We start from the raw sequence: 278,351 nt of genomic DNA, 5'->3' as shown, positions 1-278,351 counted from the left end.
GTTTATCTGTTTCTCATGCACACTCATCATATCACTTCTGAAGACATGGATTTAAGCACTGGAGTCTTATGGATTACTTTTCTGCTGACTTACAATATGTGATTTTTGGAGCTATAACATGTTGGTCACCATTGACTTGCATTGTATGGCTCTGCAGACCTGAAATATTCTTCTAAAAATCTTTATTTGTGTTCAGTAGAAGAAAGACAGTCATACACATCTGGGATGGCAAGCGAGTGAATAAATGATGAGAGAATTTTCATTTTTGGGTGAACTAACCCTTTAACTACAAATGGAACCTTATTACTGTTACTGTATATCACTTTGATGTATACTGTTATGAAACAAACAATCAAACACACACTCACACACACAAATAAACTGTGTTTAAATCAAAAACTTTATTGAACTTAAAATTCATTACAATTATTTTCAAATGAAAGTACCAATGTAAACTAAGAAATCAAGATATAAAACAACACTAATACCACTACCAATAACAAAATCAATTCAATGTACACTAACTTTACTATATTCAGTATTTTCATTCATCACACTTTCACATAAAAAAGGAAAAGAAAAAAGTATTATTCATGAAAGATCAGTTGTGTGAATACATTTTAATATTTGAAACAATTGCTCTTCTAAGGTGAAATGTGTCAGATGTATGTACATGTGTTGTTAAGTGGTTAAAAGATTTCATTTTCCTATTGTGATGATAATATTCAGTCTTCGAGTGTGTATTAGTGAATCAAGTGTTTTGATCCGGTAATGAGTGCCTTTCTATTCCACCTATTACTTCTAAAGCCATAAATATTTTTGGACCAGAAAAAAAAGAAATCACAATTAAGCTGCCACTGAAAAAAAAAAAACATTGAGTATTGAATATTTTGATGAGTATTAAATTAGTTTGTGCCTTTTCCAACAGGTTTATCATTTTGAACAGCAGAAGTGTGAGGAATGCTTGTATGAAAGGATCGGTATTATAGTGTGTTCTCGACATCTCAACATACTGTGTGCTGTTAAACAGCCTAATGTTGGCAGCAAGCTGTTTAAACAGCAAATACTTCAGTTATATGGTATTGTTAATGGACATCTCTCTTGCCAGCAAAGCTGTATATTTCCTTTTGCTCTCTAAATGAGCAGTGCTTCTACAAAGTGGAATGTCTAATTTTATAATACATTTTTAAGTTTATATGTGTGTTGTTTATAGTGATTATATTGTTCTTACTACATTTTCTTTGTTTTGATAAGTACAAGCTCTAGGTGCAAAGCATGCACTCTATCCAAGCAATTCATTTGGTAATTTGAGCAACAAAAGGAAATTAAAGGAATAGTTCACCCAAAACCTAATTGGTTCTCTTTTAGTTATTTTTTTAAAAAAATTTTTATAAATCGATCTGAATAAATTGTTCTAAAAAAATCAGACATAGCTACTTCTCTTATGAACTAACGAATCCTTTCGCTTGACTTCAAAAGACTTGCGAACTGTTTATTAGACTTTCCCATTCTTCTTCTTATGGTCGGTCAATTTTTAATGCGAACAGTAAATGTGTCGCTTTTTGTAAGACCACTTAGACTTATCGAATCAAGTCCAATTTTCTTGTGTGTGTGTGTGTTCAGATGAAAAGTGGAGGAAAAGTCTTGTACCACTCAGATAAAGGAAACCATATTTATTAAATCGAAAAATGTATTTAGGTCTCAAAATTACTGAACAGTATAGGAAGGTTAAGCTTGAAAGCTCTGGTTCCCATTCATTGTAATTGCACGGAAAAGAGCAACCTGTATATTCTTTGAAATGTCTCCTTTTGAGTTTCACAGAAAAAAGAAAATCATATGGGTTTGGAATGTGTTTTCGTTTTGGTTGAACTATTTCTTTAAAATGATTTGTTAGTTTGTACATTTCCCCCAGAGTTTAACACTACAGATAGAGAAATGTGACTAAAAGAGGGCAAGGAGAATATTTTTGAACTATAAACCCACAGAAGACAAAAAAAAATCAAACCACCAGGCAAGCAGCAGCCATTAGGTGCTAAAGTCTGAAATCCCTTTATATCCTAACCTATCCATATCCTATAAAATAGGAACACTATTAATTATATCCACCCATTGAGAAGAAAAGATGAAAGAACCAAAACAGTCAAGGTGCTTTAAAAGGCAATAGCAGCTAAATGCGAAAGGAGGGAGAAAAACAATAGGATAGAGGGAACGAGTGAAACTGTTTGATCAATACATTCTGCAAAAGAGGAGTATTGATCACATCCACAATTCACAATCAATCATCATTGGAATAAAAGCAGGATGCATTTGCCATGCATGTTTATATATGTCTCATGTCTAATGTATAATGAACTAATGCACAGTAGCTCTCTTTGGAGCAGCAAACTCTCACCCGGTATCAGCTGTTGCCATGGAAATTGTTGCCATGTCGTACTACTGGTATTTGCATTCGTACGATAGGTCTTAAAGAGATCGTTCACCCAAAAATGAAAATGAACATTTTGTGCATGGAACACAAAAGGAGATGTTAGACAACCTCAGTCACCATTCACTTTCATTGCATCCTTTTTTCCATACAGTGAAAGTGAATGGTGACTGAGGTTCTGTCTAACATCTCCTTTTGTGTTCCACGTAAAAATAAACAAAATGAGGGTGAGTAAATGATGACAGAATTTTCATTTTTGAGCGAACTATCCCTTTAAGGTTTAAGAAATGAAGGTATGCCGTATGTGTCTTGGGGGTGAATTTTTAGTATACATTTTAAAATCATCTTTTTATATGTAAAAATTCACTATAATGAATTCACACCTTGCACAAAACAGCTTAAAAGTGTGGCAGTGACTTGCTGGGTCCATCTGGACTTTTTGTAAACCAGTTCTGCATCTTTCTGCATCAGTTGATAGTTGCAATCAGATATAAGACTTATCAAAACATAAGAATAACAGATTTTTTGCTGGCTCCAAAATCACATGCCTCATATCACATTCGTCATCTTTCCTTTGCGTTCTGCAGTCTGTCGTCTGTACCTCTTCACAAGGGAAAGTTCATGCAACAGTGCTTGTAAAAGACCAGTTTAGTAATGACTAGAAGAGGGAGACTTTCTTTTTCAGGTCATTCCGTTTCCAAAGAGAGAGGTGATAAAATTCCCCAATAGACATTCCAAAGACATTCTGGAATTCTTTAGGTGACAGGTGCCTCTGGAGAAAGAGACAGTGTCAATGATCAACCTTTCTTCCCAATGTACCAGTGCAGAATAGATTGACAGGTAAGAGCACTCTAGAAATATATCTTGGCTGTGTAATATACATATAATTAAATATGTAATTTCTGATTAGAGCAAACATTATGGCTTTAAAACATTTCTGTACTGTGAAGGTATGGACTATAGCCTATATCAGTGGTTCTCAACTGTTGGGTCACGGCCCAAAAATGGGTCGCAGGTCTTTTTGGATAGGGTTGCGGACAGAAAGGGGGTTCTTCCTCCACTAAAAATGTTTCGGTGGCTGCCCAAGCTACATTTCGTGCCTCCAAAGCAAATGTGATATTCATTTTGTGTTCTGCACTTTATGTGTGTTAAATAATGCTTCTCATCTGAAACACGTGTGCAGTGCAGTTGAAGCATGGTGTTCAAGTAAGCCATCAAAGAACCACTCGGGTCAATGATTTGTTCTGCTCTAACATACTGAATCCCTGTATTGACCTAACCTCAGTAATGAGGAGCATCAATGGTCTTACCTGTGCTTATATGATGTTGCACTGTAAATATAAGAGTGAGTACATACTGTAAATGGCTTTAACCCTTTAAGCTCTGAAGGTGTTTTTGAAGATATCCTGTTTCAGTGGCATACCCAAAATTAAAGGCTTATTACTTGAATATAAAAAAATAAAAATAAAGGAAAAAAAGTGTTTGGTATCATTTTAAAGAAAACATTTCCATTTTTTAATTATATAGATTATGATAAATTCTGAGACTCTCAGCCTAAGACACTGCTGAAAAGTCCATATGACTATTTTTCTGAATTGGCTTTATATAGCCCTGGGTGTAAATAAGCTGGCTCCGACAAACTGCTTTTGTTTTGTTCTCCATCATGTCAACTGTATCTGAGAAACATTTTGTGTTTATACAACAAAGCAGTCACAAGATAGCATTGCAAAAATAATGTATCCTTGTGCACAAAAAATGTCTCTGAATGTCCAAAAGCCTCTCCAAACAAAAAACATAATAATTGTGCTTAAGAACTAATAACACATGCAAACACAACACTGACTAAAGGTTTGAATAGCATGCAGACATGATTTTAGTAATGAGAATTCACAGAATACATTTCATTCTGTGCCATTTGAGCCATCATTACCTGCGTTTCCATACAACTATTTTAATGCACATTTTGAAAATGTGCTTGGCGAACTGGTATAGGTGAGCTAGAGCTTGACAGGACTGGCTCAACGAAAGGCCTGACCATGGCACACAATTTTTCAAACGTACCCCTGGTTAGTCGAAAGTGCTTCACCCACAGATTGTCGTTAAAGTGGGTCCTCACAATCCACCAGAACTGTTTTAAGTGCTCCCAGGTATATGGAGGCTGTCGGTGAATGGGAATCGCAATTTGAGCCCTCAATATGTGAGCTATTGCACTTATCCTGCCATGTCTCCTGGCAGCATTAAATAACATAATGTACAATTGCTTTATTACAGCAAATTAAACTTTCCCCGAAGAAAAGATGTCAATCAGCTGCTCCATGACAAAAAGGCAGGCTCCCTCAAGATAATGCGCATTTACAGTTAATGGAAACACACGATGTTTTCGCATTTCCTTTAGTCGAATTTTAGAAATGCACATTAAAAATGCTAAACATTTTGATGGAAACCCAGCTATTGAGTCTTGAGTCATCTACTTGCCACCATCTCCTGGTTTCCATATGTAACATTCTGCTTCATATGGATTATCTAATGATCCTTGCATCCGATAAACTTGTGTGTGAACTCATTTGAAAGATAATCGCCTCCTCTAAGTAAAGGTAAGTGATATATTATGTTCTGTTTATTTTTCGTGATGTTATAAGTGAAAAAGTGGCATATAAGCTACACCTTATTTCAAAGACATATACTTTGCTATTACTCACTATATTTTTGTCTGTGAGTAAAAAAAAGAAGCTGATTGTATTCTACTCTTTGAGAGCTTACCAATGACATATGACACATATTTGATCAGTTCGATGGTTTTACTGATTGCAATAATATGTCTAGAGTAATTATTTTTATAAATTATCAAAACGGAACTCTTCTAAGCTTTTAAACACTCCTACACTAAACAGCTACTTTGTGATGGTAAATGTAGTTATTCATATTTTGACATTTGTTTTTCTTGCGGGCCTACTGTAAACCTGGTTAAAGTATGGTCCTCCAAAACTTACGGACAAATTATGGATAGTGTGACAAGGCACACGAGGAAGGAGGATCTAAGTGCAGCTTTATTTAACAGAAAAATTAACAAATCATCTCAGAATAAAAAGAAAAGCGAAACACAGGGAACCAGGCACAGACAATAGACAATACATGCAAAAAACTGACAAACAAACCAGGGGAAACAAGGGCTTAAATATACAATAGAAAACAAGGAACACCTGGGGAAACAATCAGGGAATGAGAAACACCTGGGGAAACAATCAGGGAATGAGAAACACCTGGGGAAATAATCAGGGAATGAGAAACACCTGGGGAAACAATCAGGGAATGAGAAACACCTGGTGAAACAATCAGGGAATGAGAAACAAATGGGGAAACAATCAGGGAGAACCAATCGTGAAATACAACTACAAAAGGACTACTAAACAAGAATTTCAACATAAAAGCACAAAACCAAAAGACAACAGGGAATATGTGACAGAAAGTTTCCTCCTGTGTAAAATATGTTCTGTTTTGAATAATATTTGATATTAGGAAATAAACTGAATAATAACTATAGTAGGCTCATATAAATCAATAGGCTCATCAACTTTTAAAAGGGCAAAGAGAAAACCTCCTGTTTCTTTTGTTGTTGACATCAACAACAAAAATAATGTCACTTGATACATGCCCTTATACCATTACCATTGAAAACCATTCATAAAACTATGCAAGATAAAAGAAAATGCAACCTAGGCTACATTAAACACAGGTTACGTTTTGCACGGTATTGGGTCACCACTTGGTGTCCAATGTAAAATCTGGGTCCTGAAGCAAAACCAGTTGAGATCCACTTGCCTAAAGTGTAAAACAATAATAACAAACAATGTTTACCTCCAGTCTTGTCCTGTCTACTCCAGGTGGGAGTTTATTTCTTCCTCTGTGAGTCAAAATGAGCATCTCATATGGATAAATCTGCCAAATAAACATACATGTTGCAAACACATAACATTAATCAACTTGGAACAAGATTACTCAATCACTTTGTGACAATTAAAACAACAGATATAAAGAGAGCTCTGATTATAGCACACAAAATACTCAAATAAGAGCTGACTGACTACAAAGTTAGACAACATTGCTTGTTGATAGTCACATGCATTGTTATATTGTGTATCACCTTTTGTTCCAGCATACTGGGGAGTGAATTCCCTCTGTCTATTCTTCTGCTCTGAGCATCACCATTCTATAAAAGAGAGAAAGCCACTTGAAGACCACATAACAACAACAACTGTGGTGTTTTAATTATGCAATTATAATTATATTGTTCAATAACATAAAAAAAACTATTGCAAATTTGTTTAATGCTAATTTTACTGACAATACGAGTAGGTTTTTCCAGCAGTTTGGGGCTTCCTTAGGGCACATTTCACACATGTAAAATTGTTTTGCCAAAGTAAAGAGTAAAAAATGAAAGGTTATGAGCTTCATATCACTCGTGTGGTTTTTTTACAAAGCATGAATAGTTTGTGCTTCTTACTTTAATCTGCTTTTGATAAAAGCATCTGCTGAATAAATACATGTAAATTTCACATACAGGTACAATTTTTCTTTCTCTCATGTCACAATGTTTGATAAAATCAAAACAGTCTTATCCCTAGAGTCATATCCCTATCCTTTCTTTTCAACCCCTTCACTATCTCCACAAAAAGGCCAAATCTGTTTATAGTTATTTTTGATGATAAAGTTATTAAAGGAATAGTTCACCCAAAAATGAAAATTATCTCATCAATAACAGACTTTTTTCTTCTGCTGAACACAATTGAAGATATTTAGAAGAATATTTCAGCTCTGTAGGTCCATAAAATGCAAGTGAATGATGACATCAGCAGTCTCCTTGGCGATCATGATTTCAAGCTCAATTACAATTCCTAGCGCCATCTAGCTCTAGGAAGTGTAATCGAGCTTGAAATCATGATCGTGACTAGAGACTGCAATGACAAGATTTATAGTGAAAAAGGAGTTATATTTTAGTCTGTTCTCCTACATAATCAATACGTTTGCTTTAGAAGACTTGGATTAAACCACTGGAATCTTATGGATTACTTTTATGCTGACTTTATGTGCTTTTTGGAGTTTCAAAGTTCTGGCCATCATCCACTTGCATTGTATGCACCTACAGAGCTGAAATATTCTTCTAATCTTCTTTTGTGTTCTGCAGAAAAAAGAAAGTCATTCACATCTAGGATGGCATGAGGGTGAGTAAATGATGTGAGAATGTTAATTTTAGGGTGAACTACCCCTTTAAGTTTCTCATTTTCCAAACAGATCTAGATGTTGCTATATCTGTTATATAGTCCTTTATAATATATGGTCCATGTTCATGTGCTTGCCAGTGATTTAAGCATTGCAAGATGCAAATCTTTGGTAAGAAAGTATCTACTTAGAACATACATTTTAATGTAATTGTAATGTAAAATATTACTTACCTGAAAATCTGTAAGAAGAGAGCAACAAATGACAAAATGAGCAGGATGTGTAAAAACGTGACAAAAGCAACTATTCTATTCTATCCTCTTCTATTTTATTCTATTCTCGGTTCCTTTGAAAACTGGGCAAAAAAGATTCCAAAATGGATCTACTAATTAGAATAGAAATATAGTTCTTAATCACAGCACTTACTTTGATTCCCTTTATCACTTTTCAAAGAGGAGAACTCTGCAGACTGGAGCTGTAACACACAATGACATTTAATTAAAGAACTAATTACATCAGTGTAGTTAAAGACAAATGTCCCAAAGCTGACATATATATATATATATATATTATAAAGATCCATCAGGCTGTTTTTTCTCACCCTTGTAAGGCCAGTCTTAGTGTAGGAAGGAAATGAGGGGGATTTGGAGCCTATGTAAAAAATAAACATGTTAACACACTGTTATAAGCATTCAAATCATCCTCTATTGGTACTGATGCTGAAGCCAAAGGGACAATGTCAAATAAATGCAGTACATCTCTGCAACCAGAAGGAGGCAGAGTGAGTTTATTATCGTTCGTCGTGCATGATTAACTGGAATGACAAATATTGTAAGTGATGAAAGACCCTGAAGTAGAGTGTAATAATGAAATAGCTTAAAATCTATATACTCTGACCTTTTCCCTAGAGACCTATAAAGTCTAATCTGATTCAGATGATTAATGTGTCATGCATAAACTCTGACTGCAGGTGGAAAGACTGACTTGGATTTCCAGTATATACAGTACAGCAGCTGTAGTCAGTAATACTCATTGTCTCTGGGTATCCCTCTCTGTTCTATTCTACCTTATGTGTCTGCAATGTGAATATAACATCTGACTAACAGCTACTGGAAGGAAAGACCTGGGAGCCAACCAGAGTTACAGTCCACAAACCGATATACACTCTTTCAAACATACTCAGATGCATGAGTGTCCTGTCGGGCATCGACCGTGTTTTCCTGCAGACGGGGGCTGATCCCTCAATCTCCTCCTTTAGTATCAGTTTTCCTAGATTAGATTGAATCTGTGACAAAGAGTGAGAGAAGAGGACTGAGTTTGGGGGGGTTAGGTGGCATTGAAACAATACACCCAGACTGAGAGACTGAATTGATCAGCTTGGCTCCCTGTTTCGACAGGAAATGCAAGAATCCCCAAAGATTTGTCCTTCATTTGAAACCGACTATGGCCTTCACTTCAAGGATGAATGAAACAAAAGTCCATCCAACAAAACCTATCTGGATAAACCCTTAAAAAAATATTTTATTCTCAATTTCTAAAGAAACTGTTTCTTCAAATAAAAATAATAATAAAAAAAATGAAAATGCACACCTTGTTGAGTTCTTGCTTCTGCATTTGTCGGAGTCTCCACATGTCATCAGACAGATCACTGTCATCATACGTGTCGTCCTCCTCACCCTCCTCTCCGTCAGCCAATTTAGATCCTGTATTCTTCCTCCGCTCGGTCTCTGTTGCAAATGCACAAAAGCACATGATTGTGAGGCAAAGAGTGAAAAGAGCAGAAGAATTTGAAAGTCAATAATGATGTGATTTTATGAGAAAGTGGAGAGATAAAATACATTTACAAGGCTACACACCAATTCACTTCTAGTATGTACAAAGTATGTACTTTTCTGGGGATAGCAAAGTACTATACATACTTTTGAGTAAGTATGCCAGTAAAAGGACATGCCATGTTATAAATTGCATCTTGATATCACAGACCCATTTGTTGAAAACATGTTTGCTTGCACGTAAGCTATACCATATAGTTGAATATATTACATTAAACATCATTATTAGTTAAAGGAATTGTAGAATTAATAGTTTAACCCTTTAAGCTCTGAAGGTGTTTTAAATGATTTCCAGTTTCACTGGCATAACCACAATTAAAGGCTTATAATTCAACAACAAAAAAAAAAGAGGGTCAAGTGTTTGGTTTAATTTTAAATAAAACTTTTCACATTTTTTAATGTTATAGATTATGATATATTATCATATCAGACTCTCTCAGCCTAAGAAACTGCTGAAAAAAATGTCTGATTTAACATTATATATCTTAGGGTGTAAATAAGGTCACTTTGTTCCCAATCATGTCAACTGTTACTGAGTTAGATTTTGTGTTGATACACAAAGCAATCAAAAGATATAGCATTACAAAAATAATTTATAAGTGCCATCTCCTGGTGGCCATATGTAATTCGAGTGAGCGATCCTCTCTGCCCATATTTGGATGACTTTCACCTCTGGTTGTAGCAATCTGAATCTTAATATGATTGGTTTAGCATTACATGACACTGGACCACATACTACATAATTTCCGAAGAAGTCATCTGATTCAGGAAAGCTAACATGTTTGTAGCCAGAGAGCACATTGTGTGCTGGTTTCACATTGTGCTTTGTGTGGATTATCTAATGATTTATGCATTCAGTTACGTTTTGTGTGGGCTTGTTTTAACGGGAATCATCTGCTCTAAGTAATGGTATGTGATATTTTATGTTCTGTTTAGTTCTTGTGAAGTTATAAACACAAAAACTGGCTTCTTATCAACACTTGTTTACATGTAGCATGTATGTCAAAGACATGGTGACTGTGAGTAAAAACAAATATGCTGGTGGTATTCTACTCACTGAGAGATTTCCAACGATATATTACACAAGGGTATTTGATGTTTGATAGTTTGATGTTTTTACCAATTACAATAATACATCCAGTGCAACATAAACACATTTCTTAAATAGTTTTTCCCCTCCTTTTCTCCACAATTTGGCATGCCCAATTCCCACTACTTACTAGGTCCTTGTGGTGGCGCGGTTACTCACCTCAATCCATACATCTTATCACGTGGCTCGTTGTGCATGACACCTTGGAGACTCACAGCATGTGGAGACTCATGCTATTCTCTGCGATCTATGCACAACTTACCAATTTGGTTGCTTACGAGACCTGGCTGGAGTCACTCAGCACACCCTGGATTCAAACTCGTGACTCCAGGCGTGGTAGTCCGTGTCAATACTCGCTGAGCTACCCAGGCCCCAGTGGAACATTATTAACAATTTATAAAAACAGAACACTTCTGATTTGTAAGCACTTTACGATACCTATTTTATTTTGTTCAAGACTGTATGACATGAGCCTTCTCTGTCTGCCCTTCTGTCCCTGTCTGTTTTCTGTATTTGTGTGTTTGTCATGTGTATGAGTAATTGGCTGTGTCTGTTTGTCATAGCCATGTGCTTCCATGACCCTGCATCCTCATTACCCTCATCACTCTCCCTGTTTAGCCCTTGTAATGTTAATTGCCTTCACCTGTTCCTCATGCGCATAGCCTCTATATATTGTGCCCTCTTCCATCTTGTATTTGTCAGAATTCTCCCCCTCGAGAGTTCTGTTTGTTTTCAGTTTTTTCATAAAATATTTATTTTCACTCATTCCTGCATTTGGGTCCTCATTCCTGACACATTCCTTGACACTGTAGCTATTAATATTTTATAGATTGTTTTCTCAGCGGGCCTGCTGTACAGAGAATTTAATTAATTAAATACACTGCATAGCCAAAAAAAAATTGCATACTCAATTGCAAACATTTTGTTGGACTGTCTTTAGCTTTGATTACGGCATGCATTCATCATGGCATTGTTTCGACAAACTTATGCTATGTCAGAACATTTCTTTCTGACCAGAGTTGCATAAAGTTTTGGCTGAGCTCTTGCATTGATGACGGGAGGCTCAAACCACTTCGTAAAGTCTTCTACAGCACATCCCAAAGACTTTCAATGGGATTAAGGTCAGAACCCTGTGGTGGCCAATTCATGTGTGAAAATTATTCCTCATGCTCACTGAACCACTCTTTCACAGTTTGAACCAGATGAATTTTGGCATTGTCATCCTGGAATATCCCCATGCTGTCAGGGAAGAAAAAAATTCATTGATGGGATAACCTGGTCATTCAGTACATTCAGGTAGTCAGCTGACATAATTTTATTGCTGCATAACGTTGCTGAGTCTAGACCTGACCAATTGAAGCAACCCCAGATCATAACACTGCCTCCAGTGGCTTGTACAGTGGACACTATGCATGATGGGTGCATCGCGTCATACGCATCCCTTCTTACCCCAGCGAGCCCATCACTTTAGAACAGGGTAAATCTGGACTCATCAGACCAAGCGATCATTCAAGATTTTTTTCTGACCACATTTCTTCAGAGAAGCTGACGGTTCACCATCATACTTCCAGTTTTTAATTATGCGTTGGGCAGTTATTTGTTTCTTTTCTCCCCAATTTGGAATGTCAAATTTCCACTAAGTCCTTGTAGTGGTGTAGTGACTGCCTCAATCCGGGGGGTGTACGACAAATCTCCGTTGCATCCGCGTCTGAGACGTCAGTCCGCGCATCTTATCACATGGCTTCTTGAGCGCGTTACCGCGGAGAAGTAGCGTGTGGGGAGGCTCAAGCTATTCTCCGCGGCAGACACGCACATCTCACCACGCGCCCCACCGAGAGCGAGAACCACGTTATGGCGACCACGAGAAGGTTAACCCAAAGCGACTCTACCCACCATAGCAACCAGGTCAATTGGTTGCTTAGGAAGCCTGACTGTAATCACTCAGCACGGCCTGGATTCAAACTTGTGACTCCAGGTGTGGTACTCAGCGTCTTTATTTGCTGAGCTACCCAGGCCCCCTGCATTGGACAATTCTTAACCCAATTTCAGTTATTTTAGCAATATCCTTAGTTGTTTTCTTTGCTTGATGCAGGCCAATAATTTGCTCCTTCTGAAACGCAGTAACATCTTTTCCACAACCACGGGATACGTCTTCTGACATGGTTGTTTAAGAAATGAGAATCTACACACTGCACCAGTTAGGTTTAAAATAATTGTTGCCAGCTGAAACATATTAATCACTACAATAATGATCCAATCATAGGCTCTTAATAGAGCATCTGTTATTTAAATCCAAATTGTGACTTTTTATTGGCCAGGCAGTGTATCTTCCTCTCTGTCTTTGCTCTTAAATCTCATTTGCACTTCAGCATATTGAAACTTGCCACATGACACACAAAAACCAATGGCATTTTTTGGTATCAAGATGCACCAAGAATGAACATGTGCAAGTGCAAATTAGAATTGAAAGCTACAGTAAATTTCTAGATTTTCAGTGATTTTTGGGTGAACTATTCCTTTAATTAAAGGTGCATAAAGTACATATAAAAAACATTCGTGGAAGCCTGAAAAATTGTTGTAGAAACAAATTCCTCTTTTGCAGCACAAGGGTTTGTGTCCAATATTATCCAAAAAAGCAAGCATAGATGTTCTTGTATATCTAGATGATTTGGGCACAGCATTTTCAACTTTTTATGTATTAAGATCCTTATCTTGAATGCTTCATACTGTAGTATGGGTAGCTGGCATATTGGGATGCAGCTGAATATAAGGAAACAATTTAAATGACAGGAATGTGAAAGTGTATTACCTATAACAGCTAGTGAAGGTGGGCAGGGCCAGTAGTCTGTCTCTATCTTTGAGGGCTGGTTTGGGTCTGGAGGCTGAGCAGCAGGAAACTTCGACGACTCAATGATCAAATCCTCCATGTGTTTACTGTGTGGGACTGCTGACACATCTACAAACACATGCATACTCATTATGCTCCGAAATATTTATATTATATTTGATTAAATGTATATTAGCAGTATTGATTTGTCATACCTTGTTTGTATATTGGTGGCTTCTTGTATATGTTGGTTCCATTGCCTGTGGAAAAAAGCAGATCAATTCAATATATTGCTAACAGCTTTGGACAAGTCTTTATTTTTAAATATAGTGTAAACTCAGATTGCATGGTGGTGGTCATGAGGTTGTGTAGTATCAAACCTGGTCTGTGGAAGTGCTGTTGCCGGTGTGGGACATTTGTGCTGATGGTGATGCTTTTATTCAGCTGCACGGAGGCTGGAGACGAGCTGCCTGAGGACTTGAGCTCTGACCAATCCCGTGCATCCTTTGATAGACTGTTCAAGTACTGTACACATAGAATCAGGTAGGGAGGTTCTGAAGCAGTTTAGAAAACCAATAGTTTCAGCTGTAAAATCGAATTGGATGAGTATCGACTGAAGACATTGTAAAAACAAAAGAATTAAGGCCGAAACATGTTCTACGCAAGTATGTTAATGCAGATGCCAATGGTTGAACATGCGTTCCTGCGTTAGTGTGGCGATAGTCTTAGTCCAGTCCGTGCTCTAACCGTCTGATGCTTATAGCACACAAAACTGGAAAAAACTGGTTCGATGGAACTTCAGGGACTAGACGGACACAAGATCGGTCCGCCTGGAAGCCAAGTTGTGTTCACAAGGTTCAGCCTTGATAGAATGAGTACTTTTGAGGACAAAACAATCACAGAATTTGCCACACAAAGTCTGCCAGGTTAGTGACATCAAATCTTTGAAAGACATTCAGAGTTTCGTTTGAGGCATGTAGCAGAAAGTGAAGTGGATATCCACGAGCATAGCTGCATTTGCTGCTTTACTTAGTTATTTCTGTGAAATTCTCTATAATGAGGTTTAACCCCACCACTAAACACCCCGCAATGACAAATCCGACTTTGATTGGTCACTTAACATGTCAGTTAGATGTCTTTTCCTGTCTTAATGGGCGGTTCTTGGCCAATTGAAGTGGCTATAGACCATAGACCTATTCCGCAGTCATAGGGCTGGCGTTAAGGGTGCAGACGAGGGCAGACGAGGAGTGGGGATCTAGATGCGGGTTTTATTAATTAAAGGAGAACACAAAACAAACACGACAGGATGAAAACACGCCAAGACAGGCAACGGAGCAAACATCGGAACATGTAAAACATCAAAACAGTGAAACAACGACTGACAAGGGAATGGAGGAAAAGCGGGGATCAAATACACAGAGACATGATGAAAACAAACGACAATCAGGTGCGAACAATGACAGAATGATGAGGGCCAGGAAACATGGGAACTGCAGTGCAAGACAATAGACATGAGAAACACGGGGCAGACAACCAGGGATCGTAACAGCTGGCTACTAATGTTGATCTGCAATGACAGTAGTTTGCTTGAAAGAAAACTCATCGCAGAAGCAGACAGTTCACACTAATCTCGCTATAGCGCCCCTTGTGGCAATACTTTTTCATTTAAAAACGCAACGGCGTGTGAAATCGAGCTGCCGTAGCTAGACGAGTCTGCATTCCTAAACTTGCGTAGAGTATGTTTCAGTCTTTACATTCACCTGTGACTGAACATCAGTAGAATTCTATATTAAAGCTGCAATCATTTGTTCATGAAATAATCTTTTGTCATTTCATTGTTTAACAGTTATTACCCACCTACAGCTAGGCCAGAGAACTGTAATATTTGACAGTAGAACTTTTTTTGGGATTATAATTATTAACAACCGTAAGTATTTACTATATATTGAACATTGGTGTCTTTTATAATTTTCTTGTTGCCACAAATTAACTGCTTCACGTCATTCCTAAAAACACCCCTTAACTGTGGTGAAATCACATAATGCTGTAACACTTTCAAAAATATTTCTCAGAGTTTCAGAATCAGAATGAGCTTTATTGCCAAGTGTTCTCACATACACAAGGAATTTTGGGGGGTGATAGGAGAAACAAGCAAGTGCACACATAACATTACAGTAAAACACAGAAAATATAACAAGGTAAGAGTATTAATGGACATACAAAAAAATAGGACATAACAGAATGGATTATGTACATGTGCAAGTGCAAAAATACCGTATGTGCAAGGTAGGGAGGGGTATGCACAGTTATTGAATTTAATATGAGTGAATTTGGCCTGAGGGTAAAACCTGTTCTTGTGCCTGGTTGTCATGGCGCTGAGTGCTCTGTAGCGTCGGCAAGAGGGCAACAGTTCAAAGAGGGAGTGAGCAGGGTGTGTGGGGTCCAGAGTGATTCTACCTGCATGTTTCCTCAGTTGGAGACATACAGGTCTTGGAGGGTGGGCATGGGGGCAATAATAATCCTCTCAGCAGTCCAGAATGTCTGTTGTTGTTTCTAGCAGAACCAAACCAGACAGATACAGATGCACACAGGACAGACTCAATGATGGCTGAGTAGAACTGAGTCAGAAGCTCCAGTGGCAGGTTGAACTTCCTCAGCAGGTGAAGGAAGTACAACTACTGCTGAGCATTCTTCCCAGTCGTAATTACGACTTGATGGGTCGTTCAGGATGTTCAGATAAGATAAATGTTTTGACAGATACATTTGTTTTCAATTGCAACTTACAATGTGCAATGGTTTCAAAGACAAGACTGAAAGCTGATTAAGTAAAAGGATACTAGTAAAATTATGTATAAACTTTGCAGCATTGACTCAATGTTTTTAAACCAGGCTATCTGGTGAAACAGTTTGTAGGAACTTTGAATTTACACTCACTGAGAACTTTATTAGGAACACCTGTACAACTACTTATTCGTGTGATTATCTAATCAGCCATTTGTGTGGCAGCAATGCATAAATATCATTCAGATACAGGTCAGGAGCTTCAGTTAATGTTCACATCAACCATCAGAATGGGTGGGGGGGGGCTTTGATCACAGTGATTGACCTTGGCATGATTGTTGCTGCCAGACAGGCTGATTTGAGTATTTCTGTAACTGCTGATCTCCTGGGATTTTCACATACAACAGACTCTAGACTTTATTCAGAATGGTGCCAAAAACAAAAAGCATCCAGTGAGCGGCAGTTCTGCAGATGGAAATGCCTTGTTGGTGAGAGAGGTCAAAGGATAATGGCCAGACTGGTTTGAGCTGACAGAGAGTCTACGGTAACTCAGATAACCACTCTGTACAATTGTGGTGAGAAGAATATCATCTCAGAATGAGCAACATGTCGAATCTTGAGGAAGATGGGCTACAACAGCAGAAGACCATGTCGGGCATTTTATTAGGACCATAATGTTCCTAATAAAGTGCTCAGTGAGTGTATATGTTGTACATTTTGTTGTACAGATCTGGAAAATAATATAACACAATACTGCCTAACCATTCAGTATTCACATACTAGAGAGAGTATATGACATATCTGATTGTCAACTAACAAATTTGTTCTATGCAGCTTACCTCTGGAGATGGAGGGGGTGAGATAGGAGACAATGACCTCTAGCGAGATAGCGAGAGAGAGAGACAGAGAGAAAGAGATAGATTAGTTGTTGGCAGTAAGTGAGATATCCAGACATTTCCACAAACAGGTTTACAGATTTAATGAAGCATAAAGCTTCCATTACAGCTAAACAAAAAAGGAAATTACACTGAGAGTGCCAAGCTAACATAGCATGTGTGCATGCGTTTGTGTGTGTGTGTGTGTGTATTGATCTCTGTCCAAACGCTGATGGTGGTGAAACATCATCACACACACAGCAGGAAACTAATCAGCACTATTTGAACGCACCACTAATAGACTGTGTATCAGAATGAATCTCATGTGACAACAGAGACAAGTCTCACAGACCTACAGCTTACTATCTATAAGACAATGGCTAAAACATGGTTTCAAATTTCATAGCCTTTAATGTGTTGGTCAAAATAAATGCACACAACACCACATCCATTATAATTTGTATTGTGTCATTAAAGGAATATTTCGGGTTTAAAACAAGTTAAGCTCAATTGACAGCATTTGTGACAGTGTTGATTACCACAAAAATGTCTTGGCTTTAATAAAAAAAAAATAAATAAATAAATTAAAATGCGTGTTTTACATTGTTTTATTATTTGACCTGTAAAGTTGTTTAAAATTATGTTTTTACTGTTGTTTTAGGGTTTTTATATCATCATGGCAATGAAGTTATAAAATTAGCTATATCTTTACACAGAAAGTTAAGTGAGGGATTTTATCACGCTATAATCATATCTACACACATATTGTTAATGTCTTGTGGAGTTTTTTGGTCCCATTGACTTCCATTGTAAATGCCTCACTGTAACCCAGATTTGTGCTTATTTTTTTAATAAAAGGAGGGTGTCATAATGTGTCCCGTAGAGATCAAGGGGAGATGGTAGATAGGCTCAGGACTCAGATATCATCCCAAAGAGGATTTTTATTAAAGGCCAGTGGAGTAGTAGGGGTGTACGAACTCTCAGTGAAGTGTCACAGAAACAATTCCAAAATTAAACCAAAAAATATATATTTACCAAAAATAAACATACACTGGACTCAGTGCAAACTTTGATAGGACAATAACCAAAGAAAACAAATTGCTACAGGCAGCACAAATCTTCATGATACGTTCAGCAATATAACCCCCTCCTCTCCTCCCAAGGTTCCGTTTAGACTGTCTTATATAGCCTAGAACAGGCTCATTACACTCAAGACCATACCAACTACAGGGTTATCAATACAAAACCTTTGTAGCTTAAATATATGACCATTATACAATTAACTTTCCAAAAATCAAAAATTAAATAAAATAAACTCATTCAGCAACTTAAACTAAATGCAAACACCATAAGACATTTCCCCATGCCTACATTACCAAGGATTAAGTTCCCTATTAGTAGAAATCGTTTAACCCAACCCAAGAAAAAGGAAAGCTGTGGACTCGCCCCTCCTTTGAGGAGTCACAGGAACAGGAAATGGTAAGTAGACAGCATGTGGGGTATCTGTTTGCAATGTGGGAAAAAAAAATACAAATTTGAAATAATAAATAACAAAAATGCATAGCTAAAAACTTGTCTGTGTGGTTAATGAAAAAAAAAAAAATCAAAAAGAAACTATAGTAGACATAACATGTTGTCAAGACCACTGATATGTGCACCTATCTGCAATCAACTCCAACAGCATATCTTCAACGTATTATAAATGAGTATTATAGAATAATGAACCTAAGGGACTGCACCATAGTCAACAGAAACACAAAACCCTAAATAACAAATGTGAAGAAACATAAGTCCACAAACAATTTGTAATGACTACAGCAGTGATGACGACATCTTAGCTCCCGTCATCACACACCCCACCCCTTAAGCCCGTCACTCATCATAGTGACGGGACAGAAAATCCGCAACAACATTTTGAGCTCCTGCCCTGTATTTCACTTGAAATTTAAACGGTTGCAGTGAGAGGAACCAGCGGGTAATCGCGGGCATTGCTGTCTTTCATCCTGTGGAGCCATTGCAAGGCCCGATGATCAGTCTCCAAGAGGAAATCTTTACCAATGAGGTAATACTTCAGAGTATCTAATGCCCACTTAATAGCCAGAGCCTCTTTCTCCACAGTAGAATATCTGACCTCACGAGGGAACAATTTCCGGCTAATATACTGCACCGGCCTTCGATTTTCACTGTCACCTTGCAACAGGACAGCTCCTAGCCCTACTCCCGATGCATCCGTCTGCACTGTGAAAGGAAGGTCAAAGTTGGGGCTCTGCAACACTGGCCCCTGACACAAACAACCCTTGAGATCTTGAAATGCTGTTTCACACTCAGGTGTCCACACAACCTTTTGGGGCCTAGCCTTCTGAGTGAGGTCAGTGAGCACAACTGCTCGAGTGGAAAAATTAGGAATAAAACGTCTGTACCAACCTACGAGACCTAAGAAAGACCTCACCCGCTTTTTGGTTGTTGGAGGTGGGCAAGAACGCACTGCCTCCACTTTGTCCACTTGAGGTTTAATTACCCCACCACCCAGCACATATCCCAAATAAGACACTTCAGGCTTTGCCAAATGACATTTAGTGGCGTTAACCACGAGCCCAGCATCATGGATTCTGGAGAATATAGCTGACAGGTGCTCCAGATGGTCTTCCCATGACGAGCTGTAAACAACCACATCATCAATGTAGGCTGCTGCAAAGTCCTCAGTACCTCTCAGAACACAGTCCATAGTCCTCTGGAAAGTCGCTGCGGCCCCATGAAGGCCGAGCGGCATGACCCTAAAATGATAGAGCCCACTTGGGACCCTGAAAGCAGTTAGCTCCTTGGAAGTGTCAGACAAAGGAATCTGCCAATAACCCTTACATAAGTCCAGTGTGCTCAGATACTTGGCTTTACCCAAACGTTCTATGAGTTCGTCAACCCTTGGCATGGGGTAAGGGTCAAAGGCAGAAATAGCGTTCATCTTGGAGAAATCTACACAAAATCTTAATGTGCCATCCTTTTTCGGTACCAAGGCGACTGGGCTGCACCACTCACTCCTGGAAGGCTCGATCACCCCCATCTCCAGCATTACCTTTACTTCATTCTTTAACTCGGGTATGAGTCTTGCAGGAACCCTACAGCAAGTCTGTCGGACTGGACCCTGTGATAGAAGGCGGATGTCATGCTGCATCACCTCTGTCCTGCCTGGTCTGTCACTGAATAGGCCCCCTGGAACCCGTGATTGAAGGTTTTCCTGCTGCTCTGATGTCAAATGACCCAACTCAGGGAAGCCCGGAGAATTCACAGCTGTAGGGAAATATTGCTCGTTAGACTCTTCCTCCTCGTCGACCTTCCGTGCAAACAGCTGGTCTGATAGGGGCCCTGGTCTATCTTGCCAGGGTTTCAGCAAGTTGATGTGAAAGACTTGCTTCTTTTTCCGCCGTTCAGGCAGGTATAGTTCGTAATTGACAGGACCCATCTTCCTCAGTATCTCATAAGGGCCCTGCCACTTGGCGAGCAGTCCACTGTCTGATGTTGGGAGAAGCAATAACACTTTTTGGCCCGGGGTCAAAGTTCTTTTCCTGGATGACTGGTCATACCATGACTTCTGATGTTGCTGTGCCTTGGCCATATTGGTATGAACCATCTCTGCCATAGAGTCCATTTTCTCTCTCATTCTCAAGACATATGAAACCACATTCACCTGTTCCCTTGCTTTGCCTCCCTCCCAGGCCTCCTTCAGGATGTCCAGCGGTCCACGTACCTGGCGTCCATAGAGCAATTCAAATGGAGAGTAACCTGTTGAGGCTTGGGGAACCTCTCTATAAGCGAAGAGGAGATCACGGAAGCCACTGATCCCAGTCTGAGCCTGTCTCAGATACTGAACTTGCGGAGCATTGCCTTTAAAGTCTGGTTGAACCGTTCAACCATACCATCAGTCTGGGGGTGGTACGGAGTGGTCTTAATGGCCTGTATGCCTAACAGTGAATAGACTTCTTTCATCTGTCTGGAAGTGAAATTGGTGCCTTGATCTGTAAGGATTTCTGAAGGTATCCCTACCCGTGAAAACAATTGCACAAGCGCATTCACAATTTGCCTGGTCTTAATCTTTTTAAGAGGAAAGGCTTCAGGGTACCTTGTAGCATAATCGCACACCACCAAAATGTAACGGTTCCCTGACCTACTTCTCTCTAAAGGACCTACTATGTCCATGGCTACTCTCGTGAAAGGTACATCAATTATGGGTAGGCTGACCAGCGGTGCTCTGTCACCTTTCTTAACAGGGCCTGATAACTGACACTCTGGACATGACTTACAAAAGTCAATCACATCCATGTACAACCGGGGCCAATAAAATCTGCTTGAAATTCTCATCAGAGTTTTCTGTTGCCCTAGGTGCCCTGACCAAGGAATGGAATGGCCCAAATGCACCACTTTAGCCCTCATCGACTGTGGGACAACTAGCTGATCACCACTATCTGTTTGTCGGTACAATATGTTCCCCTTCAACACAAACAATTCTTTGTCTTGAAATCTATTTCCCGATTGTGAACTACCAGCTTTCTGAAATAGACCTTCAAGTGTAACATCCTGCTTCTGCAAATCAACTATATTATGAGGGATGTCATAAAAGTCGTTCCTGTCAGGTTCAGGGAGCTGCTCTACCATAACCGTTCCCTGACTTTTCCCTGTCTTTTCTCCCTCCTGGACCTTTTAGCTCTGGGCTCCTCCGAAAAAGGTAACAAATTAAGAGACTGTTTATGCTCTTCTGCCTGTCTTGCCTTCGCTCTTGTAACTGCCCTAACCTCAGCTACAGCAGTCTGCCTTTGCAATAAGTCAACAAGTACTGGCACATCCCTACCCAAAACAACTGCATAAGGGGCTTGGTCCACAATGCCTACTGTCAACAAGTATGTTTGACCCTCAACCTCCATCTTCAAATCAACAGTAGCATACTCTCTCTCGTCTCCATGAACACAACGTACCCTTAGCTTAGCTTGACTGGACATCTGTAGATCCCCAACACACTCCTCTCTCACCAACGTCTGACTGGATCCAGTGTCTACCAAAGCCATAAACTGCTTACCTCCTATTTTCACGGAACAATTGTGTCTATATTCTGACCTGCTTCAACTAGTCTTTGAGACGGTCTGGGATCATAACAAAGACGTGCATTACTGACTCTTTGTAATGTACATTCTGCCTTCTTGTGCCCTGCCTGCCCACATCCATGACATATAAGCACTGCCTTCTCTTTGTATTGACCTTCTGGCTGTGGATAACTTTTAGGGTAAGATCTGGATTGGGGAGTCTGTGAACTTAAGCCTCTAGTGCCGCTATAAGATTGACCACTACCGAACCCCCTCCCAGACTTACCTGTCGTACTGTAGGCGCTGCCATGACTGTAACCCAGCTGGTAAGTTGACCGTCTAGCAGCAATGAAGGTCTCCGCCAGCTCAGCTGCTTGTTTCGAAGAAGTGGGATTGTGCTCACAAATCCAGGTTCTGATTTCGGGGTTAATCACTACAAGAAACTGTTCCAGCACAATCATTTCTCCGATTTCCTCCTTGGTCCGCTGTCTGGGTGTTATCCATTTGTCATACAGATCCTTCAATCTTGCCTGCAGCTCTTTAGGCGTCTCCTCTTGTCGTAGGGCTTTTGCCCTAAAACGCCGCCTGTAAGTCTCTGCATTGATCTCAAACTTATCCAAGATTGCTTCTTTCACTCTAGCATACTCAAAAGTGTCATCAAGATCCATGGCAACATAAGCCGCTCTTGCCTTGCCTGTCAGCAATGGCACTAGATGCAACGCCCAGTCCTCAATTTGCCATCTACAGGCTTGAGCAATCCGCTCAAAGGTTGTTAAATAGTGCTCAATGTCATCATCCTCTTGAAGAGGTAACATCTTTGGGCCTTGCCAGCCCATCCATTGCGGTGGAGCCACCCCTTGCCTGCTCACCGATGCCGTAGTCTCTCGACCCCCTCCTTCACCACTCTGCCTTCTGTGGAGTACTTGACTGGGAAGGGCTGTATTGCCTCACGGAGTCAAAGGGAAAAAGGCTTGCGCTGACACACCTCCCAATGTTTGTCGCTCTTGCCGCTCTCTCTGCACCTCCATCTGCAACTGCCCGAACTGATGTTGAAGAGTACGCCACCTGTATTCTTGACGCTGCGCTTCTTTTTCCAGCTGCGACTCTTTGGTATGCTGTGACTGCATGAAACTCTCAACAGTCTTTCTGAGCTGATCCATTTTCTCCCCTGTTGAGTCTGCCATCTGTGAAGTAGTGGCCACTGACACTATACCTTCCTGGTCAGGCATTGACTCAGCACCATCGTCATCTTCCTCCACCGTTCTCTGAATGGTTTGCCTCTTGGGTGGCATCCTGACGTTTCACTGAAGCCTTCTACTGCACTAGACAAAACCACTGCCACCATTTGTCATAATGTGTCCCGTAGAGATCAAGGGAGATGGTAGATAGGCTCAGGACTCAGATATCATCCCAAAGAGGATTTTTATTAAAGGCCAGTGGAGTAGTAGGGGTGTCACGAACTCTCAGTGAAGTGTCACAGAAACAATTCCAAAATTAAACCAAAAAAATATATATTTACCAAAAATAAACATACACTGGACTCAGTGCAAACTTTGATAGGACAATAACCAAAGAAAACAAATTGCTACAGGCAGCACAAATCTTCATGATACGTTCAGCAATATAACCCCCTCCTCTCCTCCCAAGGTTCCGTTTAGACTGTCTTATATAGCCTAGAACAGGCTCATTACACTCAAGACCATACCAACTACAGGGTTATCAATACAAAACCTTTGTAGCTTAAATATATGACCATTATACAATTAACTTTCCAAAAATCAAAAATTAAATAAAATAAACTCATTCAGCAACTTAAACTAAATGCAAACACCATAAGACATTTCCCCATGCCTACATTACCAAGGATTAAGTTCCCTATTAGTAGAAATCGTTTAACCCAACCCAAGAAAAAGGAAAGCTGTGGACTCGCCCCTCCTTTGAGGAGTCACAGGAACAGGAAATGGTAAGTAGACAGCATGTGGGGTATCTGTTTGCAATGTGGGAAAAAAAATACAAATTTGAAATAATAAATAACAAAAATGCATAGCTAAAAACTTGTCTGTGTGGTTAATGAAAAAAAAAAATCAAAAAGAAACTATAGTAGACATAACATGTTGTCAAGACCACTGATATGTGCACCTATCTGCAATCAACTCCAACAGCATATCTTCAACTTATTATAAATGAGTATTATAGAATAATGAACCTAAGGGACTGCACCATAGTCAACAGAAACACAAAACCCTAAATAACAAATGTGAAGAAACATAAGTCCACAAACAATTTGTAATGACTACAGCAGTGATGACGACATCTTAGCTCCCGTCATCACAGAGGGGCAAGTCAAAATAAATGTTTGTGTTAATCAACATTATGCCACAAATGTTGTCGACTGACCTTAACTTGTACTGAACCTGGAATATTCCTTTAAGTACATAATTCTGTGATATAATGAGGTTGGCACCTCATTATGTGAATGGTTTCTGTATTCAGTAATACTAGCATAGAACATAATAAACTGAAAGCTTTATCATAGCATATGTCACACAAATAATTCAGCTCTGTCCATTTAAAGCAATATATAACCGAAATTAGTTGCCAGGAGGCATATTAAGACATTGTCTAATTAGCTTTTGACTACATAGCACAACAAAGGTCAGACAAGACAGATTAGGCAACTTTAACTTAGTTTAGCCTGATATACAGAGGCCCTCGAAAGTATTTGGACACGTATGCCACACTTAAAAATGTGTTTAATTTCACTATACAGTATAGATAACAAATATCAAACCAAGTGGCATCTTCAAACAAATTATGCTAGACTTTTTCTTAGAACTAACTTCACTTTATATTGACATTTTAGGAATTACTTTTAAACAACTGTTTGCATGTTGACTTTTAGTAGCTGTATGAAGTCAGTTCCCCTCAAGATCACACAGGTGTTCTAGCAGAGTAACCACAGGTGTCGTTCATCACATTAACCTTTGGCATGTTCTACTAATGTTTGACAAGTTTCACAAAGTTTGAAACTACTTTGGTGATTTAAGTGGCCAGATAAATTTTTTGGTGCACTGTAGTGTGTGTGTGTGTGTGTGTTACCTCTGAGTGATCCATTGGTGAATAGCTGAAGTGTGGTTCATAAATCATCAGGTCAGGCCTCTCAATGTCTAGAATAGCCTTGTCTTTAGGAATAGCTGCTAGATCCTTATAACCAAGAACCTGATTGTCCATTTTAGCCTGGATGAAGAATTGAAATCACGATAGGAAACTTCAGAGATACACAAACTTTGAAGAAGCTTCATCAGTCTTTTTGCTTTTATATAACTATGTTCTTAAAGGAATATTCGGGTTCAATACAAGTTTAGCTGAATCGACAGCATTTGTCACCGAACTGTTTGAAAAGCACCTTATTTTCATCCTGTCTCCATATATAGCCTCCGAAGGCAGCATTTTCCTGGTTTCGGATGCAGCACTTTTAACAGATGAGTGTATTTACGGAAGCAGAAGCAGCGCATGACCTGCAATGTAGCAGGAGTTTTGGCGTTGACTATTTTTGATCGCTGCTCACACAGAATTAAAGTGAAAGGGCATTGTTGATGGACATCATGAATATAAGTTGACATAAGAAGTAGATATTGCACAGATTAAACATATTTGTAGTCTAATGTTTTTTTGTTTTAATTACAGCTCGTAGGAAAAATAAGAAATGACACTAAAACAAAATGTAATTAAATTATTTAGCTTAAGCAGACATACAGTTTATAATTTAAAACTCCCCAAATATCCCCCTTATCCCCCTTTTCTCCCCAATTTTGGAATGCCCAATTCCCACTACTTAGTAGGTCCTCGTGGTGGCGCGGTTACTCACCTCAATCAGGGTGGCGGAGGACAAGTCCCAGTTGCCTCCGCTTCTGAGACCGTCAATACGCGCATCTTATCAAGTGGCCCGTTGTGCATGACACCGAGGAGACTCACAGCATGTGGAGACTCATGCTACTTTCCGCAATCCATGCACAACTTACAACGCCCCATTGAGAGCGAGTACCCCTAATCGCAACCACAAGGAGGTTACCCCATGTGACTCTACTCTCCCTAACAACCAGGCCAATTTGGTTGCTTAGGAGATCTGGCAGGAGTCACTCAGCACACCCTGGATTCGAACTCGCGACTCTAGGGGTCTCAGCGTCAATACCCGCTGAGCTACTCAGGCCCCCTACTTACCTCAGTCTTGTATTAAAAGGCACTTGTATTAAAGTGCTCTGTTGCCCTCAACTTTTTATAAGGATTAATAAACAAAGGAAAAAACTTAGGATGCTGCACTTGGCTATTGGTGAAGATGGTGAGTTAACATATTGGAAGTTCATCCTTTTTATTAGGAAAGTACTCAACACTTAAACATGTTGGCTGGTGTCTGAACAAAGAGATATTGCTATTCAATAGTTGTGCATTTTTAATTTTTTCTGACTATATTATTAAGCTATATTATTAAGTGTGATTGAGCCAAACCAATTCATCAAACCGTCCTCTGTTTTGCAAAACAACATTCAGGCTCATTGTCCTCCCACTCCACTAAAGATGATGTTTAAAAATGAGCAGAGCTTACTGTGTTGGCTGTCACGACATGAAATATTTCTACAAGACTGCATTAGATTACACCAGCATCATGTAAATAAGATGTAATGATGATCAAGCTTGTAACACTTATCAATAGCTCTCTCCTGAAAGCCATTTTATAACTATATTTTCTATAGATTGCAGCGGTTTCTGCAGTAGAAACGCAGCTGGTGTAAAAGTTTTTTTGCAGTGAAATTGTCGTGGACGCACTGCTTCAGTCGCGGTTCACAGGAGTTAGAAAGAATGCAGCTCAAAGATTCATTGCACTACCATTAAAACACGTTCAAGTAGTCAACAAATTATACATAAATATAAACAAATATATAGACATATAGAGGGAACAAATATTGAAATAAATCATTTCAAAATCTTTTTTGGGGGTCACAATTATGCCAAAAAAGCTGTTGATTTAGCTTAACTTTTATTGAACCCGGAATATTCCTTTAAAATCCAAATTTGTGGGGCACAGCACTGGAACTGGACAATATATATGTTACTTACTTACTTATATATGCATATGCGATCTGTAGTAAAAGCATTGTTATTTACATCTAAAAGGTGTTATAGGTGTTTTAGTGTAATTAGTTATTAAAAGATGAGTTTCATATCTGTGCCCGTAGAATTCTGTAGAAAATATTGCAGATTTCCACAGTATTTTAATGACAATTATTCACAAAGTTGTACACATTCCCTGACCTAACATGTTTATAACGTATTTAGCTTTCCACTGCTAATAAGAGGGTAATACTCCAAGTTGCATTTTAACACATTTTATTATAACTTAATCCATTCTGCAGAATTTTCCACCTACAATCAACACAGAAAAACTGAAAAAAACTGCTGTTTCCATGTGGGCCTACAGTAGTTACGGCTAATCTTACAGTATGCAATAATATCTGGAGAGCATGCTGAGATTATATCCCATAATAATATGCATTGCTCTAGTATACACACCACTATAGTGACTGATGGGGATCCAGGAACAGGCCCTCCACGGAGAGAACACACACTGCCCGGGGAGGTGCGGGCCGATTGCTGTTCACATAGAACACAGATCAAAGATCAAACACGAACCTCTTTATAATGAGTTAATAATTAGTTATTATATATATATTCAAGTTGCTTTTATTTCACATAAAATCTACTCTGCATAATTACCTTATGCATCATCATTTTGAATGAGAAATCACTCCCTTTGTGAGGTCACTATGAACGGGACACAAGTGTAGACAAAGAATGAAAGGTGGTTTAGACATATCAGACAGATGAGTTCTGGAAGCCTCTACACAATTCACTGCAGATGTACATGTGGCCAGGATTGATTTACAGGTGCTTTTTAACATCCCTGTGAAGGAATGTTCTGGTTAAACTCCATCACCTTTTTATTACCACAGAAAATAATTCAGACATTTACAAATCTCTCAGTTTGTAAAGAAAATAAGTGTTTAAATGGAAATTTATGGGGCAAGGCATTGCATCGGTATAAATGTTAAAATACACACCGTTTCAACAGTATAGCCAAGACTTAAGCATTTGGGTGTATTAAAATGAGACTAGAGTAATAGAGACCTTGCCTGTGCAAAGATAAAATTCAAGCTAATATACATGTGCCCAAATGTCTACACTTTGAAGTCCTGTTGTTTACAAGAAGCAAACTCCACCCATAGGAATGATGTCAGTAACGAATAGCTGATCAATATCTGAAAATACACCCTGACAGAGTGATCATGTTTAATCAGTTAATTAAGTCAGGCCGGAGGTTTCCCTGGCCTGAATCAGGTGGTGGAGGAGTCTGACGAGGAGGGGGCGTGGCCAGACCATGATGATGCATGCCTGGCACTGATTTGACTAATCAGTAGGAGAGAGATAAGGGGGGGCAGGAGATGCCAGTTCAAGAGAGAAAGTAGAATGCACGAAGCTGTGTGCGTCTTTGTTTGTTTTGCAGTTTATGTTATGTTTGCTTTCAGTTTGTTATTAAAGTTTTACATTGACTGAGCTGGTTCCCGCCTCTTCCTTGCCCATCTTAAGATCCTTGTTACAAAGAGCATTTCCACACACACAATGCGATGAGAAGTTACAGGATTGAGACTAAACAGCTGTGTGTCCAGAAGAAAGCCACTTGTTAATGAGGCCAATCAGAAAAACAACTTAAATTTGCTAGGGAGCATAAAGATTGGACTGTGGAGCAATGGAAAAAGATCATGTGGTCTGATGAGTCCAGAATTACCCTATTCCAAAGTGTTGGGCATGTCAGGGTAAGAAGGGAAGCACATGACGCAATACACCCGTCATGCAGAGTGCCCACTGTACAAGCCACTGGAGGCAGTGTTATGATCTGGGGTTACTTCAGTTGGTCAGGTCTAGGCTCAGCAACATTTATGCAGCAATAAAATTAAGTCAGCTGACTACCTGAATGTACTGAATGACCAGGTGATCCCGTCAATGGATTTTTTTCTTCCCTGACGGCACAGGCATATTCCTGGAGGACAATGGCAAGATTCATCAGGCTCAAATTGTGAAAGAGTGGTTCAGGGAGCATGAGGAATCATTTTCACATATGAATTGGCCACCACAGAGTCCTGACCTTAACCCCATTGAAAGTCTTTGGGATCTGAAGAAGACTTTGCGGAGTGGTTCGACCCTCTCAGCCAAAAATGTATGCATCTCTGGATGGAAATACATTTTGTGATGTTGTATAAGGTTTTCAACGCCACAATAAAAGCTAAAGGCGGTCCAACAATAGAGTATGCAACTTTTTTTTTAGCCAGGAAGTGGATAATCTAAAATTGCTTTATACGTATATAAGAACTAACCTGAGTGGTCAATTAGTTTTGGTTGTTCAATGACAGATTCTTAAATGTGGGAAATAAATAACATTTTTGTCTCCCTCAACCTTGAATATATGTAATACTTGACTGACCTCAAAATATTCTTTTATGTCACCTTCAATAAAGAGACCCCAGTAGAAGGTAGCCTGAGGTAATACACACACAGTACAGTAAAACCAGTAGTGTAAATTCCTTACATCTGAATGAGTCTATTTACTATGAGCACAATCAAAGTGATTCTCTTGGCTTTCTGATGCACCGTCACACAAAACATTATTCCAGCATCCTGAGTTCTTTGTATTCTGTTGAAAGGATACATATTCCAACCCTTTTTAAACAATAATACAGTAATAAAAAGCTTTGCAGAATGGCTTTACAATGAAAAATAAAAAATACTAATAAAAACAGTTGAGTTCATATCAGAAATGTATCTAATTATTGTCATAGAGACAGATAAAGAGAAGAGAAATGAGCATAAACATTTTGCCATCTTATTGGTTCTCATTTTCTCCAGATGTTTTCTACTTTATCTATGTTATATGAGCACACACGCAGCACTTTAGCTGGGCCAGTCTAGAGCCAGACCCTGTCAGTGTGTTGGCTTTAAAAGCAGGGCAGGAGCCTGAATGGATTTCTGTGGATTCAGAACTCAGAAAATGGTCTTAACTGTAAAGTGGGCTTCAGGCTAGGTCTGTTTTATATTTTACATTGCAAACTAAAAAGAACAAATGGATAGTCAAAGAAACTCAAATGAAAGAAAGTTAACAAATGATTGTTCCTTCAAGACATCAGGTTGTTCAGACATGTTTGTAAGTTCTGTTCTCTGGTTTGTGTTCAGCTATGTTGTGTTTTCTTATGTTAAAGGGTTAGTTAAAAATGATCCCATAATTTACTCACCCTCAAGCCATCCTAGGTATATATGACTTTCTTCTTTCAGCCAAACACAATCGGAGATATATAAAAAATATCCTGGCTCTTCCAAGCTTTATAATGGGAATGAATGGTACCTAACTGTGTTAAACTACCTTACTGGCCCAAAAAAGCACATCCATCCATCAAAAAAGTAATCCATACAGCTCCAGGGGATTAATTAAGGCCTTCTGAAGCGAAGTGATATGTTTTTGTTAGAAAAATATCCATATTTATAACTTTATAAACTATAATCACTGACTTCCGGTAACAGCCGTCCGCGTGTTCAAAAGAGAGTCGAGTTCCGGCGTATGACATAGGCGTACCGTAAGCTCCAGTGAGATGTGACAAACGTTGAAGCGCAGAGGATAGAGCAAAACAAAACACCGGTCATGAATTAGAAGACAACAACGAGCATTTTTAAAGATAATGTCAGAGGATTTCGATATAAGCGAAGAGGAGATTGAGTTTTTTGCCCTATTTGTTTGAACCGGAGTACACCAACCAGGAACTCCGGGAGATGGAGGAGGCTGCAGCAGTGGTACGGAGAGTACGGGAGACGTGGTGGTGCTCATGCAGGAAATGCGAGGTAATGCCAACAGAGGCTGAGAGTGTTTTGCTGCAATGAATTGACGATTGGAATGACTGGATAGATGCACGAACACACCATTTTAAGACTAATACAAATCTACAGTATAGCTAAAACAACTCACATCTTTTCGCCATTTTCCTTTGCTGTAAACAACGTGTGCTTCCGCATTCTTCACTTCTCACTTTTGGGTGAACTAACCCTTTAATATCGCTAGTGGTCCTGTTGAATCGAAAAAAAAAACAGGTTTTCTACTGCTCGTTCAGTAACTACCGTTGCTCTTGTGCAGGGACCTCTAAGCTCACATACAGATGGTGAAGATTTTTACAGGGGTAAGTAAACAATGACTGAATTTTCATTTTTGGGTGAACTTATCCTTAAATAAAACAGTTGTGTAGCAATGGGGAAACTATATAAAAGCAAAACTGCTGCTGAGAAGTATATTTAAACTTCTGTTAAGTACTCCCAAGGTGGTAATGCAGTCATGACATGTGGTGTCGTTAATTGACAACGCACAGCGGGGTGGCTGTTACACCTCGGGTGTGCAGACAGAAGGAGGGAGAAGTGGGGAGGGCAGATAAATTTAATGTATAGAGAGGATGGATAAAAAGACAAATAGGATACAGAGAAGGTTGGGGGAGGGATGTGGTGGGGAGAGGGACGAGAATGATAAAAACACACTACATCCTGCAGTCACCACAGACGAATAGCGCGATGGGTGACTCAGAGTCCCTTCCCCCACTAAACCAAGAAGTATGTCAAGTGCATTCAAAAGATCCTGCTAGTAGTCTTAAAATGTGTAAAATTAGGATTAGTATTGAAACTGTGGAATAAAGTGAGGATTAAACAGTCCAGAAAACTACAGTAACAGCATATCACAGATTTAATTCCATTATTCCTTCGGCCCCTAAAAATGCCACCTGAAACCCCTACTGGATAAAACAGGTCATATGAGAGTCAAAACATCATAAAATCTAAATTGGTGTTTGTGGCTCTTAGTCCAGTGTACCTCTAGTGTACTCCTAAAAGTTGATGAAATAAACTAAAAAAAAAAAAAAAAATGGATGAAAAATATTGATGGGCTTATCATTTTGTCCAATAAAATACTCTATAGAATGAGAAGGCCCCCTCTGTCTAAAACCACCTGCCAATAATTAGCAATAGCAATTATGGGGTCTTTAAGCTGGAAAAGTTGCTCAAACTGTATTTGGAACATGACTAGGAAGCAAATCAACCAGGTCCCTACAAGTATAGCCAAGGTGGTCTTCCAAATCTAAACAGGATGACGGAGATATTCACTGGCTTGACCTCGGCCCCAGCGGTAAGGGCGCTTGCACCTGAGCTAAATCATGTCTAACACCTGTCTCTAATTCCAGTGAGCACGGGGAGAGCGGCATAAAAGCAGCCACAGAACCTCCAGAGCGAGAGAGAGAGTGACAAGGGAACCTAGTGTTCCCAAGAAAGACTTTAAGAATTATTGTAGAAAAAGTGTGAAGGAATATTAAAACTCTGTTACCTGTGAAAGTTTTCCTGTGTTTTCCCTCTCTCAGAGTGAGAGCGTTCCACAATGGTATAAGTATTGTTGATAAAAAATGCATCAATAGTGTCCTTAGACAGATTTGTCTGTCTTTTAGGATACCCCCATAAATACTGAAATTCCCGCTTCCAGGACATTAAGTGTGGGAAGCTTTTATGGTTTCCAGGAGATACTGTGTCATCAATAAGATACGAGAGGTTTCATTTAAAATATTAATTGTATTTATCCAGTAAATCAGGTCATAAAAAGATTTAAGAAAGATATTGATTTGAAATGTGTGTTTTGTCATTTGAATGAAGAGAGTATTTGTCATCTTTTTTATGATTGTATTTGTACTAAATTGTTCTGGTGTGATTTAATGTCTTTTTAAGCAGATTTCTGGATCTGATATTACTTTGGAAGACAAAAATATTGTATTATTTTTAGGGCTGTCAATCGATTAAAATTTTTTATCGAATGAATTACATGGTGTCCCAATTAATTAATTGGGATTAATCGCAGATACAAATATTTGCTGAGAAAGCCCACATATAACAATAATTCAATATATAATGATGAAAAAATTATACCTAGTTATCTTTAAATATTTAACAATTATATATATATAATTGTCAGGGATCAATCAGGCTCGTTTCAACCCACCACTCAAAGATCACTCTCCCCAGAATACTAAACACACACACCTGGTCATCATTAATTACTCCATCAACCAGCTCATAAAAACACTCACCACGATTCCAGTCGTTGTCAAGCCTCCAACAGGAACAGACCGTTTCCTCCCGTATCCTGTGAACCCTGTGAAACCTGAACACCTGAGTATTCCGCTTCCTTACCTGACTCAATACTAACCCTTTGCATTGTTGTTCTGCCATCTCCAGATCTCCCGTCCGATTCCTGAAAGCCCATGTTTGATATCTGTCCAAGTTGCTCCGACCAGTCCTAGAAGAAAGAATGGATTAACGAACTGAGACTGAGTATTATGCCACGATTGAAGTTATCTGGATTACCTGTTGTTCTCCGTACATCCAGCGATCTTCACCAAACCTGCACCTGAAAACTCACCTTATACCCACCTTGCACGAGTGACACTTTAATAAAACAGTATTTGAATCACTTACCTCCGATCTCCTGGTCTCTATCCTGACAGAAGGCTTGACCTCAAAAAAGGGAAGAAACAGCGCGATGGAATTTGCCCCTAATGTTGATAATCCTGCACAACCGACAGCCGCCGCTGTGAATCCCAGTCAGCCAACACCCAGCACTTCCGCAAACCCCGCTTCCTCTCTGGTATGCTTCGCCAATCCAATTTCCCGTCCAGCGCCATTCTCCGGCCGGGCGGAGGATTGCAACGGGTTCCTGTTACAGTGTTCGCTCGCTCTAGAACAACAAGCCCAGTTATATCCCACTGAAAGGTCGAGAGTTGCCTTTATTGTTCAACAACTATCAGGGGCTGCATTAAGATGGGCTGAAACATTGTGGCTGCAGGAATCTGCTGTTACTTCCTCTGTACAAGAGTTTGTCAACCATTTTAAAGAAGTTTTCGGGCGTCCAGTAGATGATTCATCCATCAGTGATAAACTACTACAATTACATCAAGGCAAGAAATCTGTTTCTGAGTATTCCCTAGAATTCTGCACTCTAGCCTCCGCCAGTGGGTGGAACGAGAAGGCGCTCATCTCCATCTACCGACGTGGTTTGAACCCTGCACTTCGCCTTCAACTCGCAATCTATGATGATAGCCTGGGGGTCGAAAAATTCATACAGCAAGCTCTCCGTGTGCACCAAAGATCTCAGGGCTGCTATCGCGACGCCCAACAGCCCACAGTTGTACCACCTCAGTACCCCGATAAACGTCCCTCCGAAGTGGCAGTAGAGAAGATGCAGGTGGATACCTATCGACTGTCTCAAGCAGAGCGTTCTCGACGTCGTGAGTTAAAATTGTGTCTGTATTGTGGGATGGGAGGACATTTTCTTCGTTCATGCCCCTCACGACCTCCTAGAATGCTTGTGAGTTCTGTCTGTACGTCCGTCTCTGTATCAGCTCCCTTAACGATACCAGTGATCCTAAAATCTACGAGTTTCCATGTCTCTGCTACAGCCATTGTGGACTCAGGGTCAGCAGGAGACTTCATCTCAGGACAGCTCTGTCAGAAACTCCAACTCCAGAAATCCACCACCACCAAGCCATACTCCATCCATGCAGTGACTGGGGAAACCATCAATCAGGGGTACGTCACATCTCAGATTAAACCCATTCTACTCTGTATTGAAGACACACACCATGAACTGTTTGAACCTTTCATACTTGAGAATAGCCAGGCAGATATTATCCTTGGCCGTCCATGGCTTATACGACATCAACCTAACATCAACTGGAGATCTGGTAAGATATTGAAATGGGGTTGCATGTGCTCGTCCACGAATATTGAAATCTCAGTCTCACCCAATGCTAACTTACCCGACGCCATCCTAATGAACTCAACTTCCATTGAAAGCCCCTTAGAAAACCTGTCAGTGTCCATCCCTTCATGCTACTCTCAGTATTCGGATGTATTCAATCCCATCAAGGCTGCCAAATTACCACCTCATCGACCCTGGGATTGTGCCATCAATCTGATTCCTGGAGAATCCATCCCCAAGGGGCGGATCTACTCTCTGGCTATCCCTGAACAAGAAGCCATGCAACAGTACATTGGAGAGGCGTTAAAACAAGGGTATATTCGGGCCTCTACTTCCCCTGCTGCTGCCAGTTTCTTCTTTGTCCCTAAGAAAGATGGAGGTCTACGTCCATGTATAGACTATAGAGCTTTGAATAAGATAACCGTGAAGTTCAGTTATCCGCTCCCATTGGTTCCCTCTTCTCTTGAACAACTTCGAGAAGCCAAGATGTTCACCAAGCTGGATTTGAGAATTGCATACAATCTCATTCGAATCCGAGAGGGTGACGAGTGGAAGACCGCATTCATCACCCCTGCAGGACATTACGAATATCTCGTCATGCCGTATGGTCTGGTAAACGCCCCTTCAGTCTTCCAAAGTTTCATGGACGAAGTCTTCCGAGACTACCTGAATCAATTCGTAATAATCTACATAGACGATATCTTAATCTACTCCAGAAACTCGGTGGAACATCAGCGACATGTCTCTCAAGTACTTCAATGACTACGTGAATTCTCCCTGTTCCTGAAAGCGGAGAAGTGCTCCTTTCATCAGACCTCAGCGAAAAAGAAGTAGAGATGGATGATCGTAAAACCAAAGCCATAACCTCCTGGACCGCTCCACAGTCGGTTAAAGAATTACAACGATTCCTTGGGTTTGCAAGTTTCTATCGGAGGTTTATTCACCAGTACAGCCTGCTAACCGCTCCCCTGACCTCTCTACTCAAGGGAAAACCAAAGACACTACTCTGGACCACTGAGGCTGAACATGCTTTTCAGTCTCTCAAGACCGCGTTCACCACAGCCCCCTTACTCCAGCATCCCAATCCTGAAAAAATGTTCATTGTTGAAGTTGATGCTTCTACTACAGGAGTAGGAGCTGTGTTGTCACAGTACTCGGCTTCTTCACCCAAACCTATGCCTTATGCATTCTTCTCTCACAAGTTATCTCCTGCAGAGGTAAATTACTATATTGGCAATCGAGAACTCCTGGCGGTTAAGCTAGCTCTGGAAGAGTGGAGACACTGGTTGGAAGGAGCCAAACACCCATTTCTGGTTCTCACAGACCACAAAAATCTGCAATACCTGAAAGAGGCAAGGAGACTTAACCCACGCCAGGCCAGATGGGCACTCTTTTTACTCGCTTCCATTTTCAGATCTCCTATCGCCCTGGTTCGAAGAACGTCCGAGCGGATGTCTTGTCTCGTCTCCATGCCCCCGAAACTTCCCACGAGGAACCTGAGAATATCCTACCCGAAAAGATGTTTGTCAATCCCATTCAGTGGGACTTAAATGAACAACTGCTAGAATTATCCCAACACCACCCCAGTCCTCCAGAGTGTCCAGCCGGAAAGATTTACGTACCCGAAGAGTTTTGTACCTCGCTAATCTCCTCAGCACATTCATCTGTTGGCACAGGTCATCCTGGAATTAACAAAACATGTTCCACTCTCCAAACTCGCTACTGGTGGCCCAACATGGTACGAGATATCAAGGCCTTCATCCAAGGATGCATTCTTTGTGCCATGAACAAGAACCCCCGTCACTTACCCACTGGGAAACTCATGCCTCTACCTGTTCCGCAACGACCCTGGTCGCACATTGGAGTCAACTTCGTAACGGACCTTCCCCCCCTCAGACGAGAACACGTGTATCCTGGTAGCCATTGACCGCTTCTCTAAAGCTTGCAAATTAATTCCCCTGAAGAACTTACCCACAGCCTTTGTAACCGCAGAACTACTGATGGAGCACGTCTTCCGGAATTTTGGCATTCCGGAGGATATTGTGTCGGACAGGGGACCACAGTTCATCTCCAAGGTGTGGCGAGCATTTTTTGCATTAATGAATGTAACAGTGAGTCTAACTTCAGGGTATCATCCGCAAGCGAATGGTCAGGCGGAACGGAAGATCCAAGATGTCAGTCGTTTCCTCCGTACCTTCTGCCATTCTAACCAACACCTCTGGAGCCGATATCTCGTATGGGCTGAGTATGCTCAAAACTCCCTTCGACAAACCTCCACTAACCTAACGCCGTTTCAGTGTGTGCTGGGTTACCAACCCCCATTGTTCCCATGGTCCGGTGAACCATCAGAAGTCCCTGCAGTTAACACCTGGTTCCAAGACAGTGAGAGGGTATGGAACCAAGCTCATCAGCATCTCCAACAAGCCCTGAACCGCCAACAACGCTTTGTGGACGTTCATCGTCGTGAGGCCCCCGAATATCAACCTGGACAACTGGTTTGGCTTTCGACCAAAGACATCCGTTTAAGACTACCTTGTCGCAAACTAAGTCCAAGATATATTGGTCCCTTTCCCATTGTAAGACAGCTTAACCCAGTTACCTACCAGCTCCGTCTGCCGGCCCAGTATCGCATCCACCCCTCATTTCACGTCTCACTTCTAAAACCCCATCGTCCACCTGTTCCTGTTCCCTCTACAGACCTAGTTCATGATGACAATCCCCCAGTACCCCCCATTGAAGCCGACCCCATCTATACGGTAAGGGAGATCCTGGACTCCCGACGTCGAGGTGGGCAACTCGAATACCTGGTAGACTGGGAGGATTATGGACCAGAAGAGAGGTGTTGGGTGCCTCGAAGGGACATCCTCGACCCCATGTTACTCACGGAATTCCATGAACAACACCCTGAAAGACCTGCCCCACGACCTCGAGGTAGGCCCCCACGACGTCGGGGTACTAGATCGCTGGCGCTGGACCCTGGAGGGGGGTAATGTCAGGGATCAATCAGGCTCGTTTCAACCCACCACTCAAAGATCACTCTCCCCAGAATACTAAACACACACACCTGGTCATCATTAATTACTCCATCAACCAGCTCATAAAAACACTCACCGCGATTCCAGTCGTTGTCAAGCCTCCAACAGGAACAGACCGTTTCCTCCCGTATCCTGTGAACCCTGTGAAACCTGAACACCTGAGTATTCCGCTTCCTTACCTGACTCAATACTAACCCTTTGCATTGTTGTTCTGCCATCTCCAGATCTCCCGTCCGATTCCTGAAAGCCCATGTTTGATATCTGTCCAAGTTGCTCCGACCAGTCCTAGAAGAAAGAATGGATTAACGAACTGAGACTGAGTATTATGCCACGATTGAAGTTATCTGGATTACCTGTTGTTCTCCGTACATCCAGCGATCTTCACCAAACCTGCACCTGAAAACTCACCTTATACCCACCTTGCACGAGTGACACTTTAATAAAACAGTATTTGAATCACTTACCTCCGATCTCCTGGTCTCTATCCTGACAATAATATATAATTGTTAAATATATATATATATATATATATGTGTGTGTGTGTGTATGTATATATATATATATATATATATATATATATATATATATATATATATATATATATATATAAAATATTCAGATAATTAAAATGCATTACATTAAGAGTTAATCGTTGATAAGACAATACATAAAGCTTCTTTAGAATACAATGTATTGTTTACTACCATATTATTGAACATAAGTCAATCATTGGCATACAGTTCACAGCAATCCATTTCACAAGTGAATTTGTTAATCAGTTGGAGATTTATTATGAGGGCTTGTTTAAGGACCCGTCAATTTACACCTGCGTCAGACATGCTTGTGTAGCGTCTCGGGTGCGTCGCATCATAAACATAAAATGTTTAGGTCACTGTGTCAAGTTAAATATAGTTTAATACTCAGTCTTTAAACCCATCTTGAGATCACTTCGGATTTGCGCTCCAAGTGTTTTGAACAAAAGAACGTAACACATGTCTGTGTTGTTGCCGCTGAAGGTTGTTTTCTTCACTGTATAAACTACGCATTGCCACGCAGCTGAAGTTTCACTTACTGTCATCCCCATCTACCTGGACGAGGGAGGGGACAAGGGGAGGGAAACCTGTAACAGTGTAGTACCCCCCCAAAAAACACTGTCAAATTTAAAAGAGAGGGAAAAGGCCAACGCAGAGCGGCAGTGAGAGAGAGAGAGAGAGATGAAAAAAAAAAAACCTACTCGCCGGTTCTCTGATACACCGTCGCATGGTCCCCGAGCACTCCTCCACCCTCTCAGGCAGACGACAGCCACTTCTCCCCGGGCGGACCGGAGTCAGACTCACGACCCCAGGCGGTCAGAACGCCCCTCCGCGTTCTCTGCGACTTATGGGGACACTCCTCCACCCCTGGCAGCAGCACTCACGCTCCAGGCGGTCGGGGAACACTTCCCTCCTCCCCTCGTGGACGGCGGTCTTGCTCTGACCCCTCCACATTTCTGGGGGATGGCAGGGCTCTCCTCCGCCACTGGAAGCGGCTCCATCGCTCCAGGCGGTCGGGGAGTCCAGTCCCCACTTGTTCACCGCGTCCAGGCGGTCGGTCTACTCCCTCCCCCGGTGGATGGCAGTGTCGAGGACTCCGCGATGGCATCCCTCCTCCTTCCCGGGCTTCGGCACCAGTGTAAAGGGATCAATGGAAAGGAGGAGACGAGAACCGGCTTGACAATATAAATAATGGTTTAATAATAAACTGAAACTTTAACAGACAAACACACGACGGACATGTCCGTAAACGATCTCTCTCTCCCGCACGATCCTCTGCAGTCGACCTTTATCCCTCACGGATGCTTAATTAGCCTAATACGGGACCGGGTGTGTAGGATCACGACCCGGCCCCGCCCTCCGCCCTGCCACAAGGTGGTACTACAAGCTTGCATTTCTCAGGAATCTTCCTTATTATGGTCTGTGGGCATGCGATTAATTGAGTAAATTATTATTATTTTCTCTCTATTTGGGTGTAGATTAATTAAGAGTGGAAAGCGATTAAAAATACATAGGCAAAAAGGTGATTGAGAATAAAAGGATGAAAATATATATATTTTTTGGCATTTTAGGCCAGCAGAGAAGGCTTTGCTGACCCTGAGAATTCACCGTCTAAAGGCCAATTCACACATAAAACAAAATCCAACAAACTCTTACATTCTAAAGTTGGCAGTTAAATTTAGAATGGTGAGAAGCATAAGTGACATTGAACACAGAGTGAACACACTGACCCAACAAAACCCAACAAACATGTTCCATACTTTCTTTGTAATCATTTGGGCAGAGACAATGTGAAAGAGAGAGACAAATCATAAAGAGAAATTGAGAACAGTCAAATCTTACCTCAGGCGTTGAGAAGGTTCATGTCACTCATTAGCAGGGCCTCTGAGCCCTGGACCATTCCTGAAACAACAAAAAGCAGGAATATCATGAAACAGACTCATGCACATACTTCAGAAAGTCACCTGTTCAGTGTTAATGAATGCAACCAGTTACATCCTACAGCAATCAGCATGATGACAAAAATCTGCTTATTTTAGATCTCTGTAACCAAGGGGTGAAAGCAAACATGAAATTATTTAGCAACCTATGAAATCTGATGATGCACAATGGAGTGCTTCCTCTTCAGGCTGTGCCTCTGAGATATCGATCCACAGGCTAGGCTTCTGAATCCACACAAGTCAAAATCACTCAATTATTCATGACTCAATGAACTCTGACCTTGCTCTGAAATTATGATTTCACAAAAGAACAATACTGACTGTGAACTTGAAAGGATATCGAAAAGGATACAGGATAAAATGATTTCTGAAAGAAAATGCGATAGGATTGGGGTAAATCGAATGAGGTAATTTCATTTTATTCAGTATTAAATCTTAAGTATGTAATTTCTTCACCACTAGGGCCACCAAAAAGAATTGCAAAAATAAACACTATTTTTATAACAGCTTTCTGAATATGACCCCTTCTGCCATTGATTGGACAAACAGATAGTCCCACCCCAACTCATGCCATTGGTCGAGTCAAATTTATTGTCTCTCTTGAGACTAGTCGCTTAAAATTAACAGAAGAATTTTCATAGTGCCACAGAGACACCGAAAATGTACCTATGAATTGCTTATTTATGGCTGTCTCTGCATATTAAGCTGGGATAGAAGAAAGTATTTTAACACTGAAAAAGTTATGCCTTATTTAGCTTATTTATGCCTGCTAATTACATTCCTACTAAAGGTTGTTAAATCTGATCCGTTTAAATTTTTTTACTCTTCAAGACAACTAAAGAAACATAATTGTGAATGTAGAGCTGGTAGAATTTATGAACACTGCAAAAAGTGAAACTGGACTGTAGTAAATTTAAGGAACTATTTCTGCTTGAGTTGATGCATAGAGAAATGAATTTCCTTTGGTGTAATGTAGTCAGGTTTATTCGCCGATATAGGCGAATATCATATAAATGCAGTCAATGTATCATGCAAAGAAAGATGCGCGGATTGACGTTCTCAGACGTGGAGGCAACTGAGGTTTGTCCTCTACCACCCGGATTGAGGCGAGTCAATATGCCACCACGAGGACTTGCACATTGGGTATTCCAAATAGGCGAGAAAAGGGGAGAGAGAAACAATTGCATATTGGATGAAACTAGAGACTTCTTTTGACTCAAACAGGTTTCAGTGTAAAAACTCAATTAGGTTTCTTGCCAGATGTAGTTTTGTTGGCTTTTCTCCCAAAGACAAACTCCACTGTGATCGGCGCCATGTTGTTTTGTCACATGACTCCATACGTCAAAAGCTGAACACTTTACTGACAGCACAGAGTCTCCTGAACTGGAATCAGTCAGTTTAAATTAATTTAAATTATGCGTTGCATATAGTGAAGTCACTATACTGTGCAAGCAGTGTCGCAGGAAATGTTTTTAAATAAGATATTCGCATATTGTCAGACGATATGTAATTGAAGTTTTATTGATATTTGCCTATATACCATTGGACAAGACAGTTAAAAGTTAAAGGGAAATGTTGAGGAAAGACTGAGAGAGCGAGAGACAGAGATAGAGAATTAAACACACAAGCACTTTAAACATCAAGAGCATTGGTGTGTCTGTCGCGGCTTATACACTGAGACATTGCTGCTCTGTCAGAAACTAACCGGCCAAATGGAAAAATCCATCAGTTGATGCCAGTAATGAAAAAATTCAGAATAACAGCCGATTCATCGGTTGACAACTAGTGTGTATCTAAAAGTAGATTTTGACAACTTTAGAAGCACACTAGAATATATGTAGATTGGCTTCAAAGCTAATAGACAAGGACAAAAAGCCACAAAACGACTCGGTTACTAACGTAACCTTGGTTCCCTGAGAGGAGGGAACGAGTATTGCGTAAGTAGCTTACGCTATGGGAAAACTCAGTTTCTCGAGAAATATTGAAATCTTTATGTAAAACGCATTGCAGCTGCACAGCAGACAGCAATGAGCGAGGCAGCTCGGTCATTGGCTGTGCTGCGTCAACTTGCTCGAACCAATGACGGGGCGACTCTGAACGCGCGACCTGCCCTCGTAAAGGGCCCCCCATCCTATTTTGGAGGCATCTGTCGTGATCATTTTTCTCTGTGTGTTCACGCCCAGACTCACGCCGGTTCGATACCAGTCGACGGCTTTCCAAGGCGTCAGGGCTTTTATACAGCCGTGATTTGCTCTGATTAAAAAGTGGCCCGAGTGCCACGCGTGAGTGGGGACACGGCTCTTGAGCCAGCGTTGGAGAGGATGCATGTGCAACAATCCTAGCTGGAGTACAGCTGATGCCGAGGCCATGAGACCGAGCATCCGTTGAAATCGTTTGACGGGGCGTGCGCCCAGTCTGAATGATGTTGCAAGGCGTCGAATAGAGAGCGCGCGCTCTGATGAGAGGCGCGCCGGCATCTGCACTGAGTCTAGCACTATTCCCAGAAAAGAGATATTCTGGCTGGGGGATAGCACGCTCTTTGCAAAATTGATTCTCAGACCCAGGCATTTTAGATGGCTGATAATCCAAGATCTGTGCGTCTTTAACTGACTCTCTGATTGTGCTATGATTAGCCAATCGTCGAGGTAATACAGTATTCGCACTCCCCGCTGTCTCAGGGGGTAAAGTGCTGCGTCCATACATTTCGTGAATGTACGGGGGCCAATGATAGGCTGAATGGTAGTACTGTGTACTGGTATGACTGTCCCTCGAAAGCGAATCTCAGAAAAGGCCTGTGATGAGGCGCTATCGGAATGTGAAAGTAAGCGTCTTTCAAATCCACTGATAGAAACCAATCCCCGGGGCGAACTTGCGCGAGGATATGTTTGGTCGTTAACATTCTGAACGAGCGAATCATTAAAGCTTTGTTCAGATGTCTGAGATCTAGGAGGTCACCGTCCATTGTAACGGAGGCCACCGTCCTTTTTCGGGACGAGAAAATAGCGGCTGTAAAAACCTGCCTCACTCATAGAGGGAGGAACAGTTCCTATAGCGCCCTTCTCTATTAGTTTGAGCACCTCGGTGCGTAGAACATGTGACACATCTCTCCTCACTTTCGTCTCGACCACCGCTGAAAAGCGGGGTGGTCTGTGAGCGAATTGAAGCGAGTAACCGTGTTTTATTATGTTCAAAACCCATTTCAGCATGTCGGGGATTTTTTCCCAGGCTTTTGCTCGCACAGATATGGGCTGAATGCTGGCTGGGGGCGTGTCGCAGTGACGTATGGGCCCCACCGGCAAATTGCCTTGTGCTAACACTGAGCTTACAGCTGTCAGAGGCGCGGGCGCGCGCTGAGCAGCCTTGTTGAGTGCCGAGAGCAGGGGTATGTGTGAGATTACAGGCACGCGTGCTATCTCCGAAATGCTCGCAGCATGAGCTGGAGAAATGTTTGAAACTGTATGGACAGTGTTTTCGGGTGGGGGTGCATACATCGTAATAGGCACGCGCGCCACTGTCATAAAGCTTCCCGCTCTTAGCGGGGAGTTTCTTGGCTCGCACGTCGCATCCGTGATGCTTGCGGCATGAGACAGAGAAATGTTTGAAACTGTATCGACAGTGTTTACGGGTGGGGGTGCATACATTGTAATAGGCACGCGCGCCACTTTCATAAAGCTTCCCGCTCTTAGCGGGAGTTTCTGACTCATGCGTCGCATCTGTGATGCTTGCGGCATGAGACAGAGAACTGTTTGAAACTGTATGGGCAGTGCTTATGGGTGGGGGTGCATAAACCGTAGTAGGCATGCGCGCCACTTTCATAAAGCCTCCGCTCGCGGCGGGGGTTTTTGGCTATGCATACAGTGTTTGTGTGTAGGGGTGCATGCAGGACAGCAGGCACGCGCGCTACCTTTATAGTATTTCCCGCTTTTACTGGGGAAGTGTTTATAACTGTGGGAACAGTGCTTGCGTGTAGTGGTGCATACATGACAATAGGCACACGATCTACATATATGGTGCGTCCAGCTGGAGCTGGGGAAGTATTCGGCACTGTTTGGACAGTATTGATACGTGGGAATGCGCACTTTTAGTGTGGACACGTGACCCCTTAGTGATACAGGCTGAAAATGACTCTTTTTGTGATTTCTGTGTGTTGCCGTTAAAACGGCGTTTGATTGCAGTGTTTTCTGTGACTGGCCCATTGACTGCTGTACAGACATTTCCAGCCGCATGTAAGGGGACTGGGTAATGTTTCACACGTTTTAGAGAGAGTGGTCCGGCTTTTGCGAGACACGCACTTTCTCTTTTTCTTCCTATTGCTAGGAAGACTTACGAGGCTCCGGGTTCAGCACGATCTTGGGCCGAGGACCCCATTGCTCAGGCGGCTTCCTTCGGTTAGCGGAATGCGAGCGGCGTCGAGCGTCCGTTTCAGGTCTGCTCTTTGGCTGGGAGACGGGAGGCGCCGCCCTGGCTCGCTGCTGCTGCTGAGGCGGTCTCTGGCAACTCTGAGACGAGCTGGAGCACTTGGGCAGGAAGTGACGCATAGCCTGCTAATCCTTCCGAGCTTCAGTGAAGCGTTCAGCAAACTCTTTTACCACCGGTCCGAACAGGCCGCTTGGAGCGATAGGCGCGTCAAGAAATGGCGCCTTATCCGCGTCCTTCATCTCTGTTAGCGTCAGCCACAGATGGCGCTCAAGGACAGTCAGGTTAGCCATGGCCCAGCCGATGGATTGGGCGGTGGCCTTTGTGGCTCGCAGGGCTACGTCAGTGGCGCTGCGCAGGTCCTTGAAAGCCTCAGGTTCAGGTCCCGACTCGTCCATGGTGCGGAGAAGTTTGGCCTGATAAACTTGTAGAACAGCCATGGAATGAAGCGCTGACGCAGCTTGGTTGGCGGCGGCGTATGCGCGGCCGGCGAGAGCTGAGGTAGATCGGCAGGGCTTTGAGGGATGAGAAGCTTTGGATTTCCATCCAGCGGTGGAGGGTGGGCACAGATGGTTGGCCACAGCCTCCTCGAGGGGCGGGGTTCCCTCGTAGCCTCTTTCTCTCACGCCGTCCACCGAGGAGAGCGAGGAAGAGAAAGAAGGCTTCAGGCGAGCAGAGTGCGGGGCTTTCCACGACTTTGTGAGTTCGTCGTGAACTTCGGGGAAGAAAGGGGAGGGTCTCTGTCGAGGGGCCTGCCGGTGCCCCTGCAGGAACCACTCGTCCAGCCGGCTGCGGGCGGGTTCTTCCGGAGAAGACCAGTCGAGCCCGAGGTCTTCCACGGCTTTGGACAGGATGCGGACGATCTCAGAGTCCATGCTGGTGCCCGTGCTCGTGTCCGCTAATGTCGACGGCGCGGGGTCGAAGGCCGAGCCCGGCCAGTCGTCGGATGCCTTTTCACCGTCGTCCCCTGATGCGCCGAACGAGATGAGACCCACCGCTCTGTTGGAGGGGTGCTGGTCCGCCTGCGTGAAATGGACTGGCGGCGGGGAGATCTTGGGTAGTGTTGAAGCACGCGGGGACTGGCCCGGCGTGACGTCACTGAATTCCGCGTGCTCTGGCAGCCTCTGTGAGCGGCGCTTTTTCTTGCGCGGCTCGAACGGAGGAGACGGCAGCACGGTGGAGGCAGCACGGCGAAGGCGGCAAAGCGAGCGTGCAGCTCGGCGAGGCCCAGGGAGTCACATTCGGGGCATCCGCCCTGAATGAGAGCAGCTTCTGCATGGTCAGGTCCCAGGCAGCGAGTGCAGATAACGTGACGGTCCCCGTCAGGAAGAGGGCCTCTGCACGAGGCGCAGGTTAAAGGCATTTGGAACAACGCCTCGAAAATTGCTCTTTTACTTAAATCGAAAGCGTCGCAGAGGTGAACACTTGTAAGTAAAAAAGGATATCAGTGATGCGCGCCGGATGGCGTAGCAGAAGGCTTCGAAGGCAGCTGAAGGCGCCGGCGTCCTCTTAGCAGTCCTGCTGTAGGCTTGTCAACGGCGGGCGAAAAGACTCCAACAATCCGGAGGATCCAGAAAAATCTAAAGAACTCTCATGACGGGGCGCCTAATATATAGCCTTAGCCACGCTAATCTTGGCGGGCTCTAAGCGCGCGGGCGCGAAGCGCGCGCTCATTGGTCGTGCGTTCAGAGTCGCCCCGTCATTAGTTCGAGCAAGTTGCCGCAGCACAGCCAATGACCGAACTGCCTCGCTCATTGCTGTATGCTGTGCAGCTGCAATGCGTTTTACATAAAGACTTCAATATTTCTCGAGAAACTGAGTTTTCCCATAGCGTAAGCTACTTACGCAATAGGAGAGACCTCTCGAGAGGGAACTAAAATTTTCATCTGCTGTGTGCATTTTCCATTTCCGTTTTTCGTTTGTAATAAGTAGCACCTAATAAACAAGCAAAAAATAAAATAATTCTAGAGCAAATAGATTTCTTAAAAAACGCATGTCTACATATGTGAAAAATGGGACTTAAGTTGTGAAATTTTAAATAATACCAAGCTATAGAAATTCTTAATTTTTCATCAAATTGTTTATTATGTTTCCAGGAGAGTTGGTTATCCATGTTTTTGAGACATTACAGACATTAAAGCAGATTTTCTGTAAAGCTGAATGAATAATTCTTATTCAAAGTAATGTCCAGTCACTGCCAACCATGTTAAAATAAAATTATACATGATAAATTCTGAATCTATGTACTGATGACCAATTGTCTGCCAAACATTTTGACTGGTCCAATCATCATCTGCAGCCTGAAACTGACCTTTTGGTTGGATGTTAGGAGTGAACGCACTTAGCTGCATATAGAGCTACAGGATGCTCCATTGCTCCCAATTTAGTGGATGACTTAACCTCCAGTGTGCTGTCTGTCTTCACTGCTCACAGAATAGTTTGAAATGCACCTTGCTTTCAATCTATCTCCATATAAAGTCTATAAAAGCTATTTTTTATTTTTTTATTTAGGATAAACCCTTTTATTCTCAATGTGAATATATTAAAATGAAGCTAAATTACCAACAGAGTGTGTTAGAGTTGAAAGTTATTCATAATAACTAACTTGTTTTTTTGTTCTTTTGAGGAAATGCAGTGCAAGTTTCCACATATGTGGACATCATGTTTATCAGGGCGCTGAAGTGCGAAAAATGAACAGATTATTTAAAGTGCCATATAAAATGAAACTAGAGACTATTCTTTACAACCAAACAGGTTTCAATTAAAAAACGTAAAGAGATTTCTTACTAGAGGCACTTTTGTTGGTGCTGCATCTATAGAAGTGCTTCAAGGAAATCGAAAACGAAATTGTGTCACGTGAATCATTGAGGCAGAATTTAACCCTTTAAATTACAGTCTAGAGTCTTGTGAAAAGTATTCAGTTGGATTTTGTTCATTTGTATTATGCTTTGCATATAATGAAGCCAAAATACAACATCCAAGCATGTGTACACGGGGTCGCAGGAGGTTATATAACACTAAATAAAGGAGGAAAAAAAAATAAGAAGAAAAGAGAAGAGAGGATCATAGGCTAAGATTAATTCTGACAAATCACATGTTTTTTGTTATATAAACACACAATAGCAACACTCACACACACACACACACACACACACACACTATGATCTAAATGATGCCGGGTCGTGATTTTACACACCTGGCCCCTTATCAGGCTAATCAAGCCTCTGAGAGGGATAAAGGCAGACTGCGGATGGTGGTGCGACAGAGGGAGAGCGTTCACAGGCAGCTGTCCATCCTATGTGTGTGTTTGTGTCTTTTGGTTTTAGTTCTTTATTAAAAATATTATTTATATTGTCAAGCCGGTTCTCGCCTCCTCCTTTCCATTGAACTGCTTTACACTAATGCTGTCTGACTATCTCACATCTCTGTAAGACCACCATGTCCTCCAACACAGATGGATAAGCAAACCAAACAGCTTTTGTTCAAGGAGCAGCTATTCTCCCATATTATTTATAGCAGGATGGTCCCTTTGCTCTTGTATCTAGTGGAAAATCAAGTGTGCCCTCTGGAGAGAAAACAGCAGTCAGGCTCTTAGATGAATGAGAGACGCTTTCCAAAAATTATGCCAGTTCAGCTGTTCTATTGACTCACAAAGGTTTAGAATTAGAAAACAGCAGAAAAATAATGAGTTTTATAAATTCATCTATAGATGAAATTCTATATTCAGTTGTTAACATTAATTATTATTTATTACACTGTGTATTTTAATAACAAAACTAGAGAAAAAATATAATAATTTAACTAATTTCTGAGGACAATCAATGTGAGTGGTACTTATAAAAGTCACCACCATGATGGTAGCTTTGGGAAGTTGATAGGATGTTCTGACTAATGATAGAATGATATTTCGGCTAGGCTGAATAATAGGATGATAGTTGGCCATTTTGCAAATATCGGCATCAGTACATCTTTATACATTTTGAATGTTAAGATGATTTTAGTGTGATAAAATGAAGGATTTACTACTGTTAGGGTGTTTATCAGATTACAGAGGAGTCCTGTTCTTACAAATACAGCTGCTCATATAAATGCATCTTCTCTTCGATTTCAGACATATTTGTAAGTTTGGTTCTCGGGTTTGTGTGCAGCTGTGTTGTGTTATTTGTTCTTAATATCTTTGTAGTGGTCCAATTATGTTTGAACAACACATCTCGTGAGCAAAAGTGGCATAACTGCTGCTCTCGTGCACTCTTATGATCTTGCACAGGAGAGCAACAGTCGGTGAATATTTTCACTAAATGATAAGATCGATTTTGGTTTGTTTCTCACAAAACCTTATCACTATTGTATGACATCACTGAGCAGATTTTTTTTTAAATGTCTCCCTTTGTGTACTGAAAAAGAAAGGAAGTCATATTGGTTTAGAAAACCATGAGGGTGAGTAAATAACAACAGAAGTTTTATTTTTGGGTGAACTATCCCTATACTCAAGAAGCAGAGCAATTTCATAAACTTCATTGCTGGTGGTTAGTGAGTAAAACACTGTTCCCCTTCTGTCACTCACTCGATGTTGAGTCGATGTAGTGACACTAGGGGTCACTCTCGAGAGCCCCAAAACACCTCAGATCTTTGAGTAAAGGCCAATGTGAATTGGTGAGTGGAATTTGCATGCCACTCTCCCAGACACATGGGTATAAAAGGAGCTGGAATGCCCATTCTCGTTCAGATGTTTTCAAGCGGTTGTGTATCAGCAAGCTGAATCCCACTGCTGTTCCATTTACCTCTGAAAGAAGCGTATGCTGTTGGATATAGGGCGCATTCCAGCGGTTTTCTCTCCTACACGATTAGTGCAGATTTTGCCCCTGGTCGATTCGACAGTGCTACTAAAAGAGTATATATTTCTGCAAAGAGTATATTTTCCTCTATTAGAGCAGCACATTGACGTGAGCCTCTTTTTAAAGATGCCTTTCCATCTTTGTGTGATTCCTGGATACGGTCGTTATCTCTCTGCCTCTGATGGCCACGGGAGCTGCCTCACATGTCTGCAATCACACTGAGGCAACGTTCGTGGATGACCTCTGGAACCTCCATGTCTGGCCCTTGGACGTGGAAGACCTAAATAGCCTACCACCGGCAGTGGTATACAAGATCACTCAGGCCACGAGGCAGCTCTATGCCCTGAAGTGGCCTTTGTTCACGAGGTTGTGTTCTTCCCTAGCCATAGTGGCCCGAGGGAAGCACGAGGGCCTCACCTATTTCCCTCATGGGATCTCTCTGTGGTCCTCCTGGGCCTTTGGAGAGCCCCGTTTGAGCAGCTAGAGTCAGTTGAGCTGAAAGCCTTCTCTTTGAAGACGGCCCTCCTGATTGCATTCACCTCCATCAAAAGGGTTGGGGACCTGCAAGCATTCTCTGTCAGCAACACTGGAGTTCAGTCCAGCTGATTCTCATGTGATACTGAGACCCCGGCCGGGCTATGTGTCCAAGGTTCCCACGGCCCCCTTCAGGGATCAGGTGGTGAGCCTGCAAGCGCTGCCTTAGGAGGAGGTAGACCCAGACCTGTCATTGCTGTGTCCGGTGCATGCTTTGAGCATCTACTTGGATCGCACACAGAGCTTTAGATGCGTTAGATATAATAGCGTTAGATGGCCCCAGCCGAATCTAATACTCTGTGGAGAGAAAACATAGAGAGAAAAGGCCACGGCTAGCATGGCCTGCTCCCATGCTAGTTACGTCGCTTCCCTCCTCATCTTGTGGGGCATTGGGGGAGGTTGCGTGCAGACTGATGCACCTGCTGTTACGCACGCCTTAGCTTGCTTACACCTGCATCGATAGTTTATGTAACACGATTCAGCTGTTGTGGCAATTTTCTATAGGGACCCCAGTGTCAATAAATTGACACAATGTCGAGTGAGTCTCCCTCTTGCCGCTGAAATGGCCGGGACCTTGTCTCGGCTCCTCAGCACTAAAACCTGAATGAGAGTGAGCATTCCAGCTCCTTTTATACCCATATGTCCGGGGAGTGGCATGCAAATTCCACTCGCCAAATCTCATTGGCCTTTTCTCAAAGATCTGAGGTATTTTGGGGCTCTCAAGAGCAACCGCTAGTGTCACTACATTGACACAACGTCTCGTTCCCTCCATCAGGGATACAAGACGTTTTTTGCATCAAAATACCATGCTCAAAAGTGGTAAATTTGCCCCAGTGTTTATTTTAACACTTATGGACAGGCCCTATTCACAAGTGCCTTAGTGTTAACACAATTTTAAACGGATGAGTAGATGTTGTTGTCATTTGTTTTGTTTTTGTGGTAATCAACCTATTATGCCACAAATACTATTAATTGAGCTTAACTTGTATAATTGAACCTGGTTATATTAACAATGCAACTCACTTTATTTTGCTGAAATGTGATTGTAGTTAATTATACTAATATATGTTAAAGTTGAGGCCCTCTGTCAGAGACAGTGAATCGTGGGTAAGTAGACGTCCTAATCTTTATGTACATATGGTGTCATATTTACAACACCAAGACGCAGAAACAGATTAATTCTGCATGCACAGAGCCAAATGTATTCACACACATACAGTTTAGTGTGCAGCATATCCCGAATCTGTACTCAACTGCATCCTCCTCACATCACTTGCAGTACAAAAAAAGAAGAAGAACATGAAAAACTGAGACCTAAAAATATCCTGCTGCATCGCTAGACCTCTTGCCCTCTCCCTATTACTGCTGCATTATGTAACATCGGATCGTTGCTATGGCAAAAGAGACTTTAGAGTCCACACCTCCAAACAAGCTGAATCTAGTCAAAACTAGTCACTACTCAAAAGCATGCTTTTTAGTTGTATGTTTGGCCTTTTTACCACTTTTTAGTAAGAGGAGAGTTGATAGAAGACTAGAAATTATGGAGGTAACGAAGCAGAAATGTTGCCAGCAGGATTCAAATTTGTGTTGCTCACATGGGCACCAAAGCTCAATGTGTCAACCACTGGGCCATGGCTGGAACATGGCAATACCACCACTAGCCATTTCTTATTGAAGCAATTATCTTAAAATACATCTTATTAGGAGCCATATCAATAGGGTTTTGGGAGAAGTGGTTGCTCCAGAGTTATATTATGGTGATGTACTTTTATGGCTAGTGGAGCAGACTACTCTTAAAGGATTGATTCTTGCATGCAGTATCACTAATTCTTTGCAACTGCAACTCTAACCCGGAGACACCCAGCCAATGAGAACTTTCAATCATCCAAACAATCTGAGAGAGGAAGGACAAGATAAGTTCAGCCTTTCTATTATTCTTTCTGTAACAATGTTATGAAACAAAGACAACAAAAATTTGTATTGATTCAATTTTCTTTTCTAATAAATGCCCTGGTCTTATTGTGCATGGTAAATCAGTGAATGTTATTCTTCTGATATTTCTTATTTTTTAAATCATCAAAATGTAACTCAACTTTTATGCTGATATAACCAAGGCTGTGTTGGCAGGGCCAAGTAATATTAACCTATAATATCATAGCCCACATTTCATTTGATGGATAAAATTGTCATGTACTATATTATTTTCCTATTTATTATATTTGATTTCACTCAGATATATACATCTTTAATTGCACCCTTCAAGTCAATAACAGGATGACAATGTGGATGACTTTGTGCCCCCCTTTGGTACAGCTTGTAGGGAGTGAAAGCTTGTTAGTTTGTAAGCTGCTTTGATCCCTGTGTGACACAGATTTGAAATCAAATTGAACTCAGGCAAAGGACAAGCTACATTTGGTCAAAATTGCTTAACCATAAAAGGCCATCATTAGTTCAGGTCAAATGCAAAAAACAAAAACAAAAAAAAACTCTGGAAAAAAGTGTGCGTATACACTGCTGAGCCAAAACATTATGACCAACTGCCTAATATGCTGCCACAAATACAGCGCCGACCTACTTAGGCATGGACTGTACAAGATCCCTGAAGGTGTCTTGCGGTATCTGGCACCAAGACGTTAGCAGCAAATCCTTCAAGTCCTTTAAGTTACGAGGGTGAGCTGCCATGGATCAGACTTGTTGCTCCAGCACATCCCACAGATGTTCAATCAGATTGACATCTAGGGAACTGGAGGCCCTGAGGAAGAACACTTCATAATGTTCCTCAAACCATTCCCGAACAATGTGTACAATGCGTACTGAAAGACGCCACTGCCATCAGGGAATACCATTGCCATGAAGGGGTGTACCTGGTCTGCAACAATGTTTAGGTAGGTGGCACGTGTCAAATTGACGTCCACATGAATGGCCAGACCCAGGGTCCCTCATCAGACCAGGCAACCTTATTCCACTGCTCCCAAGTTCCAGTTCCGACGCTTGTGTGCTCATTGTAGGCACTTTCGATGGTGGGCAGGGTTCATCCTGGTCAGCCCCATATGCAGTGTTGTGGCACTTTCTTCCCGTAACCATCATTAACATTTTTTGTGACTTGAGCCACAGAAGACCTTCTGTCAGTTTGGACCAGACGGGATAGCCTTCATTATCCTTGTGCATCGATAAGCCTTGTGCACCCAACACCCTGTTGCCAGTTTGTCCCTCTTTGTACCACTGTCGGTAGGTACTCACCACTGCTGGCCTGTATCACCCCACAAGCCTTGCCCTTTCAGAGATGCTCTGACCAAGTCATCTGGCCATAACGATTTGGCCCTTGTCAAAGTTGCTCAGGTCTTTACTCCTGCCCATTTCTCCTGCATTCAACACATTGAATATGAGATCTGATTGTTCACTTACCATCTAATCTACCCAGACCTTGACATGTGGCCATGTTAGGAGATGATCAACGTTATTCGCTTCACCTGTGAGTGGCCATAATGTTTTGACTCATCAGTGTATGTATGTATATATATATATATACATACAGGGTTGGGGAGAAACGGATTACGTACATGAAAGGGATTACGTATTTGTGGCAGCGGGGGCGTGGTCAAGCGCCCGTCCGGGAGAGAAAAGCGGTAAGGGCGCTCACACCTAAGCTAAATGATGACTAACACCTGTCTCTGATTGCAGTAACATGAGGAGAGCGGCATAAAAAGGGCAGGAGCGACGGAGCACAGGAGGGAAAAAGAAGCAAAGACTGTCTCTGCATACCCTTTAAAGAAAAGATTAAAAAAAGACTTACCCTTTAAGTTGACGCTGGTTTCCTTGTCTTGTGTTACACTGGTGCCAAAACCCGGGACCATTTTTTTTTCTTTACGATGGAACAAGGTCGCCCCATAGAGTCCTCCCAACTGGTGGAAATCCTCCAGTCCCTCGCTAATCTCCATCAAGGCCACCAACAATCCCTGCTTGAGCTCCGGCAGGATCAAGATCGGCGGTTCTTCGAAATCATGCGGGCTCAGGCAGAGGACCGACTCGCTATCCGGAGCCTCCTCAGCCAGGAGGCTGCGTCAGCCCCAGCCGCGACCCCGGACACCCACGCTACGCTGCCCCCGCCCATGTTACAGAAGATGGGGGTGGCAGATGATCCTGAGGCCTTCCTCGACCTGTTTGAGAGGACGGCTGAAATCTGGGGCTGGCCGCCCGAACAGTGGGCAGCCCGTCTAATTCCTCTCCTGTCCGGGAAGCACAGCTCGCGGCACAACAACTGCCAGCGACGAACCTCCTGGCTTACTCTGACCTGAAGAGGGCCATTCTGCAGCGGGTTGGTCGGAGCCCGGAAGAGAATCGCCAGCTCTTCCGGAGCATGAAGCTGGAGAAGTCCGACCGCCCGTTTGCGTTTGTTCAACGGCTCCGGGACGCTTGTCGGCGGTGGCTGCTCGCGGGGGACCGCGACGTCGAGGGAGTCATCGATCAGGTGGTACTGGAGCAATTTACGCAAAGACTGCCCAGGAGAACGGCGGAATGGGTCCAGTGCCACCGCCCGGCGTCGCTGGAGGCAGCTGTTCAGCTCGCGGAGGACCACCTGGCGGCGATGCCGAGGGCAGATGAGCCCTCCCCCTCTCTCTCTCTCCCCTTCCCCTGTGTCTTCCCCTGTTTCCCCCCCCTGTTCCCTCTCGCTCTGCTCTCTCCCCAGGGCCCGTTCCTGCCCCCCGCAGGCGTGGAGGATACATCAGGCCAACTTCCCGGCCGTGGGAGAACCCGCCTAACCCTTCCCCGTCCTTCAGCCGCTCTCCTCCTCAGGTGGTGGCGCCCGCCAGCACGGGTGCGGCCGTGGCGCCTGGGCCGGTCTGTTGGAGGTGCGGAGACCCGGACCACTTCCGGGATCAGTGTCCGCTGATGGAGGTGGGGACGGTGGTGCGGGTCTCCGATGTCCCGCAGGCTGCCCCCGGTCGGGCTGGAGCGTACCGGGTCCCGGTAAGGATCCAGGGGGGTACATACCAAGCATTGATGGATACCGGCTGTAATCAGACCACCATCCACCAACGCTTGGTTCAACCCGGGGCTTTGGGCACAGCTAAACGGGTGAGGGTGAGGTGTGTGCATGGGGATATTCACAAGTACCCCATGGTGACTTTAGCAATCAAATTCCGGGGAGAAAAACATAGTGTGGAGGCAGCGGTTAGTTCCCGCCTCACCCATCCGCTAATCTTGGGTACTGATTGGCCGAATTTTAGAAATGTATTAGAGGGAGTTTGTGCGGATGGGTCCTGCATGAAAGTGAAGAGGTGTGTGATGTGCGATGCTTTGGCAGGGGAGGCGGAGCCGGGGCCGTCCTCGGCTGCTCCGAGTGACGAGGGAAGGGGCGAGGGGGTCACCCCTCCTCTCAGGGAGTTCCCTGAGGGGGACTTCCCCTTGGAGCAGTCGCGGGATGAAACCCTTAAGCACGCCTTTGACCAAGTGAGAGTAATCGATGGTCAACAACTCCGGCCGGGTGTCGCCATTTCATATCCGTATTTTTCGCTTATTAAAGATCGGTTATATAGAGTGACGCAGGACGCTCAAACAAAGGAGGAGGTGACACAATTGTTGATCCCACGGAGCCGCCGGGAAATGGTTTTCCAGGCGGCTCACTATAATCCTATGGCCGGTCACCTAGGGGAACGGAAAACACTTTTCCGTCTAATAGCCCGTTTCTATTGGCCGGGCATTGGCGGCGACGTCCGCAGGTGGTGTGCGGCGTGCCGCGAATGTCAGCTGGTAAACCCACCGGCCACCCCAAAAGCGCCTTTGCGCCCCCTTCCGTTGATCGAGGTTCCCTTCGAGAGAATTGGAATGGACCTCGTCGGGCCATTAGAACGGACGTCACGCGGACATCGCTTTGTGTTAGTCCTGGTGGATTACGCAACGCGATATCCGGAAGCAGTGCCTCTGAGCAACATCTCAGCACGCAGTGTTGCCGGGGCACTCTTCAAGATAATCTCCCGGGTGGGGGTTCCGAAAGAAATCCTCACCGACCAAGGCACTACGTTTATGTCACGAACACTTCGCGAACTTTACGAATTATTGGGCGTTAAGTCGATTCGCACTAGCGTGTACCATCCGCAGACGGATGGGCTGGTGGAACGATTTAATAAAACACTCAAAAATATGATTCGTAAATTCGTGCACGAAGACGCTAGGAATTGGGATAAGTGGCTGGACCCCCTGTTATTCGCAGTACGAGAGGTCCCGCAAGCCTCCACGGGATTTTCCCCATTTGAGCTGCTGTACGGACGACGCCCACGCGGGGTCCTCGACGTCATCCGTGAAACTTGGGAGGAGGGACCTTCTAGTGCCAAAAATGAAATTCAATACGTTCTTGATCTTCGAGCAAAACTCCACACACTGGGGCAATTAACACAGGAGAATTTGCTCCAGGCTCAAGAACGCCAACGCCGGCTGTATGACAGGGGTGCTCAGCTACGGGAATTTGCACCGGGAGATAAAGTGCTTGTATTACTCCCAACATCGAGCTCAAAATTACTCGCCAAGTGGCAAGGACCCTTTGAGGTCACACGACGAGTAGGGGACCTCGATTATGAAGTTAAACGTACCGATAGAGGGGCGCGCGTCAAATATATCACCTCAACCTCCTGAAATTGTGGAGGGAAGAGGCGGCCTCTGTGACGTTGGCAACGGTAGTTCCGGAGAGGGCGGAGCTCGGACCGGAGGTAAACAAAGCCTGCGATCCTAACACCCCGGTTCCTTGTGGAGACCACCTCTCACCACGCCAACTCGCAGAGGTTTCCGAACTACAAAAGGAGTTTGCAGACGTGTTCTCTCCTCTACCGGGCCGTACAGACATCATACAACACCACATCGAGACCGAGCCGGGCGTAGTGGTACGTTGCCGCCCTTATCGCTTGCCCGAGCATAAAAAGAAAATAGTTCGGGAAGAATTGGACGCGATGCTGGACATGGGAGTAATAGAAGAATCTCACAGCGATTGGTCCAGCCCGGTCGTCCTTGTTCCCAAGAGCGACGGGTCTGTACGTTTCTGTGTGGATTATAGAAAAGTCAATGCGGTGTCTAAATTTGACGCGTACCCAATGCCCCGTGTTGATGAACTGCTCGATCGGTTAGGTTCTGCTCGGTTTTATTCGACCTTGGATCTAACGAAGGGTTATTGGCAGATCCCCTTGACACCAATATCCCGTGAAAAAACGGCCTTCACCACGCCGTTCGGATTACACCAATTCGTGACGCTTCCTTTCGGTTTGTTCGGGGCACCAGCCACGTTTCAGCGCCTCATGGATAGGATCCTCAGACCGCATACTGCTTACGCCGCTGCTTATCTAGATGATATCATCATTTATAGCAATGATTGGCAGCGGCACTTGCAACATCTGAGGGCCGTCCTGAGATCGCTGCGGCGGGCGGGGCTCACGGCAAACCCGAAAAAGTGCGCGGTTGGGCGTGTGGAGGTACGGTATCTGGGGTTCCACTTGGGTCATGGCCAGGTGCGACCCCAAATTGACAAGACCGCGGCGATTGCGACTTGCCCTAGACCCAAGACCAAAAAGGAGGTGAGGCAGTTCCTGGGGCTGGCTGGCTATTACAGACGGTTTGTACCTAATTATTCGGATGTCACCAGCCCGCTGACTGACCTTACTAAAAAGGGGGCTCCAGATCCGGTCCAGTGGTCAGAGCAGTGCCAACAGGCGTTTACAGAGATTAAAGCTGCACTTTGTGGGGGGCCGCTTTTGCATGCACCTGACTTCTCTCTCCCTTTTGTTTTGCAGACGGACGCTTCAGACAGAGGGTTGGGCGCCGTGCTCTCGCAGTTGGTGGAGGGAGAGGAACGCCCGGTGCTGTACATTAGCCGGAAGCTCTCCTTGAGGGAGACTAAGTACAGCACCGTAGAGAAGGAGTGTTTGGCCATCAAGTGGGCGGTCCTCACCCTCCGATACTACCTGCTGGGGCGGGCCTTCACCCTCTGCTCGGATCACGCCCCACTGCAGTGGCTCCACCGCATGAAAGATACGAACGCCCGGATCACCCGTTGGTATCTGGCCCTCCAGCCTTTTAAGTTCAAGGTGGTCCACAGACCGGGGGTGCAGATGGCTGCCGCTGACTTCCTCTCCAGAAATGGGGGGGGAGTGGTAGGCAGGCCGGATGACGCCCCGGCCTGAGTCGGGCGGTGGGGGTATGTGGCAGCGGGGGCGTGGTCAAGCGCCCGTCCGGGAGAGAAAAGCGGTAAGGGCGCTCACACCTGAGCTAAATGATGACTAACACCTGTGTCTGATTGCAGTAACATGAGGAGAGCGGCATAAAAAGGGCAGGAGCGACGGAGCACAGGAGGGAAAAAGAAGCAAAGACTGTCTCTGCATACCCTTTAAAGAAAAGATTAAAAAAAGACTTACCCTTTAAGTTGACGCTGGTTTCCTTGTCTTGTGTTACAGTATTTAAAATACAAAATATAAGTAACTGTCTTCCACTGCAGTTACAATTTAAATCATTGGTAATTAGGATACAGTTACATTCAAAAAGTATTTTGATTAGTGAAGAGATTACTTTGAATTTTATTGTCATTTGTTTCATTTAATATTTTCTTTCAGATGGAAAACATTTATACATATGATGTGATCCAATGTGCAATGAAACACTTTCTTATGATGTAATTTTTGTATTGTTTAGATATTTCAGAATATCTACAAATCCTTAAAACAAGATCAATTAGACTGATCTTGTTTTAGAAACAACACTGCATATGATATTTCGGTTTTTCAGAGAATGTATTTTTTACATGTGTATTTTGTCTCACTGTACTGGCAGAGTTTTCTAGTCAAAACAAGTGAAAAAAATCTACCTGTGCTGAAGAAGTAATCCAAAGTATTTAGATTACATTACTGACCTTGAGTAATCTAACGGAATACATTACAAATGACATTTTACAGCATGTATTCAAAAGTAACCCTCCCAAACCTGTATATATAAATTAAAAACAATCTGTCTATGGTGGTAGTTATGGCCCTGCCTAATACAATACCAGTTCTAATTGAATGACTTCATGTGTCTATTTGTGTTATGCATACAAGTACATGTGTGAGTGGTATTTTAAAACCTCTTTAGAATGATTATTACAGAGATAAGACAAACATAGAGTGAGAGGTTTTGAGAATAGGTTTGCTTTCTACCATCTCAGCTGCACAAACTAAACTGAGTATAGGCACTCTCAATTCAACAAGTTTAATTCAACAAGTTTAATGGTCAAAGCACTCATTAGGTAGTGTGTCTACTCTTTCATATGTAAGAAGGAGGACATGTCAACTGGGAGGAAGGGTCCAGACATGTCTTGATTTCCAAGAGAAATAACACACATTGACATACACATCAATGCACACACACACACACACACACACACACACACACAGTGGGGGATTAAGTGTTTTGAGCCCAGCCATTGTGCTGTTGCCCATGGGCGACACATTGCATAGATTTATTGGATGAAGCTTGGCTGCATGCATGTTATTTTGTGTGTGGGTATGTTTGTGTTTATGAAAAAAAAAATTAAGATACGTACATTTGATTTAAGTATAGATGCATTAAATGCATTGTCAGCGACTTGTACTGTATTTGGGCGTGTTTTTTTTCTGACTTATATTTATGAGACAAAGTGAAAAGCATGAGTGCGGATTTGAAGGCTAATGGCCTCACTGATGGACATTTATGGGACTATTCATTTAAGCTTTATTGTGTTATTACGCTGCACTGGCAGCATGAAGAAGCATTAAACACTGAAACACATTACTGACCTCAGCACAGCAGCACCATGGGATACCGGCTGCTGTACAGTTTCTACAGAAGAGCCTTCAAGACATACCTCAGGCTTAACTACAGAAACAAGTGCACTTTAGATGCTGTATATGACTATACTGGTCACATAATAAGCCAAGTATATTTTAGTAACCTTCATTAATCTACAGCATGTGTGAAAGTGTGGGCTTGTGCAATACAGTAACAAAGTAACCCAACATGGTTATCAGAAACTTGTATTTGCTTAAATTTCAGCGTCTTCTGTTCTGATGTTCTTGAAAAGTCAGTCATTATAGTAACTGAGTAATGCAAAGCGTTTTTTTTTTCAAATATCATTGTGTTTTTATAACATGTCTGTAAACGCGCTCACTAATCAGATAAAGAATTAAGAAACCCGCGTTTACGTGAGATTTGAAACAATCAGATTATTCTCTTCTTTGATGTCAAAATTTTAACCAGTCACTCGTGCATTTATTGGATAAACTTGTAAGAATGGCAGTAAATCAGGGTAATGACCAAATTTACAAAATCAGGTTAATCACAAAATCGGGGTTATTAGCAAAAATCTACCAGTGCCAATTGGTTTATTCTTAAACCATTTATGACCTAATACATTGTCAGCTTATCAAGCATAATCAGTGTAAGATTTAACTCATTATTTGTTTAATCTAAACTGACATTTAAAAATGTATGTATTGGAAAATCAGAGTGAATTTTTTAATATTGTGTCAAATAAATGTTTAATTTCAAAAGTATCGTGTACATCTGATTTACTAACATTACAGTAAACCATACAGTACGCCTATATGTTAACATATGTGTTTTATATCAGCCACCTTGCTCTGTAGATACTGGCATTACTGACATTGAATATCTCATTTCATTTAACCACTAGTTACTTCTGAAAGAGCAGTCACAAAAAAATTTTCAGATTTTGCACAACTCAGTTGTTTAACCCTGTAAAGCCTGACATATGAAAGAACTGTCAGAAATGTATATATATATATATATATATATATATATATATATATATATATATATATATATATTCACATTAAACAGTTTTTAGTACTGTTAGGCAAACTATAAATAGAACTTATGGTAAGATGACATAATCTTTATAATGACAGAGCAGGCTGCATATATGAAAATACACAGAAATATTAGTTCACACTTTTTTCATGAATGTAATGTAATCTTGATTGAGAGATATACCTCAAAAGCCTGTTGTATCATATTTGATACATGGATTTCATAGGGGGGTTTTCAGTAAAATAATAAACAATATTTTAACAAATACTCATTTTAAAATATTAGTAACATTAAAATCATCACTTACTTTTACTTTATTAAAATAAGCTGTAATTTATCCTAACATAAGAGTCACTTTTTGTGCAAGTCCGCCACCATTTTAAATAACAATATAAATATTGAAACCACTTTTTTTTTTTTTTTTTTACAAATAACCACTAGATGGTTCCATAAACATGTCAAACATACATACTAAAGGTTGTTTGGCTCGTCAGCTTGAAGAGAGATTGAAACAGGAGCCGTCAAACATTGTGTATCATATTTGATACACACGGTGTTATATTGTTAAAGTAACCATAACTATATATATTAAAATGTACATGGTATCTGCTTACTCTGCATCATATAATTGTGGCCCAAAATCAGGCTAGCTCCAAAAAAAGAAAAGAAAAAAATATTTTTGCTGCTTCTTCAATTTACTTAATTAAAATGAGCTAAAGCAACACAATTCTAGAAGATTTTGTCACAACTTGATTACACTGTGTTCTGTCCATTTAAATTTGTAAAATGGAAATGTACTTAATCAATTTGAGTTGGGACTACATGAATACATTTTGTGGTGTTAATGTAGCATTGATGAAACTTGGGAGGGGATATCTCTTTCCCATCATGCTTTGCATTGACTCGACAGTGAGAGTAAATATTAAAATTAAGTGAACTTTTAAGTGTGTTTGTGCAAGATGAATATAAATGGGGATACTTGTAAGTGATTAATGTTTTGTTATGTTGAGATTTAGAAGAGTTTCTGTTATGTTTGAGTTTTTGGGGTTACCATTATGGTGAAGAGTGGACCTTGAGCTAACGAGGACAGGAAAATAATTCATTTGAAATTGATTGCTTGATTCATAGAGCAAATGCTGTTCTAACCATTGCATAGATATTAAACTATACTCTATAGTGCTTCCACCAAGCCTATATTTAGCATGCTAATATTCGCTTTCACTAGTTAGTATATAAAGAAATAAAATATTTAACTTACTTACAATGACATGTCTAATTTGTCTGGGTTTAGTGTATGTGTATGACATTACATAGTATTTTAAGTTAAGAAAACTAATTTCAAACATATGGAACCACTATTCATGACTGAATCCTGTTCAACCAAAGAGCTAATGAGAGTAAACAATGTGCATGTGACATATTGTAGCTGTAACAATAACTTTCTTGAAGTTCTACAAAAAATCCTGCTGTCACATGAGGTTCAGGGACAGTTCTGTTAGCTGTCTGTCATACTCAGTCCAGCCTCCACATCAGATCCTGGTGTCTTGTCTCATAGGGAAATGTACTTTTCTCAGTTCAACAAAAACATATGACCAGCAAGCTGCTGTGAGAGATAAGACAGGGTACAGTGAGCTGCTCTCTCAGTCACACACACACACACTACAAACAAGTCTCAAGCAACATTCACTAACAAACCACCATTTTTTTTTGTCATGAAACCATAGTAATACCATGTTTCTTTACATGAACTTGACTATGACCATGTAAATAACATGGCACAGGAACATGGTAATTATCAGGTACCATGGTATGTACAGGGTTCACACACATCTTTCCCAATGATTTCCCATGATTTTTCAATTCCAGTTGTTTGTGATTACTATGGCTAGGTAATGATATAGCTTTCCCAATTTGATTCTGATTCACAAGCTCGTGAATAGATTTGATTTGATTCTGATTTATTCATATGGGTATATTTACGTTATAATGTCACTTTTTTCTTACATATGAAATAAATGATCTCTCAGCTAATGCTGTTAATTATACAGGGGACCTTCTAACTAGGTACAATGAAAATATGAATTTGACTAATTATATTTTATTCATTTTTCACTACTTTAGTCACATTTTAGCTTTTTAAAAATTAACAAATCCGTGTATTCATTCAATAAATAAGATATTATATTTCATATATTATTAGAGTATTTACAATGATTTTTGAACATGTGATAAAACCATTACTGTCTCTTTAACAAAACCGGCATTTCTGGGTATTAAAAGAGACATTTTTTAATGACAAATGTATTGTGTGGATCTCGTCTTTGGAGACACAAAGAACAAATTTTACACCTGAAATGCTGTGAAACGATCTCGCTGCTGAATACTCCACTACTATACTACACTATTACTGGTGAGTGAAATCTAAACATTAACCAACCAGTTGCCAAATATATATATATATATACACACTCACCTAAAGGATTATTAGTGAAGGGTGAGGGTCGAAATCCCTTGTCTCTTCATATATATCAATACATATATATATCCTTTTATATCAATATCTATATATATTCTGTTGCTTAACTTCTTTAATAAAATTATGAATTAACTATATGCATGATCACATAATCAATTCTATTTTCTTATGCATATTTGAAATATACTTTGAATCATATGTGTGTTGAATGTTAATTAGTCTCTTTTAGGAACATTCCAGAGTCTCTCTGTCCTGCACGTCGGCTGAAGGTCTTTTGGGGGATAAGCTTATTTGTGACGCTCTCCAGCCTCTCAGGGGAGGGGTCAGGGGGAATGCGTTAAACATGTGTTCCAGATGTATTCTGTGTTTGATTGTTACCTTTCCATGACTAATTATATGGTTTAAAGTCCTATGTAATAATACCTGAATAGTAGAAGTGTGATTTTCTCTTATTATTTCTTTAGGGAAGAAATGTATGTTATTTCAACCCTCTCCTCTGCCCGAGGAGTGAATATTTTATCTCTCTGTTTTGGTTCAAATGGCCTGATAATGTGTGCTCTGGCTCTCTTGTGCCCAGAGAAGAACTGTCGTTCGTCAGTGTTTTGTGTGTGCGTTTGACCTTCTACCTAGGTTTTGAACCAGGGATGCACACCAGGCCGACTCGAAGACGCCCCGCGACCATCTGCGAGGTCACTTCAGACGTAAATCTCGGGCGCGGACGACAAGTGCGCTGATTAATGTTGATAGGCCATTTAACTATCTATATGTTGTGACTTTATGTTCTTTTAGCCAATCAGGAGTAAAATAATGGAATGTACGTCCTTGCAAATGGTATAATTGATGTAAGATTTTGTGTAAGGTACGAGTTAGCTTTCGATCTCCTCGTGAGACTTTGCCGCTGGCTCTACCAATTTCACTGCAAACTATTCTTCAGTAAATTTTGATTCTTTAATTGAATTTCTCGACTCCTAGTTTTCTTTCTCCATATCTGGTCCGGGTCACAACTGTTATACCCCTAACATTAGGAACACCTCAATTTTCTCATTAATGCAATTATCTAATCAACCAATTACATGGCAGTTGCTTCAATGCATTTAGGGGTGTGGTCCTGGTCAAGACAATCTCCTGAACTCCAAACTGAATATCAGAATGGGAAAGAAAGGTGATTTAAGCAATTTTGAGTGTGGCATGGTTGTTGGTGCCAGACGGGCCGTCTGAGTATTTCACAATCTGCTCAGTTACTGGGATTTTCATGCACAACCATTTCTAGGGTTTACAAAGAATGGTGTGAAAAGGGAAAAACATCCAGTATGCGGCAGTCCTATGGGCGAAAATGCCTTGTTGATGCTAGAGGTCAGAGGAGAATGGGCCGACTGATTCAAGCTGATAGAAGAGCAACTTTGCCTGAAATAACCACTCGTTACAACCGAGGTATGCAGCAAAGCATTTGTGAAGCCACAACATGCACAACCTTGAGGCGGATGGGCTACAACAGCAGAAGACCCCACCGGGTACCACTCATCTCCACTACAAATAGGAAAAAGAGGCTACAATTTGCAAGAGCTTACCAAAATTGGACAGTTGAAGACTGGAAAAATGTTGCCTGGTCTGATGAGTCTCGATTTCTGTTGAGACATTCAGATGGTAGAGTCAGAATTTGGCATAAACAGAATGAGAACATGGATCCATCATGCCTTGTTACCACTGTGCAGGCTGGTGGTGGTGGTGGAATGGTGTGGGGGATGTTTTCTTGGCACACTTTAGGCCCCTTAGTGCCAATTGGGCATCGTTTAAATGCCACGGCCTACCTGAGCATTGTTTCTGACCATGTCCATCCCTTTATGGCCACCATGTACCCATCCTCTGATGGCTACTTCCAGCAGGATAATGCATCATGTCACAAAGCTCGAATCATTTCAAATTGGTTTCTTGAACATGACAATGAGTTCACTGTACTAAAATGGCCCCCACAGTCACCAGATCTCAACCCAATAGAGCATCTTTGGGATGTGGTGGAACAGGAGCTTCAGTGCCCTGGATGTGGATCCCACAAATCTCCATCAACTGCAAGATGCTATCCTATCAATATGGGCCAACATTTCTAAAGAATGCTTTCAGCACCTTGCTGAATCAATGCCACTTAGAATTAAGGCAGTTCTGAAGGCGAAAGGGGGTCAAACACAGTATTAGTATGGTGTTCCTAATAATCCTTTAGGTGAGTGTATATATATAGATATATACCTTTTAGATGCATAGCACAACATTTGGTTCAGAGTAAAAGATCGATCTTGGGATTTAAAATTCAATATCAAATGAAGATCAAAATGCATCGGAAAATCAATATTTTTACCCACCCCTTGTGGTAACTGGATAAGTATCTAAAAAAAACAAAAACAAATTCTATTGATTTACTCGCAAAAAATAATATTGAATATAAAAGTAATATTAACCAGTCTGGCCATTCTCTGTTGACCTCTCTCATCAACAAGGCGTTTACATCCACAGAACTGTCACTCACTGGATGTTTTTTGTTTTTGGCACCATTCTGAGTAAACTCTAGGGACCGTTGTATGTGAAAATCCCAGGAGATCAGCAGTTACAGAAATACTCAAACCAGCCTGTCTGGCACCAACCTGCCATGGTCCAAATCACTAAGATCACATTTTTTCCCCATTCTGATGGTTGATGTAAACATTAACTGAAGCTCCTGACCCATATCTGGATGATTTTATGCATTGCACTGCTGCCACATGACTGACTGATTAGATAATCAAATAAATAAATAGGTGTACAGGTGTTCCTAATAAAGTGCTCACTGAGTGTATGTATCTTCTCTAGGACACGCACTGGTAATTCAGCTATAATACATGTTACTAAAAAGGAATAAGCTACCAGTAGTTTGCCAATGCAAAAACTCTTTTTTACTTTGTTTCACCCTCAAATAATTATTTCACCCTCTAGCATTCAATTTTCTGCTCAGGCTCTCTCTCTCTACCCTCTAGGTTTTCCGCAGAGATAATTTGCTCTCTTGCACCCCCCACTCCCATCCCATCTGCTTTCCCCAAACTCAGGTGTTTGCCACCATTTTTCTACTCACTTCAGACACTTTCAAACCTCTGAGATCCATTTCATTATACCAGGATTTAAGCTTGACACCGGTCAATCAAAGTCAAATCAAGTAGCCAATAACCCAGTTGATCAGTCTCTACAGGCTGAAATTGTCATCATTATTGAGTCTGTCCCAGTCTGTCAGCATCTGTTCTCCTGTTATATCTCCCCACTTTCCTCCTCTCCGTCTCTCCCATTCTGATCCATTCATCCTTGCATGGGTCTATCAGATTGCAAAGGGATCAGTCACATTTTAATTAAAATCCTATAGAAGGACCCTATATAATCCCTCCCTGGTTTAAGAAGCTTGCCAAAGAGACAGCACAAAAGACTCAAACATAAATCTTTGTTTTATTCTGTCCTTAGGCTGTAATCTAATCCATCTGGTGAATGAATTTGTCAGGCAGGCTCATGTCTCTTCAAACAAATCTTAATCTAACACCAAACACTGTTTACATTAAACACACTATTTACACAATATTATAACTCTAAATCATGAAAACTATGATTATGTATAACAATAATGCTTGTTGATGAGTATATCGATTAACAAAGTAAATCACATTGTATAATCAGAAAAGAATAAGTGATCCTATTGTCAGGACAACCTGTTGCTGTGAACTGTGGTGGTCCCTGTTTTAAGGGATGGGAATGTGATATTTGCATATTTTATCATGCAGATTTTAAGTGAGTTGTCTTAATCCTTATAATTGCATCCTGACACATATTGTACATATTAAGCAGTAAGCTAATTGTCTGTGATAAATAGTCAGGATTTCAGAGGCTTCTTTATCAAACAGTAAGAAACAGGATGATGAGTCATCACACAACAGATGGAAGGATTTGAAAAAGCAGATGGACTGCTACATGTGGTCAATTAATCCACAATTCTCAATTATATTAGCCACATATTTTTATTCACTCAAAGACAAAGTTTGGTTTAGCACATAATATGGACCTGCTTAAAGAGATAGCAAAAATATGTATTTCTCATATAGAGCAATTTTACTTAACAGATTCTTGACTGAAATGCTCTGCTTGGAAGAGCTCAGGCTACACTTTGTTGGTATTAAGGGCCACTGATTAATTGGATTCAAAAACCTGTTTACAGGACTAAGAGAGTCTCTATTACTTAGGGTGGCCATACGTCCTCTTTTTCCCAGACATGTCCTCTTTTTTGGACCTTAAAAAAGGATCCTGCCTGGATTTTGAAATTTGCTAAAATGTCCGGGATTCAGCTTTAGTTGCATTATGATGTGCGTCTTTGAGTGTGCATGCATATTTGCATTGCTTTAACCCCTCTTTGTAAGTCCCACCTTCTCACACACCAATTGGTCTATTATAAGAGGCTTACAGCAACTATTGGCCAAATTCCTGCCCGTCAATCTCTCCGTGAACGCGCAAAGTGCTGTTGTGTTCGGCATCAAACCGTTGCTTGACAGTTGCAGCAAATGACAGCTGAGTGGAAACAATACCCAAACGAAAGTGCAAATTTCAAAAGACTTGCACAACAAATTCCCATGTTTTCGTCCAAGGTCGAGATCTGTGATGAGCAGAATGTATGACACGTAAAGCTGGCACTTATGTGTCAGTTGCTAATGAGGTGCAAGTGATTTAAAAACACACATTAGCTCTGCCAACATAAAGGGCCATCAAAAGGTGAAAGTTTATCAGGTAAATTAATGGACTAATTTTTGTGACGAGGTAAAATGATCACATTGCTTCATTTTCCATGGCCAATCAAAATAATAGTAATAGTAAATGAAGATACATTCACGGCATTAAATATTTTATTTTAGTACATGGACATTCAAAAGAATGTTGGACATTTATATTTATTTATATACATTTATGTTATGCTAATAGAGTGTTTTCACTGTATTAAAGTTTGCATTCATAGTAACACTCTTTTGAACCCTATTATTCCACCACACCCCTGCCAAAAAAAAGGTGCCTCTTTTTGGAAAACCAGAATATGGTCACCCTATATTACTGCACATCAGTAACTGATATTTAAGAGCTCTTGTGATCAGGAGGTTTGATGGAGACGCCAAGATTTCAGGGAAACGTTTAAAACAATAGGAGCACCCAAACCAACTGCACTATTCTAAGTCATTTTGTAGTGTTAGTACGATAACACTGAAAATGCAACAAAAAGTGTACTTTGAGTCCCCAGGTGATGTACTTCTTCAACCGTAAAAATAGAGTGTATAATGTTGGACACTTAAAGGTGTACTCATTAAAAAATGAGTACACCACCTTTTTTTCTCATTAAAAAAGTTTTACTCCAGAAGAAATTAATTGTAATTTTGAAACATATCTATAAAATAATGAACTCTCACATGAGATGAATACTCCAATTCTACCAGTAACTTTATGAAATCTGTGTTATATTCCACATGGATGGGGTTCCCTCATGGGGGCTGCCATGTTAGAATCACTTGTCCAGCCGAATACTTCTCGCTTAAACTCAGTAACAACACTGTTATTGGTCATTTTACTTTTGGATTAAATTAATTGTGGTTTACTGGGAATAGTGAATTTCTACAATGGCATCTGAAAATAAAAACGATTGATTTTGAATGATGCTGCAGCTTTAATGCACTCAGCGCTCGCGGCTTGCCGTGCGCAGCGCATAATGGAGAATGTAGCAACTAGTGGAAGTTCAGTGAAGACAGCACCTAACAAATGTAAGTTGAATGCTTTACAATCACCCCACGCTGTGTGAATATGTACATTGTTTGAGATACAATTTTACTGCTCAAATAATGCACAAGTTTTAACATAAGAATTCATGTAAGTGCTTTTATAAAATTATAAGCTTCTCGTTTCTGCTTTTAAAACTTCCAAAAACGGGCCCATTCACTCTCATTGTAATTGCCTCATTGTAGCTAATCTTGATTACAATGTTTTTTTTCTTCTTCTTCTTTTTTTTTTTTTTTTGAAAAGTAGTGACAGTTCGAAGTTATTTTTTCAGGTAATCAACACTAAGCCACAAATTACAAAAAAAAAATAAATAAATAAATAAACATTGTAATGTCGATTGACCTTGTTTTGAACCCGGAATTTTCTTTAAAAAATAACTGCGATAACTAAAAGCGCCTCGAGACACCTACAGTTTTATTCGTTGCGCTGCGTCCTGCTTTTTAACGCCCCCTAGGACTTTTACTGTTGACTGAAGACATCTAAAAACAAATATACTTTCTGAGCGTGTTTCCAAAAGCAGGTGTTGAGCTGGTCGAAAATATTCCCTCAGCTGTGTATAACAGCGCCAGCATCACGCACCTGTTCTCCGGTTTCTGTCGCCTCATGTTATGTAAAAGCATCTCATCATCCGCATATCTCACCGACTACATCAGTCCTTGGGCGATTTGTGATTTTAGTTTGACGAAGGACCAAATACATCACGTTTTGTCATATGGTGTAATTGCTCGGATTACTTTTATATTAACGGTCGATTTAGATAGCAGCACAAATGTATTTTTTATAGATGTTTACTGACAGACCAACGTTATGCGCTCGCGACCAAGCACTCGTGTCAGCGTCACGTTTTAATCCCGGAGGATATCCAGCGCAGGTCAAAATAATTTCACACACTTTTATTTGTCTGAATAGACACAACATGTAAATTATTATCTTACCCATCCCACAAGAAGATACTCCTTCAGCAGAATATACAGCCTCCACCCCGTAATCTTCTTTGCAATATAATCCTTCCGTTTAACTGAACAAAAATAAATTCAGGATTTTTACGAAATTACTTTAATGAACGGGGATGGCAAACCGAATTCAGCGCGTCCTCGGTATTAGGACCAAGTTGTTGCCTAAAAGCAGCAACAAATATTTATCTGTCCTGACGCCGCATGTCGCGTGACAGATAGCGCAAACGTGCTCGCGCTGTTGTCCGCTGTTCAATCCAATCGCCGCACCGAAACATGACACTGCACATTTCCACCTCCACACCGTGATTAACACACACACACACACACACACACACACACATACACACACACACACTCTTGTTGTGTTTCCATGTTTTATGGGGACTTTCCATAGACATAATAGTTTTTATACTGTACAAACTTTATATTCTATCCCCTAAACCTAACCCTACCCCTAAACCTAACCCTCACAGAAAACTTTCTGCATTTTTACATTTTCAAAAAACATAATTTAGTATGATTTATAAGCTGTTTTCCTCATGGGGACCGACAAAATGTCCCCACAAGGTCAAAAATTTCGGGTTTTACTATCCTTATGGGGACATTTGGTCCCCACAAAGTGATAAATACACGCTCACACACACACACACACACACACACACACACACACACACACACACACACACACACACACACTAAAGAATAGCACATGCTCAAGCTCTATTAACTTCTGCCAGGACTGTAAGGGCACGTACTTACCTGGAATAAGGCAGACATTAAGATGTTTTTGCACACTTCAGCCACACTTAAATGCATGAATATCTTTGCATTATATAACCATATATCAAACCAAGTGGTATTTCTATTAAAGAAAAATAGCACAAGCACAGTTTTTAACAAAAGTTTGCCATAAAAAAGTTTGTTAAATTTCAAGTGATAAGTAATAAATATATTATATATTTAAAATTAAGACAAAAGTATTAAGCCACTTTCTGGTTGTAAGACGTTAGTGAAACATGCCCATATTTAGTGTGTCTACAGCTATAATTGACTATAGTTAACTTGAACTTCACATGTGATTACTCTGCTTGGACATATCTGTGAACTTTGTGACTTCATACACTGGCAGCCAACATTTTGGAATAATGTAAAGATTTTGCTCTTATGGAAAGAAATTGGTACATTTATTCACCAAAGTGGCATTCAACTGATTACAATTTATAGTCAGGACATTAATAATGTGAAAAATTACCATTTTAAAATTTTAAACTACTCCAAAGAATTCTCATCAAAAAATCCTCCACATGCAGCAATGAAAGCTTTGCAGATCCTTGTCATTCTAGCTGTCAGTTTGTCCAGATACTCAGGTGACATTTCATCCCACACTTCCTGTAGCACTTGCCATAGATGTGGCTGTCTTGTCGGGCACTCCTCACACACCTTAAAGTCTAGCTGATCTCACAAAAGCTCAATGGGGTTAAGATCCATAACACTCATTTCCAATTGTCAGTTGTCCAATGTCTGTTTCTTTCTCTAACCTTTTCTTTTAGTTTTTCTGTTTCAAAAGTGGCTTTTTCTTTGCAGTTCTTCCCATAACGTCTGCACCCCTGAGTCTTCTCTTTACTGTTGTACATGAAACTGGTGTTGAGCGGGTAGAATTCAATGAAGCTGTCAGCTGAGGACATGTGAGGCGTCCATTTCTCAAACTAGAGACTCTGATGTTCTTAACCTCTTGTTTAGTTGTACATCTGGTCTTCCACATCTCTTTCTGTCCTTGTAAGAGCCAGTTGTCCTTTGTCTATGAAGACTGTAGTGTACACCAATGTATGAAATCTTCAGTTATTTTGTGGCAATTTCAAGCATTGTATAGCCTTCATTCCTCAAAACAATGATTGACTGATGAGTTTCTAGAGAAAGTTGCTTTTTTGCCATTTTTGACCTAATTTTGACCTTAAGACATGCCAGTCTATTGCATACTGTGGCAACTCAAAAACAAACACAAAGACAATGTTAAGCTTCATTTAATGAACCAAATAGCTTTTAACTGTGTTTGATATAATGGCAAGCGATGTTCTAGAACCAAATTATCATTATTTAAATTATTTAGCATGATTACTCAAGGATAAGGTGTTGGAGTGATGACTGCTGTCTAGATTTGATCAAAAATGACTTTTTTCAAATAATGATGGTGCTGTTTTTTTTACATCATTAATGTCCTGACTATACTTTGTGATCAGTTGAATCCCACTTTGATGAAAAAAGTACCAATTTCCTTCCAAAACAGCAAAATCGGTACATTATTCCAAACTTTTGGCCGTCAGTGTACATCCACACTAAATTACCTTGGGACAAGAAATGGCAAAAAAGTTAGTCCTGAGATAAAGTCTAGTATCATTTATATGCAAATATCAAACCAAATACAATTGGTTTGATATTTTCCCTAATGCAGTGACGTTTATAAATTTTAATTGTGACTTAAAGGTGCTGTTTTGTTTTTTTTAGGGGATGGTATGCAGAAAATGATCCCTGAAAGATATCACTGAAATAAGTAACCTGAGATGTCTCTCCGGTCTCTATGACGGAACCAAACTGTGTAAACTAAATGGCAAAAGCGGACCATGGACATGTTCTTTAAACAGCCAATCAGAAGACTTGTGCTTTCTGCCTGTCAATCATTTTGCGTGTTCTCATAGTGTAGTAGTTGAAGCTGATCATTCAGTTTTCAGATACAGATTCATGACAGTCATCAGCTGAGGGTGCTATATTGCTAGTGTTGTGTTTGACAGATATGGAGCTATATTTGTGCCACAATTCTGCATAAGCAAGATGTTAGTTTGAGCACACAAATGGTGTTTTGCACATGCGTGAGCTTGGTTTTGTAAAGCAGTGTCCATTCTTGCAAAGATTTATTTATTTGATGAAAATCAATTTTGTGCTCAAATAAAGTTTATTTGAAACATAACTCCAATGTTTTTGCGTGTGCAAGATCTCACTTGCTCTGTCCTCATACTCACTCTGTATGTGCTCATAGCTTTGACTGCTCGCTTGCTCAACATGGTCACTGCATGTTGTGCCAGAAATTCAGCCAATCAGAGATGATGGGTAAACTTGGACCCACTGTATATTAAGTGTCTTTAGCTACTTTGTAGTTAAGCATATGTTTTTGCATTGTACTTACATTTAAAGTACCTGCATGTAATTACATCTGTAGTTACACCGTTATCCTTAAATCTAACCTAACACTAACCCTTACCCTAAACCTACTTCTAAACTTATCTGTACCTCAACCTCAGTAGCTGCAAATGTGAATCTTGTGAGAATTTTGTAGAACTACATGTAGTTACACAATAATGAAATTGTATTGTATGCTTTTAATGTTAGTGCATAGTAGTTAAAAACACCTAATATAAAGTGGGACCAAATATTTTGATTGGCTAGATCACAGATCATACTTCTAACTAACTAGGTTAAGAAGTTACACTTACTGTACGTAGCTACTAGCTTGACCATGTTAGCTACCACATTCATCTGAAATGGTATTAATTTAATCTCCCCATGTGAAAAACTCTTTAAGGCCAATGTAATAGTGTAGTTTTGGGTGAGCTTTATTTGACTTCTATCTATTCCACAGGATATTCTGAGAGAGCAGTTTATTACAATAAATGTAATCAAATTACAATCTGCCATGGATCAGCAGCAACTGAACCTTCTTCTTTTTGTAATTATTTAATGAAATATTATTTCTTAATAAACATGTTATTTTGTATACCTTCTTTAATGTGTCTTCTCCCATTTTCTTGTCTAATAGCCAATCCTGATGTAGGAGGCGGGACTTGTCAAAATACGGGTGGAAAAGAAAGTGAGCAGTCTAAATTTCTCAACGAATACATGTACATGTGTGCATGTACGGAGAGAGAGAGACAGAGAGAGAGAGAGAGAGAGAGAGAGAGAGAGAGAGAGAGAGAGACATTGCTCAAGCAAAAAACTGAATAGCATAAATGTCAGAATTCTGTGCAAATGTTGACATGAGCACACATTCAAAGTTTATTTGAGTGCAAATTTGAGTTTCGTTTACTTAGTAAGATACATTGCTTTACAAAACTGTGTTCAAGCATGTGGATTTTTTTGTGCACTAAAAATATAATGTTTTGTGCTCAATATAACCTTTAGTGAACTCAAAATAAATTTTGTGCACTCAAAATATCATCTTGCTTCCTCAAAATATTATCTTGCACGTGCAGAATTGTGGCACAAATATATCTCCATAAGAAGATGCACTGTTTGGTCCCAGTCCCAACGCTATCTTTGGAGGGTATTGTTTATGAAAAAGGGGGCTGTGACGAGGAGGAGGGCAGGGCCGGGCCGTGACTATGCACGCCCAGCTCCCAATTGGGCTAATCAGCTGAGGAGAAGGATAAATGCAGCAGAATGTGGCAGTTCGGGAGAGAGAGAGAGAGAGAGAGAGAGAGAGAGCCACATGCAGCTGTCACGTGTGCATTTATGTTTTTGTGTCTATTTGTTTAAGTTCCTATTAAAATATTACTTAGATTTTTCAGCTGGTTCCCGCCTCCTCCTTTGCCATTTCACTGCATTACAGGGGCCTTTCTAATTCAATGGCTCAATCTCATGGAAGGTCCAGAATGGCTAAAATAGAGCTCAACAGGCCACGTTCACACAGCAGCACAATACGGTTGTCAGTCCTGTTTTGTGTGCTTAATGCAGTTATGTTCACACACAAGTCGGTTATTTACGAGTGTGACAACCGTATTCAATAACTGAACTGACACCCGCAAATTTTCAGGCCTCACAACTGCATTTTTAGCAAACATGTGGTGTGTGAACAGAACCGTACTGGACAGCTAGTTGTTAGTCAAATCATATAATGTGAGAAAGCCACAGTGCTCTGTACACGGCAGTGTCTCGTTTTAATCATGAGGGGTTTCTTTAACTCAGAGATGGAGATATGAGCTGCATGTCATCTGAAGATCCAACCACTGTCTTTCACCAAAGCTGATTAATATTGCGAGCCGCGCAACAAATGCTGCACACTGTACTTGGTTAAAAAACATTCAAAGCCGCTGTCGGTTAATTAATATCTGATGAATGAACTTGCGCCTCATATGGACTTGTTTATTTAATAATGTGGTGTCAATTGTGATAAGACATGAGAGTGTTATGGATGTTGCCATCTTTAATATTTACTTCAGTCACTCACTATGGATACAGCTGTTAGAATACAGATGTGACTTCGGTTGTTCATTCATACAGGCATTATACAAGCTGCAACTATAAGATGTTGTATGAACTGGCCATTTCAAGACTCATACCTGTCCAGTAAATTTAGTTGTCAATCCCAAACACTGACTGTGTGAACGTAGTCACAGTCTGGTTACAGAAGTAAAAAACTGATGAATTTTAAAATCCACGACAAATTGATTTTCAATGATAACTTATAAACCTTTGAAGTCAGACATACCTTGAACTCTGAGGTTGTTCATCGATGGTATATGGATCCGTTGAAGCCATCCGTCTACGTTATTTCAACTTCATTGTTTAAAAATCGTTTTTTTGATAGCGGAATTCATGGTAAACAACTAAATTACCCATGATCCAACAGAGAAAGGTCTACCAATCAAAGAACCATGATCAACCAAGCAGCGGAACACGCCTTGGAGCGACAGCCCACTCCCATGATGCACTGTGAATAACATAATCGAGTCGGTGACTCTTCACCCTTAAACTACTTATCTATTTGTACAAATCAGAATATTTTTCAATAAATGTAAATGTATATTGTTTCCATACTTATGATCAACAACCTAAAATCAATAGTGTTAGATATTTCCATAGAGTTTTATTCATCGACATCATTAGCAATGCTTCATGGTATTGTAGTCTCGTGCTCTCTTGTACCTTTGTCTTTTTGTCCAATTTTTAAATACGTTTTTCCTACAAAACAAAGTTCATTATGTTGTGATTCACCTCAGGGCTGGTTGGTTTGGTTAATATTCTGTGGCTTAAAACACCTTTAAGTGTCCAAATAATTATTTGTAATGTTAATGTACTGCACTATATATATGTCATTGTTTCTAATTGAGTAATATTCACCATTAGATGATTAAAAAAATGTCTACATTTTAAGTTGAAACATGCATACACCCCGTATTTTGTGTGCTACACTAAATATAGAACGCCATAACATGTATCCTTTTTTGTTGTTGTTTTTTTTATGCCCTTGGGAAAGTAGAGCGGTGACAGGAAATGAGTGGGAATGGGATTGGGAAAGGACCTCATGAGCTGGGACTCAAACTCGGGTCACCCACGATGCATCAGCACCGCATTTCATGAGCGCAGCCCGCCAGGCTACAACTCTGATGATAACATCTATCCTTCACCATTAATAAGGGCGACCTCCCTTTAGCTGGACCATTTTCACATATCCCAGTTTGGAATGCGTTAAATGATTGCAGGGTAAACTTGTATAGTGGTGAATGGAAGACCAAAGCAAATACAGTGTTTGCTACCAGTTTGCTCCAACAGCAAAATAAATAAAATGCACTATTAAGCTTCACAGCTTTCCAAAAGAAGAAAAATTAGAGAGTGGTGAATTACGACAGTCAGAAAAAGAGAAAGAGGCCAATATTCTGTCACTCTCTCAGCAGCTGTATTAGAAACCTCATCGCAGCTATGGTAACTAGTTTTTCTTAACTAATTCCAGGTTAAAAAACTACAAAATGTAATGTCATAAATTTATACTAAACAATAAAAAAATTGCAAATATGAAACGTTTGCTAGATATACGCTGCTAAATTAGGCAAAAAGGAGTCATCGATGTTTGTGTAAAGTGTCCATTAAATGTTGTGCTGACCCTTGGTGATAACAACTGTTCGTAATGGTTCCTGCAGGATTAACGACAACCCCTTGGCCATCATCCAACAGCAGCTCAACCAACATGGGCAGAAGATCCTCCTCACACACATTCATCTCGTCAGACACACTGATAAAACAGGACAGAAATTCAGACTTCTTATTATAACAGATCAAGGGAAAATGCAGTTTCAGCTTTTTTTTTTCCTCTCATGACTCAATTCGATTGTCTTTTACAACTAATTTGTGAATTGAATTCACCCTCACACAGCAGCCTAATGTGGAGAGAATTAAGCATGGATGCTCTTTTCTTCAACTGGGACCTTCAGCATCAGTGTGGGCACCAGACCCATTGACACCATAAATACTGCTCCTGTAGAAGAAATTACAGAATGTGAGAAAAAAAAACAAATCATCTTTTTAAAGTATTTACCCGTCCCCATGCGTCCTAATCTTGTAAGTAGAATCCATCTGCTCTGAAACAGACCTATAAAACAAATGTGTCACCTGAGGGAAATTCGGCTATCTTTTTAAGTGCTTGGTGCACGTTTTTCGACAGGCATCCAAAGGGTCCTCCAAAAGGTTTGCGAGGGGACCATCACATAATATTTTAAAACAGCCTCCCTGTGTGAACACGAACATATCGATGAAGTGAAAAGCAATCTTTTTTTATGGACTTGACTGTCCTAAGTAGTACTCTAAGATTTTAAAGGTACACTTTTTTGCCACCTCGTGACATCAATGTAGCATCATGCAAATGTTTTAATTTAGTTTATATGCCATTGTAGACATGCACTATTCACAGTCAGGTGCTGTTAATTTATACCATGATTGAAAGTGTCAGAAAACAGGAGGGTTACCAAGATAAAGTGAATAGTATTCGACTAGTTATGTAATCTCAAGATGTCAGCCCCCATGAGGTGACCCGTACCATGTCAAATAAAACAGGATTTATTTTTCCACTGATAAAAGTGTACATGGTTTTAAACATATTTTTCAGATAAAAATTTGTATTGGTTGCTCCTGAAGCATGACACATAACCATTCCCCCCCTTAAACCCCATTACTTCCCTTCCCCTCTCCCTATCCCCAACCGCCAACAAATATCCCTGTGGCCAAGCCCGAGTACACATGCAGATTAAAAAATAAATAAATAAATACACACACATATATATATTTATATATATATATAAATAAAAAATACACACATTTAAAACTTTAAGTCCCTCTCCATTGCCCCTCCCCGAGAGCCCTCCAAAAATACCAAGTAACTGCCCCACTTTTTTTCAAACAACTCCCAGTTGCCTAGCCTTCTATGCAACACCTCCTCAAATGCTGCCACCCTGCCCATCTCTATGCACCGCTCCAGAAATGAGGGCGCTCCAGTCGACTTCCATCCCCTAAGGATGGTCTGCCTGCCAATCAATGTTGAATAGGATACAATTTTTTATTTGCTTATCCCCTATATTAATGACTGCCCAGTTGCCTAAAATACAGAGGCTGAGGCTAAATGAAATCTGAGTGCCCAATATGTCACACGTAAAACTTTGAACCCCCAAAATTCTTGGATCTTACCATCCCACCAAAAAACATGGGTTGTGTCCCCCATCTTCTGATTGGCATCACCAGCAGATGGGTGTGTCTTTAAGACCAAGCCTATACAAACTAGAGGGGGTCCAATAGAATCAATGTAAAATCTTAAATTGCATCAGACCCACCCTTGCATCTCTAGATGTAGATTTTATGTTTTTAGAAACCTAGCCCACACTCCCTCCTCCGATACCAAGTTTAAATCTTTCTCCCATAATCTCTTGAGTGAAGTTATAAAGCTCTATCCCCAGATTCAGAATTAGTAGGGAGTAAAACACTGATTGGGGGGGAAGTTATAAAGCTCTATCCCCAGATTCAGAATTAGTAGGGAGTAAAACACTGATTGGGGGGGGTATTCTACTCTCAAAAATAGTACAAAGTTCTGCCCTTTCCAGCAGAAAGGGGGCTTATTAATACATCATTTTGGGTTCAGCCATATGATTGAGGCAAGATTTTCATAAATGTCCGAATTTGTCCATACCACATGCAAATGTGAGATAACAGGGTGTAACTTCAATTCTCCGATTAGTTTGATAGAAAGGCTTTGAAATGGCAAAATAGGGGCAAGAACTTCCTGTTCAATATAAAACCAGGGAGGGGCTCTCTCAGGTGGAAGCAACCAATGAGCCAAATGTCTGAGACCAAATGCAGAATAATAAAACAAAATCTTTGGTAGGCCTAGCCCAACTCTCTCAATCATCCTATGCAGCTTACTGAAATGTAATTTTGGATGTTTACCATTCCAAATGAAGGACTTCGCTATGTTATCAAATTGCTTGAAATTAGAGAGGGGGGTCATCTACAGGGAGAGATTGTAGCAGGTAGTTGAATTTTGGAATACAGTTCATATTAATAACATTAACCTTCCCAATCATAGATAAATATAATGAAGCCCACCGGCCCAGATCACTCGAAAACCTTTTTATTAAAGGGTCAAAATTAAATAACTAAATCACACAAATTTGCTGGGAATAAAATACCCAAATACTTAATGCCCTGTTTTGGCCACTGGAAGGTGCCCGGCTGAAAAGCCGATACTGGGCACGCTGTTAGAGACAAAGCTTTGGATTTAGACCAATTGAATCTGTATCCTGAGAAAAAAATCAGTATCTGAGAATGAATAATTCTGTGGAGGCAAGGCATAGATCTAGTAGAATAATAAAATATAATCTGCGTAAAGCAAAAGCTTATGCGCCACACCTCCTGCCACCACCCCAGGAAAATTATCCTCCTTTCTTAAAGCGGCTGCTAATGGTTCCAGGGCAAGACAGAACAATAATGGGGAAAGAGGGCATCCCTGCCGGGTGCCCCATCCAGAGTAAAATAATCTGAAATTAATCAATTTGTTTGTACCACTGGTACCGGGTGTCTATAAAGTAACTTAATCCAACCAATAAAAGTATTCCTGAACCTGTATAATTCCAAAATCTTAAAAAGATAATCACATTTATTTAGACTTTATTCATATCTTCATTCACTAGACCAGGGCTGCTAAAATTTGGAAAGGTCAGGGGGGCAAAGCTGGATCCCTGTACCTTCGAGGGCCGCACTCTTAATTTGTATTATATACACTGTGTGTGTGTGTGTATATATATATATATATATATATATATATATATATATATATAAATAATTATAAGTTAACATTTTTATAATAAGAATGTTGGAATGTTCGTTAATGGCATAGTTCATCTAAAGGTTAATTGTCTTCAGACTGAGTTTATTGAATTTGAGTGGCTACATTATGTTATCCAATCAGAGCAGTACTTTGTCATTTAGGTCTAAATATCATGTACTTTGACATTTTGGGGAGGAGCATATGCCAAAACCGAGCGTTTCAGACAGAGGGCCAAAAACAGGGTGGAAAATGATCATAGAGTACTAAATTGTAACTGTTTTGGTGCAAACATTCATAACATTATCAGTGGACCACAGGGAAGATAATAAAATAATAAAAAATAGCACTTCATGACCCCTTTAACTTGATAGGGATAACTCGTTATGATAGCTTTTGGGATAAAGACCAATTTCTTTTCTTGTGAGAAGTCTGCAAGTGAATATCTTCAGTTTTTACAGGCAATCTACTTCTCAAAATAGATAACAGAAGAGAAGCTAGCTATACATTTAAATAAATATGTTACCTACTGGAAAGTATGCTTTGAAAAGACAGCACACTAATTTGAATGTCTTAAATTTTAATATGAGTAACCCAACAGTCAGTTGACCTTATTCGGTCCTAAAACATTATAAACAGCCCCCTCTTGTGTTCAACACATGCATTACAACAGGGACTCAAGCAGGCAAGATTTGGTCCTTATTTGGAGTTTCTGTGTTTTCAGTACGTTTGTTATACAAATATACACTTTTTGTTCTTAACACAATTTTTTCTGTAAAGATTAATCTAATAACAATTTCAGGTATACATAAGAGATCATTTACAGAAAGAGAGAGAACACATAAAGATAAACATTCAATTTGAGACTTCATGCTGAGCTCAGTTGATTTGCAGTTTTGTGTGTGTGTGTGTATATTAGATATACAGTACTTTAGTTTTCTCATATGAAAAAGCACCTGCTGATATTATGGCACTGTTTTTCCTTGTTACAAAACAGTCACAAAATCCTTGCGCTAGGAGGAAGACCTGTTGAACGGTCTATGATGCAAGTGACTTTGGTGCAAAGTATTATATGTAGTGACGTTAAAGGGTACACGTTTTTTGTTCCATTCCATGATGAAGATGGTCTGTCCATAATCCATATCCCAACTCCAGACCTTCAGCTATAAACTGTACATTATTCCATAATGTCTTTTGTTAAAAAAGCCTCATGCTGGACTCTAAACAATGTATTGAGGCCCACAGATTAGTCATGATACTGGCCACCAGCACCCGTATCAGCTACAGAGCAAGTCTTTCTAACAAAAGAAAAGGAACAAACAATCTGCAGAACAACAGGATGTTAACAATCATGTTAATACAAAGGCCAAATACTAAAACGTAAATCATGATGCAGGTTTACAAAGGAAGTGACAACAGCATAGAAAAACAGCAGCTGTTTGACGTGATTATGTTTAGGCTCCAATGAACTCTAAATACAACCAAAAGCCAGAAAACTCCCAATTTGATTTCACAGAGTCTTTAAAATCCAGGTGCAGACCTAAGAGAGAAAGATAACTTGAAAACAAAGAACAAGACTAGCAGGGGAAAGGAACCAACGGCGGTTTGAGTGCTAGACATAGATCTGTCCATGCTGCGGGGATTGTGACACTCAGTTTGGACAAGACAGATTCATGATCAGGTTCAAAAATGAATTGTGTAATCTGATTAGTTAAACATATATTTCCATGAAGAAGTGGACTAAATGAAACAAAAGAAAAGAAAAATGAGTCAAACTGAAAGTGATCGAGAGGGAGTTGACAAAAGACTGATACTTCCTTTATTTAATATTCAAGCTATTTTTCAATCAAATAAAAATTATTGGTATAATAGCGGTGGTAAACAATAAAGTAGTAATCAAAGTGCAAAATGAGAGATGGACGATCTAAATCTAGTAAAAAAGTATTTGTGCTACCAAAAAACCCTGGAAATATTAATATGCAACTAAGTTAGCTCTTTTTTGTCTGTTTTTTTTTTTTTTTGCCTGAATAGACTCAAGAAAAAAACCATAAGAACATCTTAAGTCAGTGTTATGCAATGACATGCAAGTGCAGAGCAGACTTCTGTTTAATTCTGAGTAGATGTCAGAAAGCCACTGCTCTTTGTTGGATGGCAGATCAGGTTAGAGTATGGCACTGCAATGAAAAGGGATGCCTGGATTTGGAATAATACATTATCATATTTAGGGTACACAACTCAAAAATAACACATTTAAAACTGCCAAACCTAATCTGTGAAAAAACAAGTCTAATCAACAAATAACCCAGACAATCAACCACATATACGGCCAGAACCAAAATCAATCCACCCTATTATTAGAAAGCCTTTTTCTCAAGACGGTCCAAGATTGCCTGGATCTTTTGAACGGCCTCTTTACGAGCCTGTCGAACGACGTCCAGGCCGTTTGTCTCCACTGAGTCCAATTCCAGCAGCTCTTTTGTCAAAAGCTCCTCCAGGCATCGGTAGCTCTTATCCATCTTTTTCCCCACAAACTCGTCCACATCCTCCTGGAGGAGCTGGACTCTGGCCAGAACCTGCTGGACTCGAGCCAGGCTGGGATTATCGCTCAGCGGGGCAGGGGTGGACGAATCATAGCGGGAAGACGCTGGAGGTTGCTCACTCTGAGCTGGTTTGGGATCAGCACTCCCCTTGGATCCTCCACCTCCAGAGGGAGTGTTGTTGTAGATTTGAGGGGGAGCGCAGAATTGGGCAGGTTTGGGCAGGGTTTGATTTGAGGTGCTGGCACGTGGTTTGGGGCCTGTAGGCTGGTTTCGAGAGTGCACATGAGGTTGACCGTGATAAGGTGGATCCTAAGAGAGAGAAATATTTAGTGTTCATATTAGTAATAGATCAGTGTCATCAGATCACCGTTTTAATTAGGAAATCTTAAAAAAAAAAATAATAAAAAAAAATAAAACAATAATGGATTGGGTCTCTTTTAAAGAGATCAAAAGTGAAATATAATAACAAGATAAAAAATAAATAAATATGATAACATGATTGACATTTGCACTTCTAGAAAATATTTGCTCTGTTTTTGCTGTTTAAAACGCAGTCTTTTAAGGTTTAGTAATCGCACAAAGCCATACTGCAATTTTAATGTTAATTAAATCAATCATGTAGCATTAATAAATATCATACCGATGTCTCAGAAGTCAAAGTCTGCTGGTTTCAAAGCGCTTTGGATGGTTTCCCGCATCGTGTAGCCTGTAAGTAAGTGCCGTTTTCACAACTGTCATGTCCGTTTATGGATTTTTTTCCCACATTAAAATCAGAACGAGAAAGAATCCTAATTAAATATTCTTACGAGTGCCAAAGCGTCTATATATTGTTGTTATTATTATTTCTGGATTGTGCATTTGAATTCACAGAGTTCCATTCCATTTGTTGGGCTGCGTCCAGCTGTTTTTAATGCCTGAAAGCATTCTGTGTGAATGACCCCTTAATTGCTTTTATTAAACTGTATGCATGCATAATATATGAACAGGTCAGGAGCTTCAGTTAATGTTAACCAATATAGCATAATGTCAGGGTGACTGTGTGCCAGCTGAAGCTCAGTAGAAATTGGGCGATGCAGAAGGACAATGACCATAAGCAGCAAAGTAAATCCACTACATAATGGCTTCAAAAAATTAAAATCCATCTATTGGAGTGACCCAGTCAGAGCCCAGAGGGGGGGTGGGGGGGTGTCCTCAATTATTTGGACCGTGGCATGATTGTTGGTGCCAGACGGGCTGGTTTGAGTATTTCAGTAACTGCTGATCTCCTGGGATTTTCACAGACAATAGTCTCTACAATAAGTGGGATCAACACAATATTAGGCAGGTGGTTTTAATGTTGTGGCGGATATGCTGCATTTTAACTTGGAAATCCAATTGGGAAGTGTAATCTTTTTGAAAAACTGAAAGTCATGTTACTGGAATTAAGATTTTGGAATTAGCTGGTTTTCTGCATTAATTGCTCATAAAATGTGATCTCATCTTCATCAGTCACAAGTATATACAAACACAATGTGCTTAAGCTAACAACACATAAACAATTCTAATCTTTCATATCTTTACTAAACACATCCCATGAAACATTTACAGTGCTGTGGAAAAAGTATGTGAACCCTTGGATTTAATAACTTGTTGATCCTCTTTTGGCAGCAATAATCTCAACAAAACATTTCCGGTAGCTGAAATTAGACCTGCACGACGTTTAGATGGAATTTGGTCCATTCTCCTTTACAGAACTGCTTCAGCTCAACCATATTCTTTGGATGTCTGGTGTAAATGGCTTTCTTGAGGGTCATTCAACAGCATCTCTATTGGGTTAAGGTCTGGGCTCTGACTGGGTCACTCCAATAGATGGATTTTCATTTTATGAAGCCATTATGTAGTGGATTTACTTTGCTGCTTATGGTCATTGTCCTTCTGCATCGCCCAATTTCTACTGAGCTTCAGCTGGCACACAGTCACCCTGACATTATGCTATATTATATTTTCCCTCAAGCAGTGCAAGCCCTGAATCAGCAAAGCAACCCCAAATCCTGATGCTCCCTCCACCATACTTCACCATTGGTATGCTATTCACTTATTAGGCTATATTTAGTGCTGAGTGTTCTTCCCAACCAATTAAACCTTAGATTCATCAGTCCTCAAAACATTTTCCCAGCAGCGTTGTGAAATGTCAAGGTAGTCTTTGGCAACATTTGTGTGCGCACAAATGTTTTTTTTTTTGTAAAGCAGCGGTTTCCTTTGTGGTGTCCTGCCATGAACACCATGCCTGTTTAAAGTTTTCTGTATAGTAGACTCATTAAAAAGGTATTAACCACTTCCAATGATTTCTTCAAGTCTTCAGCTGTTTATTGTTATTTTTTTTTTTGGCACCTGAGACTCGTAGTGACGGATTAATTGACAGCTGCTGTCAGACTCTATGTTATTATTATTCCTCACACGGTCGCAAGACGACATGTACATGAATCTGGCGTGGTGAGCTGGAACCTGCTTATGTCAGCTGTCACCGCTTACGTCACGAAGTACCGCAACAGCCAATAGGAAAATTCAACTGCAGTAGCCACCATTCAACCTGAAGAGGGCAGCACTCAGACGTTTTTACACCATATATTGTAGAATTAAAACACTTTATACACAAATGTCAAAAAAATTACTTGAATCAATGACCAGTACTAATAAAGCCCCATGCTTACAGATCATTAACTAAAAAAAGTTGGTTTAGGGTTTAGTTACCCTTTCAATTCCTTTTTCACAGCACTGTAAATGTTTAATGGGATGTGTTCAATAAAGATATGAAAGATTATAATTGTTTGTGTGTTGTTAGCTTAAAGGTGCTGCCAGCGATTTCAACCAATCTACATCCACGAGGCTGAGCCGTTGGGATTAGCCACACCCCCTCTTTTAAAAACTCCAAAGATCCCAAAATGAGATTTATTGAGACCAGAAAATAGCGCCCTCAACTGACAACGGTTATGAACAACATGGCATAAAAATGCATTATGCCTCAATAATTCGCTGCAACTACAATACTATGAAAACCTACAAAATGATTGACAGACAGAAAGTGTCATAATCCGTGGACACATTTTTGTTTGCTGTTTGCAGAGTCTAGAGTTATCACAGAGACTGGTAAAATATCTCAGTGCACTTATTTCATTAATATCTTTCAGGGAGTAGGAAAATGTTTTGCATACTTTCCATGAAAAATAAATAAATAAATAACTTACAGAACCTTTAAGCCCACTGTGTTTGTCTATACTTGTGGCTTTGATGAGGATGAGATCACAGTGTATGACCAATTAATGCAGAAAACAAGCTAATTCCAAAGGGTTCACATACTTTTTCTTGCCACTGTATATGAAAGCAGTCTGATGTACAGTAAAGCCTTTTGATAGTGGGAGAATTAAGCTCCATTATGTAATCAGTTTTGGAGAGGGTTACAAGAGGTTAACACAGCACTCACTTCATGAAACCACTCTTGGAGCTCACTGTATCCATGCATGACACTGCGTCACTTTGTTTACATAGTATGTTTACATTTACTGTATAATGTACCATCCAAACATTTTATAATTTTGACAAACTATATATAATTTGAAAGGTCTAAGTGTTCATTGCCGATATTTGATCTCTGTTTAACGATTGGAACATTCCAGCAACAGTTATAAGCTTCTCTACTGTGTGTTTGCTAAAGTGTCAGGGAAATGTAAATCACACACTTTTCCTAACTAAGATAATTCAATCTTAGATGCCAACATGTTATAATTCATCATGTCATTTTTATGATCTACCATAGTATCAATTGTATTTTTTTTTCCAATAACTTTTCCTTGACTCCTGATAGAGATGAATGATAAACCTTGACAGAGATTAATGTCTTTGGACTCATGACCTTTTACCACTCGTACCAGTTGCTTGGAAACTACAAGAAGACATAAAGCTACCACGATATTCACAAAAGGACAGGGGGAGTTGCTCTCTCATATTTTGCTGATTACTTATTCCCCCCTTAATTCATATAATTAAATTGGCTTCTTAAAGTGGCCATTGAATTTTTTTTGAATGCAAGAAAAACCCTATAATTGTCCTTTTACACCCCTGACAAACAGTACATGTATAGTTCACCCAATATGAAAATCCTGTCATCATTTACTCACAGTTGTGTTATTCCAAACCCTGTGGACCACAAAAGATGTTCATTGAAAGATAATAAGTCAAATTGAAAATGTCAAAAATGTTTGGAGCAGAATTTTCATATTGGGTGAACTATCCATATAGGTTGCAGAGATTTTAAAAAAAATTTTAACGATTTCGATTTTAACATAACTATTGGCCAAGACAGATATTTAGCCACTTACCTTAGTTTGTAATCAGATCACTGTTTTGCTCAGGAATTGTGTTTTTAAAATGTACAAAATGGAACAAAAGCTTTTGTTCTAATAAGTAATTTCCATTGAACATGGATTGGATCTGTTGAAAGCGTTTGGATGGTTTTACTTCTTCATGTATATGTAAGTGCCGCTTTTACAAGTGTCACTTAACGATGGTTTTTCCTCATTAATGTGAGAACGAGAAAGAATAAAAATGAAATATTACATCTTCTTTGGAGTGCCAACCTTTCTACATTCAGTGGAGCCCTTCTACATCATTATTTCTGGATTGTGCATTTGAATTCCTAAAGTTTTTAAAAAGTGTGATAATTAATTATAAATGAACCATTATTTTTCATATCATCGTTTTCATACTTAAACTGATTAGCCGATGGTTTTATTTTTGGTCATTAATTGGCCGGCAGCTGATACATTGGTGCATCCCTACTATCCGTATAATAATACATTTTCGAAACATCGCAAATACCTTGTGTTCATATGGAGGCGGTGCAGGTCCTTGCCATGGCGGGGGGTGAGGCGGTCGCACATGGTTACCATAGTGAGGTGTCTGGGTATTGGACGGCCATTGCTGTTGGGGGGGTGCAGGCCCATACCCTCCAGGGTGGGACCAGGCCTCATGCTGGGGTCTTGAAAGCATGGGCTGCTGGTTGGGGTAGGAGGGGTTCGGAGGACACCCTTCTCCATAGTGTGGGTAAGATCCTGGAGGGTAGCCAGGAGCCTAACAGGAAAGACCAGATGTAATGTACTGTAATACTGCAGATTACACGTTAGATATGTATAAGTTAATTAATATCCTTTGTTTTTGTTTCAGTAAGACAATATGCAGTCAAGTTCAGAAGAACACTTCCTATGTAAACACTGCAAAGTTTGGGAAGTGACAACCGAATTTAAATGCAGGAGTGAATCCCCTAAATTATCATTCTGTGTGCACAGAAAACTGAGTCACTCCCAAAATTGCGATGATTGATATAGAAAAGAAGTAATAAACTTGATAGCGTCTCGCACCTGTGAACAAGAAACATGGATGAACCTGAATTTTTCTGGTGTGAACAGTTGTTGCAGTTGTCACTCCCCTAAATAACTAAACTCCGAAGAGGCAATCAGAAGAGGATTGGTAAATGTATTTAGCTACAGTGTGTACATAGAAAATGCTTATAACATTCTTTAACTTATAACGATCACATTTCATTACTAATAACTGTTAACATTAGGATTACTTTGAATGGGACAATGAAAGTATTTGTATGAGGCAAAATATTCAAGCATGTTATGCCCATATTTGATTCCATTTACCCCTTGACAGTGTGGCACAGGGTAGGGGGGAGGAGCTGCGACCCCTGCATTTTGATCAGGACAGGCCTGGTTGTGATACTGAGGTTGTCTTGAAGGAACCTGATCACTGCAGTAGAACGGATTGGAAGGATGTAGCATATTCGTGGAGTATTGCCCTGGATTGTACACCCCATTGGGATAGGCTGACATTGCCTGAAAAAGGCCACAGTAGAGTGGAGCGAGATACGTCTGTTATGCATTTAACTGACAGAGGGTGTTACATAAGACCAAGTGTTGGCAGTACCTGGGGATTATATGGCACTTGTCCGCTGACCTCTGTTCCAGCAGGGTAGGTATTGCCGTAGGGTACTGCCGCGTGCGTCTGGGGATACCAATAGTTTGAGTAACCAGGATACGCAGATTCCTGAAATAAAAATTGGACAAAGAGATGTGTAAAATTTTGTATGCGCATTATCAAATCACAAACCTGAATCGTCAGGATATCCACTGCAGAACAGCCCTCACTTACATCCTCCACCCCATGCATGTTTGCTTGTAATATTTTAGCTAATTTGAAAATGCTTTCACATTTCACTAAGTATAGTGTCCTATAGTTTAGTACTCTCAACACCATTTAACACATTTTACTAATGTTTAACCTTCAGAGACCCAGCGAAGCAGAAATGCAAACTGACTGTTATGATAAAATATTACACATAACATTAGCTGAGACTTTGAACTGTCTTACATAAACAGTTTTGGTTGGGCATAAATCGCATATTGAATGTTGCATCTTGCTAAAATCACTCAAAATTCACCTCAAAACAAAATATGCTTAAAAAAAATCTAGATTTTTAAAATCTGTGGCTTCCTAAAAACACTTTCAAAGAGAAAATACATAATCAATGTCAAAACGTAAATCTCTGCATGTTAAAGGAATATTCCGGGTTCAATAAAAGAATAGCTCAATCGACAGCATTTGTGACATGATTTTGATTACCACAAAAATGTATTTTAACTCATCCCTACTTTTTTTTTTAGTAAAATATTGAGGTTACAGTGAGGCACTTACAATGGAAGTGAATGGGGACAATATTTAGAGGGTTCAAAGCAGAATTTGAAGCTTATAATATTATAAAAGCACTAACATTAATTATTCTGTTAAAATGCATGTATTATTTAAACTGTAAAATTGTTTATATCATTTTTACAGTCGTTTTAGGGTTTGTTGACTTCGTCATGGCAACAAAGTTGTAAAATTGGCTACAACTTTACACAGAACAGTATGTGATTTTATCAAACTACAATCATGTTAACATCCATAACACCATCTTCCTGATGTAAATCAGGTTTACATCTTGTGGCTATATTTTTTTAAAAAGTGAGTATTTTAACGTTTATGGATTGACCCCATTCACTTTTATTGTAAGTGTCTCACTGTAACCCAGATTTTTACTTTTTTAAAGAAAAGGAGGGACGAGTCTAAATAAATTTTTGTGGCAATCAATATTATTTCACAAATGCTGTCAATTGAGCTAAACTTGTACTGAACTATATTCCTTTAAATCTTTTCCACTCCACAGATTAACACAAAAAAGTCTGCAGACTCAGTATGGGCCTAGTAATACTGAATACCACTGGTTACCAGAGTGATAACGGACACTTTCCATGATCAAATCTATTTAGAAGTTGCACAGAGACTCAAGAGTGCCTGAGATCCTGCTCTATCAACATTGTGTCCTTGAGCCAGATAACTCTGTCATACAGTTGATATTAGAAGTTTACATACATCTTAGCCAAATACTCCGTTTTTCACAATTCATGACATTTAATCGTAGAAAACATTCCCTGTCTTAGGTCAGATAGGATCACTACTTTATTTTAAGAATGTGAAATGTCTGAATAATAGTAGAAATAATTATTTTTCAGCTTGTATCTCTTTCATCACATTCCCAGTGGGTCAGAAGTTTACATACACTTTGTTAGTATTTGGTAGCATTTCCTTTAAATTGCTTAACTTGGTCAAACTGTTTGGGTAGCCTTCCACAAACTTCTCACAATAAGTTGCTGGAATTTTGGCCCATTCCTCCAGACAGAACTGGTGTAACAGAGTCAGGTTTGTAGGCCTCCTTGATCGCACATGCTTTTTCAGTTCTGCCATCAAATTTTCTATCAGATTGAGATCAGGGCTTTGTGATGGCCACTCCAATACCTTGACCTTGTTGTCCTTAAGCCATTTTGCCACAACTTTGTAGGTATGCTTGGGGTCATTGTCCATTTTACTATAACTACCTGGCTGATGTCTTGAGATGTTGCTTCCATGTATCCACATAATTTTCTCATGTTGCCATCTATTTTGTGAAGTGCACCAGTCCCTCCTGCAGCAACGCACACCCACAACATGCTGCTGCCACCCCAATGCTTCAAGGTTGAGATTGTGTTCTTCGGCTTGCAAGCCTCTCCCTTTATCCTCTACATATAACGATGGTCGTTATGGCCAAACAGTAAAATGTTTTGGTCGCATCAGATCAGAGGACATTTCTCCAAAAGTAAAATCTTTGTCCCCATGTGCACTTGCAAACTGTAATCTGGCTTTTTTATGGCAGTTTTGGAGCAGTGGCTTCTTCCTTGCTGAGCAGCCTTTCAGTTTATGCCAATATAGGGCTTGTTTTACTGTAGATATAGATACTTGTCTACATGTTTCCTCCACCATCTTCACAAGGTCCTTTGCTGTTTTTCTGGGATTGATTTGCACTTTTCGCACCAAACTACATTCATCTCTAGGAGACAGAATGAGTCTCCTTCCTGAGCAGTACGATGGCCGCGTGGTCCCATGTACTACTGTTTGTACAGATGAACGTGGTACCTTCAGGTGTTTGGAAATTGTGCCCAAGGATGAACCAGACTTGTGGAGGTCCACAATTTTTTTTTCTCTCTGAAGTCTTGGCTGATTTCTTTTGATTTACCCATGATGTCAAGTAAAGAGGCACTGAGTTTGAAGGTAGGCCTTAAATTACATCCACAGGTACACCTACAATTCAGTACACCTCCTATCAGAAGCTAATTGCCTAAAGGCTTGACATAATGTTCTGTAATTTTCCAAGCTGCTTAAAGGCAACTTGAACTTTTAACTTCATGTATTTATGCTTCTGACCCACTGAAATTGTGATATAGTCAATTAAAAATGAAACAATTTGTCTGTAAACAATTGTTGGAAAAGTTTACTCGTGTCATGCACAAAGCAGATATCCTAAATCACTTGCCAAAACTATATTTTGATAATATTAAATCTGTGGAGTGGTTAAAAAACGAGTTTTAATGACTAAAACCTATGTGTATGTAAACTTCTGACTTCAACTGTATGTCACATAATCGCTTATTAGTGATCCAATGACACGGTTCAACGGGTTCACGTGTCACATTCATGTTAAATTAGAGTTGGAGTTCTTCAATAATACTCCATCAATAAACAGCAGTCATACAGCGGTAGACAACAATACTGCCATGCAAACAGTCAGCGTGTGTTTACTATGAAAACTCGCGGGCCATACAGTTGAGTTAGCGACGTTTATCTTGTTGTTTTGCCGATTGAATAACTACTGTTCCAGCTATTATAGGCTATTCTTTCAGTATGTCCATAGACTCACCATGCCGTTGTTCCAGTTATTGTTTTCGGAGTTGTAGCTGGAAGGCCAGGATGATTTGGGCTCAGACTGCATTTGCTGATGCATGATCCACGCAGCCTCACCTCTGTCGCTGCCAACTGAATCGAAAGCCATTCGTGACTAAACCACCAACTCTTCGTTTCTTGAGTTCTCGTTCCCGCCTGTCAATCACAGTTCAATTTAGAATTAAAGAAATATTCTTTTCAAAACCCCTCTTTGATGATGACCTCTGCCACGTTTTCCATTATGCTGTAGTTTGAGCGCTTCAACTGGATATATTTCCCATTTTGTCTGGTTGACACGGAGCTCTCTGGCACGGCGCTGTCATTCCGCTCATCCCGTCCGTCGACGCGTCGTGATTGACAGCTCAACTGTCCAATAGCAGACGAGCAGAGGCTGTGACGCCATAATGACTTAACAGACGTGAAGTTACCTGTTCTGCCATTCTTTGCTTGTCAAAATATTTAATGTAACCAAATACATAGGTAAAGAGAGACATTGAAGGCATCGTTTAAAATATTTCAAAGCTATGTTTGACTGTGCCCCAGCACATCGCGTCCAGCGATAACGAGCGAGAGCTTAAAGGGTTAACCTGAACCGGAAACACTTTGTTCTGCGTTACGTCCTGTGGTTACATATTTGAAATGCTCCATGGCTCGATACTTTAAATTAAAAAACTCCCAAATGTGAGCAAAATGAATTACATGCCAGGGACTGCGAGCCTCATCGAGGATATTGATAGTAAGTTAACTACAATTTAATTCGGTTTAATGTATGTCAGTTCACAATAGTGGATTCACAGTTGGCGTTGTGTAATGATATTCGCTATTTAGGCATGTAAAAGTCACGTTGAAGGCACAGGTTTGAGAAAACAATTGCCACTTGGCTCTTGTCCGACAGGTTTATCTGGCCTAATGAGTCAACTAAAGCAGATCTTGATCTTTATCTTGAATAAGTGTGAAGTATGTGAGTGATGGCCTCAATGCAGGTGTTCGTGTCATCGCAAAAGACTTAATCTAGCCTTATCTCAAGTTCAACAGTATGCATGTGACTAACATTGCATTTTTTCCCTCCACTTTCCAGAAAAACACCTTGTTTTACTTCGTGATGGCAGAACGTTGATTGGGATCCTAAGAAGCATAGATCAGTTTGGTATGTATGAAGGGTTGGCATTGTAATTTTGCAAGCAGCCTTCCAGTGTACATGGCGGAGCCATTGATTAATTTATTTGTATAGTGTTTTTCACAATACATATTGGTCCAAAGCGGAACCACTAAGGCATTCTTCTATCTCTGTTTATAAACCAAAGCCATACCTCACAGCTGCTGCTCAATCACATTTTGAACACCGTGTTTTATATATTAGGAAATATCAGCTTCTCTAAAAGGGATGGTTCACCCACAAATTACACTTCTCATCATGTACTCGCCCTCACAAAATCCCAGATGTGTATGACTTTCTTCAGCAGAACAAAAACAAAGATTTTTAGAAGAATATTTCAGCTCTAGGTCCTTACAATGCAAGTGAATGGTGGCCAGAACTTTAAAGCTCCAAGAAGCAGCTAAATACAGCATAAAAGTAATCCATAAGACTCCAGTGGTTAAATCCATGTCTTCAGAAGCCATATGATATGTGTGGGTGAGAAACAGGTAAACATTTCAGTCCTTTTTTTACTATAAATCTCCACTTTCGTTTTCATCATCTTGTTTTTGGCGATTCACATTCTTCATGCATATCAGGGCAGGAAGGAGAATTTATAGGAAAAAAGGACTGAAATATTGATCTGTTTGTCACCCACACATATCATATGGCTTCTGAAGACATGGATTTAAACACTGTAGTCATATGGATTACCTTAATCCTGCGTTTAACTGCTTTTTTGCACTTCATAGTTCTGACCACCATTCACTTTCATTGTATGGACCTACAGAGCTGAAATATTCTTCTGAAAATCTTTGCTTGTGTTCAGCAGAAGAAAAAGTCATACGCATCTGGGATGGCATGAGACTGATTAAATTATGAGAGAATTTTATTTTTGAGTGAACTATCACTTTAAATTGATGAAATACAATAACTTCAGACCTATCAATCTATATTGGCTTAAAAGTATTTTACCTGATTTTTTAACTTTATTGCAAAATTACCATTACATTTAACAATGAACCTGTTACATTATTTCTCCACAGCTAATTTAGTTTTGCATCAAACGGTTGAACGTATCCATGTTGGTAAGAAATTCGGTGACATACCTCGCGGGATATTCGTGGTCAGAGGAGAAAATGTTGTCTTGCTTGGTGAAGTAGTAAGTACAGGTGGTCAATATTCTGTTTGGGATGATTTTTTGACATTGTGTAATATTTGTAAGGCATGTGGCGAATGATGAGAAGACAGAACGTCATAAGGAAACAAATACTCCGCTGAAACCTTCCTACCACTCAAGTTTAACCTTGTGCTGTTTCTCCTTTTAGGATCTGGATAAAGAATGCGATCAAATCCTCCAGAGAGTTTCCATTGAGGAAATTCTTGAGGAACAGCGGACCGAACAGCAAGCCAAGCAAGAGTCAGAGAGACTGAAGCTACAGGCGGTGAAAGAGCGAGGGTTGTCAATCCCTAAAGCTGACACATTAGATGATTTCTGAAACAATTTCAAGTTTAGGATTTCGATTTTTGGTTTTATTCAGTGGTTATGTTTGGTATGAGACAATCTAGCTTTAAAATTATGCTATGATTGTTTAATAGAGGAAAGACGAGAGACATTTTTGTTTTACTAGTTGCTCTAATGGCAGAATTTTGAGAATTGACCACCATCTACATATTTGTAATGCCGATACCATAGTGAAGTGGATGATGGCCCAAACTGAAGCACTTGGCCTGTTGGCTTTTAGTTTAAAATGAGTAAAACCGTGATATAATATACAAGAATGGTTTATTTCAGTGTTAACTATGTTCAAGATATGACGCTATGGTTATTAAGTTGGTAATATTATGTGAAGCTCATGAAACGACACTGAAAATATTTTTGTTCTATTAAACCTATTTTATATTGATGCAGATATTTGTACTTTAATTTACATAGTTCATTGCCTCTCAGAAACTTCATATATCAAACAGAATTTAATGTACAACTTTGATGTATTTTATGATGAGTATTTCAGAAGTTCTCTTAGAAACCAATCAGCACAGAGGGCACATTAAATATTTACTAACCAATTAGTATGTTTTTCCCCTATAGATGTAGAATTAACTGTATTGCCATAGACTTCCTTGATATATAGAAGTTTTGTATGTGCCTGAGTGCCTTACTGCCCAGATTCAAAGCCTTTCGTGTTAAACATGTCCTTGCATCAATTGGTAGCTAGGGGGTGATTTTGTATTTGCTTAGTTTTGAGGCAATCGTTATTAGAGAGGAGGGCATTAGAATCTACACTTGTGTTAGACATTATGTTTGACAAAAGTTACAGAGAACAAATTTGACTAAACTGCAAATGCATTATTTTAGCTTCCTTAAGTTAAAGGTTGAGCTTAATGGTAACTCTAGAGGTGTTGATGTTTATATGACGCTAAAAAAATCTTTCCTTGTCAGCTGTGTTTTTATTTTTATAAATACCTCAAAAGAAGAGCAATATTACTACAGTAATACACTAAATTAATTTGATTATAAAAGTTTACCTTATTTATTGTAAAAAACAAACAGGTGATTATCACTCATAAATAATTTAATCCTAATGAGCAGGTGCTTTTTTATCATCATGAATAGTGATACTTATATCATGATAATAGATCTGTCTGAAATACAGTTGCTAAAATACTATTTTCAGTTTGTTTCAGTGTTCTTTGGTCCAGAGCAGTTTTATTTTTATATTATATTTATATAGTAGTTGGCCTACTGTGTGTGCATTTTGTTATGTTATAACACTTTCCCATATCCCTTAATATATATAAGAACTATAAGAAAGCAGTTCGTAAGTTTATTTCCTCAAAAAAAAGTGTAAAACTGTGGCTCAATTGCGCTTACCAAAATTGCTGTTTGTTTTGTAGCAGCCCAACTAGACACAGCAACATCGGCTCGACCGATGCCATGAGTTTGGGGTTGGATAATTTATTTTTTCTTGACTAGTGCCAGATGGAGGGTGTATTTGAAAAGCTGTTGGAACAGCATTTATTTTTTCAATGCCGTTTGGTGACGCAGAAATTAAACACTTCAGCTTTAATGCCGGTGGCCAAAACAGCTTTGGTTTTGGTAAAATGTTATTGGTCAGTGAATTTCATTGCTGGGCGAGTAAAACAATAATAATAATAAAAAAAACCTGTTCCAAATCTTGCTTTGTCAAATGTTCGCGACCATTGTGCAAATCTCCATTGGAATATATTGTTTCTACTTAAAATTTTTATCGCAGTTTGAAATTGCGTCATAAATTCGCCTTTAGTATGAAAAGGCCTTAAAGGAATAGTTCACCCAAAAAGGAAAATTCTCTCATAATTTCTCACCCTCATGCCATCCCAGATGTGTGTGAAGAATATCTCCACTCTGTAGGTTCATATGATGCAGATGAATGGTGAAGAAATCTTTGAAGCTCCAAAAAGCACATAAACACAGCAAACAAATTATTAATAAGACTACTGTGTCTACAGTGGTTTCCATGTCTTTTTTTAAGTGATCCAATAGTGGGTGGGAACAGGCCAAAATGTACCTCCTTTTTCACTATAAATCTTACCAATGCAGTCCAGTTATGATCATGATTTCAAGCTCGGTTTTACTTCCTAATGCTTGACGCATGCGCAGAGCGCTAGATGGCGCTAAGAAGTGTAATCAAGCTTGAAATCATGATCACCAAAGGAGAATGCAGGTGTCTCGATTTATAGTGAAAAAGGAGTTACAAATTTTGGTCTGTTTACACTCTGTTGTTTTCATTAAAATTGCCGTTTAGGCCCTGTGTGTGTGAAAGAAAGATAAAAACAGGCTGGTCATATTAAACATTTTTATTTCTGGACATTCAAAGCAATTATATTGTTATATAAAGTTGTAAAAAGTTATAAATGCCATGTAAATATGTTTTCTTGAGTGTGGATTTGTAATGGTCACAAGTTCAACTAAAAAGTAACTGTAATTCGCCTTCTATGCAACTTATTTGCCTTGACTTTCATTCCGAGTGAATGAGCTGGAGCGGCTTGAGTGCACTGCTATCAAATAGCCTTTGACAGCCATGCATGCTTGTTCTTCAAGGCCCGTGCGTCACAGCTGCATTTAAACACGCCCCTTCCAAACGCTTGTTGAATAGAATGACAAGGAAACATGCCAACCGCTGAAGACGAATCTCATCGTTATAACCGCGCGCAGGCTCATTCTTTCGCGTTATTATGCCGTTTAAGCGCCACTCCATCGCGGTGCATGCTGTGAATTTGAAAGGAGCCACGGGGAAAGCCGCTTGGGTGCGAGCCAAAAATTACAACTGAAAGAAGAAACCCAACCCTGCTTCGATTACGCACCGAGAGAGGGAGCACGCTGAATGTGACAGCCTGTATCAGGGGCACTTCAACAACTCATCTGCGAGGCTGAGATCGACCGTGTACGCTACTTTATCCGTGTTCTGGTTTGTGCACCCTCAAAGGATGTAGACGTCGGCCTGCTATACTTCGCTTTGGCATGCTCGCTTTAACGAGACTTGTCGCCAGTGGTTCAACAACGCGTTTTTGAACAGGCAATGCATTCCCTACGTGTTTTGTGGCGCAAACTACGAAAACCATGCGCTTTTCTCAGTGATTCGTCCTCTTGCGTAGGTATACGTGTGTTAGTAGTTGAAAATGCCTAGGTTTTGATACATAATTTTTTTTTACGTACGGAAAATATCAAATTCGTCTGGGAGGAGCAACTCTGTCTACACTTCGGCTTCCACGACAATATCCTAGTGGGTTTTTGATGGAGCTGGAGAACATTGTTGCAAACACGGTACTCCTGAAGGCCAGAGAGGGTAAGTGAGGAAAATTAAGACATTGTAATTTGGATCATGTGTTTTGTTTAATCGTATGAAATTCGCTAGCACGCGCGCCGATTTTACAGCAGGAAAAGGCATGAAACCGCTGCTCGCTCGTGCACCTCTCGTGATGATGTAATCGCAGCACTCCAACGAGTGATGAACAGATGCTGTGTGAACATTTTCTCAAGCACCACCTGTATGTAACAGTGTTTCCAGCATCTCCAGCGGTTCTTTCCTCTGCTGGCGTCATATTTCTGTATCGTTTGACAGTTCACCCTAAACACGCCAGAAAACATCAGCCTCCTACATCCGCTCTGAAAAGCGAGTCGTGAATAAAAAAACGACTTGTTCTAACGAACCGACACGCTATTTCACGTTATAAACACAGAGCATCCACATACTTGTTGATTTAATGCATTTCAGATTTTCTGACTGAGGTACATGACGTGAACAATGTAAGGAAATGGCAGATATGTTACAGATGGGCACCGCTACGCTGCCTAGCTTTAAACGATTTACCGCAGACACACACAATTAGCAAATATAAATGAGGTAGGACCGCTATTAGTTGGAAAGCAGATCAGCAGTCCATAAAACGTTGTGAAAAAAGATTGTCTTCGTTGCCGCGAAAACCACAGTAACCGCTACTTCCTTAACTAGTCTTTTGATGAAAGGCCTCGTCATACGAGGGTTATTCCGCTATACTAAAGTTTCGTTTGCTGAAGTTGTGGTGATTTAGACATATATGGTAACAACTTCAGCCAAATTCAACATAGAACCACAGTTCAGGAAAAGAGGGATTTTAAAGGGATAGTTCACCCAAAAAGTGAAAATTCTCTCATCATTTACTCACCCTCATGCTATCCCAGATGTATACAACTTTCTTTCTTCTGCTGAACACAAATGAAGATGTTTAGAAGAATACCTCAACTCTGTAGGTCCATACAATGCAAGTGAATGGTGACTAGAACTTTGAAGCTCCATGAAGCACATAAATGCAGCATAAAAGTAACCCATAAAGCTCCATTGGTTTAATCCATGACTTATGAAGCGATCTAATTGATTTAGGGTGAGAACAGACTAAAATATAACTCCTTTTTCACTATGGCTGTGTCTCGTTTTGAAGGCTGTGTGCTCCGGAGGTCGCATTTGTTGGCGGTATATGTCATAGGGACTGTCTTGTTTCAGAAAAGCGGGACATTAGGACTCTCCGAATGCAGCCTTCGAATGTGACCTTTCACTGGAATTCGGAGGATGCAAAAGGTGTAGGCCTATCCTTCTTTGGCACTCACAACCCATAATCTCAATCTCAAGCTGAGGACGCTCAGTAAACCACTGCCTACAGAGAACATGTACTACCTATCTACAGCCTTCATAATTCGACACACCATACAAACCTTGACATCTGCAGTCTCCTTGGCGATTGTGATTTCAAGCTGTTACACTTCCAGCACTAGGAAGTGTAGTCAAGCTTAAAATCATGATCGTGCCTAGAGACTGCAATGGCTGTACAGCGGAAAAGGAGTTATGTTTTGGTCTATTCTCACCCAAAATCTATTAGATCTCTGAAGTAGTCATGGATTGAACCACTGGAGTCTTATGGATTTTATGCTGCATTTATGTGTTTTTTTTTTTTTTAGCTTCACTGTTTTGGTCACCATTTACTTGTATTTTATGGACCTACATAGCTGAGATATTCTTCTAAAAATCTTCATTTGTGTTCTGCAGATGAAAGAAATTAATAAACATCTTGTTTGGCATGAGGGTGAGCAAATGATGAGAGAATTTTCATTTTTGGGTGAACTATCCCTCTTACATGTGTTGTCTCTTTGTATGACATAGCATGGGATCAATACATAATGGACGACCTCCCAGATTAAATAGCTAATATACAAGAAATTAACATATTTAAATTCACACTTTTCCCTCTAAGAAGCAATTTAGAAATGGTTAGCCATAATACTCTTGTCAGAGCAAAACTGCTCTATTCCCCCAAGTGTGCATCATGGAAAATTATAATGGAATCCTGATGAGTCTTGAGAAGGAAAAGCAAGGATGAGGGATTTATTTTGTTCTTGCAGTATTTTATCTTATAGTTTGTTTGGAAATAATGAGGCTCTCAATATCCAGTAACGTCAGCAATTCATTTGGACCATCCACATTCCCAGTATTGATACAGTGAGATAGTTGTACCATGATTCTTTTGTTTTAATTTCAAGGAGCCAACCTATACATCATGTTCTTTTCAAAAAGAACATGATGATACTTATAAATAAAATTCCATTTACGATTCACACATCTCACTGTGAAAGTGAACCTCTTGTGATCTTACAATCCAATGAGTCATTCAGCTTTTGTTTATTGTTGTGATTTTATTCTCCAAATACATCTCAACATGCCTTTAGAACTCAAGTTATGACATTGTTCAACTTTAAGTACAAAATGTGGAGGCAGTGAACCTTGTTAGCCACAAAACATTTTGCACAATTTGGGCCTTTTAATAACCCAAATTCTCCTGTGGTCTGGAGGCACAGGGCTGTAAATTCAGTACTTGTGCTCTTTGTTGCCCAGAGTTTACCATAAATTATCAGGTTTTGACAAGCATACGATTTACAGTGTACCGCACTATGCTGTGGAGCAGAGAGTGTTGGGCTAGGCCAGGGATGTTCCTGGTCATGTATATAAGTGAAATATACACTAATGGTAAAGAGAACTGAATTTGAAATTGAATTACATTTGTAATTAATTTAAAGGAATATTCCAAGTAAGGCGCAATCGACAGCATTTGTGGCATTATATTTATTATGACAAAAATAAATGTCCACTTGTTCCTCATTTTCTTAAAATAATAAGCACAAATCTGGGTTGCAGTGAGGCACTTACAATGGAAGTAAAATTGTGACAACTAAACAGAAATATGTATAAACTACCATTTAAAATGCAATATAATTTTGTTTTGTGTGAAATTGAGAAAATAATAATAATAATAAAAAACTCTTATTTACCACTAGATTTAAAGCAATTTTATGTTCATTATTTACTATTATTTGTGTGATATATCGGCATCAGCCATTAAAAAAAAACATATCACTTTTTTAAAAGAAAAGGAGGGATGATAATAATATTTGGAAATGTTGATTGTGGTTACTTAATTTGTATTGAATTTCGGAACATTCCTTTAAGAGATTAGCTTTATTTAACTTAAGGCATTGAAACTTGAAAATCAAAGGACAACTTGCGTCACAGGGTGTTTTTTTGTATGTACAGGAATGTGGGTGAGTGTACTATATTGTAGTTTACTAGTTGAGGGGACATGATAAAAGCCATTAAAAAAAACATGTCATGCTACCGCTATAATTCAAGATAAAATACTTGTGCGTGCATGCATGCACAGAGGGCATCAGGAAATGTGGCATTTAAAAGTAGTCTTGTGTTTATTTTTTTGTGCTGGCCTCGTGTATGTGTGAGTGTGTGAGCGATAGCACTTTTTCACTGTGGGTTTGCTCTATGTCCTCAGACTGTGTTACTCTATGTCCATGTGTGTGACTGCAAGCCATTTGTTTATCATGCCGCATTTGGAGAAGAAATTGAGGCACAAGGCATGCGTCCAAATGTTCGACTAGCAGCAGATAACAGGAAAAGCCGAGTTTACAGGCCACACAGTCTGTTTACATGGCTGAAGCCACGCTTCCGAAATCATTAGAGAAGCTGGCTGGAGCCAGGCAGCCTAAACTAAATAGAAAACCCATCTTTGTCTGCTATTACATTTTGCTTTGCTATTATGTAGAAAATATATTCAGCCGGAAACATCATGTTGACATGGAAAGGGTAGAACCTGATGTGTAGTGCAAATCTGTGACATTTATGCAGTTTGTAATTTATTTCATAGCAATAGTACTGACTTTTAGGGTTCTTTTATCATGCTCAGTCTTTCTATACTGCTGAATGCAAGGAATCTATTGTATGTGTTTTTCCTTTAAAGGAATATTCTGGTTTTCAAACATGTTAAGCTCTATCGACAGCATTTGTGGCATAATATCGATTACCACAAAAATTAATTTGGATTTGCCCCTCCTTTAATTTAAAAAACAAAATTCGTGGTTATAGTGAGGCACTTCCAATAAAAGTGAATGGGCCGAATATTCCTTTTAAGAGAGGTGTGTGCACTGCACTAGTCTGTTGTATGTACTGTTTATCCATTACATTTTTCTGTTTTGTTACTAACTAATTGAAAGAGTGGTATGCGCCTGAATTAACGTGGCATTATAACACTTTACATCCATCCACCACTAGTGACATCACTTCCTACTGTAAGCTTCTGTATTGATTGCAATAACTGGCATTGAGTACAGTAGAATCACTCTGTGGACCCAACATTACATTATGTCCTAAAACACATAAATTATGCAGTTCTACAAGCCTGGTAAATATCCACAAATGTTACCTGCACTGAGAATTGTTTGGATTTATGAGGGACACTTGGTAATTTTCAGGCCCAGATGAAATCTGGCTCTATTTTAATATTTACTTAACTGATTTTGGGAGGAAGTCTGCAGAATTGTGCATTTTCATTGGATTTAAATTGATTTACACAAGGCAAAAAAAAAAATGTAAATGGAGCTGAGAGTACAACACTCTCAGTGATGCCTGATAGCAAAATCAAATTAGTAAGGGACCATGTACAGTCAGCTGGTCATTATTCAGAAATATTTGACAACTGAATGCCCAGATGGACTAATCAAAATCAAGGATTCCGAGAGCTGTATAATATGCAAAAATATCTAATAAAAGAACATTCAAGGGGTGGAAGACATGTACAATTTTGTTAATTGTGGTCGTTTCAATTTAATTATGCAGAAATGCTGTGTCCGTTCTGGGTCTGCTCATTGCAGTAGGAGAGCAGAATTATCAAGGTGACACAAGAAAACTTTTCAGCCTCAATTCATTTAATGTGAAATGAAGCCTCAAAAATATGTGATAATGCTGTCATAATCACAGGCAGATAGGACATACAAAGTGGTCTCTTTGCCCAGTGTCAGCCCAGTGAAGAATTGAATGCATTCTGATTTAGAGGTGGAATACAAAATACTGTATGTCAAACCCCTTTTAAAAGATATTCATAGGGAAGAAGTTGAGGTTAGGGGTAAAGTTTTCCCACTGCTGTTTATGTTGGGGTTTGTTCCTAACCTGTATGACTTACTGACTTCCATGGAACACAAAAGGAGATATTTACAGAATCTGTTGCTGCTTTTGTCATACAATAAAGTTATCCGTCAACTGCTTGTGATGATGTATATAATTTGCATCTTTGCAGGCTCTAGATCGCAAGTATTATGGTATAATACATTTCTCATACCTGCTTGTCTCCAAATAAATCACCTCCAGAGAGCACCTCACATGCTTCACATCTCTTCCAATACATCCACGGGCTTGTGGCAGACAAATGCTCACATGAATCACATCTTTGCACATTCAATTAGGGATGTGCATGAGTAATTGACTAATCGAGTACTCATTCTGCGGCAGCTATTCGACTATTAAAAACACTAAACGAATAGCGCAAATTGATTTTTCTATGCCTGCTGTGGGCAGTGCTGAATTATCCTGATCCTCACCAAATCTCAGTTACAACAAACTCCTCTGAGGATTAATGTGGGTGCATCGTCGAGGTGTTGGATTAGAGAAGACATGATATCGTCTTTGTGTGCTTTCAAGCAAAGCCAAGTGTAGCACTAGCAATACTTGTAATATTTCGATTCATATTCAGTTTTACTCTATTGGTATTGGGTTCTTGTTGGAGTCATGCATACCAAAGGACAAGGATCTGAGTTTATAGTGGAAAAGAAATGTGAAGCGGCACAAAAAAACTCTGAAACTTATCATGTGCATTAAACATTTGAACACAGGCAGAGCGCATTTTCTTTAAAAAGCCAACTTTCACCACTTGTTTTTCTCGATTTTTCTCGCCAATTTCGTATTAACAATGCGCTCTAGGTCCTTGTGGTGGCGTAGTGACGCGTCTCAATTTGGGCGGAGGACGATGAATCCCAGTTTCCTCCACGTCAGAGACTGTCAATCCACACATAACTTGTGCACAACTCACCGTGCGCCCCACTAAGAGTGAGAACCACATTATAGGGACCACGAGGAGGTTATCCCATGTATCTCTACCCTCCCTAGCATCTGGGCCAATTTGGTTGCTTAGGAGACCTGGCTGGAGTCACTCGGCACGCCCTGCATTCAAACTCGCGACTCCAGGGGTGGTAGACAGCGTCTTTATTCGCTGAGCTACCCAGGCCCCCAATTATAGCCTTTTTAACTTTTCCCAAATCCTAGTTTGTTAAAGTTTAACGTACGTGTCTTGCGTGTTATTTTTAACTGACTTTTTAATTTACGAGTAATCAATTTATTTGATTTTTGTGGGTTAGAGTACTCGACTACAAAATTACTTGAAAATGCCCACCCCTACATTCAATACAAACGTGGCAGTTCTGTGCATGGCAAGTTTTGGTGGTAAATCCAAAGAGAGAAACTTTAATACTTCACACAGTGAAGCTGAAATCTTCTTGAGTTGTTACCTAGTTACAGTGGTGAACAGCTGCAACATTTGTACTCTCTTTAATGACGCAATTGAACTGTGGTTTGGACCCAAGTAATATGATGTGAACAGAGACCTGAAAGGGGAGTAAAGGAACTCCGGTTCGGTCCAGAAAATTGAACCATGTGTGAAAGCACCTTAAGTGGAACGAACATTCCATACCATCAAGCAACTAGACAACCTAAAACAAACCTGCAGTTAACCAGGACCTCTTATGGATTTAGTATTGTATTGGTTTCTATTCAAAGATTGAGTTAGTGAGTGACTGTGTCTTCTTGGAGAGGTGGGGGAGAATTCCTAAGCTAAGGTGTAATTCGACCCCGGCCTCCTCTGACAACTTTGGCGATGTGGAGTGCATGTCGTAACCCATGAAGACTGAGAGGAGCTCTCCTTCCCATTCAAGAATTCTAGAGTTGGCTGACTGCTCCACTTCACTGGAAATTGTGCCGTGTGAAAGTTTTAGGAATAATTGTCATCCAGCTTCATGTGAATGAAGTCCCAAGCAAGAGGAGGAGGAAAAAAGTACAGAGCGAGTAACAGAGTGAGGATAAGTGATGGGGTGGGAGAGAGACAGACGAGTTCTGTTGCACTTAATACAGACATGCTGCCACTTTGGCCAGATGCTGAAAAGTTGAATCACTGCACTGAAATATTACTTTCAAGTGCCGAGACTTTATCGTTATTGCTTCAGGAATGTTCTTCTAAAAACGAGCACACTTGAGCATTCTTACAGAACTGTAGAAATGTACTCAGACTTGAAGTAATAGTTTACCAAAAAAAAGAATGTATCATTTTCGGTTCCTGCTTCTGCAGAACACAAAAAGAGAAATTTTCCCTCCTTTCAATAAAATTTCAGCCCATGTGGTGACATATTTCATGTTTTCTAAAAGCATATAATATGGTTTGGTAAGAATTGACTCAAATTTCAAGTCATGTTTCAGTGAAAATCTTTTTTTCATTTGAGGATGTTCATGAGAATGCATGCACACAGGCTCACATGTTCCTGTGAGAAGTTGCATTGTTTAGTGCTGTGCCTTTTGGTTATTGCAAAAACAACACTTGTTGTGTGAACACTCCCTGGCCACTGACATTAGCAGTTCGGAGCAATGTGGAGCCAATTTTTTTGGAACAGAGTTGCCTTTGCTGGTTTTGAAATGCATGGTACATAGCCAGATTGGTGGAAAAGGGGTATTTGAGAGAAGCAATAATTTAACAAGCCTTCATCCATTAAATCTAGTTAAGTAGGGCCATACACATGGCGTCTTGTGAACGATTGTTTATCCATACCCAGTCTAACTGCAAATGCCTAATTTAATGGATCTACAGTGGCACAGCTTAATGCAACTGTAGCATAAGTGCTGACGCTTGTATGGGACTAAGACTGATAGGCATGAAAGTTTAATTTGACTCGTTGTAAATGGACGGTTGCTTGCGACTGGATGTCTGTTGCCTTAGCTGGGGTCAGTTTTGTCTGATTTAATTCTGCTCAGTCAATATCCATACTAACTTGTTGACTGACTTGTGGCATTGGTTGCAGTTGGAAAGGCCATGTTAGAAGTGGTCAAGGGAAAGCCAGTCGTCTTACTGAAAAGGTTATATTATGTTTGAAGTCGGGCTTTAATGTTTTTAAGTCAAATGTGAAGATGACGGGGTTTGGGAAATGTACATTCCTTAAAATCCAGAACTGAGATTGTAATTATGACTAGTTATTTTTAAGAGAGCATTACCTGCCTACTAAATATTAATTATTCTGTACATATTGAACTAGATTTCAGAATGTGACTGGTTCCGGCCCATGCCAAGTCACTGTGATGGTGTTGGGGGATTTTGCTACTGCTAGGTGGTTTCTTGGAGTTCTAGATAGTAAGCAACCACTATGAAAACTAACCCAAGTCTCTATTATATTCTGCTCCCAAGATATGGTACCTTTTTCAATGTTAAGGCTGGTTTACTTCTGTGTTTAACCTAACTTTGCATAGTGGCCAACGTGGTGGTTTGCATTTATAGTTATGCATTTATAGTTCTGCATTGGTGTGTCTGCGCCATTCCTCGAGTACATGCCAAAATGCTAGTGTATTGAGAGAAAATGCCTTCATTTCTGAAATAAATATACATTTCATAAATAAACAAAAGCAATGTAATTCATGGATTCAAAAGTATTTATTAAATTATGGCATTAAAAACAAGTTGGGTTAATTATATGTGCTTGCCCTTGAGTTGCTTAAATCATAATAAACAAATATTTTGGCATACTTTGACACTGTGCTGAAAAAAATTATCATTAAATTAATGAATTACTAATCGCTTGACCAGCACAAAATGGATTTCATTTTAAAGCTTTAAAGCTGATCTTTACAATGCATAGGCAATATTACCAAGTTTGAATGGGTGCTTTTTACTTTGCTGACAAATTTGAAGTGTTCCGTTTTCAGAAATTATGAAATGTGATTATTATACCATACACTGTAAAATCTAATTGGTTGAATTTAGATTTTTCAAGGCAATCGGTCTGCATGATTTTAAGTAATCTTACTTATTTAGACTCAAGATGTCGCCGAGTATGGCTGCTGCGTTGCAAGCTCCGTTACAACACTGCTGTTTATTGTTTTTGTTTACAGTTCTTTGTTTTTTTTGTCTTGGATGTTGTCTGCCTTATTGTTTATGACAGCCAAACGCTTTTGGACATTGGTTTTACAATTTCACATCGAAAACCGGACTTCAAATTCCTTAATGCCGACCCGCTGTTTACAAACACGCCGGCGGAGCCCTTTGTCTGGGCTGCCCGGCCGCGGAAACACAGAAGGAAAAGAGGAAAACGAGCCGGTGTTCTCATCAGAGTAAGACGTCGTGCAAATCGACCCCCGCTACCCAGTATACTACTGGCAAATGTTCAGTCTCTGGACAACAAGCTCTGAGAGCACGGATCTCTTTCCAACGAGAGATTGCTGTGTTATCTGCCTTACAGAAACCTGGCTGGCTGCGGAGATTCCAGACTCGGCCATCGAAATCACGGGCTTCTCCGTGCACCGAGCGGACAGAGCGAAAGAACTCTCCAGTAAAAGCAGAGGTGGTGGTGTATGTTTTATGATCAACAAATCATGGTGTGATCAGAGGAACATACATTTCATCAAGTCTTTCTGCTCTCCTGATCTGGAATATCTCATGCTTCTGTGGCGACCATTCTGGCTACCGAGGCAATTCACAGCGGTCCTCATCACTGCTGTGTACATCCCCCCCACAAGCCGGCACAGACCGGGCACTCAGGGAACTGTATGGGTGTATAAGTGAGCAGGAAACCGCGCACCCTGAGGCTGCGTTCATTGTTACCGGGGACTTTAACAAAGCCAACTTCAAAACAATCGCTCCAAGATACCACCAACACATAAAGTTCAACACACGAGGAGACCAGGTTTTAGATCATTGTTACTCTCCTTTCCGGGATGGCTACAAATCCCTCCCCCGCCCCCCATTTGGCAAATCGGACCACTTTTCCGTTCTGCTTTTGCCCGCTTATAGGCAGAAGCTGAAACGGGAAGCACCCACCCTCAGAACGATCCAGTGCTGGTCGGACCAATCAGACTCTGCGCTACAAGACTGTTTTGATCACGCGGACTGGGAGATGTTCCGGTCCGCCTCTGATGACGACATCGAGGTTTACGCTGACAGCGTAACGTGTTTCATCAGGAAGTGCGTAGAGGATGTTTTTCCGACCAAAACATTAAGGATATACCCCAACCAGAAACCATGGGTTAACGGCGAGGTTCGCGCGGCACTCAATGTGCGGTCCTCCGCTTTTAATTCTTCTAACACGGAGGAGCGTAAACAAGCCAGTTATGCCCTCCGTAACACTATCAGTGAAGCCATACGCCAGTACAGGCACAAACTTGAAGGTCAGTTCAACACCACTGACTCTAGAAAGTATGTGGCAGGGAATTAATACCATCACGGACTACAAACGGAATAAAGACTCTGCTGTGAACACCGCTGCATCTCTCCCGGACGAACTTAATACATTTTATGCTCGTTTCGAGGACAACACCACCGCCCTCGCGGAGAGAGCACTCGCAGCTGACGCTACAGAGGTTGATTCACTCTCCGTCTCTGTTGTGGATGTAACCCGATCCTTCCGACGGGTGAACAGCCGTAAAGCCGCGGGTCCAGACGGCATTCCGGGCCGCGTCATAAGAGCGTGCGCGAATCAACTGGCTGGTGTTTTTACGGACATTTTCAATCTGTCCCTGTCTGTAGTCCCCACATGCTTCAAAACATCAACCATTGTGCCTGTACCGAAGCAAGCCACAATCACTTGCTTAAATGACTGGCGTCCTGTTGCTCTGACCCCCATCATCAGCAAATGCTTTGAGAGGTTAATCAGAGATCACATCTGCTCTGTTCTGCCCCCCTCTTTGGACCCATTGCAGTTTGCCTACCGCAACAACCACTCCACTGATGATGCCATTGCATCTACACTACACACTGCTCTCTCCCATCTGGAAAAAAGGAACACACATGTGAGAATGCTGTTTGTTGACTACAGCTCAGCATTCAACACCATAGTGCCCTCCAAGCTTGATATGAAACTCCGGGCTCTGGGCTTAAACAGCTGGATCCTGGATTTCCTGTCAGGCAGACGTCAGGTGGTTAGAATGGGCAGCAACATCTCATCACTGACCCTCAACACTGGAGCCCCGCAGGGCTGTGTTCTCAGCCCCCTACTGTATTCACTGTACACACATTACTGTGTGGCAACACATAGCTCCAATGCCATCATTAAGTTTGCTGACGATATGACGGTGGTAGGTCTGATCACTGACAATGATGAAACTGCCTACAGAGAGGAGGTGCACACTCTGACACTCTGACACGCTGGTGTCAGGAGCACAACCTCTCCCTCAACGTTAGTAAAACCAAGGAGCTTGTAGTGGATTTCAGGAGGAAAGACGGAGAACACAGCCAAATCACCATCAATGGAGCACCGGTAGAGAGTCAGCAGTTTCAAGTTCCTCTGTGTCCACATCACTGAAGAACTCACATGGTCCGTCCACACTGAGGCCGTTGTGAAGAAGGCTCACCAGCGCCTCTTCCTGAGACGGCTGAGGAAGTTTGGAATGAACCACCACATCCTCACACGGCTCTACACCAGCACTGTAGAGAGCATCCTGACTGGCTGCATCACTGCCTGGTACGGCAGTAGCACCGCCCACAACTGCAAAGGGTGGTGCGAACTGCCAGAAACATCATCGGATGTGAGCTTCCCTCCCTCTAGGACATATACACTAGGTGGTGTGTGTGAAAAAAGCTCGGAGGATCATCAGAGACTCCAGCCACCCGAGTCATGGGCTGTTCTCACTGCTACCATCAGGCAGGCGGTATCGCAGCATCAGGACCCGCACCAGCCGACTACACGACAGCTTCTTTCCCCAAGCAGTCAGACTGTTGAACACTTGATCTATCACGATCAATAATTAGCACTGCACTGTATTCATCTATAATCTCACACTGGACTGTCAACATATTCTCCTCAATATACTACTTATATATAATTTCATATACTCCTTACTTATTGTATATTGTGTGTATTGTTTACTGTACACTGTATATAATTATTGTTGTGTAAGTATGTGTACATTTTATTTGTAAATTGTTTTGTGTAAGTATGTTGTTTATTGTAATTGGTATATGTCTCGTCACTGTAATGACTGCTATGTTGCTCGGACCTGCACACAAGAATTTCACCTACTGTTGCACTTGTGTACATGGTAGTGTGACAATAAAGTGATTTGATTTGAAGTAAACTGAACCTTTTTTTTTTTAAGTAACATTAAGTAGTTACAAGTAAGCTTAACTCCTCTATGATTAAAGTATCTTTGTTTTAATTTAATTATTTAAATTGGGTTATAACATGCATTATACAGTATAAGGGAAATTATGACTACATTCTAGGTTAGCCATATAGCACTCTGGAATCTTCTCCGTACTAAAGTACAGTTGATTAAAGAAGAATGGCTTAAACTTAACAGGCTCCAAGTCACCTCATGGTGACTTCACAAAAATCTCAATTATAAACCAGCTACAACAAAACAACAATGGTCATAAGAATTAAAAACTAAATAAATTTTTAAATAAAAAAATTATTATTTTACTAAATGCACCTATCAGCCACAACATTAAAACCACCTGGCTAATATTGTGTAGTTCCCCCTTGTGCCGCAAATACAGCGCCAACCCACATATCAGAATAGCATTCTGAGATGCTATTTATCTCACCACAATTGTACAGAGCGGTTATCTGAGTTACCGTAGACTTTGGTCCGAAAGGTTCAAACTGACATTCTCTGTGGACTTGTGTCATCAACATGGCATTTCCATCCACAGAACTGCCACTCACTGGATGTTTTTTGTTTTTGGCAGCATTCAGAGTAAATTCTAGAAACATTTTTGTGTGAAAATCCCAGGAGATCAGCAGTTGCAGAAATACTCAAACCAGCCCATCTGGCACCAACAATCATCCATGCGACTTACCTAATCAGCCAATTGTGGGGCAGCAGTGCATAAAATAATCCAGATATGGGTCAGGAGCTTCAGTTAATGTTCACAACAACCATCAGAATGGGGAAAAATGTGATCTCAGTGATTTGGCATGATTGTTGGTGCAAGATGGGCTGGTTTGAGTATTTTTATAACTGCGGATCTCTTGGGATTTATTATAATTAGAGTAAAAATTAAGTTGAGGAAATAATTTGAGATTACTATTAGTATTTACAATGTACTGTCCAGCATGCCGTCAAAACATCATACAGATCAACAAATGTACATGGAGCTGTTCAGCCATGATGTCAATTTGTAGGCGAACACTGAAGACTGATGGGTATTTATAAAGGGGTTTTTCAATTTGAGTAAAATAAGCTCTGTGGTATGGATGGGCAATATGACAATGTAATCGGATATCGACGATGTCTTACAAAGATCCCTATGCTGATTGCGAACAGACAATGATCGATCAATTTTGGAAAATGCCAAACCCATGGATCTGGGATGTCCCCAAATATAACAGTGGCCAGGGTATGAAAATATCACCCGCCACCCGCAAAATGTGATTTGGGTGAATCCAGTTTGCAAGCTCCTCGTCCAAATGCATTTCATACGAGAGTAATTTTGCTCCTCAACTCAACATGTGGGTGACCTGTAAGACGTCTCGGAGTGACACATGACAAGAAATGCTGTTAGTCACCAAGACACGTGCTTGAAGAAACGCACTTTATTATATTTTTAAGAACAGACAAATGAAAAGCCATCAGTACTTGTGTCTGATTTGCTGTTTGTTAAGAGGCGTGCAGCACCAAGCTGTTTTGTGGAACAAGCTCATGTAGAGTTTTCACAAATTTTTTTCTGTTTCATGCGTCTGAAAGCTGTTTGCAAGAATAATGTTATCTATGAGAATACTGCAAATGATCCCTGTTCATCTCAGGAGGTTCTTTCTGATATGTTTTCATGCATTGTGAATGCAACTATGCAGGTTCAGTAATAAATATCTTTATACTAAACAAGCAAAGACAAAAGTGATTTAAATCATAAAATCAAAAAGACACGTTCACCTTGAACCTAAAGTTTAGTTTTTATTTTAGCAGCATAAACCATATCATTAAAATGCAATACAAAGCACAAATTCGATAAGAACACACATTTGACACCATTATTTTGGGAACACAATGGAATTTATTAGGCTATTTTGATTATTATTGTCTTTACATTTATAATTATCTTGAGTTCTTAATCTGTAGGCTATTAGTAATTTTCCACATGTTGTCGTTGAGTGATGGCAAATGGGGCGGTTGGAGACGATAAATGTTTGGATTTGGGGAGGTAGTTAAATGCGATTAGTTTAAAGTGCAATTTGAATTTAGAAATGTCTTTTTGGTTATGTTTTTCGTGTTTCAATAAATTAATTACATTTTTAAGGTAAAATATTCACCAACCCTCGACGGGGGTTGACGAAGTAATTGGATATCACAATATTTAAGCTGATTATCGATAAAATAATATTTTCATATTGCCCAGCCCTAGTCTGTGGTAAACATTACTTGACGATACGTGGACGTTTTGTTCTAGAACATAAATTACTCACTTTCGTACCTCGAATGTGAATTCTGTTTTGTATTTATTTATTTTTTGTATTAGTCTTAAGCAGCTTTTTCACAATTAAAGACGGTCTGGTGTCCATGGAAATTAGCTCAATGAATTGAGGACATGGCAAGGGAATGCAAAGGTTAACTGAGAAACTAGGTCAACACTAGTGTAGCACAATGTAATGTTTAATTTTCTCAGTGGATGATTAGGGGGTTCCATGGGTTGGCTGATCGTCTAGGTGGGAGCATTGCTGGATTACAAAGTGTTGATTTGGCATGCTAAGGTGGTTGTTACAATGTGGGAATTGTAAATGGGTTTTGTTCACTGATTGTGTACAAGTCACTATTAGTCTTTGTGTTAGTGATGTCTGGGAGCCATAAAATGGGATGGGCTGCTAAAGGGGTAAAGTGGCTTATACAGAATTGAGGATTAAAACCTGCTGCCTTTCTTTTATGTGCAGATTACTCTACAGATAATTGATGTCAGTTTGAATCCTGAGAAATTATTAATGAAGTGATGAATATTGCAGGAAAACTAATTGAAGTCATTGTTTAGGCTACTTTTATTGGGTAGACTGAAGACGCAGTCCTATTTACCTTCGTACGGCACAATTTTGAGGGTGAAATAGTCATTTCAACGGGAATTCGCACAATCGAAATTTTGCATGCTGGACTTCCGGTGGCGAAGAATTTCCCCTCGCAGATTTTGTGTGGTGAACTTTGACATGCGAATTTGCAGTGTTGACCAATAGGATGTTTTTTGGTTTGGCAGTGGCCTCTGTGGGCGGTGCTTGGTACACTGCTAATTAAAGCTAAATAAGCTAATTTTCCCAGAATTTAAAGTGCCGTATTAAAAAGAGGCTGCTTGGCAATTCGTTTATTGCTGGTTTCACACGTTTCTTCACCCACGGAATTTCGCAGTGCAAAGGTAAATGTAACTACCATTTTAAATATTTTCCAAAATGGTAGGAAGGAAATACTTTTTCTAAGCATTTTATTCAGTGGCTGCTGTACCTGATTATTGCTGGTAGCTTCTAAAAGGAAGTGAAACTGTAAAATAGTTTTTCATAATAGATTTCTTGCATTTCTACCATGCTAGTAAAGAGCAAATATCTTGATAAAACTACAATGCATGTTGCAGCAGGTTATGGATGCTTTTAGTTGACGCTCCATTATGAAGAGAGGCACATCGTTGCATCATCAGTGAGGGCATTGGCCTACAGCTAAGAATGCTTAAGCCAGAGAAGTCGAACCTTTATGACATTAAAGTCCTGTAGAACTGCAGGAGCACTCGCTTACATTTTTCCTTTCATGTAAGGCACATTATAATATCCATAAGTTCTGCAAATTATAAGTAGGCTCATTTACTTAACTGTACTTAAAAGGATAGTTCACAGAGAAATACTTTCTGGCATAATTCCCCCTCATGTTCTTTCTTTCTTGCTTTCTTTTTTCTTTCGGTTGGTTGGTCTGTCGTCCAGTCTGCTTGCCTGTCTGCCTGTGCATGATGTAATGTACTAAAGGTTTTAAAGTTCTTCTTAGTGAAGAGACTAATAAAAAAGAAGCTATATCATCATGTTGTCTGAACCTCTCCTTCAACCCACTCATTCACCATGGGAGCATGTTTGTCTGAGAAAAGTGCCAACTGTGAAATCACCACACCAAATATTCTCAATCTGGACTGGCTGTAAAAAAAAAAAAAGAAATACAATGCATCACTCTGTTAATTATCTTCTTTATATTTTTTTGCATTGTAGCTTATAGCTAACCCTGCGGATAATGTGCTTCACAAATGTCATTTTTATGTACTAAAAGAGCATATTTCCAATAAATGACTCGTATGTTATCTCATTTCATAGGTCTTAAATTCTGCTTTGCATATTGCAACCCATGAGATTGTCCATGAATAGAACAACATGTCCTGTTGATGCATCATTTGAATAATTTCAAATATATTTATACAGAAGTTCTTAATAAAGAGCCCTGCATCAAATGCAAATCTAATGGATATTAATGTTGATGGCAGAGAAATGGAGATTCTTATGTCTTAAGTTACTCTTAAATAAAACCACCTTTGACAGTCTGCATTCTATCTACACCCATGTTCGAATGTGAGTAGATTTTAGCTAATATTGTTTTTTTTTGTTTTTTTGATTTTCACTGAGGGAAAACGAACCAACAGCACAAACTAGATTTTTATGTGAGGGGTGCTTGCCCCTGGAAAACTGTAAAACTAAGGTTCTTGCAGGGAGGTTGCTAGGTTGTTCTGGGTGGTTGTTAGGGGTTTGCTAAGTAGTTGCTTGAGTGCCCTAAATGGTCGCTTGCTGGACAATCTAAAGAACCCATCTCCATGTATCTATGGGATCTTTCTGCCATTTTTAATGGCTGCTAGGTGACATTCTGATTGTTTAGAAAAGTAATTGAAAAGGTCTTAAGCATTATTTTAGATATCGTTCATGTACATGGCACAAACATTGAGGGACAAGTTACAAATTATATTATGTAAGTGTAGGGTAAGACATAACCCAGTAAAGCCTGACATATGAAAGAATTGTCAGAAAATTTTATTTTTTTTTTATTTATTTTTTTACATTAATAGTTTTTTAGTACCATTAGATAAACTATTAAAATATATATATGTGTGTGTGTGTGTGTGTGTGTGTGTGTGTGTGTGTGTGTGTGTGTATGTTTCAAATTTAATACATTAGGCTTTAAAGGTCATTAGCACTTTGTTTTTGTGTAGGACATTAGGGCTAGGCGATATGTAAAAAACTTTTTTTTGAGATTACATCGTCCACCCTCTGCCATTTTTTTGCTTTATTGTTTTTGCTTTAAAATCTTAATTAATTTATTGAAACATGAAAAACATAAACAAAAGACATTTCTAAATTCAAATTGCACTTTAAATAAAAAAAATCATTAAAATAACAAAGTGATCAAAACATATTTATCCACCTTTCCAAATCCAAACATTTACAGTCTCCAACAGCTTCTTTTGCCATCACGCAAGCATCTGTCAACGAAAACCGTTGGAAAATTACTAATAGTCTACAGATTAACAGATTTGAACTAAAGACAATCATAAATGTAAAGATGATGATGATAATAATAATAATAATAATAATAATAATAATAATAATAAAGCCTAATAAATTCCCTTGTGTTCCCAAAATAATGCTGTCAAATGTGTGTTCTTATCGAATTTGTGTTAGTATTGCGTTATGGTGGTAGTCAGTGCTGCCAAAATAAAAGTAGGTGGAGCTCCAGGTCACCCCCACTGATGACTTGGACCAGTGGCAGTAAGGTTTTTAGCAGTCTGTACAAAGATTTCCTAAAAGTCTGCACTGGCGAGCTGTTACGAACCACCAAAACTAACTCCAAAACAAAGGTTTTGTTTGAAATGACTTCACCCATTCGTTCTTCGATTTCGTATAACGTGTACCTGGATCTTTACTGCTGAAAATAAACTCCCCTATGGAGAAAATGTATGGAATTTTTACTGTTGCACTTTATAGTAGATCCGAATAATTAGCTTTTCCGGAAACCTCTTTATGTGCGCAAGTGGAAATGCAATGCGTATACCCAGTTGGATATCAATCAAGATGCATGTAGTGGGGGGCTTGGGTAACTCAGCGAGTATTGATGCTGACTACCACCCCTGGAGTTGCGAGTTTGAATCCAGGGCATGCTGAGTGACTCCAGTCAGGTCTCCTAAGCAACCAAATTGGCCTGGTTGCTTGGTAAGGTAGAGTCACATGGAGTAACCTCCTCGTGGTCACTATAATGTGTGGGGCACATATTGTGTGGGTCACTACGCCACCACGATTACTTAAAGCGCATTGAGAATTGGGCATTCCAAATTGGGGAGGAGAAAAAAGATGCATTTAGTGACTAACCCATTTTCAAATGAAAACTCTGTCATGCCACTGCTATGTTTATGCCTCTCATGCATTCTAAAATGGTGTTTACTTCCACTGAAAATGGAGACATTTGAAAATGCTATTTCATACAGCATTCTAGGGCTAATCGATAAAATTATATCGATAATTATCGGGGAAAATACATTTTCGATATTTAAAATTCACGGTCTAGCTGAAGATGATGAAATTGACAGTTTCGTCAAAAAGAGGTCACACCTTATGTAGGATTAAATCCTAAACTGAGTGTACTTTTAAAGGAAGCTTACCCTCTGGAGTTTACTTGTAAGCAAACAAGTTATGTTTCTTTCTTTCTTGAGGTCTAACAAACATGTGGAATGCAGTTCTTGCCCTATCAATGGTATGAAATGGATATCGTGATAATTATCAATATCGAATGATATATGATAATACGTTTTTAAGCCAAATCTAATGTGTGTGGATGTGGTCTAACTATAAAAAGGCCTTAAGAAGCTTTGGAGAAAAGTGTCTGCCAGATCCATATATGTAAATGTCCTGTACATGTGAGTGCACTCAGGTGGTGTCTGTGGGAGAAAGATGAGGGGGAAGGGGCTGAGGGAGCAGCAACGTTGTTGAGGAAATCAAGAGCAGCTTGCGAGGAAGTTGGGGGCTCTGGGTCAAAGCTGTTTCGCTGCTCCTTGCAGTGTATGACGCAACCACTTTAAATGCATTTCTGCTCAGGCCTTTTTGAGTTTGATATCGAAACCACTTGGTGGTCAGATTACTTCATGGTATTTCATAGAACCATTAAAGCCAAACATACATAATTATAACAGGCCTTTTGTGTTATCATGCAAAAGAATGAGGTGTACGAGATAACCAAATACATGCTGCCTCTCCCTGATCTTTCATGTCGGGACAGGTATTGTGAGGTAACCGGCCCCTCCTCCACTTCTTTTCTCCTTCACTATCTATTCTCCTCCCGAGGACTTTATTAGACAAGGCATTGTTTGCTGTACATCCAGTGTGAGTCCTCTGCGGTGCTTGTTTGTTATGTAATTGTAGCACAAAGCATGCATGATGACAGTCTGACCGGAATACTTTCTCACATTCCACGCAGGAGCTATTTATAATGCCAAGGAGAGATACAACACCTGGCTTGAGTCTCAGGAAGTGTTTAATGATTCCTGTGTTGCGGTACAGCTCCTGAACGGACTAGACCTGCTGTCAAACACAGATATATACACACACACGCAAACCCATACATGCCGATTCTTTCAAATAGAAATCTCACATGCACTCCAGATAGGGTTTGGAATTGAGAACCAGTTCTAGAACATCTTTCATTTAAAAAATAAATAAATACTGGAACTGAAATCAAGTTTCATGACATTTGGTTCCCTTTATGGTTCTTGAACATCTGCATTCTTCAACCTTATCATTTCATCATAACAATTTTTTCGGCTAGCCATGTCCAGCTCGGGATTTAAAAAAAAAATTAATAAATAAATTTCAATGAAGCGTGACCAGTGTAGTAGATTTGCAAATAAATGACTGTTGTATATTTTTAATGAATCAGTCAAAAGACTCAAATCGAATCGGTCAGGATGGTTACTGAATTTAAATCTAATTCAATCCATGAACCACTGGTCATTACTATCAGTCAAATCCTACTCTAAATGAACCAAGAACAGTTACTGTGATCAGTGTAATGATTTATTAGGCATATTTGTTCATATGGCAAGGTGTAGTTAAAGATACACATTTAGAACATAGCTTTGTTGGAATACATGCTTAGAGAACCTTTAAAATATTACCAAAATGTATAATTTTGTGTAGGAAAAAAGCAAAGTAATAGAATAAGTTAGGAACCAGAATCATCAAGTGGAATCGGAATAAGAATTGTAAAAAGGATTCCCATCCATTGCACACACACACACACACACACACCACACACACACACACACACCACACACACACACATATATTTCATGTATATCCTTTGCAAACAAAGTAATGTGTAAAAGCACAAATCTTTGCTCACTAGCACATGCTCATAAAGAGATTGACTCTTGTACAAGAGTACAGATCCTGATGCTGTCATAAGTCATATGCTTTTTCAACATCACTGTCGAGTTGCTCTAAGGTCACACACTAGCTTGACTGACTTCCCGGTCGATGTGCTTGTATCTGACCCCAGTTGTCTGTGTGTGAGCACCAACAGATTTTGCCCCCAAGCTCAAATGCTATTTTTAATTCTGGTAATTATCAAATGTCACATTAAGTATGCATGACTTGAGGGTAACTAATTGAATTTATATCAGCTGTTTGCCACAAGCTGTTCGTGTTGTTGTTGGTACAGAATTTTGCCATACTGAAAACTACACTGATGTAATGTAACCTTTGTTTGTTGTGTAATAATGTCCAATAAGACAAGCTAATGAGACAACAATTACCAATCAAAAGGATCATGTTAGAAAGGCCATTTGTTAAGTAAGTTAGAGGAAAATTAAACCCTTCAGGGGTGATACAAGACCCCTATGTTTTGCTTCGAGGTCCTGATCACCCTGTAGTGGTTTATTTTCTTATAATGACTGGCTGACTGTACTTTTCTAATCGTATTACATGGATCTTTCCAAGTAAATTCGATAAAATATTTTATATAGTGAGAAGAGGAGGCTGAGGTGTGCTACGTGAGACAGCTCTGTAAGAAAATTAGTTGCCTGGGACAACATACAATTTTATTGTTTAGCGATCATTCTGCAAAAATATAGGAACGCAGAATGCCACGGTTGACACATCAGTTTTATTTAAAGTATTATATTTAAAATATCATAGAGCCGTTTAATAAAGTGATACAATATGTGAACTAGGACTGGGCAAATCCCAACATATGCATATGCAACAGAATTAAAATGAAATAAAATGTCTGTGATTAGCCAGTTGCTGGTAAATTTTTCAATTTCACTTACTAGTAATTGAATAGTGTATTGAACTTTTTTTATTTATTTATTTTAGGGCTGTCGATTTAATGCGTTAATTCAGTGCGATTAATTTTACAAAAAAATAATTTGTTAAAAATATTAATGCAATTAATCGGACCATAATAAGGAAGATTCCTGAGAAATGCAAGCTTGTAGTACCACCTGTTTACTCCAGAGGGCAGTAAGTGAAATTTCAGCTGTATGAGCAACACGCAGTTTATACAGTGAAGAAAACGCACAGTAGGCAGAACAACACAAACATGTTACGTTCTTGCATTCAAAACACTTAAATCTGAACTAAGGGATCTCAAGATGTGTTTAAAGATTGAGTATTAAACTATATATTTAACTAACATTTAATAAACATTTTACTTTTATGACACAACGCACCCGAGACGCGACACAAGCATGTCTGACGCAGGTGTAAATTGAGGGTCCTTAAACAAGCCCTCATAATAAATCTTGAACTGATTGATAAATTCACTTGTGAAATGGATTGCTGTGAACTGTATGCCAATGATTGACTTATGATCAATAATATGGTAGTAAACAATACATTGTAGTCTAAAGCCACTTTTTGTTTTGTCTTATCAATGATTAACTCTTCTGCTACAAGAATGTAATGCATTTATTTATATAGTTTTTTATATTTAAAGATAACTATGTATAATTATATATTGATATAAATGTATAATCATTATATAATTGAATTATTGTTATATGAGGGGCTTTCTTAGCAAATATTTGTGTATGCGATTAATTAATCGTGACACCATGTAATTAATTCGATTTTTTTTTTTTTTTATTTTTTTTTTTTTTATTTTTTTTTTTTAAATATATATATATTTAATTTTTTTTTGTGATGTCCGATGATAAAAATCTTTAGTTGCGATTGCTGAAATTTGACACTAAATGTACTTCTTTTCCTGTCAAAATGCATTTTTTCCTTCTTGGCAAAGAAAACAAAACAATATGTACCAATATAATGCTTTATTAACATTTTCAATACAATGCCTTCCACAGTATAAAGATAGATAAATGCACCAAGTCAAGGAGCATTAAACGTTTCCAAGGTCTAAATGGGAGTTTGAAAGAACTAGTCCCCACATAGGTTAATATGCATTGCAATAGGCATTAAATCTCTTAAACACTCATCATCCACAATATTAATCTGCCGGTAGACTTTGGCTATCCACTCTGTTACTGCAATCATGAATCCACGTTCATGATTTGCATCAGGGCGTCAGTGCCAGTGTCAAGCACCAAATTAAAGCATTTGTTTTGAAAGCTCTTATAAATGTATACATTATAATATATATATACAATTTCAAGACATAATATTTATTAATGGAATGCATAGATTTGTTATTTTTTTTAAAAAAAGCTAGCATGTGACCTATATGATGAAAAACTAAAGATAAAATATTATTTGTTTTCCTTATGTACTGTACCTACACTGTCTGGCCAAAAATAGGTTGCATACTCTAATATTTCACTGGACTGCATTTAGTTTTGATTACGGTGCACTTTCGTCATGGCATTGTTTCAATAACCTTATGCAACGTCACACAATTTATTTCCATCCAGAGTTGCATTCATTTTTGACCGTGATCTTGTATTGATGACGAGAGAGTCGAACCTCTCCGTAAAGTCTTCTCTCCAAAAGACTTTCAATGGGGTTAAGGTCAGGACTCTGTGGTGGCCAATTCATGCCTGAAAATTATTCCTCATGCTTCCTGAACCACTCTTTCACAATTTGAGCCTGATGAATCTTGACATTGTCATACTGGAATATACCCGTGCCATTTACAGAAGAAAAAATCCATTGATGGGATCGCCTGGTCATTCAGTACATTCAGGTAGTCAGCTGACTGTTTTATTTGCAGAACAATGTTGCTGAGCCTAGACCTGACCAACTGAAGCAACCCCAGATCATAACACTGCCTCCAGTGGCTTGTACAGTGGGCACTATGCATGATGGGTACATCGCTTCTTACGCTGACGAGCCCATCACTTTGGAATAGGGTGAATCTGGACTCATCAGACCACATGACCTTTTTTTCATTTCTCCACAATCCAATCTTTATGCTCCCTAGCAAATTGAAGTTGTTTTTTCCGATTAGCCTCACTAACAACTGGTTTCTTGTGGCCACACATCGGTTTAATCCCAAACCTGTACATTTTCATCTCATTGTGGAAATGCCCTTTCATTACTAAACATAGCCGTGAGTTCTAATGTCTTTTTTTTTCTGTTTTTTTTCATGATGCTGACGGATTATCACTATCCTTCCAGGTTTTAATAATGCATTGGACAGTTCTTAACCCAATTCCAGTGATTTCAGCAATCTCCTTACTTGTTTTCTTTGCTTGATGCAGGCCAATGATTTGCCCCTTCTGAAACACAGTAACATCTTTTCCACGACCGCGGGATATGTCTTATTACATGGTTGTTTAAGAAATGAGAAGCTACACACTGGATCAGTTAGGTTTAAAATAATTGTTGCCAGCTGAAACATATTAATCTCTACAATAATGATCCAAGCATAGGCTCTTAAGTATCTGCTTATTTAAATCCAAACGGCAACTCTTCTTTTGGCCAGGCAGTGTAATTAGCAGGTCCCCTGTATAATTAATATCAGCTTAGAGAGTATTGCTTTCATATGCAAGCACAATAGACATAACTGAAATATACCCATACGATTCGATATTGAATTGAGAGCTTGTAAATCAGGAAATCTTTATAAATGCCCAGCCCTAATTTAAACAAAGAAACAGAATGTTTGCATATTTTTGCAAGTTTGCGTACAGGCTAACATTTATCATTGCGATCAGCTCATGACATGGCAATAGCAGATTTGAATTTTCCTTATGGTCATTAAATTATGGACAAATTTCTGCTTTTGTCACTTGGTAAGTGATTTTGAAGTGCCCTTTTCGGTCTCGTAGAAATTAAGATGTAAAAGCATAAATAAGGTATGTTATGGCAGACATATTAGACTATAGAAGACTTACTAGTGACTTTATATTCCTCTATTCCATGACTACGCTTTTTGCTTGAGATATTAATGTGTTACCCTTGAGCGTTCAATAAAACTGGTATTTGATAACACGCAACCTGCTGTATTATAATAATCATTCCTGTTGTACTGTAATGAGATCCATTGAAGATGCAAATGATACCAAAGATCAGTATCAACAATGATTTGATATATTTGTTCAGCTGTTAAAAGTGGTTTGTCTTTAAAATAATATTTCACCCAAAAATGAAAATGTTGTCCTCATTTACTCTGTCTTTCTATACCCACATGACATTATTTGTTAGACAGTGACTAACTTTAACTCTTAATAAAGCACCTTAAAGTAACATGACAGTAGTCCAGGCGTCATATTCAAAGTCTTCTGAAAGCGTATGACCACTTGGTTTGGTTAACAGACCGTATATGTCTTTTATTAATTCTCTAATCAAACAAATTGAAGTCCAATATGGCGACACTTCAATAACGTCACACCTCATGTGTTCCTGTGTCATGACGTTTGGTAACGAGACGTACGAGAACCAATGAGGTTTGATGTTAACGACATAGCCACCGTATTACATTTGCAACCCACTGATTAGTCGATTTTGAAAATATGTAGTCCCTAGTGTTCATATGTTCACAAGAAGCCTGTTTCATGTCTGACTGTCAGTTTAAGTGGCATAGACTTTATTTAAGTGAGCATGGTCTGATTGCTACACTTCTCATGGTCTTAAGTATAGCAAAAAGCTGTTTAAAGCCAGTAATACAAAAGACAAAGACTGCATCTCACTGGAACATTTTAACAAAAGGCCTCTTCCTCCAATAGTCCTGGCCTTCACCTTTGGAAAAGGCAGCACTTTTTTAACATCCTGTGGCACAAAGATTTTTGTTGTAGTTTGAGGGGGCCACACCTTGGAGAAGCCCTTAAACACATAAGCACATGGACTAAAACACCAACTATGTATAAAGCAGGTTTATTTTCACTTGATATAGGTAGTCTGTTCACTTATGTTTCCTGTACCCATACTGTCTTGGCTACTGTTTGTATTTAAGTTGAGTTAAATAAACACCAGCTGTTCAGAGGTTTTATTTGTTAGTTTCTAACACGTTAGGCATCTTTTGGAAAATTGTTATGTGTTTCTTCTGATGTTAGGAACACATGATTGGACCAACAAGATTTTATGTCTTGGTTTATTTAGAAACCTAATAAAGTCACAGGTTTAGCATAACTCATTTCACACTGTTTATGATCGCATGCTTTGAAATCCTCTACCGTGAAATCACTCCATACAGTATGTGGTCACAGCCAGTGTCCGAAATTTGTTTTATTAAGAGGACATTTTTTATTTTATTTTTAACGTCCATGATGGCTTATTTTACCATGTAAAAACACAGCGTATCCCCCATTTATGTCGAATACTTCAGTGAAATTAAATGTAATTGGCTACAAATTGCCCCTTTGTGAGCAAAATCTTATAAGGTGATTTTTAAAGGACTGGAAATGTACCGTAAATGCCTTGGAAATTCATTGGTCAAAGAGTGTGGGACTGGGATCCCTGAAAAGTCAGATATAAATTGCTGTACCCACCAAATAAACCATTTGTTTGTCATTTGTATAAAATGCCACTTAAAGAAATATTCCAAAAGTTTGGAATAATGTGCAGGTTTTGCTGTTTTGCGAGGAAATTGGTACTTTGATCCACCAAAGTGGGATTCAACTGATCACAAAGTATAGTCTGGGCATTTTTTTATGTAAAAACGGCTCCATCACTATTTGAAAAAAGTATTTTTTGATCAAATCTAGACAGGCCCAATTTCCAGCAGCCATTCACTTTTGAGTAATCATGCTAAATGGATAATTTGGTACTAGAAAATCACTCGCCATTATATCAAACACAGTTGAAAGCTATTTGGTTCATTAAATGAAGCTTAACTTTGTCTTTGTGTTTGAGTTGCCACAGTATGCAATAGACTGGCATGTCTTGAGGTCAATATTAGGTCACAAATGGCAGAAAAGAAACGGCTTTATCTAGAAACTCACCAGTTAATCATTGTTTTAAGGAATGAAGGCTATAACCAGTCACTAAAAAAAATAAAATAATTCTTGTTGCACGTTAATCTGTTTTGAATGCTATTCTGATGCTAGTGAAACTTTGTAGTATGGCAATTTTATAAATGGATAAAATGTCTGCCAAATGAATAAATAAAATTAAGTAAATATACAATGCTTGAAATTGCCAAAAAGCTGAAGATTTCATACATTGGTGTACACTACAGTCTTCAAAGATGAAGGACAACTGGCTCTAACAAGGACAGAAAGAGATGTGGAAGGCCAGATGTACAACTAAACAAGAGGATAAATACATCAGAGTCTCTAGTTTGAGAAATAGACATCTCACATGTCCTCAGCTGACAGCTTCATTGAATTCTACCCGCTCAACACCAGTTTCATGTACAACAGTAAAGAGAAGACTCAGGGGTGCAGACGTTATGGGAAGAATTGCAAAGAAAAGGCCACTTTTGAAGCTGAAAAACAAAAAGAAAAGGTTTGAGTGGACAAAGAAACTGACATTAGACAACAGATCATTGGAAAAGAGTGTTATGGATCTTAACCCCATTGAGCTTTTGTGGGATCAGTTAGACTGTAAGGTGTGTGAGAAGTGCCCGACAAGACAGCCACATCTATGGCAAGTGCTACAGGAAGTGTGGGATGAAATGTCACCTGAGTATCTGGACAAACTGACAGCTAGAATGACAAGGATCTGCAAAGCTTTCATTGCTGCATGTGGAGGATTTTTGATGAGAACTCTTTGAAGTAGTTTAAGAAGTTCTGAAAAAAATTGTAATAGTAATTTTTCACATTATTAATGTCCTGACTGACTATACATTGTAATCAGTTGAATGCCACTTTGGTGAATAAAAGTACTAATTTCTTTCCATAAGAGCAAAATCTGTACATTATTCCAAACTTGTGTGTGCGTGTGTGTAAATTACCCTTTAAAAATGTGTTTGAAAAGTTTTTGGAAATTAATTTTGTTGTTTAATGTGTGCAAAGAAAGTATTATTATACATGTTTCTTGATTGTTACACCTCATGACAATTTTAAATATTGTTTTGTAGAAAACGCTATAAAGGTTTTGAAAAATGTATGAAACCAAATTGGACAGAAACATTACATTTCTGAGAACTTGACACAAGTGTTTTAATCTAGATTTCAAAAGATTTCTCATTTTAACACCTTGGTCAACATTATTTGTCAATGATCCTTAAGTACATTCTGTGTGCATGCTATTTATTTTTATGCTTGCAATTTGAGTAACCCTTTTAAAATCGTACTCTGCGCATACAAATCTTTCTATCGTGGGTGTAACATTTGCGCTTTTACAAATCTTAATGTACACATGCAAATATTTTATAAATGTACTTTCATAGATGACCTTCTTCATTAATGGTACTGTAGGAAATGCTTTGAATGCATGCATAAATAAAAATATATTGATAGAAGATTTTAAGCAGTGTCATGCGAAAAGTAATCTATATACTGTAAATGAATGTATGACAGCCAGCTTTTGGGAGTACACTAGCATATAGGTTGCCTCAAAGATAGACAAAGTATACATTAATCATGTCATTGAAACATGCCTGGAACATGTTTCATCCCAAAATCAAAAGAAACCAAAAATATAAATTAGAATTAGTATTAAGAAAACCAAGCCCATTCTTAGGACCATTAATAATTTTTGCATTTGTATTTTTGTTTTTGCATTTTTCCCAATGAGATTGGGGTGGGAAATGTGCTTGTGAATTTCCATATTGTATTTGACTATGTGCCATTAATGCAAATAGCTTTCGAGAGACACATCTTGTCATGATGAATGGAATGTTTTCTCTTCTTCACACCGCTGTGTTTGCATACAGCTGGTCAGTAATATACTTTTCCTTTCATCTTAGTGATATGAGGATGTGGGGTCCATGCTTTGTGTCGGTGTGTGCATGCAAAACAAGCAACCTATTCTTCATAAATGTATGGGATGGTAGTCAACATTTAAGAGTGTTTATTATTGTGGTGGTTAAGCATGTTTAAATATTGTCAGCGTTTCCTGTTTGACATCTGCTGATCAGTCATCAGAGAATATATGATGCAGTGTTGGAAAAGCTGCTTTACATTTATGAGAAGCTTTTATCTTGACAATTCTTTCTAATCTTTTAATACTTAGCTACACTACAGATTATATTGAAACTAATTAATAAGGGGGCAAAATCTTATTACATTTGTGACAATAGTTTATAATTTAAGGATAGTATTATCTGTCATAAAAACAATAGGATTTTTGAATGAATAAATCTTGATTTGGATGACAGCATTCAAATTTAAAATACTAAACACTTAAGTACTTAAGAGTGTTTAGCTAAATATTTCTCCATAAAGCCTAATTTATACAATGAAAGAAGACCAAGTTTTTTCTCCTTAATAAACTAAAACACCCTGGGCGAAGTAAAATATTTACACCCAGAATGGGTAAAAAATTTATCTCAGTGATTTCAACCGTAGCATGATTAATGGTGCCAGACGGGCTGGTTTGAGTATTTCTGTAGAATTTACTCTGAATGCTGCCAAAAACAAAAAACATCCAGTGAGCGGCAGTTCTGTGGATGGAAATGCCTTGTTGATGAGAGAGGTCAACAGAGAATGGCCAGACTGGTTTAACTGACAAAGTCCACAGTAACTCAGATAACCGCTCTGTACAATTGTGGTGAGAAGAATATCATCTCAGAATGCTGTTCTAAGATGCAGGTTGGTGCTGTTTTGGCGGCACGAGGGGGAACTACACAATATTAGGCAAGTGGTTTTAATGTTGTGGCTGATCTGTGTGTGTGTGTATGTATATGTATATATATATGTATATGTATATATATGTTCACAACGTTACGGTGCACATACAGTTGGTTTGTCTGTCAGGTTCTTTTTATTTTATTTTTTCATGTAATTTTGGTTCCCTTCTTCAGGATGTGGTTCACTAGCGAACAGGCTGAGAAAATCAATGGATGAGTGATTCAGTGATGTGCTGTTTTTACGTCTACTATGTTAGCAGTTTTGAGCTGCAGAGGTAAAGACCTGCAGAATGCCTGCACCTTGTAAAATGCACGCATTTCGTATTATACTTGGTTTTAAAGGGGCTAAATTTATTCATTAGTCATTTAGTCATCCTCATGTTTTTACAAACATGTATGACCTTATTTCTTCTGTGGAACACAAAAGGAGATGCAAGACAGAATTCACTTTCATTATATGGAGGGGAAAAAAAATTATAATTCTTTTACACACACACAACTCTAAAACCTCTTTTTTGTATTCTGTTGACAAAAGATGAGTGAATGCATGATATATTCTTAGGCACATTGTAAAATATATATATATATATGGTACATTTGTTGTAATGCAGTGACTTGGGCAGCTTGTTACTTTATACAAGGGGTGCCCAATACGTCGATCGCAAAGGCAATGCTGGTATATCGCGTAAAATTTAAATGTACTTTCGTTAAATTTTAATAAAAATAAATATAATGTCTTTCCTCCTCTTAGTTTCTGTCTGACTTGCACTTGATGAGTAAATATTGACCAGGCGAGGTTTTGTTTATTCGGTTGACATGACGACTAGGTTTGCGCATACACGCCTTCCAAGGACTTCTGAGAACAGAGCGCGAAATTGCGATGCTACTGCCCGTATTAGGCAAAACTGTCTCATTCATTCAGTGCAAGTCATCAGAATAAGGTAAATGCCCTGGCTATTGTAATCTATTGTGCTGTAGGTGTTTTGGGTTTAGTTTTAAAACTGAATGATATCAACATTGAACATTTATTATATATTTTTTTTATTAATTAGAAGATGAATTCCATGTAGGGATACATGCAGTAGTACCATTAAGCATTTTCTTATTTGAAATGAAACTGGTTTTTTTTTAGATCTTATTGAGTTGGTCATAAGAGTAGATCATCACAAAAAAAGTGTATGCACCCCTGCTTTATACAATGGTGGCAACTGCAATATGGTAAAAGACACCAATGTTTAATAAAAAGTAAAATGTATAAATAATGATAATCAGAATAAACAATTGTTACACAAAATAATGTAGTTGCATTATCTTTGTAAACTTCAGTGATTGCATTGCAGATTTCTTGTCGATCAGTACACATGTATATTTACCCAGATGTACAAGACACACACAGCATAAGAACAAACATAAGCACAGCTTTGTTCTCAGAGAGCAAAACTGGGTTGTGGTTGGTCTGATATATTTGTCTTCCTCATCTCATGCACCACACCTTTTTATATTTCTGAAGCATGTCTCCTAACGGACCCATGACGAATGTGTGGTAAATCACACCTTTTTTAAAAACAATTTACCGCTTCCTTCCTCTCTTTTAAGATAACTATGATGGCTGGTGCACAGGTGTTAAACTTGTCCACACAGTGAATTTTGTAAGCAGTCGGGAGTCGTTTAGTTCAGCGCTGGTGAAGCCTAGTATTTGTGATATTCAAATATCCCAATTATAATATTGCATGTATTGCACCCCTTAAATGTACACATTTTCCCACATATTCCCAGAGTGTCTCCATTGGAGAAAAACTACCTTGACAACAATGCAGCATAACTGTCACATACACTCACTGGACACTTTATTAGGAACACTATGATCCTTATAAAGTGCCAGAAGTGGCCTTCTGCTGTTGTAGCCCATCCGCCTTAAGGTTTGATGTGTTGTTCATTCTGAGATGCTATTCTGCTCACTATGATTGTACAGAGTGGTTATCGGAGTTGCCATAGCCATTCTGTCAGCTCAAACCCATCTGGCCTTTCTCCATTTGATCTCTCTCAACAACAAGAAACAACATTTCTAAATTACACAAATAAAAAATACATTGTATATACTCAGGTGGTAGAGCAGGTTGGCCACTAATCACAGGGATGGCGGTTTGACTATCGGCCCAAACGACCCCAAATGCCGAAGTGTCCTTGGGCAAGACACTGAACCCTGAAGTTGTTGACACTGAAGTTGCTTCCAATGGCAGGCTAGCACCATGCATGGCAACTCTGCCATCATTGGTGTGTGAATGTGTGTGTGAATGGGTGAATGAGATGCAGTGTAAAGTTCTTTTGAATACCACCAAGTTTAAAAAGGCGCTATATAAGTGCAGACCATATACCGTTTACCATTTACATATACATATTCATCAATGATTACCCCTCCGCGTATCAATGATGCCGAGATCTACTTTTATATTTAATTTAATCACTGAGAAGGTTTACCCTGCCAACTTAGTTGCACCAAACATCAAAAGCAGCCTCCAGAATGAACACAGAGTGGCCATATATCACTTTCACTTTTGAAGAATATTGCGCTAGAGATCGCCAAGTTTGTTCAAAGGGGAAAGCAAGTTGGGATGCACTGATACCACAATTTCTCTTCCGATTCTGATACTGGAAATCGATCTGATATACCATTGTTTTTTTTTGTGCATAATCAGTTTAGAATATCTTTACATTATTGTGTGGAACTTATTGGGAGTACTCTTGAATATGTAAAGAAACACAAACCTCTAACTACACATTACTTCAATATAAATATATAGCTTATTAAGAAACACTTTATTATTAACAAGTATATTGGATAATGTAGCAGCAAAATTAACAGTAATTCCAGTCTTCAGAAGAAAAGAAACCAGTATTTTATTTTTGCCTTTTTTTCCCCAAAAAGTTTTTCAACTTGTATCTGGACTTTAAAGGATTCCGATCTCTTTTTTTTGTTCAATTTAGTTGTAAGATATCAGCTCACTTTTCATTCACACGGTTATATTTTGGATCCCATTCATCTTATATATTGTTAGAAATTATAAACCCATAATAATAAATTTTTATTATTATGACTTTTATTATTGGTTATCGCACATCTTCAAGTGGCTTTGAATAAAATGCACAATCATATGAACTGCTTTTACTAGTGTTTTATGGTTTATGTAATTTTTGGAGCTTGACAGTAACTAACATGACTAACACACCGTACCTGATTTGGCTCGGGCTCGTCGGACCGATACCTAATCCGTCTAATAGCTTCAGTATCGGAGCCGATACCGATCCAAGTATTGAATCAGTGTGTCCCTAAAACAAGAGCTAGAAAGAGCACGCTCATGCATAGTTGACAGATTGCACAAAATGACAATAACATTAGGTGGAATATTTCCAATTTGCGCAAGTATAAATATCAAATTGGGGGTGTTTCGCCTCTTATCTGGCAAACCGGAGCACGTTAAATGCTTGTGGAGGCGCATTAAGCCCCAATAGAAGATAACTTTAATATCCAATGAAAAAAAGCTTTTAGGGTAAATGAGCCTCTGACCACATTAAACCATGTAGAGGGCCGGATCTGGCCCACAGGCCGTAAGTTGAACAGGTCTGCTGTAGAGATGGTTGTGCATGAAAATCCCAGGAGTTCAGCAGTTACAGAAATACTCAAACCAGCCCATCTGGCACCAACAATCATGCCATGGTTGAAATCACTGAGATCACATTATTCAGCATTCTGATGGATGATGTGAACATTAACTGAAGCTCCTGACCCATATCTGCATGATTTTATGCATTGCACTGCTGCCACACGATTGGCTGATTAGATAATCGCATGAATAAGTAGGTGTACAAGTGCAGTGTGACATGCATTAATGCTCATCATAAGGAATATATTTTTTGAAAATCAACATTAAGGATACATGGGGCTAGCAGAATGTTTTTGATGGATTTTGACATGATTTCAACTCATACAGGCTATAGGATAATAAGGTAATTCTTTATAAATTAATTACTAATTGTATAGACTCGACTTGCTCTCATACTGTAATTGGAAAGCTTTTTTCACCAAAGGTTTTTTCTTTTTTACTTAAATGGTTAGTTCACCCAAAAATGAAAATTCTCTTATGTTTTACTTTTCTTTAAGCCATCCCAGATGTGTATGACTTCCCTTTTTCAGCAGAACCAATGTGAAGATTTTTATGTGCACATTTCAGCTCTGTATGTCTATAAAATGCAAGTGAATGGGTGCCGTGAGGCTGCCGGCTGTTTGATGGTCCAAAAGGCATTTTTAGGCTGCATAAAATTAATGCACATGACTCTAGTTAATCAATGAATGTCTTCTGAAGCAAATCGTTAGGTTTGTGTGGAACAAATTGATAATTAAAATGTTTTTAACTTTAAATCATTGCTTCCGGCCAACGCTGTATTACTATTTGCAATGAACTGTCGCGTGACGTTCGTTCCTCTGTTGTAAACAAAGCATTCACTTCTGACTTCTGACTGAACTGGGTTGAATGCTGGCAGGAATTTAAAAAATTTTTTTATTATTATTTATTTTTGTTTTTACAAAAATCTATCGATTTGCTTGAGAGTACATTTAACTGATTGACTGGAGTTGTGTGAATGAATTTTATGCCACCTAAAAATGGCACCTTTTTACTTTCATTGTATGGACAAAAAGTGCTAAAATGTGCCTAATCTTCACTAAGGTTTATCTGAAGAAGAGAAGTCCATACACATCTGGGATGGCTGAAAGGGAAGTAAATCATGAGAGGATTTGCATTTTTGGGTGAACTAACCCTGGGGGTTAGGGGTTTCTTGTAACCATACTGTGGTGGTGCTAAGTTGTGTTGTAAATTGAGCTGTGGACTGTGGTCAATAAACAGATTCTTAATGAGTGACTCACAGACGAGTGAGTGTGATTACAGATTCTTTATTTTATTTTACAGTTGTCATTACTAGATCAACTCAACCCATTATTAGCATTGTTATATAATAGGCATTTGACTTCTGTTGTAATGTGCTTTTCTAATGACTTAAACCTGTGAATCACAATGAAAACAGGCTTTGGTTGAATTGCTGCAGTAAAATTGTGTCATGTTACCATCATGCGGGGTGTGTTGGCCCATCTCTGTAGTTCTGACGTGAAAGAGTTGACACCGACTGTGTGGTAAAACACCAACCAGATGCATGACAAAGCATGATGAAGCATATTTTTATATCATGCAGATGATGTTGTGTCCATGAAATGGACATGAAACAAAAGGGTGTAGTCTTGAGTCTTATAGGTCAAATTAAACAAGCTTACTAATTCTTCAACGTAATACAGCCTAAATGTAGTGCCTTTCTCCGAGGATAAGAAATAAAATGCTTTCCTGTGTATGTAAAGACACAAAGAGAAAAATGTTTAGGCTTATTGATTTTCTGTAAAAAAAATTCTATGCTGTGTTTGTGTATTGATCACACAGTGTACAGTGAGTGTACTGTACTGTATTAAAGTTGGCCAAATTGCAGGGGCTATTGAAGCTGTTGAAATGGATCCAGACAATGTGACTGAACTAAAAATAATTCTGTGAAATGTAGGGATGAGTCTCAATGGTCAGCTAATTGTCCAACAATCGACTAGTCAGTGAGGTCTAGATTTTTCTTTTCTTTTTAAGCATCTTAAGTTGGGGTGTTTGATTGGTGTTAACAGCGTGCTGTGCGAGCTCGAAGATAGTTCGCGCTGTAAAACCTGGCAGTAAAGTTGTGTCTAGGGCTGCAACTAACGATTATTTTGATAATTGATTAATCTTCGATTATTTCTATGATTAATCGATTAATCGAATGAAATGTTATTTCCAGTATTTTATTAAAATGTGATTTTTCATAAATCTGATATGATAAAGTGTGTAAGGATTTAGTTTGATTGACGTTACTGAATTCACGATTCTATACTCTCACAAAGCTTTGAACAAAGCCTGAATCTTTGAGTTTAAATGTATTATTATTATTTTCAGGACATATGCGAAATAGTTCCTTGTAAAACTTAACTAAAAATGCTCATCATTAAAGCGTAAAATGATCCATAGGGCATGGATTGGGACAAAAAAATGAGCCCAGCAGAGGGCAATAGTGACACGAGAATATAAATATTATTATATCTGCTCAGCTAAAAATACATAATTATGTTAGATACACACAGTATGCTTGTACACGGTCTCTGATTATATACATTGAATTATTTGAATATTATAGTTTTTAAAATAGTATTTTCACTGATTAAATGTTTCTAAACTATTCTTTAAAAAAAAATTGTGTATGCTCATCCAGTAATGTTTGTCTGAGTATAAATTTACTAGTGAAATCGGACATTACATGATGTGGCATTATCAGGAGGACTTTCAAATATCAGGATCCTTAGCATTATTATACATTATATTCAGCATTACATACAGTTTATAGTAATAAGTATACAGTACTGTGCAAAAGTCTTGATGTTTCACAAAAGTATTTGTCTTAAGATGGTTATTTATATCTTCAGCTTTGTGTCAATAGGAAATATAAATGTTAGACTCACAAACATTACTTTTGCAAGCTGATGCAGCAACCGCTCCACATTAAACTGTATGCTTACTATGATCTTCTTTGAAGTGTTTGTTTATAAAGTGCTCTCATGTGCTGGACAACTTGGGTGTTTTTTCCGCTTCCGCTGTTCTGTTTTTCAAATGAGTTTCATAATGCAACGCATTTTTCACTTGGCTGTGAAGAGACTTCACTGACGGGCTTCTCCATGCTTACTGCAAATATCCAACTAATCGATAATGACATTTTTTGTAGATTATTTCCATTATCGATTATTTGTTGCAGCCCTAGTTGCATCTTTAAAGGAATAGTTCACCCAAAAATAAAATTCTTTCATCATTTACTCACACTCATGCCTGCAGATGTGATTTTTTTTAAAGAATATTTGAGCTCTGTATGTCCATACAATGCAAGTGGATGGTGATCAGCACGTTAAAGCTCCAAAAAGCACAGACAGTCGTAGATTAAATGAGTAGATTAAAAGTAATCCCTACAACTCCAGTGGTTAAATTAATATCTTCTAAATCAAAGCGATCAGTGAGAAACTCACGTGAAGTAAGCACGCTGGCATGTTCAAATTAAAGCAAAACTAATGAAGTTTGTGAATTGCGTTCTCTTGTAAACAAATCGAGCTGCACTTCCGGTTGTATCGTGCAGTTCTCTAACCACTGGAAATGTATAATTACTTTTACTACATTTGTCTGTGCTTTATGGAGCTTTAAATTGCTGGTCACCATTCACTTGCATTGTATGGACCTACAGAGCTGTGAGATTCTTCTGAAAATCTTCATTTGTGTTCTACTGAAGAAAGTCACACACATCTGGGATGGCATGAGGGTGAGTAAATGAGTGAAAAAAATGCACTCATTTTTGGGTGAACTATCCCTTTAAATTCATCCACTTTAAAGGCATTGTTCACCCAAAAAGAATATGTGGTAATTCTCTCATCATTAACTCAACCTTTTGCCGTTTCTGACTTTTTTTCTTTTGTGAAAAAGAAAGATATTTTGATGGAGGTATGATGTGAATATATACATACAATGCAAGTAAATGAAGTCCAAAATATCCAAGCTCCAAAAAGCACATAAAGGCAGCATAGAAGTAATCCAGAGCGTTTTAATTCATTTCTTCTGAAGCGGTCTGTTTTAGTCTTTTGGTACGATTATGATTTGAGGCTCGATTGCACTTCCTTGCAATGACCTATGCACAGAAATTGCATTGTATGCTTAGAAGCACATCATATCTTTTTGGTGTTCTGTAAGAAAAAGAAAATAAGTTTGAGATTGCATAAGGGTAAGTAAATAATGAGAGAATTATCATTTTTGTGTAACACTAGGGACCATTCTTGTTTTTGAGTCTTGATCATGTTTTTCTATGTAATCATTCGCTAGACAAATGTCTTTGACCATCCTGACACATCTTGCTGTGTTTTTTACAGCATCTCATGCCATGAGCGATGCTTTGTCATTTTAAAAGAACTTAAGCTTTTGAAACAGCATCTCGAGACTCCTGCATTCTATTCTGTTCATTGCATTGCATCTAGATGTTTTTGAATGCAAGAACGCATTATGTAAATGCCCCCCTTAGAAATCTGTCCCATCAGGGTCAGGTGAACCCAAAACCCATTCTAGCCACCACCTTGATAAAAAAATTTAGTTTTGCACATCCTTAGTGTCATTCTTTATCCCAACAGTGCCCAGAATTCTCATGCCAAGATTTGCCTCTCTGATTTTAGATTTAATCCAAACCTTATGAATTTGTTTGACATCAAGGACAAAATAAATTCCAGCAGAATTTCCGATGATTCCCAGAGCCTTCTCAAAGCACAAAAATCCTGTTGGACAGCCACCACGGGACTCATTTTGAGTTATAAATTCTCTCTGATACAGTAGGGTCATCTTTTAATTTGAGCCCTACATAACTGGACAGTTTTTAAACAAACACTTACCCAGAGGAAACAGCCTGTTGTACAGGATTACTGAAGCTGGCCTTGAAAAACTGCAACTTATAGAAAAAGGGGCCTATTTACCTTATCTTAATGTGTCGTGATCAATTGGATTGCTTTCCAATGGGGAATGCACATTACTTTTACATATTGGCACATAAATGTGTCTCTGAGTTCACTTCATCTGTGATGATGCTAATATAGGGCAGTGAAATATTTATTCGTATGATTCATATTGAACCATATGTCAGTTAGGGAAGTTTCACCGTTGCTCCACACATGAATCTCACCCATGATTGCTCGCTCTCTTGTAGATTGCAGGGCTTTCAAACTGCCATATTCTGACACATTTCCATTTGGGAGGAGTAAAGTATTGCATATGGCCTCAACGACCAGATGCATTTACACTTTGCAGAGTCATTTCTTGTATGTATGGGGTTAGGTTAGGGTTTGGGTGGCTTGAGTAATCGAATTGCTATTCATCTCTAATGCGTCTTGAAGGGCGTTTACACATGGCTTTTTCAAAGAGTGTAAATATCCCCAAATTCATGGAACAAACAAGGGTTTAAGGCATGTCAGTCACAATGTAGAAAGAAAGGGTGCTTATCATTCCTAAATGATGATAACACACCCGTGTGCCTGGCAGTTGTGTGGCCTGTCCCATGCCATGACTGGAATTCCTGGATTGAATCCTATAACCTCACTTTGTTACTGATAATAATTTAATGTGCTAACACACAGCGAGTTTGCCAAGCACTCGTAAATGCCAAATGCTGGGATCCACTTTCCTTCAAAACATCTTAGGTATGTGTGTGTTTATACGCATGTTATCTATTGACTTTTAAGGAGTCCGTGGTGTCTGTCGTAATCTGTAATGATATTTAAGGAGATATTCAAAGGAGATGGTCTAACATCATTTGACATAAATTATTCCTCAAATCATTTGACTTTTTGAAGACAAATCGGTGGAAATCTCATACATACAGGCAATACTATATGTACACATTATCACTCATTCACAATTTGTTACATTGTGAATACCACATGCGAGCATAAATTATTGAATTCAGACACCGCTGTAGACTACTGCTTTTTGTGTACTGTATTAAAGACGTAGTGTCCCAAATGACGAAAGTTTAAAATCTGATCTGTCAGACTGAAATGCATTTCCAAAAATGTTTGTTCCTAGCAACCTCCCACAACTCCCTAACAACCACATAGCAACACTCTAAAAACAACTCAGAGTAGCTTTGAAACTGCATTGCAACGCCCTGGAAACCACCCACAACACCTTAGCAACTGCATAGCAACACTCTAAAAATCTCTCAGAGCACATTTGCAGACGCATGGCATAGCAACTCCCTGGAAACCATCCAAAATACCCTAGCAACTGCATAGCAACACTCTAAAAACCACTGAGCACTATCGCAACCATATAGCATAGCAATGTCCTGGAAACCATCCACAAGACCCAAGCAACTGTATAGCAACACTCTAAAAACCACTCAGAGCACCAATGCCAATGCATATCAATTCCCTGACAACCACCCACAATACCCTAGCAACCACATAGCAACACTCTAATATCCACTGGGAGCACCTTTGCATTTGCATTTCATAGCAACTCCCTGAAAACCATCCAAAATACCCTAGCAACAGCATAGCAACACTAAAAACCACTGAGCACTATTGCAACCGTATAGCATAGCAATGTCCTGGAAACCATCCAAAAGACCCTAGCAACTGTATAGCAACACTCTAAAAACCACTCAGAGCACCTTTGCAGATGCATAGCAATTCCCTGGTAACCTGGTAACCCACAACACTCTAGCAACTGCTTAGCAATATTCTAAGAACAATCAGAGTACATTTGCAAACACATGGCCTAGCAATGCACTGGAAACCACCCACAATTCTAGCAACCACATAAAAACGCTCAAAAAATCACTCAGAATACCTTTGAAATCGCATAGCAACGCAACGCTCTGGCAACCACCCACAATACCCTAGCTAGCAGTAAGGAGGTGACTTTTGCATAGGCAAGTGCTACACAAAATTGTCCTCCACATGATATTATAGTGATATTATTGCATAATGTTCACAATAAATCACAATATTTTTCAGTACTATGTGGTTCCATGCAATTGCTCTGATCCAAACTTAAAATTGATTCAAAGTGAATCTTTAGTGAGCACATCTGTACAGTATGCTTTTTATTCAAAGATGTGTATGCCTCACTTTCACCTAATCCACTCCAAAAATTGAGACCAGATCCTCTGTCCTGCTGCAGTCTTGAAGTGCTTTTCCAGTTATTACTGATCGGCCAGACAAACAAGAGGGCCCTTCCAGCCCTCTTGTCATTCTTAGAACCTTTAAATCCTGTTTATATTACTCGGATTACTGAGCAACCAGCTTTCTGATGATCTGATTCTTCTAGTTGGCTCCAAGACAGACTGAAAGAGAGAAACAAAAGAAAGGAAAGAAAAAAATCTTTTACCCACTTTTTTTCCAGGTGTTTTGACATTGTTTGATGCATTGAGTTCAACAGCTCATGATGCATGCTTTGACTTGAGCAGACCTCTGTACTTGAGGATGATGTAAAGCAGTGGTTCTCAATTCGTTTCGCCTCCAGACCAAGAAAACTGTTACACAAAAGTAATGTAACAAAATTGTCCTTTAAACCAAACATTGTAATTTATTAATATGACCATTAACTGCATATGCTTGATAAAAAGGAAAATGGAAAATTTTGTATTCTAAATATCTCATAAATGTAGGTTATTTTATGCTCATTATTTTAAAATTGTTAAGCCTGTTTATTTTGTTAGTTGCATTTTATTATTTGTATTTAGCATAATTTTTTCCCTTGCTGTCTATGACGATGTCGGAACAGACTACCAGGACTCACGAGTTGAGAACCATTGATTGGCATTTATTTTTTTATTTTATTTTTTATTTTATTTTTTTTTGCTTTGGCAATATAGTCACCATTACTCCTGCCCTTTCATTCCCCTAAACCTGTATTACAAACGCACACATTTAGGGTTATGTAAGCAGCAGGATTTTGGCAAGCGGTCCATTTGAAAGATCAGATTGCTGCATTTGTTGTACCTGAAGTGGATGGTTTACAGTCTTTTATGTCTTCTCTAGTTTCAGACCTTAAACTGATCTCAGTACCTGGCTCTCAATTTCAGTCTCAAAGAATGTAAAATGAAAAGCATCATAATGAATTGCAGGACACACTGAATTTGATTTCCCAAATAAAAATATGATTGGAAGGAAAAGTTACAAAGGGAAGAGATTAAACAATAAGCTAAGAAAATGGTTAACCCTTTAAGCTCTGAGGGTGTTTTTAAAGATTTCCTGTTTCAGTGGCATAAGCAAAATTAAAGACTTGTAACTCGACAAAAACAAAAAAACGACTCTCCTCAATCCTGGTGGCGGAGGACGAATCTCAGTTGCCTCCGCATCTGAGACCATCAACCATCTTATCACGTGGCTTGAGCGCGTTACCGTGGAGACATAGCGCGTGTGGAAGCTTCACACCATCCACCACTACATCCACACACCTCTCACCACGCGCCCCAATGAGAGGGAACCACATTATACGAGGAGGTCACCCCATGTGACTCTACCCTCCTTAGCAACCGGGCCAATTTGGTTGCTTAGGAGACCTGGCTGGAATCACTCAGCGCACCCTGGGATTCGAACTCTCAAACTCCAGGGGTGGTAAAAATGATATTCAGCCTAAGAATCCACATAAAATCACAAAAAACAAAGCAAAACATATTTTCATGGTTTGACATGCTCCGAAAAACATCTTTCTTTTTTGTTCCTAATCATGTCACCTATAACGGAGTACAATTGTGTGTTAATACAACAAAGCAATCAAAAATGTATAGCATTACAAATATTATTTATCCTAGCGTCCAGAAACGTCTCCCAAGTGTCAAAATGCATCTCGAAACAAATAAAACAATAAATGTACATAAGAACCAATTACACATGCAAACACAACAATGACTAAAGGTTTGCATAGCATGCAGGCATTATTTTAGTAATGAGAATTCACAAAATGAGTTGCATTCTGTGCCATTTGAGTCATCATCGTGTCTGTGTCTTGTACTTGGCACCATCTCGTGGTGGCCATATGTAATTAAATGTGAGACTGCCCAATTATGGCAGACTATCACCACTGGTTTGAGTAGTCTGAACCCAATCTGATTGGTTTAGCATTCCATGATGCTACTGCATTTCTGATGATGTCATCTGGTCACATGTTCGTAGTCTGATAGCAAGATGCCAGATAGACAGATGCTGTGTTCACATTGTGCTTCGTGTGGGTTATCTAATGATCAATGCAACCGATTACTTTGAATGTAGGCTCATTTTAAAGATAATCGCCTCCTAAGTAATTAGTATTTGATATTTTATGTTCTGTTTATTTTTCTTGAAGTAAAAAGGTGGCATATGAGCAACACCTTTTCACATGAAACATGTATGTCAAAGACATATACTTAGCTTTTACTCACTATATTTTTGTGTAGCAAATTTTAGCTATATGCTGGTTATATTCTACACTTTGAGCACTTTCCAACAACATATATCGTGTGGCTATTTAATCATTTTTATGTTTTTACTGAATACAATAATATATTTTTTATATATATATTATCAAAACAGAACACTTCTGATTTGTCTGCAGATTTAAAAGCACTTTTTTTGGTCATAATCCCTACATGCATTATAAAGTAGAGCTTCTAAGCTTTGAAACAGTACCTATTTTGTATTGATCAAGACCGTAGTTATTGATTATTGTGTTTTTATTTTTTATTTCTTCACAAGTTACTGCCTGAATATAATGGATTTGGTTAGGCACTGATGAATTTGAGCCCATGGTTCTTTGCTCTTGAAAATGATCAAACCACACTGGTGTTGGGAAGTAACTAACCAAAAATAATGACTCTACTAACTTAACTACATTTTCCAATGACAGTGTCACAAACAGTGTAGGTTTTCCAGTAACAAGCTTCTTTTTCAAACACGTAGTGGCGTGATTTAGTGAATCGCTGTTTGTTCAAACGATTAATTTATATTAACTGGCTCAAAAAGAAAAAAGAAAGAAAAGAAAAATAACGATTCATTGTGTGATACAAAATAACGGAGTAGCTTCCCCAACACTGAACTACACACATATACACACAGAAGTCACCCTGCCCAGTATGAATGATTTACTGTAGCATTCCTCTCATATTTAGGGTGGCTGAATCTGCGGCTTGTAACATTATGTTCCGCATCCTGCCTTTTGGTGGGAAAAGGTTTGTTTTGTGGTGTTAAAACTGTTCTGCATCTCATGAGTCAGTGGCTTCTAATTAGTAAGGCATGTCATGTATGTGTGAATCAAAAGAACTCGAGAGATTAATGTCCTTAAGGACTTGTCTTGGGCTTTAACTACCCCTGGTTGTTTGTTTGGAAACCTTCAGCTTTATTCACAGTTCTGGAATCGTCTAGGACTAAATGCTCCATTCTGATGGGTCTTTGGCTACGCCGCAAAATGTTTAAAAAGCAAAGTACCTAACCATACTTTTAATTTTAGATAATTTACACAAAAACAAGACATTTTTTTTCAATGAGGCAAATCATGTTCCCATTTTGGAGTGGTATGGAACATCAGACCACCTTTTCTCCATGAATTCAAATCTGCTCTAATGGCCGGAGTTACCGACATGACAACACTTGTGTAACTAATGAATGCATACCAGAAGTAGTTCTATTTTATTGTACTGTATAATTTTGTACGTTTCATAAGATAAACCGTTATTGCAAAGTGCACCATGTTTTGTTATAAAAGTTCTTCTTTTCTCTTGGGAAGGAATGCATATTTTTAACCTGTGCTGACATCAGAAATGGAACTCCTTTAACAAGAGCTTACATACACTCACAATACATTTCACAAGGTTAAAGGCTAATTAATGGTCATATAAAGTATCCTGACATTAAAAACGGCATGAAATGCCATTCACAATGCATTTAACTTCCATAATGTTATACATTTCTGACTGAATAGAATGTTCATCAGGAAGCAATTTAGGGCCAGATTTGATTGGATCATAAAAAGTGGGCAACTATTAGGGATGCTCTGGCCACCGATTGGTATCGGTCGATAGTGACATCATATGACCTGATTGGTGATCGGTAATTTGGCCGATGGCATAAACTGATCGCTCATGTCGCAAAAGACGCGTGGCTCCGTTAAGACTTCAGCGTCAGTGTCATTGTATCAAGGAGTCTGGGGAATACTGGCATAGTGATGTAAGACAAAGAACTTACATTCAGCAGTTACGAACGATGCAGTGGGAGAGGTATAGTGAATATGAAAAGTTTGTTTAATGTTCTGTTAGTGTGGTGTTTCACATGTGACAAGAAAATGAAAAACGGCACAAGCTGTGAAACGTCCTTATTATTGTTAGTCTCCACCAGACATCTCAGTAATAATGCGAGTTACAATATGTGGTGTAATTCAGACATCTTTATTAAATATCTCCTGATTAAATGGCATTAGCAATAGTAGCACTCGTTGAGTTCAGAAACATGCGCTCTTTCTCCCCTTTCCTTTCATCTCTTGCCCTCATGAGAGAGCGCGTGTTCCCCCTCATTAAAGTTTAAGCAGCATGCAAATGATTTAATAAAATCATCCAACTAAATGAAAAGGCAAGGAAGGAATTCATAAATATATATAATAATTCTATATACAATTATCATAATATAATGTATTAAATATAAAGCAAAAAAGTTTAAATATCCCTCATACGTAGTAAATTAGATTTTGTCTCTATATAGACAAATCTATATAGTCTGATAAAACGTGCTTTTAATCATTTGCAGAGTTTGAGAGCATACATTTTATGCTTGCTTGCGTACTTGCGCTATTGATGTTTCTGTTAGAGATTGGCAGAGCACGTCTGGTGATCTTTTTCCCGCACATACATACAGCACCCTTGTGGGCAAGAGAGAGAGAGAGTTATAAAAGTACTTTTGAAAAAGTGCGTGCGGCCGCTGTCATCCAGAATAATCACACGTAAGGACATATATGCGTGAAATCTGATGCGCAGTATCAAATACACAGAATGTATGATAGTAACTGAGCATATCAATGTGAAGACCAGGCAAAATACCGGACATTTAGAGGCAATTTTTAAATCACGGCCGGACGTTTTTTTTTCAGGTCTGAAAAAGAAGCCATGTCTGGGGAAAAAGACGGCGTATGGTCTTCACACCCTATGTTATGTTAGTTGTTTGTTTGTTTGTTTGTTTGTTTGTTTGTTTTCATTGCATCACACATGCATATAGCCAATTATGATAGAGATCCTTATAAAAGTTGAAATGATCGGGATTGGTATCGGCCGATCAGGTGACTGGAAAATCGGTATTGGCTGTAAAAATCCTGATCGGAGCATCCCTAGTAATGATATAATTGGTTAATATTGTCTTTCCCTGCCGACATAGCCATGTTAAAGTCATCAGAGAAGAAAAGTTGTTTTAGAAGCCAAGAAAGCAAATTTCTTTTGAATGACATGCACTGAAGTGTGTACTTTCTGCGCCACTAGTGTCACTAAACGGAATTGCAAACACACACAAACACATTATGTGTATTATTTTAATTATGCAAAATAATTAAAAAACATTTTTATATATAAATTTAACAGCAAGAAAATGACATGCATCATGTGGTTACTTTTAATTGACAGGCTCTTAAGTTACTTTACATTTGTAAGTTTGGAATTTATTTTAAATAACTAGTTTTGTCTTTTTCTGTTACATAGGTGGAGGAGGAAAACGAAAAGGAAGGAGTAAGAAATGGAGGGAGATCCTCCGCTTCCCTCATATCAGTCAGTGCACAGATCTGAGCAAAGCCATCGGTAATGTATTGGCACTCTTTGTTTCTTTTAGGAGTCATTTTAATGCTCTCTCTCAACTGTGCTGTGCTTTAAAGGCTACTTTATGCTTACTGGGTGAACAGGCTTCTTTTAGTTCACCTACAAATTTTGACGAATTATGACCTTTTTGTTCCGCAAAGGTGCTCGTTGGGTGATATTTCTCCTGTTTGCACACATCCCATGAAATTCTTTACCTAGAAGTTTGTTTGCATTGATAATTGGTTGTGAATTGATAAAAAAATGCTTAGCTAATTAATCGCACTGTGATTCATCGCGATTTAATCATGGTACATTAAAACAAACATTAAAATATATTCATAGCTAGTCACATGACGCCTTGCGAGGTTCGGGCGTGTGAACGTGGAGCTCAGCGCACTTTGCTCATTTTAACACTATTAATGACATAAATCACATTCCATACACTCTGTTCCATAACTGTTATAGGAGGACAGTATGTCAAAGAATTCAAATTCCTCAGGATCTGGAGACATTAAATACACTTAAGTGCTCAAGTTGACACCCCAGAGAAGGCAGGGAGCCGATTTGATCTGAGAAATTAGGGAAATTCGGCGAGAGATGGCAATGCTGATGAAGGACCTTGCTGTAATTCATTGATCGATCACTGCCATTTAAACTAAATTCTCTGAGGTGTTTACAAGAGTGGGGGATGTCAAAAAACAGATTGCTGGCTCAACAATAAGGACTGCCTGATGGCCCGGGGCCAGTGTGAGATAGATTCGGGCCAGTTGCTAGAACTGTCACTTGCCCGATCGGGCCAGTTCAGACATTTTCCGTTTTTACATGTTGGTGAAAATTAGTAATCCACACATTGGATATACATTTATTTAGGTGACGTTTCAAAGTGTAAATGTTAATTCAACATGATAATGGCATTTGATATGAAAAGAAGGAAAACCGCTATTAGGCTATTATTATCAGAGCTGTTCAGCTGCAGGTTGAAGATGAATATTTAAAACAGTCTACTTCATTTCATCCTCCATAAAACACCTGCTACATGTCTCATTTCTGGACCGTACAGGTGATTTGCTTATCAGTCAGTGTTGGTTCCAGATGCAGTAAAAATCTGAAGCACTGGCCCAACTGGGTCAGTACAAAAAATCTTTAGTGTTGAGCCCTGTGGATTGATTATCATCGGAGAGGGAATTATCTGCTAATCCTTAAGTGACCAAGATGGATTTGGAGCTTGTCTGTGTGAAGTTGGAGGACATGCAGATCTGTAGCTGGTGGAATAATGTCTGAACCGTCGGAATTCCTGAGGCCGAAGAGGGTCAGGATATGGGGAAATTCCTGGATGGGCTTTTTCCGAATCTATATCTATAATCTCCCTTTTCCGAGGGAAACGGGCCCTGATCAATTCTGTACAAATTTCTGAGATCATCTGATGAAGATCTTCTTACGCGAGGTGAGGTTTGGAAGCAAGGCTTTTTAGTAAGAACTACGGCATTTTCTTGTTCCCAGACTTTGCAAATTCGACGAGAGAAGCATGATCGATTCAAGGAATGCAAGAAACTCTTACATCAATGAAAGGTCGCTTTTGCACTGATGTTTCCGGCCAAACAAGATAGATGCTAAGGATGGCCGTAAAACATTCACATGCCCACAGCAAACGATGTCCTTCATAAAGTCAATGGAGTGAGTCAGTTATTTTGTGGTACTCACATTGCAGCTGAGTGGACCGACTCACTGAACATTCACTTGACTGTTTTTGTGCTAGTTCCACCTAGCATCTGGAATTTGTTTTGTGGTGTAACACACCTTCAGGACAGTTATATGGATTAATCTACAGGTTCTTTGTTTATTCCGCCTATTGGCTGGAGTTAGATTATTTTTGTAATTTGTATAGACTTGAGCAATCCGACAGCAACGTTGTCACAGAGGTGCTTGTAGGCGTACATGGACCGTTTTAGTTTAGTGGAATGGACGCTAGTTGGCGCTGTCATGCGAGGGCTTAATGTGCGCGTTTTTTTTTTTTTTTTCTGTTTGTTTGGTTCTTAGTATGAGTGGAATGTCTCTCTCCACGTGGAATGTGAATGGGTTGGGGCACCCCATAAAAAGAAAGAAGAAATATGATACAGTGTTTCTTCAAGAAATGTATCTTTCCCCACAGGAAGCTGAAAAATTGGGGAAGATATGGGGTGAACATTTTTTCTGTAGTGCTGGCTCAAGTAAGAGCAGGGGAATCATAACATTGAAAAGTTAGCATCTACAATTCAAATGTCTCAAACAGATTAAAGATAAATTAGGACATATCATTATTGTTTTAGCAGAAATTCGGGGGCAGTTTGATTTTGGCTAATATTTATGCACCTAACATTGATCAAGGCTTTATAGATATTGAAGTGATGTTACAAGGCGCTGACACCCCTCATGATATAATATTGGGAGGAGATTTTAATCTTTTGATGGATTCAGTCCTTGATCATAGTGAAGCAAAAGTGTGCACGCCCACTAGAGCAACATTGATGTTTCACAGGATGTGTAAAAATCTTAGTCTTACAAATATTTGGATCTTTTTAACTCATTGGTAGGGTCTATACATTTTTTAAAATCTATGTCCCTCATTTCATCTGATGTTGATTGCTCAATTGGAAACATGAGATGTTGCCACATACGGAGAAAAATAAATCATATAGTTGGTGCTTTAATGTATCCCTTTTGCAAAATCCTGAATCCCAACAAATGATAAATGCTGAAAATCAATGTTTATATGGAGACCAACTGGTCTGCCGTATCCTCTGTGGGCGTGGCTTGGGAGGCATTTAAGGCGTTTCTCAGGGGCCAGATCATACAGTAGGCCTCATTCACCACAAAATCCAAAGCACGTGAACTTGTGGAGTTAGAAGGGAATATTAGAAGTGCAGAGGCAGAACTGAAGCACTTAATTCCATCTGATGGCCTCAGAGAATTGACCCAATTGAAATACAGATATAATACTATTTTGTGGAAAGTGGAGTTTTGGCTATTCAGGGCAAGACAGTCATACTTTGAGTCGGACTGGATAAATAAAACAGAGAGTATTTGTTTTCTACCATTCCATCACTGAAATCTGATGGTGGTGAAATATACTTACCTCAGCCATTGATTTTAATAATGCTTTTAAAGAATTCTATCATGATCTCTTTAGTTCCACGTTTTTGTCTACTGATGAGGATATTTGAAACTTTGTGGATCCATTAGAACTTCCTAAACTGACTAATGAGCAAAAAAATACACTTGATTCTGAGATAACCTTGGTGGAGGTAATTAATGCCTTGCCTCCAGCAAGGCTCCAGGGCCAGATGACTTTGCCGCTTTTTTGTTTTTTTTAGGTCTTATGCTACAGAACTGGCTCCACTTTTGCTAGAAGTTTATATGGAATCATTAAAGAATGGACAGCTTCCTCCAACCATGACGCAAGCCTGGATCAGTTTGATTCTTAAAAAGGACAAAGATCCAAGCGAGTGTAAGAGTTACCATCCAATTTCCCTGAACCAGCTAGACGTTAAAATATTGTCAAATATTTGGGCTAACCAATTAAGTAAAGTTATGTGTAAGGTTAATGTGATTTTAAAATGAATTGTATTCCAAAATTCAACTACCTGCTACAATCTCTCTATGTAGATGTCCCCCTCTCTTATTTCAAGCAGTAATCTGCATAGGATGATTGTCAAAGGTGGGTTAGGACTACCCAAGATTTTGTTTTATTAGTATGGATTCAGTCTCAGACATTTGGCTCGTTGGTCGCTTCCAGAGTTTTATGTGTGACGTATTGGGCACTCAAATTTCATTTTGCCCCAGACTCTATTTTAGCTGATGGGGCAGTCATCAATATAGGGGATAAGCACATAAAAAATTGGGCCCTGGCCGGTGTTATGATGGGCAGACAAATAGTTTTATGGGGATGGAAGTTGGCTGGAGCGCCCTCATTTCAGGAGAGGGTGGCGGATTTCGAGGAAGTGTCATCTAGAAGGCAGGGAACTTGGATGCGTATGATGGGAAATGGGGCAGCTATTTGGCATTCTTGGAGGGCTCTTGGGAAGAGGCAGTGGAGAGAAATGTATAGTTTTAAATGTGTGTGATTATTCGTATTATTTATTTGTGTGTACGTTTGTGTGTGTGTGTGTGTGTACTAGAGAGGCGAGGCAGGGCTCGTACGGAAGGTCTCGGGCAGCCCTTTCAAACGAGACCAACCACAAAGTTAAGAGAAATGTATGAGTGGGACAAAATAAAAATCTGAAAGTTATATCAACATTCGGCGGCCCCTCAAACCTTACCACTGGCATGTCGGAAAGCGTTTTTTTACACTGCCTCTTGAACCGGACCGACCCGGGACCCCGTTCACGGCTGTCCTCAACCTGAGCTCAAGCTCCATTATTCACCATAATGGTTACCCTCAACAAATTTCACATAACAAAAAATCTTCTAAATAAAACAACAAAGCATTAAACACTAACAAGTCTTCCCCTTCACATTTATCTTATATAATACATCATTTTAACATTTACTCTTCCTCTTGAGTGCCTTGCAAAGCATGCTGGGAAAAAGACTGCCCAGTTTCAGTTAAATTTAATTCCTTTAATGTGAAGAGAAAAGTTCATTAAACTCAAAATAATAAAACAATTCAGGTTACTTAAAAGGTGTCAGTTTTGTGAACTCAAAAGAAAGAGAAAGTTCTACATACTCATCAAGGTTAATTTATTTGAACTAATTTGGATGATTTAATTTTTCCCATCTCAAAATAATTAATTATTATGAGCATATGGGTTTACAGTGCACAATTTTACAGGTATACATTTTTGATTCAAGTATATGTTTATTTGCCATAAATTCAGTGGACATGCTGTAATGAATAGTTTGGCAAAACCTACAAAAAATATTTGTATCAAATGGGCAGATTGAATTTATATCAAGCTTTATCAATCCATTCAATAAAATCACTCCCATTTTTTATTATGCGTCACGCATAATGAATAAGCATAATGAATGCCCTGCTCCACACAATCAGTTTCTATTCTAGGATGTGCAGTCAAATATACCTCCTGGAAATGTATTTATGTCAGTTGTAGTCATAGGAAGTGAAGGGGAAAAAAATGGATAATGCATTCATTGCATTACGTTTTTTTAATGTGTTTAACAGTCAACAATTAATCGCCGAAATTAACACATTAAATTTCCTATCCCTGGTTAAAACTAAACATGGTGTAGTTTGGATGTGACATTTTTTATTTATATTGGCTCATGCCAGCTGAGGAAATTGTAGCTAGCTACATTCATATCTTAACATTTAAAAAAGGAAAATTTTGAAGCCAGTCTCTGTGTTGAGCATCATATAAGATTAGGCTACATTTGGACAACCTCAAACTTCACAAAGACAATGTGAGACGTATTTTGGTGTTTTTGGGATCAGATTAGGTAACTTGGCAGTCATTTTAAAACGCTGCGTGTAGTATAAACGCAGACTTCATTCGCCAACTATGATGTCACTTTGCTGTTCTCTGTTGCCGAGCCTCTGAGTTTACATGTGCAAGATAAAGATTAGTATGTAATTTAAAGATTGTATGTTGAAAATAGTATGTCAAAGGTGCCCAAGTATAAATGGTGTTGGCTATTTCTATTCATAGAGTCCTGATTAACTGTAGTTGACTGTATGTATTTTGATTTGTGTATGTCTCAGAGCCAGATTACTTCAGCCTGTGTGAGAAGCAGCCCATCGGGAGACTTCTGTTTCGCCTCTTCTGTGAGACCAGACCAGAGCTGCAACGTTGCATACAACTTCTAGATGCTATGGTATGTCAACACACACTTTCTTTTTCTAATCTTGCTTAATGTTTATTATAATCATTGTTCATGGTTACCCATATTACATCAACTAATGTAATCGTATACATATATGTAGAAAAATAACATGTAGTACATGTTTTATAAGTATTGTTCATTGTAAAGTGTTATCCTATTTCCCTTTAAATCATTTGCTCTCTTAAATACTAAGTCAACCCTCCTCTGTCTGGATCCTTATTGCCCCCTCCACCCCCATCTCTTCGAGCTCTGCAATGTTCCACTGGCCTGGACAACCTGCCTCCCACATGACTAAGTTGGGCTATCATGGAGTAAAGCCCAAAATATCAGGACCGGCATGTGGTCACTGAATGAGGCCATTGTCCAGTGTCCTCAACAGCCCTATAGACCCCAAACCGTCTGAAACCCACCAACCTTAGACATGACAGGAAATCACCATCATAAAACGGGCATATTTGTGTTTTTTAGATCTTGGAAAAAGTGTTTATGGTGTCCTGTAATTCTCTCCTCAGTTCAACATAAAAGCTTTGTGTTTTTAGCTATAATTGTATAGGGCAGCATTATGGATGTGTTTCAGAGATACAAGCAAATGTCTGAAAGAAAACAACAAAAACATTAATGAAAATGAAAAGAATGAAGAAAATATATTTTACATGAAGAAATTTAAATCTGTATTTAGGACCATTAAGATTTATTGCACATACTCCCTTCAAATGCTTATAATTCTCATATTTATTTGAAGACAATTGCATTCCTTTATTTTCTTAAACTTCACTTAAATTCTTTAAATGTAAAAGTATTAGTGCTGTCATTTGATAATTTTTTTTAATCGCATATTTTTTTGTAGATTAATTGCAGATTTTGAAAGTGCTGAAATTTGTCACTTTATATATTTACTTTCTTTTTAGGAAAGAAAACAAAACAATATGTAGCTATATAATGCTTTATAAAAAAAAATCAAACATAGAAATGCACTAAAATAGCAACATTTCAAGTAAACATAAATGTTTCCCAAAGTCTAAGTGGGAGTTTGACTAATTGAAAGAACTAGTCCCCACATAGGTTTGCATATTCATTGCAATGGGCATTTAATCTCTTAGAGTGCTTTCACACTTGGTTCGATTGCGAATTGTATGTCATCACAAGCAGTTTGCTTCCGCGATTTGGTACGATTACGTTCATTCTAGAGTTCACATGAACCATACTCGAACCACCTTTTCCAGAGTGCAATTCGCGGGTGTGCACCAGAGTTCGGAAAACAGCATTCACATTATCCAACCGAACTTGGACGTCATTCGACCCTTGGTGCGCGCCAAAGTGCTAGTGTGAAAGCACCCTTAAACTCTCATCATCAATGCTATTAATCTGCCGGAAGACTGTGGCTATCCTCTTTCCTACAGCAATCGTGAAGCTGCGTTCATGATTCACGTCTTTGTACGATTGTCACGATTGTTTTGTACATCAAATAGGGCTTAGAGCTACTTTCTCCATCATTGTATCACTCATAGGGCAGCGCTGTCCGCAATTATTTTATTTACTGAGATAACGACCTCTGCGGCTCTATTATAGGAGAGAGCATAACAGTCAACTTGCAAGTTATGACAGTACCGCCCATAGTATGTCTGTGGGACCGTTGCGTTATGCTATGCTTGTAGGCTTCCTTGGTAAAAGGGCTCTTAAGTGTGTGTTTTGAAGTGTGCATTAGTGTAATGACTCCTGGCGTACACATTACAAAGGTTCCGTCCTTCACACCAGTGTTTATGCTGTATTAATTGTAAATGTGTTAATCACGATTAAGATAAAATAACGCTTTATAACTTTTTTTATTAATCGCATGCATTAACACATAAATTCCGTCAGCCCTAAAAAGTATACAGGAATTATTTTCATTACTATAATCTAATGAGAATGATCTTTGAAAATAATGAGATTTACAAACTATAAAGTAAAACATCTGGATGCATTACAGTAATAAGAACTGGAGAGGAAACAGTTGTCAAGAAAATAAAATGCAAAAAAGAGGTTTAATTGTCTTTATTCAAAATAGAACTCTTCATTTGTCTTTTAAGGGTTAAATATGTTTCAGATATGTTCTTGGCCGGTCTCGTGAGAATCCCCCAATTAAAGTGTGATCTAAAGCCAAAGAAGAAAAAAGTAGTGCCTTTTCTGGTCGACTTCAGTTCTAAATCAGACCTTGAATAGAGGATTAAAGATTAACAGTGAAATGTACTGAAAAGAGCACAAGATGTTTGAGTATATTTGATGTATATATATTTTTTGTAGGTAGCATGTGTGTATGCATGTGTTTGTGCGTGCCACCATAAGGAAAGTGCCGGGGGGGCGGGGGGTTCAGGCTGGCTCTGATGTCAGAAAGTAGCGGGATCTCAATTGTTGTGGAGAGTTAGACAGCGCTGTCTGTGTTTGCACTGTGTGATCTCTCTCTCTCTCGCTCTCTGTGTATTTGTGAGAAGGGTAAAAAGTGTGAAGTAGTGCTGGCTATGTAGCTTTAAAACATTTTATCAATATTTTTAAGTAGGCATGAAATGAAAATTCACCCTATCTATTTTCTAATTAAATGGTATTGATCTTATTTTGAACGATTCATCCATGCGTATGTTTTTATTTTATAAAAATGTTTTGACCTCGTTATCTTTAATCAAATTTCATAACTCGATTATCCGGTGAAGCAATAGATTTCTTTCTTGTGGCGTACGCATTACCTATGACTGGTGACTGATGTCTCCAATCATGGAGATCATCTGCTTAAAACCCGCCCCTTTCTTATAAATATCACAACCTTGCGTAGAGTTGAACGAAGCATCAGTTGCATGTTGGTGAAGATGGCAAGGTGTATTTTCATCTGTTTTCCTTCAAAACTGTTGGTCCTTTTCCTAAACTTCCTTGGTTACGGGTCAGCTGACTTGAATGTACATTTCGAATGAGGAGGAATAACAGTGAATTCGCGGTTGTGTTTGAGACATTTCACGCCTAAATTGCTGAGATGATCACTAATGAATACAATGCTTCGGATGCCTCTGGAGCTTATTTATATTTTTGAATGCGGTTATCTTGGGATGCACAGCACAAGTCATTTTCTTTCCTTTATATTTATTGTATTGTGATTCAGAACGTTCAAAATCTTTTACTCACTCGTTTTTCAGTGGCTACAGCCTCTTCGTAAGCAGAGACTGCAATGTGCTTGTGCTTTTATGTTGATATTTTGATCATAAATGTGCTGAGATCAGTTCTCAATTACACTGATATCTGGCTCTGACTCGAGCACCAGTGTGGTAGGGGTGCGTGTCCACTGCAAACTCACATTCAGATCTGACTCCATTTCACTTTGCAACCGCCTAATCTAATTAACAACTAATGGAAAAACTCAAAAGCCCTAAGTTTTTTTCTTGTTCACTCGGAAATACGTCAAAATACGAGGTAAAGTCGGTCACAACTTCCGTTTCATTTAAACTTGAAGCGTTTTGAAAATATTAAATAAAGGCTACATCTCGATTTGTATATTGCTCTAAAATGGCTTGTGATTTTTACCCATCCTTGACAAAGCAGCTATTGTTGCCAAGTACATGTACAATTTTCATTATTATGTACCAATACAACAATGCATTGAAGCATTTTTGAATAAAGATACATATGAATTGTTGAATCAATTTACTGAAAAAATTTGAACCGATTAATTGAAATGAATCAAACTTACCAACACTAACTTTTTTATGAAAGTTTAAATCACAGAGACTATAAATATACTTGTGAGTCGTGAGATAAGGATTGTGAAACTAGTACACATTCTTCAAGAAACTTAGGGATATTTCAGTCAAAAATGAAAATTCGCCCATCATTTACTTAACTTCATGTTGTCCAAATGTTGTTTTTTCTTTTGTGGAACCCAAAAGATGTAGACAGAATGACAACCTCAGTCACCATTCACTTTCATTGTAAGAAAAACAAGGTACAATGAAAGTTGAAGGTGACTGAGGCTAACATCTCATTTTGTGTTCCATGGAAGAAAATAAATTCACACTGGTTTCGAACAACATGAGGGTGAGTAAATGTTGACTGGATTTTCATTTTTGGGTGAACTGTCCATTTTTTAATTCAGATAAAAAGTGCATTAAGTAGTAATGGTATCCTCAATGTTGCTTTAATTTTAGGCCTCTTCACACACTATTTGGGTTTATGCGTTTATACACAAACGCAAACGAGACGTATTAGTCACCGATCTGTTTGGACTGTGTTTTGTTTTTCCATCTCGGCCTAGGCAGAACAGTCTGATGTTATCACACACATCAGATTGGCCCAGTTACCCTGAGTCAGAGGCAGCCAGCCATTTGTTTTGGCCTGATCGCTCTACTGTACCATTCAGAGCCACTGACGTTGGTCCTTTCTCAAACCACTATTATGGTTGGAGCGCTCTCTCTCTTAGTGTGTGTTATTGTGAGTATTTGCTGCTTTTTTCCATGCTGTGACCTTTAACATTCAGGCATTGCAAATTCCCCTGCAAATTCCATCATTTCCCATTTGCAAAAAGGTCAAGAGAAGGCTGAAAAGCAGAATTTAAAGGAAAAGTTCTCCCTAATATTAAAATTTTGTAATTTACTTACCCACATGTCCTTTCAAAACCAATTGACTTTCTTTTGTTCGTGGAATACTTAAGGAAAATTGTTTGAGAATATACTGCTCTTTTTCATGCAGTTACAATGAATGAGGACTGGAGCTTTCAAACTTCAAAAGGGATGCAAAATCATCATAAAAGTATTATTAAATTGGTTTGTAGACTCATGTGCTACAATCCAACAATGAAGCCATACAGTAGCTTTTTGGATGAGGGTTTCTGAACTGGATCAAACGATTAATTGAAAAGATTTGACTCCAATCAATGATTTGTGCTGTTTATTCAAGGTTTTCAGTGAATAACAACTTAAATTTCAGTCTTTTCCTCACAAAAAGCTATTATTTGACTTTTTGATACTTTATGCATCCTTTGAGGCAACAGCAACCACTACATTCTTAAAATTTCTTCTGTGTGTCATGGAAGAAAGTAACACAGGTTTAGAGTTAAAAGAGGGTGAATACATTTTTTTGGTGAACTATTCCTTTTAGCCATCATCCTCTTTCCAAACGCAACTATCTGTTGCAGTTGTAACATTACCATTAACATTCTTTGCTTCCGTCATTACTCAAAGTGCAATTTTAATTATTCCAACAGAGGAATTGCCAAATGTTAAGGGGAATAAAAATCATACGGCACTGTGTGTCGAGACGCAGTATGCACACACGCGCACAGTCTCCCACTATGTAATGACGTTCAATGTAGTAGTGACGCTGCTGGGTCATGCTGTGGCGCTCCAGGCCCTTACGGAATCCTGCCATGTTGACTGGCTGGTTACCAAGCAACCTGAAGTCACACACGCTGGGCTTCATGAAGCATGTGTGTGTGCGGTCATTAAGCATATGTGTATGTGCCTTTCGTTCCCTACAGTGGGTCCATGTGACGTGTGTGGACACTTGATTTGTGTGAAAACCTATTTATGGATACATATGCTTTGGTGTGGGCACAACCACTTGTGTGTATGTGTTTACATCAGTCAGGGGGCGCGTGTGGTCTTACGGTGAGTCTTGCGTAATGTTACCCGCAGAGCACGAGGGCTGGAGAGGGTGTTGATGAGGGTGTCATCGAGTATCACACTCCAACACACAAACATAGGCACACAAACACACACAGGCACATTTCTGGTCCTTAGGAAGAGGAAGTGCCAGACTGTGGAGCTCATTCATTGTTTAATCACTCGCAGACAGAGTTAAATGATGTTTCTACCTCATTCAGCATATAGAAATGGATACTGGCAGAGATGACGACTATGTATTCGGGGACTGTAGTTTCAGTCTTCCAGTGTTGAAAAGGGATTTTTATTCATTTTATGCACTCCTGTCCATCTTTGTTTTACTAGTCTTGACATTTTTTTTACTATTGCAGCTTATTCAGTCCAAGAACCGCCACACAAGCAGTTTGGCCAAGTTTGCTTTTTTACATGATGTTTAGGGAGGACACATGTGAAATTAGATACAATCATGAGAGCAAAGCTGAATATTCTGGTGTGTGTAATTTAATTTCAATTTAGTTCATTTCAATTGAATGCCAAGTACTTGGTAAACTTTTGGCAAATTCAGCTTATAAACCTGATTTTAATGACCTGTTCAACCTGACTCTTCATAATTGCATAAAGCTATATCAGATTTGAGCTTGCCAGTTTGGAAGATGCAATATGCATCAAAAACTATAATCGCAAAACTATTTCATTAAAAGTTTGTAATTTTTTTACTTTGTAATATTTTTCTTTCCCCAGCTTAATGTGCAGAAACGACTATAAGTTGTCCATTGGTAGGCTGATTTTCCTGACAATTTTAAACACTGTGGCATAAAAATATTGCTCGACTTCTTTTACCTCTTAAAGAGGTTTAAGCGGTGGGTCCAAAAGGGAAAAAATTTTTCAAGCCTTCAAATACATAAGTCAGGCATAAAGGGTATCATTTGAAAGATTAGAATCTGAGCTTCTCATAGAGAACCATCACTTCTGCATTTATGGTACATAAAATAACAAAATAAGCCTTGAAAGTAATCGCATCGCAAATTGGTGCAACCTAGATGCATATAAAAGTCTTTATTCTCTGGAGTTTTTTTACAAGAATCACAAAGTGAAAGACATCAAATATATAAACGGGGTTGGGGAGTTACAGAATACATGTAACAGGACTACTTTTTTAAAATACAAAATTTAAGTAACTGCATTCCACTACAGTTACAATTTAAATCATTGGTAATTAGAATACAGTTACATTCAAAAAGTGTTTTGATTACTGAAGAGATTAATTTGATTTTTATTGTCATTTGTTTCATTTAATATTTAGTCCTTTCAGATGGAAAACATTTATACATATAAATGATGCGATCCAACGTGCATTTGAACACCAATGAAAAACTTTCTTATGATGTGTTGCATATGAATGCAACACATCATAAGAAAGTTTGTCATTGCATTCATATGAGCAGACAGAGAAGTAAGCTTGAAGTAAGTTTGGAGTAGAAGGAATAGAAATAAACCTTGTGTAAATTGTCAGCTTTACGCTAAGCTAAAATGTTATTTCTAGGCATTTTACATGCACATGTTACCAGACACAAGACAAATTATCAAGAAAATCATAATTATCAATCAATAATCAAATCACAAAGTTAGATCATAATTTATTTTCTAGTAAGACCTTTGATATTAGGACAAAAATCTTATTCTTCATGATAATTTTTGTATTGTTTTCCTGTAAAAATATATATTTTTGAAATCCTTAAAACAAGATCAATTTGATTTATCTCTGCATAAGATATTTTGTTTTTTCAGAGAATGTATTTTTAACATGTGTATTTTGTCTTTTTATAGTCAAAACAAGTGGAAAAATCTACCAGTGCTGAAGAAGTAATCCAAAGTATTTAGAATACATTACTGACGTATTCTGTTATCTGTATTGGAATATATTAAAAAATAACCCCCCCAACCCTAAATATAAACGTCTCTTTCCCTAAATATAAACGTCTCTTTACAGCACCAATCAATGCAGCTGTAAGCCCCAAATAGCAAAAAGCTTTATATCTCCTTTTACGTAGGTAAAAAAAGTTACTTTTTTTGTTACTTGTCTGTGAGCTTGCTTGTGTGAGTAATCTAATTTGATTTCTTAGATGTGCAGAACAAAATATGTGGTCCAGCAGGAAAAACATGCTAAACAAATCATCAGAAATGTTTTTTTATCGACTACTGATGATAAAATGTTATTCATTCTCGCACAGGGGAGGATCTCAGCTTTTCCGTGACATCTAAATTGAGTTGCTAGTCCACTCAGATGCCAAGATATTTTAATAAACAATAAGGGTGTTGCATGAACTGAAAATTAGACCAATTTTTTGCAATTAGTCTACAGTACGTGTAAATGGTGAGCTTAAACTTGCAGGTGGCAGTCCAATAATGCTAAAGAGTTGAAAAGGTTGACCAGCCTGACACCAGTGGTGTCAGTTTGGGACAGGACTGTCTAATAGGGCTGACCAATGACAGACAAGGGTAGCATTTGGGAAACTGGTTTATTTTAAAATAGTGAGCACATTTAGATTTATGATCTTACATTGATTATAATGCCTTAAACGGTTTCCTTTATCAAGTTAAGGTCATGCGCAGTTTAAGTGAAAACCAATGGAAATCAAATTGTAGATTTTTGCATTACCCCGATTTTGCATTTTATGTAAACACCTTTACCATCGTAAGCTGTGTTGTGATTGTTTACATGCACACTAATATGCTGATAACTCCTAAAATCATCTTTTCTTTTTTAATCTGTCAATGCAAAAAAACATGTTTACATGTTATACTCTACTTTTTACGCAAATTAGATTAGCTGGTAAGAATGTCGGTAAAGTTGCATACCTGCAACGTCCAGTTTATGAACTCAAACTGATAAAGTGTTTAATACGTTTACATGACCAGACACATTGTCAGCATATTAAGCATAATTGTTCTAAGCACATCCATGTAAATTTGATTATTGTATTGCTATGCATGCAACACTAGTACCTACTTATTTCTATTTGATTATTTTATGGTTCGTTTGTCCATATGTCCTCTGTTTGTATCTGGTCATTCAGGAAGACTACGAGGTGACGCCAGACGAGAAGAGAAAGAGTCATGGAGATGAGATCATCAAGAAGTTTCTCACCAAGCAGGTGTGACTTAACTTTCCATTTGTGTTCATGTTGATTTGAGATTATATGTGTATCAGTAACCTGAGAGTACAGTGTTACTCCAACAGTCCCCCGAGTGTGTGGATGTAGCCGAGGGTCTTGCTGAGAGCTGCAGAGAGAATCTTGAACTGAGTCCCTGCAAAGAGATCTTCAGTGACTGTCGCAAGTATGACACACAAACAAACTCCAACTCAAGGACCTCCAATGGACTACTTTCACAACTGCCTCTGCGTTCTACTTAGTGTTGCTCGTGCATTTCTGGTTATAGCATTTAGCATTTATTCTTGGGAAGGCAGAAAATAAATTCTACTTTTAATAATTAATAATTCAAACATATATAACCTGCAGGAGTCGGACCGTCTCATTAACATGTGTTTTGTTCATTGAGGATATTTCATACCTGTTGAGCCACGATAAATTTCACCATATAATGATTGCAAATTACTTTACATTGGTTAAATGTCCCAGATAGATATATTTAAAAATAAATTAGCGATTCTCTTACTCTGACCAGGCTTTAAAAATCACTGAGCACAGAATCAATCTGTTTTAATCTCAAATTAAAAATCTAATAATTTTTTTATTTAATCCATCTCAAGCATTATAACTCCTCTTTGGCATCTCTTCTACTTATGCTTTTACATTTTAACAATGTACTTATCAATAAAACAATTAAACAAATATAAATTAAAAAATACATTTAATAAAAACAAGGTGATGCATGTGTTTATCAGGTATCTCTCCTTCCTCACACATGGAGCATTGCAGTGTTTTGAAGCATGTAGTTGTTTCGTTCAAAGAGCGCTGGTACTGACACCCTTTACTAGTATCCTTCAACCTTCTGTCAGTTGTGGTTCAAGCAGATCTGTAGTTAAATGTCTGCAACAGTTCTCTGTGTGAGGGGAAACAGTGAAATATGCTTGGAGTGTTTATCAGCCATTGCTTTTCTCAGATGACTTTCTTTTTCCGAACACTCATTTAAAGTGGAGTTTCGGGAACTAGGCAACTATGGCACATTGCTAGTTTCTGGTTATTTGCGTTTACAAATCGCTTTATTTCAAAGACGATGTACATCATGAGGCTCAGTGCAAGTAGTCTATTGACCATTAAGGACATATACAGCACTGTGTAAATGTCTAAGGCACATAAGATGTTTCACAAAAGCATTTATCTTAAGATGGTTATTTATATCTTCGGCTTTAGTGTGTCAATGGGGAATATAAATGTTAGACTCACAAACATTACTTTTGCAAATAGAAATTATTAGAACAACAGATGGCATTGCCCCCTCAGAGCCCATCACTGAACATTGAGTCAATCTGAGATTACATAAAGAGACAGAAGCAATTGAGACAGTCTAAATAGATAGAAGAAATGTGGCAAATTCTTCAAGAAGCTTGGAACATCCTATCTTCCAACATGACAAAACAAGATGTCGTCCAGGTGTAACTAGGAGAATTGGTGCTGTTTTAAAGGCAAAGGTGGTCACACTGAATATTAATTTAGCTTTTTGTTATGTTTACTGGACTTTGTATGACATTAAGTGATAAATGAATACTATTTATGTTATTATTTTTGAAGACATCCTCACTATGCAGCGTTTTTCACAAATGCCTAAAACGTTTGCACAGTACTGTATATCTACAAGATGTCTGTTTAAGAGCGTTTCCTCTGGAAAGCATCACTTTCTAATAAACATCTGCTAATCATCTTAAGATCATATTTGCAAACATTCTAAATCATGAATGTCTCAAAGACATCTGTTGAATATCTTGGTCTACATCCAAGACATACTTATTGACACATCTTAAAGACGTATTGCTTAAGAGAAAACAATGTAAAATTATGTCCTACAGATGTAAACACGCACATTAAACAGATGACTGGGTGATGAACGTGTGCTATCAGAGTTTGTTTTATAAAGTATGCTAATTACTACACATTAACCCCACACCCAACCTTTCCTCTTTCAGACACCTCATAAAATGTTTAGATTTTAATTGAATCCCTTGGCAAGTGCAGATTTCTTTTTGTTGATGTATTTCCTTTTGAAACGGGAAGGTTGGCTGGACATGAACATGTGTGCTAACTGCAAGGCCACTGCTCAGACGGTTTTCTCTTTTAGAAGTTCTTTGTTTTTGTTTTTTAAGCATTTGCACTGTTGTTTGTAATCTCGCAGAGCTCTTCATGACTATTTGAGTGGTGCTCCCTTTGTTGACTATCAGAACAGCATGTACTGTGACCGCTTCCTCCAGTGGAAGATGCTAGAAAGGTTGGTGAAATTTGTCTTTCTTTATTTTCTTTATCCCTTACCCTTTTAGACTACTTGTCATTTTAATTCCAAATCTATTACAGGGCATAGAGGAGGCAAGTTTTATATCCACAACAAAGGCAGATTGTTAAAATAGCAAACTGCCTTCATTGAAATGACTTCATTCGTTTCATATAATCCTCTCATTTATAAATCATATTTTGGGTGGACACTATAATTAGTAATGTGTCAACCATTTGTGCACAGTTGCATTCTTTGTTTTACAGGTTTTTTTTTAGCTCTGACTAAACCAGAAGTCCTGCTTTTGTTTCATCTGGCTTAATCATATTCAGCTGTAACAGTGGTTCCGACATTAATCCAGTTAAATTATTTGTTAGTGTAATTGTTAACACATGAACGCAACAAGTCAGAAACACTTTATGTTTGGGCCATGACAATCTCAAGTCACTCTTACAGATATCAGATTCATAAACAACTTTGCTTAAGTGATCCATAGCAAAATACTAAACAAATTAGTATTCCCTCCCCCTTTTCCCCACACAATTCTAAGAAGACTTTGTTTCACAAATGAGGTGGAAAATGTGTTTCCTATTAACTATATGATTGTAATTATTATGTAGCTTGTGCCTAGTTTTAAAGAATGGATCTGAATGTGAAAATACAGCTGTTTCCTGTTTGTGCTGGTTTGATGTCAGATGTTGTGGTCTTGTTTTCAGACAGCCCATCACAAAAGACACTTTTCGCCAATACAGAGTTCTGGGGAAAGGAGGCTTTGGGGAGGTGAGGATGATCTGCAAAGCGTATGCGAGAGATCTGTTTGGATCTGCAATAAGAGTATCAATAGCTCTGTTGCAAAACCTACTGGGCTGCCTACTATCTACATAGGCAACTACCTTCCAAGCATCCTAACTGTCATGGAACCTCATTAGTGACATTAAACATGAGCATCACACAAATAGTGTTCCTCACGTGAATCACAGAAGAGACTCCGCTAACGCTCACACTTAATTCCACAAGAGTTTGATGTTAGCATCAAGGCCACCAGTAAGGGGGTACAGCTGAACCTTTTGGGCTAGGCTTGAGGGGGGCCTGGATTTGGGGGGGATCTAAACGCATTCTGCGTGAGACGCGGATATAAACATGGAGACAGCGCGCAAACATAAATGCCGTCCGGGTAAGCCCCCCACCCCCTGAGTAAGAGCCCAAGAATTCCTACCTGCAGCCATGGTTAGCATGTTGTTAAACTAATGACGTGGAATGGTAATTTGCACAAAAAATACATAGAAACAAATATTGGAAATAATGGCTACTTATGTGGATCATAAAAATTGTGTTTCTTACGTGAATCGCAAAAGAGACTCTGTTGATTCCACTAGAGTCTGATGTTAGCATGTTGCTAAGCTAATGATGCAATACCATAAAGTGCACAAAATATACTAAGTACACACAAGTATTGGACAAAATGGCTACTCTTAACGGTCATCAAACAAATATCATTCCTCTCATGAATCGTACAAGAGACTCTGCTAATACTCGCAGTAGATTCCACAAAAGTATAATGTTAGCATGTTGCAAAGCTAATGATACAATACACTTATGTGCACAAAAAATACATAGCACTCACAAATATTGGACAAAATGGCAACTCATGGGCATCACAAAAATATCATTCCTCATGTGAATCACCCAAGAGACACAGTAGACTTCACTGAAGTGTGATGTTAGCATGTTGCTAAGCAAACATACAAAAAATACATGGTACAGACAAATATTGGACAAAATGTCTACTCGTGTGCATCACAAAAAGTGTTTCTCACATGAATTGCACAAGAGACTCACAATCGCTAAAGCTCACAGTTCCACTAGTGTGATGTTAGCATGTTGCTAAGCTAATGACATGACACTCTGATATGCACAAAAATACACCTATTGGACAAAATAGTACATTTTTAAATAGATGGAGCTACTTTTCAGTATTGAATTAAATACACATGTATTTATAGTAGGGCTGTCAATCGATTACATATTTATTTATAATCAAATTAATTAAATGTCCTGATTAATTAATTGTGATTAATCGCATATACAAATATTTGCTGAGAAAGCCCCTCATATAACAATATTTCAATATATAATGATGAAATAATTATACATAGTTATCTTTAAATATAAAAAACTTATTTTTTATATATATAGATAGATAGATAGATAGATAGATAGATAGATAGATATAGATATATTAGATAATTCAAATGCATTAAAATTACTTTCTTGTTGCAGAAGTTTTAATCATTGATAAGACAATACAAAAAGCAGCTTTAGAATAACATTTATTGTTTACTACCATATTATTGTAACATAAGTCAATCATGGGCATACAGTTCACAACAATCATTTCACATGTGAATTTATCAATCAGTTGGAGATTTATTATGAGGTCTTGTTTAAGGACCCGTCAATTTCAACAAGCATCAGACATGCTTGTGTAGCCTCTCTGGTGCATTGCGTCATAAACATAAACTTTTTAGGTCACTGTGTCAAGTTAAATATAGTTTAATACTTTGAACACATCTTGAGATCCCTTAGTTCGAATTTGCGCTCCATCAAATATTCCAATTTATATACGTATGTCCGCCATCTTGGAGTGATTTTTTTAATTTTATTATTTTTTTCCACTGGGCTTGTCACAATAATTGCCTTGGAATTTGGAGAAAACAAGGGATCTTAGCAGGCAGCACAATGATGCTGCTTACCTTTTGTATCATGAGTGTTTATTTGGTGCCTAAAAATATCTTACTAGGTTTTAGAGTAGATAGTCTCACTTTATGGGTGCTTTAACATATTTAATACTGTATTTGAGGTAGGTTGGGCTATATCAAACTTTCAGTGCGTGTTTGTGGTGATAATACCTGTCCATATGTGCCCAGGTGTGTGCGTGCCAGGTGAGAGCCACAGGTAAAATGTATGCCTGTAAAAAGCTGGAGAAGAAAAGGATAAAGAAGAGGAAGGGGGAGGCCATGGCCCTCAATGAGAAACAGATTCTTGAGAAGGTCAACAGCAGGTTTGTGGTAAGTGGAATCCGTTCATTTATCTATTTCTTCCATTTCACTCCACTTGGTCTTTCATCTCAGGTTCCCTCTTCACCCTGGCTCTGTTTACACCTGGTGTACACATCCGTCATCCATCTGGTGATTTGAGCACAAGTGGTCAGCTGAGACAGATCACTATTTTCACCTGGTACTAGCATACATCTCCAGTGACCACTTGTAATCTGATTTCATGAGTACATAAATAACTTAAGTTATTCCAGTGTATTCCATCATGTTTTCTGAAGCATGGCTGGAGTGGGTTTCTATTTTGTACCAGGAGTACAAAAATATTTGAAACTCTTTGGGCTTTTAAAATGTATTTAAATTTGTATGTATATCCAATATATTAAAAGATTGTTAGATTCAAATGATTTAATAAATAGACACTTAATGGGACAGTGCAACCAATATATAAACATTCTGTCATCATTCACTGACACATGTTGTTCCAAACCCATATGAGTTTCTTTGTTCTGTGGAACACAAAAGGATACTTTTAGCCTCAGTCACCATTCATTTTCATTGTATGGAAAAAGTGCAGCATCAACATTCTTCAAACTTTCTCCTAGTGGTGCATGAATGAAAGTAATGTGGGTCCAGAACATCAAATAGATCATATACAGAACTTAATGGAAAACAAAAACGTAAATGACCTGCATTATTTATTTGCACTTGTGATTTTAGTCATTTTCTGCTGTTTTCAGGTGAGTTTAGCATATGCCTATGAGACCAAAGATGCCCTGTGTCTGGTACTGACCTTAATGAACGGAGGGGATCTGAAGTTTCACATCTATAACATGGGAACTCCAGGCTTTGAGAAGGAGCGTGTGCGGTTCTACGGCGCTGAGATCTGCTGCGGTCTAGATCATTTGCATCAAGAGTCTATCGTCTACAGGTGGGAGTGGGGCAGAGTCTGGATCTTAACCAATCTCCAGTTCATCCAACTTTATGAACTGATCATAAAATTAAGTCACGTTTTCAGTTTAACATTCATATTTGTTCTTTCTAGGGATTTAAAACCAGAGAATATACTCTTAGATGACAATGGTAAGTCAAACCATATTTTGTCCATTAAATAATATTAATATGTCACTGCATTGGGTTTGACATTGATTTGATTGGATTTTGATTTTGTATCTGGTTTGTTCATCTCTCCTTCTCTTTGAATGTAGGTCATATCCGGATTTCAGACCTGGGGCTGGCCATTAAAGTGCCTGATGGAGAGCCGATCCGTGGCCGAGTGGGGACAGTGGGCTACATGGGTAATGCTTTATAACTGTATTGATTTGTAAATGGGAGGTTGACATATTACATGTCCACAAATTTGTTTTTATTAATCAAGATTGTAGGTTCAATGTGGGGTTCAAAAGTCTTAAACTACTTGTGAAAATTCTTCTGGTTTGCATTTTTCTCATTAACATTTTTTTTTCTCTTCATTGCAAATTATATTGTCAGTATAGCATTTTAACCGAAAAGTTCAATTGAAAAATGAACATGACTCTCAGATTCTGTTAGTATTTGGTATGTACTCCTTGTGTTCTTGCAAAGAGATGATCATGTTATCCAGCACTATTTCATAATGTTCCAGATAGCATCTAGTGTGCTTCAGTTGCAACAAAAGAAATGTGACCTTTTGTACAAAGGTCTTATATGTACAATTTGCTTATATGAGCAGTGACCTAGAATCTTGGGGGCCTGGGTTGCTTAGCGAATAAAACCACTGACTTCCACCCCTGGAGACAAATCCAGGGTGTGCTGAGTGACTCCAGCCAGGACTTCTAAACAACCAAATTTGCCCGGTTGCTAGGGTGAGTAGCGTCACATTGGGTAACCTCCACTTGGTCGCTACAGGCTGTGTCTCATTTGGAAGGATGCGTCCTCCGGAGGTCGCATTTGTCGGCCGCATACATCATCAAGGCTGTCTCATTTCATTTGTATTTTATTAATTTATTATTGGGAATGCAAAAAAGGTTAACAATTGTACAAATGTAAGTGCATATATATAACAAAATAAGAAAAGAAAAGACAACAATTTGTTTTAAACGAGACTGACTTGATGACGTATGCGGCCGACAAATGCGACCTGTGGAGGCCACAGCCACAATGTGGTGCTCGCACTTGGTGGTGCGTGGATGCTGCGGAGAATAGCGTGAGCCTCCACACGCATTGTCCCTGCGGTGACTCGCTCAACAAGCCACTTGATAAGATGCGAGGATTGACGTTTCAGATGCGTAGGCAACTGAGATTCTTCCTTCGCCACCCGGATTGAGTTGAGTCACTACACCACCACGAGGACTTGGAGCGCATTGGGAATTACGCCTTCAAAATTAGGGAGAAAAAAAATATTTAAAATTCTTAATTGTACATCGTTTCTTTTATTTTTTTCTAAATCCTAAAACTAACTTATTATTGCCGGGTTTAAATTATATTTTAGATTTGTGAACCCCACTGTAAGTATAAGGGAAAGTGTATATCTTGGGTCATGTAACTGGTCACTTTTTAGTTTTCAGCATTTTTAATAATTCTTTGCCTTTAATGAGTTAATGTGAGTTTAAAAAACGGCATGCATAATAATTGTACAAGAAAACTGTTTAAATAGTTACAGAAATTCTTTCAAGTTTTGACATTTTAAAGGGATTGTTCACCCAAAAATAAAAATTCTCACAATTTACTCACCCTCATGCAAATCCCAGATGTGTATGACTTTCTTTCTCATGCAAAACACAAAGATTTGTAGAAGAATATTTCAGCTCTGTAGGTCCTTACAATGCAAGTGAATGGTGACCAGAAATTTGATGGTCAAATAATCACATAAAAACAGCATAAAAGTAATCCATAAAACTCCAGTGTTTAATCCATGTCTTCAGAAGCGATATGATAGGTGTGGGTGAGACACAGATCAATATTTAAGTCCTATAAATTCTCCTCCCTGTCCAGAAGGTGGCAATATGCACAAAGAATGTGAACTGCCAAAAAAAAGTGTGAATGTGGAGATTTATAGTAAAAGGACTTAAATATTGATCTGTTGCTAACCCACACCTATCATATCGCTTCTGAAGACATGGATTAAACCACTGGAGTTATATGGATTACTTTTATGCTGTTTTTATGTGATTATTTGACCTTCAAATTTCTGGTCACTATTCACTTGCATTGTATGGAACCACAGAGCTGAAATATTCTTCTAAAAATCTTAATTTGAGTTCTGCAGAAGAAAGAAAGTTATACACATCTTGGATCACATGAGGGTGAGTAAATGATAGAGATGATGAAATAATTCTAATTTTTGGGTGAACTATACATTTAAATTGTTCTGCTTGAAATGACATGTGATCGAAAATGTTAATAATAAATACTTTAAATATATGGTCACACCATTTCTTGTTTTTAAGTTTAAGTATTTATTTAATTAGATGTCTATTAGGTATCTATTGATGGCAATATCAAACGTTAAAATGATGATTGATTGATGAACTGAATCTGTATTGATGGACAGCTCCAGAGGTGATTAATAACGAGCTGTATAGCATGAGTCCGGACTGGTGGGGGTTGGGTTGTCTGATCTACGAGATGACCGCCGGGCGATCGCCTTTCCGTGCTCGCAAAGAGCGAGTGAAGAGGGAGGAGGTGGAGAAGAGGGTGCAGGACGAAGAAGAGGAGTACAGCGACAAGTTTTCAGAAGACACCAAAGCCATCTGCAGGATGGTGAGGCCACACACAAAGCAGACAGTATCTATGCTGGTCACCATCCAAGATGATGCTGTAGAGCACAACCGAGAGCTTGTACATTATTTCTTCAGTCAAACACTCTATAGAGGCTGATGTAGAGTCTCATTGATTTAAAGCACAAAGTTGAGTCACATCTGTACATTTGGCTCATGTCCCTGGCTTGTTGCACATGTTTTCTAATGGGAAAGTAGCTGATAATGAGCTTTTCTAGTCCAGCTCAGTTCAATGTTGTTTGTTATATCTAAATTTATTGCAAAGAACTTTGAAGAGATAGTTTACTCAAAAATTTATATTTTGTCATTTGCTCATCCTAATGTTTGGCAGAATGTTGGCTGCTTTTTCCATACAATCAAAGGGGATTGGGACTGGGGGCTGTATTCACTTATTTTCTTACTTAAAGGGATAGTTCACCCCAAAATTAAAATTTTCTCATCATTTACTCACCCTCATGCCAACCCAGATGTGTATGATTTATTTTCTTCTGTACACAAACAAAGATTTTTGTGAATTGTAAACCGAACTTTGAAGCTCCAAAAAGCATAAAGGCATTATAAAAGTAATCCATAAGACTCCAGTGGTTTAATCCTTCAGAAGCGATACGACAGGTGTTGGTGAGAAACAGATCAATATTTAGGTTCTTTTTGACTATAAATTCACCTCCCTGTCCCATAGGTGGCGATATGCACGAAGAATGTGAATCGTCAAATACAAAAGAAGAAAGTGAAAGTGGAGATTTAAAGTGAAAAGGGACTTAAATATTGACCTGTTTCTCACCCACACCTATCATTTCACTTTAGAAAACATGGTTATATATAATACTAAGAACTTAAATCTTTTTTTTTTTTTTTTGTCATGAATCAGAACCCTGATCTTTTCTAGCTCCAGAAATGTAAAAAAAAAAAAAAAAAAGTAATTAGAGTTCCATAATAGTCGATACAACTCATGCAGTGCATTTGAAGTCTTCTGAACCCATACATTTGTGTGAGAAACCAAATCTCAAGTCTTTCATTTTACAACAGCTCTCAAATCTCATCCATGTTTGCGTATATCAACTACTTTTATGTACTTTATGTTGCTGTCATGTTGTTATTCTTTGAGCTTGTCAGGCTTAGTTTCCATTAACTTTTATGGTTTGGCAAAAAGAACAGCTTGAACATAATAAATTCATAAGGGTTTGGATGGGAGGGTTTTTGGTGATCTTTCCCTTTAACTGTCTTTGAATAGAAATTCAGTGTTGTATCATGTGAAAGGCATCCATGTTGATCTTAACCATGTCACAAAGCTCAAGAATATTCCCAGCCTAACTTGGCCCTAGTTTGTAGTTTTGTGATGTCTGGTTTGTGATTGCTAACTCTAGTTTTAGGATGTGCGTCCCATTTAAATGTCTTCATTTGGCACACAACCTCTTTTTCCTCATATTTCAAAGCCAATGACTAACCTTGGCTGTGGTTTAATAGGTTACATTCCACTCTTAAAGAATGTACAAACCTGTGTTCCTAACATTTGTCTGGCTGCTCTCTGGTTCCTGTCCCACAGCTGTTAGCCAAAGATCCCAAGCAGAGGCTCGGCTGCCAGGCGGACGGAGCTGCTGGAGTCAAAGTCCACCCCTTCTTCAAGAACATCAACTTCAAGAGATTAGAGGCCGGCATTCTGGAACCTTCCTTTGTGCCTGACGTGAGTTCCTTTTGAATTTGGTTTAGATGGAGTTTAAAGGTGCACTCTTCTAAAGGTAAATTATCTTCATGTAAAACGTTTTACCCGTAAACAAATGAATAATGCTTTTGACATGTTGAAAAGGGCTGTTAAACGCTTACAAATTTTAATTGATTTAATTACATGACATGCTGATTCATTAATCGTATACATAAATATTTTCAGCAAAGCCCCCCAAATAACAATTATTCAGTATATAAAGATGAAATAATTCTGAATATATTTTTACATATTAGGGCTGTCAATTTAACGCATTCATTCAGTGCGATTAATTTGACTAAAAATAACGCGTAAAAAAAATCGCAAAGCCCCGGATGGTAATATGGAAGACTCCTGAGAAATGCAAGCTTGCAGTACCACCTGTTTACTCCAGAGGGCAGTAAGTGAAACTTCAGCTGCATGGCAACGCACAGTTTATACAGTGAAGAAAACACTTCAGTAGGCAGAACAACACAAACCTGTGTTATGTTCTTGCGTTCAAAATATTTGATGGAGCGCAAATTCGAACTAAGGGAAAGTGAAATATAAGGATTAGGCTATATTAGCAAATACTTGTGCATGATGGGATCTATTTCTTCTTCCGCTCATTTTAACATGCATGCTGAAAGACACAAGCAGACGAGCTCTTGCGCCATCACAATACAATACAGCAACAAGACAAAGATGATGATAATAATAATAAAAAGTCAATAGAAAATATAAATGTGTGTGTATATATAGAAATACACAATAAGACAAAAAATATACATATACGCATCTACAAATACAAACCTATTATATACAGAAGAAAGGGAATGTAATGACCAAAGAGGTAAGGTATGTTGGATAAAAATAGTTGACTAAGCTGATCTTAAATGCGCTGGAAGTGAATTTCCCCCGTCTCACTAGCTGCTGCCTGTCCGTCAGAAATCTGGCAATCCACTGATTCGTGGGAACAGAGAGATGGGTTAATTTATTCCATAGGAGAGCTGGGATGATGGTGTTGAAAGCTGAACTGAAGGCCACAAAAAGGATCCTTGCATATGTCCCTGATCTGTCCAGATGTTGCAGGATATGATGCAATCCCATGTTGACTTAAAGAGCAAACAGATCTGTTTGCTCTTTAAGAAAATTGAAGGGAATCCAGAAAGGGTCTGGTGATGTCCTTCAGGTGGGCCAACACCAGTCTCTCAAATGTTTTCATGACCACAGATCTCAGAGCGATGTGTCTGTAGTCATTAAGTCATTTTTATCTTGGGGGTTTTTGGGACAGGGATGATAGTGGAGCATTTGAAGCAGCAGGGAATTTCACCAGCGATCTGTTGAAGATCTATGTGAAGATGGGGGCCAGCTGAGCATTGTCTATACAGCTGGATTTTCACTTTTCCGCCCCCTGCTGAAAAGAGGTGTTACTTCAGCTTGAATTGCTCAGATGGTAGGAATATTCCAAATTACGGTCCGGGGACATGATTAATTGCATACATTTTTTTATATAATTAATCAACTGAACGGTAGCACGGTAAATCAACAGACTTAGATTGATGTTAACTTGCTCTAGCCCTAACAGATCCCTTATAAATGTGGTTTGTTTTGGAGTGGGTCACATCAATTGATGTTTTCTAGCAGAAAACGACTCACTTTATCTCGGTAACGTGTCTAGTATCAGACATTTGCGCATTAATAAATTATTCATGGCTACTGCGAAAAGTGCATTTGCGTGATGAAAACGGTAACTAAAAACTTGCTTTTGCATGATGCTGTCTCCACACCACTAGGTGTCAGAATACGTCCAAAATGACTACCATATTAGCAAACACAACTTAAAGTTGAGTTTCTTTAATTTAATTAAATTTGCTGCTTGTAGTACATATCTATAAGCTTTAAGGTCATCTGTATGTTAGTGTTCCTTTTAAACGTTTACAAAATTAGTTTTCAGAAGATATAAGCTTTTAAAATCTGCAGTCTCTCTCTTCTGGATAAATAGACTCATCATACGGAGATTGAGAAACCTTGTCAAATCAAATGCTTTCTAGAAGAAGGCACACTCCCCCTAATATTGTTCAGCGCATCTGGCTCTGTTCTAACTGGCACTGATCATGCCTTTGCAGGGCACTTCGAAGGGAGCACAATTCATGAGTCGTTCCAAGCGGAATTTCCAATAATAATCGCTTAAAAGTGAGTTCTGACTGACCATTATCACATTTCAGGCATCTGAAATTTTCCTTGAATGGAATAGGGCATAGGGATTATCACTTCCGAATGGGACATGGCAACTCGGGAGCGGGATGTGAGGAATGTTCCTAGAGTTTATTTATATATCAAAATGTCCTGCCCCAACTTCCTGTTTCAGTAGGAAAAACGTAAAACACCAAATCAAACTGCGCTCATCAAGGCACTTCACAAGGACTTAAATGTTAAATTTACTTATCCCGTTTTACTCTTTATGACTTATCTTTATTTTTCCTCTCTTTTTTCCCCTCTGTAGCCAAGAGCGGTCTACTGTAAAGATGTTCTGGACATTGAGCAGTTCTCCACTGTTAAGGGTGTCAACCTAGACCAAACAGACAATGATTTCTACTCCAAGTTTGCCACTGGCTGTGTCTCCATCCCATGGCAGAACGAGGTATGAAGCTGTGCTAGAACCCCTGCAGTCACCATTGAATGAATGAATGAATGAATGAATGAAGTTTTTGTGGCAGTAGTTTGGCTGTGAATAGAAATGAAAAACAATGGAGTGTACTGTTGATTAAAATTTATTGCTTAATAAAAGCAATAAGCCAATCTGCTTTATGTCATTCCAAAGAGTCACTGTAATGCACAACTTCTCATGGCTTATTGCTATAGTTTAGCATTGCTGGAACAATGTATTGACCAAATCTGTATTATGTAGAACATTACAAGGAATGATTTTCAGTTTTTTCTGTCTGTGTATTTCTCTTCTTATGTCTCTCACTCTCTGCTGCAGATGATCGAGACTGAGTGCTTCAGCGACCTTAATGTATTTGGGCCTCAGGGGTCACGGCCCCCTGACCTGGACTGGAACCAGCCTCCCGAGCCACCCCGCCGCAGCCTGCTGGACAGGATCTTTAGGAGACATGTGAGGATCTCCTCCACTTCCACCACAGAGGAAAACCCCAGAGAATACAATAGTTAACTACAGACCAGGTTAAACACCCCATCGGGACACCAAACACTCATTCATGTAGAGCAGAACACAAGCAATCAGGCTGAAGCTTTGTACATGGGTAGATGACATGAACCTTTTTAAATTCAGCATCTATATTTTAGGTTAAAGTGTAAATATATTCACAGGCCAAACTGTATATCATAGGTCTAACTGGTCAGATCTATACGTTTTTCGACATTTGTATCACTGTTTGCCTTCATCAATTCATTTTATAGGGTACTGTGGTGTGACAAAGGAATTTTTAAAAGTACAAATGTTCCATGTTGCCACTCAATTAAAATGAGGTCTTAAAACTGTATTTTTAATAATCATGAAAGAATTGGAAACATTTATATTAGTTTTAGATGCATTACACCGTGGCAAGTATGTGAACCCTTTGGAATTAGCTGGTTTTCTGCATTAATAGCTGCGGATCAAACCTGCACAACGTTCAGAAGGAATTTTGGACCATTCTCCCTCTACAGAACTGCTTCAGCTCAGCCATATTCTTAGGATGTCCAGTGTCAATGGCTCTCTTGAGGTCATTCCACAGCATCTCTATTGGGTTAAGGTCTGACTGGGCCACATCAAAAGTTGGATTTTCTTCTTTTTTTTTTTTAAGCCTTTCTGTCGTTGATTTGCTGTATCAGCAAAATTCTACATCGCCTTAGCTGGTGCACAGCCACCTTGACATTATCCTGTAGGATATCTTGATAAACTTGGGAATTTTCCCCTCGATGATGGCAAGTGGTTCATATCTAAGCTCTTTGGGGTAACTTTGTAACCCTTTCCAACTTTATGCAAAGCAACCATTATTGATCGTAGGTCTTCTGAGATCTTTTTTTGTGAGGCATGGTCTACGTCAGCAGATGCTTCTTATGAATAGCAAACTCAAAATGTTTGAGTGTTTTTTTTTTTTTTATAAGAGTACCCACACTTCCAATCTCATTTCATTAATTGTATGCCAGGTTTGCCAACTCCAGACTCTTATTAGCTTTTGTTGACGTCATTAGTCTAGGGGTTCACATACTTTTTCCACAGCACTGTGAATGATTCGTTTGGATGTGTTCAATAAAGACATGAAAGATTATAACTGTTTGTGTGTTGTTAGCTTAAGCACATTGTGTTTGTATATACTTGTGACTGATGAAGATGAGATCACATTTGATGACCAATTAATGCAGAAAACCAGCTAATTCCAAGGGGTTCACATACTTTTTCTTGACACTGTAAAAGTGATTCTCAATTGCTGGTTTTTGAACCAAAAAAAAAAACATTTCAGATTTTTATTGTCTACTGTATGTACTGTTAGGATAGCAAAAAAAGAAGCTAATTATTATCTAAAAGAGTATTTTTACACACATTTATCTCATCCTCAACCATGAACAAATCTACTGTATGCAAGATAAAAGAAAATATGACCCAGACTTCATTGAAAACTGATTTACATACAGTGAGGTTTAGCATGGTTTGTTCGAACGACAAGATTTGTTCATTTACTTTAGTACAATAAATCATTTCTTTACTGTGTTTGCTCGCCACTTGATGTCCCGTGTAAAAATCCGGATTCTATAGTAAAACCAGTGAATCATAGCATGTGATCCCACAGTCCTTGCTGAAACTGCTTAAAATGTTACGTCAGCTGCCATGTCTTTATATAAGAGTCCATCATTGAAGCTTTGCCTCTAATATGATAACATTCTTTTATCATCATTGTTTTATTTCCATTTAGCATCCAGAGGTGACCATCGCTCACAGCCTGGTCTTGTCTTCCAGCGTCAACTCTGTTGACTCCATGTCAAACTCTGCCCCCTAGTGGACAGACAGCTGCAGGACTACAGGGAACACAAACAAGTGAGCGATAAAGAGAAATAAAGGAATAAAATGAGAGTAACGAACTTCTGCCCTTTTAAAGGCTGCTCTTTAGAACATGGAAGAGTCTATTTTTCTCACCTTGGCCCACACTAACCATCTACGGCCTGCAGAGAAGACAGGAGACCAAACAAACTCCCGTTAAGAGACGAAAAGACCTTTATTTATCCAATTTGTGACAGAAAGGAGGACTTGTATTCCTTCACCTCACGCTCCCTCAGGATTGCTGGACCAGTAAAGAGCCACTGACAATGACAGAATATTAACTCGTATTATTCAGGGGATTTTATCAGCAAAGAAGAGGCCTCAACAGGGAACGGGAAGGGGGCTTTTAAAATTTTGATCGTTTTGCGAAGGACAGATTATATAGTGAACTTAAGACACTCTTCTCACACACTCACACACAAACTCTCTCTCTCTCTCTTTTTTTTTTTTTTTTTTCTTCATTCATCCCTGTCATAATACCTTCCCTTTTTGTCTTTCTGTCTACACAAAACACCTTCAACCTCAATAATCTCAGGCCAAAGATAGAGCTTATTAAAGGAAAACATGTATTTGAATAACCATTTCCATATTTTGTTCCAGAGAGTGACATAAGGCCTAAAAGCACAAGAAGAATCCGAGTTTTGTTAAGCTGGATGTCTTTCCCTCCTATTTCATTTGTATGTTATGTGAAATTACTCAAAAACAAACTGAATTTACCAGCTTTGGCCAATTCACAAAGTTGCGCATTGGACTTAAAGGAATGTTCTGGGTTCAATACAAGTTAAGCTCAATCGACAACATTTGTGGCATAATGATCACCACAAAAATGTATTACATCCTGCATGGATTTAGGTAGTCAACCAGCTGAAACATAGCCAATCACAGTACAACATATCGGGTTAGGGAGTCCTTCTCATCTCATCACTTAAATATTTGTTCACGAACGTATATTAACAAACTATTTCACTGGATTAAAAAAAAAAAATCTTATTTAAAAAGGAAATTAATAAAATTTGAGTAACCCAGATTAACATAAATTGTACTTGTACTCTCTACATTAGAATCCTTTAAAAATTAGGTTTCCAGTTGTAAAGACTTGGACATCCAGAACGCAATGGCCTAAAGATACATTGGGATGCCCTGCATAAAGAATATGTGGAACTTTGTTAGGTAAATGTTTCTTTAATAAATGGGTAGTTTATCAGTAACCTAGAGCAACTCAAAAAAGAAAAGGATATCTGGCTGTCATAATATAATTGTGTCTCAACCTTTCATGTCATGTAAGAGTTGTAAGCTTGCATTTACAAGGTTTTTATATGCCTCAAAGTTCATTAATTCAACTTAAATGACAAATCAAGCGTATTATCATGGTGGCTTGAAATTATTTCACAAATATATATGCTAAGTGCCATTTCCAATCATTGAGTGTATCAGTTATGACATTTAAAGGAATAGTTCACCCAAAAAATTTAATTCTCTAATTATTTACTCATGCCATCCTAGAAATGAATGACTATTTTTGTTTTGCTGAACACAGTTTTTTAGAAGAATATCTCAGCTCTGTTGTGGTAGGTCCATACAATGCAAGTGAATAGGTACCAACATTTTGAAGGAACAAAAAGTACATAAATGCATTGTAAAAGCAATCCATACGACTCCAGTAGTTAAATCCATAGCTTCTAAATTGATATGATCGGTGTGGGTGAGAAACAGATCAATATTTAAGTAATTTTTTACCAGAAATTCTCCTCCCTGCCCAATAGGTGGTGATGAAAAATGCAAATTGCCAAAAACAAAAGAAGAATATGAAAGTTGAAGTGGAGATTTATTGTAAAAAAAATAAATAAAAAAAAGTATAAAATATTGATCTGTTTCTCACCCACACCTATCATATCACTTCTGAAGACATGGATTAAACCACTGGAGTCTTAATGGATTACTTTTATGCTGCCTTTGTTCTTTTTGGAGCTTTAAAATTCTGGCCACCATTCACTTGTATTATATGGACCTGCAGAGGTAAAATATTCTTCTAAAAACTTTGTGTTCGGCAGAAGAAAGTAAGTCATCCACATCCGGGATGGGGTGAGGGTGAGTAAATTATGAAATAATTTTTATTCCCTTTAAAATACCATGCCAGAAATGTTCTCTGAAGGTTTTACTGTGATGATCACAAGGTGATGTCCTTATATAGTGTGGGTTAAAACATTTCACTTTATTTCTCATTTGGACAGTGTGTAATAACTGATTATTGCACTGTATTATGACATTACAACATGTTACATAAATTGCACGGCACATTGCATTGTAAATTCAGTAGTCATTAAGTGGGACCAATGTGTCAGCTGTGTCTCTGTGCAGTCACAGTTGCTTTATGGAGGTAAAGACTGACATGTAGGGGGGTTAATTCTGTGTAGTTAGCTGTGGTGAGGCTTTAAATGCCACATTGGGGTATGTTGTGTGATTGATTTGTGGTCCGTTTCAAACTAAATTCAGAATTGATCGAGTCAGAAATTATTCATGCAAATACGTTTCCCTTATTTTAAAAACTTTTGGCCAATGTTGACCATTTTTGTCCTTATGATTACAGGGAATATTCCTCACTTTTTCCACTTTTCTTAACCCGGTTATTCTCTTAACCCAGTTGGTCAGTTATTACAAAGCTTGATTAGTTTGATGATTTGACAATTTAGACAAACTTCCCCCTATATATGCAGAGGTAAAACTGTGCATATTATTTCTATATGGTGCATTGGTGGTTTAGTAAGTGTTAATAGCGCACTATACCTTAAAAATGCCTGATGTAAACTGATATTTTATGCTATATTAGGAAATAATTGTTGATGTGATCCCTATTGAATTTAAAGAGTGAATACGTAAAGGAAAGGTAAACCATTTTTTATCAATAAAGTCAACATACTTCTATTCTAAGTGTCCTAACTGGACGAGGATGTTTAGTGACAGCCAATGCCTAATGAGCTGCAGTAAACTAGCATTATTTGTAGAATAATGGAAGATTGTTAGGTCTGAAATTAAATTGTTGACCTAATGACCTTCTGCTAACTGCAGCTCTCCATTTCTTCCAAGCCTCTTTCATTTCAAGGGAAATGTAACATGCAACAGCTGTGAAGTTTGAAAAAGATGGTGAACTTGTCCTTAGACTGATAGTGAACTTGTTGCTTAAATATAATTCCTGTATTTTCTCCATACAACAATGTGAGAAATGACCTTGTGGTGACAGAAATGTAATGGTTGCATAAAAGGGAACTTGCCTTTAAAACAATGACCAAACTAAAAGGGAACGAGTGGTAATTATTTGGAGATTTGAATCTGGTATTTGTCGCTAAAGGGACGATCAGGTTTTGAAACCGAGGACATGGGTGCTGTTGGATTCACTTTTTTTATGTACATTTCTTGAAGAGAGTTTTAGCTACATTCTGGGGAAAAAAACCAATGAAGTGCCTCCTTTTTAGTAGTCTAGTCCAGGTTATTGCCCATGATACGTTTGCACTGGTGTGTCACTTCAGTCATTCACACGATGCAAACATGCACTCACATGAGGTGTTGTAATACACTGATTGCATGTGAAGCCAAACCTGACAAAGTACTTCTGAATAAAACCTGTGCTGGCCTACACATACCGGTGTAGTTCTTTAAAAAATGTTAGTGTGTTTGTATTTTTCAGGGTTCCAACTGTCATGGAAAACCTGAAAATGATAAGGAATTTAAAATTGTGATTTCAAGAAAATCTTAACTTCATAGGAACAGTCATGGACATATCAGTTATTAAAATACTGTTTTCTGTACTGTCTTTGAGTGCAACCTCTGTAAATGAGTTTCAAAAATTCCAGTGATAACAAGCAAACTGGAAAAAGTACAACATTAATAGTACAAAATAACAATGGTATTGGTCAACAGGTGTGTCAACCCTGTGTTTTGCATTACATATGATAACATTCAGTACATGAACATGAGTACCATGAGTGGTAAATGAACACAAATATTGCAATAGTATATGGATAGAAAAAGTGAAGTATGTTGGTATTTGAATGGTTCTGCTTTACACCTGTTTCTTCATTTCAACATTCTGTGGCTGAGGTTTCCCCACTTCTGAGGAAAAGATGATCTGATAAAGGTTAAGGACTTAAGTATAAATTACTCTGAGGGACATTCTGAGGTTTGTGGGTTAAGGTAATTCCACTCATAAACCCACATTCACCCACGTGATATTGCTTGAATGTTCTTGAACAAGTTGACTTTACGTCAGTCTGAAAACCGAGATTCATTAAGTCAGTATTTTTATAAGACTAGAAAACTTTCCATTGGCACTGAAACCAAGGCTGACAGAGGTCTCCCAACACTGCACATTTTGGATAGCTCCCTAATCAAACACCCCAGATTCAACTCATCCTCTCATTAGTGGAGACTCCAAGACTTGGTGTGTGTGTGTGTGTGTGAGAGAGAGAGAAGGAGATATACAAAATGTGCAGTGCTGGGGGACCTCCAGGAACAGGGTTGGGAACCACTGTGTTAGAGCATTGAAATGGGTGTGCTCTGTGACATGATGTTTCCTGGATATGCAGAATACTTGCATCTTAGTGAATGAAACCACTATTATGAGTTCTAATTGGTCACAAGTCATCAAAGTGGTGACATAGTAGCCCCAAAAAAGTATCTGCACACATTTGTTTGTATGGATGTCATTACATTGCTTGAGCACATACAGAGGGAAAAAAATGGAAAGCAGCTCTATTGAAAATACTAAACCAGTAGTACACTTGAAATCATCTTAATACATTTATGTTTATGCATCAATGTATTGCTGAAACCAGGTAGGGGATTTCCAGTTCCCAGCATGCTTTACATTGGACTGGACTGGGTAAGTACATTTTTAAATGAAGTGTTATTTTATTGTATATGTACACAAAATCAAACAAGGTGACTTGTTACTGTTTAGTGTTCTGTTATGTTGGGATTTATAATGGTTAGGTGAAGGTTGGGTACGTCATGTCTTTAAAATCAGTGTGTATTGCATTTCTCATGAAGCAAATATGAAATATCATTATAATGACTGGTTGGGTATCTGGAAACTCTCAGCAACATCTTGTCATACAATAGGCCTACATAAAGATGCATATAACATGCTAATGTGTTTGTTGCTAGTGAGCAACAAGCTGCAAGGTTCAATAGAGTATTTTGAACCGAAGTTAAGTTAACTCCATTCATTTAGGTTTTTGCTACTCAAAGAATTTGAGTAGAGCATACATTTTACTTTAATACCATAGAAACTCATTTACATTGTGTGGAACCACAACTGAATCAGTTCAAACCAACCATATTGTTTTATAGTAACCGCATGTGTACAGTAGTTCATCACATTAAATATGAACATGTTCCACTAATATTTGACAAAGTTATCAAACACATTTTTGTCCTTATATACTATTGCTTTATAATTTGAAACCTAACAAGTTGTATTGCTTGAATAGTGTGTTTGTGCTATCTTCCTTTAACCCCTTAAATGTATGGGTGTTTTGCCAAACATTATTACATATTCAGGTCTTTAACGACCCGGCACGCATATCTATCACAAATGGACCTAGAAAATGCACAGACAGTGTCAAACTTTCAAAACATTAAGAAAATTTGAAAATAATATATTGTGACGTTTTTAATGTTTTATTTTTCATATATAAAAGAGATGATACAACAAATATAGAACAGGATTCATTACTTCCATACTGAAATTTCATGAGACACAACAGGCTGTCATACATATATTGGGCTACACCGATGTATTTTCTCCAGCACATTTTAAGACTAATTTACATAATTTCAGTAGTACATCCTAATGACAAACAGCCAAATCATACCTTTCATGTGATAAACTTGCTATAGTTTACTTCCACGTTGCTTATTCAAATAACAATGTCAAATGTATCAAGTCAATCACTGACACATCAGCGCCACCATGAGTAAGAAACAGCATGTATAATGTGTACGGGTACACATATGGAATACTGATTATTCACCATAGTTGCACAGAAAATCAATGTGATATAGTAGTCATTTGTCTTGTAATAAACAAAGAAGTATATGTCATGTGTTAGTAAACTTATATATATATATATATATGAATTCATCTTGAAAATATGATTTATAGAAGTGAATAAATGTACACTATTACATCTGTAATAGAGTCTATCTTGAGTCTTTAAATTTTTTTTCTTTCTTTTTTTTTTTTTACACTATTCAGAAAAGAAAAGTTAAGGAATACTAAAGAGGTGTTGAAATACTCCAAAGTACAGTACAGCCATGGCCAAAAGCAGTGATAAATATTGTGAGTTAAGTTTGCTGCTTCAGTATTTGTAGATTATTTTTCACATGTTTCTACGGTATACTGGAAAACAATGATAAGCATTTCATGAGTTTTAAAGGCTTTTATTGACAAAAAACATTAAATATATGCAAAGAGTCAATATTTACAGTGTTGACCCTTGTTCTTCATAACCTCTGCAATTCGCTCTGGCATGCTTCAGCTTCTGTGCCAAATCCTTATTAGTGCTCGGAGTTGATCACAATTTGTGGGCTTCTGCTTGTCCACTCATCTTTTGAGGATTGACCACAGGTTCTCTATGGGATTAAGATCCGGGGATTTGCCTGGCCACAGATCCAAAATTTCAATGTAATGAAATGATGCCACTTCATTATCACTCTTGCCTTGTGACATGGTGCTCCATCATGCTGGAAAATGCACAGAACATCACCAAATTGCTCCTGGATCATTGGGAGAAGTTGCTCTTGCAGGACGTTTTGATACCATTCTGTATTCATGGCAGTGTTTTTGGGCAGAATTGTGAGAGAGCCCACTCCCTTGGATGAAAAGCATCCCCACAAATGGATGGTCTCAGGATGCATCACTGTTCGCACTACACAGGCCCCGTGGTAGCGTTCACCTTTTCTTCTACGGACTATCGATTTTCCAGATGTCCCAAACAGTCGGAAGGGGCTTCATCAGAGAAAATATCTTTGCACCAGTCTTCTGCTGTCCAATCCTTGTACTTCCTGCAGAATTTCAGTCTGTCCTTGATGTTTTTCTTGGAGAGAAGTGGCTTCTTTGCTGCCCTTCTTGACACAAGGTCATTGTCAAAAAGTCTTCGCCTCACTGTGAGTGCTGATGCACTCACACTAACCTGCCGCCAATATTGAGCAAGCTCTGCACTGGTGGTGACATGATTTTGTAGCTGACTCCTCAGGAGGAGATGGTCCTGGCACTTGCTGTACACTCTGGGATGTCCTGAAGCCTTCTTTACTGCAGTTGAACATCTCTCCTTAAAGTTCTTGATGATCCGGTAAATGTTTCTTTCAGGTGCAATATTCTTTGCAGCAATTTCCTTGCATGTGAGGCCATTTTGATGCAAAGCGATGATGGCTGAACGTCTTTCTTTAGAGGTAAACATTGCTATCAAGAACACAATGATTGGAAGCACTTCTTCCCTCCTTTTATAGCAATCAGTCTGCTCTTATAATCCAATCAGACCGATAGAGTGATTTCACCTGACTAGTACTCGTTCACACTTTCTCAAGTGCTGCTGATATGATTAGTGAAATTATGTTGGCTGGTCATTTTGTGCCAGGGCCAAAAAAAAACTGTGAAATGTGGGTTTTTGGCTAATGAAGCTTTTTGTAATTATTTAATATGCATCTGATCACTCTACACAATAATCTAGAAACAATGTGAATCGAGACCACAACAACTGAAGCAGAAAACATTGCAAAACACAACATTTATGTCACTGCCGATACTTTTGGCCACGGCTGTACATGGGCTGGAATAAGGTCATGGTTCACTAAAGACCCGCATTAAACAGTTAAAATAAAAGCCACTTGGTTTGATATTTTGTTACATAATGAAATTTCATAAATGTAAAGTGTGGCTTAATACTTTTTGGACCACTGTTGAGGGTACACACAGGGTGTAGCCACCTGCGTAGACCATATTTCTTAAATAAATACAAATTTACCAGAAGCATTGTAGAAAGCTTTTGGGATATCACAAAATTATTATTTTATTTTATTTTTCCCCTTGGAGCTGTGATGACATTGTTTTGTTACATTGCAAACTTGACTGACCTAAAGCTGTGCTACAACCAAGACAGCATGGGATATTGAGTGTTTCTGGCATTTATATCCTAAAATATATCTGAAGACAAGTTTAGTTGTCCTTATCAGTTGGTTGTGAATGGAAAAAAATAAGAAATCAGAGAAACTGAAGTGTACCGACCGTGTTCTATGTGGGTAGTCTTCAGGTACTGCCTGTTATCTGTAACAAAGTGTTTACTAACAGATAGGCCGTTGTTTTCGTTGCACATCCTTGACAAACAGGGTCACCCCCGTGCATTGAGTGATGGTGCAGTTTTATCTGCGAAGTGACGAGCCTGCGGCCTTGTCAGACTGTGGCTTTATAGGGGCCAAAAAAAGCCAGCTGCTCTTCAGATTCCAGTTCTCATTTTCAAGTGTAGTCATTCATTCATTCACTCACTCACTCATTCATTCGTTTGTTCAGAAAACTTCCATAATGTTACCTGCAACATTCAAACTGTGTGCTGGCATTTCTTACAGGCACATGAGAAACATGACAGGTCAGGAGCAGTATTTCAGTATTCAGTAAATGTATTTGTTAGTAAAATGTAATTACAGTATAATAAATACATAACCAATAGCAGTAGGTTTGAAAATATGCCACTATGCACTTACGTTCATATATGTTTCTCTTTTATTACAATCAGGTTTGAGGAAGAACGCCATGATCGCAATCCACCATGAGCTGAACAAGATTTCTGGACCTGGACCCAGTGCTTGGATTCACCACATCCGAAGAAGGAGCTCCCTGCTTAGTAAGCAAACTCCCACACCATTCTCTCAACCATATCACAGCTATAGGGACACTATAAACTTCAACTGAACATGTAAATGCAGAATAGCAGCCCTAACTACACTCATCAAAAGATTATATGCCTAGATATTGTTCCATAAAGTTTGTCAGGGTAATTGTAATTAGCTTTACCATTGCTCATAGTTTGAGTTAGAGATTAAACTATTAAACTTCAGCAAGTAAATTATCTCTCCCTACTGACATGAGTGGTACCTCAAAACATGTAGCTTGTTGAGAAGAGGTGTGCTGCTGCTTCTCTAAATGATCAGACTTATGATTTTTCTTCTGCTGGATGATAAAATGGGCAAAAAACAACAACAGAGAAAAATCCCATACACTCACATTGAACGAGGGTCTCTTTTGACTCAGGCAAGTAAGAAACCACTTAAAAATCACCCGGAATACATTAGCAACACCCTAGCAACCACCCAGAATGTTCTAGCAAACACATAGAACATACAAGCATCATGGTGGCGAGTTTTGTACAGGCAAGCACCACTCACATTTTCTTCACCAAATTTGAAAATGCATTATGTTTTTACTGTTTGTTTACTTTAATCACATGTTTGTGTGTTTGTTTGCACAGGCAGCCGGATGGCAGAGGAAACATACAATGAAGCTGAGCAGTGTTATGTGCAGCAGGGACAGGAAGCTTTGCAGAAGTCCATCAGTATTCTCAGTGACCAGGACGGATGGCAAACTGAGATTGAGAATGTAAGTTTTAGCAATGAACTGCAACTTTTAAATATATGTCTTATGCTTAAACCCCTTAAACTCTATGGAGCCCCCTAGAGGTAATGGGGTAGAAATATTATATTCTGAGGAGGATGTATGTGCAAGTTGTGTATATTGTATTTACATTGTCATTGACCATATACCTATACTACTGTATATTAATTAGACTTTTGGAAATGTTTTGTTTAAATTTGAAACTAGTGTCACCAAACCATTAAAAATAGAAGCTTTAAGGGCATGTATATGCCAATGCACTCCTAAAAGTTGATAAAACTACGTTTTAGCAGATAAACCCTTGTAAAATTAACTGAATTAATATCTTTCTCTTCTGTGAAAACGTACCAAAAATACTGATGACTCATCTCGCACTCACTCCTTTTGTCTAATCAAAGTCCCCCCAATGCCACATGCAACCAATTAGTAATAGCAAGTTGCAAATCAGGTTTCAGGGCTGTGACTTAAACTAAAGACTACTGGATATTTTTAAACTGTCGATATTTTCTCTTTAAAATTCTATATATCCTGATATGCCTCATCTCAATAGGAAATATGTCAACGTAGAATTTTTTTTGCACTTGTCAAGCCATTTTATTGTGTCTTTTCTCTTGATACTTGATTCATAGGGGCTAAAGGTACATAATGGTAAAATTTTAAGTCATTTTTTACTCAAGAAGCAGTGTTCACCTGTATATAATCTGTATGAATGTATATATATATATATATATATATATATATCAGTGAATGAACAGTGTGTATGTGGGTTTCCCTTTCTAGGCCAATGGGGATAAGGTTCTGAGTAAAGTACTACCGGACATTGGGAAGGTTTTTAAGCTGGAGGTCGTACTGGAACAGCAAACAGATGATCTGTATGAGGAGCTGGTGGATAACATGGAACAAATGGGGGAGTGGAACCCCAATGTCAAACAAGTCAAGGTGGGTTTAAAACATGACCTTATAATGCAATCAATTCTAATAAAAGTCTAAACAATGTGTCTGCAATGTAATCTACTGACTGTTTTTGAATTCCTTTACTGCAGACCTTACCAAAATGTGCATTTTCAGTCACTTTAAGGAAGGACGAGCATAAATCATTGTATCCTACCCACAATCCTCTGACTATGATTGTGATTTTTTTTATGAGATATTTGTTATTCAATACAGCTTTGATCTCTCTATCCTTCAGATTCTTCAGAAAATTGGTCAGGATACTATGATCACACATGAGGTTTCAGCAGAAACACCGGGGAATGTGGTGGGCCCAAGAGACTTTGTAAGCGTCCGTTGTGCCAAGCGCAGGGGATCTACATGCTTCCTGGCTGGGATGTCCACTCAACACCCTGGAATGCCTGCGCAGAAAGGATTTGTAAGGTAAACTGAAATACTTAATGTAGGTACATGTTTGCCACTTTCCAAGACAGAAATTAAAACTTTGACATCACTTTGTCATGAATTATTCTGAAACCTCTATTACAAACTGACAACAAATCTAATTACATGTGTACTTGTATTCATAGGGCTGAAAATGGACCCACCTGTATTGTGATGCGACCAAGTGCAGATGATCCCAATAAGACCAAGTTTACCTGGTTGCTCAGTTTAGACCTTAAGGCAAGTCAATTTACTTGTCCTCTCAGTCAAAGCAGTTGTAAGAAATAAATCAATATTTTTTACTATAAATCTTCACTTTCACTTTTCTTCTTTCGCTTTTGGTGATTTACATTCTTTGTGAATATCGAAAATTTATAGTAAAAAATACTTAAATATTGATCTGTTTCTCTCCCATACCTGTCATATCACTTCTGAAGATATGGATTTAACCACTGGTAATCCGACTCCAGTGGTTTTGGAGAACAGACCAAAATACAACTCCTTTTTCTTATAAATCTTGACATCAACAGTCTGCTTGGCGATCACCATTTCAAGATCTATTACACTTCCTAGCGCCATCTAGCGTTCTGTGCATGCGTCTAACTCTAGGAAGTTTAATCGAGCTTGAAATCATGATCGTGCCTAGAGACTATTGATGTCAGTATCTAGAGTGAAAAATGTGTTATATTTTTTCTGTTCTCATACAAAACAGTTTGGTTCATTTCAGAAGAATTAAACCACTGGAGTCTTATGGATTGCTTTTATGCTGCCTTTATGTGCTTTTTGGTGCTTCAAAGTTTTGGTCACCATTAACTTGTAATCTTTGGAGCTACAGAGCTGAAATATTCTTCAAATCTTAGTTTTGTTCTGCAGAGGAAAGACAGTCATGCACATCTGGGATGGCATGAGGGTGAGTAAATGATTAGAGAATTAAATATGTTGGGTAAACTATCCCTTTAAAGAATCACGGTGGAAGCTTCAATTGTGAATATTAACTAAACAATTTAGTTTGTAACCAAAATCACTTGAGTCATAATTACGATTTCCGAACTCGTTCAGTTGGAACTTCTCATGAAGACTTAAAGGCAGCTCTTTAGTGACTGATAACCAATGATGTATCTAGAGCTACATCAATAAAGTCACTCTCAATTTCATGTTTTTTACAGCATATTTCCTAGATTATTCAGTGTAATTTATAATATCCCTGCTTTCCTTTTTTTCAGGGTTGGATCCCAAAGACTGTCATCAACCGGGTTCTCTCGCAGACCCAAGTGGATTTTGCAAACCACCTCAGGCACAGAATGACATACAATGGCAGTATGGAAGCAGCCATCGCCTGCTAACATTCACCTAAAAGCACTGATGCCACCAATGGCAGACTTCTTTCAGGGTCAAATACTACTCATACGAAACTACCAGCGCACATATATTCTTAGGAACAGCCTACATGTGTAAAATATTAAACACACTTCATGTACAGCCTGACTGCAGTATCCCACAAAAGCCATTTTCATGAGATACAAAGGTGTCTGGTTGACCAAAGTGGTATGAAACCATGAAATAGAATTACTGAGTTGTTTTGATGGCTTTTGAATGCGAAGAATATAATAACTCAGAATATTGATGCTGGAGGTTACGGAGTCATTGCAGTTGAGTTTTAATATAGCTAACAGTTTTGATTTCAACCTGAATGTAAATTCAGATCAGCAAAAATTCAGTCTAGTTCCACTATGAGCTCCATTATGTGGCTCACACTTCCTTTCTTTCATGTGCTTCTGCATTTTCACTGCAAAACACCCTTCAACTCACTATTATTCTTGGGTTCCTGTTTTATGATTGTTTGTAAAAAAGAGAAGTATTTATTTTGAGTTAATATTACTGCATCACCCTGTAAAAGGATGTCTGCTAAATGATCATTCATTAAATCCATTGAAATGAAAAAGAGAATGAGGTTTTTTTTGTTCGTTATTGTCGCTTACTTACAAGCACATAACACCCTTGCCTTGAGGAGTACAAATTATGATGCCTCGATTTGCAGGATGAATAAGGAAATACAGGAAATAGCTTCATAAACATACTTTGGCAGGCCAGTCAGCCAGTTACATAAACAACATTTTAAATCAGTTATGCCTATTAAAGTCTCACAAATGTTCAAGCAAACTGCCCCAGGAAGGGAATGTGATTCTTATTACAGTGAGGTATTGATGTTCATAAAATGTCTTGTCGTCTGGAGAGGATTAGCTAGATGTTTGCCAAAGAAAGCAGGTGTTTGGCCATTTGCAGTGTTTAAGGAACTTCTCGGCTCCTTGAAGGCCTGTACGAGCCAGCAATGCAGAAACCAGGAAATGAGGTAACAGTGGTGTTCTGGCCAAAGACGGCCAGTCCTCCTCTCTCTAATGTCTTTCATATTTTCCAACGCAGTGGGCCATATCTGAATATATTGAATAGGTTTCAAAGCAGTTGATTTGTAAATGACCCCTCTTCATTAATAGTTAGGGGAGATCTCTGAAATTTGTTTAATGGTAGGCATTGGGATGGCAAAATTGAAGCATGTAAAGCCTATTTCTTAGACAATCATTGTAAAAACAAGCTCAACTTTTCCTTTGCTCCTGACTGTCGTTCTCTTTTCACTTTGCTATTCATTTGAAAGGGTGTACAGCTCTCTAATCATTAAAATATGTTTATGCAAACAGTTCTCAGAACTTAAAACATGAAAAGGTTGAGCAATGGAAACAGAAAAGTGGCAAAATGCACAGTATTGACGATATTGTGCATAGTACTTTCAAGTATGTTTCTCTTTAAAAGAAATTCCTCAAAATGGCTGCAACACTGCATAAATGGGTAGTTGACAAATAGCATGTACTGTATTTTTAAATGCAACATCAAACCGTCTGTATTTAGTACATGCTTAAAAAATGTGAGTGGTCTGTGACAGACCTTTTTCTTCTTAAATTATTCAATAATAATACAGATTGTTTTATTATTATATTATAAATGTATTATTATTATTATATTATTTATTACTATTATAAAATTATAATCATTAAAATAATAAAAATATAATTATTATAAAACTATTATTATGATAAATATTATTATTATAATATTTTATTATTTTATTATCTTTTAGCTTTTGTAGTTCATGTGGTGTGTAAAATTATATTGAGAAAGGACAATTATGTTCCATGGATTTCCTTTAAGGAATATTCTGGGCTAAATTAATCTCAAACGACAGCACTTGCCCCTCCTTTTCTTTAAAAACAGCTAAATTCTGGGTTACAGTGAGGCACTTACAATGGAAGTGAATGAGGCCAATATTTGGAAGGTTTGAGTGCAGAAATGTGAAGCTTATAATTTAATAAAAGCACTTTAATTATTTTGTTAAAACTTGTGTATTAGTTATATAGTTGTTTAAATAGTCATATTTACAGTCCTTTAGGGTTTGTTGACATCATCATGGCAACAAAGTTGTAAAATTAGATATAACTTTACACAGAAAATGTTAGTTAGCGATATTATCATGCTAAAATCATGTTTACACCACTGATCTATATATACATATATATATATAGATCAGTGGGGTACACACATATTGTTCATGTCTTGTGGCGGTTCTAGCTTGTATGACAAAATAAACCAAAGAAAGGGCAAGTCAAAATTATTATTTTATGCTAATCAATATTAGCCTATGCCACAAATACTGTTGATTTAGCTTAACTTGTATTGAACTAAAATATTCCTTTAATATGATATCCTAAAAATGCATGTGTAATAATTATACACGAAGTTAAGTAGTTTCAGATGATCACTAGCATGTTTCATTCATAGTACCCAAATATTAACTTTTAGTGAGCCACACTGCTGCTCTCCTTAAGTATCGGAAGTCTATTTACAGCTGAAGAACCACAATTCCCATAAGGCTCTGTTTCAGTGACTGTGGAAAGGGGGAAGGGACGCCGAGATTGGAGGGAGAGAAACTGAGGTAAAAATTAAAACTAATATTTCATACCAACCATTATAGCAACCATATACATGCGCAACTATCAGCTAGAAGTGACAATGACATATTGTTTGCACGTATCAGTCGATATTTTCTGATAGAAGGACTAATTATTGCCAAGTAAGCTGAGCTAGTAGCGAGAGTACAAAAAGATTTGAGGCAGTTTAGCGCGAGCTGCTCGCGAGACAGTGGCTTCAGTCACGGACTGAATTGTGACCCTTAACAACAAATATCTGCTCTTAAACAGAAATAATTACAGTAACTGTGGGTTTGAATGCTGACATAAATGTGTACGTTTCGTGTTGTTCGTTTAACTTGCAGTGAGACGCAGGGATAAGGAGGAGGGCTGAATGTACCGCTATTTGTGGCGAAAATAACTCACATTATGTAAGTTGATCTTTATCATTATTAGCCATTCTAGAAATCCATTCACTTTGAATATTGAATATTATAGCAGTATTAGTAGCTAATTGTTGGCGTGAAATTATGGCGTCTCATATAACGTTATGTCTGCATGTAACGGTTATTGTATGATCTATAGAGATTTTCTGGTGCTTTGACAGTTCACTGGATGCTGTCATACATTCGTGGTGTGCATCATGTGTAGCGCCTACATAATATCCGATGCAGCTTTTGTTGAATATAACATTTCTAATCGATTTATGCCTTTTGAGTTTTCTGACGTTGTTCTTTATTGTAATGTTTGGTTAGTTCAGGTTTTGTGAGTCAGGATAGAGATGACGTCACCTTCACCCCATTCTCTGCTTATCAATGAAATATGTCCAGTTATACGATGTATAAACACTGTTTGCACCATAAATAGACTCCAAAACTAAATTTAGCGTTCGAAACGTGAAACTTGCTAATTGCTCTTCGTAATATTTCCCTCCATCTATTTCGGTATCAGAAAGATGCGGTCTTGATCAGATGACGTCATCCCTTTTGAATGCCGCTTTTCTGTGCAGCTCTCTTTTGCATTGCACTGCTATATCTGTGGTCAAATAGGAACGTTAAAGCTGGAGAGTGCATGCCTGTTTGAGCAGATCTTGATGTTTGCAATGCATATGTCTTTTTAAGTATTAATCACAATTTTGAGTTATTCTTATTGCATTTTGTTTCACTTACTGATTGTGTCCTCATCACAGACTTTTTTGGGTGTTGCTGTACCTCTCAGCCGTAGGCCACAGCAAGGTTTGTGAGGAGAAACCTGCTGACCCACCAACTCATCAACAAACTCTGTTAGTTGCATTAATACTTTATCCACCAACCAACCCACCAAAAAACCAACCAACCAGAATTTCTTTCTGCAACTTATTCATCAGGGATTTTGTCTTCAACCCAGAAACAAGGTCAAATACAGCTTCATATCATAGCTTTTGCCAGTCCAATCCTGATTTCTATTCTTCTTACAATGCACCTTGGAAAAACACCTCTCCATGCTCCAATCTCATATCGGTGAACCTTGCACAGCTAAAGACATTCTAACACTCACCCATTGATGTGGTAAAACCAGTTGTCCAGGCTCGATACAATTAGCACTCGTTGGTCTTGTGAAATCCGTCTACACTAAGGCCATCAAGATACACAACTCAGTGCATTAAGATCTCCCACTACAAACAACCCCAGGCCTGTTACTATTTTACAAAATTATGTTTGTGCTTCTTGGCCCAACTCTGTATCTTCCAACTATTCATAGAATCACAATTTAACAATGATCAACCACTGAAAGATCTGCCGTTGTGTCAATCTCAAGCCACACCTGTTGGAAAGGGAGCAGGTGTTTCTGAAAGCTTTAAAAGTGCTTGTGGTTGGTTCAGGAATAATCTTCAGAACCATGTGTGTCCAAAGGGCAGTGTTTACAATTTGCCTAGTCCACAGGATGAGTGGAAAGTAGGGGGACTGTGAAACAGTGGACTCATGTCATGGAAGGGTTCGTTGCAGTCACAGGACATTCAGAGGTATGTATGACGTCAGTACCTAGAGGACAGCCAGACCTGTACTTCTTTACTCTGCTCTACTCAACTCCTTTGAAACTTTGAAACCATTGTTACGGCATTGTGGCATTGTAGGGCACTATACTATACTTCACTACATTTCACTATTCTACACTATACTATGGGTTTGTTCCAAAACTTAGTGATCTGCCTCGTTGTCTCCTCCCTACATAGACAGCTATCATTTATAGCAGCATGCTAACAGAAAAGCAGCCTCATAAGAGAGCGAAAGGAACTGCGCAATAGCACACACACATTTTGTGTAAAATAGTACGTTTTTCTATCATAAAAACTATACTCACTGCTCGACGTGGTCTTCTGCTGTTGTACCCCATCTGCCATTCTCAGATGACCTCTCTCTTCAACAAGGTGTTTCTGTCTGCAGAACGGCTGCTCATTGGATGTTCTTTTGTAAATTCTCTGACTGTTGTGTGTGAAAATCCCAGGAGATCAGCAGTTACACAAATATTCAAAATAGTATGGCACCAACAATCAGGCCACGGTTGAAATCACTGAGATCAAATTTTTCTCCATGCAGATGGTTGATGTTAATATTAACTGATGCTCCTGACCCGTATCTGCATTATTTTATGCATTGCACTGCTGCCACACAATTGGCTGATTAGATAATCCCATGAATAAGTAGGTGTACTGGTGTTTCTTAATTAAGTGGTCAGTGAGTGTAATTTTTATGAATACTTTTTACTATTGAATGTATTAGAAGGATGTGTGTGTGTGTATATATATATATATATATATATATATATATATATATATATATATATATATATATAAAAGATTCTCCTGCTTTGTCTGCCATCTTGAATACATTTTTCCATCGAGCTCATCATGGTGCTCTCTGGGATCGCATAACCAGGGAAGAAAACATACAATGATACCTTAGAATTTGGCTAAAATTAGATACGGTTGATGTCAGAAGTTTACATGCACTTAGGTTGAAGTCATTAAAGCAATTTTTTTAATCACTCCACAGATTTAATATTATCAAAATATAGTTTTGACAAGTTGTTTTGGACATCTACTTCATGCATGACTTGAGTAATTGTTCCATCAATTGTTTACAGACAGATTGTTTCATTTATAATTGACTATATCACAATTTCAGTTGGTCAGAAGTTTGAATACACTAAGTTAAAGTTAAAAGTTGCGTTTAAGCAGCTTGGAAACTTCCAGAAAATTATGTTAAGCCTTTAGGCAATTAGCCAATTAGGTTCTGATAGGAGGTGTACCTGTAGATGTATTTTAAGGCCTACCTTCAAACTTACTGCCTCTTCACTTGACATCATGGGAAAATCAAAAGAAATCAGCCAAGACCTCAGAAAAAAATTGTGGACCCCCACAAGTCTGGTTCATCCTTGGGAGCAATTTCCAAATGCCTGAAGGTACCACGTTCATCTGTACAAACAGTAGTATGCACGTATAAACACCATGGGACCATGCAGCCATCATACCACTCGGGAAGGAGACGCATTCTGTCTCCTAGAGATGAATGTAGTTTGGTGCGAAAAGTGCAAATCAATCCCAGAACAACAGCAAAGGACCTTGTGAAGATGCTGGAGGAAACAGGTAGATTAGTATCTATATCCGCAGTAAAATTAGTCCGATATCGACCTAAAAGGCTGCTAAGCGAGGAAGAAGCCACTGGGGCAAAGATCTTACTCCTCTGGTGTAATGAAACAAAAATGTAACTGTTTGGCCATTATGATCATATTTATGTTTGGAGGAAAAAGGGTGAGGCTTGCAAGCTGAAGAACACAATTCCAGCGTGAAGCATGGGGGTGGCAGCATCATGTTGTGGGGGTGCTTTGCAGCAGGAGGGACTGGTGAACTTTACAAAATACATGGCATTATGAGGAAGGAAAATTATGTGGAAATATTGAAGCAACATTTCAAGACATCAGCCTGGAAGTTTAAGCTTGGTACGCAAATGGGTCTTCCAAATGGACATTGACCCCAAGCATACCCCCAAAGTTGTGGCAAAATGGCTTAAGGACAACAAAGTCAAGGTATTGGAGTGGCCATCACAAAGCCCTGACCTCAATCTGATAGAAACATTGTGGGCAGAACTGAAAAAGCGTGTGCAATCAAGGAGGTCTACAATCCTGACTCAATTACACCAGTTCTGTCTGGAGGAATGGGCCAAAATTCCAGCAACTTATTGTGAGAACCTTGTGGAAGGCTACCCAAAAGGTTTTAACCCAAGTTAAACAATTTAAACAATGCTACCAAATACTAAACAAATTGTATGTAAACTTCTGGCCCACCTCATTTGTGATGAAAGAAATATAAGCTGAAATAAATCTTTATCTCTACTATTATTGTGACATTTCATATTCTTAAAATAAATTAGTGATCCTAACTGACCTAAGACATGTTTTCTTGGATTAAATGTCAGGAATTGTGAAAAAAGTTTAAATGTATTTGGCTAAGGTGTATTTAAATTCGACTTCAACTGTATCTTAGGAGGCAGCATAATTAAGAGACCAACCTTTTGGAACAGTCTTCTGTCGGGAGTCTGCCTATGATGCATATAAACTAGGTTTTGGAACAGAGTATATTACACATAGGGCTCCACAGTTAATCAAAATAAAATCAAAATTGCAATATGACCTTGTGCGATTATTTAACCTCAAAGGGCTGCTTTTGAATAAAAAAAAATTATAGTTTGCTTGCGCTGCTCTGTCCTGTCTGTATAGTGTTAGTGAATTATTACAGTGTTTTCAGAACAGTTCTGCTCTCCTCAACTCCATTTCATGTTCAGTGTGACAGATGGGCTCTGAGATCAGTTCCCTTTGCTTATGAGTGCATTGTTTTTAAAGCATTCCAGATTCACTTTGTATGTTTGGCCACTAAAAGTTAATATACAAATATTACACCCCATGGCACTGGGTATTTGTGGACCGAGGAGGAGATGTTAAAATGAGGAGCACATTATACAGCTGTATGTGAAATCGGCAACACACAATCTTTTCATGCAGATGTTGCCAAAACAAAAAGTTAGACAATGCCACATGCAAGTTAAAGTCCCTGTGAAGTACCTTGATGAGATTTGGTGTTTTGGCTATTCCCTACTGAAACAGGAAGGGGGGGCAGGACATGTCGAAAGACTCCTCCCATTTTTAAAGAATAGCCTACAGGCTTTAGTTTACACACACACACACACATACCCCTTTCCACCATGCTGCTTATGTCAGAGCCACCTACCGAAAAACCTTTAGAAGCAATCTCAATACCTGCCAGCTTTTCCAAAGACTTGAGAAGCGAACAGTGAACTAACTGACAACATTAATCCATAACCAGCCCACAAACGCACACAGCACATCGTGGTCTTTGCTTACAACTAGGCTGGAGCCTTTGTGCAAGTCCAGTGCAGATAAATGAGAAACAAGCAATTAATAGATAATATATCTGTGTTTTGAATCACAGAATTCAAGAATAAAGAACACTTATTCAAGCTGTACATACCAAGAAAACCCCAGCTGCACAAAAAATATAAAGAAACTCCAGCAACTTTCCGCACATCCAGCTCCTGTGTTGCCACATCCCATTCAGAAGTGATCATTTCTATGCCCTATTCCCTTTGATTTACCCTCTACTGTGAGAGCTTTAGATGGCTGAAAGGTGATTATCAGCCAGAACTCACTTTTTAAGTTATTCTTATTGGAAATTCTGTTTAGAATGACACTACAGCATGGATTGTGCTCGCTTCAAAGTGTCACACGAAGACAGGATCAGCACCAGAATATAGCCAAACGCACTGAACAGTTGAAGAGCGAGGGTGCATTCTAGTTATTGGACAAGGTTTCTTAACCTCTATATCAGTGGTTCCCAACCATTTTGGGGGCCCGGAACTACATATGCTTTGATTTGCTCAAAGATATGAAAATATGCTATACCAGTAAGCACGGTATCCTTGTCTAGCTCAACAGCCATGTCCCAAATTATGAATTGTGCACATACAATATGCACTCAGCCATGTAGTGTTTGAATTTTTAAGTGTAGTAGGCCTATAATCCCAAATGGAACACTAAACATTTATTTTTACAACACAGAAGCATTCGGCATTTTTCAGCTGATGGTAATGTCATTTCAGATGCACGTGATGTGTTGTCGCTAGATTTAGCGCATTAGTTCAACACTTTTATGAGTGGTAAAGCATTCAACTCACATTTGTTAGGTTCTGTCTTCACAGATGTTTCGCTAGTTACCACATTACAAATTTGTTATTTTGGTGGAAGAGGTACATCAACAGGGTACTCTTAATACCCTTCTTTTTGTTGCATTTTCAGTGTTAACATGCTACTCGGACTCCTTACACTACACTACTGACGTATAATAGTGCAGAAGTGTTCGGTTTGGGATGCACTTAATATGATAAGCAAAATGTCAACATAAACATTTAAAAACTGTCCAAAGATCTTGATGCCATGGCAACTGTTGCAAAACTTCGTTCAATGTCGTTCTACCAACCAGAGCATCTTTACACAAATGGATGAATGAATGGAATTTCTGAATGGTGCAGACTTTTTGTAAACATTTAGAAGTACACCAGAATATAGATGACCTTAAAGCAAATAGATATGGACTAAAAGCAACAAAACTTTAATTTTGATTTAAAAATGTTAAGGTTTTATTGCAGAAATATATTACTATTGTATAATATTAATAATAATAATATAAAATTACAATAATGTAATATTCAAGTTAACTGGGCTTCAAAAATAGCGATGATAAGTGAGCTGAGACGCTATCAAAACGTGAACAAAAACAGGTTCACAGTTGATAGGTAGAAAGAGTAGCCTTTTTATTGGAAGTAGAACTTGGGCAAAAAAATTACCAAGTTTTGGTCAAAAGGAATCATTTATTTACTAGTTTTTTGTTTTGTTTATCTTGTTTTAGTTCTAATCACAATCACAATATTTTTCAAAATAATCACAATATGACTGTCTAAATCGTGCAGTTCTACTATACTACTCTATATTATGCTATGTTACACTACACTGCACTATACTATTCTGTACTATACTGACTAAAAATGGTAAACTTTAAAATAAAAAAGAGGAGATGTAAATTAATGGAATGGACTTGTCATGCCTACAGAATAAGGACATTTATAATGAAATGTTGAGTGGGCTTTGCTTTTCCATTTGAAATTTGGCAGATATGTTACATTCTTGTACATGAAAGTTCAAAGACAAATGCACAAAAAACGTGTTCAGTAATAGAAAGTGCAAAAGCAAATTCAGTTCATATTTTCTAGTTAATTTAGGACAGAATATGCCAACTATGAATGTGGCTTCATTTCAGACATATTCTGACTCTCAATGAAAAATGAAACTAAATTAAATAAATAAAAAAATGTGGCTGCTCTTCAGAGTAATTCATATTTTACCAATGTAGATTATGATTATTTAAAATATTTTTATATCTCCCATTTTAGGGCTTGAATGGTTTTCCACAAGAATACAAACAGACAGAAGATCTAACCAATGGACACTCCAAATGCACAACTGTGAGAACCAACTGCTAAAATGCTGCACATAACATGTTCTATCAGTATTTACATGCATCAGATTAAGTGCAAAAGTTGCTTTCTGTTCTTTCTTTCATTTTTAATAGATACTGAATGGACGCACTCCAGGTAATGGTATCAAAGAGAATGGCAATATCAATGGCAACCCTTATCTCAAAACTGTCCAGGTGAGTCTTAAACAGACAGTCACATGATGCAAATTTTGTTTTCTGTTGTTATGTGAGTGCAATCAGTTGCTTAAACAGAGCAGGTAATGGTGTGATATTTTGATTGTGTAGATCTCAGCCCTGAAACAGAATGGCCTCTTACAGTCACTGGCAGCCGGAGGCAATCAGACTAAAACAGAAGGTAAAGACTTAGAGATAGCGCACCCAAAAGTAAAAATTCTGGCATCATTTACTCGACTTCATATTGATCCAAACCCATATAGATGGATCACAAAAAGTTGTATTCTATACAATGAAATTGAATGGCTACTGAGGCTTTCAGTCCCTGTCATTCAGCCTAACATCTCCTTTTGTGTTTAACAGAAGGTGTAAATGATGGCAGAACTTTGACTTCTGGGTGAACTAACCCTTAAGCCACTCATTGTTACACACTCACTGATGTCAGTAGATCAGAACTTTTACTCTATATGTGTGTAATTTGTGTCTAGAGGTGAGCTCGGAGTTGGAGCGAGCACAAGAGGAGTGGGATGCCCTGGAGAGCATCCAACCAGGTGAGACCAATTACCTTGTCACCATGGAAACAACATCCTGTCAACCTGTATACTGAGCTCATTACATCACCATGACTTAGCATATGCCATACGCTGGAGAGATGGCATCACCTCCCTTGCTAAAATAGGTACACTGTCAGCTAAAATCTGCAGCATCTGCACCTCTTGATGAGATGTTTGGTCAACAATGGACATCATTTTACAGCATAATTACTACATATAAACCATAGTCCACATATAAATTTTATGTGTTATTTTGACTATACAGTATAAGACTATTTATATGAAGAGAGTTTCATTTACGTACATTTTTCTGACCACTGCCTTCATCACTTCTCTTAAAATGGAATACATAGACAGTAAATTTATGCCAACTAATATCTTTATCAGCCAAATAACAAAGGACACTTCATCTAAGTGCACTTCCACAGTCAATATGAGTTGGACTTCAAAGACACTTAATTATTAATCTTATAGTTCAATCAATATCCTTTAGTTTTAAACATTGCCCACCAAAATTTGTATTATTATTATTATTCCCTAGCACTGAAAGTGCGGAGGCCCTATTGGTCTTCTAAGTATTATTATTATTAGGGCATAAGTACTGAAAGTTCGGAGGCCTTATTGTTCTTATAAGGATTGTTATAATTATTAGAGCCCAAGCACTGAAATTGCAGATATCTTATTGTTCTTATAAGGATTATTATTATTATTATTAGGGCATAAGTACTGAAAGTTCGGAGGCCTTATTGTTCTTATAAGGATTATTATAATTATTAGAGCCCAAGCACTGAAATTGCAGATATCTTATTGTTCTTATAAGGATTATTATTATTATTATTAGGGCATAAGTACTGAAGGTTCGGAGGCCTTATTGTTCTTATAAGGATTATTATTATTATTATTAGGGCATAAGTACTGAAGGTTCGGAGGCCTTATTGTTCTTATAAGGATTATTATTATTATTATTAGGGCATAAGTACTGAAGGTTCGGAGGCCTTATTGTTCTTATAAGGATTATTATTATTATTATTAGGGCATAAGTACTGAAAGTTCGGAGGCCTTATTGTTCTTATAAGGATTATTATAATTATTAGAGCCCAAGCACTGAAATTGCAGATATCTTATTGTTCTTATAAGGATTATTATTATTATTATTATTAGGGCATAAGTACTGAAGGTTCGGAGGCCTTATTGTTCTTATAAGGATTATTATAATTATTAGAGCCCAAGCACTGAAATCGCAGATATCTTATTGTTCTTATAAGGATTATTATTATTATTATTAGGGCATAAGTACTGAAAGTTCGGAGGCCTTATTGTTCTTATAAGGATTATTATAATTATTAGAGCCCAAGCACTGAAATTGCAGATATCTTATTGTTCTTTAAGGATTATTATTATTATTATTATTAGGGCATAAGCACTGAAAGTTCGGAGGCCTTATTGTTCTTATAAGGATTATTATAATTATTAGAGCCCAAGCACTGAAATTGCAGATATCTTATTGTTCTTATAAGGATTATTATTATTATTATTAGGGCATAAGTACTGAAAGTTCGGAGGCCTTATTGTTCTTATAAGGATTATTATAATTATTAGAGCCCAAGCACTGAAATTGCAGATATCTTATTGTTCTTTAAGGATTATTATTATTATTATTATTAGGGCATAAGTACTGAAAGTTTGGAGGCCTTATTGTTCTTATAAGGATTATTATAATTATTAGAGCCCAAGCACTGAAATTGCAGATATCTTATTGTTCTTATAAGGATTATTATAATTATTAGAGCCCAAGCACTGAAATTGCAGATATCTTATTGTTCTTTAAGGATTATTATTATTATTATTATTATTAGGGCATAAGTACTGAAAGTTTGGAGGCCTTATTGTTCTTTAAGGATTATTATAATTATTAGAGCCCAAGCACTGAAATTGCAGATATCTTATTGTTCTTATAAGGATTATTATAATTATTAGAGCCCAAGCACTGAAATTGCAGATATCTTATTGTTCTTTAAGGATTATTATTATTATTAGGGCATAAGTACTGAAAGTTCGGAGGACTTATTGTTCTTATAAGGATTATTATAATTATTAGAGCCCAAGCACTGAAATTGCAGATATCTTATTGTTCTTTAAGGATTATTATTATTATTATTATTAGGGCATAAGTACTGAAAGTTTGGAGGCCTTATTGTTCTTATAAGGATTATTATAATTAGTAGAGCCCAAGCACTGAAATTGCAGATATCTTATTGTTCTTTAAGGATTATTATAATTATTAGAGCCCAAGCACTGAAATTGCAGATAACTTATTGTTCTTTAAGGATTATTATTATTATTATTATTATTAGGGCATAAGCACTGAAAGTTCGGAGGCCTTATTGTTCTTATAAGGATTATTATAATTAGTAGAGCCCAAGCACTGAAATTGCAGATATCTTATTGTTCTTATAAGGATTATTATTATTATTATTATTATTAGGGCACAAGTACTGAAAGTTCGGAGGACTTATTGTTCTTATAAGGATTATTAGAATTATTAGAGCCCAAGCACTGAAATTGCAGATATCTTATTGTTCTTTAAGGATTATTATTATTATTAGGGCATAAGTACTGAAAGTTCGGAGGCCTTATTGTTCTTATAAGGATTATTATAATTATTAGAGCCCAAGCACTGAAATTGCAGATATCTTATTGTTCTTTAAGGATTATTATTATTATTATTATTAGGGCATAAGTACTGAATGTTCGGAGGCCTTATTGTTCTTATAAGGATTATTATAATTATTAGAGCCCAAGCACTGAAATTGCAGATATCTTATTGTTCTTATAAGGATTATTATTATTATTATTATTATTAGGGCATAAGTACTGAAAGTTCGGAGGCCTTATTGTTCTTATAAGGATTATTATAATTATTAGAGCCCAAGCACTGAAATTGCAGATATCTTATTGTTCTTTAAGGATTATTATTATTATTATTAGGGCATAAGCACTGAAAGTTCGGAGGCCTTATTGTTCTTATAAGGATTATTATAATTATTAGAGCCCAAGCACTGAAATTGCAGATATCTTATTGTTCTTATAAGGATTATTATTATTATTATTATTAGGGCATAAGTACTGAAAGTTCGGAGGCCTTATTGTTCTTATAAGGATTATTATAATTATTAGAGCCCAAGCACTGAAATCGCAGATATCTTATTGTTCTTATAAGGATTATTATTATTATTATTAGGGCATAAGCACTGAAAGTTCGGAGGCCTTATTGTTCTTATAAGGATTATTATAATTATTATTAGGGCATAAGCACTGAAAGTTCGGAGGCCTTATTGTTCTTATAAGGATTATTATAATTATTATTAGGGCATAAGCACTGAAAGTTCGGAGGCCTTATTGTTCTTTAAGGATTATTATTATTATTATTATTAGGGCATAAGTACTGAAAGTTTGGAGGCCTTATTGTTCTTATAAGGATTATTATAATTATTAGAGCCCAAGCACTGAAATTGCAGATATCTTATTGTTCTTTAAGGATTATTATAATTATTAGAGCCCAAGCACTGAAATTGCAGATATCTTATTGTTCTTTAAGGATTATTATTATTATTAGGGCATAAGCACTGAAATTGCAGATATCTTATTGTTCTTATAAGGATTATTATTATTATTATTATTATTAGGGCACAAGTACTGAAAGTTCGTAGGACTTATTGTTCTTATAAGGATTATTATAATTATTAGAGCCCAAGCACTGAAATTGCAGATATCTTATTGTTCTTTAAGGATTATTATTATTATTATTATTAGGGCATAAGTACTGAAAGTTCGGAGGCCTTATTGTTCTTATAAGGATTATTATAATTATTAGGGCATAAGCACTGAAATTGCAGATATCTTATTGTTCTTATAAGGATTATTATTATTATTAGGGCATAAGTACTGAAAGTTCGGAGGCCTTATTGTTCTTATAAGGATTATTATAATTATTAGAGCCCAAGCACTGAAATTGCAGATATCTTATTGTTCTTTAAGGATTATTATTATTATTATTATTAGGGCATAAGTACTGAAAGTTTGGAGGCCTTATTGTTCTTATAAGGATTATTATAATTATTAGAGCCCAAGCACTGAAATTGCAGATATCTTATTGTTCTTTAAGGATTATTATTATTATTATTATTAGGGCATAAGTACTGAAAGTTTGGAGGCCTTATTGTTCTTTAAGGATTATTATAATTATTAGAGCCCAAGCACTGAAATTGCAGATATCTTATTGTTCTTATAAGGATTATTATTATTATTATTATTATTAGGGCACAAGTACTGAAAGTTCGTAGGACTTATTGTTCTTATAAGGATTATTATAATTATTAGAGCCCAAGCACTGAAATTGCAGATATCTTATTGTTCTTTAAGGATTATTATTATTATTATTATTAGGGCATAAGTACTGAAAGTTCGGAGGCCTTATTGTTCTTATAAGGATTATTATAATTATTAGGGCATAAGCACTGAAATTGCAGATATCTTATTGTTCTTATAAGGATTATTATTATTATTATTATTATTAGGGCATAAGTACTGAAAGTTCGGAGGCCTTATTGTTCTTATAAGGATTATTATAATTATTAGAGCCCAAGCACTGAAATTGCAGATATCTTATTGTTCTTTAAGGATTATTATTATTATTAGGGCATAAGTACTGAAAGTTCGGAGGACTTATTGTTCTTATAAGGATTATTATAATTATTAGAGCCCAAGCACTGAAATTGCAGATATCTTATTGTTCTTTAAGGATTATTATTATTAGGGCATAAGTACTGAAAGTTTGGAGGCCTTATTGTTCTTTAAGGATTATTATAATTATTAGAGCCCAAGCACTGAAATTGCAGATATCTTATTGTTCTTATAAGGATTATTATTATTATTATTAGGGCATAAGCACTGAAAGTTCGGAGGCCTTATTGTTCTTATAAGGATTATTATAATTATTAGAGCCCAAGCACTGAAATTGCAGATATCTTATTGTTCTTTAAGGATTATTATTATTATTATTAGGGCATAAGCACTGAAAGTTCGGAGGACTTATTGTTCTTATAAGGATTATTATAATTATTAGAGCCCAAGCACTGAAATTGCAGATATCTTATTGTTCTTTAAGGATTATTATTATTATTATTAGGGCATAAGCACTGAAAGTTCGGAGGACTTATTGTTCTTATAAGGATTATTATAATTATTAGAGCCCAAGCACTGAAATTGCAGATATCTTATTGTTCTTTAAGGATTATTATTATTATTATTAGGGCATAAGCACTGAAAGTTCGGAGGCCTTATTGTTCTTATAAGGATTATTATAATTATTAGAGCCCAAGCACTGAAATTGCAGATATCTTATTGTTCTTTAAGGATTATTATTATTATTATTAGGGCATAAGTACTGAATGTTCGGAGGCCTTATTGTTCTTATAAAGATTATTATAATTATTAGAGCCCAAGCACTGAAATTGCAGATATCTTATTGTTCTTATAAGGATTATTATTATTATTATTATTATTAGGGCATAAGTACTGAAAGTTCGGAGGCCTTATTGTTCTTATAAGGATTATTATAATTATTAGAGCCCAAGCACTGAAATCGCAGATATCTTATTGTTCTTTAAGGATTATTATAATTATTAGAGCCCAAGCACTGAAATTGCAGATATCTTATTGTTCTTATAAGGATTATTATTATTATTATTAGGGCATAAGCACTGAAAGTTCGGAGGCCTTATTGTTCTTATAAGGATTATTATAATTATTATTAGGGCATAAGCACTGAAAGTTCGGAGGCCTTATTGTTCTTATAAGGATTATTATAATTATTATTAGGGCATAAGCACTGAAAGTTCGGAGGCCTTATTGTTCTTATAAGGATTATTATAATTATTAGAGCCCAAGCACTGAAATTGCAGATATCTTATTGTTCTTTAAGGATTAGGATTATTATTATTATTATTATTATTAGGGCATAAGTACTGAAAGTTCGGAGGCCTTATTGTTCTTATAAGGATTATTATAATTATTAGAGCCCAAGCACTGAAATTGCAGATATCTTATTGTTCTTTAAGGATTATTATTATTATTATTATTATTATTATTATTAGGGCATAAGTACTGAAAGTTCAGAGGCCTTATTGTTCTTATAAGGATTATTATAATTATTAGAGCCCAAGCACTGAAATTGCAGATATCTTATTGTTCTTATAAGGATTATTATTATTATTATTATTATTAGGGCATAAGTACTGAAAGTTCGGAGGCCTTATTGTTCTTATAAGGATTATTATAATTATTAGAGCCCAAGCACTGAAATTGCAGATATCTTATTGTTCTTTAAGGATTATTATTATTATTATTATTAGGGCATAAGTACTGAAAGTTCGGAGGCCTTATTGTTCTTATAAGGATTATTATAATTATTAGAGCCCAAGCACTGAAATTGCAGATATCTTATTGTTCTTTAAGGATTATTGTAATTATTAGGGCATAAGCACTGAAATTGCAGATATCTTATTGTTCTTATAAGGATTATTATTATTATTATTATTATTAGGGCATAAGTACTGAAAGTTCGGAGGCCTTATTGTTCTTATAAGGATTATTATAATTATTAGAGCCCAAGCACTGAAATTGCAGATATCTTATTGTTCTTATAAGGATTATTATTATTATTATTATTAGGGCATAAGTACTGAAAGTTCGGAGGCCTTATTGTTCTTATAAGGATTATTATAATTATTAGAGCCCAAGCACTGAAATTGCAGATATCTTATTGTTCTTATAAGGATTATTATTATTATTATTATTAGGGCATAAGTACTGAAAGTTCGGAGGCCTTATTGTTCTTATAAGGATTATTATAATTATTAGAGCCCAAGCACTGAAATTGCAGATATCTTATTGTTCTTTAAGGATTATTATTATTATTATTAGGGCATAAGTACTGAAAGTTCGGAGGCCTTATTGTTCTTATAAGGATTATTATAATTATTAGAGCCCAAGCACTGAAATTGCAGATATCTTATTGTTCTTATAAGGATTATTATTATTATTATTAGGGCATAAGTACTGAAAGTTCGGAGGCCTTATTGTTCTTATAAGGATTATTATAATTATTAGAGCCCAAGCACTGAAATTGCAGATATCTTATTGTTCTTTAAGGATTATTATTATTATTATTAGGGCATAAGTACTGAAAGTTCGGAGGCCTTATTGTTCTTATAAGGATTATTATAATTATTAGAGCCCAAGCACTGAAATTGCAGATATCTTATTGTTCTTTAAGGATTATTATTATTATTATTAGGGCATAAGTACTGAAAGTTCGGAGGCCTTATTGTTCTTATAAGGATTATTATAATTATTAGAGCCCAAGCACTGAAATTGCAGATATCTTATTGTTCTTTAAGGATTATTATTATTATTATTATTAGGGCATAAGTACTGAAAGTTTGGAGGCCTTATTGTTCTTATAAGGATTATTATAATTATTAGAGCCCAAGCACTGAAATTGCAGATATCTTATTGTTCTTTAAGGATTATTATTATTATTATTAGGGCATAAGTACTGAAAGTTCGGAGGCCTTATTGTTCTTATAAGGATTATTATAATTATTAGAGCCCAAGCACTGAAATTGCAGATATCTTATTGTTCTTTAAGGATTATTATTATTATTATTAGGGCATAAGTACTGAAAGTTCGGAGGCCTTATTGTTCTTATAAGGATTATTATAATTATTAGAGCCCAAGCACTGAAATTGCAGATATCTTATTGTTCTTTAAGGATTATTATTATTATTATTAGGGCATAAGTACTGAAAGTTCGGAGGCCTTATTGTTCTTATAAGGATTATTATAATTATTAGAGCCCAAGCACTGAAATTGCAGATATCTTATTGTTCTTTAAGGATTATTATTATTATTATTAGGGCATAAGTACTGAAAGTTCGAGGCCTTATTGTTCTTATAAGGATTATTATAATTATTATTAGGGCATAAGTACTGAAAGTTCGGAGGCCTTATTGTTCTTATAAGGATTATTATAATTATTAGAGCCCAAGCACTGAAATTGCAGATATCTTATTGTTCTTATAAGGATTATTATTATTATTATTATTAGGGCATAAGTACTGAAAGTTCGGAGGCCTTATTGTTCTTATAAGGATTATTATAATTATTAGAGCCCAAGCACTGAAATTGCAGATATCTTATTGTTCTTTAAGGATTATTATTATTATTAGGGCATAAGTACTGAAAGTTCGGAGGACTTATTGTTCTTATAAGGATTATTATAATTATTAGAGCCCAAGCACTGAAATTGCAGATATCTTATTGTTCTTTAAGGATTATTATTATTATTAGGGCATAAGTACTGAAAGTTCGGAGGACTTATTGTTCTTATAAGGATTATTATAATTATTAGAGCCCAAGCACTGAAATTGCAGATATCTTATTGTTCTTTAAGGATTATTATTATTATTATTATTAGGGCATAAGTACTGAAAGTTTGGAGGCCTTATTGTTCTTTAAGGATTATTATAATTATTAGAGCCCAAGCACTGAAATTGCAGATATCTTATTGTTCTTTAAGGATTATTATTATTATTATTAGGGCATAAGCACTGAAAGTTCGGAGGCCTTATTGTTCTTATAAGGATTATTATAATTATTAGAGCCCAAGCACTGAAATTGCAGATATCTTATTGTTCTTTAAGGATTATTATTATTATTATTAGGGCATAAGTACTGAATGTTCGGAGGCCTTATTGTTCTTATAAGGATTATTATAATTATTAGAGCCCAAGTACTGAAATTGCAGATATCTTATTGTTCTTATAAGGATTATTATTATTATTATTATTATTATTAGGGCATAAGTACTGAAAGTTCGGAGGCCTTATTGTTCTTATAAGGATTATTATAATTATTAGAGCCCAAGCACTGAAATCGCAGATATCTTATTGTTCTTTATGGATTATTATAATTATTAGAGCCCAAGCACTGAAATTGCAGATATCTTATTGTTCTTATAAGGATTATTATTATTATTATTAGGGCATAAGCACTGAAAGTTCGGAGGCCTTATTGTTCTTATAAGGATTATTATAATTATTATTAGGGCATAAGCACTGAAAGTTCGGAGGCCTTATTGTTCTTATAAGGATTATTATAATTATTATTAGGGCATAAGTACTGAAAGTTCGGAGGCCTTATTGTTCTTATAAGGATTATTATAATTATTATTAGGGCATAAGCACTGAAAGTTCGGAGGCCTTATTGTTCTTATAAGGATTATTATAATTATTATTAGGGCATAAGTACTGAAAGTTCGGAGGCCTTATTGTTCTTATAAGGATTATTATAATTATTATTAGGGCATAAGCACTGAAAGTTCGGAGGCCTTATTGTTCTTATAAGGATTATTATAATTATTATTAGGGCATAAGTACTGAAAGTTCGGAGGCCTTATTGTTCTTATAAGGATTATTATAATTATTATTAGGGCATAAGCACTGAAAGTTCGGAGGCCTTATTGTTCTTATAAGGATTATTATAATTATTATTAGGGCATAAGCACTGAAAGTTCGGAGGCCTTATTGTTCTTATAAGGATTATTATAATTATTATTAGGGCATAAGTACTGAAAGTTCGGAGGCCTTATTGTTCTTATAAGGATTATTATAATTATTATTAGGGCATAAGCACTGAAAGTTCGGAGGACTTATTGTTCTTTAAGGATTATTATAATTATTAGAGCCCAAGCACTGAAATTGCAGATATCTTATTGTTCTTTAAGGATTATTATTATTATTATTATTATTATTAGGGCATAAGTACTGAAAGTTCGGAGGCCTTACTGTTCTTATAAGGATTATTATAATTATTAGAGCCCAAGCACTGAAATTGCAGATACCTTATTGTTCTTTAAGGATTATTATTATTATTATTATTATTATTAGGGCATAAGTACTGAAAGTTCGGAGGCCTTACTGTTCTTATAAGGATTATTATAATTATTAGAGCCCAAGCACTGAAATTGCAGATATCTTATTGTTCTTTAAGGATTATTATTATTATTAGGGCATAAGTACTGAAAGTTCGGAGGCCTTATTGTTCTTTAAGGATTATTATTATTATTAGGGCATAAGTACTGAAAGTTCGGAGGCCTTATTGTTCTTTAAGGATTATTATAATTATTAGAGCCCAAGCACTGAAATTGCAGATATCTTATTGTTCTTATAAGGATTATTATAATTATTAGAGCCCAAGCACTGAAATTGCAGATATCTTATTGTTCTTATAAGGATTATTATTATTATTATTATTAGGGCATAAGTACTGAAAGTTCGGAGGACTTATTGTTCTTATAAGGATTATTATAATTATTAGAGCCCAAGCACTGAAATTGCAGATATCTTATTGTTCTTTAAGGATTATTATTATTATTATTAGGGCATAAGTACTGAAAGTTCGGAGGCCTTATTGTTCTTTAAGGATTATTATTATTATTAGGGCATAAGTACTGAAAGTTCGGAGGCCTTATTGTTCTTTAAGGATTATTATTATTATTAGGGCATAAGTACTGAAAGTTCGGAGGCCTTATTGTTCTTTAAGGATTATTATAATTATTAGAGCCCAAGCACTGAAATTGCAGATATCTTATTGTTCTTATAAGGATTATTATAATTATTAGAGCCCAAGCACTGAAATTGCAGATATCTTATTGTTCTTATAAGGATTATTATTATAATTATTAGGGCATAAGTACTGAAAGTTCGGAGGACTTATTGTTCTTATAAGGATTATTATAATTATTAGAGCCCAAGCACTGAAATTGCAGATATCTTATTGTTCTTATAAGGATCATTATTATTAGGGCCCAAGCACTGAAAGCTTGTTTTTGAGATATTTTGCACACACATCAGAGTTGTCGACCATTAGGCCTGGGCAAAATTTAACAGATGAGCATGGCTGATGAGCTCTGTAGTGCCACCTTTTGCAAAAGTGGTGGGGTCAGTTTCTTCTACAGTCACCAAACTTGCTACATATATTGTTCTCATCAAGCCGGACAACTTTCAACCCAACATGAAGTCCGCCATTTTGGTTTGAATGTAAATTTTTTGAAAATTCGTGAACTTTTGAATACTTCCCCTAGGGGATTCATGTGACTGACAACAAATGTAGGCACCCTTATGCCAAGACATTGAAGATGCTAAATTGCAAACAGATTTTTTATATATATCGCTGTCGCCATGGTGAGGCAATATATTAAGGGCAAACATGTGATACAGGAAGTTCTCTTCTGTGTGCATTGTATGACTTTGATGAAATTTCAGCTGTATGTTTGGTAATGGGGGCTGATCACATTTATGCGGCTATTATGGGTCACGGTCATAGTGCCACCAACTAGCAGCAGGAATTAAGGCAATTTTTACAGACTTTGAAATAGCCCACTTGTGTTTACTTGAATTGCATCAAAATTCTTTAGAATAATGCCAAGACACTGCTGGTGTAAAATTGTAAAGGGATATTTGATACCTGAAATAGTGTTGCCTTCCTTTCTATATTTGGGTATAAACTTAAATGGTTGTAACTCATGAATGCTAGGGAGTACAGACCTAAGCCTCTTATTTTAAAGAAAACACTTTTTTTAAAGTGAAATAAAAAAAATTATAGAAGTTTTAAGTTTATTGTAATGAAAATGTACTGCAAAAACTATTAATTTTTTTATATAAATAAAATATGTTAAAAATACAAACTGAAATGTAAAAATATTAGAAAATCAAAGCCACATGATCCAAAATTCTGGTCGATATATAAACAAAATAAACTTTTGGTGGCAGTACCATAAATATCAGCCAAGGACAGCCAAGTGTAAATCTCACAATTTTTTATGTTATACGTTTTTAAAATATTGAGTGTAAATTTATAACATTATGCTTATTGTTCTATTAACCTGGGCTTAGTTTTAAAAAACAAATTACCACATCTGCAAGGGGGTTTCTATGACAGCTTCTGAGAGAGTGACAGTAAATTTGGCATCTTCTTCCAACTGCCTTGCTTAATACACTGCTCTCTATACTTTTTCCTCTTCTGGAAAGTCATTCAAATGTAATAGTGGATTTTTTCTTTTGGTCTTGGAGTGAAAATTATTTTTGCTGTGATCTCTCATTCACCATTGTTGAAGTTTACCCTGCAAACTTTTACTTCTGCATTCCAAAACCCGGACTGTGAAAAAGGTCTATTATCTGAATAACTCGGCAGGAATTGGCATAAAAACATAAAGGAACCAAAGCCACTTGTCTGACCATGTCCTGATATGAATTTGAGAACAATCAGTGCTTGAAATGGGGCAGTACACAACACTTGCACTTCTGTAATTTACTCTACAGTGTAAATAATTGATATACAGTTGAAGTCAGAAGTTTACATCTCATTAGCCAAATACATTTAAACACAATTCCTGACATTTAATCATAAAAACATTCCCTGTCTTAGGTCAGTTATGATCACTACTTTATTTTACTTTAAAGGGGTCATGACATGGTTTTTTTTATTGTATTATTATGTTCCCTTAGGTGCAATTATAGTATTAATATATTTTTTTTTTAAGAAAAACTTTTAAAATCTAGTGATTTATGACCTTTTCCCACCCTGTTTCTCATCCTCTGATTCAAACAGTCTGTTTTGGGGGCGTTTTCCATTTAAGACTTCAGTGTTAACGCCCACTGTTATGATTGGCTAACGTCAGTGCCTATGTATCAATTATTGACGCCCCAGCCAGAACAATATGCAAGTAAACTAAGTAAAAACACTGTGATTATTCATAATGAATGAAATTGCGCTTTAAAAAGTAGTTTAAAGTTTAAAATAGATTACTTACAGTTTGCATCGTCGTTGTTCCCAGAATAGTCGGCACGGACTTATCTTTGAGCAACAGTTTTCTGGCAAAGCCAGCATCATATTGAGATTTGTTCTCAAAACAGTCATCCTTAAAATGTACAGAACAAACGCTTAAGTTAACACTGCCGTGACTGGATCGTCCGCAAAAAATAAACTGCATCCATTTTTCCCTGACGTCTGGATCTTTCGGCAGCTTATTCAGAGGTTTTGTTTGACCACAGCCAGGAACAGCACATCTGTGTGGCATCGTAATTTTCCTGTGCACAAGTAGTCTCTGTCAGAGCTCGCTGTCCATCGACTGAACACTTGTGAGGCGCACGGCGATACTGAAATGAGCGTAGTCTTGCGCTTAAAGCGTAGTTATCTTGTGCTGGAGGCGGTCATATGCAAACGCTGTTACGTCACTTCTAACCGACACGTCACTTCTAACCATGAATCCAGAACGAGATGTATTTTGAGCTTGATTAAATAAATGATTCGTTTAGAATGGGGAGGACGTCTTAAAATATTAAACTTGCAGGACGTTTTAATGATACAAAGACCTCTTATATACCAAAAGATCAAGGCAAATTTGGTTTCTCATGTCATGACCCCTTTAATGTGAAATGTCAAAATAATAGTAGAGAGAACCAGACAGAACTGGTGTAACTGAGTCAGGTTTGTAGGCCTCCTTGCTCGCACACACTTTTTCAGTTCTGCCTACAATTTTTCTATCGGATTGAGGTCAGGGCTTTGTGATGGCCACTCCAATACCTTGACTTTGTTGTCTTTAAGCCATTTTGCTACAACTTTGGTGGTATGCTTGGGGTCAATGTCTGACCTGTTTGTGACTGAGCTTTAACTTCCAGGCTGATGTCTTGGGATATTGTTTTAATACATCAACATCATTTTCCTAATAATCTATATGTGAAGTGCACCAGTCCCTGCAGTTGCTAATCACCCCTACAACATGATGCTACCACCCCCATGCTTTATGGTTGGGATGGTGTTCTTCGGCTTGCTAGCCTCACCCTTTTTCTTCCAAACATAACAATGGTCATTATTGCCAAACAGTTACATTTTTGTTTCATTACAAAAGTTTATGAACACCCAAACACCTCTTCATTTCAAAACCACTGGCATAAATAGAAGTACACAAGATAATTTAATTGGATGCAAACAGTTCTCTAGAACATTATTGTATTCCATAGAATTAAGATTTATCTTCACTGGAATTAAGGGGCTATAGCCAAATCCGTTAATTAGAAGGTGGTGTTCACATACTTTTGGCTGTCTGATTTTTTAGGAGAATATTTTATGAGCAGATTTTCAGGAATGAACCTTGCTTATGAATCAGGGGGGCATGTATGATGTATGAGTAAATGATGTGTCTTTTAAAGTTCTTGCTGAGGATCTTACTCCCTCACCGCTGATCTCATTCAACGAGGCTCTGCAGCATTTTCAGACCACTGATCTCGGAGACCTGCTTGTGAGTTTGTTTAAAGTGAATATATTCAATGCCGTCATTGGCTATACAGTATGTGTGACAATAGTAATAACCCTCTTTCTCTTTTCTTTCTTTCATACTTTCTCTTCCCCTCTATCAGAAGAACATTCAGCCCACCATTCGCAGGACTGGATTTGCTGCCATCACCCACTTCCTGTTTGGTCCTCCCCGGCTACACAAAAACCTAGTAGAGGAGAGAGACCTAGTGTTTGCCATTGCACAGTGTTAGTAGAGTGAATGTTTATTCAGAATGAGTTGATAAATATGGTAGCTGCATGATGAGACTCTCGTCATTAAAACAAATGAATAAGGCTTTCAACTGAGAACTTGTTTCTCTATGGTGATGAACCAGTTAAGTGATTTAGACAGCTGCCAGAGTAACCACTTACAATTCTTACATGCTTGATGTCACTGTTTTGGTGATTGTGTAGGTTCTCTGGATAATGGACAGTCAGTGCACATGCGTGTACTCCAGACCATCTACAGGAAACTGACCTGCACCCGAGCAGACTGCCCTCGCTATGGACCACACTGGGAGAATGTGGGCTTCCAAGGTACCTGTGTGTATGTGTGAAAAGTTTGTTTGTGTGCACTGTACTGATGTGTTTGTTAGTATTAATATGTTTGCATGTAAATATGTTACATGTACTTCACATATATTACAGGTAGGACATTCAATTACAGTTCTTGCAAGGCAGCAATAAATTCCTCAAACATTTTAACTTGTAAGACCGAAACATACTCTACACATGTATGTGAATAGAGAAGCGATTGATTGGCCACCGCATTAGCCACCGTGAAGTCCAGTTGAACATGTTTTACGTGCATTCTTTTTCTTTTCTTTTTTTTCTCCTTTTTCTCCTAAATTTGGAATGCCCAATTCATGATGCACTCTAAGTCCTAGTGGTGGCGTAGTGACTCAACACAAATCGGGTGGCGGAGGACAAATCTCAGTTGCCTCTGCATCTGAGATCATCAACCCGTGCATCTTATCATGTGATTTGTTGAGCGTGTTACCATGGAGACATATCGCATGTGGAGGCTTCACGCTATTCTCCGTGGCATCCTCGCACAACTCACCACATGCCCCACAGAGACCGAACCACATTATAGCGACCACGAGGAGGTTACCCCATGTGACTCTACCCTCCCTAGCAACTGAGCCAAATTGGATGCTTAGGAGACCTGGCTGGAGTCAACTCAAGTTGCTATAAATATATAGATTTTAACATACTTGCTCAGCAAAACTCTCTTCGAACTGTTGCTCCGCCATTACAGTAGTTGATTTGAAAGAGGAAACTTACTGTAGAAGTGGACAGTTCACTCTAATCTCACTATAGCACCCCAAGCGGCAACACTGAGAATACAACAGATACTTGTGTTGGGTTATGACTTGCTCTCTTACACATTTCTGAATGCAACAAAGTGTGAAATTGATTTTGCATAGCAAGATGCGTCTGCATTCACGTACTTGTGTAGAGTATGATTTGACCATAAAGATTAAAATAATTAAGCCCATACTGCTTATTATTTACACTCTATTTGAACTTTTTGTATTTTATTTTATCTGTTTTTTGCAAAGTTTATACTTTTTGAGAAATTTAAGATGAACATTTTTGAAAATCACACTTTGGCTCACATTGATAGATTTGTTGAGCATTCAAAATGTAATAATTTTGCCATGACATCAACTCTGTCTGTTACATATAATGTGTGTGTGTGTGTGAGTTTTTAGTTTTTTTTAGGTTACACACTAGTAATTACGAGGGAATAATGAAATAAATGTGGTTTATGAGGACAACCATAGTGTCCCTGTAATTCAAACGGCTTTAAAAACCGTTACACAAAAAAAATACACAAACAATGTTTTTTTGAAAATGTAAAAATGCCAAAAGGTTTCTGTGAGGGTTAGGTTTAGGGGTAGGGGATAGAATATATATATACAGTTGAAGTTAGAAGATTACATACACCTTAGCCAAACACATTTAAACTTAGTTTTTCACACTTCCTGACATTTAATCGTAGAAAACATTCCCTGTCTTAGGTCAGTTAGGATCACTACTTTATTTTAAGATTAAGAAATTTCAGAATAATAGTAGAGATAATTATTTATTTCAGTTTTTATTAATTTCATCACATTCCCGGTAGGTCAAGTATTTGATAGCATTGCCTTTAAATTGTTGGGTAGCCTTCCTCAAACTTCTCATGATAGTTGCTGGAATTTTGCCCCATTCCTCCAGACAGAACTGGTGTAACTGAGTCAGGTTTGTAGGCCTCCTTGCTCGCACATGCGTTTTCAGTTCTGCCCACAATTCTCCTATCGGATCGAGGTCAGGGCTTTGTGATGGCCACTCCAATACCTTGACTTTGTTGTCCTTAAGCCATTTTGCCACAACATTGGAGGTATGCTTGGGGTCATTGTCAGTTTGGAAGACCCATTTGCGACCGAGCTTTAACTTCCTGTCTGATGTCTTGAGAAGTTGCTTCAATATTTTCACATAATTTTCCTTCCTCATGATGCCATCTATTTCGTGAAGTGCACAAATCCATCCTGCAGCAATGCACCCCCACAACATAATGCTGCCACCCTCATGCTTCACAATTGGGATGGTGTTCTTCGGCTTACATGCTTCACCCTTTTTCCTCTATAATAAGATCTTTGTCCCCATGTGCACTTGCAAACTGTAGTCTGGCTTTTTTAATACAGTTTTGGAGCACTGGCTTCTTCCTTTATTGAGCAACCTTTCAGGTGATGTAGATATAGGACTCGTTTTACTGTGGATATCTACCTGTTTCCTCCAGCATCTTCACAAGGTCCTTTGCTGTTGTTCTGGGATTGATTTGCACTTTTCGCACCAAACTACATTCATCTCTAGGAGACAGAATGCGTCTCCTTTCCGAGTGGTATGATGGCTGCGTAGTCCCATGGTGTTTATACTTGCGTACTGTTGTTTGTACAGATGAACGTGGTACCTTCAGGCATTTGGAAATTGTTCCCAAGTATGGTGTCATTTTTTGGCTGATTTCTTTAGATTTTCCCATGATGTCAAGCAAAGCGGCACTGAGTTTGAAGTTAGGCTTAAAATACATCTAAAAGTACACCTCCAATTCAGTACACCTCCTATCAAAAGCGAATTGGCTAATTGTCTAAAGGCTTGACATAATTTTCTAGAATTTTACAAGCTGTTTAAAGGCACAGTTAACTTAGTGTATGTAAACCTCTGATACACTGGAATTGTGATATAGTCAATTAAAAGTGAAATAATCTGTCTGTAAACAATTGTTGGAAAAATTACTCATGTCATGCATGAAGTAGATGTCCTAAACAACTTGACAAAACTATAGTTTGCTAATATTAAATCTGTGGAGTGGTTAAAAAATGTGTTTTAATTTCTTCAACCTAAGTGCATGTAAACTTCTGACTTCAACTGTAGTTTGTATCATATAAAAATCATTGTCTATGGAGAGTTCTCAAGATAGGAGTACCAACGTGTGTGTGTGTGTGTGTGTGTGTGTGTGTGTGTGTGTGTGTTTTATACATACAGGTTCAGACCCTGCCACAGATTTAAGGGGAACAGGTTTTCTGGGCCTGATGCACACTCTATACTTTGTCATGGACCCAGAGATACTACCACTGGCTAGAGCCATCTACAAACTCTCTCAGCATCCAGTCCAGGTAATACACTAACAAGCACATACAAACATGGGCAAACTACTGTATGTTGGACCCTCCTATATCATTGCCTAATAATTATAACCTGGTAAAAATTATTCACTGACAGCTAAAAATCTAATTTTTAACACCTCCAGAATTTTCCATTCAGTGTGATGTCAATCAACTTGACCAGAATTGCCCTGCATGCTCTCAGGGAGGAGGTGTTGTCCAAGTAGGTCAAAATCTTTTGTCATGAAAAAAATGGGCTTCTAAATGCACTTCTGAACATTTATAGGTAATTGTTTTGTGCAAATTTAATTGTATGATTTCAATCTGTAAAATAATTTGGCTGTTTTTGTCTAGAGTGGAAAGTTGCTCTCAGTTTGGGATATTTTCTGTTCCCTCACCTCTGCAACAGTTGTTTCTATGGCAATAAAACATTTCATTGCTTTGTGATATCACCTAGGGAGTGTAACCGAAGGCAACAGGTTGTGGCAGTGTTAAATGATTTTTATGTTGCGACATTCCTGCACCTCTACCAGCTGTGGAAGAGCCAACAGAAAACAATCTCTGACTCCGGCCATGTGCTTAAAGGTACCAATATGAATCAATCATAGTCATTCTTTGCGGTTCCAAAATAACAGCATTAACAGCAAATTGATAGCATAGATTTTTTGCATGGTATCATTTAGTATATCAGTGACCTTCAGCATGGACATACTTACGGTACTTATGCAATATATGATCTTATGCAAAATATTGTTTATTTAATAATTTATCACATAGTTTATCACATAAATGCATTTTACACTTCTGTAGCAAATTAATTTCAATTAAAGTATACTTAAAATGTTGGTTAAAGTTCCTTGCACCAAATACCATTTTATACCCTCTTTCTGACCTTTAGAATTAAACCATTTTTGCTACTGTGTTATTAAGACTTCTATATGTAAATGTCCTCTGTTATGACTGGCTAATCTCCACATACTGTACTGACATATACAGTAGTTTGTAGTTAAGCTCGGATAGGACCGCTAGAAAAAAATAATTATCAAAACAATTCATAAAACAATGTGCACAGTGCACATAGCATCTGGCATCTTACAATCTGGCTGAAAACTCATTGGCTTTCCTGTATCAGAAGATGTCATCAGAAATTATGTGGCATCATGGAACTCTGAACCAACCAGTTTGGGTTCAGATCGGTGCAAAAAGTCATCCATATTTGGGCAGAGAGACATGTAATTGGTGACTGTTACATATGGCCACCAGGAGATGGCACCAAGTACATGACACAGACTTGATGCAGACTAAAGTCAAATGGCACTCATTTTGTGAAATATCATTACTAAAATCATGTCTGCATGCTATTCTATCCTATAGTCATTGTTGTGCTTGCATGTGTAATTAGTTCTTATGTGCAATTATTATGTTTATTTGTTTGGAGAGGCTTTTGGACACTTGGAGACGTTTTTGTATACTAGGTTAAATCATTTTTGTATTGCTATACATTTTGATTGTTTAAAAAAAAATAATAAAAAAATATATAAAAATATATATATATATACTTTCCTTTTTCTAATATATTTCTGGGTGTAAATATATATATATATATATATATATATATATATATATATATATATATATATATATTTACACCCAGAAATATATTAGAAAAAGGAAAGTTTTGTAATTTCTCAGCAATTTCTTTGGTTGAGAGTCTCAGAATTTATCATAATCTATGTTATTAAATTATTTGAAAGGTTTACTTTAAAATGATACCAAACACTTGACCCTCCTTGTTTTTTTTGTAAGCCTTTAATTTTGGGTATGCCACTGAAACAGGAAATCTTTAAACACACCCTTAGAGCTTAAAGGATTAACTAAAAACCATTGATTAAATACTTATAATAACTGACAGCCCTAGTTAATATATTCATGGTTGTTAAGTTAATAATATGACAATTACTTAACTCGTTTTTGCTGCTTAGTTTCAATAAATGGTCTGGGTGGATTGGAGCTTTGTTTTGTGGTTGTTAGAGTATTTCTGCATAATATATAAAACTCTTACTTAAATAAAGCCAGAAAAACCTTTATATAATAAGACATCTTTTAATAATATGCATATATGTAAGCATGATAGCAGCTTGACTCTGTCTCTGTCTGCTCTGTGATGTACAGAATTGGAGCTCTTAGCCAAGAAGAACCCCAAGCAGATTCTCAAACGACTCGAGGGCTACCTGAAAGAGAGACGTGCTGGGACAGGACACCGAACATCACCTGACATGCTGTCACATAGCAACCCTTCACCTGGTGACAGTGGGTCTCGAGCAGGGAGTCAGGGTGGGGAGGAGGGGAAGGAGATTAACTTCACTGGTGTCTGTGAGCTGCCCCCCGAGATGGAGGGAGAGGCTAGACTCATCTGAGAGACAGAGAAAGAGAGATGAGAGACAATTAAAGGCATAATTAATTAAAAAATAAGAAATCTGGCATTTACTCACTCTATTATTTTTCCAAATCCATACAACTGACTTTCTGTGGAACACAAAATGAGATGTCAGGAAGGCTGTCAACATTCACTTTCATTGCATCTTCCTTCCGCATGATGAAAGTGAATGGTGACTCAGACTACCATTCTGCCTAACATCTCCTTTTGTATACTTATCTATTGTGTGAAGAAAGTCATACAGGTTTGAAACAACATGAGGGTGAGTGAAATATGACCATTTTCATTTTTGGGTGAACTGTCCTTTTAAGAACATGTGTTTGAATGGGCATTTGATTTGTACAGTCTCAAATATCTCTCTTGCTCTAACTCTGTCTCTCTTTCTTCTTCATTTATTTTCTATCTATTCATTCTAAAGCACACTCAGCAAGACGTCTATGTTGTAACTGTAGTAGCAGATTAAATCATAATACTCTTTTGCTGTTAGGGTACCTATTGGCATTTCAAAGCTTTCTCTGGAAAAAAAAGCCAATAGTTTTAGTTGCCAAATATCAGAGTTAAAGGTACAGTTTGCTAGTCATCATTTACTCATCCTAATGTTTTTACAAACATTCAAATATTTTTTTCTTCTTCAATGGAATATAAAAAGACATATAAGATTGTATTTAAGTCTCAGTTGCCATTCATTGCATCTTTTTTCCATACAGTGAAAGTGAATGGGGAGTGAGGTTGTCATTCTGTCATACATGTTTGGAACAATTTAAGGGTGAGTGAATGATGACAGTTAAAGTGAACTATCCCTTTACAAAGATCATTTTAGAAAGTGTAATACTAGATTTACCACCTCAGTGGCAATCAGGAATGGACGTGTCTTGATGAACGTGTAAAGTGGGTTTCAGAAATGATCCAGCACCTTACCCATGACTGTGGTATTGAGTGAGAATGACTTACTTTGTGTGATGCGGTGACTGCAGGGATTTATTTGATTTAATTGAGACCAGTGTAGTCTAAAGCCTTGTGATCCTCCTGATCATTTGAACTTCTTCACTGTAACCAGGTCAACATTCACAGAAGTTATCCAAGTTTATATTTATGTTGCCACTTTTACCTTCACTGTTGAAAAAAATGTAATGAGATATCAAAACTTTGGATGAAAAGAGTTTTCTTTTGTCCCTTTAGAAACAATATGTTTAAGAGACTATCCGTTGGAATGATCTCTTCAACAAAAGCTGAAACTGTCATATCATGGTATCATTTTAATGGGGAAGTGCTTATTAGTGACCTGTAGTAGACCAAAATATTAAGATGTTTGAATAGCCATTTAGCAGTTCAGTTGCAAGCCTGGAATTGTCAACTAATTTTATTTAAACGTTTGAGCTTTGAGCTGAAATTAGGACCGTAATCAAAGAGAAAATATGATATTCTGAGGTGTTTTAATGCTTATCTGCATGTTTCCTCGATATTGATAGCAATTACATTCCAATTTTAAGTAGTCATGATGCAACTATGAACATCTGGGTGTGTTTTGGACGAGAGTGGGAATGATCACATGACTGTACCAGAACTAATCCTGAAAATGCTATTGGTTGCCTGTTATGATGTTTCACATAGAGGACAGCATACTCAAGTTGTCCACTATTTAGTCCAGAGGAAATATATGGCATATTATAAGTTGTTGGACAGTGATGAAAGCATTATAGTTCTCTGAAGCACTTTTAGCAAGTGTGTAAACAAGATTTGTTAGGGTTAATTGTGTCTATAAGACATGTTTTTATATAAAATAATAGCCAGGAAGCTGCAGGTCATTTAAACTGTACTGTATGTGAGAAACGTTGGTATATTAATGTGGATCACACTAGGCAACATCTTGCATCTAAGCGTTGTACATTCAAATAGACATTTCAGATCTGTTTATAGTGTAGTCAAGCAATTACACCATGATACTTGTTGATTTAAAAAGAGAATACCTTATTTACTGTCGAGCCACATCAGGTTTGTGCGGCAAATATTTGAGATGTTATGTATTTTGATGTCATTTGTGTCTTGTTCTCCCAAGAAATTTGATGGGGAAAGTCTGTCTCTCCCTTTGCAGCCCTATTCCGCACTCTCGTCTTGTTAGCATGTCAGGTACTTCTAGAGATGTAGCATCCAGGAATCGTTGCTTTTAAAATCCTTGTTAAAAAAAAAAGCTTGTTAATGTAACTCGGTATGGTTGCAAATGTTTGTCTAAGTTACCTAGTCCAAAGTGTTGTTGTACGATATGAATACAGTACGTCCTGTACGTTTCAGTTGAACTTTTACAGTCTTTCTTTTGTAGTTGTTTTTCTTCTTCTGAAACGACACATGAATATAAATACTCAGTGGATGTATAGTAGAAGTCCTGTCACTTTAGCCAGTTACATTTTTATATAATGAAGAGTAGTATTTTATAAACTTGAATAAGAGCAAAGCATGGTGGAAAAGGATTGTTTATATAAAAAGGCAAATCACCCTTTCCTGGCTTATTACTACTAGTTCTGTTTGACTGATTTGTATTAGAGCTGGTTCAGGTCCTAATCCTTCTATAACTGTACTCTTGAGTGCATTCAGCGCTGTTGTCAACTGCAAGCATTTATGTGTTTAATACTTGCCAGTTTGTTTTTCAAACTGAAGCATAGTTAACAGTAAGAAAGACTTTGAATGAATGTTTAAGAGGCATAATTTTAGAATGTTGCTTGATTACAGTGCCAAGGTGTTGAGAGGAGATGCAATATAACAAATGTTGTCAAGTGAGAGTACTGCCCAAGAGACCTGTATTTCCTACAAGTCATATTCCGTGCACTTCTTTTAGGATATTTTAAACTGTCATGTACACTTGCCAGTGCAACTCCTCAGAGGTGTGTGTTGCTATTTAGCTTACTGGCTCAAAATATATTATGAACAATCAAAGTTACAGTCTAACAATCATCCACAACCATGACCATCATAATGAGCCTGGTTCAGCACCTTTTCTTGTATATGCGTGCACAATAAGTTGTTTAATATTTGTTTAGCTATTAGTTCCCAAAGGAGAGGGTGGTATGTACTGTATATGAGATTACTTTTAACGTGTGTGTGTGTGTGTGTGTGTGTGTGTGTGTGTGTGTGTGTGTGTGTGTGTGTGTGTGTGTATATAACAAATAAATGATTGTAACAGTAAGATAAGTTACCTGGGCATATTATGCATACCTCAGGCTTCAGACAAATCTCGTCTGGGTAGGCGTTTTATTGAGGACAGCCATGATTCCATGTTGTAGCACAAAATGGTGTGTGGTGTCACCTGCAGTAATCTACCTAGCTTGGGAATGTACTGTATGTATATGTATGTACACTAATGCAGCACTGCAAAATATTGACTTCTACAGTATATATTTCTATAGCCCATGTTTGTGAAAACTGTAGTCTTACACGCTGAAATGCAAACCTTTGCTGGAGGACGTTTTTAACAATATTATTGGTTGAAACAAATAAGACGATTTTGTGGCCTTTGGTATTTGCTGTGCTTTCATGAATGGTGTTTTACACCATTACAAAATGTCAAAAACTATTCACTCTACTATGGCACAGTATTTGTTTGGACCAAAAGGAATATTTGTGACTGGGTTTGAGTTATCAGACTGGTTTGGTAAGATCTTACAGTCCTTAATGTTAGTATCTTCCTTCTCCATTCCACAATACTTCATTTATCTGGCCAATAAAGATGAAATTCAGCCCCTAATGGCTGTTTGAGTTACTAAAAAAATACAAACCCAAATCTCCAATTTGATTCACTTCCCTGAATCAAAGTCCTGCACTTAATTTATAGATGAGTTGTTTTCGTCTGGTATGATCCCTCAGAGCCTTTTATTATATCTGAACCTTGATTGTAGAATCCCTATTTTATAATGAAAATATATTTCAGAATATATGCAGTGGTACAGTGATGTATCGTATGAAGAGTAATAAATAAATGCAACTTTAAACAGAATTAAAAGAGTTATGTTATGATTCTTTACTATAAAACTAGAAATATCTGTATCATGAACCTTTTTGCATTGTAATAGTGTGGGTTTACCATTAGGGGTCAGTCTGCTGCTGTAGGGCACCCCTTCAGGAACAGACAATTAAATGTTTTCAAACACTGAATGTATTTTTCACCATTATTAGGTGTCTATAAATTACATTATTGATTTCTTTATAGATGGAATCTGATAAGCATACAAGTGTTCTTACTATCTTTACTGTATATAGCATTGAATGCTTGTGTGCATGCCAGATTCTTTCAAGTAAGAGGTATAGACCAATCCTATTGTTTACAAAAATGTCAGCAAATGAGCAGAAAATGGTGGCAGAAAGCCGGCAAACTATTGTGTTAGATTTGACAGAGTAGACGATTAGATGAAAATATGACACAAACCATCATAAACACAAATAATTTTAGCTAAACAATTATTATAATAATATGAGATAATAAGAGCTTGTTCAGACTGCAACTAAAAATCAGATTTTTTTGCATATCCAGATTGTATCCAGGTAAGTTTTTGATAGTTTGAACAGCAAAAAACCACATGAAATCAGATTTTTCCGAATGTGTGGTGTCACCTGCATTAACTACCTATTTTGGGAATATACTGTATGTATAGAGAAAGTGTTGTGCATAAATCATGTTCAAAACAATGCAATAAATGCTAAAAAAACTAAACACTAAAAAAGCAGGGTCACTTGGCATGTCATGTCCCGCACAATAGAGGCGGTGGAGCAGTTGTTTGGTACAGGGGCCACATCGTGCTTTAAAGGAATAATTCACACAAAAATGAGAATTATCTCATCATTTAGTCACCCTTATGCCATACCGGATGTGTATGACTTTCTTCAGCAGAACATAAATTCAATATTTTTAGAACCAGCTCTTTTGGTTCATACAAAGCCAAAATTTTGAAGCTCCAAAAATCACATAAACCAGCATAAAATTTCCCTAATCCATGTGACTCCAGTGGTTTAATCCATGACTTCAGAAGTGATATGATAGATGTGGTGACAAACAGATTAATATTTAAGTCCATTTTTAGTATTAATTCTCCTCCCTGCTCAGTCAATCTCCACTTTAACTTTCACTTTTTTTGTTTTTGGTGATTCACATTCTTCATGCATATTGTCATCTACTTGGCAGGGAGAAGAATTTCTAGCAAGCAATTAACTTAAATATGGATCTTTTTCTCACCAACACATATCATATCACTTCTGAAGACATATATTTAACCACTGGAGTCGTATGGATTACTTTTGTACTGCCTTTATGTGCTTTTTGGAAGGTCAACATTTTGGCATTCATCCACTTGTATTGTATGGACCTACAGAGCTGAAATATTCTTCTAAAAATCTTAATTTGTGTTCTGCAGAAGAAAGAGAGTCATACATATCTGGGTAAATGAGAACATTTTCATTTTTGAGTGAAATATTTCTTTAAGTAGCACATGGGGGGCCACTTTATACTCCTTTTGAGATACAAAGTTCCACTTTGATTTAGTTCTTGTATCTTGTAAACCCAGCAATATTTGTGTTCTCATTCTAATGCATGATACAGTTTTCTGAAGTTTGTAACTGGTGGAATGTTGTGCTGAAGTATTGCTCAACAAAGGTTGATACTTTTCTATTAGGCATTAGAAAAAACTTAATAAAGGCTAAGCATAATTATAAATTATTTTATCATCGCTAGTTTCCTGGTAATTTATTATACAAATTAACACACTCTACATCAGGGGTTGGTATTATTAAAAAACTAACAATACTATAAAAAAACACAGTTTTATTCTATTACATTAATACTTATAAAGCTACTCAAGTTATTCAGCCAAAAGTAGAGAGTGGTTTTATTGTTATTGTTGTTTGATTAATAGCGTTTTTATGACATAACCTACTAGACAGTGCTCAATTCGGTTACATGCATATTTCTAGTCCACAATTTGGATGCAAATATGCTTTTTGTCCCACTGTTTACATTCACTTTAGACCAAATCGACTGCATTTACATTAATGCCTCATCAAGATGGGCATTGCCGGAATTATAAAACGTATTTGATCATTTAGGCAGGTACCCGCATTAGCGCACAAACATTGGCGGCCTTTCAATCAAACAGCACGCAGTGACATGTCAAGAAATAAAAAGTAAATCTTTTATATTTCATCTAGATCAACCAACGAGTGGTTGTCTTGCTATCACAATTGATGTTATGAACACCACTTGTCTAGATGTAGAACATAGGCTAAGTATAGAAAATACCTCAAAATTTATCATCGATATTGAGGACAATGTTTTTCAGATAAACATCAAGATTGTTTTATCGCCCAGCCCTATTGATAACATTGCATTAATCTCTCACATCAACCCAATAATCTCAATGAAAGATAGATCATTTACAGGCTACGTTATAGACACACAGAATCTAGTAAACAAAAATATGAAATTTACCTCAATATGTTTCTTCAAATTAGAGGCAGGATTAATGCTGATATCTGGCTTGAGCAAGTTAAACTCACATGTCGCATGAGCAATTGGCCTTTTTCACTGCGAAAAGCCCTTCCAGGTGCGGCCGAGATGTTCAGGTGTTGAACTGTGCTTGAGGCATCCTCCACAGTTGGTGCCAGATTTACAGCTGCCGTTCAAGTTTTTTACGTGTGATTTGATTTGACGGGAGTCACGAGACTCTCCCTAGCCAATCATGTTGATAGATAAAAATTAAATCAGGAATGGGAAGTAGCAAACACAGACGGTGGGAAAATAGCGCATTAATTACAATAACGTGAGTATTTGTTTTTTGTTACTTTACACCACTGTCCATTTCAAGTGTGTAGTCCATCATTAGACCGAGGTGATGCAGGCAGAGATCAGTGAGGTGCATCGCAGTTCAACCGGCCGGTAATTTCTGTGAGGTCTATCCTAAGTCCAAAGTTTAGGCAATGGCATATGATGTGTCCCATGTCTTATGATTAGAGTTGGAATCAGTTCATCCTCTGAAGTCCATCTTAATAGACTGAAGTGATGTTTGGCTGGCACCGGCTGCTATTAGTCGTCATCACTCAGAAACATGTAGCAGTGGAGTCCAACACAAAGCAGGAATAGAGCTGGATCCAGCCAGTTCTGGTGACCTCAGGATAGGAGTCCCAAGGTTGTGACAGGGAAACAAATAAAATTATATAAGCATAGATGCCATTCAATTTATTGCAGAGTTATAAATCATGATTAATAGTTTTATATTTTTTCATCGTTTTAATTTGATTATTAACCGTGTTCAAGTGGAAATGTAACTGAAACCATCACTCACCGTGCTCAGAAAGTTTCCGCTCGATGTTGGAAAAGCACTTATTGCTCTAAATACCATAAAAGTCTGCAGAATCCATCTGGTCCAGGGTATAAGGAATGTATTGTCTTATAAGATCAAATCTAAAGTTTTTCTTGCATATAATTAAATATATGCTGCTCCTTTAGGGAGCCTTGAGCTGTCTGGCCGCCACTTTCCTTGCTGACACATCAGAACATCAAATGTAAACCTGCTTAGGCTCATTTACACGCAGGCTCTGGCAATGAGTCTGATGCTGTCCCTCTGCAACTGAGGGTTGCAGGACAAGACTGGTCCCTCAGGACACAGTTTAAAGAAGGGCTGGAATTTCTGAATCAAGGACACAAACATCTAGCCCGCAACTTTGTTGAGAGCCAAAGAGTGATGCAGGGAGGAATATTTCACTGTAAAAGAGGGAAGAACAGATTCAATGTAATGATTAGTGAAGACAATTTACAAAAAGTGCATGTTTTATCCTTGCTTTTGCAAATAAAGTTTAAACTTCTGGCCTAATGTATCTTAAAGGATTAGTTCACCCAAAAGTGAAAATTCTCTCATCATTTATTCACCTTCATGCCATCCTAGATGTGAATGACTTTCTTTCATCTGCAGAGCACTCCATAAAAAAAAGGAATACATACAGTCACTTTGGGTGAGAGTTTGATCAACATTTCAATCCTTGTTTTTTACTATACATCTCCTCTTTCACTTCAGAATTGTAATAAAAAGAGAAAGGGGAGATTTATAGATAAAAGGACTTAAATATTGATTTGTATTTGTTGTTTCTTAACATCACCTATCATATCGCTTCTGAAGACAGATTTTTTTTTATGATTAATAATTTTTTTAAACACAGGAAAGCAAAATATAAATACACAAAACCAACTTTTAACACCCACTACCACCCTCGTCCTCCCCAACCCCACCCCAAACCTCAATAAACACCCCTGTGGTCATACATGAACACATACAAAAGAAAACAAAAACCAAAACAACTAATAAAGAAAAAAAAATTATATATATAGAAATCACACACATTGACAACTACCCCTCTCTCTCTCTCTCTCCACTATTCCACCCCAGAACCTTCCAAGAATGGTAAGTATCCCCCCCTATTTCCCAACAAACAAATCCAAATTCCCTAATCTTCTATAAGACCCTTTTTCTAAAGCCGCCATCCTCCCCATTTCCAAGCACCACTCCTGAAATGGGCGGATTCCAACCGACCTCCAACCCCTCAAAATCACCTGTCTGGCGACCATAACACAGGTTAGTACCCAATCCTCCACGTGTTTATTCCCCACATTGATGACTGCCCCATCTCCCAAAATATAGAGTCTGGGGCAAAATGAAAATACAATACAAATACAAAATTCTTAACCCTCAACCAAAAACATGGGTTGTGTCTACATCCTCCGATTGGCATTGCCAGCAGATGGATGTGTCTTAACACCAAGCCTATACAATCAAGAGGGGGGTTCAATAGTATCTATGTAAAATCTTGATTTGCATAAGGTGAACTCTTGCATCTCTAGATACAGTCTTGACATTTTTTAGAATCCTAGCCCACACTCCCTCCTCCAATACCAAGTTAAAATCTTTCTCCCATAATCTCTTGATAGAAGTTAAAGCGCCGTTCCCCAGACTCTGAATTAGCAGGGAGTAATACACTGATGCCTCATGACCTTTTCCAAAAGCAGTAATCACCTCTCCCAGAGTATAAACAATACAGAGCAGGTGGCAGCGATGTAAAGTTCTATAGAACTGAGATCTGGGAATCCCAAAATGTTGAAATAAATCTTCACACAATCTCAACACTCCACTCTCATATAGGTCACCGAGTGTAGCAACCCCCTTCACAATCCACACTGACCAGCAGAAAGGGGAATTATTAATACATAATTTTGGGTTCAGCCATATGCTTGAGGTTACATTAAAATAAATGTCCGAATTAAACACTTTTGTCCATACGGCGTGCAAATGCGAGATAACGGGGTGTAACTTAACTTCTAAGATTAGTTTGATAGTAAGGTTTTGCAATGGTGAAACAGGGGCAATAACTTCCTGTTTAATACAAAACCATGGAGGAGCTCACTCAGGTGAAAGCGACCAATGAGCCAAATGTCTATGTAAGGCTGGCACAAGGATGTCTACTCCCAAAAGACACCATTTCTGGTAAAAGTCAAGAACTCTCCGAGAACCAACATAGACACTCACAAAAGCTGAAATCTACACCTGAATATCACCACATGTGATAAATTGTAAATCACCTTGCTGCCCCCTCTTCTCTCTCTCTCCCCCTAATCCCTTTCAACAGCTCAGGACCAATACAACGACACAAGATTCATATGTAAAAATATAACAAAAACTGTAACATAGTTCAATGGAAAGGAGGCGGCGAGAACCGGCTTGATTATATAAATAATATTTTAATAGTAAACTTAACCAGAAGACAAATTCACACAGGTGCCTTCTGCCGGCCGGTCATCCCTGTCTACCTGGATCAGGGAGGGGTCAATGGGAGGGAAACAAAAAAAAGAAATGTGGTACTTGTATGCCGTAATGACGGTGATACCAAATTAAAACACTAATATTTAAAAAGAGAGGGAAAAGGCCAACAAAGAGAGTCAGCGTGAGAGAGAGAAGAAAAATATATATATATATATACTCACCGGTTCTCCGATATGCCGTAGCCTGGTCCTCGACCACTCCTCCACCCTCTAGCGGATGACAGCCGTGCGTCCCCGGGCAGATCAGAGGCAGTCCTCCAGCTCCTGAAGGATGGAACGCCCCGCTGCATTCCGGTGGACGGAAGGGGTCTCCCCGCTCATGGTCGGCAGTCTCAAACCCAGCCTCGTTTCAGCTGCTGGTAGGGGTCTCCTCCACCCCTGGCAGCGGCCCTGACCGCTCCAGGCAGTCAGTTAGGAGCCCCTCCTCCCCTCGCAGTCGGCGGCCGTAATATTTTATTTTAATAATAAACTTAACCAAAAGACAAATACACACACAGGTGTCTGGCAGCTAGCACTCGTAACACTCTCTCTGTCGCACTGCTGTCTCCGGTTGCCTTTATCCGTCTCGGGCTTCATCAGCCTAATTAGTGGCCGGGTGTGCAGAATCACGACCTGGCCCCGCCCACCGCCCTGCCACAAATACCATGAAAATAAAGAATGCAACTGTATGTGTTTGATATATTTTAAAACCTGTTGATACGCACCCCCTTTGTGAGCACAAACCATGAAAATGACATACCTGAACTTAGATAGTTGTATTTACTGGACCCTTTGGAGTATGGACACAGCTGTAGTATCTTTTGAAAGAAGACACTTTAGGCTTTATTTCCCAAGTTTCTCAGAATTAATATATGTTGTTATTTTTTAAAGATAGAGAAGTTGAAGTTTGAAGTAATGGAAATATTTTGTGCTGAACATGATTTATAATCTAAAAAAACAATAACAAAAGTGCCAAGACAACCCAGAAATACAATGTTCTCAAAGCCACAAGTCTAAAGAAGTTATGTTTCAAACTTGAAGATGATCTAACAAAAAATGAGGTTCCTGCAAGCTTTATTCTCTGTAAAATCGCTGGAAGCGTACAGAGTAAAATTAAGGCTCCGCCTTTCAAGGCGACACAAAATCGGACTGCACTGCTTGGCTATAATGAATAAAACTACACCGCATTTTTAAAAATAGACTTTGGAGACTGGCTCATTTTGTTTACAAGACACTAATATATAAGATAATATACAGTTTTACAACATGAATGCTGATCAGATTGCAGTTTGTTGAAGAATAATGAGGAAGGGTAATTCTTTCAGGCGAGATCTCATGTAAACAATGTGGAATACATCAATATTTCTCATATTTATCACTGTTATGGACAAAAAGTGCTATTGGATGTTTTTCAATGAACGCTTGTCATGGACAATTGACCCAAGTGTGTTGAACTGGATTCATCTGGCGATCATGTTTTCATTACAAAGGTATGAAGTCCTGATTTTATATTGCATGTTTTCATTTGTACTCCTGACACAAATAAGTTAATTGCTGTTTCTGGAGCATTGCTATTGTGAAACAGAGATCAGATATCAATGTTGAACCCTTAGACCTTTGAAAAGATGTATAATTTGTTAACATTAATTACATTTATAGACTGGTAAATTATATATTAAATGTTAGCAGAGTGATGTAACTACCGCGTGCTGGGGGATTGCGTATCAACAGGTTAAGAGGTCTCTGTGTGACTGGTATAATGGTCTCTTTCTCATGTTGGTAAAACTAATGGTGACAAAGTTTTAAGGTCTTTGCCAAATACTGCATAATTCTGGAGGTCTATCCCCCTATTTGACCTACAATTTAAATGATCTCCTTTATGTTAATAAGGTTAAACCCCAAGCCAAGAACCCAGTCACCCCCAAAATCTCATTGTTCAAAGGAGAATAACATTTGGTTCACAATGTTTTCTGTCTGGATATTTAAGGAAGGTTGGCAAGGAGCTCTGAGAGTCTGTAGTCAGATATCCCATGCAAATTCTGTGTGTAGTTTCCATTGCCAGGTATGTTTCTTTGACTTGCCTTTTATTTTTAGGAATGTTTGTTTATTCTGATCATGTGTGAAATTGGCTTTGATTGATTTTGTAACTTACGTTTTAAATCCTACCTGGCAAATAAATTGTTACTTTTTGATTTATTCTGTATTCCTCTGAAATGTATAACCCTCCACCCTGTCACAATGACTAAATAAATCTATCATCTGGTTATGAGCAAGCAGTAGGTGGCCGAATCAGATAATATTAGTTAACCCTGCAACCGCTGACTATGAACGAGACTACCGATATTGTGTCCGTGAAATCTGTTCAATTAATCGGCCGGCATATGTCTCTGAGCCACAATCGGGACCCGAATGAAAGGTTAATGAATGTTAGGACAATTCAGAATAATCAATAACTTAAAAAAATTACATTAAAAGAATTATCAGAAATCAATTAGAGCTTACATCTAAATTAAGTACAAATTAAGACGTGTTTTTGGTTCAGTGTTCGGAAAAGACAGAACAATGCAGAAACCTTCAGGGGCCATTCTATTGAAATCCAACATCGAACCAATAGGTTGGTTATACCCCTTTTTACATCTAAGACTGAATGCATAGGGAACTGCAGGGAATAAAATGACTAATGACTAATACTTAATGCCCTGTACTTAATTGCATCAAGTGTGATGGCAGCAACTGACAGAGTCTGATAATTCGGCACTGTTTGTTGGTTAAGTTTGTTGGTAAGGATGTCTGTATTGTTAATCTCTCATTTGCTTTTAGGATACCTATTGGTTAGGTTTAGGTGATATTTTAGGGTAAGGATGTCTGTTTTGTGTAAATGTTATTAGCTTTTAAGACACTATTGGTTAGGGTTATGGGTTGATTAAGGGTATGGGTGTCTTTTTTGTTCACCTCTCATTAGCTTTTAAGACACTATTGGTTAGGTTTAGGTGTTGGTTAAGGGTAAGGATGTCTGTTTTTTTTACCTCTCATTAGCTTTTAAGACACTATTGCTTAGGTTTAGGTGTTGGTTAAGGGTAAGGATGTCTGTTTTTTTTACCTCTCATTAGCTTTTAAGACACTATTGCTTAGGTTTAGGTGTTGGTTAAGGGTAAGGATGTCTGTTTTTTTTACCTCTCATTTGCTTTTAAGACACTATTGGTTAGGTTTAGGTGTTGGTTAAGGGTAAGGATGTCTGTTTTTTTTACCTCTCATTAGCTTTTAAGACACTATTGGTTAGGTTTAGGTGTTGGTTAAGGGTAAGGATGTCTGTTTTTTTTACCTCTCATTTGCTTTTAAGACACTATTGCTTAGGTTTAGGTGTTGGTTAAGGGTAAGGATGTCTGTTTTTTTTACCTCTCATTAGCTTTTAAGACACTATTGCTTAGGTTTAGGTGTTGGTTAAGGGTAAGGATGTCTGTTTTTTTACCTCTCATTAGCTTTTAAGACACTATTGCTTAGGTTTAGGTGTTGGTTAAGGGTAAGGATGTCTGTTTTTTTTACCTCTCATTAGCTTTTAAGACACTATTGCTTAGGTTTAGGTGTTGGTTAAGGGTAAGGATGTCTGTTTTTTTTACCTCTCATTTGCTTTTAAGACACTATTGGTTAGGTTTAGGTGTTGGTTAAGGGTAAGGATGTCTGTTTTTTTACCTCTCATTTGCTTTTAAGACACTATTGGTTAGGTTTAGGGGTTGGTTAAGGGTAAGGCTGTCTGTTTTTTTACCTCTCATTTGCTTTTAAGACACTATTGGTTAGGTTTAGGTGTTGGTTAAGGGTAAGGATGTCTGTTTTTTTACCTCTCATTTGCTTTTAAGACACTATTGGTTAGGTTTAGGTGTTGGTTAAGGGTAAGGATGTCTGTTTTTTTACCTCTCATTTGCTTTTAAGACACTATTGGTTAGGTTTAGGTGTTGGTTAAGGGTAAGGATGTCTGTTTTTTTACCTCTCATTTGCTTTTAAGACACTATTGGTTAGGTTTAGGTGTTGGTTAAGGGTAAGGATGTCTGTTTTTTTTACCTCTCATTAGCTTTTAAGACACTATTGGTTAGGTTTAGGTGTTGGTTAAGGGTAAGGATGTCTGTTTTTTTACCTCTCATTTGCTTTTAAGACACTATTGCTTAGGTTTAGGTGTTGGTTAAGGGTAAGGATGTCTGTTTTTTTACCTCTCATTAGCTTTTAAGACACTATTGCTTAGGTTTAGGTGTTGGTTAAGGGTAAGGATGTCTGTTTTTTTACCTCTCATTAGCTTTTAAGACACTATTGCTTAGGTTTAGGTGTTGGTTAAGGGTAAGGATGTCTGTTTTTTTACCTCTCATTAGCTTTTAAGACACTATTGCTTAGGTTTAGGTGTTGGTTAAGGGTAAGGATGTCTGTTTTTTACCTCTCATTTGCTTTTAAGACACTATTGGTTAGGTTTAGGTGTTGGTTAAGGGTAAGGATGTCTGTTTTTTACCTCTCATTTGCTTTTAAGACACTATTGGTTAGGTTTAGGGGTTGGTTAAGGGTAAGGCTGTCTGTTTTTTACCTCTCATTTGCTTTTAAGACACTATTGGTTAGGTTTAGGTGTTGGTTAAGGGTAAGGATGTCTGTTTTTTACCTCTCATTTGCTTTTAAGACACTATTGGTTAGGTTTAGGTGTTGGTTAAGGGTAAGGATGTCTGTTTTTTTACCTCTCATTTGCTTTTAAGACACTATTGGTTAGGTTTAGGTGTTGGTTAAGGGTAAGGATGTCTGTTTTTTTACCTCTCATTTGCTTTTAAGACACTATTGGTTAGGTTTAGGTGTTGGGTAAGGGTATCTGTTTTGTTCACCTCTCATTTGCTTTTAGGACACTATTGTTAGGGTAAGATGTTTATTAAGAGTAAGAATGTCTGTTTTTGTAATCTCTCATTTGCTTTTAAGACACTATTGGTTAGGTTTAGGTGTTGGTTAAGGGTAAGGGTAAGGGTGTCTGTTTTGTTCACCTCTCATTTTTTTTAGGACACTATTGTTAGGGTAAGATGTTGATTAAGGGTAAGAATGTCTGGTTTTTTTACCTCTCATTTGCTTTTAGGACACTATTGGTTAGGTTAAGGCTTAAGTTAAAGGTTAGGGATGTATCATCTAATTTCAACTTAATTTCACTCGCTTTTGGCACCCACCGCTAGATATTTAACTTGGAAAGTTTGCAAAACTTTTGCCATTGTCGCATAAATTTCATGAGATCAGGCTGATTCATTTCTCTGATATTAACCTATTAATATACAGTGTAGACAGAATTGTATTCAACAGTGGTTTGCGACCCAAAAATGTGTTGCAGGTCTGTTCTGATAGGTTGTAGACAACAGGGAAACACAATTATAAATGCAAATAATAAAATGTAATTAACCATATAAGCTTGTAATTGGCAGGGGAAAAATCAATTCCCATATCTTTTGTTGTTGACGTCAATCTTTTCGTTGCGTTCAAACATTATGGTAACTATTTTGAAACATATTCACCTGTCACTTGATGGCAAAGGCTAATACTAATACAGTATTTGGCCCGATGTTTGATAAGCTGGTAAATCACCCTTCTGCTTTTTTTTATGCATTTACAAATGTATACATTTTCCTATTCAGCTCATATCATGTTAATGATGGCAGCGTTTTTTCATCAAGTTTTTGATTTTATGGACATTTTTATTATTTTCATAATAATTTGATGTACCTCGTTTTTTTTGTTTGTGCTTTTGTGTGTTTTAAATTTTTTTTTTTAAGCAAAACCAATTGAGAACCTCTGGGTTAAAAAATAAAACAAAATAGACTGCTCTAAAATAATGAAGTCATTTGATGTAATAGTTCTCTGGTCACAATGTGCCATTCACTTCAAAATGGTATTTTCCTCCAAATATATGGTGCTAAGGGTTAAGATATACAAGGTAACAGAAAGAGAGATATTTGTCTTGCCCATCTGTGTGTAATCAGACTGTAGACTATACTCTGTCCTATACTCTCTTGGCAGTTTCAGTCTCACAGAGCTGAATGAAAAGCAGGCCATTGCTTAGTGTTTTCACAGAGATTAGTACATTTTTCACCTGAGTGTACCCTGATCCCTTCTCCCTATCTTCCCGCAACACAGTATCAAACACAGTGACAGAGACACAGTGATCACTGTGAACTGTGTGATGACCTGCCCCCCATCTGAATCTTGGGAGCCGTCTGGCTTATATCCTCCTCTCCCTGTGTTTTGCTACTTTTCTTTTACTTGCTCTCTGCGTTCACTCTGCTCTCTCAACATTATATCAGCTTCTTTCCCTCCCCCTCTCTCCTTAATTTACTCTTTTCCTGCTCTCAGTACTTTTATATGTTTCACCCTCTGTGTCTTACTCCCACCCACAGTGGCAAGAAAAAGTATATGAACCCTTTGGAATTAGCTGGTTTTCTGCATTAATTGGTCATCAAATGTGATCTCATCTCCATTAAAGTCACAAGTATATACAAACACAATGTGCTTAAGCTAACAACACACAAACAGTTATAATCTTTCTTGTCTGTATTGAACACATCCTATTAAACATTCACATTGCTGTGGAAAAAGTACGTGAGTCCTTAGATTTAATAACTTGACAATCCTCTTATGGCAGCAATAACCATAACCAAGTGTTTCTGATAGCTGCGGATTAGACCTACACAACCTTCAGAAGGATGTCCAGTGTAAACGGCTCTCTTGAGGTCATTCCACAGCATTTCTATTGGGTTAAGGTCTGACTGGGTCACTTCAAAAGGTAGATTATCTTTTTTTTAAGACATTCTGTAGTGGATTTACTTCTATGTTTAGGGTCATTGACCTGCTACATCACCCAACATTTTCTGAGCTTCAGCTGGCACACAGTCACCCTGACATTATCCTGTAGGACAGTGGTTCCCAAACATTTTACAGTGGCGTACCCCTTCAAACATTCAACATCCTTTCGCATACCCCCTCTCTAATGCATAGATAAAATTCACACAAGGTAATTTGAAAATATGTCTGTTTAACACAATTATCTTTGTAAAACAACTCCCTTATATTAAAGATGCTATATTTGTACATGTTTTGTACATGTTATATTAATCATACACATACTGAATAAATGGCTTACCGATTGAGATGGGTATGCTAGATATGATATAACTGCTTAACTTGAGTTCTCCCCCTTGTCGCGGTACGCAAGAATAGCATTCGGTTCTGTGCCTGGAATTGCTCATCATTGCAGGTTCGGTGTTGCCAGCATACTTCGAGCATTGCAGTTAATATCTGTGCAATTGCGTGGTCAGCTCAAGTTGCTTTTTTATGTTACATTTGACACTGTTAGCAAGGTTGAGCTCATTTGCTGAAAAACCATCATGCAACAATGTAAAAACACTAAACAGGTCTCTACCGTACAAGCAAATGTGAGTGAAAATTACTGCATGTGAATGTGGAAAATTATTTGGTGGCGCTGCATGTCTGACACCTGTCATCAAAGCTTATGAACTTATACCATCAGAATCAAAACTCCCTGTGTATCTAACCTTAAATACAAATTATGTTTTAAACTGCGGAAAAAACAACAAACCCACTAAAATCGTGGACGACTGACATGTGTGAGTCTGGTAAAACTGTGAAGTATCAATTTCACTTGCTATCACTAAGCTACGTCACCTAGCACTGGGCTGGGTTGGGCTGGCAAAAAAAAATATACATGTGATGCATGAGTAAATGCAGTTTTAACTGCAAAAGATAGGGTTATTTTATAGCATGTTTTTCTGACCTTTATGACACAACCATTTTGGTGTTTCTACACTAGAGGGCACACAAAATACTTTTTGCCAGTGATAAATACATGAACTTGAATGTTATTTGTAGACTGCTGTAGGATATCTTAATCATTTTGGGAATTCATTTTTACCTCTGATGGCAAGTGGTTAAGGCCCCAAAGCAGCAAAGTAGCCCCAAATCATGATGCTCCCATCACCGTACTTCACCGTTGGGATGATGTTTTCATGTTGGTATTCAGTGCACTTTTTACACCATACGTAGTGCTGCGTGTTTTTCCCAAACAATTAAACTTTTCCACAAAACATTTTCCCAGTAGCATTGTGGAGCGTCAAGGTGGTCTTTGGCAACCTTCAGGTGCACAGCAATGTTTTTGTTGGAAAGCAGAGGCTTCCTTCGTGGTGTCCTGCCAGTTTAAAGAATTCAGTACAGTAGACTCATTAACAGAGATGTTAACCAGTTCCAATAATTCCTTCAAGTCTTTAGCTGTTTAGGGTTCTTTTTTTTAACCTCATTGAACATTCTGTGGTGTACCCTATGAGTCATCTTTGCTGGACAGCCACTTCTAGGGAGAGTAGCCACAGTACTGTGGACAGATGAATATCTAAGCTCTTCGAGATAATTTTGTTACCCATTTTAGCTTTATGCAAAGCAACAATTCTTGATCATAGGTTGTGGTATCCAGTGGTGTTGTGAATCTTAGCAGTTTCTCAAAATATATGTTTTAATTTTAAGATACAAAACGAAAAGATCTTAATTCCCCAATAGTAGAAATCCAAAAACAAAAGTCTTTCAAACTACAAAATAGGTCTCTTCTACTCTTGCACAAACAAAGTTCAGTCTTATTAGGGCAAGCCGCCACACTCATCAGCTGCACCTGGCCTTCATTAATTGGCAGCTTGGGAATTGTTTTAATCAAGGCAAAAGAATAAAAATACTAAATGGTTTAAAGGGCTTGCAAGATAGATTTACGTTGTGGGTCAGTAGATCAAGTCCATTGCTAGTGTGTGTGTGTGTGTGTGTGTGTTTGTGTGTGTTTGGGAGAATGATAGATGAGGTGTCTTTTCCACATCGCTCACATTTCCTTGCCACCATGGGGATATTACATTAGTCTGCGACCCTGGAGGCCAACTGCAATTCCATTCGGGAAGTTGGAAGGAATTTTCATTGAGGGAAGATGTTAGTCTGTGTGGGACAGAGCTTTACGAATTTTCTTAAAAATGTTGTCTTTTACTAAAGCATGTTTTGCTATTTTATGTCTTTGGTAAATAATGTTTTGAGGGGCATCAACTCATTTTTTAAATTAATTCATCCAGATGTTGTTTTTTAGATGACAGGTTGAAAATAATAACTGAACATCCTTAAATACACAATGATTACTAGAGGATAAGTATACTCTAAAAGTACATTATTATACTTGGTTGAGAGTGTTCTTCAAAGCATCTATGCTCATTCTCATAAACTTGGTAGAACTTTAATAACATTTAAACTTAAAATTAAACTTTAATTCTTGTACAATGTGATATGTTAATTTCAATGGAATTTCGATTTCAAATTTTTTTGTCACTGCTAGAACATACCAGAATTGGCACCACAGCAGTTCCATTGAATATACAGTATTTGTAATTGTGATGCCAGACATTCCAGTTTAGACTGCTGCATAAATGCTCCATCTTGAGCACAATACATAGGATTATTGGTCATTTTGCTTTGTATTGTTTCCCCAAATTGGACATGTATAAATCACATTATTGGTAGTTTAGTTTAGGATACTGTAGGCTTAGGGCAATATTCTAACCTATCATGTTCCCCTGGTATTCAGAGTGTGTTACTGTAGGGCTACGGTTAGGGATAAGGTTAGAGGTTATTACTATTAAGGGCAGTTTACACTGCATTTAACCCTGGATTATCATATTTTTAAAGCACACTTTTAACCCATGGTAAAGAAACATTTCACACTTGTGAAAACTTAGTGTTGGGTGTAATCCATTTAAAAAGTAATTAGTTACTGTAATCTAATATCTTCTAAGTAGATATTGTAAAATACTATAAAAAGTATTGTAATGCATTACATTTAAAATTATTGTAATCTGATTACAGTTACTGACTTTCAACTAATTTAATTACTTTCAAGTACATTATAAATGTATGCTTATTTATGATATATTATTAATGTAGAACACATTCATTTTGGCTCGTAACGAGTCATTGTGACGGAGAAATGTGAGTGCTGAGTGTATGACTTCTGTGTAACAATGAACAAGAAAGAAATATAGACATTAAAGTGTTTTAGAATGAAACTTAAAAGTAAAGTAATTAGTAATGTGATTACTTTTCCAGTGAAGTAATTAGTAAAGTAATCTGAACTCTTTTAACCCTGGGTTATGAAACCGTGCTCCTGAACAATGTTAACTCTGCTTTTGTGGGTTTAACAAAGCACAGAGAACTCATTAAATATTTACGCACTTCATACAGTCACACAGTGTTTACATTATCCGTCTGAGGGAAACTGGTACAAGGTCAAACAGTGATGGCTAATGTAATAACTGCCGTAATGAAGAGACAGTATTACTTTCGCATGTGTTTTTGTAGTACTATATGTTTTTGAAGACGAAAGGCAAACTGAGCAGATTTATCCACAGATAACCAGTTCCACTGATAAGCAGTTATTAACACAGGTTGCATGTCCATTGCGAGCAGTTTTCATCCAATCATTGTTATCGACTCCATAAATACACAAATAAGAATGTTAACCCATGGTTTACAAATGTACAGTGTGAAAACTCCTGTTAGGCCTGAATACTCAGAATGAGTTCCTAACACAGACTAAAGTATAAACAGTTTGAAACATGAAACAAGATAACCCAGGTTATTTTATCCATGCAGGTTTTAGGAATGACTCTGGGTCAAAAATGTCAAGTGTGAAAAGCCCTGTTGTTTGATAGGAATGTTGTTCCAGGAACATGTAATGACACTGATATAGAGAAGTTTACTTTGTATACAAGACATTTTCTAAATGACAAGGAACAATGCTTATCTAGGAAAAGGGTCTGGGTTCTGGCTTGAGTAACAGTAATATCACAGATGTTTCAGTTTGGTTTGAGCATTTGGTTTAACAAGGGCAGCCAAACTACAAAACCAGGTAAACAAATTCCAAAACAATATATTTAAAATACCTCAAAAACCAAATGGAGGACACATCTGATGTGAAGATTTTCTCACTCTTTCATTTGATGCCAAGTCCAAATCTACCTCTGACATAGATCTAAATGACACTATAAATCTCCACTTTCACTTTAACATTTTTCTTCTTTTGTTTTTGGCTATTTGTACTCTTTCTGCAAATCACCACCTACTGGGCAGGGAGGAGAATTTAGAGTAAAAAAGGACTTAAACTTAACTTTAGTATTCTTTGATATAACATGGGATATATAAGCAGCTGCTTTCCTCACACTGGAGACGATTCTTCCGGCATCCCTTGACCTCTCCAACTACCCCTTTATAATTTATAATACCTATTCCAATTATTATTCAAAACTGTCTTTCTATTTCTTGCTTTAGTTAGATAGTCCAGGATGATCTCATAGCTCAAGCCCAGCCTTGTGCTTGAGGCCCACCATTATGGACGGCACGCCGAATCTGTTTACCTTAATGTGCACCAGGACTATATGAACCAGTGAACTCATGATCCCAACTTTATTGAGTTACTATACAACTTCCCAAAATAGTTCATACAGTCATCCTGTATTATTCTGGGCTTTGGCTTGCACATACAGTAAGTTGTCTTCAGCGAACATAAATCTGTTTATTCAGCTGACTGCATCCCTGTCTAAGCCAAAACTAAGGCAACAGTCCAACCTTTCATCCTAGAACTCAAAATTGAGGCTCTTAAAGGAATGTTTTGGGTTCAATACAAGTTAAACTCAATCTACAATATTTGTGTCATGTTGATTACCACAGAAATTATTTTTAACTTCCTCCTTTTCTTAAAAAAAGCAAAAATTGAAGTTACAGTGAGGCACCTACAATGGAAATATAAACTTCAGTGTATAGTAAGAACCGGGCCGCAAGATCGTAATTGTGCCATGTCAACTGCGTTCAGCACATATTATATGGGCATATTTGCACCTGGTTATTTAAGGGAATCAGGCACTAAACCAACACAGTCACGCATGCAAATAAACAGTGCTTTTACCAGTCACAATTCATTCTTAATGAATTCCCCCCTACAATGTTTACTCTGTCAGGGAAATCCACTTATTGTCTTACTCATAGCTGACTCGGTAAATTACACTGGGATACAAGAAAGTATTTTAACATAAAAAATACACTCTTCACCTTTGCACCTTTGTTTAATAAAAAGTTCTTTGAAGCTGAAGTTTTTACGTTTTCACTGACTCACCCCCTCTTCAGTTTTTTTCCCCTCCTCCATATGTTTGTCTCTCCCTTCCCCCTCTCTCTCTCTTTCATATTCTCTCCCCAACCAGCTCTCATTCGCTCCTCCTAAACACTATCTGGGATCACTTCTTCTGGAGCAACATTTGCACTAGTGAATAAGGCAGCATGCCGGGACTGAAGGACCAGGTTGCACTGTCAGCTCTGTGTCTGACCTTGCTGTTCCACTGGACGCAGGTTTTTGGGGTGTCTGTAAATGGACTGACAGACCCAGATAAAGGGGAAGGTGAATCAGAATCAAAGGCAACATCTGGAGCAGGTACAAAAGAGTAAATGCTTTGGTTTGTCATGTTTAGATGTTGACTTCATCTTTATTGTTAATTTTTTGTGATTTGGGTAAAAGCAGATGAAACTTTCTATGCAGTTTACCAGTGGCACTTTGCATTTACTGGCAGCTTATATTGTGCTCTTTTAAGCAATATCAAACAAGCAAGAGTGCTGTCCTAGTGCTATTATACTAAATATTAGCATATAACAATAGATACAACATGGTTTACAGCACAGTGTGAGTGTTACTGTACAAAAGACATAAATGAGGTCATTTTGAAGGATGCCAAAGTTCTCCAGGAAAAGTAAAATTCTCAATACCTGCGCCTGGAGAAACCACATCTAAGAGGCCAACTCGCTGAGGAAAAAAAGCAATGCTTAAGCCAAAACAAATGAATATTTAGCTGACACAGTATGATGAACGGAGATGCTGGAAAACGATCACTGTGCGTGTTGAAGACAGTCAAATTGAAATAGAGCCCTATTGGCTGCTTTTACTAAAAGCTTAAGCCCCAGAAACATACTTTTCCCAAGTACTTGGCCAACGCATTGCTAATGCGTTCATGAGTTACTGTTGAAGTAACAAACCTCTGTACTCAAGGGGGCGATAGAGTTACCTTTAAACGTTTTTGTCATGAAGCCAAATGCGTTATTATTGAAGTACGCTACATCATGTTGGTCAGATTATAACTAATAGCCTTTCTTATTGTGTAGAAGCCAGATGAACTGGCAGCATATTTCTGTCTGCTGATCAGAATCAGGCAGCGTCGTCTTCTTTTGTTGTGGCTCAGTTGGTAGAGCGGGTCGGCCTCTAATCGCTTGGTTGGGTGTTTGAATCCTGGCTCACATGACTTCAGTGTCCTTGGGCAAGACACTGAACCCCACTTCGGGGTGGAGTCATGTGGGCTGGGATTCAAACCCCCAACCAATGCTAACTTTTTAGCATTTAATAAACTTTTATTTTCATGGAAAATAAATAAAATGATTGGTAAATGAAATACTGGAAAATGACACTTACATGTCAATAGCAAAAAAAGTCATAAAATACAATGAGCATGAACCCAGGTGAGGGGAGAAACAAGCCCTGGGTCTTTATTCACATATTATCCACACTAAATATTATGTGACACAAACAAAATAAGGCCAGTCCAAGGAGAGTTCATCCTAAAAATTGCCGTCTGATCTTTTTTGTTTTTAGTTTATACTGTTGCATTTTATTTTATGGCCATTATTAAATGTTACTATTTATTACATTTATTAAATAAATATGATATATTTTTATTAAACACTTTAAATATATTTAATTAATACATTAGTTAATAAATGTCATTAGTGTACATTTTGTTAATAATATTATTGGTTGGATAGTAACATTAAAAAAATTGCCTCATTAAGTTGCTTCAATGTAGCTAGCTACCTTTTGATAGTAACTTGTATTGTTGCTAACTACTTTTTCAAAAGAGTAGCTTGACTGTAGCTTAACTACTTAAAATTATGAGTAGCTTGTAGCTTGTCAAACTACAGTTTCAAAGTAGCTTCCCCAACACTGATGTTAAGAATGCAACACGTACTTGCGTTGTGTTATGAAAGTGGAAACTGGTAGTAAAAAAGGGTTTAGGAGCATTTTTTTAAATAGTTGTCAAATTCTCATACTAATTTAAGATTTATTTGTCTTGGAAAAGACTACAGGCTCTGTTGTGAGTATTGGCCCGCTTTTGGCCCAGCTGTGGCTCTTCATTTTGAAGATGCTCTGGTAAACCAGCACTACTTCAAACACACCTGTGCACCAGTACAGGCTTTGCCTCTGCTGCAACTGTCTGAGAGCTTGAATGAATTACAATAGTACTCTTGGAGACGTGTGGAAAATCTCACATGGTTCTATTTGCGTAGTTGCTGTTTTTTGTTTTTTGTTGAACATTCTAGAACAGTTTGAACCAAGTTTTACCGTTACTCATATTGAATGAAACATTGAAGCCCCTTTTTGCTTTAATTTAATGTTGATTGCTCATTTTCAAGTCATGATTTTCATGATTGACAAACTTTTACCAGATTGCACAGACTCCTGAGAATTGGCGTCATGGTTTAGCTCTGTGTGTGCAATAATGACAAAGCAACAGGGAGGAATGCTGCTTAAAATCTGGAACATTTCCAGCAGGGATGAAACTGCCCTTTAGAGACAGGACAGAACGAGCTTAAAGAGCCAAGGCATGTGTCAACATATGAGCCATGACCTGAAGAGTGGGATAGTTGGTGTGTTTGTGTATTATAGTGTAGCATAAGTTAATCATTTGTGCAGAAACAAAGAGCCAAAGAACAATTGTTATTTTGTTTTCCAGGTCTTCTGCAAGTGGAGATCATCCCACCCTATGCTGAGATTGAAGTCGGACAGCACAAAAGATTGTTGTGTAAAGGTCAGAGGACCTTTAAAAACTGACATTATACATTATGTATTTAAAAAACACAAGCTGCTGCTAAACATAAACATGAGACAATGGTATTGCTGGATATGCATTTGTTTTTGAACTAGCTCTGAGGCTAAAGCTGTCAATTCAATCACTTTTCCACTCTTTTTTTCAGTTAATGGAAATGCAGAGGAGATTGACTGGTTTTCTCCTGGTGGTGAGAGGCTTCTAAGAAACCATGATAACCTAAAGGTACACAAACATGGCAAGTCTTTGTGCTCTCTCATGGTTATCAATGCTAATTTGAACATCGCTGGAATATACACATGTGTGGCCAGAAACAGAGACACAGAATCAAAAGCTACAGCCAACCTGGAAATCCTTTGTAAGTATTAACATCAGTATTATAAAGCTGTGACATTATATTACCTATTATCAACATCTGAACATGAATTAGAGTCCAGCCTGCACAGTCCAGTTCTGAGATTATTGTTTTGCTTGTAAATATTAAAAAACTGATCCATTTTAAGTGTCCGTGACTGTTTCATTGTTTTGAATTTGGTCAGTTTACATTTTCCAGAACTCTGTAAAAGTTCCTGTGCTGTCTAGAAATAGAATATTATAGTCAAACAGACGTTGGAAAATCTTGATCTGCCCCAAAGATAGTTATTATGTATCAGTGTTACTGTCGTGTTTTTTTTTAGTGTTTTTTTTTTTAGAAATGCTCTCACTATATGAGACCTGAAGCAAAAGTATCCCAGAAAGGCTGTTTGAATCATGGAATTAGTGGGTAGTGAAGAACCACGCGTAGAAAATTTTTATAGAATTATGAAAATGTAGCCAGACATTCTGGTAGACAGTTGCAATGTTAGTGTTGCGGTAGAGAAAACCAGACTTTTATAGAAAGCCAGAACTGGTGGATTTATTAGATTAAGTGTGGTCTACAAAACTTTAAATTGTACTTTTGCATTTGGTCACATAAAAGAATAATTGATTCAAAAATATAACAATTCTATCATCACTTACTCACCTTCATGTTGTTCCAAGGCCACCCAACTTGACAGCCTCAGTCACCATTCACTTTCATTTCAAGGGCTGGGTATTGATACAGATTTCCTGATACGATTTGATTCTGATTCACAAGCTCTTGATTCAGTTTTGATTTTGATTAGATTGAAATTCATTTGGGTATATTTCAGTTACAATATTATGTCGTTTTTTTCTTACTGTATAAAATAAATGATCTCTTAGATAATGCTGTTAATTATTCAGGGGACATTCTAAATAGGTACATTAAGTTTATCATAATATTTTTTATCATTTTGGCCACTTAAGCTTTACAAAGCCATGTTGATGTTGTTGTTGTTGATACTTTATTGATCCTTTGCAGGAAATTATATTGTCACGGCAGCTTTAACACTCAATAACAATACATAATACACAACAATAATACCTATATCGAATAATCAGTAACAGATGCATATTCAAAACAGGATATTCAATAGCAGAATTAATAACAGTATATTCAGTAACAGGTGAATATTCATAAATCATTAAACATTCTGATGGCCGCTGGTACAAAGGACTTCCTGGTACGTTCAGACTTGCACTTTGGTGCGATCAATCTATGGCTAAAGGTGCTCTTGTTGATCACCCCAAGAGCATGGATTGGATGTAAGGGATTGTCCATGATTGATTTTAGTTTAGAGAGTATTCTTTTCTCAACCACATACTGGATCATATCAAATTCAGTCCCCACAACCGATCCTGCTTTCTTTATCAATTTGTTGACTCGATTTAGATCTCCCATGCGAGCACCCTCTCCCCAGCACACCACAGCAAAGAACAGAGCACTTGCCACCACTGTCTGATCACGTTACACAGTAAAGGACGGCAGATGATAAATGACCTAAGCCTTCTTAGAAAATAAAGTCGGCTTTGACCCTTCTTATACACTGTCTCCATGTGGCTCTTCCAGTCCAGCTTATCATCAAGGTAAACACCGAGATATCTGTGGCTGGAGACCATCTCCACTTCACTGCCCTGGATGGCGATTGGGGTTAACGGTGTCTTCTTCCTCCTCCTAAAATCCACAACCATCTCCTTTGTTTTTAAGATGTTAAGTTGGAGATGGTTGTGGTCGCTCCAACCCACAAACTCCTTAATAGTTCTCCTGTACTCCTCCTCCTCACCTCCTTTAATTAGGCTAACCACGACCGTATCGTCTGAAAATTTCTGGAGGAAGCAACTGCCACTATTGTACTGGAAGTCTGCTGTATAGATAGTAAACAGTAACGGGGCCAGCACGGTTCCTTGCGGCACCCCCGTATTACTTAGAATAGTATTAGAAACACTATTCTGCAGACGCACGTACTGTGGTCTACTGGATAAATAGTTCATACACCACTGGACCAATGTTGAATCCAGCTGCATCCTCCTCATCTTCTCACACAACAGTCGGGGCTGGATCGTATTGAAGGCGCTTGAGAAGTCGAAAAACGTGAATCTCACAGATGCATCAGAGGTGTCCAGATGTGCATGAGTTCTTTGTAGCATGTAAATAAGGGCATCATCCACACCCATGTTGGACTGGTATGCAAAATGCAACGGATCCACGTAGTTTGACATACAGGCCTTGATGTAAGAAAAGACCTGTCTCTCGAACGTCTTCATGATATGTGAGGTGAGTGCTACAGGTCTGTAATCGTTATGGTTAGATGGATATCTCTTCTTTGGAATTGGAATCAAACAGGATGTTTTCCACAGTTTCGGGACCTTTTGTAGGTGCAGACTTAGATTAAACAGGTATGTAAAAATACCACTCAACTGGGTAGAACATGTCCTCAACAGTCTGGGCCCAATATCATCAGGCCCCACTGCTTTTCCCAGCTTCAGACGGTCCAGTTCACCCTTAACCTGAGATTGATTTAACACCGTTGGTACAGTTAGAGAAAAGTTGTCAAGAGAGGTCTTTTGGGAGATTATGATGTCACTGATGGAAGAAAGGGGAGAGAGGGGAGACGATATCATAGATGGGATGATTGAGGGATGGGAAACAACACCAGGCAGCGGCAGACCAGGTGTGGCGGTCTGATGTGGCATCGGGTTATCAAATCTATTAAAGAATCTGTTCAGATCGTCAGCCAGGTCCTGGTCACCATCAAGTAGCGAACCCCCCTTCTGCTCCATACCTGTGATCTTCCTCATGCCAGCCCAGACCTGCTTCACTCCATCCTGCTGCAATTGTTGTTCTAATTTGCACCTGTATGCTTCTTTCCCCTCCTTAATCTTCACCCTCAGTACTTTTTGGATTTCTTTGACCTTATCCCTATCACCCTCTCTGAAAGCCTTTTTTTTTTTTTCATTTAACAGTACCTTTCAAACTGCTGGTTACCCATGGTTTGTTATTTGGGAAACAGCAAATTTCTCTGGAGGGCATGATGTCATCATTACAGAATTTAATATAATGGGTGATGCAATCTGTTAATCCATCAATGTCATCATCCCCATAGTCCTCACAGAAATCATCCCAGCATGTTGCTTCAAAACAGCACATTAAGGCTTCTTCTCTCTCAGGAGACCAGTATTTTAGTGTTCTGTTAATGACAGGCTGCCTCTTAACAAGTGGCGTGTAGGAGGGAGAAAGATGTACCATATCATGGTCTGATCGGCCAAGAGGTGGCAGTGCAACACATTTGTATGCGTTTTTCAAGTTAGCATACAAGAGATCCAGGATCTTATCTCCCCGTGTTGTACAATCAACAAACTGCTTAAATGTTGGCAGGGTCTTAGAAAGGGATACATGGTTATAATCACCAGAGAGAAAAATGAACGCGTCTGTATACTTCGCCTGGAGTCGCGCGACAACAGAATGCACTATGTCACAGGCCACCTCCGTATTGGCAGATGGAGGGATATAAACAACAACGGCGATCACCACTGTGGACTCCCTCGGCAGGTAATAAGGTCTTAAACTCACTGCCAATAGTTCAATGTCCTTGTTACATAACTGTTCCTTAATAGTAGCATGGTTGGGATTATACCACTTGTTATTAATGAGCAAAATAAGCCCCCCTCCTTTATGCTTACCGCTCGATTCGGCATTCCTATCCGCTCGTATCGTCCTGAAGCCGGTGAAGCTAGTCAAGGAATCAGGGATATTGTCCGTCAGCCACGACTCAGTCAGACATATCAGACTGCTCTCCCGATACATTTTCTGGCTCCTGACAAGAGTCTCTAGTTCTTTGAGCTTGTTGGTCAGACAGCAAACATTTCCCATGGTGATAGATGGTAGGGCTGGTTTAAAAGTTTCTTTCCACACTCTTTCTCTAGCCTTCTTATTTCTCTTCACCCCAGCTCTAATTCCACGGTGTCTCCTCCGTAATATTTCCTTCGGGATATCATGTTTAATCCCGAATTTTGAACCTTGTACCAGGTCTAGTAGTTCTCGCCGGGTGTATACAAAAGTTGGTGTCTCTCGGCTAATGTTACAGTCCTCTGCCCGCATAAACTTTTCTGAAATCAAGTCCATATCAACAATCAATTAATTAATTATCCTCATGAATCTGACGTTAATGATAATAAATAAATAAAAATTAAAAATACTTAAAAGCACTTTAAAACAAAACACAATGCTACACAAAGCTGCACGCTACAGGCTGCCAACTCATCGGCGCCAATCCGTGTGTATATATATTGTATATATTATAGGGATGTTCTGATATCGATACTGGTATCGGAATCGGGTCCGATACCAAGCTCATGTACTCGTGCTCATAACAATGCTCTAATATAAAAAAACAATACCATCTGACATACGAACGTCGTTACGTAAACATTCAGTACGCTAATTAAAATCACGTTATGTCCTAGTGAGATTATTTAACTGCAAAACCTGCGATTTAATTAGATAAATATATAGTTTGCATGTGCTGCATGCCTGAATTGTGAGTGCTTGTGATTCTGTGGAGCTGGTGTTGTGCTGACATACAGACACAAAGTGCTCACACCTTTTAGAGCTCCTTTGCTCATACACAGAAAACACCATCACGAGCATCGAGTGCTCTGTTCATAGCAGATGACAGTGAGTAGAGTGCAAATTCACTTTGTAGTGTGAGGCACATACAGAGTACATATTTATTTAATTAAATAGCAGCCTTTGTGGTTTAATAATCACTTTGAGTCACGTAGCGATCTGCTTTTCCGGATTGAAAAGCTACTGTCATAACACAGAAACACTTCAAAATAAAAGCTCAGCCAAAATAAAAGCTCAATTTTAATGGAAAAAAAGTATGGCAAAAATAGATCACTATTGTGTAGTTTTGTAATATTCACTGTAGTATTACTTCTAATAATAATAATAAATCAATAGTAATTGTATTATATTTAAGCAAAATCTCACATCTGTGATGTTCTGATACACAGCACTTCATTTGATAAAAATAATACAATATTATATTAAAAACAAATAAATTGTTATATTTTCATTTGATTTCATTTTTAATTCATTCATTATTAAAACATCATTACAATGATAAAATTGAAAGAAACTGTTGATATGAAATTGCGGAAAATCCAAAACAAAGCAAAAAGCAGGTATCGGACTCGATATTGGCAAGTACCAAAAAGGAAGTATCGGTATTCTTACTCAACTCAAATAATAAAAATTAAAAATGGTATCGGGACATCCCTAATATTATATTAGTATATTTAATATACAGGATGTAATTTGTACTGACATGCTTGGTGTGACATGCTCTGTTTCCAGACAGCTGTTGAGAATGTTTCTCAAACTGTTTTTGTGACAATGTTGAGCTGTTTTTGTGTCACTACTGTGAAATATGACAGTGAAGGTATTAGACTTTAGACATAACCTCATTTCATAAAGACATAATTGTAACTGGTTAAGTAATCCAGTTAATCTCTCCTCTCTGCTGTTAATAATTTTAAACAGAGGATGAACAACAGTAAAATTGCTTTTAGTTTAACCTTAAGTCTGGCCATATGTGAATAATGTTTTCAGAGTTTAAATTATGTAGAGGGAACAGACCCTAATATTCTCACAGTCTTGCAGAGCCAGACCTTTGACTATCAGCACAAAGTCTGGTCCACTTCGACTGCAGGAGACCATCAGAATGACATGTAAAATGACCTGTTTTGTGTGATGTTTAGGCACGGGTAAATATGAAATTGCATATAACAACAAAGTGGAATATGCAGCTGTGCTTAACAATATCTTATTTACTTGCTACTTAGTGTCTCAAAAAAAAAACAGAATATCTTCCAAAGATTTGATGGTATTAACCTTGCAAATATTGACAAATTCAGGAATTACATCTTCCTCTGAAGTGCCTATTGTAGCTGCCCACTACCATGTAAACACGAATTTAACATGTTTAACACAAAAATGCGAAATCGTTGTGTACTCTGAAATCGTCTACCAAATTACTGCCAAGCGCCATCCCCGTCAGTAATGTTTCGCATCAATTCAAATGTGTTGACCTATGCTTGTGGTGCTAGCTTGTTGTGCGTGCAATCTCAGGGACATGGGTTCTGGTCTCATGTAAACCAGGAAGTAATCATGTTTACTTCAACAATGGTGTGCATGATTAAGAGGTGACATTTTTGCCCTAAAATAACATTACTCCACTGATGGTTAGGTTAAGGGTTGGGGTGTGTGGTTAATAAAATATGCATTTCTATTGACTGTATTACATCTTTTACATAACCTCAATTTTAATGCTAAAATTCTGTGGACATTTTACATGGAAACTAGCCAACAACACTTCCAGCTTTAGTTACTGGGGTAGTGCTTTGAATTTTGGTTAGACCGATTTCTGCAGCAGAACTTGTAACCTCCTGATGCTGAATTTACAGTGTAATCAGTCAGGATTGTTGGATGCCAGACTGGTAGCTGGTAGATGTGCAATAAGACTTGCAGAAATTACTGGCCAACCAATCTGATCTCACTCTGAGGCTTACCACAAATTAACCTTCAACAAGCTCTTACAAGATGTGTGATTATAGCCTATGATTGAGATATAAACTAGACTAGAGTCATCTATAAAATTTCAAGATGGCTTCTTAATATCTCTCACTCTCTGTATATCTTAAGTGAAGAGAATTCGCAGAGAAACTGGCAGGGAGGGAAAAGAAAAAAGACAGAAGGAACCAAAGGCCGACAAGAAAACCACAAAGAAGCCCAAGGGAAATAAGAATGGGAAGAAGAAAGGCAAGAAGAACAGAGGGGAAATCACCACTACCACTGTAGCACCCACAACCACTTCACCCATTGAGTATGATGAGGAGTTTTATGATCCTGAACCAGACCATTACTGGGATGAAGGTTTGCATAATTCCTTTAGTGAAACAAGTGCTAAAACGATGCAAAAAAGCATGCAAATAAACACAGCTATCAGCTGGCACAATTAATTCATAGTGAAGTCCCCCCCATTAGAATTTGTACTCATAAAGACCGCTTAGTGTCCATAGCTTTTTCTACAGATACAACAACGGCAAATCCTGCATACCCTCCAACAGAGAAATCAGCAGAATACCCAATAGATTACCCAACCGATTTTCCTCCTGATACGGATGATTATGCCCAACCTTATCCTGACTCAGGTGAGCATAATATAATGTATGTTTTAGTCAATATTATTTGTTAATTATAATCCATTATTATGACTCACTGTTTCCTTTAATCTGTTTTAAGTTGACTATTGGAAGGTGGAGGAGCCCAAACCTACAACCCCTGTGATTACTGGCAGCCATACTGATGATGATTACTGGGATGCCAGATGTAAGTGTTCCATAATGGACCCTTTTCACTTTTCACACTTTCTCAGCGGAAGCCATCATAGTTGGATAAACTTGAATGGTAATGAATGGGAAAATGCAGCAAAATTAACCCGTTTGCTCCAACAGCAAAATAAAAAATCAACGATTACAATTTCGCTGCTTTGCAAAAGAAGATAATAATATAGAGCGCTGGATAACATAGCCACTGAGTGGACTGACTTGCCTGGAAAGGTACTTTGGTTGGCAATGGCATTAGGACAAGAGACATTGTCTTTCTAGAGTGCATGATGAGTCATCGATATTTTTTGTCTGTTTTCACGAAAATAAAAATCTGTAATTTTAAATGCATATATATATATATATGCTAAAAGTTTAACTTTTAGGAGAACACTTGCATGTTGATGGCTAATAAAGCTAATTGGGTTGGATTAAAAATGACAAAATTCAAATTGTGATTTCATGGGCTCTTAAATACAGCCTTGTTTATCTTGTTTTGGCAACAGATGAGGTGACAGAAAACTTGCCTTTACCTGATACAAAAGAGATTAGCACCACTGAACATGACTGGCATTACAGCACCACAGGTAAGCTATTCATTACTAAAGGCTATGTATACCAGCTTACTGTGTCCTCCTCTGATTGAAATGTCTTTATAAACTCTGCTTTAAAAATGTTTGTTCTATTTGAGTTTTGTTGTAGACAGCTGTTACTTACTGTGTTTAAATTAGAGCTTCATTTGTGTCAGGAGTCCACAATTTGTAATTGTTAATATAGTTCAATAAAATGCTAAAAACAGAAGAAATAACTGGTTCAATGGGTTTCAACAAGTCTCTTAGTCATGTCAAGACTATACATTTATACATTTGTCATCACAAAGGAGTGGATTTAAACACCCTGTGTATTTATGTAATAAACTGTTAACAATGTTTACACCCATCTTATTAAAAATCTTGTTTTTTATTACATGAAAATCCAGAGTGTCTGGTGTGGTTGTTTAAATGAACAGCAGCCTAAATGACAGACAGTTAGCAAACATTCTTTTGAGTCATTAACGTTTTTTAGAAGGCTTTCTTCCAAAGCTACCAGCTGTTGTACTGTAGCACTCCCAAATGTAATCTTTATTTATTTTCTTTTGTCACAGAGGAGCCCATCATCTCTCTATTTGAAAACAACTGGTATGAAGAATATGAATATGGACATGGTAAATATATTCCTTTTAAACTTAGAAACATAGAGTGAGACAGCATGAGAAGTAGTTTTGGCCTTGATCACATCTTGATTAGTGTTCAGACAGGGTGACCTGTCATTTCTGACCTCAAATAAACACTTTCAGAGACACAGAGGTGCCATTTCAGTTCAAGCTGATCATTTTAAGCCATGTTGTCCTTAGATTTGGAAAAGTTCTATGGAAACACATATAATTTAAAAAAGAGAGAGAAAAAGAGGAGTATGGTTCATATTTGTGAATACACTCTTCAGATTAGATTTTGTTGTTTTTCCAACCAGAATAATTGTAGTGTTTTGTTTGTGTTTCTCCTCCCATTAAACTCAAACAAAAAAGTAAAACCTTGCACGTGAACTTGTGTGCTACGGATGTGTTATCAAGCTTTCAGAGGCAACATTATTTGTGATGCCTGAAGAACTTTTCTTAGATAAAGAAAATCGTTATTGGTAACAAAAATAGCACAAGTATCTCATCATTCAGTTTAGTGTAAAAACAACTCGTCTTTATAAAGATGCCCTTTCGCCTCACGGCCAGTTTGTTTACTCCCTTGAGCCACCCGAGCTGGAAGATGAGTTTGCTGCTGCATCGGAGAGCATTTCGGCATCTGACGCTGACGCCCAGATGATGCCCCGTCAGCGTGGGGTTGGACTGGAACCTTCCATCCTCCCCACAGCCTTCACGGCTAGACAATTGGTTCCTCGGGTCCAGGCGCCGCTCACAGCTACGTCCCCTGGTGATCCCTCAGGTGGACAGAACGATTGCGATCCACCTGTGTCCCGAGAACGCCGCCACCTGACGGGATTGCCTGGTGCTCCCCTTCAAGGCCTGTAGAATGACGTCGTCACTGACCACCAAAGCCTACAGCGCCACTGGACAGGCCGCCTCCGCCCTGCATGCCATGGCCCTCCTGCAAGTTCACCAGGCCAAGGCACTCAAAGATCTGCACTTGGGTAGTCCTGACCCCGACGGGCCATGAAGGTCACAGCGCGGACATCCGGGCAGGTGATGGCCATCCTCGTGGTCCAGGAACGTCATCTTTGTCTGAACCTGGTCAAGATGCGGGAGGTAGACAAAATTTACTTTCTCAATGCCCCCCTCTCCCAGCTCGGTCTACTCGGCGACACCATTAACGCCCAGTAGTTCTCTGCGTTGAAGAAACAGACAGAGGCCATTTCCCACATCATGCCCCGCCGCCGCTCCAGTGCGGGCCGTGCTCCGTCTGCTCTCCGAGGGCGTCCTCCTGCTGCAGCGTCGAGCTCCCTGTCTCCCGAACGTCCTCAAGGACCTGGAAGGCTCCCAAGCGTTCCTAAAACGGACGACCCAGGGAACGAGACGTTTGCTTCGGAGCTGGTAAGCAGACCAATCTGTACCCCGGTGAAGGGCCGGGAGGAGAATCCTCATTTAAAGTTATTTACTTTGCCGTACCCCTTTCAGGCTGCGGTACCCACATTCTAAATAAAAGAGCAATTTCCTTGTTTCCTGGGTCATCTGTCCCGCAAATGCCATTTTCACGGCAACCTGGTGCCACAGTTCAGCAGTCCCGGCAACCCAGACGCGGACCTCTCTCCTCCAGACCCACGACTGCTGCCCCACCGGCTGGCCGGTTCTGACGAGACTAGAGGATGCCTACACGGGACCTCCTCCTCAGTCACTAACCCACCCCCTGCCAGGTGTGCGGAGCAAGGTAAGTGCTTCGAGTCTTCTCTCAGCACCAAAGCCTGGGGCTATGCTTTTGCCTCTCGCCAGGTACGCGCTAGAGCCTGTCACTCCAGCCGAGATGAAGAAGGGTTTCTGCAGCCCTTACTTCGTGGTTCCCAATTTACAAATCGACTTACAAGTTTTCAACCAGGCTTTGCACAAACTCCTGTTCAAAATGCTCACGCAAAGACACATTCTAACTTGCGTCCGGCATCAAGATTGGTTAGCAGTGGTAGACCTGAAGGATGCATACTTCCACGTCTCCATCTTGTCTCATCACTGACCCTTCCTACGGTTCGCGTTCGAAGGCCAAGCTTATCAGTAAAAGGTCCTCCCCTTCGGCATGTCCCTGTCCCATCGCGTCTTCACGAAGGTCACAGAGGCAGCCCTTGCCCCGCTGAGAGAAGTGGGCATCCGCATACTCAACTACCTCAACAACTGGCTCATCTTAGCCCACTCTCAAGAGTCACTGTGCGCTCACAGGGACCAGGTACTCAGACACCTCAGCCGTCTGGGGCTTCAGGTCAACTGGGAAAAGAACAAGCTTGCCCCGGTTCAGAGCATCTCTTTTCTCGGCATGGAGTTAGTCTCAATGACAGCGCACCTCACCAAACTCACCTTATTCAAGCCAGGCACAGCGGTTCCTCTAAAACAATTCCAGAGGCTCCTGGGGCATATGGCATCCTCCACGGTGGTCACACTACTGGGGTTGATGCATGAGACCGCTTCAGCACTGGCTTCAGACTCGAGTCCTGAGATGGGCATGGCGGCACGTACCGTGTGTTCATCACCTCCGCCTACTGCAAGACTTTCAACCCCTGGACAGACCTCTGTTTTCTCTGGACAGGAGTCCCCCAACAGCAGGTGTCCCGACATGTTCTGGTCACCACAGATGCCTCCAAACAAGGTTGGGGCGCCATGTGCAAAGGGCACGCAGCCACCGGCTCCTGGACGGGGCCCCAGCTGGGTTGGCACATCAACTGCCTAGAGTTTCTGGCTGTAATCCAAATTTTCATTGGCCTTTTCTCACGTTCAGAGGTAACTGAGGCCTTCGAGAAAGTCCAGGTTACAACAGTAACCTAGACGTTTGAGTGTGTACGAAATGGAAATCTGGTAAATGTTGTAGAGGAAAAATAGCTGAGGATAATTTTCGATTGGGTTATGCAGTTCACTTCAACTTTAAATGTTATTACTAATATTGAATGTGCACTGTGTGACACTGAATTTGTTATACACTCTGGTGCCTGTTTTATCAACAGAAAAGAGACTTGAAGAGGAGAAGGAGAGAGAAAGAAAGGAACAAGAAGAGAGAGGTACAGTGTCTTTATCCCCTCATAAAGAGCCCTGATGCAATTTGAACACTGGTTTCCAGCATATCTGGGTAACCATTCACAAATAAGATGGACCCATTTTATATAAGGTGTCTTTAACCTCTTCACCTCTGGGGCATTTTTTGCTGCCGCCTGCAATTTTTCAAACTCAGATTTAAAAGCTCACCATTTACACATCGTGTAGACTAATTGCCAAAAATTGGTCTAATTTTTACAGATAAAGACTCCAATTATTAATAAATAAAATATATGTTTACAATCTTATGATGAATAGAATTTGTTATATATATATATATATATATACATATATATATATATATCGGCCTCTGAGTGGACTAGAAGCTCAAATTAGGTGTCATTAGAAAGCTCCCTTTTGTGCGGATGTATACTATTTTATCATCAATTCCGATGATTTGTTTAGCCTGCTTTTCCTGCTGGACCACATATTTTTTTCTGGACATCTAAGATATAACATTACATTATTTACACAAGCAAGCTCACAGACAAGTAAAAAATGTCAAATCAGTCTCAATGACAGCACGTCTCACCAACCTGCATAAAAGAGACATCTGTATTTGAAGTCTTACAAATATCATATTTCACTTTGCGATTCTTTTGACAATCTGCTGTGATTTGTCTATTGAAAATAATTTTATATTCATGAATATTTCTACCATATGACATCTAATGATTTGTGACGTGAATGTTTTAAGGCCTTATTTTGTTATTTTATGTAACATAAATGCAGAAGTGATGGTTATCTCTAAAAGGTCCAATTCTAAGCTTTCAAACGATACCCCACATGCCTGACTTATGTAAAAATGAAACATAGCACCCCCTTTTGGACCCGCCAATGTGTCCACAGAGTTGAAAAGTTTGCATTTGATACAATGTACTTATTGCATTGTACTTACATGTATAGCCATTTAAACTACATCTGTAGTTACAATGTTAACCTTACCCCTAACCCTAAAACTAACCCTAACCCAACCCTTACCCTAAACCCTAACCATACCCCTAAACCTTCCCGAACCTCAACCTCAGAAGCAGCAAATGTAAATCTTGTGAGTTAAACAATAAGTGCATTGTGTATATTTTAATGTTAGTACATAGTAGTTAAAGACACCTAATATAAAGTTTGACTTGTAATTCATTTTTGAATGCATTTTTTTTATGTACATGAAACAGGTTTACACAACCTTAAAGAAAACACCAAAGACGTTTTCTGTTTTGCCATTTTGTTGTACCTAAAATCTATTTCATATTTGCATGGCCCAGATGTGCATTACATCCTCCCACCTCTAGATGGTAAAGATAGAAATCTACTGGAATGGAGCTGCAGAGCATTCCAGAGGAAAAACAGTTTATTATTTTCATGAAATCTTAGCAAGAATCCAAGATATTTGGTATAAGGTTCCTGTGTGTGTTTCTCTTCAAACTGCTCACCCTGAGTTCTCACTTTTCTTGAAGGCCAACCTTTAACAAAAGGGTGTAATTTTGTTAAAATCATTCTCCTATCCTAGCCTAATAAACAGAGACAAATACAAGGTTGTAGGTTGATTTACCCTAAAAGTGTAAACACTGTGGCATGGTGGCACTATTAAAACATTACATCTTAACCAGCAACACTGGCTCAACCAATGCTGTAAATGGGGTGGGACTATCTGTTTGGCCAACCAATGAAAACGGAGAGAGTGTTCAGGGAACCCGTTTGAAATGAATCATTATTTTTGCAGTTCCGTTGGTGACACTAGAGGTGCTGAAATTACCAGGATATCAAGTGTGTAGTCTTCATGCTTTGGTCTTGAAAGTTTAAATTATGAAATTAGTTTTTGCTTCCTCAGAAAGAGAACGATGGAGGGGTGAGGAAGAGGAGGAGAGAGAACGCAGGATACACAAACCTCCACCACGCGTGTATAAAGAGCCTAAAAGTGAGTGTCGAAACTGCATGGTATGAGCATGGAACTAGTTTGAACGCTGGTTATTTGCTACATAGTTGCTTTTCACAGTTGCAGAGCTTGCTTTTTTTGGTGTGTGGGTTTGAATGGGAAACAATAGTTAACTTGAACTAATGTTGAACAATACTTTTACAGCATTTGTTAATCTTGGTTAATGTTAATGTTAGTCTCTGAACTTTTAATGTTAAAAATGTATTAAAATACAAAGTAATCATCATGAACTTACATGAACTAACAATGGAAAATAGTATACTGTATTTACAAATGAACATTAACCAAAATGAACAAATGCTGTAAAAAGTTATTGTTCATTGATAGACACCTAATGCATTCACTAATGTTAACAAATATAATCTTATTGTTAGTTCTTTCAAAACACATCACTTAATAATATCACTATACAACCTCAATTCCCAAAAAGCTGGCACAGTATGAAAAATGCTAATAAAAACAAAAAGGAGTGATTTGTTAATTATATTCTCCTTTTGCTATTTTTAAAGCACCACAACTAAACATATGATATGACATTTTACCTTGTGAATTTCATTGTTTTTTGACAATGTACAGTAATTTCAAATCAGATGATTGCAACATACTCCAAATAAGTTGAGACAGATGCAATTTTACACTAATAAAAATTTGACGTGTTGAAATAAGGCGATTTGAAACAGGAGATGTTAAACAGGTGAGGCAATCGTGTCATAGTATATAAGGAGCCTCCAAAAACAGTCTAGTCCTTCAAGAGCAAGGATCATTCGAGACTTGTTAATTTGCCATCAGATGCTTCAGCAAATAATCCAGAGCATTTCACCCTCTAAAGTGCACAATATAGTTAAAAGATTCAAGGAAATGTCTGTGTGTAAAGGGCCAGACGAAAACCACTTCTGAATGCACATGATCTCTGATTCCTCAGACATCACTGTCTTAAACATCATTCATCTGTAATAGATATCATGAACATGGACTTGGGATTACTTAAGTAAGCCTTTGTTACTCAACACCACTCGCCGCTGCATCCACAGATGCAAGTTAAGACTTTACTATGCAAAGCAGAAGCCATACATCAACACTGTGCAGAAGAGTTGCCGACTTCTCTGGGCTCGGTCTCATCTTAGATGTAAAGTAGAACAGTGGAACGTCTAGGTTACTGTCGTAAACCAAGTTTCCTGATGGAGGGAACGAGACGTTCTGTCGGTGAAGTGACACTAGGGGTCTCTCTTGAGAGCCTCAGTTGCCTCTGAGCTTTGAGAAAAAAACAGAATTTGCATGTCCCTCACCCGGACATACGGGTATAAAAGGAGGGAATCGTGCATCTGTTTAGTCAGGTTTTGCACTGAGGAGCCGAGAATAAGTTTTGGCCGTTACAGTGGTTGGTACGGTGTTGTGGCAAGAGGGACACAACGTCTCGTTCCCTCCATCAGGGAAAGGGGGTTATGACAGAAACCTAGATGTTCCCCTTCTGTCACTCACTCGACGTTGTGTCGGTGAAGTGACACTAGGGGTCCCTATCCAATAACGCCACAACACTGAACCGTGTTATGTGAACTACTGATGCGGGTGCAAGCAAGCTGTTGCGTGCCAAATGAGCAGCCTGCGCCAGGCTGCACGTATGTTCCCCAATGCCCCAAAGAAAACATCATACACTTTTTAGGTCCCGGCATCCCTCTTCTCTTGGGGGGGGAACAAAGCAACGTGCCAGCATGGGAGTAGGCCACGCCAGTCGCGGCCTTTTCTCTCTATGTTTACCTGTTAGAAGCGCTGGGGCCATCTAACGCTATAACACGCATCAGGGAAGGCGTTCTTTTCCAACTCCTATTTTTTCAGGGGGAAAAGACCCCACGGAGACCACATCCTGCCCAGGCTGGGGAGGTCACATGTGGCAAATATGTCACATGGGCTTATGAGCCACACATAGAAGTGGCGCGGTGGTAGGTCCTACCTGGTGAGGGAGGAGCTCCACAATCAGCGACCGGGGGCAGAGGGAGCTGCCCAAGGGAGAAGCGGGTCCGCCGTCAGGGGGACGTACCACGGAAAATACAACACAGGGGGTAATCGCGATGACTGATACCTGTGTAGCACCTATTCCGAGTAATTAGTACCTGTAGTGGGTCTAGTCGGGAATTCCTCCACCGAATTCGCGAGACAGGGAGCTTGAGCTTTTGTGGAATCACCGGGTTAGCCTCGGAAGAGGGGAAAGGCGCTATGTGCAAGTGGTACACCCGGTCAGCAGTCCCTTATTACACAGGCCAGGACCGACTCAACCGTCAGAGGTTATTGATCTCGCAAGGGAATTGCGTGTTGCCCAGCCCACTGCTCTTTCAATGTCTGCTAGAGAGGCGCCGTTGGCCAGTGCCCACAAGAATGCCGCTCCTCATAGAGCCTGGGTTTAATAGGCCGGCAAGGGTGTTGATGACCTCGTGGACAAGCCTCTGTTGGGGGACAGCTTCCCTTTCCACAGTCCGCCGCAGCAAACAAGCTGTTTGGATTAATTTAATAATACTGAAATTTTCCTGCAGGACAACTTCAAACCACATACTGCCCGCATTACAAGTTTATGGCTGTGTGAGCAGAGAGTGTGGGTACTAGATTGGCCTGCTTGCTGTCCTGACCTGTCTCCAATTGAGAATGTGTGGTGAATTAGATGGCAACGAAGACCCCATACAATTGTGCAGCTAAAGACATTTCTAATGGATGACTGGGGGGAAATTCCACTTTTTAAACTTCACAAACTTGTGCCTTTAGTGCCTAAAATAAGTGTTATTAGAAGAAATTGTGATGTTTCACAGTGGTAAAACTTTTTTGGAGCATATTGCAATCATATGATTTGAAATTACTATACATAATTTTTTTTTTATTCAATTCACAAGGTAAAACATCATATAATGTGTAGTTGTAGTGCTTTCAATATAGCAAAGGATGAATATAATTAAGAAATCACACATTATTTTTCATGCTGCCAACTTTTTCAGAATTTGGGTTGTATTTTCCAAAGGCTTGTCTGTATGGTTGGTTATTGGTGTGCAGCACCTGCTTCATAATCGATGCTTTCTTACATTATATATAACAGTACCAAAAATACAAAATTGTGTTCCTTAAGTCATTTTATCAGCATACATTTCCATACAAGTAAATTGTATCAATAGTCACGTTAGATCACTGGAGTGTTTAAATTATTCAAATAAATATATTAAATAGCTTTGACATGTTATTATATCATCCTAAGTCATAACAAACTTTAAATAAGAGTACTCAAGAAATATAATACTAAAACTCTCTGCTAATATTCTTTCTGCCAATACACTCCTGGCCACAGATGTTACCAAACAAATATGCTCCTCATAGCAAAACTTTGGCATTTTATTGAGCTGAAAAAATGGGTCTACATAGAAAAGAGATAAAGCAAACTGTAATGAGATATAAACATTTAAAGTAACATACAGTAAAAAGATAAAAATTAATCATTTATTTATTTCATAAAAACCTTTCATGTACTTCAAGCTTGAATTGCTGAGATTGTAGGAACATTTACATGCAGTTTAATGGGTATGAATTGTTAGCGTTCATTTTGCTTAATTTTTTTTATAATTATTTTTCTAAATTAACATGGTAAATTAACAACACTAATTCAAACTGTAAGCACCACTAAATTAGCGGTGCTATTAATCATGTTTTATCAAAATCATATTTTGTTTATTCAGTAACACTTTACAATAAGCTTGTATTTGATAACATTAGTAACAATGCACAGTACTTATACAGCACTTATTATGGTCAGCATATATTTACTTAAACATTTTTAAAATTAGAAGTTGTATATGTTAACATTAGTTAATGCATTCTGAGCTATCATGAACTTCATGATCATGTTCATTGTAAATTCATGATACTTAATGTATTTATTAAAGGGATAGTTCACCAAATATGCTATCCCAGATGTGTATGACTTTCTTTCTTCTGTAGAGCACAAAGATTTTTAGAAGAATATTTAAGCTCCGTAGGTCCATACAATGCAAGTGAATGGTGACCAGAAGCCCCAAAAAGCACATAAAGGTAGCATACAAGTAATCCATAAGACTCTAGTTGTTAAATTCATGTCTTCAGAACGATATAATAGGTGTGGGTGAGAAATAGAAACATTTTAATTCCTTTTTTTTTTACTATGATCCTCACCTTGCCGAGTAGGTTGAGATAAGAACAAAGTATGTGCATCTTTTGATAGTTCAAAAGGACTTAAATATTGATCTTTTCTCACCCACACCTGAAACCTATCATATTTCTTCTGAAGACATGAATTAAACCACAGGAGGTTTATGGATTACTTTTATGCTGCCTTTATGTGCTTTTTAGAGCTTCAAAGATTTGTTCGCATTGTATGGACCTACAGAGCTGAGATATTCTTCTAAAAATCTTTGTTTGTGTTCAGCAGAAGAAAGTCATACACATCTGGGATGGCATGAGGGTGAGTAAATGATGTGAGAATTAAAAAATGTTTGGGTGAAATATTTTATTTATTTATCCCTTTAATGCTTACCAATACAACCTTTTTTAAAGTGTTACCGTTTATTCTCTGATTTACTTTCTCTGTCAGTATGTCCTCCTCTGGGTATGGAGTCGCATCGCATAGACAATGACCAGCTGCTCACTTCCTCTATTTCTCACCATCGTTATGGCGCACATAGAGCTCGTCTGAATATTCAGGTTAATGCATATGCAGAGACACTCACTCTTTTAATGAATTAATTTGAGAATTAAACATGAACACTGAAACATGCTGAGGTGTCAATGTGGGAATACTGGTGAATCCAACAGGCATCTGGTGATGAAGATGATATGAATGGAGGGGCATGGTGTGCTAACCCTGAAGAGAAGGTCCACTGGATTGAACTGGATGCACGCACACTGACAGAGTTCACCGGTGTCATCACCCAAGGTCGAGACGACCCCTTAGAGTAAGAAAGGCCTTAAAATCCCTAGGACGCGTTATGGTGAATTGTGTTTAAGAGCTATGCCTACAGTGGTCCTCAATTGGTTTTGCTACATCAAATGGTGACCAACACAATAACAAAACTGTTAATCAATCAATCAATTCAATTGAAAAATGTGGTATTTAATCCAGTCTGGGTTGTATTTTCTTTTACTTAGCATTTACCTTGGTTTTTGAAGATGAGTGCATGACACGCAACCTAATTCGGCTATAACTTTTACCAAGTTACATATGAATATGCACCAAAGTGTCATAAAGTTTGGTTGGACCTTTGACGCCAACAACAAAACATATGGTAGAAGTTTTCTACCTCCATTTAAAAGTTGATAAGCCTATTTATTTTGCTATCCTAACTATGCACAATTATATGTCAGCTGCATTTTATTATTTGTATTAAGCATTGCTTTTCTCTGCTGTCTGCAACCCTGTCAGAATAGACCTGCAGCCTATTTCTGGGTCACGACCCACCAAAGAGAACTAATCATCTAAATGTTTTCTTTATTGTTATTGTTTTAATATTTCAGGGGTGACTATGTGTCTTCGTATTATGTGGCCTTTAGTAATGACAGCAGAGAGTGGACTGTCCTTCACGATGGATATGCAGAATGGGTAGGTAATAGTCACTACTCATTAACTTGTAAACACATCCTTTATTCTCCTTGGTATCATATAGAGTACATTTGATGCCAAAAAGGCTTCTTGCATGACTGAAAGCTGGAATACTACCATTTCTCTGCCTGTTGTCTGGATCAACAATTATTTAGTCATCGCTTTGCCTCCCTTTTCTCTGCTCTCAGTTGTTCTTTGGTAACTCAGATAAAAGCACCCCAGTGTTGACTCAGTTTATGGAGCCTGTAGTGGGACGTTACATCCGTATATTACCACAGAGCTGGAATGGCACTGTGTGTATGAGAATGGAGGTTTTTGGCTGCCCAGTACCAGGTGAGAGACACAGGGCCTTTGTTTAGACTCAACATGCTTTTCATTACATATTATTAGCATAAAAACATAACAGCACTTAGTGAAAAAATGTCATGTCATTTTAAAAATGTTGCTATATTTTAGGCTTGGGATCGATGCCTTTTTCATGCATCGCTAATCAGACAATTTTCCTGATGATTATTGTTTGTTTTTTTTCAGATATAAATTGGACTGCTCATTGCACAATAGTCTTTATGTTTTAAAACATTTTCTCAAAACAACTTTAGTTGTATTTTCTCAATAGAACTTTAGACACATGTCAACACTCAGCGTCAAAATTTCTGCAGTGCCACGGAGCGCAACTTGCATAGTTATCCATTAAATTCGACCCAGATCATTATCAAAGGACAAAGATTATTTCCTCTAGCCATCACTGGATGATAGATTGTGTATAAGTATCTTTTATATAGCCTACACATGTATTTTCAGATACAAGTATGTCTTTATGTGGTTTGATAGCTTGAATGAAAGACCTATTTAAGGCTACGTATGGAGAAATTGCATAATAAAGGTCACCATTTCAAATCGTTCAGTTTGCGCAGTTACACCAGTTTCATACACTAACCTGCAAACTCAAAAACGTCTCTGTTCATTCTTGAAGGACAAAAACCTTTGGCATTTGGATCTACTGTGCCGCATCAGCTCTTTTGTGTGTGATACCTGTGCCTTGTAACCTGCTTCAGTAAATGTTATATTTTTCAGACATTATTCAGAAGACCAACTGAGTGAATTGGAAAGCATGCAAATTAGGCTTATAATTTAAATGCTGGAAAATGTTTATGTATCGATGCCTAAAAAAATATATCGATAAAATAACGTGCGGATCAATAGTCGATTTATAAATACATTTTAACTTATCATAACTTAAGTTGTGAAAATGTCATTAAAAAAATGACATCCAAAAATGTCATTAAAAAAATCCCAGATTTTCAAAGCAGTCTTAGACTTTTGGACCCAACTGTCAATAATGTTTAATTTGGTCTTTATTCAGATCCTCAGAGCCAACACCAGAGTCAAAATGAGGTGATGTCCCGAGATGACCTGGACTACACCCATCACAGCTACCTTGACATGGAGAAGGTGAGCGGAGAGGGCAAAAGCCTGCATTGTAAACAGTTCATGAATGGCAGTGACAAAAATAATATAAGCAAATACACAAAGCACATGCGGCACAGCGAGATTTTTAAAAATCACTCACAAAATGTGACTATTCTTATTTTCACAGCTCATGAAATCTGTTTCTGATGAGTGTCCCAACATCACCAGATTCTACAGTCTGGGCAAGAGCTACAAAGGTCTGGAGATTTACGCCATGGAGATTACTGATAACCCTGGGATCCATGAAACAGGTGAGGAACGTCAGGATAGGCTTAAAGGGATAGTTCACCCAAAAATGTATAATTCTCTCATCATTTACTCACCTTTATGCCATCTCAAACTTGAATGACTTTCTCAACTTCTGGAACACAAACAAAGATATTTTTATGGAGATATGATGTAAATATATCCATACAATGCAAGTCAATGGGGTTCAAGCTGCAAAAAGGACATAAAGGCAGCATAAAAGTAATCAATATGACTCAAGTTGTTTAATCCATGTCTTCTGAAGTGATTCAGTTCAGTTTTGGGTGAGAACAGACCAAAATGTAACTGTTGACACATGCACAGAGCGCATGTACATGGGCAGTGCGCGAGTAAATAGAAAACATTGTATATACAATGGTTATAAAATCGTGTAATGACCTTAACATTAACTCGCAAAGGGCTGCGATTTAATCAAATAAATAAATAGTACGTGCTGATCTGTCCTGTGCATAAGTACATGGACAAAATAAGTGTTTAATAAAATTACATACAATCTGAACTCAAATGCATATCCATGATCCGTTTGATAAATCTCTTTTCAGGTGAGCCAGAATTCCGATACACAGCAGGTTACCATGGCAACGAGGCTCTGGGACGAGAGCTTCTGCTGATGCTCATGCAGTACTTGTGTAGAGAGTATAAAGACAACAACCCTCGAGTGCGCCACCTGGTGGATGAGACACGAATTCATCTGGTGCCTTCAGTCAATCCTGATGGGCATATGAGAGCTTTTGAAAAGGTGTGTCATAGATTTATACAAAGGTTTAAAGTGAAGTATGTAATTTCTGTGCCGTCAAAGGTACCAAACGGAATTGCAAGTATAATGATGGCTATTAAATAGATTCATAACAAAGTCGGAACACTGTTGCTCTCAAATAAATGTAATGAGCTCACCACAGAAAACGCAAACGTGACATTTTGAGCTACGTGCTCTTCATCAAACAAAAATGACACTTACAAACACACACATATATACTGTACCTGTGTGCATCAATCAGTAAATCACATGACAACATCACATGACCATATCAAAGAGAAGACAAAAATAAATGTGTATACAACCATACATATAATATAAATACACATTTACATACATCTGATACAAGCACATAAATCACACAAACAAACACTCATTGTACATATTTACACAAGCAAGGCAAAAACACATAAAACACCAATCTTATCAATGTAAGATAAACCACAGGGACACTAAAGCCAGGGGCGTAGCACCAAATTTTGGGCCCTGGGTACAAACCATCTTGCTGGGCCCCCGTACCAAATATGTACGTATAGAAAACTGACTTCTAAGGGGCCCCCACTGCCTCGGGCCCTGGGTACTCGGTACCCTTTACCACCCCAGTCCGACGCCCCTGACTAAAGCATATATATGATGTTAGTAGTCTTACACAAATTCACACCCTTGATACTAAATAACTTACCTGTATAGGTTGTTGAAAGTTCTGGTTTTACAAGTAAAGTTGCATTGCTGGCCACTACCACAATGATAATTACCAGAAGGCACCTCACTCAAAAAATGTGAAGCAAATGTTGCTGGTGGCAAATCAGCCCTAACTAGCATATCACGCAGATTAGGGGGTCTTTTGTAAACTACATGAGGGAAACTACTATAGCAAGTCTTTAGGGAGGGATCGCTATTAATGATATACCTATATTTCCTTAGAAAATACTCAATTTGTTTGGCAAGAGGAGAGTACTGTATATAACAACTAACCTTCTGACACATTATACAGGCATTTTTTTGCATATATACAGTGAAATAGTTTTTTCATATATCCAAGCTAAGCTAAGGGTCAGAGTACAGGGTCAGCCATGATACGACGCCCCTGGAGCATTGCTTTGCCTGGAGCATTGCATTGCCTTGCTTAAAGGCCCAACAGTGGCATCTTAGTGGTGCTGGGGCTTGATCCCCTGATGCTCTTCAGTAACCCAGAGCCTTAACCGCTGAGGCTCCACTGCCTTGTGGCACTCCCATTGGGACATATGATTAAAACGATTAGCTGATGGCACAATCCACTCTTTGGCATAAGACCTCTGCCTGAACCGCTGTCAGGTCAGAAACTTGCATTTTATAATCATGATCTGAACTACAGATCCTTCGAATTTGACTGAAGTGAGAGATAGGAAGTGACCGTTTTAAAAGGACAGGATGATATGAAATCCCATGCAGAATATCTGTCTGTAGGTTTTCGATATAGACTAGTAATTAGTCCACTTTGGCCTCTAATCACATAAACATCCAAAACATTCATCTTCTGTTAGTCAAACTCCATTGTGAACTTCACATCACTACTGTTAGCATTCATAAATGAGTTCAATTCCAACAGTTGTGATTCAGTACCACTCCAAATGAAAAATATATCATCAATATACCTTTTCCACACCCTACTGAACTGAAAAAGGGGTTATATGACTGACTGAAAAAAAGGTTATTTGACTGACTGAATACAATTTGTTTGGATGTGTATGCTTTCTACGATCTTTATTAAATAGATTCCCCTATACATTCCTACCAGCCCCACTCTAAGCTAACATTTAGCTTTAGTAATATTTAGCTAATATGAAGCTAATGTTAGCAAAATGATGTAGCCAGGAATCTTGTGAGATAAATGCCAATGTTTAAGTGTTTTAATTATGGCTGGGAAATTTAACAAGTTAATTTCTGCAATTAATAGTTGACCGTTTATTGTGTCAAAAGAAAATAATATATATATATATATATATATATATATATATATATATATATATATATATATATATATATATTATTGCAGTTAATGCAGTATGCATATCTTACACTTCCTAAAACTTCACTAATATTTTCCCCCACTTTCTGTGGCTAAGATTGGCATAAATACATTTCCAGAATGTACACGCTCAACTTGACTGCACTTTCTAGCACAGAAACTGACTGTGTGGAGTAGTGCACGCTTAGTTAGTACGTGCGATGCATATCCCAGGCACAACAAACACGTGAGGGAATTGACTGTTTTGAGAATGTAGACTTACCCGCTAGAGGTGAGCCAGGTGTGGGAGAGAGATACATGCATGCTAACATACCGTTTTACATCGCACGAAAATGCTCTCTTACCAGTGTCAAAAACAACTGTGTGAAAGAGACCCAGCGTATGTTTGATAGAGATTGAACAGCAGCCAAATAAAATAATGCTTTTGAGATGTCAAACTACAGCAATACATTTGTTTTATATCTGTATAAATAGATGTATAGTGTCTTATAAAGCATTGGTTATATACACTAATTTATCTTGCAATAAAGCTCAATATGAATTGAATCTGCACATTTGATCCTTATTATTAAAAAGTCCACTGGATGTTTTCCCAAATTTTAATTACAGCATATCCACTGATTTAATTGCATGTAAACATATACTTGAATCAAAGATTTATACCTGTAAAATCTACAAAAAAAACTTAATATTTTAACACGTTTATATTTTTATGGGCCTTTTTATTGTGCCCCAAATATTTCAAAGGGACATTTGTTCTTTCTGTACAGCGTCTTCCAGTGCTTATACAAACAGTTCTCAGCGAAACAGCTTGTTACATGTAATCCCGCCTCAAACTCACACCACTGAGCCAGACGTTGGGTTTTAAGATGGCTGAAACAAACAAAACAATGTTTTGTAAGTGCCACAAAGCCAGTGTTTTGACTCTTCGGAGAATAGCTTAAGCCCCATACACACATGCAGTGACTTTATCGCTTCATGTCACTCGTTCCTGTACTGTGATGTCATTAATGGGAATTCCTGCTACTATCGCATTAACGTTATTGGCAGACTGCATGTTTGGCCATATCCCTTGGAAATCTTGTAAAAAAAAATTGACATATTGCCAGTAAAAATAATATATCATTCTAATTTGATAAGGAACCAGTATTTTTGTCGACAATGAACATTTTGCCATGGAGTGTTTTATATAAACTCATTGAAGTGCTCATTGCATCATATTAACAAGACATGCAATTTATTAATTAAGTCTATCAATGTAGGAATCAAACTCAGACGGCTGACATTTCTTTACAATGCAACTTTTTTTTTTATTATATACATAATTATACTGTATGTTGTTGCAGATGATTTATATAGAACAGCAAAATCATTTACAGAAACTTTATCTTCCTTTAATCTTCCTTTCCTGCACTAGACTCCAGAATCTCACTGGTTGATGGATGACGTGAAATTCACTGCCTTCACTCCTATTGGTTGTCGCTCCCAGAAGTAGCTTCTCATTTGCATAAAGTTAAACTATTCTCAACTTTCTCAAGTTGATGAACACGCCCATATCTTATCGCCAGAGGTCACAGTCGCTCGTGTCGCCAGAAGTTTCCAGCTCTCATTGAAAGTGCATGTTTATACAGGGTTTTAGAGTAGTCTGTACAAGTTAAACTGGGATAGTAGAAAGAATTTTAACATTTGATAAATTCCATACCACACCTTTAAGTATTTCTTTGCATTATTTTCACTTAGGTGTTGGTTCCTAGATCTTTAACCTAAAAATGTGTTTCTTTTTTTGCTTGAACATCACTCAAACAGGGCTCAGAGTTGGGGAGCTGGACATTAGGGCACTGGACTGAAGATGGCCATGATATCTTTCAGAACTTTCCAGACCTAAATAACATTTTCTGGGATGCACAGGACAAAGGCATGGTGCCCAAACTGACTCCAAATCACCACCTGCCCATCCCTGAGGGTCATCTGGCAGTCAATGGCTCAGTAAGTAAAGAAATACTAGTGGAAGGAGGTCTACTTGCTATCCATTAGCACTCCCATATCAATGGTAGTTGCTCGGCTGGTGCAGGACCCGCTGGAAGTACAGTACATGAAATTTGCAATATTTGCTCATGGAACCTCAGATATATTTAAGCCAATCACCTGAGCCACAAATATCATGTGACTAATCACTTTAGACCCACAGGAAATTGATATCCTGACAACGCTGATTTTAGCAAACAGGGAAAATAAGTACAGTTCACAAATTTAACAGCCCTTAAAATAAATTGGCACTAGTAAAACGTATTCTATACTATAATGAAATATTAGAAATTAGGGCTGTCATTCGATTACAATTTATAATCAAATTAATTACATGGTGTGCTGATTAATTAATCGAATAAATTGCAATTTATTGTATATATAAAAATTTGTTGTGAAATCCCCTCAAATAACAATAATTCAATATATAATGATGAAATAATTATAAGTAATTGTTTAAATAATTACATGTGTGGGTGTGTGTGTGTGTGTATATATATATATATACACTCACCTAAAGGATTACTAGGAACACCTGTTCAGTTTCTCATTAATGCAATTATCTAATCAACCAATCACATGGCAGTTGCTTCAATGCATTTAGGGGTGTGGTCCTGGTCAAGACAATCTCCTGAACTCCAAACTGAATGTCAGAATGGGAAAGAAAGGTGATTTAAGCAATTTTGAGTGTGGCATGGAGTATTTCACAATCTGCTCAGTTACTGGAATTTTCACGCACAACCATTTCTAGGATTTACAAAGAATGGTGTGAAAAGGGAAAAACATCCAGTATGCGGCAGTCCTGTGGGCAAAAATGCCTTGTTGATGCTAGAGGTCAGAGGAGAATGGGCCGACTGATTCAAGCTGATAGAAGAGCAACTTTGCCTGAAATAACCACTCGTTACAACCGAGGTATGCAGCAAAGCATTTGTGAAGCCACAACACGCACAACCTTGAGGCGGATGGGCTGAACAGCAGAAGACCCCACCGGGTACCACTCATCTCCACTGCAAATAGGAAAAAGAGGCTACAATTTGCAAGAGCTTACCAAAATTGGACAGTTGAAGACTGGAAAAATGTTGCCTGGTCTGATGAGTCTCGATTTCTGTTGAGACATTCAGATGGTAGAGTAGAATTTGGCGTAAACAGAATGAGAACATGGATCCATCATGCCTTGTTACCACTGCGCAGGCTGCTGGTGGTGGTGTAATGGTGTGGGGGATGTTTTCTTGGCACACTTTAGGCCCCTTAGTGCCAATTGGGCATTGTTTAAATGCCACGGCCTACCTGAGCATTGTTTCTGACCATGTCCATCCCTTTATGGCCACCATGTACCCATCCTCTGATGGCTACTTCCAGCAGGATAATGCACCATGTCACAAAGCTCATTTCAATCATTTCAATGAGTTCACTGTACTAAAATGGCCCCCCACAGTCACCAGATCTCAACCCAATAGAGCATCTTTGGGATGTGGTGGAAAGGGAGCTTCGTGCCCTGGATGTGCATCCCACAAATCTCCATCAACTGCAAGATGCTATCCTATCAATATGGGCCAACATTTCTAAAGAATGCTTTCAGCACCTTGTTGAATCAATGCCACGTAGAATTAAGGCAGTTCTGAAGGCAAAAGGGGGTCAAACACAGTATTAGTATGGTGTTCCTAATAATCCTTTAGGTGAGTGTGTGTATATATATATATATATATATATATATATATATATATATATATATATATATATATATTTAAAAAATAATATTCAAATAATTAAAATTCAATACATTATTGTGGCAGAGGCATTTGTAAGACAATACAAAGAGTGGCTTTAGAATCCAATGTATTGTTTATTTGCATATTATTGAACATAAGCCTACATTGGCCTTCAGAGCAATCCATTTTGCAATTGAATCCGTCAATCAGTCCGAGATATATTATTAGGGCTTTTCTAAGGACCCGTTAATGTACACCTGCATCAGATGGATGCTTTTGGAGCGTCTAACTTTGGTTGCGCCACATCATAAACATAAAATGCTTAGGTTGCTGTGTCAAGTTAAATGTAGTTTGAAAAACATCTCTTGAGATCCCTAAGTTCAGATTTGCACTCCATCAACGCATCCTTGTGTTGTGCTGACTGCTGAAGGGTTAGTTTGTTCTCTGTATAAGCTGTGTGTTGCCTATACAGCTGAAGTTTCGCTTACTGCCCCCTGGAGAAAACAGGTGGGACTTGCTCAGGAATCTTCCTTCTTAAGGTCCGGGGACATGATTAATTACGTGATTACATTTTTGAACACTTTATTTTTTAATACAATTAATCACACTAAATTATATATCGACAGCTCTATTAGTTATATATACTGTATGTTGCTTAAAAATATATATTTTACTACTTTTGAATGGCCGTAAATGGAGAAAGATGCTATTTGAAGCCAGATGGTGGAGTGACGCCATTGACCAGCAGAGGCTAACTGGGCCATGCTAACCAGCCAATATATTGTACATTTGTACATTTTGTAATGAATAAATAATATTCTTTATACTCTATGCTTTATTCAGGTTGCTGTGGAGACTCTTGCCCTCATCTCCTGGATGGAGAACCATCAATTTGTGCTTGGTGCCAACCTGCAGGGTGGCGAGAGACTGGTGACATACCCCTTTGACATGCATCGCCTCACCAAGGAGTCTGAGGAGAGAGAGAAAAAAATAAACTCCAGAGCAAACAGACGTAAGCGGCAGTATGAGGAAGAGGAGGAAGAAGAACCCAACCCTTACCTTCACATTGGGTACCATCAGGAGAGCTACAGCAGCCCCCAAGATAACCATGCGCGCCATCAAGAGAACTATGGCTACCATCGAGAAAGTTATGGGTACCACCATGAGAACCAAGGGTATCATGAAGAGAACCAAGGGTATCATGAAGAGAACCAAGGTTATCATGAAGAGAACCAAGGGTACCATCATGAGAACCAAGGGTACCACCATGAAGGTCACTCTGAAGGGTACCATGAGAGCTATCAAGAAGGTTACCCTGAGGGCTATAGGGAGGGATATGGAGAGGGTGAACCGGAGGAGGAGATCAGGGTGATTGAAGACCAGTCTTTGTTCCGATGGTTGGCCTTATCTTACTCCTCCACTCACCGCACCATGACTCAGACCTACCAGGGAGGTTGCAATACTGATGATCCAACGGGTGGACAGGGAATTGTCAACCGTGCCAAGTGGAAGCCCATCCCAGGAAGTAAGCATTACACATTCACACACCAATGGCAACAGAGCAGCCACGCAAGGCGCTAGCCTGCCATTAGGAGCAACTTGGGTTTCAGTGTCTTGCCCAAGGACACTTCGGCATGTGGAGTCATGTGGGCCAACCCTGCGATTAGTGGACAACCCGCTCTACCACTTGAGCCACAGCCGCCCCAATTTGACAGCCTTAGTGGATATAATTTATGTGGTACAAGCGTCTTCAAACGGAATTGCAAAAACAATTGCCCCACACAAAACTCATGCCATTGGTTGAGCCAATGTTCCTGGGATGCTCAAAAAACAGCACAATGTGTTGAACTCACCACAGAGCCACGGTGCATCTCAACCAGCTCCCTAGCTCCATATGACGTAATTCGGTATATATCGTGAACACGAATTCGGGCACTGTCAAAGGTGTCTATCCACTGAACTTTGCCGCTGAGTTCAGAATTGCAGACTACCATACTACTCTTACTATTTCTGCCATAGACAGATATGGCAGAAATAGTATGGGTAGTATGCAATTGAGTCTAGGACACTTTTGACTCAATTACCTGTGACCAGATAACGAGCTCGCAATTAATTAGCAACATCGCTATATAAATGACACGTTAATTTTCGTTGAAGATATTCAAGTGTACAGTGTTATTCTGAAAGATTAATGACAGTAAATAAAGAAATACAAATTTAAAAGACCGCGAGTTTCGGCGGTGAAAAGGCAGGAGGAGGCGATTACTCATATCATGCCGCGACATGATACGGAATGGAACCCCGCGTGTCACTTAATTCAAAACAACGTTGAGTGAGCGACAGAAGGGGAATGTCACGGTTACTGTTGTAACCAACGTTCCTTGAGGGAGGGAACGAGACATTTTGTCCCTTCTGCCACGACACTAGACCTACCACTGTAAATGGCCGTACCTTATTCTCGGATCTTCAGTGCAAAAACCTGATTGACTGGCGCATGCCCGCTTCCCTTTATACCCATATGTCTGGGGGCGGGACATGCACATTCTGTCTCCCAATTTCTCATTGGCCTTTTCTCAAGTTCATAGGTACGCGAGGCTCCCAAGGACGACCTCCTTGTGTCATTTCATTCGACACAACGTCTCATTCCATCCCTCAGGGAACGGAGGTTACAACAGTAATCGTAACTTTTTCTTTCATGGTCATTATAGATTAAAGATACAAACAACATCTCTTTTAAAGTGAAAATAAGGCTTTGACATCATACCTTTACACTTTTGCTTGACTTCTAACGTCTTGAGAGACTTCAGAAGACATGACGACGTTTCCAGTTAGGGAACATAGTGAGTAATGATGATCCCTGGTTTTTACGCTGCATTGTGGAATATTTTTATGGAGAAAATTTTCAGTGCTCTGGAACAATTTTGTGAATGAGACAGCCCTAAAAATGGCCGAAGCCCTGATCGGTGCCCTGACTACTGAACTAGGGAACTGATTGAGATGCACCCAGTGTTACACATGGTTTAATTTATAGTTGTCTTTGCATATTAAACTGGAATAAAAGGAAGAATTTTAACATTAAAAAACTGCACACTTCAGCTTTAAGATCTAATTTTACATTGGGTGTTGTTCACTTTCTTGCTGCAAGTTAATTATAGAGCTCAATTAAATGTGTGGTGCATCTGTTTACTCACTAAACAAATGGTTTCTTTTTGATTCCTGTTCCTGTCCCTTCCTCTCTCTTAGGTATGAATGACTTCAGCTATCTTCACACCAACTGTTTTGAGCTGTCCATTTTCCTAGGATGTGATAAGTTCCCACATCAGAGTGAGCTCTTGAGAGAATGGGAGAATAACAGAGAGGCCATGCTGACATTCATGGCTCAGGTGAGCTGCTCATGTCAACATTAGCAGTGTGGCTGAAAGACAATATTCATGGCACCACTTTACAATAAGGTTATATTTGTTAACATTATTTAACTACATATTATAACATGAACAACAATACTTTTGCACCTTTTCTTAATCTTGGTTTATGATAAATTCAACAGTTATTGATCAATTTTTTTCATTCAAAGTTGTTTACATTAACACTAGTAATGCATTATGAACTAACATGTACCAACAAAGAAACTAATTAATAAGCATTTAATAAATGCTTTTAAAAATATTGCTCATTGTTAGTTCATGATACGTAAATGATTAACTAATGTTAAAAAATGGAATCTTATTATAAAGTGATACCATATTCATCAGGGGTCTGTAACGTGTTTAGGAACAGAACAGCCCCTTTAACAATCCCTGTGCAACTTCACATTAACCTTTGACCTTTACCTAGGTACATCGAGGAATTAAGGGAGTTGTGAAGGATAAAGAGGGCAACCCCATTGCGAACGCCACCGTATCTGTGGAGGGAGTCAATCATGATGTCAGTACAGGTAAGAAGATGTTTTCTGAAGTTCTGAAATAATATTGTTAAGAGAAAATTCTTACTGAACTGTTTTTAGTAGAGACGGCTGACAATGTTCCTCTGTCCATCTGTTAGGTTAGTGTGGTCGACTAGTTTTAAGTTGTGTTTCGATTCGCTGGGTCCCTACACAGTAATTACTGCTCCCTAAACAATGAGCAGGGGATATCTGTTGAAATGTACTTTACTTGAAACAATTCATTCATTTGTAATACCCTTCAATATCAAACAAACACAGACAATACTTGAGTCGCCCAGTTTACGGGTCTTGAGAAAGATTGCATCATAAAAATATGAATGTAATATGAATAACCATACTTTTATAATTACATGCATACACTGTATGTACTGTATAAATGTATATAAAACATCTGTGTGTATTCATTTAAAATATTTGTACTAAAGGATTACAATCAAATGTAGGAACATTGTGAAAATCCAAGGCTTTCTTTTACTCTTAGGTGAATCTGGTGATTACTGGCGAATTCTAAACCCCGGAGAGTACCATGTAACGGCCCGAGCTGAAGGCTATTCTACCTTCACCCGTCTATGTGTGGTCGGGTTTGACCCAGGTACGACCCTGTGCAACTTTGACCTCACGAAGTCGAACTGGGACCGCATCAAACAGATCATGGCTCTCCACGGCAACAGGCCCATCCGGTTGCTGAACAACGGCAATAGGGGCGGTGGGCAGTACTTTTCACACAGTAATGGAGGAAGCAACCAAATTCCAGTTGGTAAAGATGGAGACATGAACAGAGCTCGTCTTCGACGGTTACGGCTGTTAAGACTCCGTCGCCTGCGGCAACAGAGGCTGCTGGCCACCAAAAATACTCCACCTACCACGACCACAACCACCGTGACTACAGTTCTGCCCACTACAGAGAGTACCACACCCTGGTATGACTCTTGGCCCCTTGAAAATCTTGAAGAGAACACAACCCCAACAGAAGAGATTGAGTTGACAGACTACAACTACAACTACAAAATAGATGATTATTAAAACCAAACTACAGATAACAATCCAAATATTGATTGTTTTGGACTATTATAGGCCAACATTGCCATGCTTTCATCCTTTGGTTTGATTGGTTTCAGTGACTCCCTGTCTTTGTTCTTAAATAATTTGCTAGAATATTTGGATGTGAATTAATGAATTAAAGTAGTAATTAAATATTTTGATGCCATCAACAACAAAGCCGCATATGGATCCATTTTGGCATTTCGAGCAAGTCCAAGGCTGTAAACTGCTCAGAGTAGAATCTCCAAGTTGTCATCTCATAATTGCAGTAATTCTGACACAACATAAGCACAGAATTAGCTATGCTTTGTGCATACTTCCATTGCTTGGGTAGGCATTTTAAGCAATTACACATTTTATTTCAGAGCCAGTCTGGATTCTCATTATCTCTCAATATTCTGATTGTTAAGATTGTAAAGGTTGCAGTTTTCAAAAGCTTGAAAAGCCTCAAGGAAGTAAGAGTCCCTCTGTTGTTTTCTCATGATAGACATCTATACTATATTACCAAAAAGTAACATGAGGACTTCTCATATGATGTAGACTACTCACCCACATCCAGAAGACCAGAAAGAAGGGAATCAGGTGAATGTTGATTATAAAAGAGAGACTTACATAATATTTGTTTCTCACACATAAACAGCCAGTGTTTGTTAAAGTCAATTGCACAAGGGAGATTTTCAATGGCCTGAGGTAATGGACATTTTCGTTTCATATAATAAAGTGTTGTTTACATATCCACACTGTTGATTGTTTTATCTACTTTATAGTGTTACGGGCACAATCAAGTCATCATCTTCAAACCCTGCTTAAGCAATCACCAACTTGCTCATGTTGTCTACACAGGATCTTCCATCATAAGTTACCGCAAATGTATTGCTACCAGGAGGACTCCTTGGCTTTCTGGTCCTGTGCCATGATTGGTAGTGTGGCGCATTTCCACCGAAGTGGAGTAAAGATCTTTTTTTTTTTTTCAGAAAGACTCATAGAGTAAATACATTTATATGACCTTTTAATGATGGAATAACAATTAAAAAATAAATGTGATTAAAGTCCATTTGGTGTATGCCCCGTCCAACGGTCCGATGAGTTTCTTACTCAAACCGTCAGATCCTGCCAGAAGATAGGCAGCAGGGGCTAGAAGCCTACCCCAAAAGGTAAACAATAAATACTACCCCAAAAGAAAGAAGAACATTTTTCCAAATGGATTTACAAACCAAGTCTTCATGGCAGGGGAATTCAATCTGGAAAAGAGAAGCAAGATATGAATTAAAACCTTGAAAAGTTATCATGATGTGAAAAGTGTGCAATATCCTTGCGAAAGATAACCAATGCATGTCAGCTCTTGTAAAATAGGCAAGCATGGTTTGTGCAAAACCATTGAAAAAGGACAAACCAGGCTTTGCATTTGTTTATGAGCCCTTGTAAAATGGCGAGTGTGATTGGTGCAAAATCTTGCACAAGTATGAACCATGTTTTGCTTTTGAGCCCTTGCAATAAGGGCAAAAATGATTTGTGCAATACCATTGCAAAAGGATAAACAATGCTAAGTATTCAATATAATGTGTTAATTGCTGATAATAAATTAGATATAAATTATAATTACTAACTGGTGAAGCGTGGAACCCCTGGCCACCACCATATATATTGGAATAATGACCATTTACTTTCTACTGATAGAGAGGTACATGACTGATAATTTGAGGGTTAGGATGAATGTATTTCTGATAGAATGAAGAAGACCAGTGACCGAGCATCTTAATTGTGGACTCTGATATTCCTTGTGGAGTGGCGGCTGTGGCAGCTCCAATTCTGAATGAATGCCCCAAGTAAAGACGGGGAGGCAGACCACAGTGTTTGAGGTTAACAGAAAGGTGATTTCTGAACCAGTAATGAGACATAGGGTCTCCGGATGGAGTGATGAATAAATGCATGTCGGCTGAAGACTGAGCATGTATTTGAAGACATTTTACCATGGAGGTGTAGGGGCAAAAATGGCTAATAATTTTTGATATAATGATAGTACGAGTGTTTAAGAAAAAATGGGGAAAACTTTAGATAGCTCACAAGAAGGCAGGAAGGAGTGTGAGTTAGAAGTGAATTCTCTACACCGTAGAAACCTGTTAAAAGCCAAAAGAACAAAATGTTTCCAGAAGAATAAAGATATATCCAGAAAGAATCCTCATCTAAGGAATGAAACCATAAGATGTAACATTTTTAGTTACTGATAAGATCCCCTTATTGGAAAGAGAGGGACAAGATTTTTTAACTCCTTTAAGGAGGCGGCGAATAGAGGAATTGGAAAGAAAGCTAAGGATATTAGTAGAATGGCATCTTGCATTGAATTGAATTCTCACCACCATTATACTGATTGAAGACGATTTC

At 38.4% G+C, this 278,351-nt stretch overlaps 7 protein-coding genes across 13 annotated transcripts; 5 read left to right on the top strand and 2 right to left on the bottom strand.

Moving 5' to 3' along the window:
• Positions 1 to 6,291: 6,291 nt before the first annotated feature.
• Positions 6,292 to 70,606, bottom strand: LOC127621118 (dematin-like). Of its 3 annotated transcripts, XM_052094578.1 has the most exons (15): positions 70,333 to 70,606; positions 40,404 to 40,463; positions 27,889 to 27,936; positions 27,685 to 27,765; positions 25,216 to 25,353; positions 17,012 to 17,050; positions 13,772 to 13,916; positions 13,607 to 13,651; positions 13,374 to 13,520; positions 9,233 to 9,369; positions 8,822 to 8,927; positions 8,244 to 8,293; positions 8,069 to 8,117; positions 6,567 to 6,632; positions 6,292 to 6,361 (listed from the first exon to the last, which is right to left on the bottom strand). In XM_052094578.1, exons 3-14 carry the CDS (start codon positions 27,901 to 27,903, stop codon positions 6,625 to 6,627), a joined length of 960 nt encoding a protein of 319 aa, XP_051950538.1. In that variant the 5' UTR covers positions 27,904 to 27,936; positions 40,404 to 40,463; positions 70,333 to 70,606; the 3' UTR covers positions 6,292 to 6,361; positions 6,567 to 6,624. The 3 variants fall into 3 exon arrangements, with proteins under 3 accessions (XP_051950538.1, XP_051950537.1, XP_051950539.1); XM_052094577.1 differs by lacking the exons at positions 6,292 to 6,361; positions 6,567 to 6,632 and adding an exon at positions 7,451 to 7,883; XM_052094579.1 differs by lacking the exons at positions 6,292 to 6,361; positions 6,567 to 6,632; positions 25,216 to 25,353 and adding an exon at positions 7,451 to 7,883.
• Positions 70,607 to 80,994: 10,388 nt separating this feature from the next.
• Positions 80,995 to 92,620, bottom strand: LOC127621386 (BAG family molecular chaperone regulator 4-like). Its single transcript, XM_052094955.1, has 5 exons — positions 92,273 to 92,620; positions 88,930 to 89,049; positions 88,647 to 88,838; positions 87,820 to 88,071; positions 80,995 to 83,274 (listed from the first exon to the last, which is right to left on the bottom strand). The coding sequence occupies exons 1-5, from the start codon at positions 92,402 to 92,404 to the stop codon at positions 82,780 to 82,782; spliced, it is 1,191 nt and encodes a 396-aa protein (XP_051950915.1). The 5' UTR covers positions 92,405 to 92,620; the 3' UTR covers positions 80,995 to 82,779.
• A 237-nt stretch (positions 92,621 to 92,857) lies between these two features.
• On the top strand, positions 92,858 to 96,466 carry LOC127621387 (U6 snRNA-associated Sm-like protein LSm1). Its single transcript, XM_052094956.1, has 4 exons — positions 92,858 to 93,031; positions 93,374 to 93,442; positions 94,477 to 94,592; positions 94,759 to 96,466. The coding sequence occupies exons 1-4, from the start codon at positions 92,986 to 92,988 to the stop codon at positions 94,927 to 94,929; spliced, it is 402 nt and encodes a 133-aa protein (XP_051950916.1). The 5' UTR covers positions 92,858 to 92,985; the 3' UTR covers positions 94,930 to 96,466.
• A 1,095-nt stretch (positions 96,467 to 97,561) lies between these two features.
• On the top strand, positions 97,562 to 180,691 carry LOC127620824 (G protein-coupled receptor kinase 5-like). 2 transcript variants are annotated; one of them, XM_052094080.1, is made up of 16 exons: positions 97,562 to 98,259; positions 144,049 to 144,144; positions 149,837 to 149,949; positions 158,654 to 158,731; positions 158,818 to 158,915; positions 160,929 to 161,021; positions 161,738 to 161,801; positions 163,949 to 164,089; positions 164,815 to 165,005; positions 165,120 to 165,157; positions 165,283 to 165,372; positions 167,607 to 167,815; positions 169,376 to 169,513; positions 172,017 to 172,154; positions 172,497 to 172,696; positions 174,430 to 180,691. In XM_052094080.1, exons 1-15 carry the CDS (start codon positions 98,208 to 98,210, stop codon positions 172,683 to 172,685), a joined length of 1,728 nt encoding a protein of 575 aa, XP_051950040.1. In that variant the 5' UTR covers positions 97,562 to 98,207; the 3' UTR covers positions 172,686 to 172,696; positions 174,430 to 180,691. The 2 variants fall into 2 exon arrangements, with proteins under 2 accessions (XP_051950040.1, XP_051950039.1); XM_052094079.1 differs by having other exon boundaries at positions 172,497 to 172,628; positions 174,430 to 180,689.
• Positions 180,692 to 183,129: 2,438 nt separating this feature from the next.
• Positions 183,130 to 187,482, top strand: LOC127621099 (steroidogenic acute regulatory protein, mitochondrial). Of its 2 annotated transcripts, XM_052094554.1 has the most exons (7): positions 183,130 to 183,193; positions 183,341 to 183,448; positions 184,073 to 184,200; positions 184,996 to 185,154; positions 185,405 to 185,589; positions 185,736 to 185,829; positions 186,813 to 187,482. In XM_052094554.1, exons 1-7 carry the CDS (start codon positions 183,130 to 183,132, stop codon positions 186,930 to 186,932), a joined length of 858 nt encoding a protein of 285 aa, XP_051950514.1. In that variant the 3' UTR covers positions 186,933 to 187,482. The 2 variants fall into 2 exon arrangements, with proteins under 2 accessions (XP_051950514.1, XP_051950513.1); XM_052094553.1 differs by lacking the exon at positions 183,130 to 183,193 and having other exon boundaries at positions 183,276 to 183,448.
• A 2,051-nt stretch (positions 187,483 to 189,533) lies between these two features.
• On the top strand, positions 189,534 to 221,543 carry LOC127621460 (ELMO domain-containing protein 3-like). Of its 3 annotated transcripts, XM_052095055.1 has the most exons (14): positions 189,534 to 189,571; positions 189,911 to 189,976; positions 190,735 to 191,547; positions 197,045 to 197,116; positions 197,224 to 197,304; positions 197,416 to 197,485; positions 197,793 to 197,855; positions 212,193 to 212,281; positions 212,400 to 212,523; positions 212,731 to 212,853; positions 215,845 to 215,975; positions 216,110 to 216,186; positions 216,421 to 216,548; positions 218,136 to 221,543. In XM_052095055.1, the coding sequence occupies exons 3-14, from the start codon at positions 191,512 to 191,514 to the stop codon at positions 218,378 to 218,380; spliced, it is 1,239 nt and encodes a 412-aa protein (XP_051951015.1). In that variant the 5' UTR covers positions 189,534 to 189,571; positions 189,911 to 189,976; positions 190,735 to 191,511; the 3' UTR covers positions 218,381 to 221,543. The 3 variants fall into 3 exon arrangements, with proteins under 3 accessions (XP_051951015.1, XP_051951018.1, XP_051951017.1); XM_052095058.1 differs by lacking the exon at positions 189,911 to 189,976; XM_052095057.1 differs by lacking the exon at positions 189,534 to 189,571 and having other exon boundaries at positions 189,801 to 189,976.
• Positions 221,544 to 240,523: 18,980 nt separating this feature from the next.
• On the top strand, positions 240,524 to 276,705 carry LOC127621406 (inactive carboxypeptidase-like protein X2). The gene is made up of 22 exons (XM_052094976.1): positions 240,524 to 240,734; positions 243,079 to 243,153; positions 243,320 to 243,529; positions 250,259 to 250,489; positions 250,648 to 250,767; positions 250,859 to 250,945; positions 251,448 to 251,528; positions 252,086 to 252,145; positions 255,127 to 255,180; positions 257,043 to 257,129; positions 261,745 to 261,854; positions 261,966 to 262,105; positions 262,665 to 262,749; positions 262,938 to 263,082; positions 264,113 to 264,201; positions 264,347 to 264,470; positions 265,029 to 265,225; positions 269,058 to 269,237; positions 271,829 to 272,510; positions 274,229 to 274,368; positions 274,820 to 274,919; positions 275,410 to 276,705. Exons 1-22 carry the CDS (start codon positions 240,584 to 240,586, stop codon positions 275,949 to 275,951), a joined length of 3,690 nt encoding a protein of 1,229 aa, XP_051950936.1. The 5' UTR covers positions 240,524 to 240,583; the 3' UTR covers positions 275,952 to 276,705.
• Positions 276,706 to 278,351: the final 1,646 nt, after the last annotated feature.

Source organism: Xyrauchen texanus, chromosome 27, assembly GCF_025860055.1.
Source record: "Xyrauchen texanus isolate HMW12.3.18 chromosome 27, RBS_HiC_50CHRs, whole genome shotgun sequence".
In the NCBI taxonomy this organism is placed as follows: Eukaryota; Metazoa; Chordata; class Actinopteri; order Cypriniformes; family Catostomidae; genus Xyrauchen; species Xyrauchen texanus.
Note: the sequence above shows the minus strand (reverse complement) of the source record. Positions and strands in the feature narration are given on the sequence as shown.

Bases quoted from the DNA above. Each gene is read 5' to 3' on its own strand.
- LOC127621387 (XM_052094956.1), top strand. From the start codon at position 92,986: ATGAATTACATGCCAGGGACTGCGAGCCTCATCGAGGATATTGATA. The intron at 93,032-93,373 runs GTAAGTTAACTA...TCCACTTTCCAG, and splicing joins CCTCATCGAGGATATTGATA to AAAAACACCTTGTTTTACTT. The intron at 94,593-94,758 runs GTAAGTACAGGT...TTCTCCTTTTAG, and splicing joins TTGTCTTGCTTGGTGAAGTA to GATCTGGATAAAGAATGCGA.
- LOC127620824 (XM_052094079.1), top strand. From the start codon at position 98,208: ATGGAGCTGGAGAACATTGTTGCAAACACGGTACTCCTGAAGGCCAGA. The intron at 161,022-161,737 runs GTTGGTGAAATT...TCTTGTTTTCAG, and splicing joins CAGTGGAAGATGCTAGAAAG to ACAGCCCATCACAAAAGACA. The intron at 164,090-164,814 runs GTAAGTGGAATC...TGCTGTTTTCAG, and splicing joins AGGTCAACAGCAGGTTTGTG to GTGAGTTTAGCATATGCCTA.
- LOC127621406 (XM_052094976.1), top strand. From the start codon at position 240,584: ATGCCGGGACTGAAGGACCAGGTTGCACTGTCAGCTCTGTGTCTGACC. The intron at 257,130-261,744 runs GTGAGTGTCGAA...TTTCTCTGTCAG, and splicing joins CGTGTATAAAGAGCCTAAAA to TATGTCCTCCTCTGGGTATG. The intron at 274,369-274,819 runs GTGAGCTGCTCA...ACCTTTACCTAG, and splicing joins TGCTGACATTCATGGCTCAG to GTACATCGAGGAATTAAGGG.
- LOC127621386 (XM_052094955.1), bottom strand. From the start codon at position 92,404: ATGGCTTTCGATTCAGTTGGCAGCGACAGAGGTGAGGCTGCGTGGATC. The intron at 88,839-88,929 runs GTACTGCCAACA...GGCCTTTTTCAG, and splicing joins AAGTGCCATATAATCCCCAG to GCAATGTCAGCCTATCCCAA. The intron at 83,275-87,819 runs GTATTTGCGATG...TCTCTCTCTTAG, and splicing joins CGCCTCCATATGAACACAAG to GATCCACCTTATCACGGTCA.
- LOC127621460 (XM_052095058.1), top strand. From the start codon at position 191,512: ATGGAAGGGTTCGTTGCAGTCACAGGACATTCAGAG. The intron at 197,486-197,792 runs GTAAAGACTTAG...ATTTGTGTCTAG, and splicing joins CAATCAGACTAAAACAGAAG to AGGTGAGCTCGGAGTTGGAG. The intron at 215,976-216,109 runs GTAATACACTAA...TAACACCTCCAG, and splicing joins TCTCTCAGCATCCAGTCCAG to AATTTTCCATTCAGTGTGAT.
- LOC127621099 (XM_052094554.1), top strand. From the start codon at position 183,130: ATGTTACCTGCAACATTCAAACTGTGTGCTGGCATTTCTTACAGGCAC. The intron at 184,201-184,995 runs GTAAGTTTTAGC...TTCCCTTTCTAG, and splicing joins GGCAAACTGAGATTGAGAAT to GCCAATGGGGATAAGGTTCT. The intron at 185,155-185,404 runs GTGGGTTTAAAA...TCTATCCTTCAG, and splicing joins CCAATGTCAAACAAGTCAAG to ATTCTTCAGAAAATTGGTCA.
- LOC127621118 (XM_052094577.1), bottom strand. The intron at 13,521-13,606 runs GTATGACAAATC...ATGTGTTTGTAG, and splicing joins GCCACCAATATACAAACAAG to ATGTGTCAGCAGTCCCACAC. The intron at 8,118-8,243 runs GTGAGAAAAAAC...TGTGTGTTACAG, and splicing joins CTAAGACTGGCCTTACAAGG to CTCCAGTCTGCAGAGTTCTC.